The sequence below is a fragment of the Phacochoerus africanus genome, chromosome 9, assembly GCF_016906955.1.
Source record: "Phacochoerus africanus isolate WHEZ1 chromosome 9, ROS_Pafr_v1, whole genome shotgun sequence".
In the NCBI taxonomy this organism is placed as follows: Eukaryota; Metazoa; Chordata; class Mammalia; order Artiodactyla; family Suidae; genus Phacochoerus; species Phacochoerus africanus.
In genome coordinates this window covers 17,372,172-17,660,529 of record NC_062552.1, presented here as the reverse complement: position 1 = coordinate 17,660,529, position 288,358 = coordinate 17,372,172, and the positions used below count along the sequence as shown (strand labels likewise).

Sequence of the window (288,358 nt, the reverse complement as noted above, 5' to 3'; positions counted from 1 at the left end):
CCTGGTTTGATTTCAAATTTAGAAGCTGCTTCCTTTTCTCAGTTTGCATTTGGTCAGGTCAAGTGCAGGCTAGTTGGTCCCATGATTTCTTGAAAGCTGTTTCTCTGGTTTTCTTTAGTCATACATACAACTTTCTGCCTTTAGCTCTTACCAGTGTGGCACCTATTATAAATTCATAAATCTCAGTCCATCCTCATACTTCACTGAACATACACATCATCTAAGATGGGACTTGGAAATATTGAGGCCATCTCAGAGCAAACACATTTTCTGTCCAAATCACAAAATTCAGCTCATTAATAAAAATGCTTATGTGCTTTTATTGTAGGAGAGTCTTAAATGACACATGATTAAAATATTACAGAGTGTTTCCTTTGGTTTCTACTTTAAAAATTCATTGTTACAGGAGGTACATGGAAAGTCACCACACAATCCAGCTAAGAATTGAATGTGACGTATTTTTTGGAAAATGGGGACGAGGGTGAAGAGAAAAATCTAGATTATTCTTGATGCCGAATTAGATAAGTCTATCCCAAAGAGTGGGAGAATCAGACTAGAGCATAGCTTCTAAAATCTCCTGAACTCAGAAAAGTCATTGTACAAGGAATTTAGAGAGGAAGAAAGGAGTTTGCTTTCAGATATGCCTTTTTTCTTTCTTTCTTTCTTTTTTCCTTTTTAGGGCTGCACCTGCAGCATATGGAAGTTCCCGGGCTAGGGATCGAATCAGAGCTGCAGCTGAGACCTAAGCTACAGCCACAGCAACGCTGGATCAGAGCCATATCTGCTACCTACCCGCAGCATGCAGCAGTGCTGGATCCTTAATCCACTGAGCAAGGCCGGGGAACCCATATTTTCACAAACATTATGTTGGGTTTTTAACCTGTTAAGCCATAATGGGAACTCCCAGATACGCTAACTTTTAAGGGGCGTGGACAAACCCAGGTGGGACATTACAAAACTAGATAGGTATCTTGCAGATAGTTTGAAGTCAGAGTTAAAATTTGTATCTTTGCAAGTCATTACATTGAAAGTGATAGTCAAAACTGGAGAAATTAGGTGAGAGCTCTGTGATCAAATAGATATTAAACAGGAAAAAATGAGTCATAAAATCTGTGTTTGGAAGGAGAGGCAGGGTGGAATGAGGAAATAAACCTTTGAAAGAGGAAAAAACAGGAAAGGCCTGAGGGTTAGGTGAAGAACTAGGATGTTGTGTTTTTATAAAACCTAGGGAGTTCCTGTTGTGGCTCAATGGAAACAAACCTGACTAGTAAACATGAGGATGCGGGTTCAATACCTGGCCTCACCCAGTGGGGTAAGGATCTGGCATTGCCAGTGAGGTGTGGTGTAGGTCACAGATGGTGCTAGGGTCCCACATTTCTGTGGCTGTGGTGTAGGCCAGCAGCTAAAGCTCCAATTCAGCCCCTAACCTGGGAACTTCCATGTGCCGCAGGTGTGGCCTTGAAAAGCAAAAACAACAACAACAACAGCCCAAAACCTAGATGAAGAGATCTTAGACAAAAGGAGAGGTAATTATACTACTACAAGGAAGAAGAAAACAAAGGAGAGACTTTACAAAGGCCACTGGACTTGTCAGTTGGATTCTTGGTCACCAAGAAATATGCTTAGTTGGAGGGTGGAATTTACAAGTGATGCAACATGGAGAAAATGAAAGTTGCAGGTGTTCTAAACTCCCCGAAACATTTTATAATGGAAAGAAAGCAAAACAGTATAGACGGCAGCTACTGGGGGGTATCAATGTATCTCAAAACACAGGTTTCTAGAAGATGTTGGAGATGCTAGAAAAAATAAACATTTCTGGAATAATTTAGAATCAGAAGGAAGGTGACACAATTGAAAGAAGAAGCCAATTGGAATTTCCTGAAACAGAGAAACAACATTATGCCTTCTGTATCTGTAAAGGATGGTGGTCAGTACAGATACAGAGATCTTTAAGTGAGAAAGGAAGTATAGTATATATGGGACTTAAAATCACATTAAAGAAAGTTACATCTAAGTGTGTCTCTGTTTCCTTTTTCATAAGGGTTGCAAAGTTCTCTATTTGGTATTTTTTTGAGATAAATATTTAATTTAATTTAGTTTTTAAAAATTATAGTTGATGTACAATGTCTTGGCAATTTTTGCCGTGTATCAAATTGACACACATATATGCATTCCTTTTCTCATATTATCTTTCATTGTGTTCTATCCGAAGAGATTGTACAGTTACCTGTGCTATAGAGTAGGAACTCATTGCTTATCCATTCTAAATATAATAGTTTGTATCTGCTAATCTCAAACTTCCAGTCCATGCCACTACCGCCCGAGATAGATCTTTAAGTCCTTCTTCCATACCTTTCTATCTAACATGTATATTTATTGCTTATTTGAGTGGTTCTACATCTTCTTTTGGTCTCCCCACTTTAGCGATGCATAATATTAATATGCATAGATATACTTTTAATATGTAGTATTGTATATATCTTGTGTTTTCTGCTTCTGGTTCATAATTTTTCCCCTCATGGCTTTCAATTAAAAATAAACATCTCTGTTTAGCCCATGTATAAGGTAGATAAAACATAAAGTTATTTCAATAAGAAAGGATTTTAAATGTCAGTATCTTAATTTTTCCATTTTTTTAATTTAAAAAGTGACTAATGATTTAAAGCATTCATAATTTTTATATTTCTTAAAAGGATAATTCTAATTACTTAAAACACTGAAAATAACATAAAGATTGGACTTCAGATAAAGCACTCTCACTCTCTCTATATATATACACATAACATACATCAATTTTTTTATTGAGCTAGAGTTTATTTACAATGCTGTATTAGTTTCATGTACACAGCAAGGTCAGTTATGTATACACATAAAACTATTTTTTGAGATTATTTTCCTTTATCGGTTATTACAAAATATTGAATATACTATAAAATAAGCTCTGTTTTATTATAGTGAAGTGAGTTACAATTTAGTTAAATTTACATTGGATTCAAGGAAAAGTGCATGTGCCAATTATAAAGGGACCTGAGGCTGATTTGTGCACTGAGTACAGTTTGAAAATGGTAAAACCCTAAATACTTAGATTTTAAATTTTAGATGCATCATATTTATTTTCATGTATTAAAAAAATCTTAACGGTGGTCAAAACAGGAATCATATAACTGCAAGGTTGATTTGTAGGCTGTGGGCTATTGACATGATTCCAAACGTGTGAATAAAAGCTAAAAAAAAGCAGTAAGTTAATTATATAAACATTTATGAACAGATAAATGTTTGGAACTATGTAGAAAACATCTGTATTTAATTTTTATTTAAATATTTTATTCAAATATCAGGTTCCTGCAGCTTAATTTTTTGGGCTTCAAAAATAGTCATTTATCAAGTCCATTTCCCCTAGAAGCATCATACATCCCTAACTTTCCATTCCCAGGACCACCAGTCTAACACCAGGAACTGCAAAGGTATCCACACATATTATCTCCGGTCCTCACAGCCACCCTGCAGAGGAGGGTCTGTGAACTTTATTCTACCCATGAGGCAAATGAAGCTGAGAGAGCTATAAGTTATCAATGAAACTCCAAGTCAACATAAGTTTGTGTGATTCAAGCCAGTTTTACTAAGGCTATACTAAGCCACCTTTCTCCCACCATCTGGGGTATAAATCCTTATTTACCTGGAACTGGATTCATTCAACTGCTTTCTAAGTGGATCTCCCTGCTTCAGATCCCACCACTGATCAATCCACTCTCATACTTTTAATTCTTTAGTTACACCCCTTACAATAACTTTGAACTATCCCTCAGCTACAAGAAACAAGAGCCTCACAAGATAGTTTACTTTATTGAGTAAAGTAAGAATACAAAGATAAAGAAAACATTCCATTGTGAAATTTACAGCCTTAGAAACCCATTCATTGAAATGTGTGGAGACATTCTTCACGATTGATTATGTGGCCAATATTTGCAAACTTTCTATGTGCACTTTAAAAGGATTTGATACTCTTTAAGGGTGTTGTGATTATCACATATATATTGGGTCAAGCTTGTAAAGATCAAGCCTTCCAACTCTGTTGTCTCAATCTTTTATATCCTTATTCTATTTCACTTCTTGCCGAATTCTTGGTTCTGTTGCTTGCTATTATTTTTTAAATTATCTCTGTCCATTCTCATCTCATTCCAGAAGTAGATGTTAAAATGATGGGTTGAAGCCTCTGTGTTGCAAGGAGATTGTGAATATTTTAGGACCTGCTACTGAATCAGCTGTTGACCTTTTTTAATTCCTGGTCCTCTAGATCAGCTCTATTATCTAGAACCAAAGACACCAGTTTATTCCAGCCTTTTACATAAATTCAGGGTGGGGATAAGGTGCTCTTTGAGGGCCAAAGCCCCTGTTGGGTCCTGGCTTCCACCTGTGAGATCACCTGGGAAACCCTGAAGGCTCCGCATGGGCAGAACTTCCCAAGGCTACTGCCTGCTTCTGGATCTAGATTCCAAGAGACTCTTCTCTTCTCCTCCTCACTCTTGCATATTTCTACCTCACTTCTGGTCCATGGAGTAAGTATCATATCTTCTAAGCCTTGACTCCATTTCACTTTCTCCTTTCATATTTTATCTACCCTTGATACCAGTTTGGGGAAAAAGCTGGATGAAAATGCACATGATCTTGACCAAAAGTTGGAATACCACATTTATAATACTATTCTATTTCTGATAAGTATTAATCACAACATGTAAATGACCTGCATGAGGTTGTCAATACCTGGTAGGACCTCCTTTCTTATGGAACTGAAGAGGAAGCTGCATTCTTATGGAACGACAGAGAAACCCACCTATAAGCCCAGAGAACAGATGTGACTGGCAGAAATCCAGGCAGGTTTCCCCTGGACACCCCTGAAAGCCTCAGCTGGGCAGAGTTACACTGCAATTCATGTTTAAAGCAGCCACTCCCTTTCCCAGAGCAGAGTGAGGTAAGGACTGAGGCAGAGTCCCAGATAGCTCCCAGGACTCCACAAACCCTAAGGCTTCCTCCAGCTCCACGATTTTATGGGCCTGTCGTGAAGGAACAAAATCCAGGTGGTGAGCGTTGTGTTTCCATTCCTCATAGGACTCAATACGATAGGACAGGGAAAAGAATGTGCTCTTGAAGATGTTAAAACTGAAAATACTGTCAGAAATAAGAACAGTGTGTTAAGATCACAATCAACTTTATGAACACTAGAACTGCTGCCAGGGCAAGGAGAATGGGTCAAACTGTGTTCAAGCTGGTAAAAATGAACACATCGCATAAACAGACTGAGATATAGATGCTTTCCTTACAGATCTCATGTCTGCATTTCAATCCCACAAAGCCACAAGTTTCAAATTAACCTATGTTTTCCAAAGTGAAATGAAGGTCAGTAATCTTGGAAATGCTAAGATAGGTTTTCTCAAAGCATACCTTTAAGTTAATTACTAAAGGCAAGCACAATTTGGAAAAGAATTCTGTAATTAAAAAACACCTATATCCCTAGTAGTTGATGAACACAATGAGTAAAGTCTTAAGTAAGAATCTTAAAAGGTATTCGGTACAATTAACTTTTTAATGCAGATTGGAAAAAAAAAAGGTCTCATAAATGGGATTTTGGAAAGAAACAATAAGGGAAAATGTCTGTAAAGCAAAAAGCCAAAGGAAATAAAGTTGTAGTGAAAATTTTATGTGTGTATAACTTTCTCTTTTCTGGCATGATAAAAATACTGACGGGAAAATAGCTTCCCCAACCTTGATTTGTACATCTAGGAAAGAACCATATAGTTAGACCATCCTTATATTAAACTGGCCACAAAGCTTCCAAATTACTTTAAACACAATTTTCATTTCAATAGCATACACATTAATCTTAATAGATTTTAGCTAATTATGTATAGAGTACATGTACTAAATTTCCAACTTGATGTTCATGTTCGATATTCCATTTCTATTTTACTAAAAGAAGCCTCCAACTACCTTTTTCTCTGGAGAGAAATTTCATTTAATTAAAAAAAATACCAGTGATTGTCTGCTTCATAGCATCTTTTATATGAAGTTAGTTTTCCTGACCTGGGAGTCTCCTTCATTTCAATCTTTCAGTGAATTTTCTTTTCAGTTTTTAAAAATTTGGGGACATATGACTCAAGGCTTGACAGAGCCAGCCAACACAAAACCCTCTTTTGAAATGTGTATAGCATCATACGTGCATAGAATTCCTAATTTCAAATAAATGCCTAGCTCTATCCATCTTGACAAAATTGCTATTATTTATTTATTTATTGCCACGCTTGCGGCATCCAGAGGTTCCTAGGCCAGGGATTGAACCTGGGCCACAGCAATGACCTGAGCCACAGCAGTGACAATGTCAGATCCTTAGCCACTAGGCCATTAGGGAACTCCACCATTCATTTTTGATTAAGAGAGAATGAATGGTTTCTAGTAAATAAACCAAAACACCAAAATGTCTCACTGCCAGGCTTACCATTTTCTTCTTTTAGTATAATTTCCTCAAGCACTCTTTTTGCTTAATTCTATTTAGTTCTTCTATCTAGACAGAGGTCTTTAATTCTATGATAGGACTATAGGTTTCCCTAAACAGGACCTACAAGACTAAATATTTAGTGTTTCATGTCCACAAAATATTCAATCCACCATGATTATAAGTGAGTACTGGCTGGTGGGCAACTTTTTCATCTGCACCCCCACCTCTAAATGCAGAGGGATCAAGGATGATGGAGGAGCAGCCCAACACGAAACCTTCAGAAGCCTGGGCACCTCCAAGAGGATGATAACTGATGGCTCATTTCCAAAAGGGCATGAGGGAGGCAGAAGAACTGCCCCCAAAAGTATCCACATTCTAATCTCAGAAACCTGTGAGTATATTAGGTTACATGACAAAGATGAATTAAGGTTGTCCTGTAACAAAAGTTACTGATCAACTGACTTGAAACAGAGAAATTATGATGGATAAAGCAGGTGGACAAGTTCCTTAAATATGGACAACGCAGGCTGAACAGGAAAAGGGGCCTTAAGCCAAGGAAAGTGCTTTTTCCAACTTCTCTTTCTAGAAGCTGGAAAAAGCAAATAAAAGGATTATCCTTTAGATCCTCCAGAAAGGCCAGATGAAACCTTGATTTTAGCCATGACGACCCACCTCAGATTTCTGGGTGACAGAATTGTACAACAATCAATCTGCATTATCTAAGCCACTAAATGTGTAGTAACTGATACAGCAGCAATGAACAGGACATTTTTAATTAGGTCCACCTCCAAATGGAAATCTGCTGTTGCGTAAATGTTAAACATGTCTTAATAATGTTACTTGGAGGAATATGTCAACTCTAATTTTCATTGAAATGAATTTTAAAAGACTTTCAGAAAAATGTCTGTCAGGTAGAAGAACCAGAATACACCTTGGCTTAAAAGAAACCAGATGGCAAAAACAATATCTGACTCGTAATAGCTTCTCAACAAGTACATTTTGAATGAAAGAAGAACATGGACAGACATATTCCTGTTGGCTGCTTTAATTCAGTTTTCCTAGAGTATATTATAAAAATGTATGAACAGGTGCCATTTGCTCAACAACAGATATTTAGTGAGAAATATTTAGTGTCAGGCTTTGTTTTGGCGATGAAAACATTATGCTATATTTACAAATTAGGACATTTATGTGATTAGAATATTCTCTGGAAAGGAGGCCAAAATGGAGCCGGCCATTAAAGCGTAAGTAAATTACAAATACACATAGAGGAATGGGAGAGAGGTTGTGGCAGGAAAACACCTTAAGTGAGTCTCAAATTCGAGTATGTGTAGCACTTCTTCAGCGGGTGATAGGAGGAGGGGGAGCTCAGGAATAGTGGTCTCAAGTGAGATGTCATTTCAAAAAATAGGGCAATGAAAAGACTGTTCAGAGGGCAAGGGCAGTGAATAGTCACCACTTGTACTAAGTAGATATTCAATAAAAATAGATAAATCGTAATACACAAGAATGAGAAATGAAAAGTAGTTGTGAGACATTTTAGAAAAAGTCTTATATATAAAGTGGAGGTGCTAGGAATATCACACAGGTTAAAAGAGGATAGTAATGAAAGTTTTAAGTTAGAAAATTACATCACAAAGTCAGAGTTTTAGAAAGATCAACGTGGTCATCATGTGTAGACTTTGCAGGAAACTAGAGGAATGATGTACAGCTTCATTACTTTATGTCCACACTCTACTTTCTTTCTAAACCCAATATATAGAAAAGAAAGATGTTACAACAGACCAATCCAAAATGTGCCCCCTCCCACGGACTCCAATTCTACGTTAGCAGGGGCTCCAGATCTCTATTGGCTCCTGCCAAAATCTCACTCTTCCTCTCCAATGCCTACAATTTCACTATTACTTTCTTCCTTGAGACCATTAGGACTTTAATCCCTATTTATATCAGTGACACAAGAAGCCCAAGACTCCCAGGTCATGCCTTATTCTGTTACCTTCACTGCTATATGGCTGTTCACATACCTCTTTTGGCTGCATCTCCTTTTCCTTCCTGATTTTTTAAAGTCTTCCACTGAAACACGGGGCACTTCAGCAACATTCTCGATTATCTCAGCCACTTCTCTGAATGTCATATTCTTCCTCTACCCAAAAACTGATTTTCAAAACCAAGCACCACCTAACACATGGCCTTCTCTGGAGCACCCTCAAGAGGTGGTTATTTTTGCTATGATAGCTCTTATGTCACTGGGTCTGATGTCCCTTTCACTACATACAACCACCTGGATATCATTTCTCTTCCTTCCTAGAACCCCAGCTTTGAATCTGACAACATACATGCTTTTTGCAATCACAACACCTCTCCTCATTTCTTTTAAATATTTATTGTTGGTCAGATGCGATTCTCTACAAGCCTATTCTTGTCAACATTCTTGATGATTTCAATATCCATGTAGATGATCCTTCCTATTCCTTAGTCTCTTCCTTGACTTTGACTTCCCCCAAATCATGTCCTCCAGACTACATCAGCCACTCATTCTCATAATGAAAATCCTACGATTAAAAATTTATTTAAACTCAACAACCCAAAACCTTAATTTTATGAATTCTGCTTCTGACCACCATCTCACATCTTCTAATATCCCAATTCCAACAGTCTTTGATATCACCAAGACCTTCAATACATTCATCTCCCCAAAACTGCATCTTTCCCCATTTGTTATGTCTCCCATAGCTCAGCCCAGAAACACAAGACTCACCTTTGACTTTTCTTATATGTTTCCAAAGTGAAGGACATCAACCAGGAGACTGAAGAAGCCTTTTCTAGGCGGGAATGAAATGATTTTACAAAGCGGATAGTAGGAAGCAGTTCCCAGTTACCCCTTGAGGACTGAAGCAGCCAGGGGGCCTTATGTTGGTGATTCAGAGTTGAGTTTCTCTCTGGGAACTGCCTTCAGACAAACAACTGCTTCACCCAAGATTGCATAGCCCATGACCAATGGCCATTTGATGCTGGGTTCAAAGGCAAGGCCTCTTGCTGCAATTTGGGACAGCTCTAAAGGAAGGTCCCAGCTCCAGAGCTTCCTAAAGGATTAGCTGAAAGCTTATGACTATATCACAACTCAAGTCCTCTCTCTGCCCAATACACTTCCTTCATTCGCCAACAATTGGTATTTTTAAGAACACCCCCCCCCCCTGGAAACTTACTGCAGATCTTTTCTTTGTTTGCCAAGGAACTTGACCTAAGAGATGCAGTATGTGTATGTCAGGATGGATTTATATATATGGATTACACATACATGTATATTTATATACTCACACACATACATATATATACACACACACACGTAAAATTGTTCAAGACAAGTGCTGATAGGGATGCAGAGGTAAGTGATTTAATTTTTATGAAGTCACATTTGAGTAGTGGCAGTAACATTAGGATAAATTTCTTTTTATAAGATGATTTTTTATCAATTCATACTAACTACAGGAAAAAATAAAGAGTTTTAGAAATACCAAAGCTATCAATATTTCTAAGGCTTTTAACAATTTTACTCCTCAGGTATACTTCCAGAACTAACTTAAATACTAAACAGGGCTTCTACTTCATCTGAATGAGAAAAGATATGGACTTCTACTTCATCTGAAAAGAGCATTTTTCAACTGTCCAGGTCTTTTTCTCTTCAGATGAGTCATGTAAATTAAGTCCAAGAATATATCGACTGCCCCCAGTGTGAAATTTTTCATTCTTTGGACTTTTATTAAGGAATCTGTCAGAAAAATACTTTAAAAGAGCAAAACAATCTGTATCTAGGTTTTTAACACAAGGCCCAGAAATTTAATAAATGTATAAGAAAGGTATACAATTTGTCTCTAATACAAAGTCAATTTTATTTTCAACTTGGGGCTTTCTATCACTGGGTGCTCAGCTGGCTTTAGGATTCTCAACTTACTTCTTTTAAGGTTCTGTCCAATGCCTCAGCCTTTCTATCTGGTGCCAAGTATTCTCCAGTGAATTCTATTGACTTAGATTTAGTGCTTTCTTCAGGTAATTCGTGAGAAGTTCTTTGCTTCATACTCACAGTTGAAAGGATTTCAAAACAAGAGGTTTTATTCCTTCCTTTCTTCTTTCTTTTTATTAATGTAAATTCAACATCTCTTTCTAAATCTTAAATTTTGTGAAAACACTTATTTAGGCTAAAAGTAGTATTTAGCTGAAGAGCTAATGAGAACCATGTATTTGTCTTCTAACTCCGTCCTTGGGGGGGAAGAAGTAAGAGAGTGAGCTCCTCAGAAAATTAACAGAGTAAGTGAAAAGGCCCTTTTTCATCTGTTTTGCAGATTTTCTTCTTTGGTTTCAGAGTTGAAATCAAATCAGTAAAATGGGGACTCATTCAATCCATATTGCGATTTACCCAATCATCAGAGGATCACTGCCTAATCCATAACAAGATAAAAGGGAACTCCATGCCTTGTTACACAGACGGATCAAAATTTTTGTCCTTATCTGGCCTCTTAGAACAGAATGTTACACAAAAGTTCCATAGTTAGGGTTGCTTAGATTGAGTTGAAAGAGTTCTGTGATCAAAGAAAGTTAGGTCAAAATTTTACAAACAGGAAAATTCAGATTTCTGAATTCAGGGTAATTAGCCTAGAGTTTAGAAGGTGTAGTGATTAAAAAAAACCTCTTGACCAGAAAACCATAAATAAGGTGAATGTGGTAATTTTCCTGCTCAGAGAATTAAAATTTGGGATTCCTAAATGAATTGGCTAGACAAAACCCAAGTGAAGACTTACTCTTTTAATTATTCAAAGCCAGACAACCAAGCTATTTGCTGCCAAAAAGACAAAAGTCAAATATGCAGTGATGATGTGGGTTTAATTCTGCCTCTGATTCAGTGGTTCCATTTAGATCTAATCTTTGAGTTTAGTCTTCTACGTTGAAAGTATAAGTATTGAGTTTGCCAAAGCTATGTGTTCGTAATTTGGCGAGGGCATTTAGACGTTTAAAAATAAAAATGAATGGGAAGGAAATATCAAATGAGAAATTTGCGGTGATATAAAGTCAGGTTGCAGAGTTTCCTAAAAAATGCCAGGTAACTCATGCTGTCACATAAATTCCACATTAATTGTAAGCAAACATCATTTATGTAGCCATCTAATACCTCATTAATGCTACAGGGACTTCTCAGGGTGAGGAGGAAAACATGTCAGTGGTTTGGTAATAATTTTAACATGCAAAAAAAATGCCTTTATTATTATTTCAGCATAAACTATTTAAACAATTCATTTAAAGGAAATTTTTCATCATAAATTCAGTAATAATTTTTTCAATTGGGCACTGAGAATAATGTATCAATCAACAAAACATTTTGCTATTGCTAATCTCTGACAGAATGACATATTGGGCTGTATTTAAAACATAGCATACCATTTATAAAACAGGATTTATGTATAATTTGTTATGTTCTGACAAAACAAATGCCAGTAGAATACATAAGAAAATAATTCCTGCCATCCTTTGGTATCAGCTATCTCAAAGAAGAAAAAAAAAATTCATGTTGGCATGAATGCAGCCGTCTTACTGTAATTATGTCTTTCAAATGTCATTTAATTGGAGACGTGACCAACTGCCTTGACCTGTAATTTAGTTAAACTGCATTATCCTTGCCAAACCTGTTTTAAAATTCCTTCATTTTGCTAGTTTGGCTTATCTTTATTCTTTTTATACTGACTAAAAAGCTGTGTTGTATCATAACTGCATTTCAAAAAACCATGAAGTACTTAGGAACCAATAATGCCAACCCATCATTTGTGAGGTAGGGGCTCTAAGGGGGCAGTTGGATTTCTCATGGCAATATGGACAATCTAACAAGTGAAAAGAAGAAAAGATCTGGCAGGAAACGTGTCCTATAGCCTGAAATAGAGGGCTTTCTAAGTGTCTAAACCAAAACCCAAATACCCAGGTAAAAATCAGGAGTGATAGTCAAAACATTAACACAAAAAGCACAACAGATACAAACACCAACCAAGAAGAATGGACACCAGTTATAGCTGGAAGAGTGTCCCATGTGTCTCCTGATGGGCCAGGTCCCATCCTTCAGTTACTGGGAAAAACGCAGGTTTGGGAGTCTTGAGAGAGGGGCTGTGATGGCTGAGGGTGGTGAGGAAGACATGGGGGTGAGAGGAGGTCCTGGGTTGCTAGCGCTACCAACGACTGAGAAGCAGCTCACTATTTTAGCAAAGGTTACACCCACACTGCTTCATACTATTTGAATATCAACCATAACACAAATCCTGATTTCACTAAAAGACCAGGGTTTCCAGACCAGAAAATAGCAGATTCTAAGGACTTGGAATTATGACACACCTGCGGAGAGTGAGAGTAACATGTTAGTAAGAGGTTATCTATACACAGGATAGAAGGGCCTTGCCCCAGATTGAAATTTATTAGCACAGTTCCTGTCCCAGACCAAGTTCTCCAGGGCAGGTGGACCCCTAATAGAGAAGCCGGGAACATGGACTTAGGGAACAGTACGGGCTGCCAGATGGTTTGCATGGGGACACCCAAATTCCAGAAGGCAGAGCATGACCAATATGCAGTCCATTAGATAAGCGGTCTAGAATGGATTAAATGTGGCTTGTCCAAATGGTTCAAGAATCCAGGATAAGGGGGAGGCCTCAGATGTGGAGGTCAGTGTACCTAGCTATGAAAGACCGATGAAGGTAGGGGCTGAAATATGATGTGACCAATTGTCCTCAGCCCATCAAAGTTATCAGCAAACTTTGGTAAAAGCACCTATGTCTGCCTTATCCCAGGGGATTTCCAATATTCATTACACAACAGAAATTATCCAAAAGAATACATACAGTAGCATGTATACAACAGCATATACAAGAAAGGATTATTCTGAACCTGAAAGGAAACTGTTAAATAACTTCAACCTTTTGCATATTAAACACCTTGTAACTGTTAAATAATATATAATATACACGTAATATATATTTACTTCTAGATATCTAATAAAGAGATTACAAGTGTATGTGTCTGTATTTCTTAGAATGTTCATTTTTATCATACAGAAGTTCTAAACATGTAGTTGGTTGAGCTACATTAAGAAAATGCATTGATGATAACACACATGATGAAATATGCATATATTAGCAATATGGTGGTCCCTAATTGAGTAATTCCTAGGTTCCATGCCTTTGCATCCTACTGCCTATATACATTAAACATGGTAAAACTGTTGATATCACTAGCTCTGGAGATAATGTGTATAGTGTTGCATGTCATTCAACTGATAAACAATTGGCAGGTACCTTTTATAAGAGCAAGATGGATTCTTATATGGGATGTGTTGATTGCTTATGTCAGTCCCTTTGAAATTTAACAGCAGTTGTAATTAGAGCTGTAAATCTCCTCTAACTATAATTAGATTACTATTTATACCCATTGTCATTTTTTTTTAAACAGCCTGAGATGTTACTATGGAGTGAGAAATATGTGGGGGTTTTTCTGGGGGGGAGTAGATGGAAAGGGGTGGTGTCAGGTGGCCAGTATGGTTTCTTTAAAACAACCATCACTGTTAAGTATTATCTGTGTGCAGCTTTGTACGATTAAATACTGAGTACCAAGAAAAATATTTCAGAGAGATGGCTCCATGAATCTTTAGTCTCTGCAAAGGAAGTATTCCCAAAGACACAATTCTAGTCTCTTCATGGGTTTCCCTCAGATAGACCATATAATCAATAGTTATACCTATCTATATGCATGAGAACAGGATTAGGCTAGAGAATGTCTGTGTCATAGAAAACTGAGTTCTGTGTTTTACATCTCATTAAATCTAAATTCTCTCTGAAAGCACCCTATTGCTGACTTGGTAATTCAGTGAAACTAGAGAATAACTTAGCTCAATAGACAACTCATTTAGGATGCTATAATGTTGCTGAAGGCAGTGGATGACTTAACTTTTTACCCTTCTCTTCTCAACCTTCTTACAAGTGTTAAATAAAGCCAGATTTGTTTCACATTAAAGGATATTGTTATAACTAACCCTAGACTTTATAATAACCAGTGACAACATTCTGGTTCTGGGCAAGAAGTAAAATATGTGCAATCTGACACTTGGGATGTACTGGGTTCCCAACCCTCCCCTCCAAAAAGCTTTAAAGACCTGGAATACATTTTATCCTCTTAAATTAAACAAGATGATCAATAAACGTGGCCAACTAGAATCACGGGATGCCCAGATCATGATTTTCTCATTAAGTGTTGGAAAAGCAGAGGGATGAAGGCAATCAGAGAGTAATTTCATGAGCATGGAAAGAGATATTCCTTCTGGCACCTGACACTGCAGGACCTTAAATAAGATATTTTACTATGCTGACATTCTTTCCATTCATTTCCATTTCCCTATCTTGAAATAGAGAACATTTTACTAGATGATCTTTACAGCATATTCTTGCCCTAAATCCTGATGATTATCTCTAAAGCCTGACAACCCTTTTTCCAGATTTAATATATGGTACAAGTTTTTGAGGTATTTTAAGCAAAATAGCTGGCTGTAACAGGATTTCTCCACAGTTCAATTTGAGCGGTGGTTCCAAATACTGACATTAAAAAAAAGTAAACCGTAAAAGTACTAGAAGAAAACATGTATTATTTCTAAAAATACAATCTTGGAAAGGGGAAATCCTTGCTAAATATGGCATACAACTCAAAAGACATTTTAAAAAAGCTGCCAAATTTTATAATATAAAAAATCTGTATCCTAAGAGTGGAATGTGGATGTTCAGGCTTAGTGGTGGGTAGAGATGACACACATGGATTATTAAAGTGTTTGGATTTACCATACTTAAAATCTTAGAACCACTCATCAATACAGCCATTAGCTGTGAAATATGTTCAAGGCAACTAATTATTAATAAAAAAAGAACCAAATTTAGTGGATGATGTACATGTTTTAATACACATTACAGCAATGATAAGAGAATTTGAATATTTTTATCATCATTTACTTGCATTCATATATATATATATATATATATATATATATATATATATATATATAACCTTTTATCAATAAGAAAAATATGGGACAGTTTCAGCTAGGATATTGGGGATTTCACATCAGCAAGTGTTACCTAAGTAAATATTCAACTTGAGTATCATAATGGAAAAAAATAATAAGTTGAGTGCTGGGTTTCAATATATTATCCTATATGAATTTGTTTAACATGAGGGAGGTTTTATATCTAATAAAATTTGTTCAGACTCATTCTATGAGATGGATGCTTATCAGGTCTGCTTACTATGGGTTTATTTGGTATTCACTCGATTTAAAAGATATGCATACCATTAAATACATCATTTTGCATGTGGCGTATGTTTCTGGAAATGGTATAATTTAACTGACCTAGCTCTATGGGGTGTCATGATAGTATACTCCATAAAAGGAAGCATTTTTTTCCAGCCATAGATATCCCAGCTCTAGTTCGTATAATGCTAGGCAAAATATTCCAGGCTGCTGTGCTGCTGTGATAAAAAATAAAAAACCTTCTAATGTCAGCTAACTCCTATCAGTCTCATATTGCTTTTTCTTTTTTTTTTTTTTTGTCTTTTTAGGGCCACACCCACAGCATACAGAGGTTTCCAGGCTAGGGGTCCAATCTGAGCTGTAGCTGCTGGCCAATCCCAGAGCCACAGCAACAAGGGAGACTCGCCAGGTCTGCGACCTACACCACAGCTCACAGCAACACCAGATCCTTAACCCACTGAGCGAGGCCTGGATCAAACCCCTGTCCTTGTGAATACTAGTCAGGTTTGTTAACCACTGAGCCATGATGGGAGCTCCCTATATTGCTGTCTGATTGTTCCCTCTGCATAAAGGGGAATTTCTTGAAGGTAATTCAAGTTACTAAGAGACTTGCATATTGAAATGTTATAATGATAATTTCTTTGTTTTAGGTCCAGGACTATTACTTTTATCCAGTTAATGGATCAAAACTGCCAAGACACAAATCACTGGCAGAAGGAGAGGCCACAGCAGGATAAACAAAACTTATGCAAAATATACTAAGTTAAGAAAATCCTATAAAGTACTGATTGGCCGAGAATACACAAACAAAACTTAGGGATTTGGGGGGTGTCAGAAATAGCTATAATATAATAGATATGCATCTCTATATAAATATAGATATTTATACATGTACTTATGTGCTATATATAAAATTTATATTTTTACATATATCTATTCTTTTTAAGAAGCAAACACCATTTTAATGAATCCATCTTATGCATGAAAGTGTTAGATACAAGAACACCCAAAAGAACTCTATAACTGTAATGATAGGATTAATTGAATATGGGATTTTGGCATGAATTTTACGCAAATAATAAATAGTTAATTTAACGAAAAAATAATTAACAGAACTCCACAAATAATAAATAATAGGTAGATTCCTCTCTCAGTTTTAGGAAAATCCTTGCTAAAAAACTCAAATAGGATTATACATGTCTACCACTTTTTACATTACTGGTTTTCACGAAAATAATCTGAAGAGTCCAAGCAGAGAGTACAGGTAGGGGCACCACTTTTACCTAAGAAACTTTTTGACGGCAATCATATTTATTGAGAATACCTGGTACACATAATCACTACCTACGCTTTGATTGATATTTACACATGGGTATCTAATGGGCATCTGAATAGGCACATAGAAGCTCAGCAAAGCTAAAACAAATGACCCCTATGACAACACCTATTTCTCCCAGAATGTGACACCACCATATTCCAGGTTCCTAAAGACAAACAAGGAATTATCTCTGGTTTTATATTGTTTCTACACCATGTAATCTGACAGCAAATCCTATAGATTCTGTCTTCAAAATATAATATGCATATGTTAATTTTTTGTCTAATTGAGTTTCTAGCACCATAACCCAAATCACCATCATCACTTTCTCAACAACTCCAGGGGCCAAATAACCAGTCTTGCTTTTTCTGTCATTGCCTTTCTGTGATCCATTCTCCATAGAGCAGCCCAGAGATCTCTGAAGCATAAAAACTGAATTATGTCACTCCACCTGCCTAAAATCCACAAGGAATTTTCCATCACAGTTAACACCAAATCTAAACTCCTCTCACAAACCAAAGGGGATTACATGGACTGATTCCTGCCTATTTCCTTGATCTCACGGTAGATATTTCCTTTACACGTTCCCCTCACTCCTTCTGAGCAGCAACAGTAAACTCTGAGTGTTGTTATCACAAAAGTTTCAGCCCTTCAGAAAAGGCAAAATTCATCTGCCTATCTATAATTTTCCAAACCTCATAAAAATCTTAGAGGAGAAATTACCTGTGAACTAAACAGCTTCATAAATATCTTTTCTTTCCCTCTGAGTCAAGTACTTTAAAAGCACTTGTTTTTTCCATAGAGAATGCTCTTGGACAACATAATGGTTTATGTGTTCCTTGTGTTTTGGTCACTCTAAGGAGAGCAGTAATGTCTCTGTTGCCTTATCAAACTTTCTTTTAAAAATGTCTGTTTCTTATTCTGTATTTTTTTTTCCTTGTCTACTTAAAGATATAAGTAACAGATAACATTATACAAGTTTAAGATGTATGATGTGATGATTTGACATATGTATATATTGCAAAAAGAGGACCACATAAGATTAGTTAACACATCCATCATAAAGTTACCTTTTGTTTCTTGGTTTAGTGAGAACAATTCAGATCAACTCTCTTAGCAAATTTCAAGCACACAACACAGTATTATTCACTAGAGTCACCATACTAGACTATTTCTAAACATATTTGTTAAAAGTAGAGAAAATATGATTTCTAAATGTTCAAGCCTCACCATTATATTCTTTAATGACTGCCATTCAACACATCATGTTTTAGTCATTCTGTAGTAAGCTAATTGTTTTAACAAGACTAGAAAGTTCACTACTTAGGAGTTGATTTCTCTTATAATTCCAGTCTTAGGAAAGTTTGATACGAGAAAGCAGGTATTTTACTGCATCGAATCTACTACATTGTTTAGGTTTCCAAGTTTGGGGAAATTAAAAAAGCAAAAACTCAAGTGGTTTGACCAATGCATCTTCTTGGTTCTAAGGAGGAAAAAAAAAAAAAAACTTAAAAAAGAAATCCACATAGATTAGGAAGCTTGTTGGATACCCAAAAGCTCTTAGCAAACATTATTTTGATGAGTTAAGTGTAAATGAATCACAACACATGGACTAAATTCCCTTGAAAAAGCACATAAGTTGAAAATAGAAGGACATAGCTTTTGGGAAAATATATTATGGTTTCTACCATAACCCAAACATTTACATAATTTACATTTACATAATACCTTGAACCATTTCATAACCTGAAATTACATCTGAATCCATCCAATTCCATTAAGTTTTTTCCAATAAATAAATGCTTCAGAATCAATTAGAGTAGTTGAATACATAAAACCTCTCATTTTCTCATGAGAAGGAAATTTTCAGATTCTCTCTTTGCTATTTCTAGTACATAAACTACTGACATTTAAAATATATATACATATTATTGAGAATGCCTGTCCATTTATTCTAAAAAAAAAAAAGGTAATATATACACACATATGCAAGCACATACCAGAGACAGAGATCAGTCCTTAAGGAAATGGATAGACATTTAAAACATAGGACAGTGGAAAAAAATCACACAGAGAAAATACTAAGGGTTAATTTGACAAACTGCCAGATTGTCAGAATTTGGTTCATTTTGTTTGAATTTTAAAGAAGTATAAATGTTGACTGTGTATACCACACTTAGGAAAAATGTCTAGTGGGCTTAGATCATGAAATGCAGAAGATTGCCAGAAAGAATTAATTTGCCATAAATACATTTGCCATAGTTCTTTGGAAAACCAAAGTTACTTTTCCTTTCTCTCAGTGTTAATGCTTCCCAGGGTTCCAGAAGAAAGAGGTGCCTGGAGCTCCCCTCATTCTACTGAAATTCCTTGTGTGTTGACTTGGTGGGGTCTCACAACACTTGGAGGTTCCAGCTTCCTTTGGGACGACCTCAGAAAGGGAAGATCATCTCATCTGCTCCCATTCATTTAAACACTATGGATCAATTTTCAGGCAGTATTTGACTCCCCTTCCCCACCCCCCCAAAAAAAAACTGGTTTTGGCCATCTTTTGTGTTTTTTGCAAGAGATCTTGTACCTGGGAATATGGCAACCATCAAAGAGATAATCATTTTTGTAGGTCTATAGATCTCTCAACTTCCTGAAATTCCAGAAAGGCAGGAAGCCATTTTTTAATGTTTGTCTCATCACCCATTCTACTGTGCCCATGGTAGGAAAATAATATAAGGCAAATCAGCAAGCCATGATAAGATAATTAAATGGTGCTTTTTGTAGAGTTATATAGGTAAGAACACAGTTGCATCACTTTCTCTTCCCATGCTTCTTTCTTCCCTTCCTTTATTTCCCTGCCTTCCAAAATCAAAGGCAGAAATTGACCTTCATGTACTGTGCCATCCTATAAATCCCTAAACTTTAGAGACAAATCCGTTCATATATCCATGAGAGCTTAAGGCCTGGACTGCCATTCTAATTTTACTCTCATCTGTTAGGCAAGGAGTTTGAAATACCTCTTTTAATGAATTGCTTGTCTTATTCCACTGAGAACCTTGAAGTTAATCCTGCCTAAAGTGCTGTATAGCAGGGTTTTATTCAAGAGATCTATCCTTCAGATCATTCTTGCGACTTAGACGTTAGACTACAAACCAGAAGCAAGTCTAATTTCTATGGAAGAAAGTAGATTTAATTTCATAACAAAAACTTATTTTCCCAGCAATTCCTTTTTTTTTTTTTTTGCTATTTCTTTGGGCTGCTTCCATGGCATATGGAGGTTCCCAGGCTAGGGGTCCAATTGGAGCTGTAGCCACTGGCCTACACCAGAGCCACAGCAACATGAGATCCAAGCCGCGTCTACAACCTGCACCACAGCTCACGGCAACGCCAGATCGTTAACCCACCGAGCAAGGGCAGGGACCGAACCCGCAACCTCATGGTTCCTAGTCGGATTCGTGAACCACTGCACCACGACGGGAACTCCTTTTTTTTTCTTTTATTGCCTTTTAGGGCCACACCCATGGCATATGGAATTTCCAAGGCTAGGGTCGAATTGGAGCTGCAGCTGCTGGCCTACACCACACAGCAACTCGGGATCCAAGTTGTGTCTGTGAACTACACCACAGCTCATGGCAACACCGGTTTTCCAACCTGCTGAGCAAGGCCAGGGATCAAACCTTCATCCTCATGGATACTAGCTGGATTCCTTTCCACTGCACCACAATGGGAACTCCATTTCCCAGCAATTCGAATGCTGCTAAACTTCAAACCATAAGTAGAATGGTGTTTAAACTTTGTAAATCTGCTTCCATTAAAAAAAAAAAAAAAAAACTGAATTTGAGAAATTACAAAGTGTGGGGAGAAAAAGATCAACAATTTGTAAACCTAGGTTATATCCTTGCCAATTCCATGCTGAAAATTTAGCAATTGCCAATTGAAATTGATTCCATTGTATATAAACCAACACAGAGCTTCCACACGGAAATGTTTATAACTTGATGTGGACATATTTCTGTGTCTGCCTAACTTGGCCAGCACATACCCTGAACTTACTCCCCCAGCACATACACAGAGAGAATTAAAATAACAAACAATGGATACCAGCTTCCACATAGTTTTATTACAAGAGGCTATAAAGGTTAACCCTTAATTCTAACCAATCTTATTTCTCTAATTATAATAGCATGTTTTAGGTGGAAAATTAATTTGAAATGTCAATAGGTTAATTAGTTAATTAGAGAATTTTCCATGGGAAAACCTCAAGTAAAAGAAAAAGACAGATATTGGTTAAAATTGAAGAAATTATCATTTTCAGGCCTAAATTCTTATACATTTGTTGACATAAATAAAGTCTTTGTTTTTTCACTTGGTTCATGAACTATTAGAATTCAAACAAGTGCACCAAATAGTTACACCTATAGATATTAGTCAAAGCAAAATATAACATACAGAAATGTAAAGAATACTTCAAAGGAAAAAAATATTGAACTGGGATTAATGACCATAATGTTCCATTAGAGACAAATATAAGTAGCTCACCATTAAAGTGTATAAATTCCTCCTCTACCTGGTGCCTGAAAAATTTACACACATGCATATACACAGATATGGAACTACACATTAAAAATTAAAACTACACATCAGAAAGTTGGATATAATTCTCTGCAGATTTTTATGCCCAGGTCTACTTCCTGATTAAGTAAATTCTCAGAGTTGGGTACCTAGCTGCCCCACTTCATACAAACTACACTCCAAGACAAAAAGCCTCTTCCAGGGGTTTTCAATCTAGAATATAATCAGTCCTTCTGATTTCTCCTGGGATATACTAATTTAATCCAGGCATCTAAGATCTAAGCAAAGCCAGGTATAAGGCTTAGAAAGAAGGCAAATCTCTCCTGCAATACATATGCCTTGATTTTTCTAAATGTAACATATTTTTGTGATTATCTAAGGTAGCATATTTTTTTTTCCTTTAGCTATAGTGCGTATCTTCAACTATTTTGCAACTTCTTTCAGATATTTTAAGAAATGGACATTGAGATCTTTTTGTGTGTTAGTAAATTAAAAAATAAATCAGAAATTCTACTGTACAGTCGGGACCTATAATTGGAAATGTCACCATATGTTAGCATCCAAGCTACTTAAGAACCTATCAGTTTAGTTAAAATGTCAGTTGTGTATTGGCTATGAAGATGCCATGCAAAGAATCCCATCCACTTCTGTGTTTCCAATGTGCATGCACATGGGAGAAATAAAACTTTCCAACTAAATCCATTGTTCTTTGTTACCCAGTTATTCTGGCAGTGAAGAGCATAAAGGAACTTATCAAGTTACTTATATGTAACTCTTAAGCTCTGCTGAATCTAGATTCTTTTAATAACTCTCAAAATAATCCTGGAAAGGATTTCTGACATTAGATTTTAGTTTTTAAAAGATGGCCTCTAGAGGATGCTAAGATATGTTAAACCAGGTGGAATGCAGCAGAGTATTACATCAGAAAGGCCTTGGCATCAACTTAAAACCACTGGTTAGCTTTGAAGTACCAGTCATAGCTATTAGCTTAAAAAGCCCTCATCATTAAACTTCTTTATTCAAAATATCTGCTGGCCACAGAATATTAAAGTAGAGTAGTATTGGTTTTTTTCCATCCTGATGATGATTGATTCATCAGAGCCCTCCATTAAAATGCAGTTATTCAAACTATAAAACTTGGTAGCTATTCTAGAGTCAAACTCTTCTTTTATTCCTCAAGGGGAAAAATTAAAATTCTGCTAAAATTAGCGATAACCCAATAAAAATAGGTGATGGTACAGTTGTGTGTGATATGGAAACCATGAGAAAGTGTCTCTCATGATAAAAATCAGCTGAGAAAAAGAGGCACGGTGCTACTGCTACTGTTCATCATTTCTAAGAGCTCATGAAACTAAGAATGTTAAATGTATTATTAATAAATACGAAAGTTCCTCAAAAAACTAAAAATAAAACTACCATATGATCCAGCAATTCCACTCCTGGGCATCTATCAGGAGAAAACCATACTTCAAAAAGATACATGCACCCCAATGCTCATTACAGCACTATTTACAATAGCCAGGACATGGAAGCAACCTAAATGTCCCTCAAGAGAGGAATGAATAAAGAAGATGTGGTACATAGATACAATGGAATATTACTCAGCCACAAAAAGGAATGAAACAACGCCATTTGCAGCAACATGGATGGACCTAGAGACTATCATACTAAGTGAAGTTAGTCAGTGAAGGACAAACATCATATGATATCACTTATACGAGGAATCTAAAAAAAGAATACAAATGAACTTATCTACAGAACAGAAACAGATTCACAGCCTTTGAAAAACTTACTGTTACTAAGGGGACAGGCACGGGGAGGAGGGAGGGACTGGGCATTTGGGATAGGCATATGCACACTGAGGTCTATGGAATGAATGGCTAATGGGGATCTGCTGTATAATAGAGAACGCTACCCAGTGTTCTGTGATAATCTATGTGAGGAAAAAATCTGAAAGAGAATGGATGTGTGTACAAGTATCACTAATTCACTTTGTTGTACAGCAGAAATTATCACAACATGGTAAATCAACTCTATTTCAATACAACTTTAAAAATGAAAAAACTTGTAATAGACCATATGAATTGAATACTGTACACTATTATCTTAATTACTGTATTCAGGTAAATCCTAGTTAAGAAATGGTCTTTTCTTCTACTTATGTATGAAATATTTGTACATAATGCATAAATCTGTAGCATAACAATATATCAGACATTTATAACTCATAAGGCATATTTATATTAATGCCAACTGCAGATTTTCAATATATTTAATGAACAATATTTAATGGCAAGAAAATAAAAAGTGAGATAAGATGGTTCTTGTCCTTAAGGGCCTGGGGTGGTCTCCTAATGAACTACGAGATTCTGAGAGCCTTGGCTCTCTTACTTTGGCAAAGGCCAGTTAGATGCTGCATTGGAAAAAGCACAGATAAGAAGACTAGATTTGCCTCCACCCTGAAATACCCTGAATAAATATTTTGTGCTTTGCTGACAAAACAAGAGATAAATGCAAGTTGGTAGCCTAGGTTATATCTGTACCTGTTTAAAAAAACACATGCCTCAGAGGCACTGAAAAGGACTAAGTGACTTAATACTTGTCAAGCACTTAGGACAAAGCTTGGCTTGGTGGATAGTCAGATGTCAATAAATGTAAGCTGTTTTTATTCTAATTACAAGATAGCAACTACAAAATCATTTTAGCTAAAGCAATTGAGATTTACAACAAAGCCCAAAACAGCACCCTGGAACTAAGGACGTAGAAGAGATAGATGTCCATGAGTGTTTTTGAAACATTTTAATACATATCTCTCCCTCAGGAGCCTAACTTAATAAATAAGGGGACAACAGTCTGGCTATTAACTCTGTCAAAGTCTATCATGAGACATTACTTTCCTATCACACATGACAGTTCACCAGTGTATAAAGACTCTGGTCCCCAAAGGACAGCAGGCTGATAGTGTAGTGAAAAAAGAATGTACACCCCCTGACCTTCTGCTATAAAACAATTCATTGCAGGTCAGAGAAAGGGAACAGAATTTTCAGGGAGACTTTATAGAATGAACTTATCTCGAACCCATGGAAATTTCTGAATTTCGTCCGAAGAATCATAGCATAAGAGTACCACGTGAAGAATTTTCATTAATCATTCAGCCTGTATCCTCCTTTTAAAGCAGTTATTGGTATATTATTTATGACAACCAGCTGGCATCAAAAAATGCCCACCCCTGGAGCTGGTCAACCTTGATTTTTAAAAGCTAAAACCAAAATGCTACAGAGAAAGTCCCCAGAGCTCAATTCAGCAATGGAATTGCTTTGACTTAAGTCCAGAGATTGTGGCCAAAGCAAAAACAAAGTTATGTTAGCACTTTTTAAATAAGGGGTCTGTATTTGACTCTGGACCTAGGCCTTTACTCCTGAGATAGTTCCAAAAAAGCTTGCTTACCATTATTTTCAACCTAACAGATTACATTCTAAAACTCAAATTAAAGCACAAGTCAACTGTTCTAATCTTCCCCAGTAAGGAAATAAGAGAACAAGACTACATGATACAGTAGAAAAAAGGAAGAAAAGATAAAGTAATGAGTATCTTCTACATCTAGTAAATGCAGAAAACTTGACAGGCATAAGCAAATGTTTCTATAAAAATAATAATAAAATAAAGAAAATAATAAAACAATAAAATAAAAAATAAAAGCTGATAACAAGCAAAAAAATAAAAAGAAAAAAGAAATTCTCTAAAATAATTCCTTAGAGATAGATATCATAACCTTGTCTTAGAAATTAGGAAACAGGAGTTCCCGTCATGGCGCAGTGGTTAATGAATCCGACTAGGAACCATGAGGTTGCGGGTTCGGTCCCTGCCCTTGCTCAGTGGGTTAATGATCCGGCGTTGCCGTGGGCTGTGGTGTAGGTTGCAGACGTGGCTCGGATCCCGAGTTGCTGTGGCTCTGGCGTAGGCCGGTGGCTGCAGCTCCGATTCAACCCCTAGCCTGGGAACCTCCATATGCCTCGGGAGCGGCCCAAGAAATAGCAACAACAACAACAACAACAATAACAACAACAACAAAAGACAAAAAAAAAAGAAATTAGGAAACAGAGGCTCAAAGAGAATAAGTAACATGGATAATTTCACAGAGCCAGTTTGTAGCTTAAGTCCTGGGATGAGATTTAAAAAAAAGTGGAGCACTTACTCCTATTTTTTCTATCAGGCAGCTATATCTTTGGAAGGCAAACCATCCTTCTGGGGCTATTTCCTCACCTTTGGAAGGAGGAGATTTGGCAAAATAGACTCTAGGGTGGCCCCATGATCAAGATCTTGAGTGAGGCTCTGTCCTGGAGTGTGGCCAGGATCTGAGACTGAATTCTCACCAACAGAACAGAGCAAAAGAGGGACATGCTCACATTACATGGGGTAGTAACAGCCATCTTTGAGGAGGTTCTTCCTGATGGTTTTGAAGAAGCAAGCTGAAGTGTGAGCTAACATATGGAGAAGGCCATCCAGTGAGGAGCTTGGAGCAGCCTCTGGCCAACCACAAACAAAAGTGTGTTTGCCTTCAAAGTACCGAACACCGCCAACAACCATATGAGTTTGGATTTAGGTCCCTCCGCAGGGGTCTCCACGTGAGCATCTGGCCTTGGCTGACCCCTGGATTACAGCTATGAAGAGGACCCAGTCAAGCCATGCCCAGATGTCAGCCTGTGAAAATCCTAATTCAATTGACTTTAAAAATAAAGAAATGTATTATCTCCCCTAACAAAAATGTCCAGATATTGGGCCAATTTCAACTGGTTGATTCAGCAGTTCAACATCAAAGACTCTCTATCTGTCCTGACTTTCTATCCTCAGTTCAATTCCACCAGTGCTTACAAAACTGGCTACAGAAATTCCAGGCTTCACATCCAAACATAGGACTATCTGGAGGCAACAGATATGTCACCTCTTTCTTTTTTTTTCTTTCTTTTTTTAAGGGCAGCGCCCATAGCAAATGGAAGTTCCCAGGTTAGGGGTCAAATCAGAGTTGCAGCTGCTAGCCCACACCACAGCCACAGAAACATGGGATCCAAGCCATGTCTGCGACCTTACAACAGATCACAGCAACACCAGATCCCTGACCCACTGAGCGAGGCCAGGGATCTAACCCACATCCTCATGGCTACTAGTTGGGTTCATTAACCACTGAGCCACAATGGGGACTCCAGGGCCACCTTTGTCTTACATTCTTTTTAAGAGCAAACCTTTCCCCAGTCTACTCCCAGGAGAAACATCTCACAGCTTACTGATCAGAACTGGCCTTGAAACAGATTGTTGTCAAGGGAATTGAGCCAGGCAGTCATAATTTGTTTCTGCCAATCAGGATTGACCTATAGAGGTGGGAAGAAAGGACCACACTTCACTGAGCCATAGTGGGGAGGTATGGACAGTCTGGCATCACTGGATTTTGGCAGCCAGGAGAAAGAAATTAAAAAATGCCCAGAATTGCCAAAGCAATCCTGAGGAACAAAAACCAAGCAGGAGGCATAACTGTCCCAGACTTCAGGCAATATTACAAATCCACAGTAATCAAGACAGTGTGGTACAGGTACAAAAACAGATGTACGGACCAATGGAACAGAATAGAGAACCCAGAAATAAACCCAGACAACTATGGTCAACTAATCTTTGACAAAGGAGAAGTAGAACATTACCCTCACACCATGCACCAAAATAAACTCAAAATGACTTAAAGACTTAAATATAAGACAAGACGCCATCCAACTCCTAGAAGTGAACATAGGCAAAACATTCTCTGACATCAACCTTATGAATGTTTTCTCAGGTCAGTGTCCCAAAGCATCAGAAATAAAAGTAAAAATAAACAAATGGGACTTAAGCAAACTGACAAGCTTTGCACAGCAAAGGAAACCAAAAAGAAAACAAAAAGACAACTTAAAGAATGGGAGAAAATAGTTTCAAATGATGCAACTGACAAGGGCTTAATCTCTAAAATACACAAACAACTTATACAACTCAACAGCAAAAAAGCCAACAACCCAATGGAAAAATGGGCAAAAGACTTGAATAGATAGTTCTCCAAAGAAGATATACAGATGGCCAACAAGCACATGAAAAAATGCTCAACATCACTAATTATCTAAGAAATGCAAATCAAAACTACCATGAACTACCACCTCACACCAGTCAGAATGGCCATCATTAATAAGTCCACAAATAACAAATGCTGGAGGGGGAGTGGAGAAAAGGGAACCCTCCTTCACTGTTGGTGGGAATGTAAATTTGTACAACCGCTATGGAAAACAGTGTGGAGGTAACTTAGAAAACTATACATGGAACTACCATATGATCCAACAATCCCACTCTTGGGCATTTATCCAGACAAAACTTTCCTTGAAAAAGACACATGCACCCATATGTTCACTGCAGCACTATTCACCTTAGCCAAGACATGGAAACAACTTAAATGTCCATTGACAGATGACTGGATTAAGAAGATGTGGTATACATACACAATGGAATACTACTCAGTCATAAAAAAGAATAAAATAATACTATTTGTAGCAACACGTATGGAACTAGAGATTCTCATACTGAGTGAAGTAAGAAAGAGAAAGACAAATACTGTATGATATCACTTATATCTGGAATCTAATACATGGCACAAACGAACCTTTCCACAGAAAAGAAAATCACAGACTTGGAGAATAGACTTTTGGTTGCCAAAGGGGAGGGGAAGGGAATGGGATGGATTCGGAACGTGGGGTTAATAGATGTACACTATTGCCTTTAGAATGGATAGGCAATGAGATCCTGCTGTATAGCATTAGGAACTATGTCTAGTCACTTACGACGGAGCATGATAATTTGAGAAAAAAGACTGTATACTTGTATGTGTAACTGGGTCACTATGCTGTACAGTACAAAATTGACAGAACACTGTAAACCAGCTATAATGAAAAAAAAATTAAAATCAAGGAAAAAAAATTAAAAAATGATTTAGAGTAGACAACAGTGGGGTAAACTCCAATAACAAAAGTTCCTTTTGACTTTGATATTTCACCACCTCATGAATAATCCATATAGAAAACTGTTTTTCAGCTGATATTTTTCAGATACCTCTCTGGTAGGCATTACAGTCTACATTCAGTATACACAGGTAAATGAGACAAAAAGAATCCCCTCCCCTCCTTTTCTTCCAGAGTATACAATCTAGTGGGGAAGACATAAATAAACAGGCAATTTTAATGCCAAGAGGGTAAGCAGTGACTGCTAAGAGAGCACTCAGCTGTGGGAAGATTTCCTAATGGAAGTATAAGCACAAGTCTAGAGGCCTGATGGCTCTATGAGGCTGGGGAAAAGAGTGTGCTGCGTATGCTTATTTGTTTCATATATTCCAGAAAATGAGATGCAAACATGGGTTACCAAGAATGTTTACACATGACTGACACTCTGGAACTGCAATGTCCAATAAACAAGCCAATAGCATATGTGGTTATTTAAATTTAAGTATAAATTAACTAAATTTAAAAAGCAAAATTGCAAAACTTTTTGCAAAAGTGCAAAAATTCAGTTGCACCATCCATATTTCAAAGGCTCATTAGGCATAACATGGCTAGTGGCTACCGTACAGCAAAGCCCATACAGAACATTTCCATCCCTGCAGGAAGTTGCCTTGGACAGTTCTGCCCTAGACCTTTAAGAAAGCTCAAAAAAGCCTCAACAAAATTTGCATGCATCGTATCTCACACACACTCCTACTCTAGCATTTATAACACTGTGTACTAATTGCCAGTATTTTTCAGTCTCCCCCACAGAACTAACAGACCTAGTGATGGTTTCCATCATGGATGTGTGTCTTCCTTATAGTGGAGGCCTCTAGGCACTATCAAGACTGAAATGAATCCCCATGGGCACTTAGAGAACAAATGGGAAGGGGTGTCATGACAATGTGACAGAAATCCCAAGGAACAGTTGGGAAGAAACTGAGTTCTTTGGCAGATTTCTCTCACAGAGGCATTTCACAGATGAGTTATATGTAGGGGCCAGTTTGATGGTCAATAGCAGCTCCCCTCCAGCTGAGACCCTAGTTGGTGAAGAAAGGTCGTCTATTTGCTGCTCTGCTTATCCCTCCAGAACTCGGAAGGAAAGAAACCTAACTTACATATAACTTCGCAGTGTTGACCAATGACATGGGTGGGAAGAGGGGTGCATCAAGGGGAGGCAATTGTTGCTTCTTTTCTAAATTAGGCCATTGAAGTTAAGACAGAGAGTAAAAGGGAGACAAACCAGCTTGAAGGGTCACAGGGAACAAATTGTTTGGTTGCTTGGTAATATCTCCATTTACTTTCATTAAGGTTTTCTCTAAGATACTATGAGTTTGGTTGCTTCTTTAACACTTGGTAAATTTATGGAGATATTATCAAGTTCTCTCATCATCCCTTTTAGTTACCTGGAGCCAGTTCCGGTAGAATTAAGTCATTTCATAAATGTGTCTTCATAGTTCCTTAGCCCAAAAAAATGTTGCCTGTTCAAATGAAGATGCAAGCAAGGAGGATTAAAAAGTGACAAGACCTTTTGGTCAGAGAAGCTAGCATCCTAACAAGTCAAGCCAGATGACAAGGGCTAAGTGAAAATTATAAATATATATCCAGAAAATGGGCAAAGGGTAAGGAAGCAGTGCTGTGGAAGGTGCAATGTAGGATCCAGTGGATGAGGCTCAATGGAAGTTTCCAGCACATATGCATCTGCTAGGTTTCTGGAAGAGTCAGAGAAACAGAGAAAATATCCCAAAGAAGGAGAAAATAAATGAGTAAGCAGATCTCAGGCAGGGAGAAAAAAACAAAATGGGTCTGTTCTGCACCCTATCTGTCACAATCTGTGGAGTTTACATTACTAAGACATACCAAAACAAAAATAGAAATCGAAATAATAAATAATGGCAATAAAAAATGAAATGGAAGCCCTATTTATTTTTATTAATTTTATTTGACTTGTTGGTGATCAGAATTAAAACCAGGTGGAGAAAATAACCAATACGTTCTGGGTCATCTTGGCATATTTCACACTCAGTGGCTCATGCGGCCCATATAATCAGAAAAACAACTCCTGTGGCAGGACCCTGGAAAGGTGATTTGGAAGGTCATGAATTCCCTTGTTGGTAAAAAAAAAACGCTGCCCCAGGCAGCTTTACACCTCTCTTTGCATGTTCTCCTCTTTCAGTGAACTCAGCTAACCTTTGTCCTATCAGGGAATGTATATCTTTACTAGAACGATAAAAAGTTTAACAATAAATTGAAATAATAACACTGATAGTGGTGGAGGCTGCCAGGGCACATATTCAAAAACGACAATGCTCTCAAGCTAGGACAGCACAAGGGTGTGTTTGTCTTGGCTCCCGGTCCAGCTGCAGGCTGCCTGAGGTCGCCAACTACGTTTCTATCAACAGTAAGAAACTTATTATAACAAAACCCATGTTGAGCAGGAAGTGTGACCACAGTGAGGGACGCTGAGGAAAGACTGTATTTCCAATGCCTTCTGGAAATGTGTCCCAAGCCCTTCGGTGACAATAGGAAAATCCCACTCTATTCCTACACTCACCTCCATACCCCAGAGCAGGCAGAGAAGGGGCAGGCCTGCCTGTGGAAGCTTCTTCCTGTGGGTGCATTAGCATCCTCAATGCTCCTTCAGAGATGTGTGTCTTTTTACCATCTTCTTAGTTTTCTCATACTCTCTCTGATGTTTCAAGTTATTATTATTATTATTATTATTATTATTATTATTATTATTATTTTGCTTTTTCGGCCTACAACTGTGGCATATGCAAGTTCCCAGGCTAGGGATCAAATAGGATCTTTAACCCACAGAGCATGGCTTGGGATCAAACCCACATCCTCATGGACACTATGTTAGGTTCTTAATCCACTGAGCCACAATGGGAACGCCGGGTTTTAAGTTCTTTATTGCTGACATATGCTTCCACCTTTCAGTTCTTACAGTGGACAGGCCGGTGGATTTAGGCTAGAAGTGTGATGACACCCCTGTATAGCTTTTTTTGACTGTGCCCACAGCCTGCAGAAGTTCCTGGGCCAGGGATCAAACCCAAGTCACAGCAGTGACAATGAAAAATCCTTAAATGCTAGGCTGCCAGGGAACCTCCCCCCACATGTGAATCAATATACTGATAAAGCTAATACATAAATCAAGAGAAAGGAAGAAAGTTCTCCCTGAACCCTAACTACCATCCTTCTGCTTCAGAACATTCCCTGACATCAGAGCTTCCAGTTCTCTGCCCATCAGGAATGCATGACCCTCTAACATTCTACCTACTTCATAAGTCTTTTGAGGACTTATATCAGCATCATTTCAAGGGTTTTCCCTGTGTTCCCCATATTCATCCTTCAACAACCCAATATTGCTGGTTCTTTTCTTTCTTTTACTACTGTAGAAACTGAGGCTCACAGACTACATGATTTGCCAGAGTTAACTCAGCCAATATTTGGTAGAAGCAGGCTCTTAATTTTTGGATTATATGCTAGCAATGTAGACACTCGTGTTACAGAGCTCCTCGCTCCTTACTGTGCAGATGAATCACTGAAGGATCTTGTTAAAATGCAGACTCTGGCTCAGTGGGTCTGGAGTAGGGCCCAAGGAATGTTCATTAGTAGCATTCTCCCAGGTGGAACTTTGCATACCACATTTTGGATACCAAAGTTTTAAAGAAACTTTACAAATTAGGCTTATGACTAAGTAACCTGTGTGTGAGAAACACTCACTAATTATTTAGGAAACATGCGTCCAGGGATTTGGGTGAAGGGTCCACTCTCAGCTCCCTGGGAAATTTTGTTTCTCCCAGGCTCCTCACCCAGGGGACCACAGAGGGACTGTGCTGCTTTCTGGTCATCCTGATGTCAAAACTCAGTCCTAAGATAAGGACTGGGGCAGGGACCTAACAGAAGTAGTCTTCTGTCTTGTTTCTCCTATGTGAGTCCTATCGCCCAGAAAAGGATCCAAAAGAAAACTTATGAACCACTGAAATAATGTGGATTGCTATAATGTCAAGGGCAATAGACAGTCACCTGCAAGAAGAAACACAACCATTGGACTAGTTTGCTTGCAAAGAATAAACAGAACCCTAGCCACATGCACATCTCCAACACTAAAATGCAATAATTAAAAGCAAGAGTTCGTGGGTCAAACTCTGCTGGGTTGGATCTCTTGTTCACCATTAATTAACTGGTCAACTTTGAAGAAATTCACTTTGACTCTTCGGTTTCCTCATCTACAAATGGAGACAATAATGGTATTTGCCTCAGGAGGTGTCATTCGAGTCAATAAGGTGACATTTAAAGCATGTAAGATGTACCGCTAATACAATTTTAGCTTTTTCAACAGATGTCAAATGTGTCGAAGCATCAAATGTCCAAATTGGGGGGGGGGGGGGGAGACCTATTACACTTGCTTGATTTTATCTGGAAAATTTAACATATGCTATTTTTATCATTATGAGGTTTATTCACCTTGCGGTGAATTAATTCCTCACTTGGTCTAAGAACTTAAGAATTTGAATGACCGGGTCTTATGCAAGGAAGCTCTAACTTGATGCTGAATGCTGCTTTCACTATTTCTGAAAATACAGAGATTCACAATGGACTAGACTGTCTCCTATTTCCAGCAAGATGAAAACAAAACTTTTTTCATGTACAAACAAAACCAACTTCATAACTATAGTGAAAACCAACAGCATCGATCAGCCACCAAGACTATATGTACAAAACCTTTTCATAAAATCTTTTAGGTAGCATAAATGTTTTCTTATATGGCTACCTTTTCTTGTTTTCCCATCATGACCCAATCCTCTCTTTCCATATTTGGCATATAGCTAGATCCTTTTAAGGATAGTATAAAACCAGTTTCATGCATGTGGTAAGAGTAAATGTTTAGAACCAAGGAGAGCCTTGAAAATGTAAGCATTTACTTTTTTCAATGAAATCTAAAATACCAAGTAGATGTGAAAACATATCCATTTCCCCAATTATTTCTCCCCAAGGAAACACTAAGAAAAATGTACGTGGTTTCTACACAAAAATGTTTGCTACAAGGGAAATCTTTAAGCTCAAAAAACAAAAACCAGGCAAGACAAAAAGCAATGTATTGTCATGCTGTCCAACATTACTATGTGAGATTACTACAGTGATGAAAGATATTGTCACAACACGTGCAGCCAAGTAAGCTGAATTCAAGTATTGTTCGGAGTTTTCTATTCCTTCTTCCTACACACCATTTTGCCAGTTTTGAAGCCTTAAAGGACATACAAAACACAATTACCAAGGTTTATGACAAGGAATGAACCAAACCAACAGGTAGAGACCAATTTTAAAATGCCAACCAGTCTTCAAAGTCTTTGCCTAAAGCATTCCTTCTGCACACAAATCTTAGTTTACAACGAAAAACAAACTGCCATCTCTATGTTATAACTTCACTTGGAATTTTCTATCAGGCTTAATGTTGACATGGAAACTAATTATTGCAGGGAGTTGAAAGGTGTAACTCCTCCTTTCCACTGAAGTTCTTAAACAGGTGCCACAGATATGAGTTTTACTGAATTTACCTAGGGCCTGTCCTAGTTTATCCCAGACCTGAAGTGAATGTGGGACTAGTCTAGTGGGCACAAGTAGGAAGAAATGCTTTCACCATCTTCACTGGATCTATGGCTTTGCAGCCAAAGCAGCTGGCTAGCACAGGTCTGATGGCTTCAGGAGCAAGCATGGTACTTATAGAATGGATATTTGCAAGCTAACATGAAGTGCCAGGGCATTTTATTGCAATTAGATCAAAAAAGTTTGCTCACAACCAACATTTGTTTAATTTAAATGATTGCATCAGTTATTAAGGAGTTCTAATTTATACAAATTTAATATCTCAGAAAGTTTAGTTTTATATATTCTTTTTTTTTTTTAATCTTCTGGTTCTGAAAGCAAAGAGGAAACAGAACTAGAAAAGTCAGATGATTCCACTGGGGTAAAGCAAATACACTTTCTTGCTCTACACTCACTAGAGTGTCATGGGTTTTCAGTTTCAAGCTCAATTTAACTGAACATTTTGGGCTCTAAGTTTCATTTACTCAAGGCCAAACAAAACTTCCTCATGGCAAAAAAAAAAGAAAGAAAAAGAAAAGAAAAAAGAAAGAAATCATAAAAGGAAGAAAAATCTGAGGGAGGAAAGAATGTCTACACAAAGATTTCTGAACTGTAATGTCTCTAACAGAACAATATCTTCATGCAACATGTGAATATAAAACATATGTGATTAATTAGAATTGAAAATGGGTTTCTAAAGCTCTTTGGCCTAAAACTGTCCACTGAGCCTATAAAAGGGCCACTACTCTACATTAAAACTAACTCTTCTCCGATCTCATTTTTCTCTCATTCTTTTCATGTTACAAATCTATGAACATCTGCCAAAACAGTGCCAGTCTCAGCATTTATTAATCCTTAATACATTATCTGGGAGTGAGACCACTTACCAATTTGAATTCTCTCAAAATAAAAATGACCAAGTTGTCCCAAAGAAGAGGAAGGAATAGAATGAGAGGCTAATCTAGCCATCACAACTCACAAAGGCTTAGTTCAGGAGGTTAAAATCCAAACGCAGGTAACTGAAGGCATAGAATCAAACACAGCGAGCCCAGTTCTTCCCAACGTGTTGACACAAAGCTCCCATTGACTTACCTCAAGGGCTCTGAAGAGGGCCCAAGGTTTAATGCATACGTTGGTTGGTATGGTTGGTATGCATTAACTACCCTTTCCTAAGCACGCGGTCAAACACATTCAAGTGTTTGCGACATGGTCCTCTCTAGTTGTTGACCCGAATTTTAGGTTAACAAGGAGTCAAAATGAACAAGAGAACAAAGAGCAAACCTTAATTATTAAGTGGCTTTCCTTTTAATGGTAAGCAAAGCATCTTAAGATTCTGGTGAACAGCTTATATCTCTTCCAATGTCTCCTCTTCCTCACCCATGTTCCCCATCATCTATGTCCTCTGGCCTGTTCAACAAAAACTATGAGACAGCTGGGGAAGAAGCAAAGAATTCTGTTAAGTCCAAATGGTATGTGCCATGTGTCAGGATCAAAAGGCCTCAGAGCTTGGGCAACAGTCTGTATCTTGCCAGGGTTAATTGGCTAATAGGGACCCAATTGTTTCCAGCTATCAATGCACTACACAAAATGCACAATACTCCCTTCAGGTATTAGATGAAAACCCCATAGGAGTAAGATGTAATCTGGAAGCTTAAAATGAGTTTCGATAAAGAGGGAAACCAACTTCACTGTGAAGGACAAACAAACAAACAATCAAGCATGAATAAGAAAAAGACTGGATGGCAAGTCCATAAACATAATGAAATTGAGGGACGTCAAAGGGAGAAAGATAAAGATGGGTGTGAAAAAAACAGAAAAAAAGTGATGTTTTGAAGCTTAACGGAAATTTTAAAAGAAGATCCTGGTTTTTCAGAGGGCTTTTATTTATTAACGTTGTTATGTTTAGCTTTGGCAAAACATATGGAAAGGGTTTAACCACCATGCCTGCAACTCAAGATATGGTGTCTCAACCCTGTGAAATGCCAAGAGTACAAACAGTATAGATCTCTGCATTTTTTTTTTTATTTATGTTAACTGATTCCTCCTCATTCTCAACCTATTCAACAAAGACATAATCCTTTTCATTTTCTGCAGCTGAGCCCCTTGATGTGATCAGCTTTAAGTTTTCAGTAGAAAATATTCAGCAGAGTTTAAAGATTACAAGGTGATTATGCACACCGAGAAAAATAACTTACCAGGGGGAAGAGGCAACAATGATAAAAGTTTCACAATGACACACTTTCTGAGATTATCATCTATTGGAACTGCTATAAAAAGATTTTAAAGCGTCTCCAATCTCAAGGTTAAAAACAATATTGGCAACTAATCTGGAGACAGGAGATTTATTGCCTGGTTCTCTTGCAGAGAGGCTTCCAGACCACTTAAACTCCCTTTTTAGCTCATCTTGGAACATTCACAAACTCCTTTGGCTGCTACCAGAAGGATAATTTATAAGTCAGTGGTTCTCAAACTGTGGTCACAGGACCAAAGGCATTAGCCTCACCTGGGAACTTACAAATTTAGATTTTCACATCCATCCCTCCTCCCTCTGAATCAGAGACCTTGGAGTTGTCGCCCAGTTGTCTCTGTTTACCAAGCCTTCTAAGTGATTGTGATATACACTCAAGTTTGGGAACCATTGATTTCAACAGAGAATATGAAAACTTCACAGCCTAGGTAATAAGACCAAAGCAAAATGGAAACTAAAAGTATATGAATTAAGAAAAACAGAAAGAGAAAAATGAAAAAAAAAAAGAAGCTGTGAGAGAACAGAAAGAGATTTACATTTTACCAAAAAAAGAGAAAAGTATATCAAATGCCTTGTTTTCATTTCTATGACCTTGGTACCTTAGGTTATTTAGCCAGTTTTGAAGAAATAAGACTCATTTTTTCTTAGAGACCAAATAATACATTTTTTTTTCAGTTAACACAATCTGAATAACATTGATTTCAGATTGCAATGATCAGAGATGTTATTTTTAAATCAATTTCTGTGAATAAGAACTCTTCTGTCATTTGACTATATCTATGAACCAACTTGTTTAAAGTAATATCCATATTCTGTGTTCATAGAAAATATATATAAATATCAAGGAATTTTTAGTCTGGTAAGAATAGTCTGGAGAGAGCTGGGCTTCTCTACCACTACAGAGCTTTAAACTGTGTTAGAAAGCTTTTCTCCAGGCTTAGTATTTATTTACTTATGAAGAATATGCATAGTAAGAGCAGAGGTAGGTCACTCCGAATTTTACCTAAAAATCTAGCACTCCAAAGGTATCCTGTCATATATGATGCTACCAACAAGCCAACTAGGTTTCATTGTAAATAGTGGCAGTAACTATTTACTCACAGACCCAGAGTCCCCAGATAACCCAGTATGCCTCATCACCATTGGATTTAGTTCCTGATTCATGCACTGCCCAGCAATCTTCTCATTATTCATTCACTCAGCAGACTACTCAGAGAGCAGTTCTCTGCTTCATTCAATTAGTCCGGAATGTTAAGTATATACAGATATGGCAGCCAAGGCTCAAATGTGTCTAGTCTTGTGATAAAGCCCATGGTTCATACCACTGTCCATGTTCCTGCCTTCATTTCACTAGAGAGGAAATCATTTTGTGGGGCAGTTCTGATCCCTTCACTTTAGGGTATAGTCCGGCACAAATCTGAGAAGCTACATGGGCTGAAGCATAGAAAGATGGTAGCCAGATGGGCTTTAGGTTGGCTATCTTTACTTTTGAAAAGCCTTCTCTTATCCCATAAATCAGCATCGACGATATTTCTACATGGTCCCCTAGGGACCCTTCTGGACACTGTAATCTATTAGCCCAATTCACTAGCCAACCAACTAAACTCTAAGTTCTCTAGCACCAAGTTGTGTTTGTCATGTTGTAGTTATAAGTGGCCCTAATAGCAAGATCCTTCCTTACATAATTATTTAAGTGAATAGGTGGATAAAAATACAAACGCATAGTAAGCTGCACCGTGGATGAGAAAGCTTCTTTAACGTTAGGCTCACTGAGGCCACTGAACTTGATAGTAAATTTCCAAACTGTTTTCCTGAGTGGCTGTATCACTTGACATAATCATCAGCATTGTATGATATTTCCAGTTGCTCCACATCAACACCAGCATTTAGTATTTTCAGTCTATTTAAGGTTAGCCTTATTAATTTTAGTTCCAGAATATGTACAGAGACATTTCATTGTAGGTGTTTTGTTTTGTTTTGTCTGGCCACACCCACAGGATGGGGAAGTTCCTTGACCAAGGATCAAACCCTCACCACAGCACCATCCCAAGCCACTGCAGTGACTCATTGTAGTTTTGTGTTTCACTCTTAGCTAACAATGCTGAGCATCTTATGTTTACTGATCATCTTATGTTTACTGATCATTCATAAATCTTCATTTGGGGAATATTTATTTCTTTTGCTTGCTTTTTTCTAGTCAGTTGTTGGGCAGTCAGTTATTGAATTGTAAGGGTTCTTTACCTACTCTGGATTCACATCCTTTATCAGATAAATGCTTTGTAAATATTCCCTCCCATTCTGCATCTGGCCTTTTCATTGCCTTAATGTTTTTCTTTGGAAAGCAAAACTTCTTAATTTTATGTAGTTTAACATCATGTTTGCTTTTATGTGCATGCTCTCTGTGTGAGACCTAAGAAATCTTATCCAATCCAAGGTCACAAAGATTTCCTTCTAGAACTTTGATAGATATGGCCCCCTGCACATAAGTCTATGATTCTTTTCTGTGATCTAAGAAATCTTGTCTAACTCAAGGTCATAAATTTTCTCTGTTTCCTTTCTGTGGTTTGTAATTTGTGGACACATTTTTATGTCCATGATGCAAACTTAGTCAATTTTTGTGTATAGTGCGAGGTTCATTTCTCCCTTATGAATGATTCAGTTCCAGCACCATTTGATGAAAAGATTCTTCTTCTCTAGTCTATTTAATTACCTTGGCAATTGAACATGTATGTTTTGATCCATCTCTTGACTGTTTTATTCCATTAATTTATTTTTTTTATTTCTTTGCCACACTTGCAGCGTGCAGAAGTTCCGGGGCCAGGGCTCAAACCTGCACCCCAGCAGCAACCCAAGTCACAGCACTGACAATACCAGGTCCTTAACCCACTGAGCCACCAGGGGATTCCTATTCCATTAATTTGTATATCAGTGATTTATATATCAATCATTAACTGTCTTTATTTTGGTTAATCCATGTAAATTAATGGTAACGTGAGATCAATTGAGCTTAATTTATTAGTATTCCATGTTATCTCTTCTACTTGATTACTTTGCTTTAATATTTACAAAATACCTCAGTACCTTATTACAATCATTCTTAAACTGCTGAACTAGTAAAGACCTAAATACTACATTACTAACATACAGCTTAAGAACCTTATGACAAGATACTCTATTTCAGCTCACCATTCTTTAAGTTCTAGGTTCTATAATACATTGTTATCGCTTTCACTCCAGAAAATATTTTTAAAAGAAATTTACAAATTAGGAAAGTATATCTCATCCTTATTCACATATTTACCATTCCTGATTTTCTTCATTTATTTGTACAAATATGAATTTCTATTTAGTGTCATTACCTTTCACATAAAGAACTTCCTTCAGCATGTCTTATAATGTTTTAGGTCTGAAAAACTCATTACTAAAAGATATTTACACTGAGTATAGATGACTATTTTGACATTTTTAGTATTTTTTTTCAGCACCATCAAAACATCACTTCATTTTCTTTGGGTTTTCATAGTTTCTGATAGAAGTCTGAAGTAATTATTAACACATTTTTTTTCTTTTCTCTCATTAAATAATGTTACATTCCTGGCTGGCTTTAATATCTTATATTTCACTGATTTTCTGCCATTTTACTATGATATGCATTTGTCTGTGTCTTTTAAAATATTTACTCAGCTTTGGAGCTTTATTGTTTTCATCAAATTTGGAAAAAAATTACAATTTTTTCAAGTGTTGTTTAACTCCCCATTTTGGCCTCCAATTAAACATGTATTATACTACTGGATACTATTAGCCAACTGTTGTCACTGAGACTTTTTATTTATTTATTTATTTATTTATTTATTTATTTATTTATTTATTTTGTCTTTTTGCTATTTCTTGGGCCACTCCTGCAGCATGTGAAGATTCCAAGGCTAGGGGTCCAATCGGAGCTGTAGCCACTGGCCTACACCAGAGCCACAGCAACACGGGATCTGAGCCGTGTCTGCAACCTACACCACAGCTCACGGCAACGCCGGATCGTTAACCCACTGAGCAAGGGCAGGGACCGAACCCGCAACCTCATGGTTCCTACTCGGATTCGTTAACCACTGCGCCATGATGGGAACTCCTGAGACTTTAATTTTTAATTCATCATGCTTTCTTTTCCCATTGCCATGCCTTCAATTTCACTGGTATTTTTGTTCTCAATGTGGAATATGCTATAATTCCCATGTAGTGTATTTTTCATTTAAGATATTGTATTTTTTATCTTTACAAGTTACATTTGCATTGTTTTTCATATTCTCCATTTCTTTCTTCATCATGTTCATGGTTTCCTTACATCTTATATGTAAGAGTCATATTTTTTGTTAATTTCTTCAGTTTTATTATTTCTGAATCTGTTTATATTGACTTATTTATAAGTCAATGGTTATATGTTATGGTTTCTGTTTCTTCAAATTTCCAGTGATTTTTTAGAGGATGGGCATTTAGATTTTTCTGGTTTTGAGCAACTAATTTTTTGTATTTCTTTAAAGAGCACTTGGAACTTTCCTAGCCAGTAAGCAAGTTAACTGTGGGCTAGTTTGATCTATTTGTTATATGATGTTAAGCCCTTTTGGTATATGCCTGGAGTGGTTTTATTTTTGCTCTAATTTAGCCCCACTTCTAAGTTAAACCTTGTCTGGGATGGCTACTGAATACCCAAGGTCTCTCACTCTGGACTGAGTTAGAAGGAACAAAAAATATTCTTAGCCCTGTGCAATCTCTGGGAATGCTGTCTTAGAGCCCCAAGTAATAGTTTTTTTCTTGGAAGTTGTTCTTACCTGGCCTTGGGTAGTTTCACTCCATGCATTTGTAAACTATATTCAACAGGTCTCAAGGGGTCTTTTTCTTCACATTCTGGATCTCTTTCTATCTGCAGCTCCCTTCTCCCAATCCTCTGCCTCACTAATGCTAGACAATTTGACTTTCTAAAATCTAGCTTCTGTCTCCTCAACTATGCAAGACTGCTAGAATCTGTTTGGATTCCCCGCTCCTTGTACTGTGGTCTAGGAATTTTTTCCAGGAAAAAAGCACTCATTTATATTCAGAAATTTTATATATATATTGATATCTGCTGTCGAAGAGAATCTGTCTTTCTAATAACAATAAATAACATGCATAAAGTTCAGTGGTATCACAGATGGTTTTTGGGGGGCAGGGGTGTTACAGAGAGTGAGGGCATAGAATCCCTAAGAATTCTGCTATAACACTGGAAACTGTAGGTAATTTTCTTATTTGTGAATCTAGTTTAGCTTTCTGCTAAACTAGATTCAAAAATAAGCCTTACCTTGCTAGTGGATTAAGGAATAGACTGGATTAAGGAATGTAAATAAAATATTAATAAGGCACTTTTCCTGAAATGTCTACAGCACAGAGTATTAAAAGATCTGTCAAAAGTCACACAGCCAATATATCGCTGGTGTCAGGAACAATCCCAGCCATTCATTTTTAGCCAAGGGTCTAAAATATTTACTGGCTCTGATCCACAAGTGAAAAGCTTCTCAGAATGCATTATTTTTCTGGAAGCTTTCTTTTCCACTAAAAAAAAAAAACATTAGTTTTTTTCTATCTTCTTGATACCAATGATTCTGTGTCTGAAATTCAGCCTTCGGAATATGACACTTACACAGAATTTCAAATTACTAAAATACCCATTATTTTAATTGTTAAAGTTAAAAAAAAAAAAAAACATAGTATCCAAATCTTTTCAGGTCTCAAAAACCAATGAGAAAATGAAATGTTGACCTTGATATCTGGATTTCACAGGATTGCCTCTGAGACTTGCCTGGTACAGGATCTCAGGCCACCAGTGAGGTGTCTCCAAGTAATCTCAGAGTCTCTAGAGGCACATCACATGTGAGCAACAGAGTCAGGGCTGTCTCTGAGTATAAGACAGGAAGCAGACGCCACCCGGTTCTCCAGTTCCCCGATTTCCCCATCACTTGGAGTGGGAAAATAGCACGAACCTCTCTCCAGACTTCTTTCATGAGGACACACATACACTCCTCCTTACATATCAGCTCATGACAAAAGTCCTTTTGGTAGGGAGAGAGTTTTGCATTTACTTAAATTGGCCACTCCATCACAAATACTTGAAATCAATGGCTTCAAGCCTATCACTTTACCCTGTAGTATAATCCCATTAGTGTCAGAGTGTCACTATGGCACTGATTCTCAAATAGGAAAGCATATTTTTTGAAACCTAAGGCCCAATTCAAACCTCCTTCCCAGAGATTCTGATATACCATTTCATCTACCTCACTCTCCAATCCCACCATTGAGAACTGCTGCTCCTAACAAATGCCATGGCTAAGGACCAAACACAAAATTCTGTCTACTGCAGGGAAAAGTAACCCAAAGCTTCCACTCAGTCATTAGAACCCCACATATTCCTCTGTTATGTAGACTATAGCATATGAAATGATTCCAGGACAGTGTTGAATGGAAAAAGAATTATTTGATTGAAGCTTTGGTTTCAATGTCCAAATCAGGAACAAAACCAATGTTCTGAGACACAGAAGTCTTCTGGTTTCATGTGCCTCAAGCTTAAGAGGAAAACAGCCTTGGATTTAGAGCACAGCCCTTGCGTAGGATGACCGAGCAAAATCCCAGTGAGAGCCAGAATCCATCATAAATGAAAAGACTCGGGATTAGTAAAATGTCACTCCTACCTAGTCAGGTCTTAATGACTCTGGAGAGATTAGATTGACTTAATTTTAAAATAGTCAAATAATGAAATATTTGAAAATGAAGTAACAGAGTCTATGATTTATTAAATGATTAAGAAAAGTTTGTTTGAAAACACAATAACTTCCTTAGTGATGATTTACATAGAAATTTGATTACTCATAATTATTAGTAATTTTTAAAAATCAATAATACTTTGTAATCATTATGTTTTCCAAATATCCATCTGTGATTATGAATATGTTTAAATTTTTCATTGTGTTTGGATTTCATACATCACATATTTTTAAGCAGATTCAATCAATGTTTTTAAATGCTGATGCCTGTAATCAACTTAAAGACTTAGAACTGCACTTGATTATCCTTCAAAATTAAACCATACATTAATCTTTAATTTTCAAATCTGCAAATAAGTAGATACATTTTATGCATTATGAGCATTCTGTATTTAGTGGCAATAAATGTTCATGAAAAATATATTAATGTGTCCTTAAACAAATGCCCTTTCTATCCAAACCCGTTAAATATAATTTTACTGGAATTCCAAAAATAGATCAGATAATCTCTAGTGGCCCATTTTGACATTTGATTCTATCATTTATGTTATTTATGTGAAGAAGAGCATTCATAAGTGTGCTTCCATTCAGCAAACCAGAAATGGACAGGTTCCATGCGAACTTCATTACTGTAAAAGAGCAATGTTTCCATATGTTATACATAACAATCTTACCTTATTAAAAAAAAATAATGACAGAATTAGTCACCACTAATTAAGGAAAATATCTTCTCCTTGGCTTCAGGTCATTTAAAAAAAAAAAAAATCCCCCCTGTTTTAGTCCAATCCTAGTATTACTGAGTGTACCTCCCCAGTGCCCAAAGGCTGCTGCTCCAATCTAGACTTTATAGAAGAATGTGCAGCATGTCAAGTGATTCAGAGTGTAAACAGACTTAGGAAGAGCAAATACACAGAATCCAGAGGCAACACAATAGACTGACCTCCTCATCAACCTCTTGCCGCCCCTTCCCTTAACCATGTAAAGTCGAGGAATGTAAAAGCATCAGAAGAAATAATAAATGAAAACTGACCCTCCGTAATTGTGGTTTCTCAGCGCCGAATTGCCCTCCCATCCTCTCATATGCATCAAAGAGCAAAGGGTAAGGGAGAGAGGGTAGAGGAGAAGAAAGAAAGAAAAAGAGAGATTATTTACTGGCCGTTTGAGATCTGGTTACCAGCCTAAAAAACAAGAACAGATGTATCTGCATGATTATAAAATAAAATGCCTTTCAAATAACTTAATCTTTGGGAATATTATAGTATATACATTTGTTTTTAATTCCCCAGGGATAGACAACAGACTGTGGGATCTTTTGTTTACCCATGGGCATAAGGGCGGAAGACTCTTACATACATCTCCAAATGCATGCTAGTGAATAACATGTGTGGGAACCAAGAGGATTACAGTATTATCCTGCTATTGTTTTCTGCACTACATCCACTTCAATCTTCAGGAAAATGAAAACAGAAACGGGCCCAGGAGATTATAAACAGGCTGTTGCCATTGAAGTCGGCTATTCGAATGTCGATGCAGGCCAGGATGCAGGTTTGTTTCTTTAGGTTTTATCAAAAACCCTCTATGAATGTGAAAAGAATTAGTGGAGGTGAAATCACCCAAAAGGCAATTACTGTCTTCTCTCCCGGAGGAGTCAATTTCAGCCAAGCAGACATAAAAATATAAAGTTTCCATCATATAGCTGAAGAGTTCAAAGCCAAGGGGCAGAGTACACGGGCTTTGGAAATGTTTGTGGTTAGCAGTAGGTAATGAAGGATAGAAAGGCAGCATCCCAGACTAAATATGAGGTTTTTTGGGGGGAAAGGGAAGAACCGAGAGCACTGCTCCCCCACACTCTGCTCCCCCAGGATGAGTCCATGCTTCTTTTCCACTTGGCACAAAAGAACCTGGAGCTGTCCCAGCTGGATCATTCAAAGAGCCCTCAAAGTGTTGTGTCCACAGGGCCCACTTTTGCTCTGAACTCAATGACCCTGGGCCAGCTGTCAAAAGGCTGAGCCTCCTTGGGTAGCTTAGGGCCATCAGGGTCAGAAAGAAAAGAAAGCTGACTGGCTCAGAGGGCTACAATAACGTCAGGCAAGGTCGGCTCACTTTTTCCATTCTGAACCCAGGGCTGGCCTGTAATGGTGATCCGGTAATATTCATAACAGCAGGGACAACCAACACCTTTCAGGGAATGGTTTCAAAAGGCTTTCCAAGGAAAGGCCGATTAGTAATTCCCCAAATGACAGATAAGAAAACTCAAGCAGAAAGAGGGAACATGATTAGGCCCAGAGCACACATGTGAGCTGGGGCAGGGCTGAAAGAAAGGATGAAGGCCCACCTTCCCCGATCAAGTTCGGTCCTCTGGTGTTATCTGAATCCACTGGAGCCTGCTGTCCGCACAGACTGATTGCTCTGGCTCTAGGGAGATGCCCAGATGCGGCCAACTCTCTGCATTCGATGTATTGCTTCCAAGCCTTTCTATCCCATTAACTCACCTCCTGGTTTCAACAAGTATAGAGGCTGTCTTTACTGTTTCTCTTTGGTTTTTTGTTTGTTTGTTTTTAACATGCATTAGAAAACTGATGCACACACAGAATAGGAACTAAACTAAAATGCAAAGTTAGGAAAATGGACAGACATGCTTACCTCTCCCTACAACACAAGAGAAGGTGTTTTAACGTACCCACATACATACACTCATCCCAAAGGTACAGCCACTCATGTTCCCTTCAGTAATTCAAACAATAACTAAATCTCATTTGCTTGTGACTTACTATTTAATGTAGGATGAAGTTTTCAAACTTTTCTCTCAAGCTTGTCAAATAGTATGACTCTTCTCCCTTTTCAGTCTCTGTTTTTGTTTTTTTTTAATAGTTGATTTACAATGTTCTGTCAATTTCTGCTACACAGTAAAGTGACCCAGTTATACTATATATATGCACTCTTTTTCTCATATAATCTTACATCATGTTCCATTACAGGTGATTGTATATGGTTCCCTGTGCTATACAGCAGGACCTCATTGCTTATTCACTAGAAATGCAATTGTTTGTATTTACTAACCCTAAACTCCCAGTCCATCCCACTCCCTCCCCCTCCCCTTGGCAACATCAAGTCTGTTCTCCATGTCCATGAGTTTCTTTCTTTTCTGTAGATAGGTTCATTTCTACCATAATTTAGATTACAGATATAAGTGATATATGATATTTGTCTTTCTCTTTCTGACTTCATTTAGTATGAGAATCTCTACTACATCCATGTTGCAACAAATGGCTGAATGGTTGTTATTATGGCTGAATAATATTCCATTTAGGTTGTTTCCAAGCCTTCACTATTGTGAATAGCACTGCAATGAACATAGGAGTGTGTGTATATTTTTTAATGAAAATTATGTCTGGATATGCGCCCAGAAGTGGGATTGCTGGATCATATGGTAGGTTTATATCTAATTTTCTGGGATACCTCCATAATGTTTTCCATAGTGGTTGAACAAATTTATATTCTCACCAACAGTGTGGGAAGGTTCCCTTTTCTCCACATCCTCTCCAGCATTTGCTATTTGTAGACTTATGAATGACAGCCATTCCGACCAGTGTGAGGTGGTACCTCATCATAGCTTTGATTTGCATTTCTCTAATAATTAGTGGTGTTGAGCATTTTTTCATAGGCCTATTGGCCATCTGTATGTCTCCTTTGGAGAAGTATCTATTGAGGTCTTCTGCCCATTTCCCAATTGAGTTATTTGGTTTTTTTGCTGTTGAGTTGTATGAATTGTTTGTATATTTTGGAGATTAAACCCTTGTGGCATCATTTGCAACTATTTTCTCCCATTCTCTACATTGTCTCCCCGCCCCCACCATGGTTCCTTTGGTGTGCAAAATCTTGGAAGTTTGATTAAGTCCCATTGGTATATTTTTGTTTATATTTCTATTGCCTTGGTAGACTGACCTAAGAAAACATTTGTATGGTTGCTTGTCACTTTATACAGATACATGATACTATACATTGAAAACCCTAAGGACTCCACCCAAAAACTATTTGAACTGATCAATGAAATCAGAAAAGTGGCAGGATACAAGATTAACACTGAGAAATCAGTTATATTTCTATATACTAACAGTGAAATACTATAAAAGGAATTTTAAAAATACAACCTTTTAAGACTGCACCCAAAAGAATTTGATACCTAGGAATAAACCTGACCAAGGAGGTTTGTTCCTGAAAGACTTACATGTTGACAACTATAAAATATTAATCAAGGAAATTAATGAGGATTCAAAAAATAGAAAGATATTCCATGCTCCTGGTTTGGAATAGTTAGTATCATTAAAACGGCCATACTACTTGAAGCAATCTACAGATTTAAGGCCATTCTTATCAAATAATACATGATACTTTATACAGAACTAGAACAAGCAATCCAAAAATGCATATGGAGCCATAAAAAACCCAGAAGTGCCAAAGAAATCCTTAAGGGGGTAAAAAAAAAATAAAACAGGAGGCATAACTCTCTCAGACTTTAGACAATATTACAAAGCTACAGTAATCAAGACAGTGTGGTACTGGTATGAAAACAGACATGTAGACCAATGGAACAAAATAGAGAACCCAGAAATAAACCCCGTCACCTATGGTTAATTAATCTTTGACAAAGAAGGCAAGAATATAAAATAGGAAAACAACAGCCTCTTCAGTAAGTGGCTCTGGGAAAACTGGACAGCTGCATGTAAATCAATGAAACTAGAACACACCTTCACACCATGCACAAAAATAAACTCAAAATGGCTTAAAGACTGAAACATATGCCACTCTTTTTTATTTATTTTTTTCCCCTTACAGCTGCAGCATATGGAAGCTCCCAGACTAGGTGTCAAATTAGACCTGCAGCTGCAGGCCTACACCACAGCCACAGCAACAGCAGATTTGAGCCACACCTTTGACCTATGTCACAGGTTACAGCAACACTGGATCCTTAACTCACTTAGTGAGGCCAGGGATTGAACCTGCATCTTCACAGAGACTACACTGGGTCCTTAACCCACTGAGCCACTGTGGGAACTCCAGACTCTTTTTTTTTTTTTTGCCACACTCACAGAAAGTGGAAGTTCCTGGGCCAGGGATAGAACCTGAACCATAACCTGACCTGAGCTGCTGCAGTGACAATGCTGGATACTTAACCTGCTGCACCAAAAGAGAACTCCAAATCTTCACTCTTTATGACATATGTGACTTTGGCAAGGTTCTGAACTTCTCTACCCAGTTTCTTCATTTGTAAAGAGGGAACAAGAAGGGTCACCATCTTCCCAGGGCTCTTGAGAGGATAAACGAGCCCACACATGCTGAGAGCTTAGAACAGTGCCCAGTGCATAGTTAGCAACTGTATACATGTCTGTCCACCACAGAGCCTTCACTCTGTAGTGGAAAAGTAAATAAAGTTCTATGCAAGGGTTCCTGCCTGGGGAACACTACCAAGATGAATGAATGGAAGACCAAGTTTGTGTTTTGTATTGCTTTTGGCTGAAAGACAGTATATAGTGAAGAGAGTTAAGCAGAATAGTAGCTGCAGCAATCAAGGAAGACTTCTTGCAGGAAAGGAATGAGGTTTTCATCAAAAGAGGAAAAAAATGCTTCTTTTTTCATCTGTAGTCTCTCTAAGGTCACATACTCATTAGATTACTATTACTCTAAGCAAAGGCTTCATTCAGAAGTAATTATACCTGAATAACAACAGAAAAAAAAAACACAAGCAATTAAGAAATAATTCAAAGGTTGTCAACTGATGAAAAAATAGTTCCCAGATCTCAGGTAGCTCCTGGTATTCTAGGATAAGGATGGCAATGACTATTAAAGAAACAGAATCGCTGCTTTCTTATAACTGCACCTTAAAATAGCCCTGGCATTCTGCTTTATAAACCTAAGCCCTATTCAGCCAACTGAACCCTTATCTAAGATCTCCTTTTCATTCATCAAGGATGTTGCATTTTTACCCTACAGCCTTCCAAGCACTGGGTGCTGGAGTGCTTGGATTTGTCAAAAAATAAGACACATTCTTCGTCCCCAAAGTGTTTATAAACCAATTTGTTTTCATTAATATGTTAATTTCTCTAATCATCAAGTCATCAATTCTTATATAGTCACTTTTTAAAACTGTAAAATAAAAAAAGTGTGAAGAAAATTAATAAAACTATCATAAATCCATCCCATGGAGATAAGCACTCTGGATTACTTCTTTCAGGTATATTTCATATCACAAATAGATAAATTGCCCCTGCATATAATTATGACTATATCACATATGCAGTTTTAAAACTGGCCTTTTCCATCTACATCATAAAGAATTTTTTTCAAGTCATTAAAATTTTCTTTAAAGGTATCATTCTTAATGTACAGTATTCCAATATGTGGATAATCATGAAATAATCATTTCAATATTATGTCAAGATGAAAGTACATCTTTGACTAACACAAGACATTGTAAATAGCTGTACATCCACAGAGATGGTGTGCTGGATGAAAGGAATTAATCTGAAAAACTGGTTACTTTTATACAATCAGTTGCTATGACCTCCGTAGTATGAACTGTATTAGAATAAAGCATTCCTCAGAGAAGGTCAGGGCCTCTCTCATGCCCATGGCTTCTTTCTACCATACTCTCATTCTGCAACCTTTTCCCCCAAGACTGGGGAGCTTTACTGGCTAGGCAGTTTTCCCACTTTGTGAACTTTGGATAGAGAGAAGGCAAGATACACATGAGTAGCTAGGAAAAACAATCCAAATTACATCTAAAGTTCTCTTGGTAACCTCACAACTTCCTTTAACATAAACCAGTTAAAAATGTACATCACACTATGTGATCTTGTGCACAGCACCCTAATTTTTATAACTCAAGGCATTCCCATTTGTTTGCTTTTAGAGTCACTTCCTTTCAGAAACATGGAATTAAGTGGTTATCCAGAATCAGCTGTCAAACTTGGCATTGTAGTCACATTTCCATGCCTAAGAAGGCAGGCACATTTCTAAAGAGTAGGCATATGAAAAACTTTCTTTACAACTAATAAAACCAACATGAGTTTACATACAAGAAAACTTCAAACCAGCATAGTTTTGTGTACTTGTCATAATAAAGGGAATGGCCATGCTTTTTTCATATGGCATTTTCATTTTCAGACCATACTCACGTGGTTATCTGAATTTCTTCATAAAGAAAACACATTTTATTGGAACAAACTGTGTATTTACTATATTTATAGAAAAAAATGGAGTTTTCCCCCTAAACTTTCAGTGAATAACTACAGGGACACCACACTCCACAGAATATAAAGCCTCCTAAAAAGCCACTAGTAGCCAAATACCTACTTTATAGTTTTCTTATTAACTTTCACTGGAAAATCAAATATGGACCCTTGAAGGAAATTATGAAGAAATTATAAAGTTACAAACAAGAATTTCCTCCTAGTTCAGTTTTCTACAGCCACATTAATGCTGCACAGTATGCCACCCAAAACTCCAGTGGCATAAAACAACAAGCATGTTTTGCTCCTAAGTCTCCAGGTCATTGACTCTGGTGGGCTGGACTGGGCTTGGCCAGACAGTTCTGGCTCAGGTTCTCCCAGCTGTTGCCGATGAGGATGGCACCAGCCAGGACAAGTGGGATGATCTGGCTTCCCTCCACCTGCCTCACCTTCCAAGAGGCTAGCCTGGGCCTGTTCTCATGACAGTTGCAGAAGAGCAAAGGCAGGCAGAAATACACAAAGGCTTTTCCCAGCCTCTGCTGTGTGCTATCTTTGCTGACATCTCATTAGCCAAAGAAAGTTCCAAGTCCAGCTAAGATCCAAGGGATGGGGCAATAACTCCACCCCTACAGTAAGAAAGCCTGCAAAGCCATGTGACCAAAGGCATCACAACAGAGAAGAGTGAAGAACTGGAATCCTTGATACAACCAATAGACCACAACCTTATATCTTTAAAGGACAACAACTATAATAAGATAAACAAGATAAATCACGCTTTTCAAAGGCTACTGGGTTGAATACTCTAAAGTGCTAGAAAAAAGAAAAAGATGATTGTAAATGAATAGAACAAAACAGATGTTGAAAAATTGAGAGGCTTGTCTTCAAAATCTTTCTTCAATATCCTATGGCAGGATGGCATACTTCTTGATTTCTTATCCCATTTTTTCCTAATGGCTAATGGTAGAGGCTTATGTCTAGAAAAGTGGATAGAAATAAAGTAAGAAAGAAGACCAAAAGAAAGACAAAGATGAAACAAAATTTTTAGTAAATGAATATATTTTTAATTTAATGAATCCTCTGTAATTTAAGCTTAATTATAATCTTAAAACAGGCCATAGAGGTACATTTTATCCTTGGATAAAAAAACGAAAATTTTCTAAGGCCACTCAGTTGGATGGAATAGAAACTGAGCTTTAAATGTAGGACTAACTTGCAGGGGATGTCATATACGGCATGGTGACTATAGTTATCAATACTGTATTATATATTTGAAAGCCATGAAGAGAGTAGATCTTAAAAGTTCTCACAAGAAAAAGAAATTGTAACTATATGTAGTGATGGGTAGATAAACTTACTGTGGTGATCATTTTGCTATAATATTTTATATATACATCATTATGTTATACATATAAAACTAATACTTTATATGTCAATTGTGTCTAAATTTTAAAAAGAAAAAATGCACGACAAACACAGATGTTGCCTCCATGTTACCTCAGAAACAACTTCTGAAATTGAATAAATACTGTTCCTTATGCCTAAAATACTTTTCCCTCCCTCACCACCTATTTAACTCTTCCCTTCCTGGAATCTTTCCAATTCAAAATGCACTTATCTGGAGACACCATCTTGATCTTCTTGACCAGGTGGAACCCTTTGCATACACTTCTCTTTGAGCCACATACTTCTTCCAACAGTGAATGTGGCTTTATATCTGGTTATGAAATATTGGATTGCATCTCTCCCACTAGACTGTCAGATTCAGAGGGTGGGGGGAAGCAAATACTTTTTCTGATTTAGTTCGGTTCTCTCTTTGGACACAGCATAGTTGCTGCCATATGATGGCTCCAAATCTATAAACAATGAAGGAAGGAATAGTAAAAAATAATAAATGGGAGAGCACGTTTTAACGGAAAGATTCAATAGTCTTATAGATAATGGAGCACACACATGGCTGATGAATCCTAAAAAGTTCTTCACAGTGAAGTTTTAAGTAATACATTTCTAAATGAAGGCTATAAATCTAAAATACGTTTTAACACCCCTATGTTGGGTGTTCAGTACATGCATATTTCAGCACATAGAAACAACTGCATTTCATGTTTTTCTTAGTAAGAACCAAAGAAAGTTAATGTCAGAGACCTATCAAACAAATATAGGACAAGCTTATTTTTTTTCCAGCATTTTCAATATGAGAGGAAGATGAAAGGGAAGATGTATATTTCAGAAGTGATTCTGAGTCAGCTGACGCAAAACCAAAGGCTTTACTGAGATACTCTGCAAAATATTACCTGGAAACAATTTACAATTGTGTGCCTTGTCTTAGCCCTTACTTGATAGTGTTACAGTACATTTTGCAGAGGATAGGACTCATTGCCACCTTGCTGCAAACGAATATAATATTTTCTGGTTGCAAACCAAAAAGATAAAAGGACCTCTTTTGTCTTTCCTGAAAGAATGCACCTAAGATTGGAGTTTTCTGGAGATTCATATGAAACTGGAAAGTGCTTTGGGAAGGAAACTTTAGCATCTGCCTGTCATGGCTACACATGGAATGATGTGTGTCCTGTAGCATCAGAGCTCCAGATGAACACCTTATATACAGGGACCTGCACATCTCACACTCTGGCTACACTCGGCTCCATGAGCATTCACTTCCTTTAGAATTCTCAGAATATCAGAGTTTACGACACTAGATTAAATGCCTACGACTATGACACTAGATGAAATTCTGAAGATGATATATGTGAACAGGAAAGGAAAGGCATTTTTTCTGCTAGACTCAGAAATGCCATGATAAAACGTGAAGACCAGACTTCAAAAGTTCAGTCAACATAGAAACAAAAGTGGGTGATACATAAGGGTAGCAGTATTATTTACTTCAATTCATCTTGGCTGCAATATTGCTGCCCTAAATAACTAACTTTTGGAATCATTGTTTTTTCATTAGGATCAGTTCACATACGTCTATGTAAAGTTCAATAAGGAAAAAATATCACTGTAGAGCTTTTTTCTTTCATATGTACTTGGACTTATCCAATCAATGCGTAATTATGAAGAAGGCACAGTGTTTAATATCTAGTAAATACAGAAGTGATAATTCAACATGAGCTTAGAAAACAAGTGACAGAAAGAGAAAAAGGAAACAAAGAAGAGAGGGAAGGAGGAAACAAGGGAAAGAGGAAAGGTAGAAGGAGAGGGAGGGAAGAAGAGAAAAGGAAAGATGTGCACATATGAGGCTTGTGTATCTCCCACGATGAACACTGTTTTTCTCAGCAAAAAAAAAAAAAAAAAAAAAGTTTCATTGGTCTTCCTCTCTATTAGTAAACTCCACTGGAAGAGAGGCTTTTCCCAAAATCTCACATTTCACTTAAAATTTTGACAAAATACAATACTCGGATGAAACATTTCCTCTGCCCTCTCCTACCTTAATTCCTTCACTACTCTGAATCACACAGACTTGTGATAAGTCTTAAAGTTAGAAACTACCAATATTTTATTAGATGAAGAAACTGAGATTAAAGAAAGTACTCATGTAAATAAACAACTGCACAACAAAACAAACATGGTACAATAATGATACTATCATGGCACAAGAGAAGAACTAGAGAAGGGGGTGCAAACAGCTATGAATTCTTCACAGAAGAGATGATGCTCAGTCTAGGTCCTATAGAATCAGCAGAGCCTCACCAGAGTGATGGCAGAGGAGGAGCCAAGCCTTGGGGGTTGAGGGAATAAATGCAAAAGCCTAGGAACCTGAAACAGCAAGGTGTGCTCAGGGACCTATGATGGAGGCAGAGTTTGAATGCAGAAGAAAACAGAAGATTAGTTGGGTAAAAATACAAAGACCAAACCACAGAAGACCATAGATGGCATGCAAAGATGATACTTATTCTGTAGCCAGTAAATCTGAAACATAGACAAAGAGCTTGGATGGCATATAAAGATGATGATTCTGTAGCTAGTAAATCTGAAGCATGGAAGGAAAATAAAGACATTTTCATTAAAAATAAAAACTTAACTACCAACATTGTGAAAGACAGACTTGGTGAAGCCCCAGGGAGAAAGATCAGTGAGGAAATCCTTAAAATAGTCCGTAAGAGAGAGATGATGAATACCTGAAACAGGGCAGTAGTGCTGGGGTTGGAGAAGGGTTGACAGTTTGCAAGATGTTAAGTAAGGAGAACCTATAATATCCAGTAAGCAGACGGATATGAGAGATTAGGTATTGGCAGAAAGGGAGAAGTTTGTAATCATGTCCAGATTTTTGGTATATACATAATATAAGAGCCAGAGAAAATCTAGGGAGAAAAATAATAATTTTGGTTTTAAATGTGTTGGATTTTCCTGTGGGATATCCTGTTAGGAATTGATAGCAGGGAGCCAAAAAAAAGAAGAAGAAAAGGAGAGCTGAGAGCCAGAGAAAGAAGCCTGGGATGGAGATATTGATTCACAGTCATCAGCATCCAGGTAACACTGGATGCAGTGAGCAAAGAAAAGGTTGCCATGGGAGCATGGGGAATTGAAAAGAGAGAGTGGCTACATGTAAACCTGAGGAAATACCAACATCTAATGGGTACATAAAGAGGAAACTATAAAAGGGAAGAAGAGGGGAAACAGGTGAGAATTGTGTCAGAGAAGGCAGTACAAGAAAGATTTTTATGCATAAGGCAGTACTCACTAATGAAGCCAAAGAATTTAGAATTTTAGCTGTATGTAGTATAGACATTGTATGCTGTTTGAGTTATTATTTACAAACTTAATTCAGAGACTGCCTTAGAACCCACGTTTTGGCCATTATATTAGACATTCCCTCTTGATTAAATTGAATTAAACACTCCTAGAGCCAGGACAGTTTCTTAGTGATGCTTCTATACCTAGGAGCACTTGTCATAGAACGTAACACATAGAAAATGATCACAAAATGCTTGAATGTGAATATTGCCGGAGAATTAATAGAGTCTTAGGTTTTAGTGAACTTGCATCTTCACGCTGACAATGAATATGTTTTTTAACTATATAAGATCTTAATATGTAAATGACTCTGAGAGAGACAGAGAGAGAGGGGAGTTTCCAGGTTTGAAGGCCCTCAATCATTCATTCTGTGTGAATCACATGCTATCACATCCAGCAGGAAACAGTCCTTCTGACAGGTCTGGGCAAGTTGAATTTGCTTCGCTTCCTATGTTCCAAGAATTTGCTTCAGCTGATCTTTGTTTTTTCCATTTCAAGTCTACCTCCACCTTTTATCGGTTTTAGCTGCATTTCCAGCTTCCGATTTGGTACTTTGGCACCAAAGCTTGAGGACATTTATGCATTTTCATTCGCTCAAAATAATCTTAAAGAGGTAATTTCACTTACCATTTGTGTCATGTGAAAATAAGAAACCAATTAATTGCACTGGTCACCGATGAAATTAGGTAGAGATGAACCTCAGTGTCAACAGACGGGATCAAGAAGTTGTTTGCTCAAGTGCACATCCCTCAATGGGTGGCAGGTTAAGACTGATTGAACAGGTTACTGTCACAGAAAAGTTAAATGACAGAGCGGTCAGTTCTAGGCCTCTCCACTGCTCCAAAAAGAATTACAGAAACGAACGAGTTACAAACTGCACTATCTCCCTTCCCCCATTCTCAAGAAAACCTATCATATACAGAGTTTGGAAATACACCCTTGACTGTGGGCTCAACGGAGAGGAAGCATGCTAATGTGCTTATAAATTACATCACACTATAAAATGCCATTCCTGGCCGGCATGCCCAGCTCCACCATAATTCAAATGCAGCTCAGTCTAGAACAGGGGCATGTGCTAGGAGGGGACAGGCCCCAGGACCTAAAGCTACAGTGAGGGTGAGGCAAGCTAAAGGGACAGACAGAGAAGCAGACACTTCACTTCAGAGGGCCAGCAGGGGTAAGATCACCAACTCTAGCAACTTAGGCGAGTAGCTGATGGTAAGAGATCAGGGAAGTAAAGCGTTGTTTCCGGCAGGCATGGTCCTACTGCGACTGATGAGCATCCTAGTCAGAGTAAGATTTTGGTGCTCCTTGAAAGAAGTATCTCTAAGTCTTTATCAAATATCTATTTAGAGGGCTGGAAGCAACTACTGTTCTATTATAAAAAAGTTTCACCTTCAAAATAAAGACATCAATACACACCTAATATAAAATAATGTTTTATTAGGTATTGCCCTAGAACTACGATTTTGTGCAACAAATATTTGAAAGGTCCATCAATGACTTACATAATAGAGAAATCACTTATTCATGGCAAATCATCACAAGTCAAACATTGCTTGGTTTAAGAATTTCACTTTATTCTAGGTGCCAGTTAAGTCGCTGGCCTCAAAGCAGGCAGAATCACCATGTGCAACTCCTACTAGGGCAGTGAAAAATTATTTGACATAGGCAAGCCTAGACAGATCAAATTTTTCAAAGATTTTCAATAGAGGATATTCTAATCTCAATGATTATATAAAAGTCACAGGTGAAAATTTCAGCTTACTGGCATCACATTTCTAATGAATTCTCTGATGCTTAGCTCTGCTTGGAGATCACCGCCCCATCCAGAGGCCTGTCCAGCCTGTACTTCACTTCAACTCAGCCATCAAATGGGCAGTGACGGGAAATCAAGATGTCAGGGTAACAGGTCTCAGAAATCCCCATGAACAGCCATTGGTATTGAATAAAATTGTTACCAGATGTGATCAACAAACTCTAATTGACTCTCACCAATGAGTCACTCTCTTGAATAATCCTCTCTTCCTGAATCCTGGCAGAACCCATGCCTTCCTTCTAACCAACAGAATATGGCAAAAGTGACAGGATATCATTACCATGGTTACATTACATGATTATATGACTCTATATAATAGAGAACAGACTTGTGGTTGCCGGAGCAGGGGAGGGAGTGGGATGGACTGGGAGTTTGGTGTTAGTAGATGCAAACTATTACATTTAGGGTGGATGGGCAATGAGGTCCTACTGTATAGTGCAGGGAACTATTTCCAATCTCTTGGGATAGACTATGATGGAAGATGAGAAATTACTCTTAAATATATGTGTGTATATATGTGTGTGTGTGTGTGTGTGTGTGTGTCTGGATCACTATGCTGTACAACAGAAACTGGTACAACATTGTAAACCAACTATGCTTTAATAAAAAATAAAAATAAAATTAAGATTTTTTTTAAAAAGATTCTGTCTAAACTTACTGGATTTGAAGTCAGCTGTCAGGCTGAGAGAGGGCATACCAGGAGGGTCACACAGCAAAGAAGTGAAGATGATCTCTAAGAGCTTAGCTGCCACCAGCCAAGACAGCTAGTAAGAAACCCACAGTCTCAGCCCTCCAACAGCAGAGATGTATTCTGCCAAAACCTTGAGATCTTTCCCCAGCTGAGTCTCTGATGAGAACACAGGTCTGGCCAGTTCCTAGGTTGCAACCTGGTAAGACCTAGAAGCAGAGAGGTTGCACCTAGCGTTCTGACCTACTGAAAGCCTGAGATTTAAAAAAAAAAAAAGAAAAAATGGGTAATGTTTTAAGCTGGTAAATGTGCAGTAATTTACAGCATAGCGCACTAATGCACCAAGTAGCAAGGTTCAGCTACTTGTCAGCACTTCATTCATCAGAAGGAGCATAGAGCATTTCAGAGCCAGATTTAAGGTCTAGACAAAAGGAAATGAACAACTGGCACAATGCTGAAACACTAATTAAGGCAAAGGTGTGTGTTTGTAGGGTGTGTGTGTGTGTGTGTGTGTGTGTGTGCAGCATTTGTACCTGAGGAGTGAGGCATAGATCACATGATAAGACCTCAGTACAGGATGAGAACCTGCAAGCAACCAGTGTAGAAGTATTGGAGGTTGGTCATTCTGCAAATGGGGTGGCGACTTATGGGGCAATTACCACATCTATTCTGAGAATTAGGCAGGGTATTTCCATACTTTTTTTTTTTTTTTGAGGTAAAGCAAAGAGAATCTCCAGTTCCAAATAATTTTGAATTGTTGTGTACATTCCTGTTGTAAACTATTACTCTTGATATTCCTTAATTATAACAGCATGCAACAAAATAATCATTGGGTTAGGTAACTTAGTGGGACCTCTCATCAGCCATCAATGTGGGACCATTGAATAAAATTTGGGATTGGACCCACAAAGAATGAGAGAGAGCAAACCAAAACTTTTGACTATTTCACAAATTTAACAGTGGCTTTCTTTTCCCTAAAACAATCACAGCCTTTGGAATTAGAATGAGATTAAAACCCTAGCTCTTGTTTTTAGTAACTTTGTGATTTGGGAAAACCACCGAACTTCTCTAAGCATCAGTCTAATCTTTTGAAAAAATCAGGACAATAACAAATCCTCCTGATTGTCACAGGACCAAAGAGATGATGAAATGAGGAAATAAAATGACTAAAATGGCCTCCACCCTAGTATAAAGCATAAGCTGAAGTGTTACAAAAGTTCAAATAGCATAGAGATTTTCAAATATTGGAGTCAACCTATGTGCATTTGAATTTAGCTCAGTGGAGTATTATCTCTGTAACCTTTTGCTAGTTACTTAACCCTCTGAGTATCCATGTAGCCATCCAGAATGCATGAAAATACCAACTTCACTGCATTAGGGAGATATTAAATAAGACAATGCATGTAAAGTACTCTAATTTTTCCTTAAGATAGTATGTTGCTGCGTTGTCTGATTAAGATTGCTTGGCTTTAGAGCTAGCTAGCATTTGGGGTGATTCAGCTCCCCGTGTGCTCTTTCATCCTTATTTCTATTGCTCTGGATACTTACTTCTAATTATAACAATTAATGGTCTATCATATCATTATTTATACAGTTCTGTTATATAATTGTTTCCCTGGTATTTCCAGGGAAAGGCTCTTCAATAAGTATTTGTTGCATTCAATAGACCCCAGATTTGCAGACTGATGGAGAATTTGTGAAATGCAGACCACGAGCTTTCTCTCTGTGATGCTGCTTAGGCCTCAATAATATCCTCATGACCAAATGTGTGTGCAGATATGCTTTTCAGTGGATGAGATAATACCTTTTAGGCTAATAGAAGTGGTTGATTTACTGCAGAATGTTAGATTTGGTATCAGCCTAAATCATATCAGCACCAAATACAGTGGGCACCCCTGCACTCGGTAGGCACTAGGAATTATGCTCCAGGATTTCCCAAATCCATTTAAGTCCCTCTCTATGGCCGCATGCAAAGCACATTAGAAGGACAAGATATTTATACTCTAAGTTAAATGTCTATGCCATAAAAGTGATGTATGTAAGATCAATGTAACTGTACTCCACAGTATAGGATGGGAATGGAAAAGTCTTCATGGATGCAAATGTGCACTTAATAGGCCAAGATGGTTACCTCAGAAAAGGACACAAATTGCTTTGGAAGATTCTGCAAGACATGTGGAACACAAGCTGCTACTTGACCAGCTGGAGTCAGAGGTGAATTGCTAAAAGGTTATTTAAGTGATACTTTTTATCTCCTGGCCTTTGCTGAATAGTGTAACTAAAATGTCCCATGCTTATTGAGTTATCGCTTCACTTTAATGAGTCTACGTGGAAGAACATTCTACATTTTCTCTAGCAGAACTTTCTTGTATCTCATAATGATCCACACACAAGCATTATCAGGTAGATAGTTTTCCATGTGATATTGTTTTAGAGGTCTAGAAATGCCCAGTTACTAAGGCCCATTGCTCAGATTAATTGTGAACAATTTGGTCATCATTTACTACAGCTGAGGTACTATTATTCTACGCCCTTTTCAGACACCAGCTCATTTAATCTTTACACAATCATCCCATGGCGTAGCTATCATCATCATCATCTTCATAACTATCTTCATTTTAAAGTTAAGGAAATTGGGACACAGAGATACAAATAACTTGGCCAAGGTCACACAGCTAATTAGCAGCAAAGCCACTATAGAACCAAGGTATATGCCTCCAGAGTCATGTTTTTAACTATTAGGCTAAACTTTACCCATAATACAGACATATCACTGGACTGGGAGTTAGAGGAACTAATTTTGAACCTCAGTGGCATCACTAATTAGCTACCTGAAAAGCTATAACTTTACTTAAAGAATACAAATACCCATATCATCAGGTGGGAAAGATTCACAGATATATACAAAGGCTCCTGCCCTGGAGGCTCACTCATAACACATGGTCAAAGAATATTATTTATATCTAAATTTGAATCCTTCAGATTTTTCATTAGGACTCCTATTAACCTACAAATCAACTATTAGAATCTATAGTGCTTTTAGCAATAACCCATGAATGGCTAAATATAATTTTCTTTAACTGATTAACTCTTGCCAAAAACAAAGTATTGACAGGAACGCAGAACAAAGTCAAGCCTATTTGTATCCAGCGTCAACTTGCCATCATGGGACATGCTAAACAGGGCAGGCCCAGGCTGGTGACTATGGAGTTGTTTGGGCAGCCAGAGGTCACCATCAGCTAAAAGGTGTACGACAGAAGACAAGAGGTGCCAAAGAGAGAACATAGGGCCTGCACCCATTTCACCTGAGGCAGGAAGAGCTTCTTTAATGTCTGCAATGGATACCCTGGCCTGATGCCACAGTGGCGTTGGAAGTATTCAGCCAGTGTCATGCCCGCAGCATGATCACACCAAAGGATTTCTCTTATTTCCTTTTAAAAACATTAATGATGATGATGGACTTGAAATATTTGAGTACTTTTTCTGATTTTCTCTACTGGCATATGAAAGGAAACATCAGAGAGCAGACAGTCAAGAGTCAGTCCTGCCGTCTAAGCTCTGTGTGGGCTCAGGGTTCCGCCTGGCGAGAAAGTGCCTTATCATTCCTCCTGGCACTGAGCGTGGGCAAAGCACCATGATGGACAGAGAATCCCTCAGGACACTGAGCACAGCCTCCGCCCGCTGTCTTTCATGGGCAATATGTTAGGTATTTGCACACTGCAACAAACAGAGCAGTAATCAGGCACCTCAGGTCATGAACTCGTCCTGTGAGACTTTCTTGGAAAGCGAAAGACCTGAGCCTTCACACACGGAACCTCTTAGAGAGCTAGTATGTGTCTATCAGCATTGCATATCAGAAAAGCAAATGCTTTTTCAGACATTCCCTGGTTCTTTCCTCCAGAGCCAGACTGTGTCACCTGACCCCAAAACCTCACTACGAGGAAGGTTTGGAGAGTATTTAGCTTTTCTTACGACCATACGGGAAATAAGTTAGAGAGACAGAGTTGGAAAAGGACAGTACACAAGCTAACCCACACAGTCTGCAGAGGTAAGTATCATGACCATTCCCGTGACATAACTAAGGAAACCAGGGCTTGGACAGGAGGAGCAACTTGCATAAGACCTTGTAGATTTTAAGTGATGAGGCCAGGATTTGAACTGTAGAACCCTCTGTCCGAGATCAGTGTGCTTGGCACTAAACTCTGCAGTATTTCTAAAGAGCTTTTCCAGTCATTCTCTCCCAGAACACCTGTGAATTTCTCTGATGGCTCTAATCATCATTTACAATTATATATTTATTTTGGGTAATCATTTGTCTTATGTCTGCCTGCCTAATTGCATAGTAATCTCTGTAGGAGCGGAAACATCTTTGTTTGGTTTTGTGTACCTCTGCATATGTAGCCATATGCATGTTTTCTCACATATAGCCAGTCATAATACTAACTGAATGGATGAATAAGTTCAAGTAACATGCAATTTTATGCTAACCCTGTACTAATCAAGGGCTTGAGGAGTTCAGAGCTGAAGAGTATCAATGAACTGAACAGAGGGTAGGGAAGACTCTAAGACCATTGATAGGCTGGGCCTGAAAGGATGGATTTGTCTTTGAACAACTGGAAGGGAGATGAGGAAGTCCAAAGTAAGAAGAGACAAGTGTGCATGCAAAACAGAAAATTGACTAACTTTATGAAATTAGAGGATGCATATTGAGAAACAAGTACACATTAGAGTGTTAAACAATGTAGGGAAAGCCTTGAAAAGGGGCAGAGATTTCAATATCAATGTAGAAATAGAGATTTTTGTGAAGGTCAGCAAAGCCCCAACAGTGATTGCTCTGGTAGTTTTATATAGATTTGCTAGGGTCTTAAGAGCTGTTTTAGTAGCTAAAGCAACAGGGAACAAAGAGTGTGGAAGCCTGGACTGGACCACAGCATTGGGAACAGAGAGTGAAGATAGAAACTGATCATGTCAAGGCAACCACTAGCAGAACTTGAATCTATCAGGAAGGCCATAGAGAGATTTGCAGGGGAACAGGTGCTTGAGTTGGCTAACTGGGAGCATGGGGTAGGTTAGAAATTCAGGGAAGGAGCTCCTTGAGGAAGAACAATTACAATGCTAAGTTTGAAGTTTGAAGAAACTGAAAGATACCCAAGTGAAAATGGCCATCGGAAGCTTATTTATTTATTTATTTATTGGCTGGATCTATAGACTTGGAAATAAACAAATGGGACATGTTAAGAAAGAAACAGTCTCATAGTTCTGGGTCATAGGATTAATTCACCCTGAGGTGTTAAAAAGACGATGTGCTCCTCAGTTTCTGTCTTCCCCTGTCTCAGTGAACCAGCAGTGTCAACCCAGGTCTCAGAAGGACCATGAAACAGAATTTCCCCATCTCCCCAATCACTCACATAGGACAAGCGGTGTGAACAAAATTTAAACCTTTCTTGCATTAAGTGACTGAGGGTTCAGGTTTCATTTTTCACTGTAACTGTAACCAGCCTATCCTAACAAGCTGAAATCCATAGCCTGGACCACGGCAGTAGAGCTCAATAAAAGGTGAAATTCGAGGTTCAAAGAACAAAACGGAGTGAAGAGCAACGTGTAAATTTTGTGAATGGGGAGGCTGAAGTGAATGGGGAGGATGGGGTTGCGATCCTGGTAAAGTTAGACTACAGTCCTGTGAACCAGGAGCTCAAGGAACTGATTCACCTTCGGTACTTCCCATAAACATAGGTAAGGCATTTTTTGAGGGAAAAATCTGAAGGAAAAATTAATTACTGCTTACTCATGTTAAATGCTGTAAACAAAAGCGTGAAATACTCCACATACTGAATGTGGATGTAAATGTAAAATGCAAATATGCACAAATAATTTCCAATCTAATATTGATAAGTAAAATTCAGCTTCCTTTGGTAGCCAATACAATCCTCACGATTTTCCCCTGCAATTAGCCTTTCTCTGTTCTATTCTTAACATGTACCGTTAGCATCATGTATTATTAGTTATCCATAAAAATTTGCTCAATAAACGGATGAGTGAAATGTATATATAAAAGAATGAATGGCAGATGGAAATGACCGCAAAAGTGGTTTAAAAACCTATTCCAAAATGTATGTAGGTTATTTCATTTATCCAGGGAGCAAAGATATAGAATAAGCATTTTCTAATTTAAGCTTAACAAGGAAAGTATGTAAAGACAAAGAAAATAACTGAAGTTAAGATAATATTAAGGTTCTTAAGGTAATATTAAGGAAATTAACATAATTTTACAATGTATCCTAATCCTCTAATAACTTAAATAAGTTTTGACCCACCTAATTGTGAAAAGAAAAAATTCAATTTAACTTGACTTAATAATCCTACAGAGAAAAGGGTAAGTTAAGTGAAGGTTACTGAGTCTATAGATATTTATATTCTTATATTGAATGGTTTTTAATAATTTACGTATATATATTTCTAAGAGTAAAATAAAGGAAAAAATTTAAAGAATTATGACTATTGTCACAAAGGGTTGGAATAAAGTAGGAAGAGAGAAATCATTCATCTAAATATCAAGAAGAATTTGCTGATGGGGGGGGATGTCAGATTGAGAAAAGGCATGATCTGTAGAGTTGTAATATTAGACTGGATAAAGAATTAAAACATCCATCACTGAAAGTCATCCTTCACCTCCAGAGATGCAGACTAGCCAACATAATGAATAGTAGTGATATACACTACTTGGGTACCAGGTGAGACTCAATCAGGGCAAAGACAAACACTTCCAATTACATCACTCATGTGATACAAAGACCCAGGATAGACATAAATAACGAAATTATCATAAACCTAAAAGACAAAATACACATTCCTGGGTTTGTATCTACTCTTAGCTTCTACCCACATTTCTTACTGGTATCTGAAAATCTAATTTCCAACAAGGAAGCAAAATTTGAATATATCCATTTATTAGGACAGAGTGTGCTCTGTGAATTACAGAATATAAGGTGTGATGGGATCCTCTGGTAATGTTTGTGGAAGACAGATAAAATCAGCTCTCCATTATGATAAGCTGCCCCTCCTTTTACCTATTTCATTAATTCCACAAGTATTTACTAAGTGTTTACTATAATTTAGGCAATATGCTAGAACCTAGATGGTTTCTGCTCTCGTGGAGAATACAGTCTTGGAGTGGAAGGGGTAGGCATGAAATAATCTTTTGCTATATTACAATCTTCTATTCACTTGTCCATCATCCTCACTGAAGTGAGACTTTTTAGGTGAGAATGATGCCATATTTATTGTGACATCCCCAGAAGCTAGCAGAGTGCACGACACAGAGCAGAAACATGGACATGCAAAAACTATGGGATAACTAAGTGATTACAAAAAAGAATGAAGGAAAGTAGTTTGGTGAAAAGGGAAGACTATGGCTGATGAAGTTAAGTGATCGGGGTTAAAAAAAAAAAGCAGCCACTGTGGAGAACAGTATGGAGGTACCTTAGAAATCTGTACATGGAACTACCATATGATCCAGCAAGCTCACTCTTGGGCATATAGCCAGACAAAACTTTCCTTAAAAGAGACACATGCACCCACATATTCATTGCAGCTCCATTCACAATAGTCAAGACATGGAAACAACCCAAATGTCCATTAATAGATGACTGGATTAGAAAGATGTGGTATATATACACAATGGAATACTACTCAGCCATAAAAAAAGAAAGAAATAATGCCATTTGCAGCAACATGGATGGAACTAGAGACTCTCATACTGAGTGAAATAAGACAGAAAGAGAAAGACAAATACCATATGATATCACTCATATCTGGTATCTAACATACAGCACAAATGAACCTTTCCATAGAATAGAAAATCATGGACTTGAAGAATGGACTTGTAGTTGCCTGGGGGAGGGGGAGGGAGTGGATGGGATTGGGAGCTTGGGGTTAACGGATGTAAACTATTGCTCTTGGAATGGATTAACACTGAGATCCTGCTATGTAGCACTGAGAACTATGTCTATATACTTACAACATAGCACGACAATGGGAAAAAAAATTATATGTACATGTATGTGTAACTGGGTCCCCATGCTGACAGTGGGGGAAAAAAAAGTGTGTTGTGAGAAATAACAATAAAAAATTAAATTAAAAAAATCATGTTCTCACGTTAACAGAATGCCACCATTTCGTCAGTTAAAATTAGACCTTCCAAAATTAAAACTTCAGAAAAATGATCTGTTACCGTCAAAAGTTAACAAAATAGAGTTTTAAAAAAGACCTCTTTTCATCAAAGACTGAACATATACTTACTCACACTTTAAGCTTAGTTTCAGGAGACCAATATTTCATTCCTAGCTCCACTCTGAAATTCTCTCACATGGAGGAATCATGTGACATTTGTACACCTAGGTTTTTCCACTTATAAACAGTAATAATTCTTCCTAATCATGGGTATGCAAGATTAATTGAAACATGCAAAGTACTTAAAGGTGAAAAACTCTCATTTCTACATAAGCCCAACTCGTATATATTTGTTTTCTACTTAGGAACATGATGTAGATATTAATGTTGGGTAGACTGAGGAGAAGGAGTGACCCTTGTAAAGATACATAATCAAATAACTTATTTTCCAATGGCCTAGAAATAGTGGTCATGTATGACCCTGTGGCTCTAAGACCTAAGGAAGGTAGAGTGTCTTCAGTCATTTCCTGACTCAGTCTTCTAACTTGGAAAAAGTAGGACCTTGCCAAGTCACCCAAAGCAGCCACAAAGAGGTTGTTTGTTCCAAATTCACTGAATTACAATTATGAATTCAACCATGAAATCTCAACTTTGACCTAAACCATTGATTTAGTATTTCTAAAATTACTCTGTCATCTGTATTTATGACACTTCTAATGACATCTTCTTATGCATTGAATGTCCTATGCTAATTTGAGAATCACACACTCACCCAGAACAAGAATCCCGAAGCTATTGCTGCCCACAGAGGAATAAACAACCTTTAGGAAACCAACAGAAGAAGTTATAAAAGGTCCTTTGGTCTAGCCCACTGTACTTAGCAGGTAAGTAAGTAATCCATCTAAGACAAAAAGTTTTGGGGCAGAAGCTAATTGATACCAACTATGTTATTGACAAAAAATGATAACAGTCAACATTTACTGAGTGCTGACTCTGAACCAAGCCCAGGCGCTTTTCACATTATCTCATTTAATCCTCAAAACAAATCTTTTTTTCCTTTATCAGCCACACCCACAGTAAATGGACTTTCCAGGGCCAGGGATAGAATCTGAGCCTCATCTGTGACCTACGCCGCAGCTATGGCAACACTGGATCCTTAACCTGTTGTACCGGGCAGGGGCTAGAACCAGCAACGCCACAGAGACAAGCCAGATCATTAATCCGCTATGCCACAGTGAGAACTTCCAAAACAAATCTTGTAAGATAGGCATAATTCTTTTTTGGCTGTGGAAGTTCCCAGGCTCGGGATGGAACCCGAGCCACAGCAGTGACAACGCCAAATCCCTAGTCACTAGGCCTCCAGAGAACTTCAAAAGGTGCAATTTTTAATCTCCATTTTATTGTGAAGAAAATATAGTACAGATAAAAATCAGTGGAGGACTCCAGCTAATTTAATTGGAAATTGGAAAGTATTTGTGGTAAGGGCAAAGAAAAAAAATTAGGAGGAAGAACGGAGGAGGGCCAAACACAGCCCAGATGCTGCTTCAGAAAGGACGCTGACTCTGGCCTCTGATCTACCACTAGATTCCCGATTCCAAACAGTGTCAGGACAAAACCTCTACCTCACCCTGCACCTCGTGTCATTTCCTCAAGCTCCAGAGTCCTGGGGAAGAGTTGGGCTTAGATCAAGTGTCTCTACATTTCTTGGCAGGAGACAGGAAAAAGCTCTATTTATTCAACTCACTCACATGTACTTTTGGCTTCCTTAGTGGGAAATACGATCTTCTTTTTTGAAATAATCTTCAGATTTCCCCCCAAATGGGAAACCAGTTTAGACAGTGAAAATGTCACCTACATCACTCTCAATAGTTGATGGGTATGAATATTGTTGCACTGTGCTTTTTAGTCCTATTAACATAAACTTCTCACCTACTCATGATGCGATCCTTTTATTATACCGATTCTGATCCACAAAAGAAAATGTGACTTCCCTTAAAAAGGCTGTGGATAGCAAGAGAAATAAGGCTTCATATACTTGTTGGTAACCTACATCTTTCCTTCAAATGAAGAGTTGAGACTAATAACTTTTCTCTCCATCTCTCTGGGTCTTTTCTATGCCTCAGCCAAAAGGTAATTTCTCAGGAATAAGTTATAATGTTGTTTCTACCTGCCCATTTCCATATTGCTAAATTACTTCTAACTTTAATGAATGATTCTCCAGCAGATTAATTATTCACTTGAAAAATATTTGATGTTCCCCAACCTATAGATTTATTATTACCTTATAAATGTTAACAGCAGATGCTGCCACCATCCAGCTTTATCAATAATGGATTGGTTTATTTTTTCAATGATTTTTTTTATACTATTGATTGTAAATGGATTTGACCTGAAGGGCCTTAAGATTTTTCCATTAAAAATGAAAGCAAGCAAAGGCTCAATGTGGAATAACATTTTTAAAATATATTCATGATTGACTGTACCCTGATGACCTTAACAAATTGAGGGTGATGTTACCAGCTTCCTCTACAGTAGAAAATGGTCCAAAAGATGAATTTACAGAGTGTATGAAAAATTATTCTAAATTTAGTGTCAGCAATGAGGAACCATAATATAAAATGAAAAATACTAAGTCCTACCAGCATCTTCACCATGAACCCACTGTGTGACTCTATTAAAATGAATCCATGCTGCAAGTTAGGCCTAAAAAAGAAAAAAGTATCACATAGTAAGAAAAACTCAGAAAAGTGCATTGTAAGTCATTATGTGTTAGGTGTGTGAAATGAAAGAGCATCATAAAAGTAAAACATGTTGACCAAGGGAAAGAATAAAATGTTTGAGAGCTATGAATAGGAAAAAAAAAAAAATCGGCCTCTTTATGTTTAGATATTTCACAGTGACAAAAAGTGAACTTCCATCAGCCAGAAAAGCCAGTCATTCACCATGGAGTAGGTCTTTGCTTCATTTTGCTTTTATTACCATATATCTTTTTTTTTTTTTTTTAGCATGGGGAAAGCAAGTAGTAAGAATAAATTTAGTATGTAGATGTCCCTTTTATTTATTCATTAAGGCAAATATTATGTGAAAACACCGGAGTAACCTATGACAGAGTGCTTACAGTCTATCGGTAGAAATACAATATGTAAATAATAATATACTAATATTATATACAATATTAAAGATGCAGGTAAGCACTAGGGAAGTTCAGAAAATATTTTCATTCTGAACAGGGTTTTCATTTTAATTTTTAAATTAAAATCAAAATCTTTATTATTTTGAAATGGTATTTTGTTCTCCTATAGAAACAATTAGGATCTGGGTTATGCATTAACTTGCAACTGTAAAGTATCAGAAATGATCAATCTAGGGAGATGGAAAAATCACATAAATTCTAAAAGTCTTAAAAACAATTCTCAAAGGTAAAATCTTGTCCTACAATCCCTGTATTATGATTTCACACCACCACTTTATGGCATGTAAATCTTAGGAACTATAAGGGAAGGTTATAAATTGCTTGATCCCATAAGATATCCAGATGTCCTTGGGTAGACCTTTCTATGACTCAGTCTCTCAACTGTAACAAAAAGGAGTTAAATTCAAAATCTCTACGACCCTTTCAAGGTCTAATGTCCTGAGATTCAAAGACCTTTTACATAGGCCATTTTTCATACAACTAATTTTCATTCCATGAATAAATGTAGTTAGGTTGCCAGTTCCACATAAAGGGATCATATAGAAGTAATTGGATCCCCATGGAAAAGCAATGCCCTATGTGTGTCTCATGCCTCATAAATAGTATACTGTGAGCATGTGCGGATCCTATGCACAGTAATGAAAGACTTGAAACCTCCTTATTTATCCCCAAACTATTTTTTCTTATTAGAGATACACAGATTCTACTCATTTGCAGCCTGTTGACACAAAACAGAGAACCTAACCTTATAAACATGCCACGTCTTAGTGAAAATGGGACTTGTATGCAAGGACTGGGTGGGTACCCAGATAGCAGAATGGCCAAATAAATTTTAGTAAAAGGAATTCTAATATGAAATTCATGGTTCTATTTATTTACATGACATACTCCCGTCTCCATCTCCACTAAATCTTCAACATATCTGCCAACTCTGAGTAAGTATTTCTGTGCCTTTTGCTGTTGGTTGTGTATATATTGAAAAGGGCTAAACCTCATATTGAGATGATGATGTAGCAAAACACATCACATCAATATATGGAGCAGCCAGGTGTTTGCAAGAACTCTTTTAATAACACGCACTACTTTCTTCTTTGTACTTTATATTATGCAGGCTTTCTTCTCTTACACAGTTAAGTTAGTAGAAGGAGAAGGTCCATGCCTGATTTATTTTATATCTGTCACTGTGTTTCTAACATTGCTCTTCCTCAGAAAGTAGATGCCCAATAAATATTTCCTGCATGATGCATTAGACACAGATCTATCTAAGCACAGGGGAAGCAATGAATCTTGCTGGTGATGACCCCATCAAAATGCACAATTTTCATGAAGGGGACCCTTGAGTTCTTAATCCTTTTGGCTTTCTATGAGATATTTTGATGGCTTTGAAATTAACTGTCTGTTTATTTTAAGGTATGTTTATCAGACTTGCCTATCAGACACTGAAGATTTAATTTTTAGGGCATTTCTTCTCTTTAACTCAAAGTGAGATAGTGACACGGAACAGAAGGACTTTGGATGCTGGTGCAATACTGGTGATCCCTCCATTAATGATATCTCTTGTCTGAATAAGCATACACATAGTGGTACACTAATTGTACATCCCTCCCTGTTTCAATATATACTCCTTCTGATGACAGACAAGGCATTCCTTTCACTTGAAGGCAATGGGTATGAAAACAATTTCACCCTTAAGTTTTATAGGTAATGAATTTGAAATACACATATATAAAAATACAAGGCAAAGGCATCATCTATGATTTGTCATGTTGGCAGAGAAATTTTGACATTTTTCATGCTCAATGTTGATCATAATATGAGGGAGGACGAAGGGGGAACATAATAGCACACGTTCCACCAAATTGGGGTTAGAAAATAACTCAAAATCTCCATCATTTTTCAGTGGACAGAAAATAAGCATTATATCTTCACTCTATGATTCCCCTAGATCATGATAAAGCTACCCTTCTTCCCCTGAATTAGTCAGTTTACCTGCTATCCCCTGGGAACAACCAATAGCTTCATGGAGAAGAACTGCATTTTATTTCATAATTCTTAAGATGATGTAATCACTGGTCAAGAATATTTATAAGCAGTGAAGAAGAAATCAGGCTTCATAATGAATTAACAAATTGTACTTGTAATGAGAAAAGAGAAGAGAGAATAATACCCCTGGGATTTTTCATGAACATTAAGATCATAAACTTTTCTCTTTCTCCCAAGTATGGAACAACAGACTAATGTGAGTGATGGAGATCAGACTGAGAATTTAATTTGGGGAAGGTTAAGCAGATTCATGATGGTAAAACTCTTGACAATTTTGTTTTCGTTAAGGGTAGTGATCTAGATAGATGGCTCTTTTCTTTAGGAAAAAAAAAAGATGATGTTTCCATAAGACAGAAAAAAACGGGAGGCAAAATAACACGAGCATCTTCCAATTTTAAGATGGTGGTTTATTAACATCTCTCCTTATCTCCCATTTCTGATTAAGTTAATATTAAGATCTCGAAAGTTAATATATATGACAAGGAACTCTGAATGCAGTTAAGTTGGGCAGGGGTGAAAAGGACACAAAAAGAAGATGTCCAGAACTGTGATCCCTAAAAAAGGGGGGGGCCCACAGATTTCTCCAGTTAGATGAATGCTATCAAGGTCCAAAACAGAATTCTCTTAATCAGAACAAAAACTAAGGTAAAAGGGTTGGCTACAGAGGCACCTTAGAACCTCTTTGACCCCCTCAAAGTGGCAGGACTGTAAAGACAAACCATTATTACATATTTTAAAATGAGTAATAGGACATCCTGCATCCAGAGCAGCATGTTAAGAAGCTTGCAAATCATCACTCCATCCTAACAAGTGAAAACTGAAAAATTAATAACTCTTCCTAGATCTGTAAGAGAAGTGAGGTCACCGGACAAACCACTGTCCCCCAAATGCAGAATGAATTAAGAGAATCAGAGCACCGTCTTTGGGAACCAGTATGGGGTAGGAAACCTGAACTGTAGTTGGTGAGTTTCTGGAAGCCTAAAGTGAACAACTTTGAGAAATAAAACCTCCAGAGGTCTCTAGTCATTGAGGACCCCCACATTTCTGTGAGATTTTTACTTCCTATATCTCTACTAGGCTCTCACAATGAACAGTAGGAAAAAAACTCATGCTTCTAGTTGGGGAAAGGAAAAAGAAACCCTTTTGAAATATGCTGGAGCATTCTGTCACTTTTTTTGCCACATTTGTGGCATGTGGAAGTTCATAGGCCAGTGAGTGAACCCAAACCACAGCAATAACCTGAGCCACAGCAGTGACAAAACCAAGTCCTTAATCTGCTGAGCCAATAGGGAACTATTCTGTTCCTCTAACAAGGCACTCCCTCAGCAGAAACTATTTAACCAGAGCCTAACTGACCTGAGGGCAGGGAAATAATCCACCTCCAGCCTCTGCAGCCATCCTGTCCCACCTAAGGCAGTGAGCAGAGAGAGGAGGAGGGAGAAGCATGTGTGAAGTTCACAGTCCAGAGGTATAGGTTCCTGAAAAGACTATAACTTAATCATATAACTATAAAATGCTTTTCTTCACCATCCATTTTACCACCATCACATTACTAAAGGGTTATTTACAGTAGTTCCTTTTAGTCAGTATATTATACCTGGTTATCAAGAATAACTAAAAAAATACTAAATGGCAAAAACCACAGTTGGAAGAGACGGAGCAAGAAGCAGAACCACACTCAGATGGCAGATGTGTTAGAATGATCAAATTGAGAATTTAAAGCAACTATGATTAATATGGAAACATCTCTAAAAAGATAAAGTAGACAGCACACTAGACTAGATGGGCAATGTAAGCAGAGAGGAAATTCTAAGAAAGAATCAAAAAGAAATGCTAGAGATCAAAAAACACTGTAACAGAAATGAAGAATGCCTTAATGGGCTTTCTAGTAAATTGGACATGATTGACAAAAGAATCTTTGAGCTTAAAGATATCTTAATAGAAAGCTCTGAAACTGAAAAGCAAATAGACTTAAAAGAAAAAGGACAGAGTATCCAAGACTTATGGGACACATTAAAACGATGTAAAATATGTATTATGGGAATACCAGAAGGAGAATAAAGAGAGAAAGGAACAGAAGAAATATTTGAAACAATAATGACAGAGAATGTTCCAGAATTAATGTCAAACATCAAACTACACACCCACCATGAAGAAAAACTCAGCAAACACCATGTAGGATAAATGCAAAAACAAACAAACAAAAATATATCTAGGTGTATCATATTCAAACTACAGAAAATAAAGGATAAAGAAGAAATCCTAAAAGAAATCAGAGGAGAAAACCATCTTACCTATAGAAGAGCAAAGATAAGAATTATATCTGACTTCTTCTTAGAAGCTATGTAAACAAAAAGAAAATGAAACAAGAGAAATATTAAAGAATGACAGAAAAAAACCCACCAACCTAGAATTCTTTACCTTGTGAAGAAGTACTAAAAACTTTCTCAGACAAAAACTTAAAAAAAATGTGTTGCCAGTAGACCTGCCTTTTAAGAATGTTTAAAAGAAAGGTTCTTTAGAAAGAAGGAAAATGATATACATCAGAGACCTGGATCTACATAAAGAAAGAGTATCAGAGAAGAAATAAATAAACAGTAAACGATTGTTTCTATAGACAATAAGTGGGTAACAAAAACTTGCTATAAATTTAGACATATCATTACTAAATCAAAGGATAAAAATGAGGCCTTATGGTCATAACTGCTATTTAAGAGCATTACTATCTTTATTCTCTATAGGTGGATCAGTCAAACCTGGAAAACAATACCAGTATTTTTTTATGTGACCTTTGCTTTTTGCCATATAATTTAGGCTTATTTTGGCTATTAATTTTTTTATGTTGTATACTTTTAAAATGAGTAATAGTCAAAGTGAACAAGTACAGCATATTTTAACTCTCTTCAAAAATCAATAAAGGAATAAGGAAAACAAATGGCAAAGTACACCCTTGAAAACATGTTTCTACAGATTAAACTTCACGACCTATACCATTTCCAAGAACTCAAATGAAATTAAAAAAATACCAAGTCTATAAAATAAGAGATCACAAGTGAGATAGGGATTGAAGAAAGGCATGAGGAGGCCTCAGATGAGGAAATTAAAAAAAAAAAAAAGGATTTGGCAAAACTTAAGAGAGAAGATACAAATAATAAAACTGTCACAAAATAAAGTCTGCATGTGAAGCAACAACATGGAGAAGAGGGATGTCAAAGAAAAGATAAATAGAAGTGAAAAAAATGATCAAAGAATTTCTAAAGAAAATGACATGTACATTCTACAGATAAAGGTGATTCAACTTAGGCATAATTGGTGTCCCTAAAAGGTGAGAAAAATGAATAAAAGACATTTTATTGTTTTTAATTCAAAAAAACTTCAGAGGAGTTCCCATCGTGGCTCAGTGGTTAGTGAACCTGACTAGGAACCATGAGGTTGCAGGTTCAATACCTGGCCTCACTCAGTGGGTTAAGGATCCGGCATTGCTGTGAGCTGTGGCTGTGGCTGTGGCCGGCTATAGCTCTGATTAGACCCCTAGCCTAGGACCCTCCATATGCCACAGGAGTGGCCCTAGAAAAGACAAAAAGACAACAACAACAACAACACAAAAAACTTCAGAAATATAAAATGATTGAATCCATAATTTTAAGAAGCATTTGATATTTCAGGAAAAAAAGTTACCAAATAATTAACAATCAGACCCAATAATAAGAGTATTCAACTACTGGATTTCAAATATAAAGAAACAATCTTGTAAAACAGAGCAGGGGAACCAAGGCACTTTAATGGGGAAAATAATCAGACTGTTCTCAGAATGTCTTACAGCAGGTAAAGCTATATGCATGAGGCCAGAGGGAAAGAGAGTAGGGTCCTAAATTAATATACCCAGCCAACATATCAACAAGCCATGCAAGTATAAGATGGACATTTTCAGCATATACTAATGCAGTCATAGTTTTCATAAGCTTTTCTTAAAGAATCAACTAGATTTGTCTTCCTGATGAGCTAAAATATTTCCCATTTGGCCCTTTGCAGAACAGGTTTTATGTCTCCCCCAATTTAGATGGGGAGAGAGGAGGGAAGGTAGCACTTCCTAGAAAATTTTGTCTTATATCATTACATGAAAAAGTCTAAGACACTGTAATAACAAATAGAAAGAAAGAGGAGTTCCCATCATGGCTCAGCAGAAATGAATCTCACCAGCATCCATAAGGATGCAGGTTCGATCCCTGGCCTTGCTCAGTGGGTTAAGGATCCAGTGTTGCTGTGAGCTTGGTGTAGGTGGCTCAGATCCTGCATTGCTGTGGCTATGGTGTAGGCCAGCAGCTACAGCTCCTATTTGACCCCTAGCCTAGAACCTCCATATGCCCCGGGTGTGGTCCTAAAAAAGACAAACAAACAAACAAAAAACAGTAGAAAGAACAATGGCAGGAAATAGCAGTTGTATCTGCCTAGTAGTAATTCAGCTCTCTTGTTTTCCTATGTTTTAACTTGGGTGGAAATGTGGTTGCCATAAATTTATTTTACTTTTATTTTTATCTCATGGCATTAATTTTCTGCATTATTAGAATACAGTAACCACAAGATCATGGAAAGGTGATATGAAAACTAAGATAATATGAAATAAAATTCAATTTCAAGATATGGACAAATCTACCTAAAGCATGACAAGCTTGCCTGCATGAAACTGGTCATTTAAATTCCACAAAGGAAAAGAAAATTACATAATCTGTGAGAGACTGTTTATGATCACTAACCAACAAATAAAAATACTACCTTACACTCACATAAAATGTTCTAGTTTACAGACATTATCTCATTTAATTATACACTAAGAAGGTAAAATCTTATATCCTTTTCAAAATGGAGAAAGGAAGATGAGAGATTAAAGCACCAGGGTCAAAGAGATTTCAAGGGTATGAAATAGGAACAGAAAACAGAATTTTCATTAAGGTCATTATTGCATCCACTTCAGAAATATATAAAAGCTTTTTGGTTTCTCTTGAGGTAAGTAGAACTTTAAACACATGATATTTTTAAAATTACAAAATACTTTTTCTTACTGGTTTTTTGAAATGATGCCAAATAAAATGATTTACTGTTCACCTTTGTGTTATCACTCTCTTCAGTTAAGCTAAGTAATGACAAATTCAGTTTAACATGTGACATTTTTTTACTGATTTCCTTTGAAATAGTCATTTTAAGATAGAAAGTTGCACAACAAAGTGATTCAGTTATATATATATGCACATCCATTCTTTTTCAGATTATTTTCCCATATAGATTATTACAGAATATTGGGTAGAGATCTCTGTGCTATACATAAAGTCCCCATGGCCAGTCATTCCATGGTGTGCGTATGTCAGTCCCAAACTCCCAGTCCATCCCTCCCTGCTGCCTGTCCCCTTTGTTCTCTATTTCTCCCACAGAAATAGAGAACAGATTGGTGGTTGCCAAAGGGAGAGAAGTTGTGGCTGGGGATGTAATGGATGAAGGGGGCCAAAAAGTACAAACTTCAGCTATGAAATAAGTCATGGGGATATAAGGTACAGCATAGAGGATACAGTCAATAATATTATATTGCCAATAATATTGCATTAACTTTGTCCAGTGACAGATGATCTCTAGACTTGTCATGATGATCATTTTCCAAGGTATCCAAATGTCGTCACTATGTTATACACCTGAAACTCCTATAATACTGTATGTCAACCATGCCTCAATAAAATTTTAAATAAGAAATAAAAATATAAGATATATGGCTGCACATCCTCAAAGGCCAACATTATGATTGAGACTTGGCATCTGGCATCACTTGATCAGGCAGAATGCAAAAATCTTTTCTAGATTTTGTTTGCTTTGTCCACAGTCTTACTTAAGCAATCATTCATTTAAACTCATTATCATATCCTTCAAGTTACACCTTCCATTTCTATTACCAACTCAAGAGCTGTACAGAAAATGCATACAAATTAAAAGTTGCAAATCATTACATTTTAACTTCAAAGAATGTCAAACTTATACTGTGTACAAAAGAGATAACCAGCAAGAATTTACTGTAGAGCACAAGGAACTACATTCAATATCTTATAACTATAATGGAAAAAAATCTGAAAATACTCATGTGTATGTGTGTGTTATGGGACCAGTTTGCTGTACATCTGAAACTAACACAACATTGTAAATCACATCTATTCAATAAAAACTAGAAACGACAAACTTGGATATCAATAATATTTTAGGGATTTTTTTGCATATTTGCTCTTCTCTGAAACAAAAACTGACTTTCCTATCTGTAGGTAATAGCTATATGAAAAAGGAAATGCATCTAAAGAATTTCTGGCTATCGAGATATCTCATAACAGCAGTGCTGTGATTGTTCATTCATGTGCAAACCTTTTCACTGACCTATTTTTATGTGAAATGTGCTTAGAGCATAGAGTTTCTACAAATCCATTAGATTCCCTGCCTACACTGTGCCTTCCTCTTCCTTCAACTTATGCCTCCATTAGAAGAGAGAGAAAAGGTTCTTCATGCTTTAAAAATGTATATGCTTGTCACCTTTTAAAAAATACACTATTTTTCAAAGCAGTTTTAGGTTCCCAGCAAAATTGAGTGGAAGGTCTATTTCCCAGAGCTACATATACACAACCTCCCTCACCAACATTTTCTACTGGAAGAGTACATTTGTTATAATTGATAAACCTGCATCATTATCACCCCAAATCCATAGTTTACATTAGGGTTCCCTCTTCATGTTGTACATTCTGTGGGTTTTGACAAATGTACAGTGACACATAAACACCATTATAGTATCATACAGATTAGCGTCACTGCTCTCAAATCCTCTGTGCTTGTCACTTTTGATGCTGAATTTTGATTAAAACCTTATTAAGTAAAGATATTACAAGGTAATGATTTTTAGTAAGATATGTACTCCAATATAGGTTTAAGGATCCTTTTGAGTGGGATATTGTTATATTTATCAAATGTTATTACACATTGGCTAATAGACTCTTTTTGCAAATGGCCTTTCATTCAAATCATATATTGAGATAGAAAACCAATAGGGGTGTAATGTACTGATTGTGTGTATAATAGTTATTGTTAAGAAATATTTGACCATTTGGGGATGGCAGTGTCTCCTGAGAGAGCATTCTGGCTGCCAAAAATAAAGCCATTTTCATTATTTCCACTCTAGCAACACAGGTCCAGATGTCATAAACTCTCTCGGAGTGTTTCATAGGACGCAAGTCCCAAGGTAGGTTCCCTTTAAATAGGATTCTGTGGTCAAGTACATTTGAGAAATGGTGCATACTGGAGTTTTCTTTGGGTAATTTACAAAGTATACCAGCCATTTAAAAATTCTATGAAGTATCACACCAAATAAATTGTACGATTTCATTTAATCCAGCATTTTGCAAACTTATTTAATCATGCAAACTTATTTAAACACTTAGGGATTTTTAAAAAGCATCACATAGACTAGCTGCATCAAATTTCTCTGGGTAGTTTTTTTCAGAATGCAGGTTCTAATAGAACAAAATAGAACAAGATAAATCAAATCATGCCATTAAAAATTTTTTAAATGCACGTGTAATTTGTTTCCCCCTGTATTATATTTTAGTATTACATTTCATGTTTTAAAATAATGAATTTCAACCAACATGTTCAATGCTTAAATGGAGTTCTCCAGAAGTCTCACCAAATTTTTTATTAAGAGTTGCAATACATTTTAAAATTATGCACAAAAACTCAAAAGCAATAACCTCAAATTCTATTTACACTAGAATATTCTAATCTATATACAGAAAGTTTCTGAATCACGTAAAATGTATATTCTGCAAAAAAAAAAAAATCTTCTAAGCCAATAAGTGTATAAAACAATCAGAAGACTTAGAGGATTACAGATTCTAATTACATATTTTTAAAAATAAAGTGATGATAAAAGATAATTCATTTACAAGCAAACCACCTATTTTCATCATCACTGTTATGGGAATAATGCTACATACCTTGAATAGTTGATAAGAGAATTAAATTACATGATATGTAAGGCAGCTAGTCCCATACCCCACATTTAATAATATATCAAAAGTAATAAATTTTATTAAAATTTTCTGTCAAACATATCACTACAAAATTTGGTTTTATGTATACTGTTAACCACATGTATATAAATATTTTTAATAATATATAAGGAATAGGAAATGCTCACAGTGAAATAAAAATGATCAATATATTCTCAACATTTAAATTATTCCTTCTATTCCAAAATATAACTATTCTCATAAAGGCTTTGATTAACGCTTTTAACACACAAAAGAGATTTTCTGTGGGTTACAATAATTAGGTTTGGTATCTTAATTTTCTGATATGGCAGTAAAGCCTACTAATTCTAAGAAACAAGTTCAAATACAAATTTATAATTGTCTATAATATTTATAACCAAAGCAATTAGATATGCAAAGACTTTAAAAGAATATAAAAGTACACAACAGGTTTCTTCTCTGATGCACCCTCTCTTTCCCAATTCATGGATATATTTCAACTGCCAATAATAAATTGAGAGTCTGACCAAGATCATCCAGCCTCCATCCCAAGATGGTGGATGCCTCCACATAACCCAACTTCTTGAATTCCTGAGAGAAACAACTAATACAGCTATCAAAGACTATTGTGACCTCTTCAGAAGAGGATGAAATCAGGATAATGGCTTTTTACATATACTGGTTAACATTTTTAGATGTAATTTTATTGTTCTTTAATAGCAATTCATTAAAGAAACGTAGGACTTACAGAAAGGTCAATAAATATTATCAATAATGGTGGTACAGATCAATTTCCTAGGAAAATTGTCAATTGTGTATGTGTGCTTGCACACAGTGAAAAGTGTATCCTATGTGTTTGTTTTTAGTTCACATATAACATTTATAACATACATGATGTATAAGTACAATCATCCCTCGGTATCCACGCGTGACTGGTTCCAGGATCCCTGCAGATACCAACATCTGCCGATGCCCAAGTTTCTTATAAAAACTGCTGTTGGATTTGTAGATATAACCTATGCATATCTTCTGGTATATTTTAAATCATCTCTAGATAACTTATAATAGCCAATACAATATGTAAAAGCTATAATTACAATGTAAATGTATGTAAATAGTTGCCAGGGCATGCTCAAAGTCAAGTGTTGCCTCTTGGAACCTTCTGGATTTTTTTTTTTCCTGAATACATTCCATTCGTGGTTGGTTGAATATTTGTACAGGGAACCCATGGATAAGGAGGGCCAACTATACTAACTTTTAGAGTAGCAGAAGTGTATGAATACTTTCATCTATATTATCAATTTGTCCTCTAGAAGTACTGTTTCATTTCCTTTTATTGATCTTAACCAACAGTTCTGTTTATGCAAAATTCTTAACAACCCTGGATATTTTTTAAATCTTTGCCTATTTGAAAAACAAACACTTCATTCTTGTCTTAATTTGCTTGGACTACTAGTAATTTTGCTGAACATATTTTGATAGGATTGTTAACCTTTTTTCATTTTGTGAATTGTTATATCATGAGCTTTGCCCATTTTTACTGGAGTTTTGTCTTTTACCTTTTGATATTTTAATTTATGAGACTTTTGTATATTCAAAACATGTTCTGAAAATACTTCATGTTTTGCATGAAACATGTTCTGAAAATACTTCCTACTCTGCATTCTGATATTTTCCACAAGTTTGTTATCATAGCACTTATTTATCAGCATTTGAAAGTTCAAAGATATTTAATTTTTAAAAGCTATGTCATATGAGTATTAATAATGGCTTTCATCCTACTAATACTTTATTCTAGCATTTTTGTTCTTCTTAGTCTAGAACATATAAATTCAAAAGAAACTTTAAAATAACTTAATATGTGAGCCTCATGAAATAAAACAATGTGAATAAAAAGAAAAATGATAAAATTTGGAAAAGAATAGCAAAACAGAAAATTTTTTTTGTCTTTTTGTCTTTTTAGGGCCCCACCTGTGGCATATGGAGGTTCCCAGGCTAGGGGTCTAAGCAGAGCTGTAGCCACCGGCCTACACCACAGCCCCAGCAATGCCAGATCCGAGCCGCATCTGCAACCTACACCACAGCTCATGGATCCTTAACCCACTGAGCAAGAATGGAGATCGAACCCTCAATCTCACGGTTCCTAATTGGATTTATTTCCACTGCCCCACGATGGGAACTCCAGAAAAACAGAAATGTTTTAAACATAGGATAATATGCTTGCTAATTAAGCATAATTTTGGTTCTAAGTTTCTTGGCAATAGAGGCAAATTAAAGAAAATAGAGTGCTACAATTATTCTAATATTTTATTTTCAAATGAAAACCATATCTAGGATGACACTTTTTCCTAGAATTTAATTCTAAGTGATTATATGGATTTTGATGCATGGGATTATGGAATTCATTAATTCACTCATGCATTCAATTCATAATGCTTGAATGTTTAGTATGTGCAATGCTGAGGCTTTGTCCATAGTTAAAAGACCATTATTCTATGGGTCCTGAGTACAAGTCTTTCCTTGATTATTGAACCCTGCTTTGATCTATTTCTCTAACTGCTTTACCCAAAGTAGAAAACTTAGAACAACTGATGTGGTTTGTATAGTACTTGTGTTTATTCTATTTGTAAAAAATAGGAAACAATTTAAAGTAGATTTTTAAAAATTAATTTATTAGTAAGATATTGGAATATTTTATGTAATCCAAAAAACTGTTGAATAAGTAAGCTTCAGAAATAGCAGAAATCAAGGCAATTCCAGAAGCCTTAATACCAGAAATTTTGGGAGTTTCTGTATTTTTTTTTTAGAGCAATGGAATGGACTACCAGATAAGATTGCTTTAAAGTATCATACCCAGGTCATATCCCAAACCAATCAAATCCATTTCAGTGGCCAAGGCCTACTCAGCAGGATGTTTTAAGTGTCCCGAGTGATTTTAAAGTGCAATCAATGTGGAACTGCTCTACAGAGCTGCATTTAACGTAATGATGCTGCAAACCACTCCTAGCTTCTGGGTGTTTCTCTCAGTTCCACATTCAGAATCCAAAAGACAAAGAAGGCGATTGGTCCAATTTGACAAAAAAAAAAAAAAAAATGTAGACCATAAGCTGAGTCAGTTATGGCCATAGGGAAGGCTCATGAACCAGAGCAGGACTACAGAGTAGGGTGACCAGTTGTCCCAGTTACCTGGGACTGAGGAGTTTCCTGGGACTTGAGATTTTGAGCACTAAAACTAGGATGGTCCCAGGCAAACCAGAGCAGTTGGGCTCCTTTCCTTACTCTTGCAGGGCAAAGTAAGGAGGGGTTCTTGGGAGTGGAATGTGGCAGGTGAACGGCTCAATATGACAGTTTTATCACATTATATGATTTTCCCATTTACAGAACCCTTCCCACCTGAAGCACCTTGTCAAAGACTAGAATTTTCTAGGGGGAGGAGGGGATGGTAGTGGATGTGTGTGTTGTGATTTACCCGCAGTGCTACACAAAGTCAAAATTTTGTATAATCTCACCTTGTTATTATAGCATATTTCAAACAGCAGATAAAAGTGAGGAAAGTTTGGTGATTTAGACTACAGAAACTTTTATGAGTTTAGTACACCTAGCAGCAAAAATCTTAAATATATACAGTAAAGGAAATAACTTTCACTTTGATAAATCCTATATTAATGTTCTAAGATACTTTAAGTCAACATCATAACCAAAAACTTAAAATCTCAAATGTAGAAATGCAAGCGTGTCAGAAATGTTATCTCTGACAGCCAAATGTCATCCTTTGCCACATTTCAAAATGAAAACATTACAAAAAGTAGGAAGCTTTAACTTAAAAATGACATGCGATTTCCAGTGTCTCCACTCTCTGTTAGTCGGACTTGGCTGGATAACTCAATAGGCCAAGGGGCTGTCCAGTCCTAAGGTGATGGGAAGAGGAAAGGTACAAACACTCATATGGGAGATTTTTCTGACTGTAATAGCATACCTGGAAAAAGTAGATCACAGCAACCTCTTAAATTATAAACTCTGTGATGAACGTAAATCATCATTCACGGCACTGGACATCCTGGAAATCTACTACACAGCTTCTAGGAGAAGCAATAAAAGATCTAGAGGTCCCTGGGACCCCCAAACCAAAATAAACAATGCCAACAGTACAAGGCATTAGGGAACAAAAAAAAATGTAATTTGTTATATACAAGAATGCTGGGTAAGTTGGAAAAAATCCCTTCAGCCATACAAAGGAGAGGGCTACAATAGATTTAACGCTGAAAGTTTAACACCAACTTAAGATATATTCTGCGAAGGAAAACCAGTGTCCTTGGAGTATGGAAGGAAGAACTTATCAATATAATGCTGAACCAAACTAACAACAGATGCCATCCCACTGACAGGAACCACAGCTACAAAACTCCCAGCTGAAACAAGTACAAATTACTGCCAGTGATATACGTTTTGAGAAACGCATTCTAAGAAATAATCTTGCTGTGTGAGTCTAAAAATAAGACAGGCCTCATGATTTGAGTGTCCAAGAAGAGATTATAATCATGTGGACAATAAATGTTAAAATTTCAGACAAAAACGAACTATAAATCAAGAAACACAAAGAGGAAAGGGGCAATGTTCCTCCCAAGGAGACAAAGGAGCTTTTCTAAGCTAGAGTTTTCTGGTTTGACGACATTCTCAATCTTTGATTCTCTACTTAGGCAAGGGGGAAATGGCTTAGAGTCCTCAAAATATTCAAATGATCAAGTGACTACGGTAGGTCAAAAGACAAAGAGAAAAACCACGACAAAATGGATTATTTTCCAGACTAATGCAGTTAATACTGAAATGAGAAAATAAAATAGTTCAGAGTCAGTGCAAATTATAAGGGCCTAAAAATAACGTGTCTGGTTGGATTTTCCCTACTGCGGAACGTTTATGATCTCAGCATTCACACTAACGGTAAATCTCCCAAAACAGCACAAGCCCCTGTTAAAAAGCCTTCTCACAGAAAACCAGAGATCCACGTTGTTAAGGGAATTATGAGGCATTTTCCCACCTATTTCTTTCTCTCAATGATGTGCAGAAGATCCCTGAGTCCCTTCAACATATTGCTACTACTTCATTTCTCTGGAAATGAGCTTCTTGGTACAGTCATTTGAATTCTTACGTTGGGGAATTCCTCTCCTTTCTCCTCCGTTTCTCTCACACTTAACCATATACTAAACCTGGCTCCAAAGAAAGCTTGCTGCCCGAAATCCAGGTTGTACCACACCTAAAACCACCATAGCTGGGTGACGTTCAGATTGCCTCATCTCAAAAACATCTGTCCTCTCACTAGCACATGTCTGTCACCACCTGAGCCCCACGTCCAACGAAAGGAAGGACCCCCACCATCTTAAGAGAGGTTCTGCAGAAACCCTGTGGCTGAATGCAAGTTCAGTTTCCCTGATTCTTTTGTACCCAGACACACAATGCCGAGTGCTTGGCTCAAGCGATGGTTGTCAGGGTAACCGCTACCAAAAGCCCAATCCCTCCACTTCTCTGCCCCCGGGTTCCAGGAGCTCAGGCTCATCTCCTCCTTTGGTCCCAAGGCCGTCAACCTAGATGGACTCTGCACTCACACACCCATAGGTAAAATGTCTAGAATTGAGAAAACAAACAAAAGGCCTTTTTCTCTTTCACATTTATCATTAGGTCGAAAAGAAAGGAATTATTTGGAATCTTGGCATTCTTGCTCAGAAAAGCCACTTAGCTCACTTCCAAGGACAAACCTACAGGCCTAATGCTCGTGGCACTGAGGCGATCCTGCTGCAAACTCCAGGGGCTAAGATCTGAAAACTCCTAAAAAAGAGGACGACATAGTCATAGGAGCTCATTCTCCATTTCTTTCCAAACTTGGTTCATGTCTGCACTTTCCAGGTGGTCAGTGTTTCATGAATGAGTAACACAGTGTGGAATCTCAGAGTGCTTTTCTAACCCCGAAAAGTAAACTCTGGAGGTGTCGGACACCAAGCAGCCCCAAGGTGCCTCCCTCAGCATGCATATTTGTATAAGCTGTCTCAGTGGTCCTGCGTCAGTGGGGGAAGGGATGGGCCTGGCCTTGGCACTAAGTGATCCTGCTGACAGGGCAGTGCGGGAAGCAGGACTGCTGACTCCTAGGGGATCCTTGGCAGGAACTTAAATCAAAGACTCTAACCTAGGGATCTCAAGACAAAACACTTCAAGCTCTCAGGTGCATGCCCAAACAGAATCTGAAGACACATGGAAAGAAAAGTTAAGGCAGCTTTGAGACATGAAGAAAGTAAAGAGCTACCTGAATCTGTGAATTTGCTTTTACTCACCAGGAGCAAATTAAGCATTTGGCATAGGGTCTGGGGAAGGGAGGATGCAGTTTAATCACAGGCACTGTCTTCAGAGCACCAGAAATCAACCGAATTTTTTTTTTTTTTTTAAATCTACTCACATCCTAGAGAAGGAAACTGAAGCTGAATAATTGAATCTGCATTGTCATTAAGACACATCACACTGGGATTAACTGACTACATTTTCATGGTCTACCTAAATATTTAGAACTGTTATAAACTCATAGCCTTGAAACATGGTAGTACACCAGCATTTTCATAAGCTTGCACAAAATATACTCAGGGGTTGAAATCTTGCCGGCAAAATAATTAAACCACCCCAGAATACCTGAAAACATTATCAGAGAGTTCTGTGCAATACCAAAAACAGAAGAACATGGCTTGTAAAAGCTAATCTTATCCCAGTAAGGGGTTCCAGAAAGCAGCTGTTTTCAGAACAATGAAAGGAACTGGGCAAATTAGAAGAGAGGACAATATATACAAGGAAAAGATTAGAAGGGAAATAATCATTTTTAAAAAGTCCAACATCTGTATCTCAGAATCACAGGTCAGCGTGACCTGGAGTGTCTACTCTGCTGACCCTGTCCTTTTTCCTAATGCATAGAGAACAGACCTTTAGGTCAGGCAGGACCTGAGGAACTGGCCGCGACTGTGCCGCCAAGTGGTGACTCACTTTGTGAGTGTAGGAAGGGCTTAGTTGCCATGGCTCCCTGACCTAAGCAAGGCAACTCTGCAAAGAATTAGGCAGGAGGACCAGTCCCATCTGCCCTCACCTTACTCCATGGAAATGAGCTGCCCTTTGGGTGTAGAAGCAGGAAAACCTAAACCCCCAAACTGATGCAGTGACCTTCGCTTTTCATACATAATGTTGGATGAGGCCCACTAAATACTAACAGACTTCATAGCCTTCATGGTGAAATCCAAAACTACTAAAACAGGGTCATTTTTAATAAAGTGCTCCAATACAGATTCCCACTGGAGTACTAATGCACTACAATTCCACTTTTATTTATTAGTTATTTATTTATGTTTTGCAGAGGAGCAATGGCCTTTAGATACTAGTCTGCCATTCAACACCAATTGTCTAGTAAACATTTTTTTAAAAGAATCTGAAATTGTGAAGGAATGTAAATAGGAGTGAATTCACTCCAAACACTGTCTAGACTTTGTGTAGTAATAGGAGTTGTATAAGTGAGATCGAAAGTTCTTGTTTTCCAGTAAACTTGAAAAACACTACCACCTTCCTATTGCTCTCCTAGCTGTGTGTGTTTGTTTTATTGTTTTCAGAGACATTCTCACTTAATGCATTTAATTTTCAATGCCAGGGGATGCCAATGTCATCTGGGATAAAAGTCACTCTCAGGCTTTCAGAATCTGTTTGGAATGACAGATTCCACAAGCCTGTAACACCACTGGTATATAACTGATGAAAACTCACTAGTTTCAGCAGACCAAAGCTGTGACTTCCTATATAAAACATATTGAAACAGAGCCCCCTGTCATCACCTGCTATCGCTGGGACAGATTCTCATCCGGTGTACCTCCATGGGGATTCTCGTTGTGCTGAACTCTAACAGAAAATTCAAAAAATTCACCACCTCATTTCCAAGGTGTGACTATATCCTATCATTATCCATTAGTTATTGAGCACTAGCAGTGCATCCGGCACTATTACAACAGAGGGCATTTTCATAGCCATACTGTACATAAGTAGAGCACCACTGCCCCTCTACACACACACACACCAAGGGAAAGAAAAGACTACAGGTGTCAACATGTGTTGAAAAAGTTTTAGAATTTTGCCTTCAACCCATCACTTACCTACAGATAGGAAATGACCTCTCTAGTGCTTAACATGAGCTTTGTAAAAAAAGAAAAGAAAAGAAATTTTAACTCTCATACACCCAAAAGATCACGTTTAAGTATCTTCTTTGTCCAAATCTGTACCCCAGGAAGACTAACAGAACTAGATCTATTAGAAGGAAAGAAGCCAAATGTGAATGATATTACCCAATATAATGAAGGCACTTAATATGATATTATTTATCCTCTTTTTGAGATCATCCAACAAAATGATAAGTCATATTTAAGATTTAGGGAGGATTTACTGAGGAAAAATGACCATTCTGACACTAACATGCACTGAACACAACTCACTGCTATCTTATCTACCTCATTCTACCATATTTCCTGATCTCAACTGATGACTAGATGCTTAGGAGAATTTTACAAATCTGGAAGCATTCTTACCATTTGAAAAACGTTTAATCCAATGAAATGTATGGATAGATACAGGCATAGCTCATTGTATTGCACTTTGCAGATACTGCATGTTCTACAAATTAAAGGTTTGTGGCAGGCCTGTCTGAGCAAGAATATCAGCATCATTCTTCCAACAGCATTTGTTCACCTTGTCACATTTTGAAATTCTCACAATAATTCAGGTTTTTTTCGTTATTATATTTATGGTGATCTGTGATCAGTGATCTTTGATATTAGTATTATGATTCAGTGAAGGCTCAGATGATAGTTGGCATTTTTTAGCAATAAAATCTTTTTAAATTATGGCACATAATTGTTTTTATAGCTATAATGCTATTGCACACTTATCAGACTACAATATAGTGTAAATATAACTTCATATGCACTGGGAAACCAAAAATATGTGCGACTCACTTTATTCTGATATTCATCGGTCTAGAATAAAACCTGCAATATCGCAGAGGTATGCCTACATATAGATTGATAGATATTCAAAATGTAATCAATATTAACATATCAATGTCAAAAGTTAAAACAAAATAGTCTGTATTCAGCATATACTAGTAATAAAATAGAATTGCATTGCATTCTTTTATACTTCCATATAAGTATTGCATAAATGCATAATGCATTTATATAATACTTACATGGAAGTATAAATAAATCTTATTTGTCAAGGACACTATAAGATTAATAGAAATGAAAATGGCAGATTCATGTGTGTCTTTATATATACTTGTCCCATCTTTGAGGAAACTCACTTTAAATTATTTTTCTAATTTAAAAAATTATTCCATTTAGATTACTTGCTGCCATTTCCTCCATGGCTCACCTATAAGCTAACTGAAGGGAAAATAATGAGATATGAAAAAAATACACAAAATAAAAACAGAGCGGGAACTTCATAAATATGGATGAAATTCAAGGACGCATATGAAACTAGCTTACTGAAACCTGCATAAACAAAAAATTTGAAATCATGAATGAAATATATAATTTTCAAAAATGTAAAAATGTACTCTAAAAGTGATAAAATAACCAAACAGTTCAAATACAAATAAAAGAATAGAGGAACTGCCCAAAGACCAAGTCCTCCCTCCCCCCTTATCAAAAGCACCAGGTCCACATGGTTTCAGAGGGAAATTTTACAAATTTTTTAAAGAAGTTGATTCTAATGCAACTTAATCTGCTCTGTATCATAGAAAGGGAAGATACATACATACATACGTACGTACATATATATTTATTTATCACGCATGGTTATTAAAAACCAGTAAAGATTACACAAGAAAAGAATTTTTCAAATGTAAGTCTTGAACATAAGTCCTGAATGAGTGGTAGTTACTTCAAAGAGGCAAAGGGGATTTTAAGGGAATTTACTCTAGTTGGAAGGCAAGCCCCAAAAGAATGCCCAGAAACTACAACAAAAATATCCCCCCAAAATAACAATATCCCAGGCCCATTAATTACTCACAGATGGAATCTTCTGAGCTGAGACAAAGCAGCAACCACTCCAAAAACCATTTTTCAAGAGGTAGACTGCAGATGACCAGCACAGCAAACACCTGAAATGGAAGTTGCAAATGCAGATTTAGGAACCAGTTCCAGACTCGCTGAATGAGAATCCTGCAGTGTTGAGGCCCAGGAATCAGACTTTTAATAACTTTCTCAACTGATTCTTCTGACCACGAAAATTTAACCACTGTTGTGCTGAAATAGTGGCTCTACTCATGGTTCCTGCCATGTGGAATAACATTCCTTGTGATTATCAAGTGAGGCATTAGAATTACCAATTAGGCAAGAAACATTTTTTCCATTTGACCAAGATTTGTTGGTCTATTTATTTGACCAAGATTTGTTGGTCATTATGACTCTATCCTGGTTATTTGGCAATGATTATATTTTAATAAGATGTTTATAAGTAATAACCCAGATTACCATTTTAATATGCTTATTTCTCTTAGAAACTGCCTTTAGTAACCTTTTTTCCAACTGACAAGTATTCATTTTAATATAGTACAAACAGATCATTTGTTCACTCAATAACAAGTATTTATAAAATGCTTATTATCTAATTTACCATATAAGTGGTACATAAATAACACACTTTTTCTCTTCCATATTCTGGTTTTCTACTTTATATAATTATAAATTAAAATTATAAGAATTTTAAGAATAATCACACATTCTCAAATTTTGACAAAATAGTCCTTTACATTTAATATTTGTCTTAAATAAGTTGTAGCTAGATAAGCTAAAGATGCAGGCAAGAATCTCAAAGTTGTTTTGCTTACACAAAGATCTTCTGGATTTGCCATTGGGTAGATTGTACTCAATCAAGTTGTAAGAATATAAAAACAGCACTTTACCAGCCAGTTTTTATAGGCAAAACTTTGCACTTGATGTAACAGTAACCCTTTATCTTTTACTCACGCCATTTATTTCTCCTCCCATTTTTCATAAGGAAGGATATCCTTCTTAATGTAGAATCTTTCATTCATTTAATCAGGCATTCAACAATACAATATACTAGTAACTGTTGAGTAGTTAGGACAGAGAACAAAATAAAGTTCCTGCCCTCATGTAACTTATATTCCTTTTCATTATTTTTATTTTATTAATATATTAGTAATTTCAGTTACTGATACCATGAGAATATTAATAAATGCATTAGTATTGTTTTGAATATAATATTCACTGTCAAGGTGGTTGGTAATTACTATCTAATCTTCTTTATCACAATAACAGTAAATTGAAAACAGTAAGAGAAAGCTTTGTTTCTTTCCTCTCACTTTAGGAAAGAAACAGAAATTCCGCAGTTGATCTCACCATGAATAATGAATATTCTTTAGAGGGTGTCTTTTATTATTTCCTCATTCACCAACTTCTGAAATTCCCACCCTACCATTTCATGTAGGACCAATACATCACAGCTGTCACTGACTCCATCTGTTGGTTTATTTAGAACACTATGTGATTTTAATGACATCTTTAAGAGAGCATTTTAAAAACCAAAGCCTGCTCCCAATTTCCCCAAAGCTCTTGAATGCATTACCATTTTAAAATTCAGAACTCAGTAAAACCTAATAAGACATTATTGTAGTTACCAAAGTTAGGGGGAAAAAAATAACACAGATATAAACTAGACTGTCTTCTGATTATATTATGCTCATTCCTACCATGAAGTTTTTGATTAGGACCTTGTTAATCCTAACTCTACACAATCTTCAAGCTCCTAATGAAGCTTCAGTTTCCATATGAAATCTTTCCCACTTAACTCCAGCCAACACTCCCAAACACTATTTCACCCTTTGGTTCTGTTGAATGCATCATTTAAGTAATGTTTTGTATTTAACATAAACTCTAGTGTTTTTCACTGGTAAGAGTTATCAAAAGCATTATAGAAATGTATTATTTCTAATACTATGTCTCTATTATAGAAAGTACTATTTCTAATACTATGTCTCTATTATAAAGCATTATAAAGTACTATATAGTTTCTATTACACATGTATACACATACATAAAATCCTTCAATATAGAAATAGGCATTAATGATTGGAATGATAACCATCAAAGTGTCAGCAGTGGTACACCTGCATTGTGTGATCCAAGGGGAGTGTGTGTGTGTGTTGTTTGCAGTTTCTGCATTTTCTAAATGTCCTTTTTAAATTGATAGTGGCATGAAGTATTATATATTGAAGATTGAATAATATGCTATAACCTGTTTGAGGGCAAGGTGCATATTATATATCCCTATATCTCTTCAACTACTTGCATTTATAGAAACACAGAGAATCTAGGTACTCAGTAAGAACTTTGAATTGCATGGATTAGAACAGAACAGAAACTAGTCATTTTATTATTATCCATGTCAATGCAGCCCAAATAGTAACCTGATCATCACCTCACTAGGAAATCTACCATCTGTGGTTTTCATGTGGGAGGAGTGCTCCCTGCTCCACCATGGAGAGTTTTGAAGTATTTTAGGTTGTGCTTTTACTGTCCAGTGATAGGAGTAAGGTACAGCAGTAAGTGGGTGCTGGATACTAAATATGCTACAACATTTAGCACATACCCACACAAAGAACCATCTCACTCAAAAAGCCAGTGAAAGCCTCTTAAGAAAGTTGGTTGGATTAATTTTCCTCCTCCTATTGAGCACATGAAAAAAGTCAAGTCACTATGATTTCATATTAGACCACATGCCCCAAAGAGTGTGTGGCAGATTAAAGATGGACTAAAACTCCTGTGTTCCTTTGGACAGCTTTGGCCAGGGGAGGAAGATGGGAGTGAGGTTAAGTGAGTTCCTGAGCCTAACCTTTGAGAAAATGGTGCTTCTGTCCTACCTTCTTAGAATCCAACCACCATATAAAAAGTAAAACTACCTAAGACTACCTTGCCAAGAGGAGTTCAAACCACATGGGAAGACTTTGTTAAATGAGACACCATATGGAGAAAAATAAATCAAAGAACACAGAGATGCCAGATATGACACTTCATGAAGAAACATAGTGAAAGTAGATCCTCTAACCCCAGATGACCTCATGTGGAGAAAGATGACCTGCCCAGCTGAGTCCTTACATCCTTGGCCCACACATAGCTGTAAGCAAGCTGAAATGGTTGTTTTAAGCCATTAAATTACTTTCTTTTATCTTGAGTGCATCTCCTGGGCTTCCTGGAAGTTCAAAATGGAGGATGTGTTGGATATGTGTTTCTAGAGAACACATAAATTTTTTTTTTTTTGCAATAAACAAGTAGACCACAAATCTCTGAAGAGAATGCTGGAAACTATTTTGGGCATTGTTTCGACTCCTAAAAATGCTCTTATTTTTGAGGCAGTAAGCAGTTATAATTATCAACAAAACTCTAGCTAACTAAAATGGTCATGAACCAGTCACTGTGCTGATTGTGACTCCATTGTGACATTAGTTAATTTAATTTAGTTCTACAACATAAGTTAGTTGGATACATGTCTCCACTACTGAATTGAAAACTCCTTCAGGGCAGGAACTATGTCTGCTGCATTTTTTGTGTGTTCCACTCTAATGCACAATGCCATGCATATGGGATGTGTTCAAAAAACATGTATGGATGATTATGATAGAGTCTACTACTAGATTTTAATTATTTGGCTAAATTCAGCACCATCTCCTTCCCGTCTTCTATTTGAAAGCCCTAATGCTCTTGACATGATTTCTGGTTAGCCACAGAATCTTCACCCTTGAATGATCTTAGAATACATCATCTCATCAAATGCTATTATTTTATAGATGAGGAACTACACCAAGAGGTGAGTGACCTGCTCAAATTCACGCAGATGTTTAGTGCATAATAAAGTCATTACAAACTAAGAATGATTCTCTTAACAGATTGCTGGCAGGTAGACCAGGACAAGCCAGAGGGTATTGGAACTCCTGAGAAATAGAAGACTAAAGTGTAGGAAGCTGGCACAAAAGGTAGTTGTGGAGACTTAAAAGAATCCAGTTACGTCTTAATCCATCTGGAACACAAGCCATTGTAGGCCAATATCACTCACAAAATTTGAAGAAAAGACTCCTAAAAGACACAAATGTGAAGGAGCTAGATAGCTAGAAGTGGCAATAAAAATTTATTTTTTAAAAAATTAGTCCTATAGAGTAAATCATAAAACTAGTTATCTTTGCTTTAAGATTCCTCATTAACAGCTCTTTATTGTACTGTGAACTACTGCAAGACAATGTATGCAAGATGCTAGCTTGATATTTGCACTTCCACTTCTCAAATGAATCTGACTGTCAAAAACAGGGAACAAATCAAGAATGGAAAGGCTGGCAGCAGATTCAGGAGAACAAACGCTCTATCTTACATTTCTATTGTGTGTTTTCTAGTAAAAACAGATTAGGATGATTTGAAAAACTTACTAGTGAGGTGATAGAACATGATGGAGGATAATGTGAAAAAATAGAATATATATATATATGTATATCAGTGCATAACTGGATCAATTTGCTGTATAGCAGAAATTGACAGAACATTGTAAATCAACTACAACACAAAATTAAAAAAAAGAAAAGAAAAGAAAAACTAACTAGTTAAAGTACAAGAAGAGATGATGTCTAGGTTTTATCTTTATGACTTCATAATCTCAGGATGAGAATGTACTTAAAGTTTACTTCTCCCCATGCAGAATCCAAAATGGAATTGAAGAGCTGTCTATAAAAACATTAAAAGATACAGAGTAAACACAGCAAAGGATAATGTAATTTTATTAATCTTCATCGCCACACTAAAGAGCAAAAGGAAACCATTTGACTCTACATGGAGCCTTGGATAAGGGAAACTCCTCACATCCTTAATCAAGTTTTAAGACCCAGCCCTCATTTATGCCACCATGTAGAGTTAATCTCAATGAGTCTGCTCATCAAGTCATGGTAGAAATCATGATTTATTGAGCATTTAGCATATGCGGGTCAACACAAAATACATACATTCTCCTTAATCCTTACCACAAGCCCCCAGTAGGGGGAAGTGGGTATTGCTAATTAACTTATACACATTACTGTCTATAAAATAGATAACCAACCAGGACCTACTGTATAGCCCAGGGAACTAAGCTCAATATTTTGTAATAACTTATAAGGGAAATGAATCTGAAAAAAATAGATATGTATGTATGTATAACTAAATCACTGCTATATTCCTGAAACTAACACACATTGTAAATCAACTATACTTCAATTAAAAACAAATAAAAAAGATAACCAACAAGGACCTACTTCATAGCACAAGGAATTATACTCAATATTTTGCAATAAGCTATAAGGGAAAATAATCTAAAAAAGAAAGATACATATAACTCAATCATGGTGCTATACACCTGAAATTAACACAATATGGCAGATCAACTATATTTCAACTAAATAGATAAGTATATAGATAAATAAATCAAGGATGGACACAAAAGGAAGACATTTTCACACAAAAATTGTTGAAAAGAGATAGGGTGGTATAAGCACATTATTTATATTTATGTATGTAATGACCAAAAATAAATAAATAATTGAAAATATTTAATTCTGAGAAGTGAGTATGGGGATGAAAAAATGTGATACTGGACACAATTTACTTTAATCTCATGTCATTTTGTACTTTGATTTTTTTGGTACCAATTTCAAATATTAATTTTATATGATAGTCTTTATTAAAGTTGAAAAATGTATGTAAAACGCCTAGTCAAGACCTAGTATAGGTAATCATAAAATGGTGGTGAACCATTCTGTACCAATATTACTTTTACTAACCCTAGCTCCACTACCAATTTCCTGTGAGAACCTGATTTAATTAACTTTCCTCTGCCTCAGTTGTACCTTCTGTAAAGTTGGAAGAAAGTACTGATTGTTGTACTCACATGGGCTTAGAATGGACTCACCATTCAATAATATCAATAACTATGGAAAAAAAAAAAGAAAAACCCTCATGCTTATAAAAGTTAAGTGTCTCTCTCAAGGTCACATAGCTTGATAATGGTGAAAACAAAATCCAATGAGTTTTATTAAGAATGACACATATGAATATACAGATTCAATGCAATCCCTATGAAGTTACCCATGACATTTTTCACATAACTAGAACAAACAATCCAAAAATTTATATGGAACCACAAAAGAGCCAGAATTGCAAAAGCAATTCTGAGGAACAAAAACCAAGCAGGAGGCATAACTCCCCCAAACTTCAGGCAATATTACAAAGCCACAGTCATCAAGACAGTATGGTACTGGTACCAAAACAGACATAAAGACCAATGGAACAGAATAGAGAACCCACAAATAAACCCAGACACCTATGGTCAATTAATCTTTGACAAAGGAGGCCAGAACATAAAATGGGAAAAGACAATCTTTTTGGCAGGTATTACTGGGAAACCTGGACAGGTGCATGCAAATCAACAACACTAGAATACACCCTCACCCCAGGCACAAAAATAAACTCAAAATGGCTTAAAGACTTAAATATAAGACAAGACACCATCACACTCCTAGAAGAGAACATAGGCAAAACATTCTCTGACATCAGCCTTACAAATGTTTTCTCAGGTCAGTCTCTCAAAGCAACAGAAATAAAAGTAAAAATAAACCAATGGGACCTAATCAAACTGACAAGCTTTTGCACAGTAAGGGAAACCAAAAAGAAAAAAAAAAAAGACAACTTACAGAATGGGAGAAAATAGTTTCAAATGATACAACTGACAAGGGCTTAATCTCTAGAATATACAATTTATAAAACTCAACAGCAAAAAAGTAAACACCCAATGGAAAAAATGGGCAAAAGACCTAAACAGACATTTCTCCAAAGAAGATATTCAGATGGCCAACAAGCACATGAAAAAAATGTTTAACATAACTGATTATTAGAGAAATGCAAATCAAAACTACCACAAGATACCACCTCACAGCAGTCAGAAAGGTCACCATTAAGACGTCCACAAATAACACATGCTAGAGGGGGTGTGGAGAAAAGGGAACCCTCCTGCACTGTTGGTGGGAATGTAAACACTACAGAGAACACTATGGAGGTAACCTTAGAAAACTAAACATAGAACTACCATATGACCCAGCAATCCCACTCTTGAGCATATATCCGGACAAAGACACATACACCAGCATGCTCATTGCAGCCAAGACATGGAAACAACCCAAATGTCCATTGATAGATGATTGGATTAAGAAGATGTGGTATATATACACAATGGAATACTACTCAGCCTTAAAAAATAATAAAATAATATTATTTGTAGTAACATGGGTGGAACTAGAGACTCTCATACTGAATGAAGTAAGTCAGAAAGAAAAAGACAAACACCATGTGATATCACTTATATCTGGAATCTAATATACAGCACAAATGAACTTTTCCACAGAGAAGAAAATCATGGACTTGAAGAATAGACTTGTGGTTGCAAAGGGGGAGGGGGAGGGAGTGGGATGGACTGGGTGCTTGGGGTTAATAGATGCAGATTATTGTCTTTGGAATAGATAAGCAATGAGATCCTGCTGTGTTGCACTGGGAACTATGTCTAGTCACTTATGATGGAGCATGATAATGTGAGAAAAAAGAATGTGTACATGTATGTGTAACTGGGTCACCTTGCTGTACAGTAGAAAATTGACAGATCACTGTAAACCAGCTTTAATGAAAATAAAAATTATTATATATATAAAATAAATTTTTAAAAAATGATGCATATGGCAACATATCCTCTCTTCAATTCTATGAAGCAGATATTATCATCCTCATTTTAGCTATGAGGTAACTAAGACTCAGAAAGTAAATTACAGAGCAGAACTCAAATAAACAGAGGTAATAAGAGGCAGCCCAGGTCTTACCCAGGACTATCTTATGTAAACATACTTATTTCCCCCTCCCCCCTCTCAGCCCCTCTGTGGCACCTTGTCTTCCATATACATCTCATTCTCACTATTTGACCCTTTGATAGAATGAGACTAGCATACTAAGTTAGGAGTCTACTATCCAAAAAATCTAGGATCCTCAGCTCAAGACTGCTGTTGGTACAGTTACCAAATAAATGAGTCATGGGGATAAAAAGCACAGCGTGGAGAATATAGTCAATAACATTTTAATATATTTATATAGTGACAACTGATAACTAAAATTTACTTGTGTGGTGATTCTTTTGTAAAATATAGAAATACTGAATCACTATGGTGTGCAGCTGGAACTAATACGGTGCTGTAAGTTAATTATATTTCCAAAAAAAAGAGAAAAACTATTTTAAAAATGCTTGTTTCCTGTAAGATCTCATAATACAGCACTCTTGAAATGACCAAAAAAAAAAAAAAAGGCGAGAGAGAGAGAGAGAGAGAGAGAGAGAGAGAGAGAGAGAGAGGAGAGAGAGAGAGAGAGAGAGATGCATAACAGATTAGTGGTTACCAATGGCTAGAAAGAAGTAAGGGAGGGAGGAAGATGACTGTGGCTATGCAAGGGTGGTGAGAGGGATCCTTGGGATGGAAGCAATTCTGCATCTTGACTGGGGCTGTGGCCATGTAAATCTACAAATGTAGTAAGACTACATAGAACCAAACATATTCACACATGAATCAGTGTGGGACAAACTAGTCAAACCTGAATAAAGCTGATGATTGTTTTAAAAAATGTTTTAAAAAATATTCTTATGTCCAACCCATGTTATCACCAGTGATGAAACACACGTGTTCACAGGGAAGCAGATAAACACTCCTACTGCCTCCTTTCAGTATCAGCTAGAATAGGCTGGGTTTATGCTGTGTAAGGAACAACCCATTAATATTAGTTATTTAACAAAATAGAGGCAAAGTCTGGTACTGGGGCCAGGCCATTCTCCATGGCAGGTGCCCTCCACACAGCAACCAGGGATCCAGGTGGCTTTGATCTTGAGGCTGTTTCATCTCAACATGAGGTCTCCACATTAGCCATGGCAGGAATAAAACTGACCAAAAAATCCTCCATGAGCTTTTCGCAGCCTTAGTCCAGAATTGACACAGTTTGACTCCTTCCACATTTTATTAGCCAGAATCCATCCTCTCCCACCACATAACTCAGAGGGATTGAGAAAGTGTGATTTGCCAAGTACCCAAGGAAGGCGAAAATCAAATGAGATTTGGTGAACACATAGCATTATTTCTGCCATCTCATCCTTGAGAAGTAAACCCAGACTACACAGGAAAATGGCAAAAATTTAGGAACTAGCAACTGAGGCTGCAGATTTAGATTTGGAATGAATTTACTGGAGAAGAGACATAAAACCTCACTGTAAATTTATTAATTCAATAAAGGAAAAGACTTAGAGAAACTAGAGATGCCAGGGGAAAAAAAATAAACTTATTAAAAAAAATCCAGTAATTAAAGAAAGGAAAACTTACATATAAACATGCAAAGTGATCTTAACTACTTTACCTAAATGTCAGTGGTGAAAGAAACATCTAGGACTCTCTTGCCGCAGAGCAAGACTTTATGCATCATTTCAGTTACTCACTTTATGATCCAATTTCTCTAATTCCATTTAGTATCTCCTTTCTTCAGAGCCGTGAACAAAGTTCCACGGCAAGACTGAAGAAATTTAGAGATATTCCAGACCTTTAAAAGATGACACTCTAATAGATGAGAAAAATAGACATGGCTGAAATAAAAGGCCAAGGTCATGTATGATTCAATCTCAAAGTAAGCCATGAAAACACCAGGACTAGAAACAACGATGGGGGTCTCCCCCAAAGGCATGTACTATTTTTCCAGTGGTTTGTGTAGTGTCCAGCACATGATACATTTCTCCTGGCTGTTCCCTTTAATTTCTGCTTGGCAGTGTGGTCATTCAGTCTTTCATATTGTCTTGGAAGCCTGCATGAAATACTGCAGAGCAGAATAATCTAGAATAAAGAAAGTAGATAACACAGAAGCTTGTCAGCCCCATTCATCATGTATGTCAGCTATGGAAACAAACAAAACCTTTCAGATGAGCTGCTTTCAGCCTGCGTCAGCCCACCTTGTAAGTAAGTGGCACCTGCCAAGACCACCAGCACCCCGTGTCTGGCAAACAGTCTCTTCCTCACTTGGTACCGAGGAACATGCTTGCCTGTGAAACATAAAGACTGTATATGACAGAAATATTCTGATTAATTTCAATACGCCTTTCGGAAGTCACAGTCCATGCTGCGCGAAGTGATTTTCAGCTGACTTCATCTTATTAGGAAGACGCCGGGGAACTTTTGTGGGGTAAATCCTTTTCTGCTTTACCATGCAGAGGAAAGAGTTTCCATCTGCAAGCAACTACATTTTTTTTCACCCAAATCCTAAACCTGGCCTGGGAGAAAGTTCTACTTGGAAAGATCTCATTAATTCCTCAGGTCTGATTTGTCCACAGACAATTTTGTGGTTCATTTATTTCTGACAATTTCTTTCCTTACAGAAAAAGAAAAAATAGGAAAAAAAAAACCTTATATCCACCACTTCCCCCCACCCAAATCAACATTTTTCAGGGCAAAAATGAAATCTATTCTTTAGTAATTAATTACGGATCAAAGCATTATGTACTATTTTCTTTTCCAGAAAACAGGAAGATAGGAAAGCATAAGACGCTGTTGCTGAAACACGGTCTCTGTCCACCAGTGCCAAATACCAACACGGAGACAGAGTTCTGGGTGAAGGAGAAAAAGATGGCTTTCTTGCTTTGCCAGGCAAAGGGGGCCACAGCAGGCTAATGTCTTAAAGACTGTGCCCCCCATTGGGAAGAATTTCAGGGAGTTTTATAGTAAAAAGGAAAAAAAACGGGGTTTCAGATAGACATCAGGATTGGGGCAGACATGTATTCTTCTTTCTTTGGTGGACTCTTAGTCGTCAAAACTGGTATCAGGAGATCTTGGCACGATCACGATGGTGGCGTTCTGGGTTAGTGCCTAGAAGAACAGTACTTGCGAAAAGGGCATAATGATCAGAGGTTAGAACAAAGTAGGAAAGGCCCTGAAAAATATCCATGTGCTAATAGTCTTTGAGCCACAGGCAACTGTGCCTAATCTTTAGCTTACGGGTGATTGTGTTTAGGGTGAAATTACATCAGGGAGAAGGACAAGGGTGGACTCTAACCTGTTCTGTTTTAATGTATTCATTTCTAAAAGAAACATAAGGAATATAACTTTTCCCTTAGGTACATAAGATGCCTATATGATTACGTGTATCCCTTGAGAGGGAACCAGAATCCTGCCCCAAGACGGCACTATTGTTGCTTAACGGCTCCTCCCTTTTCTTTGCATCCCATTCCTTCCCTGACCAGCAACTGTCTGAACCTGCTCCTTGGAACTCAGGGAAATCTATGGTGGCTTAGGAAATCTTGTTCCTAAGAACAAGAAATGGGGGATGCTAAAGGCTTTTGTGCCCAGGAGCCCCACAGGGCCCTGTTGGGTTGCAAAACTTTCTTTTCAAAGATGTTAATGAGTCACAGGTTTTGGAGAATTAATTGCATTATTTGGGGGTTGGAAGGTGATTATTGCTTACTATCTCTACATCATTTGCAAGTGGGACTTTTGGAAAACTTCATCCTTTTTTACTAGGGTGAAAGGAAAGTAGAGGAGAAAGAAGTAAAATAGATAGATATTTTCCAAGCGCTCAATTTTGTAATTTTTCCTCCTTTATAGTAATAATTCAAATTCATCTAATTTCCAGGCCGTCATAGATGAAGAAAGAATATAACTGGAAAGTCTGAATACAGCATCCTCAGGTAACTTTTTCAATTCCTTATTAAATTCAAAGAAGCAACTTCCTCCAATAGTCTGTAATCTTCCCTCTACCATCTCTCTTGTCATTATATTGCAATCATCAATGTCTGCTGGAGAGATTCTAAACGACGTCTAATTATATGATGGATGCATTAAACAACATAATGCTTATATCCAAGCAATAACAGCCAATATATTCTCTCCTGATGTCACTGCCACCAGGGCCTTGCTGCAGATTTTCTAAATTAGTTCAGCGATATGACTCTTTATCCCGCATAGTTTTGCCTCTGTGTAATTCTTTACCTACCCAGACTTCAAAAAGGAGAGAAATAAAGTAGTAGACTGCTTGATTTTGTTGTCATTTGATTGTTTTATTTGACAGGCACATGGAAAGCATTGCAACCACTGATTACAAAGATCATTCTAGAGTTTTCTTAGCTTAGGCATTTGCACATTCTTGCATTGACTCTCAGAAGAAAAAATTTGTACCTCAGTGTCTCAGTGTTGTCCACAAATGGCTGGGCCTGGCTAGACTCAGCTTCTTTTTGTCCAGGTAACTGATAAGTGCAATTCTCCTTGCTTTGTATGCAAAGCAATTCCAGGGGACCGGGGGTGGGAGTGGGGTGGGGGGGGGTGTCCTACCCGGAAGAAGAACTGTCCTTCTCTTTCTCTCCTGCCAGCTTCTTACAGCACACAAAACAATCCCTGATACAGACTAACTGCAGTTCTCTCCTGTCACTGAACCAAACCTGTGTCTGCTCCCCTAACATGCAGCAAAGCCAATCTACCAACAGCAGGTTGTGGAAAAGTACAGCATTTCACAAGGCAGCCAATGTGCGGCCAGCAAGGAGGATGTGCAGTTCCTGCTCAAAAGACTCAAACTCCCTGACAGCTTTCAGGGGAGGGTTTTTTGTTTTGTTCTGTTTTTAAATTTTATTTACTTTTATCAAATGAAATATTCTTTGAATTCTGTAGTGCTATGCAATTTTCAAAAGTTTCACACACAATCTCATATCATCTTATAATAATCCCCTTGTATTCCTAACCCCAGCTTGCCCCTCCCTCCACCCTCACCCCACTGATAACCACTAGTTTGTTCTCTATATCTGTGGGCCTGCTTCTTTTTTTTTTTTTAATTTACTGGTGTATTTTTTAGATTCCATATATATGGGATATCATACAGTATTTGCCTTTCTTTGCCTAATTTATATCCCTTTAGTACAATGCCCCCCAAATCCATCCATGCTGCTGCAAATGGTAAAATTTCATTATTTTTTATGGCTGAGTAGTATTCCATTATATATGTCACTCTTTTTTTTTTTTATCCATTCATCTATTGATGGACACTTTAAACACAAGGTGAGGGCAGAGAGTCATGTGATGCATAATCAACTCATGGATGTCCTTCTGATCTTATTTTTTCTTTTTTTTAGGGCTGCACCCACAGCACATGGAGGTTCTCAGGCAAGGGATCGAAGCAGATCTGTAGCCACCAGCCTACACCACAGCCACAGCAACACCAGATCCAAGCCATATCTGCAATGTACACCACAGCTCAGAGCAATGCCGGATCCTTAACCCACTGATCAAGACCAGGATCAAACCTGGGTCCTCAAGGATGCCAGTCAGATTCGTTTCTGCTGAGCCACCACAGGAACTCCTAGATATGTATTTTTCATATAGTAGTGTTTATATGTTATTCCCACTCTTCTAATTTATCCCTCCCAACCATCATGTTTTCCCTTTGGTAACCATAAGTTTGATTTTAAAATCTGTGAGCCTTTTTCCATTTTAAAAATAACTTCAAAAAGGCCCCCTTAGGTCTGCATGAATGCAAAAAGTGTTCTGAGGCTTCTCAGTTACACTGAGGGGTCACGTTTAGTTCAGGTGGATGATCATTTCTTGTCTGCTATGGTCCAAGTGCCAAACTAAGATACCAGGAAATATAGATAAATATATTCTTCCCTCTGTGCTGTTTATAATCTGGAAAGGGCTAAGTGCACTTGGCAAACAAGCTTGGCATTGACAGAGTCTTGTGAAAGACAGGAAAACCTGGAGCATTGAGCACAAACTCCTAATGAACAGGCAGGTACCTGAGGAGCTTTCCTGCAGATTATAAGGGGGTCACATCCACAAAAATCATTGGAAAGGGTCCTTCAGGCAGAGGAAATGACCCTGCCTAGATAGGCATATTAAGTATGAGAGATGTTGGTACATTTTATGTAATATGGTCAGTCTTTAGGGTAGACAAAGTCACAGTTTTACATGACCTGCCAAATATTTTATATTTCCTATCCAATGGAAAACTATGGAAGAGTTTTTGACAGAGAAATGAAATAAGAGTCAACTGAGTTTGGAATTCCCATTGTGGCTCAGTAGTAACAAACCCAACTAGTATCCCTGAGGACATGGGTTCAATCCCTTGCCCCGCTCAGTGGGTTAAAGATCCAGTGTTGCCATGAGCTGCAGAGTAGGTCACACACTTGACTTGGATCCCACATTGCTGTGGCAGTGGTACAGGCCAGCAGCTGCAACTTCAGTTCAAATTCAGCCCCTCGCCTGGGAATTTCCATATGTCATGGGTGTGGCCCTACAAATAAAAAAAAAAAAAGAAGGAAAGAAAAAAAAATTGACTGAGTTTGGTGATTGAGAGGTTAATTCAACAACCAATTTTTAAAAACATACAGTGTGCCAGGCACTCTACAGAGAGTTTGAAATTTAAATATAAGCTAGGTCTGATCCTGACTTTGCCTTGCTTCCAGACCAGCTGCTATGTGGCACAAGGAATAGGAAGTTGAAGGAAAGGCGCTGAAAATGAACACATGGTGCCTGAGTTGGGCAACTGGTGAGTAGTGGCACTATTTACAGAAAGAGGGCACAGAGGGAAGAAGGTAATAATGCATTCAGTTTGGAATATCCTTTCTTTAAAGTGCCTGCCAAGTAGCTAAGAGGAAATGTATGACAGATAGCTGGAGCTCAGACCAGAGATGTGCAATTGAGAGTCATTAGTATCCGGGTATTTGCTTATAACCAAAAATTGGCAAACTACAGCCAGGAGACTGAATCCTGACCAAAGCTTATTTGTGTATGGCCCTGAGGCACTAGTTCTGTGTACTAACACTGTGAACCAGAGGCTAAGCTAGGGTTCTACCCCAGTTCCCCCTTCTGCTAGGAACGCTTGCCCTCTAGCTGGTGCCCATCCATACTGCTCCCTCCCCACTCCCTGAGCCTCACACACTCCTTCCAACCCATTAGGCTCCCCCCCCCCCCGACTGGAAAATGTCTTCAGCAAACAATAGCTGTGAGCAGTGTGCCCACCACCCAGGAGAACCCAAGGGCAGAAAACCAGGACTTGCAGTGGGGCAAGAGATTTTCTCTCTGGTCATATAATTACCTAAATAGTATCTTCATTTTTGCTCTTGGTCTACAAAGCCAAAATCATTTACTATTTGGCCCTTGGGGGTAAAAAAAAAAAATTGCCAAGCCCAGGTTTCAACTAAATTGTTAATGAAAAGAACTAGTCTTTTGTGTGTTATGCCACTGGAATTCAATTCAGATTAACAAACATATTTGCAACCTCTTAAGAGGTTTTAAGCTGGAAATAATGAAAACTGAATACATGCATTACACACCACAGAAGTGCTTTATTCCCCCTCCCTAACCTGGAGAAAAAAAAAAAGTTAATTAATCGGGACAACCAAATTCCACCTTGAAGATACTGTAAGATAATTTGTTCTGAGTATTTGGTACTTGGGGTTGTACTTTCAGAGATTCATCAGTGCACATGGTTTAGTGTATTCATTTTTATAAAAGAAAGAAATTGAAGCACCATGTCCATGATAACAAAACAACTTAAAAAGTTAAAAACCAACTGATTATCTCTGATGATTTGGTTTCTACAATTCCAGACACCCAGTGTAGCCAAGCTGGTCACCTGAAAAGACTGGTGGCTTTGGTCTGGGGGAGACATAGCCAATGGCAGTAATTTGACCAGCTCACACCCTTGATTAGGAAAAAATAAAAATTTTTTGGACATCATAAGAGCCAAATTGTGCAGACTAAGAAGTGGAAGAGTCTGAGAAGCGTGTGGGAGGTAATTAAGTGCTATTAGAAGCAAACGGAACCTAATTTGACCGAATAGCCAAGTGCAGTGTGGTCTTTTGAAAACAATTCCAAATACAGGAATCAAATTTGATCCTTTAAGTCCTCCTGCTCTTTAGGATGTATGTTTATTCAAAGAACAGATGGGGAGGAAAATCAGAAAAAGACTTTGGTCGACCCACATAAAACAGCATATTTGAGCGTGGGCTTCATGAAGGGAGAAGAGTTTTGGAAGGATTTTCATTTGTTTGATGTGTGGAGATAGACTTGGGAAGTGGGAAAGCAGTGACTTAATTTAATCTCTCCAAGGAAGGAGCTTCGAAGACAGAAAGAAAGAAAGAAAGAAAGAAAGAAAGAAAGAAAGAAAGAAAGAAAGAAAGAAAGAAAGAAAGAAAGAAAGAAAGAAGAAAAGAAAGAAAGAAAGAAAGAAAGAAAGAAGAAAAAAAAGAAAAGAAAGAAAAGAAAGAAAGAAAAGAAAGAGAAAGAAAGAGAGAGAGAGAGAAAGAAAGAGAAAGAAAGAGAAAGAAAGAAAATAAGTAAGCACTTCTGTACTCTTAGATCTTTGATATTTTCCAGTATAATAAAAGGAGGGATTTCTAGGACTAGAGTTATTGGGTACCGTGAATAGGAAGAAAATTTCAGAATGGATGTAAACCTCCATCCACAAACGGAGCTTTTTTAGGGTGTGAAAATGTTCAGTAAATTTTCTTTGGATGAAGTCATGCCTGCATGAGTATTATACATACTCCCACTTGGTAAAGACCAGAATGAGATCAGCAGAGAGCACCGCACTGACAATACTTGTGACCAACCTACCTAATCCCATAGGTCTCCTTGGTCTCGCAAGAAAACTCTGTTTCTCTTGAGGTGGCCTAGTTGTCATTGCCTATCCAGAAAACTTGAGCATAAACAGGTAAATCTAAGTATAAGCTTTGATGGTGACTTAAAGAAATTGAGCTTTGGAACCCGAGGAGGTTTTTACCTTTGAAATATTGGCATCACTCTGGAGCCCAACACAAATAAGAAGCAAAAGGGAGGGAAGACGCTGGATGAAGAATCAAATGGAATGGAATTGCCCGCTGGTTGGTAACATTTCCATAGGGATGCAAGCAAAACAACAAAAGATCAAAGAGCAACCCAAAGAAGAAGGGAGTGTTCAGTCTCATAATTGTGCATGTGTGTGAACACACAGCCTTCTGTAAGGATAATAGCAGAAACATGTTTTTGCAAGTGAGGTTCAATGTTCGCCAACTGATGGGGGTGCCTGGCTGAAACTCAATAAGCAAAAATCTACTCTTCATTGGTAAAGGATGCTACTGATTAATGGTATCTCAAATTTGTAATAACAGCTAACAGATGCACAAAGGGAGAATGTTCTCCAAGGAGAGACATTCTGTATGTTTCCAAACCTCAAACACACTGACTTTATTTGAGGACCAGCACTATCGACCCATTTTCAGCCAAAGTCCAAGGGAAAAAAAATTACCCGCCTTACACTGAGTCGGGCTGGGGTGAGTAGAGCTACTCATTTTCCCAAACTTCACGTGTCAGTGTCAAATAGGAAATATGGTGCGTTTTCTATTTTTCACAAGGAACAATTTCAATCTTTACAGCAAGAGAATAGCTTTCTCTAGGTATTGCTAATTCTTGAAATCACTCATGTTCCAGTTTAAAGAGATTAGTAAGCCTTTCAACTTCAGCCAGCTTTGGAGTTTCCTGGTGGTTCAGCAGGTTACAGATCTGGCATTGTCATTGCTGCAGCTCTGATAACAGCTACAGCGCAGGTTCGATCCCTACCCTGGGAACTTCCACATGCTGTGGGCATGGCCATAAAACAAACATACAAACAAGCAAACAAAACCCAGCCAGCCTCACTCTACATTAACCCCATACTGTCTCAATTGAAGAGTTTTAAACAAATTTAAGATTTGTTAGTAATGATGCATTGTTAAAAAAGGTATAATGAATAGAGGTAATGATAAGAGAAAATGCAGAAAAAGCATGGGACATCTCAAAATACATAATGGTTCAAAACAACATTAGTCCAAATCACCATTTTTTTTTTCAGGTTATTCAATGACTTCCTTGGTAAATAAAATGAGCTTTGAAGGAGTACTTTCCTGCATTCAAAAAACAAAATGACCAGGACACAACCTTCAACACCGAATTATGTTATTAGATTTAATTCTTGCAATTACCTGTGGTTTATAGTCTTAGTGTTTTGCAACATTTAATTAAGGCCAGCTCCATTTTTTGATGAAAACATAGAGCCATATAGGTTGTGATGTCCCCCCACCCCCATGGCCAAATAAGTCCAAAGTCTAGAAAAACCACATAAATCTCTTAAACAGAACCAATACATGGCACTGGACCCAGGCCTTGCCTCTCATTCTGCAGCTGAGCTCATTGGCTTGGATTTTTTTTTTTTCAGTGTGAGAGTACACACATTTCATCACCAGATGTAGAGTATTTTTGTTAATCAACTTTTCATTATATTTTCCCTTTTGCCATAACTGCCAGCCAAATATAAGTATAATAAAAATGTTTTTCCCCTTGTTCTGGTCCTTACCTACCAGTTCTCCTGCCCACTTGCTCTCGTTTGTGGACACAGTATTTTATAATAATATTTCCTTAGGGTTTGTAGAATTCATTTAATTAGGAGCATGTGTGAGTGTGTGTGAGTGTGTGTGTGTGTGTGTGTGTGTTAGGGCAAGGGTGATTAAGAACAGCATCAAATTCAAGAACTCCAGTTTAAGCAATTTTATAAACCCTAAAAATGTCATTTAAATCACCAATTTAATAGGAAGTTTTAAGAAAGAGAGTGGTGGAGCGAGATTGCGGGCTTTTCCATATGCCTTTTTTCTAGCTCCCTTTCCAGCTGCTGTGCAGGGGATCAAGGTGGGTGAGCAGCTTACCCCAAGCCCTAAGGCTCTGTATCCCAGCTGCCAATATCCTCATAGGGTCAGTGAGCAGGCATACAGCTCATTCCATTTGTAACCGTGAGAAATAGAGGCCCCCAGGGAAAATATGCACTCTCCATATGTTCAGCCCTGTGCAACGGTCTAGGTGAATCACAGTCGGGGAGAGACTGGGAAAGGGATGTGTCCTGACACTTTATTTCCTCAGAGATGTCTGAACGTCATTTCCAGGGCTAGTACAATGCCTTCAATGGACCACTAATCTGAGCCAGCCAGGGAGATGGGATGCTTTTAGGAGCTTTCCATTAAGTGCATCTGAATTCTATTGCTGAGGCTTCCACAAAACTATCAAAAAGAAATGCTTTGATGTGTAAACCCTCCAAGCAAGTGCTGTACACAATTCCAAAGCCCCCACTTCCCCACTCCCCCCAATCCCCCACCCCTACTCTTGCCCTCCCCCTCTCTGTCCCTTCTCTGTCCTACCCCTCCCACCTCTGTGCAGCCCGGCCATGCTGGATGCCTTCCTGCTCACATGAACCGCAGTTGCTGAAAAAGTGAAGCCAGAAGAGCGGGCCAATAAAAACAGAAACAGCTGTAACAATTCTGCACAGCATGGTCTTGATTTCCTTGAGTTTTGTATGTTTGCCTTTTTTTTTTTTCCTCTCCTCCCTCTCTCTCTCTCTTTTTCTTTCTCTCTCCAGCTCCCTTTTCCATGTACAAACACCTTCAGTGTTGGGACCTGAAATGGAGCAAGAAACACTTTCCCCTTCTGTACACCCTTGTCATTCAGAAATAAGGTTGGAGTTCATTTTGAATAACCAGCTCCAGAACAAGCAGAGCCAAGGGGAGGCTGAAACCAGGGGAATGAGAATCATGCCACCAAAGACAGGTGCAAGGATTTTTTCCAACAAAAATAACAGCCCCGGCTCTCAAATTTGCTCCTTCTCGGGCTGCTGTTGTCAGCGGGTGTGCCTGTTGTTGGAGGAGCCCACAGAAGCCATTCTCTGTGTCTCCAGCTCTGTGTGTTTGCACTGGCCTCTCCAAATGTACCCTGTCTTGGAGTCTTTACTGGACTGTTATTTATAATCGCCTCCAAACCCAGGCATGTTAAGGGAGCTTGTAAACACAAAAAGCTACCAGAGGAATGATCTGAGTGGTTTCAGAAAAGAAGAGAAAGAACCATTTGAAGCAATAAGCAAATATAGAAGGCGAGGCTAACAACTGATTGCCATCAGCGCCTTCTTTCCTGTCCCAGCAGGCTCAGGAACCTGGGAATGTTTACCTTCCAGGAGGCAAAAAGAATCAAAGATAACGCCTCCTTTAAGTCCTGTCTTAGGTGCTGTGTCTCAACCCACATTCTCGCTGAAATGCTTGCAGCAGGTGGCACTGATCTCTAATGGTTATAAAGGTTTTCTTTTTACTTGTATTTTTTTCAATGTATGGGGCGGTATGTGCTGTTCTTGTTTCCCTCCAGCTGCTTCCTTTCTTTCCCCACTTTCTGGGACCAGCCCCAGTCTGAGGCTGAGCTGGATCTGGACTAAACATAATGGAGAACTGGTGGAAATAAAAGTCCTTTCATGGGGACACAGCCCTGTTTTTCAGATGGTGTGAAGCAGATCTGTAGTTTATTATTAATAATAGCACATGCGTGACACCACATCTTCAAAGGCCTGCGTGAACATTAATTCTTTTGTGATGTGAAAAAAGCAGCGGCAGCGTCTTTTTAAAATGAATCTCCCGGTCTTCTGGAAAAGGGCAAAAAAAACACCCCTATAGTTCCAGCTAGAGATGAATGAATCCCACCCCGGCGGTCTGGGATCTGGGTCCAATAGAGGAGCATTTTGAATAAACTTGAGAGTTTTTATCTCAACTACAGCATGTTCCGAATTCTCCACTCTTTCAAACTCACATGGAAGTCTTTCGAAGAGAAGCTATGGTATCTTTGTTCCAGGCATAAAACCGAATAAAAGAGAGGAAAAGAGAGCAGAATAAATGTGTTTTTTCTACGTTGTTGAAATTTGATCTGAGGTCCCTAGGAAAGAGAGAGAATTATTCTCTTCAGCTTGGCAAAGCTTGCCCTTCAAGTTCTTTTAATAATTTTCTTTTTTTTTTTTTTTTGGTCAGAGTCACAATCTTCTATTAAAAAGTGATAATTAACATCCCATTTTGCAGAAACTCAAAAATAGAATCAGAGGTCCCATGTTCTCTTGGACTTTCTAAATTGGCCCTTCAGTTTTTCTTCTATTTAAAAGCTTTTTTCATCCACAATATTTGAAGGAAACATAGCATTTGGCACGTAAAATAGGAAGAAGGTAACATGTATGCAGGTTGTAAAGCGTACTATAAAATAAAAGCTAATAAAACCTACCTAAGAACTACAACATTACCAATAGCCTGGCAGCTGCCCCTGTACTTATTTATTTATTTATTGGTCTTTCTAGGGCCACACTGGTAGCATATGGAGCTTCCCAGGCTAGGGGTCAAATCAGAGCTGTAGCTGCCGGCCTATACCACAGCCACAGCAACACAGGATCCAAGCCGCATCTTCGACCTGCACCACAGCTCACAGCAATGCCAGATCCTTAACCTACTCAACAAGAGCAGGGATCCAACCCATGTCCTCATGGATGCTAGTCGGGTTTGTTACCACTGAGCCACGACGGGAGCTCCTAACCCAACAAATACCAAGGGCATTGTCTGAAGGATCATTCTGGCAAAACTTACATGATTCTCTTCCACTTTAATAACATCATAGAGGCATATGCTGCTGAAAAATATATTCTTCGTTCCTGCCTTTTTGCCTTTTCATTTTTTTAATTTTATCACATTTTATTATATCCTTTTCTTTGTGACTTTTTCACTTACCATTACGTCTCTTACTCTCATCTATGAAATATCCTGTAGATATTAGGGATTCATTTTCACTGTTATTTCATCTTTCTGTGAATAGAAATTGTTTTCTCCATTCTTCTGTGGATGGACATTTGGACTGTTTTCAGTTTGAAATTAGCATAAGCAATACACCCACTCATATATGTCTCCCAAAGCACATGTGCAAGTATCTCTAGAGTAAATACACTTAGGAGTACAATAGCAAGATTGTGGAGTATGAGAATGTTCAAATTCTGAAGCTACTGCCAAATTATCTTCCAACTTGGTAGTGACTGTGCATCAAGCCAGCAGAAACAGAAGGCACATAAAGGACCCTTGAGGGAGGTTCCAATGGCTGAGTCCTGGGAATGGTGCACTTCACCTCTGGTCATTGTCACTGGCTCAGACTAAGACACATGGCTGTGTCATTGCAAGGGCCATTGGGAAGTGTAGTTTAAGATGAGCAGGTCACTGAGTCAGTCTCTGACATAGCTTCTAAACCTTCTAATATTTAAATATTACCGTCTATGATGGAAGAACTGCAGAGTCTATAAGACACATTCATGCAAAATTTCTTCCTTCCCCAACACTCTAGAGAACTAAGATCAATTATCATTATCCTCATTTTAGATGTGAAGAAACTAGGGCTCAGAGTGGTTAGATAAAAGACTTGCCCAAGGTCACAAAGTTAGTAATTTACTAGAACCAGAGTATCATCTCAACTCTTTTTTCCCCCAAAGTCTTGTCCTATTTCTAGTATAATTAACCTTTCTTTTCCCAAATATTCATTCATTCAACAACTGAAATTAATTTCTGTATAACTACTACATGACTACTACACATTACAAGGATCCTGCCATTTGAATCCCACAATTTTGCAATCTCCTGGAATCTCGGTTTCCTCTCTTTTTAGTCAGAGCTTCAACTACTCATGCACCAGTAACTTCCAGTTCAATAAATGCAGTGGGTATAAATATGAAGTCCTCCTATCATTTGAATGCTGTTAAATTGTTCTGAATTGTGATCCCTCTCTCTTTGTAATACTGTCTTCCTTTTATCCCTATGGTCTCACATTCTCCTGACTTTCCTTGTGCCTCTGTTTAACAGTTTAAATGACTGCTCTCTCATCCTCCTCTGACCAATGTTTGTATATTGAAAACACCTTTGCTCCACCTGCCAAAACCTGATCTTTCTTTAGAGAGCAAGTGAAATGTCAGTTTCTTTTTGCTTTCTTGTGTGTGTGTCTGTGTGTCTGTGTGTGTGTGTGCGCGCGCGCGCGCACACACACACGCGCGCGCTTTTTTAGGGCTGCACATGCAACACATGGAAATTCCCAGGCTAGGGGTCAAATCAGAACTGCAGCTGCCAGCCACAGCCACAGCCACAGCCACAGCCACAGCCACAGCCACAGCCACAGCAATGCAGGATCCGAGCTGTGTCTGCAACCTACACCACAGCTCACAGCAATGCTGGATACTTAACCCACTGAGCAAGGCTGGGGATTGAACCCGCATCTTCATGTATACTAGTTAGGTTCACTACCTCTGAGCCACAAGGGAACTCTGAAATGTCATTTTCTTGATGAATCTCCACCAGGGAAATGGAAATATCTCCTATACTCTGCAAAAATTTATTCTTATCTTTTGCAGTGCTGAGCACATTGCACCTTCTGTTAGTTGTCTAGTTATCACAAGTCTTACCCACTAAAATAAATTCCTTTAAGGTTCAATTCTTGCAGGCCTTTTCTTCTCTATATTCTCGTTTTTTGCCAAAGGTCTTTACAAGTGCTGTTTCCTTTACCTGGAAGTCTCAGTCTGTCTACTTTACCTGATTATTTCCCAAACATCTTTCAGATGTCAGTAAAGATCAGTTCCTTGAAGAAGCCTTTCCTGACCTTGACACAGCTCAAGACTCCTTGTCACGTGCACATGTGGCCGTGTGCTTTTCCCTCTCAGCATCTGTCACAATTGTAGCACAACATTGAACTATGAAATTCATTTCTTTTCTGCTTTTCTATTAAAATTTCGGCCCTCGGATTACAGTGTCCACATATGTACTCTTCACTGCTGTCAGTTCTTCACATCCAAAAGGTCATTTTTTTGGCCGCAACTATGGCATGCAGAAGTTCCCAGCCAGGGCTGCTACAGTGACAGCAGGTCTGCATTACATGTCTTTTCAGTAAAATAATTTTATCCCTGCAGAGTAAAATCTCAATGAATTTTTAGATGCTACCTCTTACAACTTACAGTTGACTAAAATCAGTGGGGATTTTTTTACCCGAACTCTTATGCCTGATTATTTGCACATAATTGTAGAACTGTAAATGCATTTGCTTTTAATTATTAGATTGAAACCACTGGATTTGCAATCTTTTATTCAACATACACTAACACTCCCACTTTCATGATATATGATAATGTGATAAGTCATTGACCAAAAGGCTGGATGGGATAGAACAAGAGAGAGGGCTCTGAATCTGCCACTTGAGACTCCTCCTTACTGTAGGATTATGATACCTTATCAGAGAAGTTCAATTTCTGAGCCCTCTTATCTCGATTATGGCTGATCCTTTAAGGAGAGTCTACAAGACAAATATCCTTCCACTGCATGAACACCTAACCTCTCTTCTAAGGCCCAAGAAAAATGTCCCCTCCTGGACAAATTGTTAGCTAATTTTTCTAGATAAAATCACCTTCCTCCTTCTTGCTGCTTCCTAATTTTTTCCCACCATTTTTATCTCACTTATCACATTCTAGCAGATGTTATAGTCAGTTACTGGGACAACACCAATTCCCATTACTTAAATTCAGTTCCTTCAGGGTAACAAGAATTCTACCTGCTGCACTAACGTTACTGTTTTGCGGAATATCTCAACCATGCCAGAAAGTGGTATTTTACACACACTGTCTCATATTTCTCTTTGAGGTAAATACTGTAACTATAAACAATATTTTAGAGATGAAGAAACTAATCTCAGAGAAGTTGTTTTCCTTTATATTCCTTTGTACAGAGCACATACTAAATGAGCGATGGTCAAGTGGATATTAATGACAGTTTATATGGGGATCCCACACGCCTAGGGACTATAGTCCTCGGGTGATATTAATATCTTGGATTAGTTGACAACTGGACTGAATATGAACTGCTTTTCTAAATAAAAGTTCCCTAATGCATTGTTAATTTCCTCTTTCAAAGAGAGGATGCATTCTATTCAGCTTCAGGCAAAGAGAGACTGACAAATGCATTATTTGGAAAACCACGGTTGCAGGAAACAAAAGTATGTAAATTACGCCTCTTTGTATACCTCAAGAATCATTTTTAAAGCGGTAAAGCTCTTCAAGGTGACATACTGACATGTGGAAATAATTTCTCTTACTGGAGTGCATTGACTACAACTCAGGCTTTTCACTGGAAGACCAGAGGTAAGCTAGCATTCCATAACAGTAGAGTTATGATTTCCACCAAGGATTTTTTCCTCCAAAAGCTAAGCTAGGCAAATATACTGTGAGATAGAGCAGATAATGAGGAGTATAAAAGATTCAAACAGGGAAGAAGCACAACAAATCAGTAATTTTCTTTTTGAGAAAGCCACACACAAAATCTCGGTTTGGGATTATGTTTTATACAGAGATTTGCACAATCTTTGGAAATGTAAAGGATTTATAATTTAATTTCCTTTTATACTTGAGGAGACTTAGACCTAGAGAAGTGAAAATTAGTTTCCCCGAGTCAAAGGGCAGTTCCAATAGAACTCAGATGGCAGCCCAGCATTTGGCCTTAGAGTCCAGTTGCTCCCTCTCTGCTACCCCATCATGCTCTTGCAAACTGGTACCAAAATTCATGATTTTGCTTGTATGACTCCCTAGGTGCAGCTGTCCAGACTTCTTGATTCACCTCATGTCCCCATTCGCCTGTGCAATGTTTGTATCTTGTGTGGCAATTTTATTTCACTTGTCAAGAGAAAGATTCCTCAGTGCAGGGGGTACGCGTGCAACTCCCATAGGGTTGGGCCAGTAACTCTTCCATTCAGCAAGCCTTGCCTCAAAAGACTCCTTTAACACAAGATGCAGCATGACAAAGCAGGCAGGGCGTGATGTGGCCTTTGGAATCTGACATTGTGGAGGTCAATCCTGCTCTGTTCATACTATCTGCATAAGTGTCACACTTTCTTAAGTTTTTGAACCTTTCTTCATCTTTCAAATGGGAGAATTAATAGCTAGTGTTCATTGTTGTGCTGGGGACCAAATGAGATAATGCATGGATTGTGTTTATCACATGGAAGATGATGAGGAATGCTGTTATATCCTTTCCAGAACACTGGGAAACAATCTACTGAGGATATACTGGGAACCATCTATTTCTGAAAAATTATCCTCATACTAGCAGAATGACAGGAATAGACAAGGGATGTTGAGGAAAGCGGAAAAGCATGCTACACATTATTTCCACCAATACCTTCTTTTTTATTATTTCCTTATTTCAATGGTTCCAGGCTAGATCTAGTGCCCCAACACTCTAGAGAACTAAGATCAATTATCATTATCCTCATTTTAGATGTGAAGAAACTAGGGCTCAGAGTGGTTAGATAAAAGACTTGCCCAAGGTCACAAAGTTAGTAATTTACTAGAACCAGAGTATCATCTCAACTCTTTTTCCCCCAAAGTCTTGTCCTATTTCTAGTATAATTAACCTTTCTTTTCCAAATATTCATTCATTCAACAACTGAAATTAATTTCTGTAAACTACTACATGACTACACATTACAAGGATCCTGCCATTTGAACCACAATTTTGCAATCTCCTGGAATCTCGGTTTCCCTCTTTTTAGTCAGAGCTTCAACTACTCATGCACCAGTAACTTCCAGTTCAATAAATGCAGTGGGTAAATATGAAGTCCCTATCATTTGAATGCTGTTAAATGTTCTGAATTGTGATCCCTCTCTCTTTGTAATACTGTCTTCCTTTTATCCCTATGGTCTCACATTCTCCTGACTTTCCTTGTGCCTCTGTTAACAGTTTAAATGACTGCTCTCTCATCCTCCTCTGACCAATGTTTGTATATTGAAAACACCTTTGCTCCACCTGCCAAAACCTGATCTTTCTTTAGAGAGCAAGTGAAATGTCAGTTTCTTTTTGCTTTCTTGTGTGTGTGTCTGTGTGTCTGTGTGTGTGTGTGCGCGCGCGCGCGCACACACACACGCGCGCGCTTTTTTAGGGCTGCACATGCAACACATGGAAATTCCCAGGCTAGGGGTCAAATCAGAACTGCAGCTGCCAGCCACAGCCACAGCCACAGCCACAGCCACAGCCACAGCCACAGCCACAGCAATGCAGGATCCGAGCTGTGTCTGCAACCTACACACAGCTCACAGCAATGCTGGATACTTAACCCACTGAGCAAGGCTGGGGATTAACCCGCATCTTCATGTATACTAGTTAGGTTCACTACCTCTGAGCCACAAGGGAACTCTGAAATGTCATTTTCTTGATGAATCTCCACCAGGGAATGGAAATATCTCCTATACTCTGCAAAAATTTATTCTTATCTTTTGCAGTGCTGAGCACATTGCACCTTCTGTTAGTTGTCTAGTTATCACAAGTCTTACCCACTAAAATAAATTCCTTTAAGGTTCAATTCTTGCAGGCCTTTTCTTCTCTATATTCTCGTTTTTTGCCAAAGGTCTTTACAAGTGCTGTTTCCTTTACCTGGAAGTCTCAGTCTGTCTACTTTACCTGATTATTTCCCAAACATCTTTCAGATGTCAGTAAAGATCAGTTCCTTGAAGAAGCCTTTCCTGACCTTGACACAGCTCAAGACTCCTTGTCACGTGCACATGTGGCCGTGTGCTTTTCCCTCTCAGCATCTGTCACAATTGTAGCACAACATTGAACTATGAAATTCATTTCTTTTCTGCTTTTCTATTAAAATTTCGGCCCTCGGATTACAGTGTCCACATATGTACTCTTCACTGCTGTCAGTTCTTCACATCCAAAGGTCATTTTTTTTGGCCGCAACTATGGCATGCAGAAGTTCCCAGCCAGGGCTGCTACAGTGACAGCAGGTCTGCATTACATGTCTTTTCAGTAAAATAATTTTATCCCTGCAGAGTAAAATCTCAATGAATTTTTAGATGCTACCTCTTACAACTTACAGTTGACTAAAATCAGTGGGGATTTTTTTACCCGACTCTTATGCCTGATTATTTGCACATAATTGTAGAACTGTAAATGCATTTGCTTTTAATTATTAGATTGAAACCACTGGATTTGCAATCTTTTATTCAACATACACTAACACTCCCACTTTCATGATATATGATAATGTGATAAGTCATTGACCAAAAGGCTGGATGGGATAGAACAAGAGAGAGGGCTCTGAATCTGCCACTTGAGACTCCTCCTTACTGTAGGATTATGATACCTTATCAGAGAAGTTCAATTTCTGAGCCCTCTTATCTCGATTATGGCTGATCCTTTAAGGAGAGTCTACAAGACAAATATCCTTCCACTGCATGAACACCTAACCTCTCTTCTAAGGCCCAAGAAAAATGTCCCCTCCTGGACAAATTGTTAGCTAATTTTTCTAGATAAAATCACCTTCCTCCTTCTTGCTGCTTCCTAATTTTTTCCCACCATTTTTATCTCACTTATCACATTCTAGCAGATGTTATAGTCAGTTACTGGGACAACACCAATTCCCATTACTTAAATTCAGTTCCTTCAGGGTAACAAGAATTCTACCTGCTGCACTAACGTTACTGTTTGCGGAATATCTCAACCATGCCAGAAAGTGGTATTTTACACACACTGTCTCATATTTCTCTTTGAGGTAAATACTGTAACTATAAACAATATTTTAGAGATGAAGAAACTTAATCTCAGAGAAGTTGTTTTCCTTTATATTCCTTTGTACAGAGCACATACTAAATGAGCGATGGTCAAGTGGATATTAATGACAGTTTATATGGGGATCCCACACGCCTAGGGACTATAGTCCTCGGGTGATATTAATATCTTGGATTAGTTGACAACTGGACTGAATATGAACTGCTTTTCTAAATAAAAGTTCCCTAATGCATTGTTAATTTCCTCTTTCAAAGAGAGGATGCATTCTATTCAGCTTCAGGCAAAGAGAGACTGACAAATGCATTATTTGGAAAACCACGGTTGCAGGAAACAAAAGTATGTAAATTACGCCTCTTTTGTATACCTCAAGAATCATTTTTAAAGCGGTAAAGCTCTTCAAGGTGACATACTGACATGTGGAAATAATTTCTCTTACTGGAGTGCATTGACTACAACTCAGGCTTTTCACTGGAAGACCAGAGGTAAGCTAGCATTCCATAACAGTAGAGTTATGATTTCCACCAAGGATTTTTTCCTCCAAAAGCTAAGCTAGGCAAATATACTGTGAGATAGAGCAGATAATGAGGAGTATAAAAGATTCAAACAGGGAAGAAGCACAACAAATCAGTAATTTTCTTTTTGAGAAAGCCACACACAAAATCTCGGTTTGGGATTATGTTTTATACAGAGATTTGCACAATCTTTGGAAATGTAAAGGATTTATAATTTAATTTCCTTTTATACTTGAGGAGACTTAGACCTAGAGAAGTGAAAATTAGTTTCCCCGAGTCAAAGGGCAGTTCCAATAGAACTCAGATGGCAGCCCAGCATTTGGCCTTAGAGTCCAGTTGCTCCCTCTCTGCTACCCCATCATGCTCTTGCAAACTGGTACCAAAATTCATGATTTTGCTTGTATGACTCCCTAGGTGCAGCTGTCCAGACTTCTTGATTCACCTCATGTCCCCATTCGCCTGTGCAATGTTTGTATCTTGTGTGGCAATTTTATTTCACTTGTCAAGAGAAAGATTCCTCAGTGCAGGGGGTACGCGTGCAACTCCCATAGGGTTGGGCCAGTAACTCTTCCATTCAGCAAGCCTTGCCTCAAAAGACTCCTTTAACACAAGATGCAGCATGACAAAGCAGGCAGGGCGTGATGTGGCCTTTGGAATCTGACATTGTGGAGGTCAATCCTGCTCTGTTCATACTATCTGCATAAGTGTCACACTTTCTTAAGTTTTTGAACCTTTCTTCATCTTTCAAATGGGAGAATTAATAGCTAGTGTTCATTGTTGTGCTGGGGACCAAATGAGATAATGCATGGATTGTGTTTATCACATGGAAGATGATGAGGAATGCTGTTATATCCTTTCCAGAACACTGGGAAACAATCTACTGAGGATATACTGGGAACCATCTATTTCTGAAAAATTATCCTCATACTAGCAGAATGACAGGAATAGACAAGGGATGTTGAGGAAAGCGGAAAAGCATGCTACACATTATTTCCACCCAATACCTTCTTTTTTATTATTTCCTTTATTTCAATGGTTCCAGGCTAGATCTAGTGCACCATCAACAATAACCTTGAAATGATGTTCAGGGGACTCTACCCCTGTGTTCCCTAGGGTTCTTCAGAGAAACAGAATATATAGGAGATAAACATTTGCATTTCTAGAGATAGAAAGAGAAAGAGAGAGATGCATTTTAAAGAACTAATTCATGTTGTTGTGGGGGCTACCAGGTCCAAATTTGGGGGACTAGGCAAAAGGCTGGAGATTCAGGTAAAAGTTGCAATCCTGGAATTCCTGTGGTGGCTCAGCAGGTTAATCAGCCAACACAGTGTCTCTGAAGATTGTGGTCTAAGGATCCAGCTCAGTGGTTTAATGATCCAGCTTTGCTGGAAGCTGCAGTGTAGTTCACAGATGTAGCTCGGATCCCATGTTGCTGTGGCTCTGGGGCAGTCAGCAGCTGTCGCTCAGATTTGACAACTATCTTGAAAAATTTGCGGTTTTGAGGCTAAATTGTTTTTACTTTAGGAAACCTCAGTCTTTGTTTCTTCAAGCCCTCAACTGATTGGGCAAAGCCCAGCCACATTACAAAGGATAATCTGTTTTATTCAAAATATTTTGGTTTAAATATTACTTACATTTAAAAAAGTACATTCACAGAAGCATCTAGACTGGTGTTTGAGGAAGCCATGGTGACAAAAATTAACCATCTCCTCCCCATCTTAGAAAGTGAGTGCCTGGTAGGTGCAAGCAGATAGGACAGATACATGTTAGAGCATGCCCAAGAATTAGAAAAGGAAATTTACAGCTCTGTGGAATATATTCCCATCCATGTGCCACTTTATTTGGAAATATATTTCTAGGCTACCTGTATCACTGTCATGACTGTGGAACACAAAGAGAATTTAACAAACTTTTTTCCCAATTAATCATGCCTGGTGTCTTAGCCCATTCAGGCTGCTATAACAAAATTCCACAGGCTAGGTGGTTTGTGAACAAAATTTATTTCTCAAAGTTCCAGAGGCTGGAAGTCCAAGATCATGGTACCAGTATGGCTGGGTGAGAGCCTTCTTCCATGACATGGAGATCTCTTTTGTATCCTCACATAATGAAAGGGATGAGCTAGATCTTTCGGACCCCTTTCTAAAGAGCACTAATTGCATTCATGTGAGTTCTTCCCTCATGACCTTATTATTTCCCAAAGGTCCCATCTCCTAATACCATTGCTTTGGGCATTAGGTTTTCAATATATGAATTTTGGGGGGAACACAAACATTCAGAACATAGCACAGAGCGAGGACACTAATTTGCCTAAGATAATCCAATTCCTCATCCATCTTCAGTTCCCCATGGTTCTTAATGGAAGCCAAGGCCTAAGAATAGCTGCATAAAGACCAACAGCCACAGGTTCCAAGACTGCAAACTCCTTGACAGACTCTGCAATGATATACAAATATATCCAGGTTCTTTCTTGGTTATGGGTCATTAAGTAATTCTCCCCTATATATGTTCCTATTTAGAATATAAGAGTTAATTACTGAGTTCCTGGACAAAGTATCATAAAATTCTAGTTGACCAATGTGAAAACATGTAGTCTCACGGATACACAGAATAAGGCTTTTTGTAGGTGCAAAATTTGGAAAGAAAATTCCACAAGACTTTACCTACTTCAGACAGCAACCGCAAGGTCAGGGATCCCCAAGACCAATCTTGGGTTCAATAATCAGCTAGGAAGACTCCAAGAACTCATTGAAAGCTATTATGCTCATGGTTATGGTTTATTGCAGCTCTTTAAAAGATACAGATGAAAAGTGGCCAAGGGAAAAGGCACAGAGGGCAGAGTCAAAGAAAGAATGAAATATGGAACTTCTGGTTGTCCTCTTTCCAGGAAGTTACTGACAGCTTTACTCTTCTAGCACTAGTGTGTGACAAGATGCAAAGAGCATTTTCAAACAGGGAGCTCACTCAAGCCTCAGTGTCCAGAGATTTTACTGGGGCACCACTCTTCAAGCATGACTGACTGTCCACATGGCTGACGTCAGTCTCTAGCCCCTCCAGAGGTCCATTTGATAGTGCAGAACCCAAACCCCTCCTGGAATCACATTGTTGGTGTGACCCAACTTTTTGCTCTAAATTACACTGCTACTATTTGGCTGGCCCAAGGCTTCTACGTAAACAAAACACTTTTCTCAATGTCAATTTTGGACAACCTGTGTCAACTTTTCTCAGAGAAAACACTTTAAAGGCTTAGAGATTAGCTCCCAGGAGACCAGGGCAGAGGCCAGCTTTCTGGATGAGGCTGAGTTCTTTGCTACACAGCTGGAGAGCTGCTTTTGCCTGAGGATGTTCTTCTGTTGTAACTTTGCAATAAGGAAATCAGCAAGTGTGGTTATACATGAAATAGACATTTTTTGAGCATTTGTTTTGTTCTGGTCTTTCTCTGAAATATTTTCCCTGCGTTGTCTCCATTAATCCTTACTGCAGCCCCATGAGGTGGACACTATTTTTGGTGGCATTTTGGAGATGAGGAAACTGAGGCCTGCCTAAAGTTCAGAGGAGTGGAAAGGGAATGTAAACAAGGGCTACAGGAATTTAGAGCTCAGACTTATAATCACTATATTGCAAACATACCACCTTTCCCATTTGAAGTAGATGTTCCTAGGCAAATGCACAGCCAAAGAAGTAAGGTTACTGAATGAAAACTGTCCAGTCCTGCCATTCTGTTCCACTCTATATGTGAATTAAGAATGTTACAACATGAAACTCTTGCTATACATTTAACAGAAATAAATATTAGGCAGAAAGACATGAAGACTTACCATGAACTCATGGTGCCTTGATCAAAGAAGGCTTAGTCGACAAGATTATTTCAAATGGTCTTTTTGTCTGGCATCCCAGAGGTCTGTACACCCTGGGGCATCACACAATAGTTAGATTCCAGATGAGTGAAAGGCATGCCTTTCTTTATATAACAGGATGAGGGCAGTTCTTAAAAGGGAGGAAGGAAAGAAGACCTGTATTTGAGTCTTCAAATACAAAAGCTTTCTCAGAGAGAAAAACTGAGAAAAAAGAACATATGGATGTTGAGAGCCTGAAAAGTGTTTCCCTTACAAGTTTGCAAGCATACTCCATGGAGATCTTCATGTATCCCAGAGTATCTAGTTTGGTAATAACTCATCTGAACGATCCACTTTCTTAATGATTTGTTAAACTTTGGGTGACGCGTCCTTGTGTCAAATTGTGACAAGCTTGCCTTGTGACTAATGGTGTTGATAATTAATAAACTGGAATGGGACTCCTGAAAATGGAGTGAATGGATGAGGAATTAAATTTGAAGTCTAAGTCAAGGGAGTTTGATACAGAGAGAGAATGAAATTTTAATTTTTCTGAGGAATGGTGATTGCTGAGATATAGCCCTAAAGGCACTGTGAGAAACACCCCCCCCCCAAAAAAAAAAAAAACCACACACCCAGGACAGGGGAAACGATGTAGTCTAACCTCAGGTAGCAATGATAGAGGGGTGTTTCAGCCCACAGCCCTTTGTTAGTGACAGAGTGAGATCTCCACTGTAGCCAGTGGTATCCAAAATAAGCCAACAACAATAATACAAGTGACTCAGCTATAGAGGAGCAGTACAGACCAGTTCTAAGCAGCAAAAGGTGTTCTTAGTGGGAAAATATTTATGATACCTCCCTCCCAAGTTCTGTCTTTGTCTGAGAGAGAAATTCCTGGAAGATGGAGGATAGAGGTTGGAACTCTTTTCAGGAAGTCAACTGGTGAGCATATGCCATGGAATTACCATCTGGGTCTACAGTCACTTTTATGACTATATTGTGTCTCCCTACCCCTCAGGTGGGTGGCCTTGGAAACAGTTACAATTGAGATTTTAAAGAAATATTAAATACAGATGTTCTCCTATTTTATTGCCTTTAGATTTTATAAACAGGTAATTGTGAAATTTAATATATAAAACTGCCTTACTCAGAGGATTATTTCACAGTGATTAGAAAATAAATGATCCTTAAAGGAATCTGGCCAAAGCATTGTCGGTGATTCAATGTACCTACACTCTAAAAATACGGCACAAAGTTGTGTTTTTAATAAAAGAAAGGCACTAATTCACATCAATAAAATGAGTTGAAAAGTGAAAATTTCAGTCAATTCACCAGTTGTACCATTCTTACAGAAAAACCAAAAATATTCTGGACTTGGGTGGCACTTGCTTTGGTCTGGTGCTGGTTTATCCCACTGGGCTGGCAAAGCCCCTTGACAATTTGCTTGTTGTTGTCTATGCTACTTAATAGTCCTTCAAATTGGTGGATTTTGTGGTCCAGAAGAAGCACGTACATCCTCTCCTCGGACTGCTGTATGAGATAACTTTTCAAACTTTTAGTTTAGAGAAGTGGGCTCCCCATTTCCAGAATGAAAAGCCTCCATATCACAGGGACCACCAGGACCTGCAGATACAGCTCAGATAAAGTGGAAAATAAATCCAAATAAAAGGGGGGGGGAGGGCTCATAAAATTTTCCTCACAGGAAGGGGTGTATGTTCATTTTCCTATTTATCGGCACCTATAATTAATACTTGAGTAAAGCACATTTGTAGCATTATGTGGAGGGGTAAGGCAGGGCAAAGTGGGAAAATAGGTCTTGAGGTCAAGGATAAATGCTCTGGGGAAGGGAAAAAGGGAGGGGTCCAGCTTTAAAAGAATCTGCCTTTGTTTCCAATAACATGGCCTCCTTTAGCCATGACATAGCATAAACAGAAAATTGAACTTTAAAAAAAATTAATTAATTAAAGAAGGCAAGATAGTTTTGTTCCTGCAAATGCCCTGAACAAAGCATGTGTTTCTGTTTAATACTGGATAAGCTCCAATTGATGTCTAGATCCTTGTCAAAATGTTTACTTTTCTGTGGGATTTTTTCTCTCTCTCTTTTTTTTTTTTTTCCAGTGGGGCATTATGAAGCCATGGCTACAGCTCTGGACTTCAAAGTTGCTGCCAGCCTCCCTTGAAAAGCCACTGTTTTACATCCCCTCCCCCATTTCCATTCAAAGGAAATCTTTTTTTTTTTTTTGGCTGTGCCCACAGCATGAGGAAGTTTGGGGGCCAGGGAATGAGCCCACAGCACAGCAGTGACAATGCTGGATCTTTAACCCACTGAGGCACCAGGGAACTTAATTTTTAAAATAATCATTTTGGGCCTGAAAATGATTGATTTGGCACCAAAAAAAAAAAAGTAGAAATTTCATGAAGAATTGAAGGAAATTCACCAAAGCAACTACTAAGACAACACATACTAAAAAATGGATGTTGGTTTTCACTGGGATACTCTGCACTGCACAATAATTTGGATGTCAGATAAAACAACAACGGCAAAAATAACACTTTATTGTTAAGCAATTGTGAACTACTGATGTGAATGTGCAAAATCAGTTCAGAGGACGTTTTGAAAATAAGAAACACTATACTACCTTGATATTTTATTTAACTCCATAAGCCGGTATAAAGTAAAATACATATGCCATGAATTACAAATATGTCAAAACAATAAATGAGTAAACCTAAATGGTTTTATCTTACAATTTTACTGGAAAATTTAACCCATAATAAAAGGCACACACTATGATGCCAAAGACTGAAGAGCAACTATAAAACCAGAGGGAAAATATGCCTATAGAGAAGAGCTATTTAGTTCAAAAGATAAAAGAATTTTGTAAAAATAAACTAAAACTGTAAAAGGATGTGATTTCTCCCATTTCAATTTTTAAAATCCTTTAGACTGATTTTTTTTTTCAACATCGGAATACAATGCTCACTTTTTCCCAGAAATTTCCCAAGGAGTCCTGAAATTGAACTGCCAGATCTAGGTTTGGGCCCTGCCTTTACCACTTTCTGACTACAGGTTTGTCAGTTAGTGTTTGCTGTTTAACAAATCTCCCTAAAACCTTTGCGCTTTAAACCACAATCAATGATTGGTGTATCTGTGGGTGATCTGGTTGATTCTACCCCTCTGGCTGGCTCGCTGGGGCTGGCTGGTGCAGGGTGACCTCATCATATGCCTGAGGCCTCATCTAGGCCTCGAGGAGGCCAGCTCAGGCCTCCTCCCTTCCTAGCAGATGGATTCTGAGCAGGAAGGGCAGATGTGATGGACAAGCACTCATCAAGCCTCACCTGCAGCACATTTGCTGTTGTTCCGTTGGTGAAAAGAAATCCCACTGAGGAAGCTCAGTCCAAGCAGAAGGGGATGGCCTAGGGGGAAGCTTTGAAAAATGCAGAGAACTCTGTAACTGTAAAATGTTATATTGTGGAGATCCTGTTGCGGCTGCTTACAAACCCAACTAGTAACCTGAGGACGCAGGTTTGATCCCCAGCCCTGCTCAACAGGTTAAGGATCCGGCATTGCTGTGAGCTTCATGTAGTCACAGACCTGGCTTGGATCCAGCATTGCTGTGACCATGGTGTAGGCAGGCAGCTGCAGCTCTGATTCAACCACTAGCCTGGGAACTTCCATATGCCACAGGTGCCTCCCAGAAAAGAAAAAAAAAAAAAATGTTATCACATGGCTAGAGAAATCTGTGTTGTTCTGGTAGCTTTTTTTTTTTTTTCTCTAACCATGTTTTTTCAGGTTGTACATAATATCTCCCAACCAATTAACAGATTGACTGCAATTGAAAATAACTTAAGCTTTTTGTATATTTGAAAAGCAAATTCACTAATTTTATTTAACTGAAGTTTTAATGCTAAGCCAGTCATTTAGGTAGTATTCATCAATTTAGCAGAAAAATCTGATGTTCTCTAACTTAACTACGACAGAATAAAGACTTTTATATTACATAATGTCAAAATATCCAGCCAGCGTAACAAAGTTGGTTTTTATGTGGGGTCTGGATGTTACACATACATAGCACTAAAGATTTTGAATCTCTACTGACCAATTAAATTTTTTATTTTGTTTTGTTTTTTAGGATGGTACAACTACCTGTTTTTGTTTGTCTGTTTTTGTCTTTTCAGGGCCACACCCTTGGCATATGGAAGTTTCCAGGCAAGGGGCTGAATCACAGCTGTAGCTGCCAGCCTACACCATAGCCACAGCAACATGGTATCAGAGATGGGTGTGCTCACGGCAACGCCGCATCCTTAACCCACTGATCGAGGCCAGGGATTGAACCCACGTCCTCATGGATGCTAGTCAGGGTTATTACCGCTAAGTACAACAGAAACTCTGGTACAATTGTCTGCTTTTTTATTTTTTATTTTATTTTTTTTTTAGTCTTTTTGCCATTTCTTGGGCCGCTCCCACGGTATATGGATGTCTCCAGGCAAGGGGTCGAATCGGAGCTGTAGCTGCCGGCCTACACCAGAGCCATAGCAACGTGGGATCCGAGCCGCATCTGCGACCCACACCACAGCTCATGGCAACGCCGGATCCCCAACCCACTGAGCAAGGCCAGGGATCGAACCCGCAACCTCATGGTTCCTAGTCAGATTCGTTAACCACTGTGCCATGACAGGAACTCCTTGCCTGCTTTTTAATAGCCTTCACTATTCTAGAATATGCCCTGAGATTAAAAAGTTCTTGTCAGAGAAAAGTATGCTATACTCAGTATGTTTCTTCTGCATTATATTTCCTCTAGCAAAATAAATGAGTTCTAATTTTTTATTTCTTAATTACTACCCACAGGAAGCGGAAACTTCCTAGAAAAATTGGTGCCCTGTCTTTAATATTCTCCCCATCTATTAAAATGTACGAGAGGTATAAACACAGGATAAGTATTCATAACGAGGCAACTGAAAGTTATAACCTTATCACCCAATACTTTACCCAATGCATACAACCTTTTAATTGCTTTTAATTTTCTTCTTTTTTCCAGTTCTAGCTTTACTCATTTTTTTAATCCCCCTATTGTGTCATTAGCCACAGTATTAGTTAGCAAATATAGCAGATTCATGGTAAATTTTAGCCATGTTCTATGATAAAGAATACTTTGAGAAATAAATCAGAATGATTAAAAGAAACACTGTAATTGACAAAAAAATTAAAACTATTGAAATGTGGTTATCCTAAGGCTATATATCTATTTAACACAAGATTTACCTTGATGGAAAGTTTCAGTTAAGTATTTGGTAGGCCTCACTTGTGGATATGAAGTTTAATACTCAGGAAATGTAAGCACTCTTACCCATACAGACTAATGTTAGTATATATGTTATATATACATTAACAAAGGTTAATTCCAGAACAATTTAAGGGTCCACTATAATCACAATTATTTGACTTGTTGATATTACCAGTATCTAACAGGTTATGCTTATTTTTTTTAATCACTGCAAAATTAGAAGTGCTAGCAACAACCAAAATAGGAGAGAAATAACTTTTGGCTTAGGTATAGTTCTTGGCATTCTACTTCATTGAAAATGAGTTAATACTGCTAATCAAAATTCATTCACAACTATGTCATAAACTGAGGAATAACATTCTCCTAGTTTAACTTTTTGATCCCACATGATAAAATTAGATAAACTAATTATATACCCGGAGACAGTGGCCATTAACTTTCTAAAAAATCTAATCTCAGTTGCTTCTAATCCAATGTCCAATGTCATCTTCTATACCCAACCACTTCTAAGCAACCCATCAATAAGCCATGAGGAGCTGGAGCTCGATGCTCAGATCTGGCCCAGGGCCTCTGACATGGACACAGCTGTTCTGGCCTTCTTCCCCTGGACCAAGAGGATGCTCCTCCTTTGTGCCTTTGCCTTTATCTTTATAGATCTGAAACCCTGGCATCTCTGCATAAAAGGCCCTCATCGCTCATCCAAGGCTATGTAAGGTGGCTTATCTCTGAGACAGACGGGCCATAGACGTTTCATGCCTAGGCTCAGGTGTCCATGTGTCTGCCCAGAAGTCCACTCATAGCAGGGACTCAACTAGTTTTACTCACCTCTAGGTAGGAAGTGAAAACTGTGGGTCCTGCAGAGGTCTTTGGAGTTTAAATATTTTTCTTTGTATGTGCTCTTCTCCAACCTAGAGTTCCCTACCCTTCCTGGAGAGCTCCTCCAGACCCATGGCATCTCCTTTTTGAAAATTCTCATGACTTTTCCAGCCAAATTAGGTGTCCCCTCCTTTGGGTTACTATAGTAGGTTTCACTTACATTTACCATAGAAATCAATACAACCGACCAAAATTATTTATTCACATATTTATCTCCTTCTCATGAAAAACTTGAGACCAGCAAGACTTAAATTCAAATAGTGACACTTCATAAAAATTTAATAAATGTATGTTGAATTAAATTCACTAAATACATCATTTATTTATAAATTGGTTATCAAGCTCATTTCTTATGCTAAAATTCTTCAGGCTATATCTTAGGATAATATTAAATTTTTATTAATATAAAGGGATAGAATAGTAAACTCAAAGTCACTTCAAATACTTTCCAAATGTGAATAATTTCAAAAATTCCCTCAGTAAAGACAAATTCTTGACAGATCTTTGACAAAAAATTGACAGTTACATGTAGCATGGCTGTTATGTGGGGAGAGATAACAACCAAAAGCAGGACCAAGGAAATATGTCCTATCCACATATCACAAGCATTCATTACATCAGCCATTACTAAGTGCATTAGGATCAAGAGAGAAAGTCCCATCCTGGAGAAATTCAAATTGATACATATACTGTAGCTTGCTCCTCTGCAATGCAAAGAAATGGGAAATCTTCTGATCAAGATCATCCAAAGCAGTTTGTATACAGTTAAAGTATGTAGCATACAGTGTAAAAAAGGAAAAAGCCTCTCCTTTTTTCCCCTCAAAATTGCAGCAAATGCACAGTAGCTTATATTTTTTAACATGCTAACTTGGTGCTAGACACTCTTTCCAGCAGTTCACCAGGAGTAAACTGTCTCATCCCTATAACGTGAGGAGGTAGAAAATAAGAATCAGAATTGCTAAGAAACTTGCCCAAGGTCATTATGGGAGAGAAACAATGACAGTCTTGGAAGGAGAAAGACTGAAATTTCGGAGTCACTGAAATATTCATGGGAACTGGAGCCAAGGGGGAGATGATGAGCAGGGAGCAGCTGGTCAGTTAGAAGAAAGGAAAAAACGGATCCCAAGGGAGACCAACACTGAAGGGCTGGACAAATGGAGGAGCACATGCCGGAGACAGAGAAGGCAGCACCAGAAAAGCTGGAGATGAAATCAGAGAAGTGATGTTCTAGACGCCAAAGGAGGGGAGCCTTTCCTGAGAGTATCTCAGCATTACCAGACCTTATGCATACATCATACAGCGGACTACACACAGGTCCCTATTTGCTTGTGGAAAGTCTTTGTCATAGAGTTTAGATCCAGATTAAAGCCAGATTCGTTGAACTGGTGAATGAATGGAAGGTGATGATGGGAGAGTAAATAAAGATGATTCTAACAAAGGGTGCTAGAACGAAAGGCAAACATACCGCACGAGTTTGAGAGACAGGGAGAGTCCACCATTGTTTTTAACAGTACCTATTTCCCATGCTCATGGAATTGGAAAACAGACAAAGCAATTGTAAATAAGAGAAAGTTTCATTTGTTCAATCCATTAACTTTTAGCAGAATCTAGGCGGCTCTAGATACTTGATACTTAATTGTTGGTCAGCAACATTAGCATTTCTTGGAAGTTGGTTAAAAATACAAAATCTCGGATCCCACTTCACCAAAGAATCTGTTTTAATTAAAAAAAAAAAGTGGTTCAAAAGCATTTTGAAATTTGAAGAGCATGAATCTAGATTATACAATACAACTATATACTGTGTGTGTGTATCCCCTAGTTGTATAAAGGAAAATATTCTCCATTACAGGGTAGATTAAAATGTTTGTTTTGTATGCATACCGGTCACATCTTATTTGTTGGTAAATCAGCATTGCTCCTTCTAAAATCTAGTAATTAACTAGTTTCAAGTTATACTTTCTATATCAAATAATGAACATGTTACTCTAAAACGAGAATGCTATCACGTCAAAAGATTATACAGATTCACTTGGGTGTGGCTCTCCCTGCAACATGCAGTTTAGTTTATCCTCCTCTAACTCAATGCAACATCCAGCTTCCAAAGGTAAAGGTTTCATGGTTTAATCTCCATAATGATGACTATATTCTTCAAAATTTCCCCAGTTTATGTCATAGACACATTATAGGAGAGTCAATTAACGGTTCCCGGGGGGTCTATGTGGGATGCAGCAGTAGCAATGGCAGCAGAGAATGGGAAATGACCTGAGAACCACAGAGAAGATTCTATAAAAGTAAAATGCAGAAAGAAGCTATCCTTGTTTGTGTGATTCCAATATATACAAAGCACTGACTCGAGGCTTCTAACCATCTCAAAAAAGTTAAGACGCCACTGCAGCTTCTCCACCCTTTCCCCTTCCAGCAGCAGGAAGCAAGACTCCAAGGATTTGGAGCATGATAGAATCGCAAGACAGAAGGACCTGGACTGTCACCACATAGATAAAAGTCGGACAACCAGGAATATCCATATTAGAGGATAAATGAACAGGAAATACTCATCAGAACTGAAATGCTGGGGTCTGTTTGTTGCTCTCCCATAGTATTACGTAAAAACACTGTTTCCTACCTACCATAACCAAGCACTTTCTAATCCAGTGCTGTACAAAGAACTTTCTGTGATGATGGCAACGTGTTTGCACTGTCTAATGTGGCAGCCATAAGCCACACACATGTGGCTACTGAAAGGATGAAACATTTTATTAATTTAATTAATGTAAACTTAAAGTTAATAAAAACTTGTGGCTAGCGACTGCCCTAGTAGGAGGTTCACTTCTCACCTTTAGTAATGAGTCCAATTTTCAACAGGACACAAGATTATTTTCAGCATAACTTGTTACCTACTGGTAGCTTGTGGTCCTGAATCTCGAAAAGTCAGACAAAAGTAAGTGTGAATGTTGGATAATGGCATTTTTTTCTAAAAAAAAAAAGAGGATAGTTAACTGTCTCCATCTATTATCTCTAAAACAGTTTATTTTTCCTTCAGAAGCATATTTGAAGGTAACTTTTTTTTTTTTTTGTCTTTTTAGGGCCGCCCTGGAGGCATACGGAGGTTCCCAGGCTAGCAGTCTAATCAGAGCTGTAGCCGCCAGCCTACGCCACAGCCACAGCAATGAGGGATCCAAGCGGTGTCTTCAACCTACACCACAGCTCACAGCAACATCAGATCCTTAACCCACAGAGTGAGGCCAGGGATTGAAGCTGTAACCTCATGGTTACTAGTCAGGTTCGTTAACCACTGAGCCACGATGGGAACTCCTGAAGGTAATTTTTACTGTTGATCACAACAGGGCAAAGGACAAGGGTTTTCAGGAAAGTCTCAAGAATCTTATTTTCTGTTACCCAGGGCCAACCACCTATTGGATAAATATTACAACCTAGATTCTCTTCCTTTTCTTTCAACTTGTGAGAAAAACTTTCCAAGCTCTCAAATTATCTAGAACTACATGGGCAAAGATGCTTGGGTGAATTAGTAACAGTGAAATAAGAATATGAGGCACCATAGAAATGCATATGGCCAAAGGCGCCCACTATTTTTTAGGAGAGATCCACAAGCAATATCCTAGGAATACCTGCATAATCCTGAGACATACATTTGAGGTACCTCCACCCACTACAAAGCCTTCATAGTGAACACACTGTTGACAGTGGTATAATTCACAGAATTTATTCTTCACTGTTTGCTGGATCACCTCTCTGCCTTACCCCCAACTCATGCCGCAAGTTCCAGAGCAAGAGCAGGCACTGTTCATACCTGGCTTAAGACATAGGACATGAAAAGGGTGCCATCCTTCAGCAAAGACTATAAAGAGAAAACTGGGGCCAAGCAAATCAAATTTTCTCTTAATGATACAGTATGACATATCAGTGTTAAGTCAGAAGAGCAAGGCAATGCATAAATTTTGTGCATTTTAATACTTTACAATGGTTTACTATTTTTTCTTGGCAATTTCAATAGATATGAAAGGATTATTTTAAGAACCTGGTATTTATCACTGTTTATAAAAATACAGGACAAATGAATCTAGCCAAGATACTATCCAAAAAGCAAAAAAAAACCCAAAAAACAGATGAGACCCTTGTCAATTTTTAATTGGCAAAGCTAAGAACATCACAGTAATAAAACTTAATTAAATCATTAAATATTTAAAATAAATTTCTAACTCTAGCTTATTGAATGGTTCCCTTTTTATGTATTTGAAGCCCTATTTATGAAGTCTATACATAAAGAAATATCAAATATAAAAGCAAACAATTTAATGTATTCATCTCAATCAAAAATTCCATTTCATTTATCCTTCCGAAATTTAAATCACCTTAGAACACTACATCTCAATTGATATTTCCCTCACATCAGGAAACGCATAATAAAATACTGTTACAAATACATCGTCTGCAAAGTGGTTGTGCCTTATAAATATAATGCATTCATTTTACATGTTTTGTTTCATTCCATTTCAATAATAATGGATAATAATACTGTCCAATTTACAATGAATGTCGACTTTCTGGTAGATGATATAATGGATATTTACCAATTTCATTTTTTATAACATTCACAACCCACTGTATATGCATATTTGTCTTCAACATCCTTCAGACAAGCATTTCTTACAGTGAGGTATAGAATTTGCCTTTGTAAGAAGGCAGAATTGGGAGTTCCCACTGTGGCTCAGTAGTAATAACCACGAGGATGCAGGTTCGAACCCTGGCCTCATTCAGTGGGCTAAGGATTCAACATTGCTGTGAGTTGTGGTGTAGGTCACAGACGTGGCTCAGATCTTGCGTTGTGTGGCTGTGGCTAGTAGCTGCAGCTCAATTCAACCCCTAGCTTGGGAACTTCCATATGCTGCAGGTGTCACCCATTAAAAAAAAAAAAAAAAGAATTGGATACATAATTACTGTATTTGAGAAAAATGCAATATATCAGCATATTACTACACGGATCTGAATATACCTATAGGGTAGCAACATCTCTTATATAATACCATATTAAAACCTACCAAAACAATAAATAAACAAACACATTACAAAGAACACAAGTACACTCCTGGGTTGCTTTGCTCCAGCCAAATAATAGTAGAAAAGTGAACATCCACTCATTTTTTTTTTTTGGCATGTACTACACTGAAACTCTCACATGCAGCTTTAGCAGGAAGCAAGAATTATAAGCCTGGTTGGACTCGTATTCTTGATAAAGTATGGAGACCTTTTCTCCGTTTGAAACTTTCAAACTCCCTTTGAATGATAGAAATGCTTTAGACTCCTTAGTCTGGGAACAGAAACCCAAGCAGGCTACTTTCATGCCACTGACCCTACTTCTCTTTGATCTGACTAGTCTTCTCTCATCATCCAGCATGTTGCCCAAATCACAAACTGGAGTCAGTTTACAATCACCCGAATCTGCCAGTTAGACCCAGGCGTCTTCTGAACCTCTCCACATGGCCCCCTGCACACCAGCCTCGATGGCCCTCCATGCTTGCAAGCAGCCTCCAGAGCTCTCCCGGGTTTGCTTTCTCCAGATGGTATTATATTTTAAGCTCATGTAATAGCTTGTTTTAAACCTGCCTTCTTTCAAGCTCCTTTTGAGGCTCAGCAGGTTACGAATCCAACTGGTATCCATGAGGCTGCAGGTTCAATCTCTGGCCCTGCTCAATGTGTTAAGGATGTGGCGTTGCTATGACTGTGGTATAGGTGGGCAGGTGATCCCTAGCCTGGGAACTTACATGTGATGCAGATGAGGCTCTAAAAGCAAAAAAACAACTCAACAAATAAACCTGTCTTTTCTCAATCTTCTCAATACTCTCTTGGGTTCTCACGTAGAGAAAGCAATGAAAAACTTTGAGAGAAGAAATGTCTCAGAGCATAAAAATTGGCTTCAGTGAATTAACTCTACAAATGTACCACTGAAAGCAGCTAGCTGCTTTACTTTTAAAACAATTAAATATAAGAAAAGCTGCACAGTTTTCTTTTCTCCTTTCTTATCCTAGCAGGCTCACTAGTTACCCCTAAAACAATAATAGATGTCTGGTTTACAAAGGGAAAATTCATAGTCTGTAGATAATATGGTAGACTGTGCTTGCCTGGCAGATATAATAGAAAGAAAAAAAAAAAAACTTTTGCATTAACGCTCTTTCTAAAAATTTCTCTAACTTTACACCTCCTTCAAAGTTCACTGTTCTTTAAGGATACAGCCTAAATTTATCAACATGTCACACAAGTCCCTTGATAACCTGACCCTGAATTATTTTACACACCCCAACTACACACCTAGGGCTCCAGGCAAAATGGACTTTTAGGAACTTTCAACTGCTTTCTGAACAAACTCACTTACTCAAAGCCAAGCTTTTGACACGTCACTCCTGCTACTCTAAAACTGCCCAGTTATTCAGGCATTTCTCATGTTTCACTTCCAAGAAATAAGGAGATATGCTTTATGCTTAAGGTGCTGGGATTATAGTTTAAAACCAAACAGATCTGCACAATAAAGAAGCATTGTCAGATAAACAGAAAAAAAGGCCAAAAGGGAAAGTTGTGAAATACTGAAATATTCAAGTGTGTCATTTCACAACCTTAAAGGGACTCTGCATCTTCCAATTTCATAAAATGCAAACACTGATTTAAAATGCGCATTATTATCTGTTTGCCCTTTAAACATCTATATCGAGTTTTATAAAGAAATAATGACCTTATTATCTGTTGCAAGTAATGTTTTATCTGTTTTTATTTTTCTTCAACCATTCTTTTTCTGTCTCTTGTAAGGAAGCTTACCATAGTAAGGAAAAAGGAAAATCTGATATTGTGACAGTTTATTGTTCAAGGTTAACCATTTCAATAAATAACCATTACATTTATTACCTAAGAAAGCCATTTCAGTAAAGCACATTCTCTAAAAGTATTAGATAGGAGTTTCAAAAAACTATCTGTATTTTCATCTCTGGCCTTTTAATCTAATAAATTGGAAAAAACTATTAAAAAGTTTTCCAGAAAGGTTTCTTTTTTTTCAATAAAAACCCACTTATGCTATTCCTTGATATTATAACACAGGAGATGGGGCTTTAGCTGTCTTAGTCATATATGGCATTCTGTCTGCTTCAGACAAAAACTGGCCATCTCCCCTGGAGGAAAAAAATCCATCGCCATATAGAGGGCGAACAAGGGGTTGGCTTATTGAAGAATACTTCTAAAAAAATAAATAAATAAGTACTTAAAATGAAAGGGTACCCATCACTTCTTTTTTTTTTTTTTTTTAATTTTCCCACTGTACAGCAAGGGGGTCAGGTTATCCTTACATGCATACATTACAGTTACACCCATCACTTCTTATACAGTATCATTCCATACTCCAGAAAATGAAGTTGGGGATCCAAGTCAGTGATAAAATTATTTTTACTTTATTTCTACTAATTAATTTATTTTTGATTTTTAGGGCCATACCTGAAGCATATGGGGTCAAATCAGAGCTATAGCTGCTGGCCTATGCCACAGCAATGCAGGATTGGAGCTGTATCTGCAACCTACACCACAGCTTACTTCAATGGCATATCCTTAACCCACTGAGCAAGGCCAGGGATAGAAACTGCATCCTCATGGATATTAGTCGGATCCATTTCTGCTGTGCCACAATGGGAACTCCAAAATTATTATTAGTATTTTGTCTTTTTAGGGCTACAACTTGTGGCATATGGAGGTTCCAAAGCTAGGGATTGAATTGGAGCACAGCTGCAAGCCTATGCCACCAGCCACAGCAACACAAGATCCGAGCCATATCTGTGACCTACCCCACAGCTTACAGCAATGCCAGATCCTTAACCTACTGAGCAAGGGGAGGTATTGAATCCATGTCCTTATGGACACAGGTCGGGTTTGTTACCACTGAGCCATGATGGGAACTCCCAGAAGCTTACTTTCTATTTGTCAGACTTCAGAAGCATCTTTTATACTATGCTATTGAATGGGAAGACTATTAGATTTGGAGTCAGATGTATCGAGCTTCTAGTCCATGCCACACTGCCTAACTTTGGGCAAGGTATTTAAATCTCTCTGTACCCCAGCTTCCCTACATTTACAATTAATATCTATGTATCTTAATATAGTTGTATCAGCCTCAGCACATTATTACATTATTACATAATTAGGGGTGTGTGCTTTTTCCACATTAGATAGTAAACTCCTTGAGAGTTAAGGTTATGTCTGATTCATCTTTTTCTTCCCCACAGAGCCCAGCATAGTTTTTAACAGTTCTGATACTTCACCAGTAGTACATTCCAAAAGAGAATCAAAATTTTTACACTGCAATTATAATTCCTCAAAATATTAACCAGAAAAGAGCTGTGAATCCCAAAAAGTCTATGAAACACTGAGTCAAACAATTGAGAGGTTTTTTTTTCCTACAAAAGTTATCAGAGCCTCAACTATGCGCATGAACATTATAAGTATCCCAAAGGAAGCTAGAGTCAGTGGTAGAACCCACTTAAGAAAAGGATCAGCCCCAGGGGTTTGTTACCTGAAAAAGTTCTTCAAACACATTTATTTTCTCATGCTGCTCTTCCTATGTGGCCATGACCTCTATGGATGTGTCCCCTGAGTAGACTTTCTAACATTCCCCCCTCCTTTTTTTCTCCCCCATAATCAAACTCAGTACACATCACTTATAATTAGTAGATTCAGTTTCTTTAAAGTCAAATCATATAAGGACACTGGGAAAAACTCTGAGTGCAGACTCCTAGGCTTTATTATTATTATTATTATTATTATTATTATTATTATTATTGTCTTTTTAGGGCCACACCCATGGCATATAGAAGTTTTCAGACTAGGGGTCAAATATGCCAGAGCCACAGGAACACCGGATCCAAGCTGCATCCACAACCTATGACACAATTTGAGGCAACGCAGGATCCTTAATCCACTGAGTGAGGCCAGGGATTGAACTCTCATCCTCATGGATAGCAGTTGGGTTCTAAAACTGCTGAGCCACAACATGAACTCCTAGGCTTTAATTTTTTTTAACTGTTTACATTTGTTAGTTCATTCCTAGTTAAATAGTAATATTTTTTAGACTCAAGGGGCTTACCAAAGTATTCAGTCTTTGCTTGTATTGAAAGAGTTCTCTTACCACACTCACATGTCATTGATTTTATATAGTATTTCATTACCTTATATAAGTATAATAGCAAGCACCATGGGCATTAACCAGCGTGGAGACTAACAAGACTGTCCCTAGGTGAGCATGAACAGACGTGGAAGGACCTGAGATGGGTTAACAAAGGGGCCCTGCCCTGGGTGACTTCTGAGCCAGCAAGTGGCACTGAGACATGTGTTTTAGAGAAGAGGGGGCGTGGCTACAGGAGGAGAGTTTACTGAGTGGGGGTCACTTAGGGAAAGGTTCATGGGTGCAGCTGTTCCATGAGGGACATTTCAGAGGACCTCGATTTGACGGGTCATAAAGTCTCTTCCAAATCTAAAATCATCTGTGACCATTAGGAAAACTTCCTGTGAAGTTTCTGTCTCATCACATGGCCTGTTTTCTCAAGAAGACTACAGAGCCTGTTAGGGTAGAGAATAAGCTTTCTATTAATCTGTATCCCATGGAGCAGATACTGCAGTGTTATATCAGGAGAAGGTGTTTGCAGCATGTATTTCAACATAATAAATTAACTAACGCATGACAGCCTGAGTAATGCAGACAAAAATGTCTTAATATGACTTGATCCTGATAACAATACTTTCTCAGTGTCTGAGCCATCCACAGGCTATCCTCAGTTATCCCAAATTCATTTTGCTTTTTACCAATTAGGATGTAATAGAAGGGTATGGGAAAATTCAAGACACTGTCCCATTTATAACAAAACATAAGCTGACCATTAGGATCTGGTAAAAGTACGGCTTGTGATTTCATCTGAAGCACTAATTCATCATCCAAAAGCATTTAGGAAGACATGAATGATTTCTTGATAAGGCATCTGCCTGGGTTCAAAATAAATTTGCAGCCCAAGAGGCAATTACAAAGCTGTGGCAGAAAATATGCTACCCAATTAGACTCTAATAATCAGGAGTCTAGTGGTGACTAGACTTGCCATTCATAACCAAGAATGTTAGGTCTTCTGTTTTCTGAGTGGCGGTAGTAAGCAGTAAAGTGTTGCCCCAGAGGTAGTAGCATGCAAATCCCTCATTTCTAAATCCATGGGAGAGTATACTGAGAGAACCGGTCTAGAGCGGCTGTCATTTAAAAATGAGAAATGAATAATGTTATTGCTTCAATTATCCTTTTCCTAATCAACTCACACACCAACTTTGTTTTTCTGCCTCTTCACTGTCAGATCTCCACAAGGGATAGATGTGGTTCAATAACAAAAGTTGTCCTTTGCAGGTAGCACTCATCTGATTATTCTTAGGAGTAAAATCATTCTGTCCCCGGAACAAATTAAGGATGCTAAGAATCTCCATGGAGTAGAAACACAGTAGGAATTTATTCCAAGCAACTGGGATCCACAACTTAGAGCATTCACCTGGTTTTAAAAAATAAGAGTTTCGCTTTTTTGAGACCTGAATTGTGAAACACCATGAGTCTCTGTAAAAAGCATCTCAGGCAACATTTTTCTTTACTGGAAAACAAACTAGCGCTTGAATGCTTAGTGAGATTGAGTGTTCCAGTGTCTTTTTTCCCCCCGAAGAATATTCCTTTTAGTTCTAAAATTGCAAAAGACATAAATTAACGAAAGAAAAAAAAATCACATAATTCTGTCTTAGAGAATCTCACTGAGTACCTCAAAAGTTGAATACTCCATTGCTAGTACTCAAAACCAAGTTCATCTTTCAGGTGAACTATAACAGAAAATTTTCTTCTACATTCATGAGTCATTTGAACCACAGCTGTACTTCCCAAATGCCTGATTCTGCAGTCACTGCCTAAGAAATTCTTTCACAGGAGTTAGGGAGAGGCTGAAGGCAGCTCTAAGCTCACTGGAGTTTACAAACCAAATGTAACCATAACTGGGCACTTTGCTTTGCTTATAAGCAAACAAAAAGTGGTGACCTTGGGCTGAATATTCTTCACTTCCAAAGAACAAACAAACCAGCTTTCAAAGATTATCACTGTTACATCGACACAATGGACACAACAAATTGTGCATCACGGCTGCCTAAATTAACTTGGAAATCATAGAGTGTCCATGGAAAGTTACAAAATGGATGCAGGTAACAAGAAAAACAAATACATTCCACTAATATTCAAGCTGTGTTGGAAAGCAAAGGTCTCCACAGCTACTGTTTTTCAAACTTTCATCACTAAGAAACCTGGGTTCCTTCATTTCCAGAAAGCCACTCTGTCTCCAAACCTCCTGAGTAGAACTGGCACCAGTTAGAAGCAGGTAACCATTAGGCAGCACACACCAAATATCAATGACCCCTTAACATGTAAAACAAACTTAAATGCCTACTTTCCCACCACGAGCCAGGCACAGATACTTGTTTCTATGCCTTCAGTCATTGTCATCTCATTAGAGATGCTTGAAAAAATAACGTCTGGAAGGAGGGATAAAGGGATCCGGCTACAACCCTCATTCTGTTTGGTTTCAGGCAATCTGTAATCTTTGGAAATTGCTAACAACTAAAGAGGTATTTCTAAGTATCAGTAGAAATAAGCTAAACAAAACCAGAGCCAACGTTTGCACTCCTATTACTCACCGCTGTTTGGACTGGGAATTCATAAACTTCACAGATTAACTAACTACTGACAATCATAAACCAGACTCACCTTCCACAAGCCCAATGCTTGCCAACCAATGAATTTCTCTTCTTTACTGACATAAACAGACCCAGGTATACAGTGGCAACTTACCTCTTTCCTCTTGGTATTGCATATGCAAAAGTGAACACTCAAGTAATATTGTGAGTTATCAGCAATATTTCAGGGCAAACTTAAGAAAGATTAGGAGACAATAAAAAAAAATTACTTTAAATTTTAACATAAAATTCAAGGTGAAAATTAAAAGTGGTTTATGATAGCTTTCGCAGGAGGGTTAAAGATCACACAACTTTTTCAAAACATGCAGCTATATCACTAAGTAGTCATTTATAGTTTTCAAAATACTATTTTAAAGTGTATGTTCTATTCTCACAAAGAACTCAGAACCTTTCAGTATTTAAAAATGAGTCCAAAATACTGTCCCTCCAGAAGAAAACAGGAAACAGCATAAATGAACTGTTCCTGTCACATAGGCCCTTCCACTGGGTAGCAGTAAAGTGGAAGGAAAGCTGGGCTGTCTGGTTAAAACACACGTGGGTTTGAATCCACTTGCTGCCACATGTAGACCTTGTGTGACTCAAGGCAGGTGACCCCTCAGGTATTTGGTTTTCTGAAAAATTTTTATGCACTCAACAACTGTTTATTGAATGCTTATTTAGTGCCAGATTCTGCATGACAAGATGAAATGATCTTGAAAAACATGACAGGTGAGGTCACTGATTTCATTAAGACTATATCCTAGAGGAAAAGGCATGTCCCGGAACAAGTAATTGCAGTCGAGAAGAGCAGGTTGAAAGGGGAGGCTGGGCACTGTGGGAGCAGCTAACAAGGGAGCCCAGGCTAGAGGGTTAGGGGCCACTGTCCCAGGAATGGACAGAGAAGCTAAAAATCTAGGGGATAAGTGGGAGAAAGCTAAGGAAATTACAGGAAGAAGCATTCTAGGCAAAGGAAAACAAGAGAGGGCAAGATGGTGGAGGCTCATGGGTGTTCAAGGAACTGTTAGCTGGTGGCTGGCCTGGGAGGAGGAGAGAGAGGACAGGGCAAAAGTGGAGCTGAAGCCCAGGCAAGGGACAGATCTAGGAGAAACCCATGAAACAGGGTGACAGGAAAGCGGACAAGGGAAAGCCTGCCCAGGGTAGAGGGAGCAGAGATACAATTATATTTGGCTTTTTGAAGCAAGTCTAGCTGAAGAAAAGAGCCTGCATTAGAGGAGGCAAATGAGGATTCCAGGTATACTGGTTAGGGAGCTGTTGACCTTCCAGGAGAATGATGGATCCATTTGGGATACAAGGTCAGGAAAGAAGTGGACCAGTCTGTAAGAGATTTAGGAAAAAGAATGGTTAAAATTTACAACAAACTATATATAGGAGAGAAAAAGAAATTCTCTAGCCATAAAATAAGGATATTCATCCCTGCCATGTATGGTTGTGTGAATAAAAATGTAAATGTGACAACGTACATTATATTACATAGCTCTTACACTGCCTAGTGCATAGCAGAGACTAAAAAAAAAAAAAAAAAAGACTATTTTTAGAGTGAAGGGAAATTTCATGTTCTCACACGTGATGTGAGTTGATTTTTTTTTCCTGGGTCAAATCTCTTATCTTTGAATTCTTCCACTGTGTGCAAAGACTCAGCCCACCAAGTCACATGGTAACAGGTGTGGCAAGTGTTACGTGGCTCCATCACTACGTGGAAATAGCCTCCAGATTATAAACAGTCCACTTTTATAGGCTGGCAGACAAATAAAAAATATGTATTACGTGGGAATATATCTCAATCCGTTGGTGAGATTTCTAATTTAAATTTATGAGGGCAATCAAGGCCAGGAGTTTGCATTCTTTTCCAAGGAGCCTATTTGTATGGGTATGGGTTAAACCTTTACAATGAAACCCTTTGGGACTGAATAAAGGCTGGAGACACTGCACTGTTTGCACCCTACAGTGGCCAAGACAGAGTTCTTGGGGTGGGGGTAGGGAGCTATAGAACTGTGGTTGACCCTCGCACAAGGAACGAGCAGGTTGAATTGGTCACATACTGACGGCCCTGGAGGGTAGGACACAGGAGAACAATCCCAGGACAGAAGGTCTCCTATTTCTTTAACTGGAGACACAGACCATCGCCACCAACAAGGAGGAAGGTGATCTTTCTATATTACAGGTTAACGTACACACACTTATACGCCGCACTGAGAAGGATGCAGTTCTAATAAAAGAACAGGAATTGAACTGGCACTTTCTAAATCTGTAAGACTTGCATATCATTATGCAAAATTAGTATCTTCTCCCTGAGTATTCTATTGTGCCATTACAATGGAGTCACATCTTACTCAGCAGTTAAGTCAGTGGGGGGAAAAATGTGTAGAGAAAAAGTTGCTCTTGAACATTCTTTAAATCACCCACAAAGAATGGTATAAATGTTTTCTTACATACTTTATGGTCTTGCAATAAGCCTCACATGATCAGCTTTTCATCCAACACTGACACAGATTGCTGTTTCTTCAGTGGAAAAACCAGATGAAAACACCAGGCCTGTGTATGGTGTCTGTCTTGCAAAGATACATTTTTTTCGGTCTTCTGCTTTTTTTTAAATCTTATTTTTAAAGGTTGCCCCATAGGATATAAAGCACAACTACTAGGAGAAGTAAATTACAGGTATAGGTAAAACCAACAGATCCCTGGTGTACAGAAGCAAAAGAAAAATTAGTTACTCTGAACCCCATTCAATTTGTTTCTCTATGACACAAACATAAAAAAAAAAACATTGACTTAATCTGAATCTTATCTCATGGATGCTAAAGAAAATGATCAAACTATAAACACCAACGACAGACATCAGTCGGGTAATTACAGGTTCCAGAGAATTTTCACATATATTATCTCATTAATTCAGTTCTTCCAGATTCAGAATTCTACATTCCTTGCCTGTAGCACTGTTCAAGGTCAGACAAATGTCTGTGAACTTTGAGAATCCACAGATTAGTTCTAAATGCTTCCATTGTGTTCACATGTTGTTAAGAAACTACAGTGTAAACATTTGAGAAAAACTCACGGTTGTCAGTTTTATTGTGCTAAGAATTGCTGTGGAGATTCAGCCAGAGACCCAAAAGATATATTTCTGGGCCAAAGGCCAAAGTTCCTGGATTGGTCATGTCTCCTTTTCTGCAGTCTGCATTTTACCCAGGACCCAAGGGTCACTCTAATACTAAAAATACAGTTTCCCCACTCCCTTTGAAAACCACTGACCAAGGCTTTTATCATAATGTTGCAGAAAAGCATGGATGTGTGTGCTCACTTACCCAGAAACATGTGGTCAGTATAAAAATCTCAAACCAATGATCAAGAGGTCAAGGCTGGCAATCTCTTGTGTTGGTTTTGAGACAAACAGTGGGTTTGCTCTGGTGAAATCCAGAGGTCAGAAAACATATGAAGACCCCCATGATGAAGTATTTAATAAGGGAGGGAAAAGTAATAAACTTTGTGCTTCACTCAATTTAGAGTGAAGACTAGAACTTGATTCAGAAGGTTAAGAGACCAAATATACTAACATGAAAGACTGAACAGAATTTGTTTTGCCCTTTCTTGATAAAGAAAAAGTAACACACACACACATATTTATATATACATACACAGATAAAGGTTTATATAAATTATATGTATTTATATAAAACAGTGTATAAAACCATATACAGATTTTTTTAAATCTCTCAGGACAAGAAATGAATTCTGAGGGTTCATCAAGCTTTGCAACTGAGAGTCACTGTCATGTGATGTTTTCAAATGTGAGTTTCTAAAAAGTGATGGCAACAATTGATCAAACCCCATTGGCAGACTTAAGATCAGAAATCCCCAGGACAGAGTTTATTTGGTGCTGCTAGAGAGAAAAACTGAAGTTGATATAGCTGTCAAAACTCAAAAATATTTTCAGTGCACTTGACATGAGAGTCAGGTGGAAGTACCTGCTCTCCATACGAAACGTCTGAGAAAACTGGCAATGGATGAGATATGAGGATGATAGAGGAGTGAGAGGGGATTCTAAACTCTTGAGCCTCTACCTGTGTGTTCACTCAACAGTGCATGCAGAGTCCTTTTCTTCTCTCCCAACTGCAGAAGAGTAGGAAAGAAAGCAGTCCAAGCCCCCCTGCTTTTCTGCACCAACCAGTCACAGAGCAGCACAAGAAGGAGCCATGCTAGGGGATGCAATTTCATTCTGCAAAGAGTTGGGAGGCACCTCTCAGTCTGTGAATGGAATCTAAAGGGATTATCTAAAAGCAAATTCAAAAGGACCTCATCAAAATCTCTGAAGCTTATTTGGAGCTCAAGTTGAAATGAAATGCAGTTTGGGTAACCAAAATTCAGTCACAGATGAGTCAGGTCCAGAACCAATTTAGACCAGTGTATCATATCTGATAAGTCTGATAAATCTGGAGTCTCCCCATTTTCCAAACAAATGACTGTGTAGTATCATTTAAAACCCACGATTTATTTTCATCTCATTCTGTCATGTGAACTTTGACATGTTAACACTGTGTTGGAATAAGGATGCAAACAGTGGATTTATCAGAGGTTGAAAAGCAAAATAAGAGCTACTGTTATGGAAGGAAAAATATTGCCTTTCCTAATCTTTGACAGAGATCCAACAGATTAAGGCAAAGATAAGGAACAGATCTCAATATTCAATCCCTGGGTCTCTTGTTTTAAGCCTTACATCCTGAATAAGGACCTCCCCAATAATATAGTTCACCATCAACCTTTTAGGAAAGAACACAGGGGGGAAAAAAGTTGTCAAGTGAGTTGACTTTATACAATCCTTTCATCACAATATGGTTACTGTTTAGTTTCTAGAAAACAGATAATGTATGCATAATACACATGTCAAGTAAGTATTGACATAATACACTAAATTGTTTACATGCATAGATGTACACATAGATTACATGTTCTGTCACCATAAAGCATGTTCAATATACAGAAAAAAAAAAACTAGTCCTATCCCTAAAAAGTTGTTGTTTAGTTTATAGATATAGTTATACTGTACCTAGGAGAATGACAAACAGCCATACAATGTGTACTCAACAAATACTGTAACAAGAGAAAAAAAAAAAATCTGTCAATACAACCAGTTTTCTGGGAATAAAAGAGTCTAAAGTGGTAATTCAAATTATCTCTGTGTTTCTCAATTTATATTCTTCCCTAAAATGCTCTAACTCCAATAAAGTGTAAATAATTTGCATTCCAAAGGCATGGGGTGGAAGAAACTTCGTCACTCTTCTTGTAACCTAAGTGTGTAAGATTATCACAGGTGCAGGCAATTAATAAGCAGATTGCCCTACGCCCAGAGTCCTTGGGGACCTGTCAAATAGCAGTAAAGAGACATTTGAGATCTCAGCTCAGTTACAAATAGAATTAAGCAGAAAAAACTTATGCACCCTGTTCTCATTTTCTTTTGAAATTGAGAACACACATAGGAGTCGCTTTGAAGTTGGAGCTGCCTGAATATGATATTATTGATTTCCATAACATGTTTTTTGCTCTGCAATGCGGATGTGCATTTTTCAAACATATTAAGCAAGGCTTTGATCTGATTTGTTCCACCAGAACACTCTATAGAGGCTGAAAACCATTTCTATATAAGGGTTTGCTATGCTGAGGGGAGGATTGCTCTAGCTTGAAAGAGGTTGGAAATATCCCATCTGAAAGCTCTTTTCAGTCCTCCTCAGCCTAAACATTTTACTGAGAAGGGTCAAAGGTCACCAACTGTCAAAACAAAACCAAAAACTACACAGTGCTCCTGCAAGGAAGCTAAGCAGAGTGGAAACTCAGAGTTCACCAACTGCTCCTTAATACAGCATGTCACAAACAGTAAAAATACCCTTAAAAAGTAACCAGGATATTCAGCTAAATCCTACTGATTTTTCCAGTAACTTTAAAAGACCAGCCTCTTAGGTATTAATGTAGAGACTAAATTGAACTATTCAAGCAGGGAGAGTGGGGGGGCGGTGGGGGGTGAGTCCAAACTTTGAACTGTCGAAGCAACCAGCCTACAAACTCCAAAGCACCAGATGGTTTCATAAACCGGAAGGTTCATAAATCTTCCTTTAAAGTTTCCAATTTCAAAAAGAGGTTGCTTTCTTTGTGGGATTGAGGAGTGGGGAAATTTTTTGCCATTGGGCATCCAACCCACAAAACCCTAATAGCCTTTTAAGCTTTCTTGCTCTACACGCTAGAGACAACCAGGACAGAGGCAAAAACAGCAAAAGTTCAGAACACATCACCTGGCAGCTACTTCACTATGGAGAGAAGACCCAAGCTTTGCTTTCTCAACCCTGACCCTCTCATTGAGGTCATCACAGTTTAAGGGAATTGTGAGAGCATAAACATTCAGGGACCAAACTGATTGATCTGATCTTTCATTACAACACAAAGTCTCCAGCTTTTAAATCAAATTCAGCAGTGGCTAGGGGGGAAAAAAAAAAAAAGGGCAGCGATGGGGAGATGACTTCTCTGAGGTCAACCTGAAGGGAGGTAACTTTAACTTTTAATGGAACCAAATTTATCCCCAAGCTTTTAATACGCGGATGTGTTTGAGCTGCCCATTTTCCCACTACCTACACAGAGGGAGATGAATAAAGAAAATTGGAGGGAAACAGGGGAAGACCAAAGTGCAGCTGGTAGCCACAAAGTCAATAACTGGCTCATTTCATTCATGAAGGTCTGTGTGCACCTTGTATGTGGAGCCTTTACGGGCTAACTTGGTCAGGATGGGATTTCACCAGGCAAGAGTCTGCAAAAAATGAGGGGCTTTGCTTTTGCCCTGAAAATTAGTCAATCAGAAAATGGAAAAACTGTTCTAGGCAGATCTATCTGTCTTACTCAGCTTGGCCACTGAAATACATAAGCGACACCCCATGTGCTGTGCTCATCTGCATCTCCTGTTCTGTCTGACCCTTCATGACACAATAGTGTAACTTCCTCCACCCAGCATTCTCCCTCCCTCATCTAAGCTTATGAAAACCTCATCTCCTTTTCTCTTGCAATGTTCTCGGGAGGACCAAGGTAAAGGGCAGCATGGATATAAAAGTGCTTTGTAAACTCTGAAGCTTTGAAATCATTTCAATTACGATTATTAATTCATATACTGATATATACAAAGGATAAAGTGAAATGGAAAACATATGATGCTCAATGCTTAAGATGGCATATCTTTAAAAATTAGGTTAACGATCATTTAAACTCCGTGGAAAACAGGAAAAAAAAATATGGAGTGACTTCAATCTTCAAGGTATGTATAAGAAATTCCAATAGTCTGGGTTGTTGAGTCCTGGGATGGATGACTTATTAAAGGAGACTGTGGTTTGACTTCCCAGGAATTGTATAAGGAGCAGAATGGTTGCTGTCTGATGTGGTTTGTACTGTGTAACCAAGCAAAAGGAATGAAAGAGATTAGGTCACCCCAGTTGTGCTTTCCAGCTCCCAAATGGTCAAAGTATTAACTCTTTTAAAAATTCTTATGCGAAGTGTCCCTATAACTTTAACACGAACATACACATTTTAAAAAGTAAAACCTCCTGCGAACTGAAAAATCACTTTAAAATTCCCTCTATTATGCTAACCATAAAAATATATTTTTATATAAAGCCTGCACGACACCATAAATGGAAACTTTAATAACAGCCACCACTTCAGATGAGACTTCTGTTTAGAAGACACTCCAAGGGGTTCAAAATTGTATCACAGAGGTGGTAACAGCAGCACAAGAGCAAGTTTCTCTGTTTTTGTTTGTAGCCCCACAAAGCTTTTAAAATCTGAAGTGTCCAGGAAAAAAAAAAAAAAAAAACCACGCTTCAGCCACATTCAAAACTTTCATCCCTTTAGTGACTGGTCATCACGGACACGGTCACAGACCTTCTTCACAAAGAAGATGCTCAGAGCATATATGTCAGCAGCATCCTGGTTATGAAATTCCCCAGCTACACCTTCTGTATGTGTGTATGTATACACTGATCTCTATGTCTATTTCATTTATGTTTAAATATTTTTACATTTCTTTACTAAGAAAATGAAGAGAAGTTAACAATCTCTTCTGATGTCAAGGTTTTATGGTGTGGTATTTTCAGTTCTTTCATCCAGAGTTTACTCTGAAAAGAAGAGAGTTAGGGTAACAAGAAGTCTAAATGTTTGATCTTGGCTCACCGGAAGGTGGGATCCTAACTTCTGGTTGCATGCCAATAGCTTTATTATGTGGTGTGTGTGTGTGTGTGTGTGAGGGGCATATGCAACATGCACTAAGGCTTCCACGCTGCTCAAGCAGCCTGAAAAATTTCACACACCACCAATCTAGTCCTGACAGGAGGAGGCCAGCTTGGAAAACAAAACCCCTTCCCTTGGCATTACCTCAGCATTTCTGATCTCCTCAAACACACAAGCGATAGAGGGGGGAGGCTTTTATTCCACACAAGCTGTTTCAAATGATAAGGGACTTTAACACCTCTGGGGATCAAGCACCCAGTTACACCAAAGACCATTTTTATGGAGACTGGCCTGCTAATTGGTCCTGGAAGAGGTGGAACCTAAAAAGATACTAGAAAGACAAAAAACAGGAGTCTTATTAAAACTGAAGCAGGTGGCTGAGGGACTTTTCATCTGGGGATAGCTACTTAAATATTAACCCTTTTGCTTACATGGTATTTAAGCCATCAAAACCCCTCTCCATTCTGCCTCTCTCAGAAGATGCTGCAAAGGGCAAGCCTGTTTTTTGTTTTGTTTGTTTGCTTTATTCTTACATACACACCCGACACAAATATATCAAACGTCACAAACACAGACTAGTAGGAAGGGTAATAGTATTTTTGAGTTATAATTGATAAAATTGTAAGATATTTAAAGAGTACAACATGATAACTTGATATATGAACATATGGTGAAATAAAATGTATATATGGTAAAATAAAAGGCCCCTTTCTATGAACACATTCATCACCTCACATATTTACCTTTTATTTTTTGAAAAGAACATTAAGTTCCACTCTTTTAGATAATTTTAATTATATAACTTAATCTTAGTAGTTATAATCACTGTGTTTTACACTAGATCATGAGACCTCATGAATCTTATAAGTGAAAATGTATAACCCTTTACAAACCTTGCCCTTTTTCTCCCACCCTCCAGGCTACCACATATATGTATGTAGAAGACATCACATTTTAAAAAAATCTGTTCATCTGTTGATATTTAGGTTGTTGCCTAAATATCATGCCTTGGCCATTGTGAATAATGTTGCAATGAACATGGGAGTAGAGGTATCTCTTTGCAATAAATGATTTAATCTCGTTTGAATATATAACCAGAAGTTGGGATATAGCAGTGCTGTATTTATGTACTTATTAAAGAGGCACATAAAAAGCAAGGTAATTTCAGAGTTCCATTGTGGCTCAGTGGTAATGAATCTGACTAGTATCCATGAGGTTGCAGGTTCGATCCCAGGCCTCGCTTAGTGGGTTATGGATCCAGCATTGCCGTGAGCTGTGGTGTAGGTCCAGACGTAGCTCAGATCTGGTGTTGCTGTGGCTGCAGGGTATGCTGGCAGCTATAGCTCTGATTCAACCCCTAACCTGGGTACTCCCATATGCTGCAGGTGTAGCCCTAAAAAAAAACCTTTAAAAAAAAAAAAAGCAAGGTAATTTCTAGAGTTTTACAATCTATTGTTTTCTACATTCTATTCCAAAATTGGACCATGTAGTAAGGAAAAATGAGCTAGAGGACCTTAAAAATATATGGATAGAAAAATTATTTCTCTAAATGAAGCATTTATAGGTTATAATTTCTTGGATTTATTATTACTGTTGTAATCTTATTTAATTCTCTGGTACATCAGGATAATAATACACTATGAATATTAATACCAACATAGAGATGCATGGCATTGAAATTATAGAGGATACAGAAAGACAAAGTCAGAATAGGAAGTAGGAAGTGTAATTATGAAAAGTCAGCAATGGCATCAAAATGAGGGGCAGTACTGCCTAGAAAGAAAGAAAAGTCCTCAAAGTTGCTTGAGAAGCCAAGAGCAAGCAAGATGAGAGGAACCAGCTTAAGGTGTATACCAGAAACTGCACCAGGAGGAAAATTAAGTTCATAAAATTATGATGAAGCCCAAAGCCAAAATCTAGACAGGAAGAGAAGCTGAGTAGGGTATACAGAGACACTGAAATTCAGGAATAGAGGTACATCTGAGAGCAAATACACTAATAAGAATCAGGAAAACCAGAGCAAAAAAGAGTCTGAAAAGTCAATCATCAAGAGGCTTGGTAGTCTGATCAAAACAAACAAACAAACAAACAAACAAAAACAAGAGAATCAAATGGAAAACCAAAAAAAATACAAAGACCTGTACAAATGGCAGAACAGAAGATGCTCACGAGTGAAAGCCTGGGACTCACTGGGTAGCCCAGAGAATGGAAGACTCAGAACCAACGCAAAAACTCTGGGGCAGGGACATGTCTTTGCACTTCTGAGAACAGCCCCAATTTTAAAGCTTGGATGCTATAGCACCTAAAAGTGAAGGGATGCCGGGACTGCATCTTGTTATGACACTGAGTCAAAGACAACAGTGTTTATCTTTCTCATTAAACTATAAAGTTAATGCACAGTTATCCAGGAATAACTGAAGGCTTCAATTTGCAGTCTGGATGACTCATTTAGACCCTCTTTAGTAATATACTAGATATTTGGATACATCATATGATCATGAAATAATATTTTTTACAGGAGAAAAATCATACAGTCACTCATCTACCAATAAATGATTAACTGGGATTTAGAATATTCTGCTCTACTTATTGCCTCCTCTAAAATATAATTTGATAAGGCCCAGTCTTCAATGTAGGGATTAAATGTATATTCGTATTTATGAACAATACATGTATATATCCACAGAAATATATATATACACAAACATGTCTATTTTATACAAGCTATTATTCCCCTTTGCCTGTCACAATAAGCTTTTAATATATTGAGAGACAGAGTCCCATATTTCTCCAACTTTTTTCTTCATCTTGAGGGCCACTGCGGTTTTCATCACCTAATTATAAATAACCATTTTATTCTTAGATACCATACCTGTTTACAACTGACTAAAAACAAAGAAAACCTAGTAAATGCTGATATCTTACCCTTAATTAAATTGCCACTCTTCTAATAAATTGGGAGAATAATCATGTTGAGATCTCATTTGTGATGGTAAAATCTCTCTCATTCATCAGTCCTTGTCCAGGATGAACCTTGCTCACTTCAGTCGTGACTTCTGCTAACTTACAAAGGTCAGTAGCTACATTATTCTTCTACTCTAAAATCGAGTTTTATATTAAATATTTTTTTAGTTTTATGGGCAAAAATCACACCAAATCTTATTAAAATTTGATGGCAGCATGAAAGTCAGAGCAGACCTGATCATGGCAGATTCTGCAGACATAATTTTTTAAAAATTCCCTTCTCAGAAACATTTTTTATAATGAGCTATTTAAAATAAAATTATTGGAGACCCCATTGTGGTGCACTGGAAAGAATCTGACTAGCACCCATGAGGATGCACGTTGGATCCCTGGCCTCGCTAAATGGGCCAGGGATCTGGCATTGCTGTGCTGTGGTGTAGGCCTGCAACTATAGCTCCAATTCGATCCCTAGCCTGGGAACTTCCATATGCTGTGAGGATGGCCCTAAAAAGCAATAAATAAATAAAACAAAATAATAAAATAATTCAAAACAATAAGCATATTAAGATACTTTAGATAAAAAGGACAATTGCTTGTTCTGATATTCCCTTTATAAAAAAGAAAATGAGTAGATATTTTTTAAACCATATCTGTGAATTATTCTTTATCCAACTTTAATCAACACTTCTTAGCACTACTTTATATAAAATAGATTATGGTTCACTTTGTAACCATGGGGGTGTTTATATTTTTCAGTGTAGAATATCACATAATTCATGTCCTGTTGAATTTCAAAGAAGCATTTGTTATCATCCTCAGATTTACATGTACTGGAATCTTTTACTATATGTACCCTATCTTCCTGCTGTTAAAATGTATGAGCTCTGAGGGAAGAAGAAAGGAGAGAAAGATGAAGAGAGAGAGGGTGAGGGGGAGAAAGGAGAGAAGGAGGCAGGAAGGGAGAGAAGGAAGAGGGGAGGAAGAAAGAAAAGAAGGAGGGAAGAAAAGGAGGAAGCAGCAGAAAGGAAAGAAAAGAAAAACAAGCAAAGCCATACTTGAACATACTAAAGATTAACAACAAATGCATTAAATTTCTAGAAGATGGTTAATACCAAGAAGGAAATGACAGCATTTTTTTTTCTGTATCATACAGCTTTTAGCCTGAGAGAAGGGTGCAATAAAGTTCTGTTGGGTGGCTAAAACTCTGTTAGAAACCCCTCAGTTATCCTGGGCAATGATAGCTCCTTGAAAGTGAGAGAAGGCACTCAGAAAGGAAAGACTAGCAGAAGAGGGGTCCCAAGTTCTATGTATAAATTCTATGCAAATTTCTGGCTGACCTCTGTGTGTATGGTGAACTCCAAGCAGCACATCTAAGGACTAAAGAACTGATCAAAGGTTTGAATTGCCACCCAAGAAATGGGGTCTGAAGTCTGGGTCTTGTTACATTACTCACCAGCTAAAACGAACAAAAAAACAATTCTCTTCAAAGGATTATGATAAAATCTGAATACACTACGTCATTTATAATGATAAGAGTACAATACAAAATTACTTGACATAGGAGGAAACAGTAAAATGTCACTGATTATCTTTTCAAAAGACAACTAGCAGAGTTTAGTCTTGAAACGACTGAGGTATTTAAGTAAAGAATTTTAAAACAATTAAATTTATATCAATGATATAAAAATAAGCAAGTTCATAATAAATGAAAAGGTAGGGATCTCAGCAGAGAAAATGAAAGGAAAAAAAAAATTCCAGAAAAGTATAATATCTAATTTTTTTTGAAATCACAGAATGGAGATGACAAAGTAAAGTTCCAGTGAACTTGAAAGTAGAATAATATAAATGATCTATTCTGAAGAATCAAGAAAAATAGAAGAAAAATGAACAGTCTCACGTGTCTATTGGATAATTTTAAAAGGTCCAATTTACATTTAACTGGGGTCTCAGAAAAAGAGAATATGGGGCAAAAGTACTTAAATAAATGATAGCCAAAAAGTTTCCAAATTGGTGAAAATAGCAAATATACAGATATAAGAATCAGAATGACATCCAAGCAGTAAAAATTCAAAGAATATCATATCTAGGAACATTACACTCAAACCATTTTAAAGCAAAAATAGGAACATCCTTGAAAGCAACAAGAAGAAAAAGAACGCATTTAACACGGGGGGACAGTGATTAGTTCACAAATGACTTCCTATCTCAAATTACGGATGTCAGAGGACATCTAAGTAACAGATTAAAAGTGCTGAAAAGAAAAGGTGACCCAAGAACTTCATATTGATCAAAGCTTTTCCTTAAAAATAAAGGCAAAAAGGAGATATTTTATATTTTTTAAATGAGAGATTTCTGTCATGAGCAAACCTGTAATAGAAGAAATGTTAGTTTTTCAGTCTAATGGGAAATAATACCAGAGGTAAACCTGGATCTCTGGGAAGCAAGGGAGAACACCAGAAATGGTAAATTTCTAGATAAATATAAAAATATGGAGCTCCCGTCGTGGCGCAGTGGTTAACGAATCCGACTAGGAACCATGAGGTTGCGGGTTCGGTTCCTGCCCTTGCTCAGTGGGTTAACGATCCGGCGTTGCCGTGAGCTGTGGTGTAGGTTGCAGACGCGGCTCGGATCCCGCGTTGCTGTGGCTCTGGCGTAGGCCGGTGGTTACAGCTCGGATTCAACCCCTAGCCTGGGAACCTCCATATGCCGCGGGAGCGGCCCAAGGAAATAGCAAAAAGACAAAAAAATATATACATATATATTTTTTTTCTTTCTTTATTTCTATGTAATACATAAACCTGTTTAAAGCAAAATTTGTAACATAGTTTTGTAAGGTGTATACTGTACGTACATGTAACACATAGAACTATAGCGCAAAAGTTAAAGAGGGAAGAAATGGACCCAGAGGGTTATAAGGTTTCTAAATTTTACGTGGAATAAATTACTAATATACCTAGTTTGTAAAAATTACAGGTATGTACTGTAATCTCTAGAGCAACTATTAAAATGGTAAAAGAAATCAAATACCATAAAAACTCATTTTTAAGAAAGAGACTGTCACCTCAATCAAATCCAAGGAAGTGAATAAATTTAATTCCGATAGAATAATCACTGACTTGCACTTTATTTTTAATTGAAGTATAATTGATCTACAATTATAACTATATTACAATTATATTAATCTCAGGTGTGAAACAATGATTCATTATTTTTAGACACTGCAAAATGATCACCACAATAAGTCTAGTTACAACCTGTCATCACACACACCTGAGGTTGCTAGCTGTAAGGTACCTGCTAGTGAGTAGGTAAGCCCCTAGCACTAATAGGTTAAAGAGGATTCCAAAATATTACCTGCTAGCACCAGTGTCCTCATGGTGGTACAAGCCCCTCCAAGTGGCTGCTGCCAGCATCACTGGCAGGAGTATCAGTGACCTCCTGACTCTCCAAAAGACTTTCCAGGATCAGCAAGTGGGTGTGACCTGGCTCTGTGTGGCCTTTTAGGGTAGAGTCTCTGTTTATAGACTTCCAGCTCTCGTATGCAAGCCCTGTTGGCCTTTAAAGCCAGACCTTCTTGGGGTCTGTCTTCCTAGTGGAGGACCTATTAGCTGGGGAGCCCAATGTGGGGGCTCAGACTCCTCACTCCTTAGGGAGAACCTCTGCAATTATGCTTATCTTTCCATTTGTAGGAGTTCCCAGGGGTGTAAGTCTTGATTGTATCACATTCTGCCCCTCCTAACCCTCCTCCTTGTGGTTCCTTCTTTGCATCTTTAGCTGTAAAAAAGCCTTTTTTTTTTTTTCTGCTAGTCTTCATGTCCTTCTCACAGATGGATGCTCTATAAAGAATTGTAATTTTGGTGCCTCCCCCCGCCCCCCCGGGAGGAGGTGAGCTCAGGAATTTTCCACTCCACCATTTTGACCACCAAGAATTGGCATTATAATTCTTTTTTTTTTTTTTGTCTTTTTGCTATTTCTTGGGCCGCTCCCGCGGCATATGGAGGTTCCCAGGCTAGGGGTCGAATCGGAGCTGTAGCCACCGGCCTACGCCAGAGCCACAGCAACGCAGGATCCGAGCCGTGTCTGCAACCTACACCACAGCTCACGGCAACGCCCGCCGGATCGTTAACCCACTGAGCAAGGGCAGGAACCGAACCTGCAACCTCATGGTTCCTAGTCGGATTCGTTAACCACTGCGCCACGACGGGAACTCCGGCATTATAATTCTTAAAGAAACTTTTTTATGCATTGTTTCTTTTCAGTATATTCAGTATGTGTTATAACTGTGCTGAATGACAGAAATGACAATCGTTCAAAGGGATAGGTAAAGCCTTGATTCACTCATCAGAGTAATTACATTCCTAATTTCAAATCTATTGTGAAGAGAACTTCCTATCACTAGTTCACATAAAGACATGTGAAGGAAAATATTTATCACAGTATTTTTCATAGTGGGAGGGGGCACAGACGTAATCCAGAAGAATGGGTAAGTTAAACATGGAAGCATTCAATGTAATAGTATAAAAGAGTTAGCAACAACAGACTAGATGTACTCACAGCAATATGAATGCATCTTCTAAACATAAGTGAATAAAAACCAAGACAAAGATCAGATTGAAATCTCTAAGATCATAACTTAGATAAATTAAAAATGTATGCTTACTCACGACAATACACATCTTATAGAAAAACATACAAAGTAATGCATCTAAACATGTCAGAATGGTTGTATCTGGGGAAAGGAAAGGAGACTTCAGAAAAAGATTAAAAATAGATAAGACACATAATTAGATGGATAGATAGAAAAATGATAGGTGTAGCTCCTTTCAATGTATCATGAAAGGAACAGAATAAATAACTCCACCTTTCTACCTAAGGCCCATCCAACAAAGGAAAGAAAAGGAATTGAATTTTCTAAACATCATTTTTTTCTCTTTATTTTTCTACTTTGGATAGCTAGGATTCACTTCCACACCTGTTTTATAGCTTACAGTGATTGATAGGTTTTACGAAAGACCCATCAAACTGTTGCAATAATTTATAGCAATTAAAATTAAAAGCATAAGGCAGAATAATTGCAGTGACCAGTGTAGATGTAAAGCCAGATTTCCAAAATCTATACATTCCTAAAACCAAATGAAAAGTAATTCACAGGTTTTAAACATTTGATTTGTACCACTGTTTAATGATCTAGGCCAAAGTCTGACAAACTATAACTTGCACGCCAACTCTAGGAGAAAAAGCTGTTTTTGTACGGACCATGAGCTAAGAATATTATGTATATTTTAAAATGGTTTCTAAGTACTACATAACATCCTTGATTTTGCCTCTTGGCTAATAAAGCCCAAAATATTTACTCTGGGGCTCTTTAAGAGAATATTTGCCAACACCTGATCTAGAACAGAAAGACAAAAATACATATTTAAGTAGAGTTTTGTCTGGATATATGCCCAAGAGTGGGATTGTGGGGTCATATGGAAGTTCTATGTATAGATTTCTAAGGTATCTCCAAACTGTTCTCCATAGTGGCTGTACCAGTTTACATTCTCACCAACAGGGCAGGAGGGTTCTCTTTTCTCCACACCCCCTCCAGCACTTGTTATTTGTGGATTTATTAATGATGGCCATTCTGACTGGTGTGAGGTGATATCTCATGGTAGTTTTGATTTGCATTTCTCTTATAACCAGCGATGTTGAGCATTTTCTCATGTGTTTGCTGGCCATCTGTATATCTTCCTTGGAGAACAGTCTATTCAGGTCTTTTGCCCATTTTTCCATTGATTGATTGGCTTTTTTGCTGTTGGGTTGTATAAGTTCTTTATATATTCTAGAGATTAAGCCCTTGTCGGTTGTATCATTTGAAACTATTTTCACCCATTCTGAAAGTTGTCTTTTTGTTTTCTTTTGAGTTTCCTTTGCTGTGCAAAAGCTTTTCAGTTTGATGAGGTCCCATGAGTTTATTTTTGCTCTAATATTCTATTGCTTTGGGAGACGGACCTGAGAAAATATTCATGATATTGATGTCAGGGAGTGTTTTGCCTATGTTTTCTTCTAGGAGTTTGATGGTGTCCTGTCGTATATTTAAGTCTTTCAGCCATTTTGAGTTTATTTTTGTGCATGGTGTGAGGGTGTGTTCTACTTTCACTGCTTTGCATGCAGCTGTCCAGGTTTCCCAGCAATGCTTGCTGAATAGACTTTCTTTTTCCCATTTGATGTTCTTGCCTCCCTTGTCAAAGATTAATTGACGATAGGTGTCAGGGATTGCAGCACTATTCACAATAGCCAGGACATGGAAACAACTCAAATGTCCATCAACAGATGATTGGATTCAGAAGACGTGGTATATATACACAATGGAATACTACTCAGCCATAAAAAAGAATGACATCATGCCATTTGCAGCAACATGGATGGAACTAGAGAATCTCACACTGAGTGAAATGAGCCAGAAAGACAAAGACAAATACCATATGATATCACTTATATCTGGAATCTAATATCCAGCACAAATGAACATCTCCTCAAAAAAGAAAATCATGGACTTTGAAAACAGACTTGTGGCTGCCTGATGGGAGAGGGAGGGAGTGGGAGGGATCAGGAGCTTGGGATTATCAGACACAACTTAGAATAGATTTACAAGGAGATCCTGCTGAGTAGCATTGAGAACTTTTCCTAGATACTCATGTTGCAACAGAACAAAGGGTGGGGAAAAAATGTAAATGTAATGTATACATGTAAGGATAACTTGATCCCCTTGATGTACAGTGGGAAAATAAAATTTAAAAAAATACATATTTGATATATTTTTCTTTCCTTGACTTGTATCTCAGGTTACAAAAAAGTTTTAGAAACAGTTTTGGGGGCCAAAGGAGGATTCTGTCACTGTCTGGCAACCCCTGAAGTAGAATATGGGGAAATGTATTGCTTGTTCAATAAAACATTAATTAGACAGCAGATATCTAAGATCCTTTGTAGGAAAATTTAAGAAATAAACATAATATCAGCACTAATGTACAATGATCATTGACTGCAGATTATGTTTTCTAAGATGGACATGACAGAATTTTCCACCTCCCACACTTTTCTTACAATGAGATGTTGATACCCTCCCCTTCATAAATGCAGTCTATTCTTTCTCCTTGAATTTGAGTATGCTGGCGGCCTTGAAGGATTTGATGCTATGCAACTTCCACCACTTGGGATGGTTGCTCCTAGAACCTGGCCTCCATGCTGTAAGGAAGCCCAGACTACATGAAGAGGCTATGAGTAGGTATTTTGCTGGACAGCCCCAGTTGAAGCTGACAGCCAACATTAACTACCAGACGTCTGAGTGAGGAAGCTTTTGAGATGCCAGTAGCCCTAGCTACCACCTGCATGTAAACTGCATGAAAAACCCCAAGCAAGAACCATCAGAAATAATAAATTGACCATTATTGTTGAAAGCCACTAAATTGGGAGTAGGGGGTATTTTTTTTTTCATCAATGGATAATCAGAACAACTATTTATTCTATCTTTTATGAAAGAGCCAAAGAATATTCTTAACACTATTCAATATATCATGAAATCATTCTGCAGAGAGGTCACTGTTCTAGAGGAGTTATTTAACCTATCTTATTTCATGATACCTTGGCAGAACTAGACACAACTGGAAGTTGCTGGCTTACAGAGCTTCACGAGCAGAAGAGAACATGCAAGTAACTTTCATAAGCAATGCTTTCATAATCATATTCCTTAAATTTGGTAATAGTGATTTCATCAACAATTCTATAGGTACGACCTTGGTAAGCCAGAAATAGAGTCAAGAGTATAATTCAAAAAAAAAAAATGATTTACACATGTCTATATATTTTCTTAATAACCACATGCAATTTTTTCCAAAGAATAAGCATACTTTTTTCATACAAAATAGTGGAGTCTGTTCTGACATAACCCTTTATAAAAGATAAGTCTTAAGATATAAACTAATAATTTGAGGTTATAACGAAAATAAAAGTTTCAATGTTATTTTTCATTAACTGGGCTAAAAATGTGTTGGTCAAAGGGGAGAAAAAAAAATACACACACACACACACACACACACATATATATATAAAATAAAGTCTTCCAAAATGTTACAAAATTTTTTTAGTTTTCTGTTCAGGATGATAAAGTTTCCTATGCTTGGAATGACACTGCAGTAAACTACAAGAAAAGATCTTTGAGGTTTTTGTTTTGTTTCAATTTTTTTTTGGGGGGGGGTTATAACAAGGGCAAAGCCATGACATTTCCTAAAGCCTTTGGTCTTAACCTTGGAAATCTGGCTGCTTAGGATAAAGGCAGAGAAAATGAGCAGGAAAGCTCTAAAGGTGGGCTGCTATTATTAAATGCAAATATATTCATTAAGGAATTGGCCAAACAGGAAGGTATATTCCACTTTTAATGAAATTTTTAAACACACGAATATTCTGCAGGTGTGTGTTTATTATTTAATTAACACTGGAAGGAAGCAGTGGTTATCAATAGGAATGGGCCTGAGAGATAAGATGCTATCTAAACTTAAGTTTTCCCCTTTTATTTTATTACATGTTTTATAAAAATCCATCAAAAGCTGCCTTATTTCTACTTTTATACCCTTGACTTTTCTGCAGAGTCACCATAAGTGCCAAAGGCATTTTTATGGAATGTTTGAGTTGTATTGCTAGAAATACTTCATATAATGAAAATGCTACATATGACTTTTGAGAAATATGTTTTCTAAAAACTTTAAAACACTAATGAGAGGAGTTCCCACTGTGGCTCAGCAGTAACGAACCCGACTAGTATCCACAGGGACAGGCTCAATCCCTGGCCCCACTCAGTGGGTTAAAGATCTGGCATTGCTGTGGCTACAGTCCAGGCCAGCAGCTGCAGCTCCAATTCAAACCACAGCCTGGGAACTTTCATATGCCGCAGGTGCAGCCCTAAAATAAACCAAAAACAAAAAACACTGATGAGAAATTAAAATATATTTTGCATGTAATATATTCTTGGGGTATATACTGAGACTATGATAATTACCTGAGTGATTCAGAACAGACACACATACACGTGTATAGCCCGCCTCCCAAATACAGGGAGTAAAAGTGACTTAATGAATTTTTAAAGTTAAAATATTCAAATAACATTGATAAAAATCTATCCATGAGTTTGCATGTTACAGGATTCTGGCCAGAACACTAAAAAAAAAAAAAAAAATGGTTTCAGTCTTTTAATCATCTTTGTTTGGATCATCAATGTATTTGAAAATTAAAAATTATTAACAATTTCACTAACAGTTGCTCAGAGTCTACAAAGCCTACCAAACAGTTTGATTGGCTGTTTTTTACTATCTAATTTGCTCACGTGTAACAAAAATTGAAAAGGTTCTGCACGAAAAGAAGATACAGACCTAGAAAGCAAATGCAACAAATACAGTCAGCCCTCCTTATCTGAGAATGCACAATCTGCAGATTCGGGAGGCAAACTGTACCCCAAACACCACTTTACATAAGGGACTTTGTATCTGTCGGGGTCCTGGAATCAACACACCAGGACACCAAGGGACGAATGTATTTGTTAATGTTACTTAAAAAACAAATAGGAACAAACCTTCTGTCTTGATATTTGAGATTAAAGTTCTCTTTAGGTTGAATCCTATGTAAATGACTTCATTGTTTACACTTCATTTATGTAAACAAGAGTTTGGAAGATAAGAGTTACTTCACAGACTTATCTTCAAAAAATATTCTTAAATGGTCAAATACGAGTTTCTATGCACCTGATGTGATCTTAACGAGAAAGTTTTATATAGCCAAACTTGAAAATACTCTCATCATTTTATAGCTGGTTCCAATATCTGCATCCATGGCTTTCTATTTATCCAAATGGACATTACCCCTATTTTCAGTGTACCTGAAAGTCTAGCTCTTGTTCTGCAGTTATTAATAGAAACGTAAAGTGTATATTCATTTTCTTTCTTTCTCTATGAAATTCATGTCCCTTTCTGGAAGAAGCACCCTATCTCTCATTTATGAAGTTAATTTATAAGTTACGAGTACAAAATGGCCTGTAAAAGAGAGAACATTCAAATGCCACATCACCTATAACGGTAATGATAATATTGCTTCTCTCAAGTGGTCGACAGATAACCTTTTATTTTTTTTTTAATCTACAAGAATTCTTTGACTTTCATTCCACTAATGATGTAGAATTGACAAGTGAAAAAGTTAAATGAAGATTTTATGACATACGCAAGAGGCATATTAGTAAAGGAATTCTTAGAGACCAAAATGGCAGATAAACCAAAGACCAATTTGAAGAAGAAATAAAAGTAATAGCTTCTCATTCCTTATCCATATAACTCATTAAGAAATAGTAGAAGAAACGTATTGTTTCATAACATAATTTAAGAATCATAATCAAATTCTCTTTGGCAGTAGCGATGTTTCCTTTAAAGGTCTCCAAAGATTTTAAAACATTCTATTTCTCTCTCCTCTCTCTTTGGTTACCTTGGTATTTTTTTTTTTTATCTTTTTTTTTCGTCTTTTTGCTATTTCTTGGGCCGCTCCCGCAGCATATGGAGATTCCCAGGCTAGGGGTCGAATCGGAGCTGTAGCCCCCGGCCTACGCCAGAGCCATAGCAACACGGGGATCCGAGCCGAGTCTGCAACCTACACCACAGCTCACGGCAACGCTGGATCGTTAACCCACTGAGCAAGAGCAGGGACCGAACCCGCAACCTCATGGTTCCCAGTCGGATTCATTAACCACTGCGCCACGACAGAAACTCCGTTACCTTGGTATTTTTCCTTGAAGTAACATGTCTCTCAATGTGTCTTCAAGGTCACATCTGTATCTCCACATCACGACTCACCATCAGCTGCATACACAGCTCAGTAGGCACAAGTAGGAGTATAGACAGAAAGAAGAAATAGTGACAGTATGACAAGCAAAAGATCTGCAGTTCCGGTGCCTGTTCTGTCAATAATTAAATAGGTTCAACACATTTTCCTCACCTGTAAAATGAGCTTTTTGGCTAGATTTGTTCTGTCGTCCCTATGATCTCAAATACTATGATTTAGACAAATTAGAAATTGCTCAGAAGTTGCCCTTCAGGATGATTAGTCTTCCTGATGGATAAATGGATTGCAACTGAAATGGACATAATCAGGAGAAAATGGAAGAGAAACTTTTATAAATAACCAGGTCAAGATAACCTGGAGAGAGGAGACAAGAAAATTTTATGGATATTAAAGAGGCAGGATAATTGCAACATTCCAACTGCTTGAGTGTAAGTCAAGGGAGACAAGAGAAAAAAACATACACAACTCTGCAAGGTTAAGTATGGGTGAGTGAGAAGAGAGAGGTTTCAAGAGAAAAGCCGAATAGGTAAAGATTTTCTTTTAATAGCTCAGCCTATCTTGGTTGAAGACATACAGGTTGAAATGTCTACCAAGTAGATGGCAGCTCAAAAGAGAAGTCAGGGAAAGAAAAATAGTCTGAGTCGTCCTCATGGATGTGACAGGTCATGACACTGAATAAGACCATCAATGGGGAGAATGCAGGGTTGAATGCCAAAAAATAGCTGACACAGCAAAGGACTTAGGGAGTTATTTAAATTCAGCACTTAATCACTGGCGGCTCTTAAGGGAAAATGAAACAAACTGAACTACTTACATAGTCTTACTGCCCTGTGTTCTTTTAGAAAATGGTTACATTTTCATTATGGCCAACTCTAATGTCATGTATCAGAGATGTGTCATAGATGTTGAAAATACCCACATATTATCTCTCTACTCCAGTGCCTTGTTAATTTCTCCTCTCATTTTCTTAGTATATGCTGTTTTTTGTTTTTAGATCCTACTATTAAAGGTATAAAGACTGTTGATAGGCTTCTCTCCAACGCTGATTGTATATACAACATTGATTTGTATCACAAAGTATGGCCCTTTGCTTTAATACTTTTGGACTTAAACTCACCTATTTAAACTCACCAGCAATTTTAAATAATTTGCTTGATGTGTTTTTTCTGAACTTACACTTTAGCTTTTCTTAGCCACCTCATTTTTTTTTTTTCCCTGATATGGGTTATTTGTGTCTCCTCTCTCTTTTTTCCTTTTCCTTTATCTTGCTAGAGATTTGTCACTTTTTTTTTTTTTTTAATCTTTTGTCTTTTTAGGGCCGCACCCTTGGCATATGGAGGTTCCCAGGCTAAGGGTCTAATCAGAGCTGTTGCTGCTGGCCTACGCTAGAGCCACAGCAATGCGGGGATCTGAGCCGCATCTGCAATCTACTCTACAGCTCACAGCAACGCCGGATCCTCAACCCACTGAGCAAGGTCAGGGATCGAACCTGAAACCTCATGGTTTCTAGTCGGATTAGTTTCCGCTGCACCATGACAGGAACTCCAGCCACTTCACTTAACATCGGAGCTACTGACACGCTGGAGGATGTAACATTTTGTTTGGGGATTTGGGCTGTGTGTCGTAGGATATTTAGCAGCATCTCTGGCCTCTACCCAATAATTGCCAGGAGCACAGCCATCTTCAGTGATGACAATCAAAAATGTCTTAAGATCTTGGCAAATGTCCTCTGCAGGGTCAAAATCAACCCCTAACTCCTCCTCCTTTGAAAACAACTGTTTTAGATATATCATCTAATTGGGATGTGTCACTTTTAGAGAAACTGAGTTATATTTTTCTTTTAAAAGACTCTTTCTGAGTCTCCTTTTTTTCCATTTTTTTAATGAGTAAACATAGCCCATAATGTTTGATGTTTGATTCTTTTCTGACCTTTAATTGTAACGTTTTTGGCTGCATATGTTTCCTTTGTTTTCTATCCTTTGTTAAATAGAAAATACAAGACATTTTGTTCATTTGTGTGTGGTGTATGTGTGTATGCGTGATAATTTCTTTTTATCTGAGAAGCTAAAGTTTACAATCTGTTCTCCACTTTCCAGTGGTTGTGAGGATAACTTTGCACCATCTACTGACATTTTCCTTTTTTAAAAAAAATCAGCTTGATGGAGGACAGTATGAAAAAAAAATGTACACATATGTAGGAATGGATGACTTTGCTGTACAACAGAAATTGAAGAAACACTGTAAATCAACTATACCTTAATTTAAAAAAAATCAGCTTGACTATATCTATCGATTTCCAGCTCTGAACCATGGAAAAATTAACATGCTCATACTTCCTTCCAATTTTGACAGATGTATAGTTTTGCTAGTTTCTTTTTTAAGCTTATTTGGTTGCTTATTTCATTAGAATTATGGAGAGTCAAGATTCTATGGTGTCCTTATCTCAGAAATCCTCATCATGACCCTATACCTTTACTACACACACACACACACACACACACACACACACACACAGGTATATATCTACCTATCTATAATCTATCTATTTACATATATAGATAGGGGGAGCATATAAAGTATGTGTGTGTGTATACATATATATATTGTGTGTATATATATACACACATATATATAATACTTTATACATATATGTCCTTTTGTCAATTTGATCAAGGAATTAATTCTTGTATTTCAATTCCAAATGATAAAGAGCCTTGCAAACAACTGTCCCTTTAGTTAATCCCAGAATATTAAAGCATATATCACAGTAGCAAGACACACTGCATTTAGTGAAGAAATAAGAAGACAGATGGACATGTCAGAGCCAGGGTATTTTAGACAAATTTTAATAGAAAAATGCTTTGGAGGATGATGGGGGTATAGACTCGAACTAGAGGATATTACTTCCTGTGAAGAACCAATCCTATTTCTCAATCTGAATTTTTTCCAAATACTGAAAAAAAGGTGGACAGTGGACAAAGGCAGGGGAGGCAGAGCATCAACACCTGTATGGCTCTATGAGTTATTACTGTATCGAAACACTCTTCTGAGGCTGGCACGGTTTTGTTGCCCTGACTCCTCTTGAAGGTTTCAGTCCCTCCTCTGGGAACCCCCCCCCCCCCACTGTCTCACCATAAGGGAACAATTAAAGAATTGATGCCTATCAGTTCAGGGAGCTTCAAAGACCCTGGTTATTGCTACAGCTTTCTGTTCTGTTTGGTGGCACCCGTGCAACTGGGTCACTTTGTTGTACAGCAGAAATGGTCAAAACCTTGTAAATTAACTACAGTTCAATAGAAGTTTTTTTAAAAATCATCCCTGGAAGAAGACATGGCTCAGAGTCCATTTCCTCTTAGACAATCGCCCCACCCCTCACTGGAAGACCCACTTCCCTTTTGACAAGGAGTACACATACAGACAGCTACTAGAGAGAGGTATGAAGAACCTTTTACTAGGAAAGTTATTACTACCCCTCTACTCCATTTAGCACTAGCATACAATCAAATATTTGACACTTTTACTTGGGAAAAAAAAAAAAGGAATCTCAGAGAGAACCACAGAAGTATCTAGACACATCATCCTTGGATCCAGCATTGTCTTAAATCAGGCATTAAAACTTGCCCAAAGGTACAGATGGTTCAAAACAAACATGTGACAAGAAATTCATAGGGTAAGCTAACACAGAGAACTCATAGACTAGATCACAGGATATGAATAGACTACCAGTGGAAAAAAGATAAAGCAAAAAGGAATTAGAGGGGAAAGTTCCAACTGCTTCCATTACTTTCTTATTGAAGGAGCAAACGCCCTGAAGACACCGTTGACAGATTTAGAACTTGGGTTCTGGAGTTATGTAGGGAAGCTGATGATTTGCAAAGCCCTAGCAAGAGATAAGCACTGAACTCAGGGGGAAAAAAATGTATGTCTTAATCCAAGTGAAGTTAATGTAAATAGGAGGATGTAATCAAATCATTATTTTCATTTATCCTGAAAACAGTGCAATTCAGGAAAGCCCCATTGTGATTTTTTCTTTGACATCAAAAACAACACACATCCTGGAGTTCCCGTCATGGCGCAGTGGTTAACGAATCTGACTAGGAACCATGAGGTGGCAGGTTCAATCCCTGGCCTTGCTCAGTGGGCTAAGGATCTGGCATTGCCGTGAGCTCTGGTGTAGATTGCAGACGCGGCTTGGATCCCACGTTGCTTGTGGCTCTGGCGTGGGCTGGTGGCTACAGCTCCGATTAGACCCCTAGCCTGGGAACCTCCATATGCTGAGGCAGCAGCCCTAGAAAAGGCAAAAAAGACCAAAAACAAAAAAACCCAACACATATCCTATCTAATCTTTTAGTCTAATTTTGGAATTTTTAAACCCATAAACACTATGCTTTTAATCATTTGCAAATTTCACCGTATTAAAGACCATCGGTCCACATGTAAATGCAAACTATACAGAATAAATATAGCAAAACAGAAACAGACTCACAGATACAGAGAACACACTAGTGGTTGCCAGAGGGGAGAGAGTAGGGGGATGAGCAAAATAGGTGAAGGGGATTTGGAAGTACAAACTCTCACTTATAAAATAATTAAGTAAAAAGCATATAACACACCACACAGGGAATATAGCCAATACTATTACAGTAACTTTGTAGAGTGCATAATCTAAAAAAATTGAATTACTATGTTGCACTCCTGAAACTAATATTGTAAGTCAACTACACTTCAATCAAAAAATAATAAGGGCCTCCACTGTGGCACAGTGGATTAAGAATCCAACTGCAATGGCTCAGGTCACTGCAGAGGTGTGGCTTCAGTTCCCAGCTGAGTGCAGTCAGTTAAGGATCCAGAGTAGCCATAGCTGGGGCGTAGGTCACAACTGTGGCTTGGATTCAACCTCTGGCCCAGGAACTTCTATAAGCCATGGTGCAGCCATTAAAAAAATATAATAATAGTAATAAAAAGACAACTCAGTACTAATATAGATAAAAACAGCCTTGTGGTCCATTTATTCTGATGATTTTTTTTAAATCTCAATTTATTCTGCTCTCTAATATCCCCTACTACATCCTGCAGTAGACATTTTTCAAGTTATGCGAGGTATTTTAAATATTTTTGGCATCATTAAGGACAGAAGAAAATACATTATTATTCCAAACCTAAAACAGATAAAAGAAAATTTAAAGAACATACAAGCTCCATTCCTAGAGAGGAATGAACTCCAACCTGATGCTACTTACTTAGTGTTAAAAATTGGAGTCATTTAGAAAGGATGGCAAAATTGTTTATTAGTTTCGGATTCTAAAACTATCATGGCTGTTTAACATCACTTGAGCTCTTCATTTAGCTACTTGACAGAAATCAATCATCAGGTTTAGTCTTAAATCCTCAGGCCAAAAAATGGCAATACATGAATTTCTATAAGTAAAAACAGACAAGTACATTCTTGGTGAACTTCTTGATTGCTCTGATTTAAGGACAGGTTTTAACTAAGAAAAAGATCTGCAAAATGGCACATACAAAAATTAAGGTGGCATTCCCCAGTGGCTCAGCAGGTTAAGGATTAACAAGTGTCACTGCTGTGGTATAGGTTCGATTTCTGGCCCAGGAACTTCTGTATGTCGCAGGCACAGCCAAATGAATAAATAAATAAATAAGGTGGAAAGGGGGTGACATGGGAGAAAAAAATAAGACAACTATGACTTTTTTACACAAAATATGCCTTTTGTGTTATTTGGATATTGCAATATCCCTTTAACAGGAAACATGGGGCTGTGAAGCAACAAGGAAGCACATGAGAGAAATTTTACAGAGAAACACGTAGCTCTTCAGAGTCAAATGAATCAAGTGGCCGCCACTGAATAGACACAACTCAGATTTTCTTAGATTACTCTTTTCCTTTCTATCTACAAAAGTTGCGACATCTCTAAATTTTAAGATTAAGCTGTCATTTCCTGAGGTAGATTTTCCTACTCTTAAATTTCTAGGGGAGGAGAGAGAGGTAGGGCAGCGTTAATTTCTCTACCACATGGCAGTGCTCTCCTAATAATTCAGCTTTCACTGTCTGGGGGGAGAAAATGGATACTCAGGATGAGTGTACGAAGTGACCCAGCTTTAGGCTGATAGAGACTTGATTCAGATGATTCAAAATCTAGGATTGCTTAAAGCAATTAGGACGGCAGTTCTTAAGTGACGTGCGTCTTTGTTGAGATTTCTAAGTCCCCCAAAGAGCACTTAGTCAGATAATTGCAAAAGCACAAATGTGGCGGGAGCAACAATAGAAAAAGTAAATGCCATAGAAAGACATTATTTTTTTTAATTACCTCACCTGTCAATTTACTATGAGAGACATATGGTAAAACTGAAACTAAAGGTCACAGGCTGCTTTAGATGCATGGACTTGAAAATTAGAGGAAGTCGTCAACAACTTAGTTCATATTCATTATAATCATTGCATTAGGAAATCTCTCAAAGGCAAGTGGAACTTTTGAGCCCATGAAAGATGAATTTTTGTCATTCTGGCTCTTGAGTAGCTCAAGGTCAGAGAAATAAAGCAATCGTAAGTTAATAAAAGTTTGTCAGCTCCTATCCTTGAGGGAAGTGGAAATGATTGCCTAGGATTTTGTTTTCTTGAATTATACACCAGGATTACATGTGTGTGAGTGTATGTGTGTTTGCCCTTGAAAACCACTGTGTCACTTACCCAGAATAAACTCCCAATGGTCAGGGGTGACTTTTTTGCTCATCTTTGATGAGGGGGCAATGTTTGTTAAAGGATTCATTTTCTAGCCTCCTTCACATCCCTCCCAACTCCTTTTGAAACAATAATCCTTTCAGCAGCTAACTTGATTGATTACTTTTTCTACATCCTTGACATTTAACCTCTCCAACCCTCTGTTTTTCAATCTGTAAACTGGGGGTGAAAATATCATTTTACATACATGTTATAATCAAAAGAGATAAGCAAATGAAAATGTATGTCTTACCATATATATATGTGGCTCTTTTAGAGCCACACCCACAGCATATGTAAGTTCTCAGGCTAGGGGTCAAATCAGAGCTGTAGGCGCAGGCCTACACCACAACCACAGCAACACCAGATTCAAGCCTTGTCTGTGGCCTACAACTCAGCTCACAACAACCCTGGGTCCTTAACCCACTAAGCGAGGCCAGAGATCAAACCCATGTCCTCATGGATACTAGTTGGGTTCATTACCGCTGAGCCACAATGGGAACTCCCACGTTTTACAATACAGAGATACAATTTTTAAAAGGACAAAACAGAATGTGTAAAATGAAAAAAAAAAAAAGGAAATGTATTGAGAGTATAACAGGAACTGAAAATCTTACTTACTCATCCTTATTCTATATTTCTTGGTATTTAGTGTGTAAGTTTTGAAATCTTGACTTCACCCAGCAATTTTGAATAAAAAAAAGAATACTCTTTGATAATACATGAGACACCTAAGTGAAAGATAATGCTATATTCAAGAAACTGCAGAGAAATAAAGGCAAATTTTAAAGTAAATGACTTCTGTAATTTTACAGGTCCTCTAACCCAAACTAGTCTCCAGATCTCACTTTCATTATCTCTCTCATTTCCTTTTGGTCTAATTAATCAAAATCCTTCCTAGATGTTCATTTCTGGCCAGTATGTCTTCCTGAATATGAATAAGAAATAGAATACCATTTGATGTTTGAAATTATGGGGGTAATCTCAATGACGGAAATAGATGACTGGCAAAAGGGAAGGGAATGCCTGATTAAATATATTCATGAAGATGTCAAAGGCTTATAAAGCCAATATCTGGGGAAGAGAAAGCTTGTGGGACTACCAGATCACCCCTGGCGAAGTGTGTTTCTCGAAATCATCACCGCCATGGACAACAGAGGGTCGTCACAGAAAGGTATGTACAGCAGCTCATGGAGTTGTTGGCTTTCTCAACACTCCTGTGGGGGTATCCATTGGACATTTTAGCTAATGTTCTAGCCAGAGGTTTCAGGACTACAGAGTTTAGAAGAGGTATCTAATCACTGCTCAAGAAATCACTTGTATGAGGGCACAACAGAACAGTACACAGCTCTCAAATGGGGGAATACCTTCCAGAGACATTTGGCTAATGTCTAGAGATGTTTGGGGTTGTCTTCATTTGGGGGAGAGGCACTCCTGGTATCTCGTGAGTGGAGGTCAGAGATGCTGCTAAACATACCACAATGCACAGGACGGCCCCCAGGACAAGGAATTATCCAGCTCAAATTGCCAATAATGCCAAAGTGGAGACACCACAGACTGGAATAAGACCAAAAGTGTCTCTGAGTCCTATCTATTGCAACCACAGAAGGTAGAAACTGACATTGTCTAGTTCCCAGGCCTCTTCCGTAGTTTGGCCAAGATGAGTCAGCCTGATGAAACTTTTAACTCTGAAGCCACGATATAGACAATGATAGCAGAAATGTCTTCTGCAATACTTTGTCGATTGGATTTAAGCCAAATAACATTTTAAAAGGAAACACAGGCTAGTAATAACTAATTGCCTTTACTTTCTTGGTTGACATTTGCAAGAAAAAGAAATTAGTAACAACCATAAAATTTATTTTATGAAACAATAAAAACATTTATATATTTTATCTCATCTTAGACTGTGAAAAGCCTTCAGATGATAAAGATACAGATAAATGTAGTCAGGGTTAAAGAATATCTATCCAGTTATGACTTTCCTAGAACTAATATTCCAATTTCTCTATCTGCAAAGCACTTTTTATTTGTACTTGTAGATAAAACATCTATAAGCAGCTACATTATGTGACTATAATGTACTGAAAATACATTCTTTGGAAACATAATGTTTTTGAAAATTTAAAAGTATCTTACATAAATCATCTTATAACACCAGTATTTCTTATTTTGCAGCTAAAAGGTTGTTTGGTTACATACATTCTATACTAAACAGTCTTTTTAGATATTTTCAGGTATTTGCAGTTACGCATTTTTTCACCATAAATCCTTAGCACTTGCTTTGCTTTATCCTGGACACTTCCAATTACATTTATTGATGACTCCATTGGAAATTAGTTTTCTGATGAACACATTTTTACATTAAACATTCTTTTGGAGTAGTCTGAAGTTAAAAAGTGATTTTATGACATGGTTTCTTTTCTTTTGAAAGTGTAAATTATTGATATACAGTGGTTCACATCTGTCCATCTGCTGAGACAGTAAATGAGTGACTAAATAATCTCTGATGATTGTCAAAGACTGAAAAGTGTTTTATGTATAGAGAAGAACAAGTGGATAAAGTCAACTTTCTAGGCTCACTGTTATCACACAATCAAAGGCAAAGTATTTTTATTTGCCAGTAGTCAGTGATCTCTGCAAGCACTGTGTAATCCCAGCTCCTGGTGTGGTCCCTATTCCACATATGCAGACTGACAGCCCACACGCATGTGTGATGTGACATGGGAAAGTGAAAACAATGACAGTATTGGCATCCAGCCGCCTCCATCTGCTAAAAATGGGACTTGGGGAAAAGAAATCACTTACCTTCTCTAAGCCTTCTTGTTTCATTAACATAATTCAATGGTAATAATGAAGGTCAAGGCTATTTCACAGGGTTATTGTGAAACAGAAGCTTTAAAAAGAAATCTTAAAGCTTTTGGCTAAGTATCAAGGAAATGCATGGGGTTACTAAAGGTGAGTTAGCAGATCTAGGCAACAGTATCCTTTTTAACTTAGAATTCTCTCAGTACTCAATATTAATGATCAGTCAATCGTGTTTATTCTTAGCAGGCACAATGGGGTTAACCAGACAACCCCATCAGTGCTGCTGCTCTTGCCATTTCAGTGTCTAAAATGTAAGCATTAGTCAACACAGAGTTAAAAAATTACAGACTCCTAGAGAGCTTGGCTGCTGAGAATCTGCAGAAAGTCCTAAGACATTCAACTATCTTAAGAGAATGACCTAAACACTCTGGCTCAAAATTAATTTAAGCTCCAAATGTTCGCAAAGCATAGAAGCACTTCTGGGAGCGATACAAAAATGCAGGGAGTAACCTACTTTCCAAACTATATATCTGTGCAAATAGAATTACATATCTGAATTTGTACAGTGGAAGGTGTTGATCGGTCCCCACCCCAGCTATTACAGCACCGAATCACGCTGAAGGGCACTTGGCAGAGATAGGGCTTCTGTGGACAGGATGGCTTCTGATAACCTCAGTTGAATAGATCATCTCAGAGCGGCTCATGTTTGCATTTAAGCAGGGTCACTCCTGCTCCTACTGCTGCTGGTGTCAAATCTGTTCTTGTGCAAGAGCGTGGCCTCCCTGCCCATCTGCCCCAGCGGGGCTGTCAACTGCCAGGTGTCCCTTCGAGACCTGTTCGACCGTGCAGTCATCCTGTCCCACTACATCCATAACCTCTCCTCGGAAATGTTCAACGAATTTGTGAGTACCGTACTTCTTGCATCTTTCCAGGAAGAACCTTTGCCAAAGCCACTGGGCTCTACAACTCTTGAAACAAGAAAGGTGCATCAGCCAAACGTCAAATAATATACTTTCTAGGTTTAAAACAAACAAACAAAAAGAAATCAGCTCATAAGATGTAGAAGTGGAAGGGTCAGTTTCATGAAATGTTAAAGATTCTTGAAGAGCATAATCACTTTTTAAATTTCATTTAATTCTTTTTTTTTGGGGGGGGGGGTTAGGGCTACACCCGTGGCATGTGGAATTTTCCAGGCTAGGAGTCAAATCAGAGCTGCAGCTGCCGGCCTACGCCACAGCCACAAAAACATGGGATCCAAGCTGTGAATTAGAACTATACCGCAGCTCACAGCAATGCCACGTCCTTAACCCATCGAGCAAGGCCAGGTATCAAACCTGCATCCTCTACTAGTCAGGTTCATTACCCCAGAGCCAGAACGGGAACTCCTCATTTTATTTTTTAAGCCTCCAGAATAAATGTTAAGCACCTATCCTAGTCAGCTTGGGCTGCCATAATAGAAAGTCACAGACTGGGTGGATTAAATGCCAGAAGTTTACTTCCTCCGAGTTCTGGGGCTGGAAGTCCCTAATCAGGGTGCCAGCATCGTTAGGCTCTGGTGAGGGCTGTCTTCTTCCCAACTTGTGCTCTCCATGTGGCCTCCCATTTAGGGTGGGGGAGAGATAGACAGAGACACAGAGATAGAGAAAAAACTCTCGGAGTGTTTCTCCTTACAAAGACAGTAATCCTATTGGGTCAGGGCTCCACCCTACAAGCTCCTCTAACCTTAACTACCTTCATATAGGCCTTATCTCTAAACACAGTACATCGGGGACTGGGGCCTCAATATACGAATTGTGGGGAGACACAAACATTCAGTCCATAACGTAGTTTTAGGTGGGGCTGAGGAAAAGGAAGCATGTTGATTTTTTGTCCGTGTGTGCCTTCTTAGGCTTTGTTCACATAACACATGGTAGAATGCAGATAAGGCATTGCAGTGAACGGGTGGACTGACCACATTAACTGAAGTTGAATCCATGTCAGGAAAACAAACATAACAATAGCGGGGTTTTTTTATTATTATTTTTTTTATTTTTTGTCTTTTTAGGGCTGCACCTGCAGCCTATGGAGGTTCCCAAGCTAGGGATCCAACCAGAACTGTAGCTGCCAGCCTATGCCTAAGCAACAGCAACACGGGAGCCCAGCAGCATCTGCAACCTCCACCACAGCTCACAGCAACGCCAGATCCTTAACCCACTGAGTGAGGCCAGGGATCGAATTCACATCCTCATGGATGCTCAAATGCTCGTCGGTTCACTAACTGCTGAGCCATGATGGGAACTCCAACAATAGTATTTTAAATGCTGCAAATGATGATTCTAAGATTTGCAGTGGGTAGGTTTAGAACTACAATAGAAGAGCTAGTTTAGAATTAGAAACAAATATTTTCGTTCTAATGAAGGTACTTAGAAAGTTGTTTGTTAACTCTTTTAGATCAAGGACCAGACAGTGGATTTAAAAAAAATGCTGCTCAATGTTTGTATTAAATTCAAGTAGCTCTTTTTATGCACTAATTTTTCTTTTATCCTCCACTTCTGACTGACCATCTTTTTCCCAAATCTTCCAGTAATCTCCTTAAATTTCACATCTTTTGCTAAAGATTGGTTTTTTTCTCTATTAATGTGTTAGCTAGTTTTTTTTTTTTCTTCTTCTTCTTCTTCTTCTGAGTTCAGGGCTTAGAATTTCCCAGAATTTTATGCTGTTTTTCTGAGTTACCAGTTTTTCACAATCAACAAAACTGTATTCTGCATCTCTGATGAACATTAGGTGGGTGAATTCAGAGGTTACTCAAAAGAAAAGTTATAATTTTATAACTCCTATTGGTTCTGATCCACAGTAGACAAGAAATTAAGTGGTTAAATATAAGTATATATGCACCATATTTAGTTCAAATATTTTAAAGAGATACTTAAAACATCTAATATTTACTATTTGGGGTACTTTCAATGTTTGCTATCAAAATAATAACTTGTGGGAAGCGTGAAATTAAACAAGGGAAGAGACAAGAAGGAAAAAGGTTGAAATTTAGAAAAGTTCAGTGAAAAAAATTTTTTTTCTTTTTTCTTTTGGTCTTTTGTCTATTTAAGGCCACACCCATGGCATATGGAAGTTCCCAGGCTAGGAGTCTAATGGGGGCTACAGCTGTGGGCCTACTCCACAGCCACAGCACCGCAGGATCCAAGCCACATCTGTGACCTACACCACAGCCAGATCCTTAACCCACTGAGCAAGGCCAGAGATCAAACCCACAGCTTCATGGTTCCTAGTCAGATTCGTTTCCGCTGCACCATGACAGGAACTTCTGAAAAAACTGTTTATAGAGATAATAGAAAGAATAGATAATAAAAAGAATGACCTTCAATTTTTATGTGGCTCTCAGCTAAAAAAAAAAATGTATTAATATGTGTTAATATTCTAGTAACGGGTTCACTTATCCAATGACGAGACAACTCTAACTAACTGAATTTGCTTGATCACTTCCAGGATAAAAGGTATGCCCAGGGCAGAGGGTTCATTACCAAGGCCATCAACAGCTGCCACACCTCCTCCCTCTCTACGCCTGAAGACAAAGAGCAAGCCCAACAGATCCATGTGAGTCTTTTTTTCCCTCTGACTTCCCCCCCTACAAACAACTGAGAGGGCACACTGGTGTTACCAGGTTGAAGATTATTTGAGGTCACGGGAACAGTACACGCAAAGATAGGTGGAAGAGTACATGCAATCAAAGAGAAATTACATTACATAGTTGATGAACTATGAGTAAAATCAAGTGTTGACTAAAGATCTGTAGCAGCAAAATAAGTAACACATCTATAAACTGTCCATGCAGACATTTTAACCAATGCATTAGACCCAGGATTGCATATATGATACTGTATGAAGGCATGAACTGGGTTGGACGGCCATGTGTAAAATGTAGGATTTGCGAAATTCATGGATATGTCAGAAGGACCATTCCAGAGTTATTTATCCCATATTACTAGTGATTCCTATACAGATGCAGTTAACACAACATGCTGCGCCACCATTCGAACCCTCACTTCTGACTTTCAAGATGCTCCTTCATTCTATTTCTACCTCCCCGACACCTACTTCATTCTTCACGGACTCCTCTGTCACCTCTTATTCTTAATTACAAGTCTCTCGCCAAATGAGGTCTTATAAAATATTATGTTTTTTTTCCCCATGGCTGCAATTGTCGCCTCGGCTCTGTTGATAACAAAGTCTGTAAATCAAGCCCTGATCGTTTATCCCAGCTCCAATTTTTTATCATCATAATCTCTCCCTTCTGATTTTCTGCCCTAATTCCAGTCTTAACATGATTTAAAACAAATATTTTCGCATATACTCCCCCTTAAATACAATCTGTTCTTTCTCTACAACTTTGTTAATGCTACCAGCATTCTGTCTACTAAGCTTATTAACGATGATGATGATACAATAAAGAAAGGAGGAAGAGGGGTTTTAAAAAAGTAAATTTAAATGTAAATAAGTGTAAATTTTATTGAGAGCTACTATATTACCACACATTTTACAAACCACTTTAAGTGCATTACTATATTTAATCCTCACGAAAAAATCCTGCAGTACAGGCTCTGTTCTTATACTTACTGAGATAAGATACCAAGGCTCAGTCAAGCTATGGAATTTGCACCAGTATAACCAGTAGTGGCTTCAACCAATTCAGAACACTCACTCTTAATTGTTAAGCTACAATGTCCCCAGCCAACTGCACAGCCACCCACTACACAGTCTTCATTTTTTAAAATTATAGCTAATTTACAATGTTTCTTCAATTTCTGTTGTACAGCAAAGTGGCCCAAGCACACACAGTTTCCTGCGCTGTACAGGAGGGCCCCATTGCCCATCCATTTCAAATGTAACAGTTTGCATCCCCAAACCCCAAACCCCAAACTCCCCATCCATCCTACTCCCTCTCCCCTCACCCAGGCAACCACAAGTCTGTTCTCCTTGGCCATGATCTGTTTCTGTTTCATAGATAGGATCATCTGTGCCATATTTTAGATTCCACATATAATCATGGTATTTGTCTTTTTCTTTCTAGTTTACTTCACTTAGTATGAGAATGTCTAGTTCCATCCATGTTGCTACAAATGGCATTAGTTTGTCTTTTTTAGGGCTGGGTAGTATTCCATTGTGTGTACGTATGTGTGTATATATCTCACATCTCTGAATTCATTCATCTGTCAATGGACATTTAGATGTTTTCATGTCTTGGTTACTGTGAATAATGCCACTGTGAACATGTGGGTACATTTTTTTTTTTTTGGTCTTTTGTCCTTTTAGGGCTGCACTCACAGAATATGGAAGTTCCCAGGGTAGGGGTCAACAGTTAATCAGAGCTGTTGCTGCCGGCCTACACCAGAGCCACAGCAACGCCATATTTGAGCCACGTCTACAATGCTCACAGCAATGCCGGATCCTTAACCCACTGAGCAAGTCCAGGGATCAAACCTGAAACCTCATGATTCCTAGTCGGATTCACTTACTCTGCACCACAACAGGAACTCCCTTTTTAAAATTAATTAATTATTTATTTTTTGTTGTATTTTTTTAAGTTATAGTTTTGTCCAGATATATGCCCAGGAGTGGGATTGCTGGAACATATGGTAATTCTATATTTAGTTTTCTGAGGTAACTCCATACTGATTTTCATAGTGGTTGTACAACTTACATTCCCACCAACAGTGAGGGAGGGTACCCTTTGCTCCATACCCTCTCCAGCATTTGTTGTCAACTTGTTAATGACAGTCATTCTGACTGGTGTGAGGTGGTACCTCATTGTAGTTTGATTTGCATTTCTCTAATAATTAGTGATGTTGAGCATTTTTTTCATGCCCCTATTGGCCATCCTTATGTCTTCTTTGAAGACATGTCTATTTATATCTTCTGCCCATTTTTCAATGGGGTTGTTTTTTTGTTGTTCAGTTGTATGAGTTGTTTATATATTTTGGAGATTAGGCCCTTGTCTGGTGCATCAATAGCAAAGTTTTTCTCCCATTCTGTGGGTTGTCCTTTCATATATATATATATATATATATATATTTTTTTTTAGTTTCCTCTGCTATGCAAAAGGTTTTTTTCGTTTGGTTGGTTTTTTTGCTTGTTTGTTTGTTTGCTTTCTAGGGCCAAACCTGAGGCATATGGAAGTTCCCAGGTTAGGGGTCGAATCGGAGCTGCAGCTTCAGGGCCTATTCTACAGCCACACCAATGTGGAATCCGAGCCGCGTCTGCGACCTACACCACAGCTCGTGGTAACACCAGACCCTTAAACCACTGAGCAAGGCCAGGGATCAAACCCACGTCCTCATGGATACTAGTCAGGTCTGTAACCTGCTGGGCCACAATGGGAATTCCCTGTGCAAAAGCTTTTGAGGTGCTTTTCTTTTTTTGCCTTTTCTAGGGCCACTCCCACAGCACATGCAGGTTCCCAGGTTAGGGGTCGAATCGGAGCTGTAGCCTCCAGCCTACACCAGAGCCACAGCAACGCGGGATCCGAGCCGCGTCTGCGACCTACACCACAGCTCACGGCAACGCCAGATCCTTAACCCACTGAGCAAGGCCAGGGATCGAACTCTCAACCTCATGGTCCCTAGTGGGATTCGTTAACCACTGCGCCACGACAGGAACTCCTTGAGGTGCATTTCTTTACAGCTCCTTAATTTCACATCCTCGTCGTGTTTCCATAGCCATGTCTATTCTGTTCTTCCCTACTCTTCATTTCCTGTACCACTAGACTAGTTCACAGACACCAAGAAAACAAGAGTTTTAAATCAGAGATGCCTAACCCTTTAGCAGTCCATGCCCCATCCTGCTAGTAGTAAACCTCTGTTTACGCTTTGCCAGTGAGCAAAAGCCTCCATTGTGAATTCCATTGCTGATGTTACTAAAGCCAGCACTGGGCCATTTTCTTCTCCGATAAATGTCAACAGAATAGGTTGCTCGGACAGCATATGAGAGGCTGGTGTCTACACAGACTGAGGAAATCATGTCTACAAATGCCAAGTCTGCTTCACTATCTCTTTGTTCAAATACCATAAAACAAAATCACCAGTCAAAAAACAAATACCTTGATGAATGATCTAATTCATTAATACGAATAAGTCTATAGGTGAAAATGACGTGAGCCCTTTGTCCTCGACATTGGGTGGAATCTCTCCTTCCCGAGTCAGATACACCAGGCACATACCGAGTTCTACAAAATACTTATGTTTCTCTCCGTGGCCAAGCAAAGTGGTCAAATATAAAACAGGTCACTGAATGATAGGATAGTTGAACTTCAGAGAGAAAAAAAGAATTCTCTATGTTTATAAATTAGAAATTATGAGAAGAATTAGTTATTTAAATAAGTCAGTTTTTTTAAATGCTAGCAATGCATAAGCTCAGAGATGACATTTTATGCTTTTACAACTTTTACCATGTTTGAAAACTGCTGCATAGACACAGGGATAACAGAGGGATATTTTAGCTCAGCCTCTCTGAGCAAAATCCCATGTAACTAAACCCATATCACGATACTTATCTTAATGAGTTTGTTTCTCATGGTCGATTAGCATGAAGTCCTCCTGAACTTGATACTGAGAGTGCTGCGCTCCTGGAATGACCCGCTGTATCACCTGGTCACGGAAGTGAGGGGTATGCAGGAAGCCCCAGATGCTATCCTCTCAAGAGCCATAGAGATCGAGGAACAAAACAAACGGCTTCTAGAAGGCATGGAGAAGATAGTCGGCCAGGTAAGCAGCCTCCCGGGGCTTCCTTGCTTTTCTCACTAACGAAAGAGGTGACCTCTGTGATATGAAATGAGTTTTGAAGTATCTCTCTTTGTCAGAACAAGACCCAGGCATTCTATCTCCTACACTGCTACTAAATAAAGCAAGAGCCTAGACCATTCATAGTGATGGATTCTATCGTAAGTGAACTGTAGAATTCTACTGTGATTTTGGTCAGTCACAGATTTCCCTACACTCCACACACATCCAGCGAAAGCTTGCCTACTCCTGGGCACAGGTGGTTGAAATATTTTCCAGGGAAAGAGAATGAGAGAATAGAATCAGCACCATAAATGTCTTCCTCAAAGTATCCCAGGACATCTGCTACGGAAATTCTGCTTGTGTTCCTTCCCCGTCCTGCTCAAACCAAAGGATGAGAGTCGGAAGGGAGAAAAGAGAAAGTCAAAAGAAAGATTGGATGGTATTTCCCCTCAGTCTTCCCTGCTCCACTGGAGATACTTCTCAGGGAAGGAAGGAGAATGAAAAGATGAGGCAATAGCATAAATGCTGTCCCACAAGCCCTAGATTTCAGTGGGTCACAAAAGATGAGGATGCCTCTTTTCTGGAATGTTTTTTATTTTGCAGTTGACAGAAAGTTCTCCCATTCTACAGTTTGTTTGGTGGGGGGGGGGGAAGACTCCAAAATCAAAACTCACATCACTGCATTTACTCTCCCCAAATAATTTCTCATATTTAGATTGAGTTAATATTTGCAATGTAAATCTCCATTTACATGAGAGGATCTCAACATGAGTGAGGTAACATCTAAGCAGCTTCCTGAAGTTCTCAGAAACAAAGTATCATCTCAAGAAAAAATATGTGATTACAGGCACAATAACAGGTGTGATCTTCTCTTTCTCTTAATGTGTACAAGGTACATGGTATCCTGTACTACTTTTGTTATTTTCAGGGGAGGAGAATATATCTAACACAAATAAAGCACATTTTAACCCTGGGATATATGAAATAAACACCTAGATTGTCGAGTTATTTTCTTCATTCCTGTGGGCACCTATTTTCTGAGCTCACTTATTTGTCCCATTATACTTCATTTTGCACTCTTTTTTTTTAATACTGCTTACTTATTTATTCTTCTTCCTATCATTGCCCTTTGCACAGTAAATTTTGGCTTAAGGCTAATGAACCAAAAATTTAAAAATTATATATATAAAGCAAGGCAACACACACACACACACATACACACTCTTAAATTCCAATAAGGAATCTCAGGTTTAAAAAATATTTTTACACTGTGGAAGAAAGTTAGTTTGTCAGATCAGGGTCCACAGTTACCCCAGGTCTGTAGCTAGAAACTCTCCAAACCAGGGGACATCCCCTGCTGCTGCGCTCGTTACCTGGACTCTTGGTCTCTGGAGATTCCCAGCCCACGGAGGCTAACAAAGCATGAAGATGCATGGTGTTCCCCCTCATGCTGCTCAGGGTCCTCTTGTTCTCACAGCCATGCTCCCCACCCTACCACCTGTCCCTCACCACTGCCAGCACACCCCCCCCCCTTTTACAGGCACTTTCCACAGTACCTTCCACCCCAGAGACATCAAAAGAATGCATGTAGTCCTCAGAGGGGTTACCTGTGCTGGGTGGACTGTAAAAGTCCTCCTGAATTTCAGCAGATCTTCTTAGTCACAGTCATGACTAGATGAGCTTCCCCTTCAACCACTTAACACAAGCTCCATCTTTTTTTTGGGGGGGGGGCGCAACCCATGACATATGGAAGTTTTCAGGCTAGAGGTCAAATTGGAGCTGTAGCTGCTGGCCTATGCCACAGAGACAGCAACGCAGGATCTGAGCTGTGTCTGTGACCTCCACCACAGCTCACAGCAATGCCGGATCCTTAACCCACTGAGTGAGGCCAGGGATCGAACCTGCATCCTCATGGAATCTAGTTGGGTTCGTTCACCACTGAGCCACGAATGGAACTCCCCCTGTCATTTCTAAGCTCTTTAATACACATACTATATGGAGAAGAGAATGAGTTCTGAGTGGGAAAAAGATACATGTAGTGATGATGGCCTGTTGGAAGAAATGCAATAAAAAGTGCACATCAGAGACAAGACTGAGGAACTATTTCACTCAGTTCCTCAAGTGATGCAACTCTGTTCCTTAATCACATCCACATACATATTCAAACAGCAGCTTTCTCCTGCTCCATCTTTTTACTCCCATACAACCATACCTCATCTGTGATCACACGCATAACAAAGCGTTATACTTGAGTTCTGCTTCTAGCTTTTGGATTACTAATAGATTTCTGATACACACTGGCTCAAAAATCCATGTCTAGAGTTTTACATTAATGTGCCTTCCCCAAATCTCAGGTTGTCAATGAGAAGCAACAAAGAGAAGCAAATACTGTTAACACTACTAATCAGCCCTTCTCTCATGGGTGCTCAGGTCCATCCTGGAATCAAGGAGAATGAGGTCTACTCTGTGTGGTCCGGACTTCCCTCCCTGCAGATGGCTGATGAAGACACTCGCCTTTTTGCTTTTTATAACCTGCTCCACTGCCTACGCAGGGATTCACATAAGATTGACAATTATCTCAAGCTTCTCAAGTGCCGAATCATCTACGACAGCAACTGCTAAGCCCACGTCCATCCCGTCTGTTTCTTAACGCTCCATCCCATAGAAAGATTCTTTTAGTTTTATAGCTTTTTAATGCATGCTTGGGTGTAACGCATCTCCTCTTAAAAAAATAAAGACTCCGTAGAGATGTCAAAAATCTTAAAAAGCAAACTTGTCTAAGTTCCTTATCTTCATTTAATAGAAAATCAAAGGAAAATTCATCCCTACCATTGAGAAGTTCCTTTTAAAACTTGTCACAAACAGCAGACGCTAGCATTACAAAAAGGACCGTGAACAGCTGACTTTAGAGTCACAGCAAATTATGATGGGTCAAGTTATTAGAATCAAAGAGTGAGATAATTACTAATTACGCCGGCCATGCTACTAAGAAGACTGAATTCTCAGGATTCTTGACCAAAGCCAGCCACGTGTGTGCGCCAACTTTCACAGCCTTAGGACACACAGTATAAGTGCTATAAAACTGCGATGGACTCAAATAGCAACAGGTTTACTGAACTGTCTAAAAATTGTGAGAATGCTTCTTAGTCCTGGGCAGTTATAACAAAATACCAGACTTCTAAACAATAGATATTGATTTCCATGACATGGTCAGGCGAAGGAGGCCCTGTGCCAGTCAATGTACTGCTTGTTGTACCCTCGTGTGGCAGAAGTCTCTTTTACATAAGAGCACTAACCTCACTCAGGAGGCTCCACCCTTATAATGTGATCACCTCCCAAAGGCCCCACCTATGAATATTATCACCACCGAGGGGAGGTTAGGATTTCGACACGTGAAATTTCAGGTGGACACAAAGATTCAGCCCACGGCAGATACAAACACGAATTGGCTTCATCCTCTTCCAGGAGCTATCTTCAGCCAAGGATCCCATCTCCTCAGCAGTACCTCACACACATTCCTCGTCACTTTGGGGTTAACAAGCCCAGGCCAGCAAGTTGCAGCTCCATCTCAGGTTCAACCTATTCAATGTTTCGCTTCCTAGTTGAGGCCTCGGGAAAGCAGATATGTCCATTTCTGCAGGGCTTGTTCACTCCTCTGGCTATGCTGGAATAGGACAGAGGATGAGGAGGGATGGAAAGTTCTGACAGAGCTGACTTACGGGGTGCTATGGTTGCCTTCCCACGGCCAAGAGGGACTGATCTGAAACTCCCTCTTTGTGACAAGTGTCTCACTTATGGGGCCCCCTTGTGATTTTCCAGGACATTCCCAAGATGGGGACACCCCACTGCACTGTTCTTTTCTCACCAGGGGAAATGTTCTGGCACCCACGGCTCTGCCCCCCCCCCCCCCCGCCCCCCGGCAGTGTCCTCCACGGCTTCTGTTCCCGTGTCCCTCACCCTGCAAGCATCCTCCTAGAGAAAATGAACTGGCTTAAGCTCAGCTGTCTGCTAGCTGGCCCAGGGGAAAACTCATGCCTCATAACCACTCCAAACAACTGAATGGCAGTAATTACTGTGTGTGCTTCGGACCCCATCCTGGGGTCTCTGGACAATTCTCTGCCCGGTCACATAGACACAGAGTGGATTAGAAAGTTGGATTCGTAAAGAGGAGATGGCATTCTCTCCTTTTGGAACCATGAGTAATTATCTTTGTCAATAATTAGATAGTTGGCCTTACCAACATCCCCTGCTAGGTCACTGTATTATAAAACCTTCTGCATATATATAGTCTCTATGTATTGAGAACGCAAAGAGATAACTGGATTAGGGCAGCTCAGCTTGTTCAACTCCCTCTAAACAATCTGGGATGAGGGCCAGCCTCTTTGCCAGCTCTCTTGAGAAGGCAGTGGTATTGCCAGTCTGTCTCTGCAGCATCTTTAGGGCTTTAGCAGGAATTCCTTGACAAGAGACAAAGGGAAATATTCCATCCCACATCCTGACAGAGATGCAATAAAAGGGTAGAAGAGAAGGAGGATGAAGAGGAATAGAAGAGGAAGATAGAAGGAAGGAAAAATAAGAAGAGGGAAACATGAGTAAAAGCCTTGGGTTGTGAGGGATGCGATGCTCTTAGACGGCTGTTATTTGGTGAAGACCCAAAATATTATCTCATATTCCCCTTTTGCTTCCATTTCCTCTTCTCTACTCCTTTTCCAAAACTGTCCTTTGTATTAGGAGTTTTCTTTGCCGTTAATAATTGACTTGCCATAGTTCTGAATTTAAGCAAAATGTGGCTCCTCAAATCAGAAGGCGGCCCTTTTCTTCTGTCATGCACAGAAACCTTTCACACACGTACAGGAACACGTATGAGCAAAGCCAACCTCCTCCCCCATAGAAAGGGTTGTTTTTGTCTGAGTCCTGCTCTTGTCTCTAGCTGTGATGACACAAACCTTTCAGAACACAACAGAAGACCTGGCCCCAAACCAATGTATCAATCTCTCCCTTTTCCTCCGCATGCAAGATAAATGTCAGCTTTCTCATATTTCCACTTTCTTCTTTTAAAAGGCAGAAGACTATTGGGAAAAACCTGTATGTACTTTCCTTCTAAGTCACTTACTGCTGAAAACATCTAATTCTATTGTGCTACCCCCTTAGCTTGCTTTCCTTCAATGTCTAGCTATTTGCCACAGAGAGGATGGTATTTATCAGAGATGAAATTTGGCGATAAGGAGAACAATGCAATTGTGTGACACACGCATTTGCCCACACACACCTTCGTGCATTCTTCTCCTATAAAGTTTATTCCAAGCATAAATTTAAGACTTCAGGTAAACAACCCAGGTGGTGATAGTGAAAGGCCTCTCTGTGCTTGACCGTGACATATAAGCTGAATACTGTAGATTTCAGACAATACTGAGCAAAGCCACAAGTGTTCTGTAGAATCAGCAAGGGGTAGCTGAAAAGAGGATATTTGGAAAAAATAACAATAACTCCCCTGCCAACCAGAGTGAGTCTATTTTTTCCCCTCTCTTACAGATTTCCATGTAAGATTATGTTGAAAGAAATGGCCCTGCTATAGCAAGAACAGCAGCAGTGGTTACCAAACAGAAACGAACAAATGAAAATCCCTGGAAGTTCACACTGATCTCACAGATGAGTAAAGCACATGCCATGGACACAAGGACTTCGATTGAGGTTAAAAAATACATATATCTTCCAGAAGTTGGCTCTAAAGTTGCGGGAAAGAGAAGGTGACATAAATATGCAAATTACTACATTATACAGTAGAGAAAAGCCAGTATAAGAGGTGATGGCAAAGGAAGTGTCATGGTGAGTTCAAGCACGGCTAGGAGATGTGTGGATGTGAGGGCAAGACAGCTTTTGTGGAGTGACACACTTGTGATGACTTTATGACGGGGTTTCGAGAGGCTGAGAGGATACTGAGGTGCCTAAATAGGAAGACAATGTATCTGTCAATTCACTTAGAATCATTTTTCTGATATAAGGATTCTCCTGTATTGTGGGCAAAAGAGGTGGGATATTAGTACATAGAGCATTCTAAGGTCATAATAATCAAGTTTGAGCTAAACCCAAGCAATGTTTATTTTTTTAAAGACATGTAGTATCTCTCATTATTATGCTCCCACATTATGCCCTACACATGACTAAAGGGTAATAATGGGGGAGAATCTTGGAAGGATGGTTCGTGCATTGCGGAGGGTCCTTTATGCCAATCAGGAGAGTCTGTATTTATGTATTCTGTAAGGCAAAAGGCAACTAGGAAATTGTAGTCCTAGAGAGCAGTATGTCCAGAGTTGGACACGAGAAACATTAACCTGGCTTGAAGGGCTGGAAGTGTGGGACTGGCACAGAAAAAGAGTAGACCAGAAACAAGTTGGTAATAACCTTCCAACTTTGCGAAAAGAAGCAAAGGATGTGAGGGATACAGGAAAAGAAATAGGCCTGACTATACAGAGGGAATGAGGCAGACCCAGATAAGAGTCAAAAAAGCATCCAAGATCATGGCACTAGATGAGTGAATAAACGATGGAAAAGCCAGAGAGAAGACAGGAGATAAATTTAGGTTTTGTCCAAATGCATCTCTACCTTACTTTTCTGTATTTCATCGACTTTATATCAGGAATCATCAAAAATATTATGCTACTTTAGTGAATCACAGAAATAAATACATTCAAGATCCTCTGCTGAACTCTATCAAATACCAGAACCAAAGCATCACTAGGCAGTAAAAACAAATAGTAAGTCAGTACTCCGTTCAACACTTAAATAAGACATACACTGTAAAGCACTGCAGATGAATGGAAACAAAATGAAAACAACCCATTCCTTTACAGAGCTAGCCCGACACACAACCTAAACAAAACCCAGGTAATGTTCTCTTTCAACGTTTCTCCACTTTCTCCAAGAGTTTCTCATTCCTTTCGTCTGAATCTGCCCGTTAACCATCCCTTCGCTGTTTTACTCTCAGCAAATGGTAATCAAATAAATAATTAAAAAGCAGCCCCTCCTAAGCTAATATTCATAATGAGGGGCTCTTGAAATTGAAATGCTTTCTAGGCCCTTGGAAATAAAAATCTAATATTGGAACGACTCCACCCCAGTCGTTCTTTCCAAAATTCCCAATAGGCAGGCAGATGCAACCCTGCTAGAAATCTTCTGCAGGAATTACAACCTATTTGGATAGCGAAGGTAGGAGAGACAAATGAGGTAGCGCAAGACAATTAGAAAGAAATGCATGGACAAGCGGAAAAAATAACGTTTTACACAGATCCATGCTTGCACACCTTACCAGTGTCAAGGGAGCCAGGTGGGCCTAATCAGAGGTGGACTTTTCAAGAAAGCTCTCTATGCGTTGACACTGAGAAGTCTTACTCAACGCAAATGTTTAAACATGATTCTTTGATCCTAAGACTCAGAGCCACTTGTCCTACCTAATTGCACTAAGTCAAAAAAAAGGAATATACTTAAAGGCATATTTGAAAGTTGCTAAGAGATCTTAGAAATTTCTACAAGAAAAAAATGTAACTATATATAGTGTGGATATTAACTTGACTTATCGTGGTGATTATTTTGCAGTATATGCAAATATTAAATCATGGTGCTGTACACCTGAAACTAATATGTTATATATGTCAGTGTTACATATGTTATTATGTCATATATATGCCATATATATCAATGTTATATACATGTAATGATTATACAATCATTATGCTATATACTTGAAACTATTATACACACACACACACAAATATATATGTCAAGTTTTTTTAAGGAATAATACTTATGTTTTAGAAAAAAGAAAGCAAATCAACTAGCGTTGTTTGGTGTTTTTTCCAAAGGTACATTCCATATGGTGTCTAAAACCTTATCACCAATGTAGTTCACGTTTATGCTGATATAGAAAACAGAAAAGTGTCCTAATCTTGTAACCTTAACTGCAGAACAGTTACAACAGCTAATAAAAACGACTAATTCCTGACATCTGTAGGCAAGCCTAGTACTCTGATATTGGTCATTTAACAAATATTTGGTTAATTCCCTCCTGACTCAGGGACTATTGAAGATGCTTGGTTTACCTCAATAGACAAAGCAGGCAGACACTTGTCCTCATGGAATCTACATTCTAGTGGGTGGAGAGGATACAGACAACCCACCACAAACAAGAATACATTATTTAGTGTGTTAACAGGTGATCTGTGCTATGGAAAAATAAATAGCAAAGGGGTCACAGAGTGCAGCTGAAGAAAGGGAAGTGATTTTAAAAGGTAAGTTAAAACCCACTGAGAATATTGATTCTTCCAATTCAAGAACATGATATATCTTTACATCTCTTTATGTCATCTTCAATTTCTTTCATTAGCATCTTAGAGTTTTCAGTGTATGGGTCTTCTGCCTCCTTAAGCAAAAGGTAAGTTTATTCCCAGGTATTTTATTCTTTTTGATGTGATGGCTAAATGGAATTGTTTCCTCAATTTCTCTTTCTTTCACTGTTAATGTATACGAATGCAAGAGATTTCTAAGTATTAATTTTGTATCTTGCAACTTTACCAAATTCATTGATGAGCTCTGGTAGTTTTCTGGCAGCATCTTTAGGATTTTTCATGTATGGTATCATGTCATGTGCAAACTTGTATATGCAGGGAGGTGCTGTGTAGCACAGGGAAATCTACTCAATGTTATGTGATAATCTATATGTGAATGGATATGTGTATGTTTATAATTGAATCACTTTCCTTATTGCAGAAATTAACACATTATAAATCAGCTACACTTCAATACAATTTAAAAAAAAAAAGAACCCACTGAGAGCAACAGCCGATTTCCTGTTAAATCATGCAAATATGCACCAGATCCAAGTTCTGCCCTGTCCAGTCTTTTGCTTCCGCACAACTTCAAAAATGTTTCCATCTCTGATGCTCTATGAAAATTCATGCAAACAGGAATATTCTGCCTCTCTCCAGCTGAACTGAAAGATTTTATAAATGATTTTTGGGTAATCCCCCCCCCCAAGTAAGTAACTTTTTAAGCAACAAACGTTGGCAATTTTCTGTTTCCTGAAGACCTAATCTCCAAATTATTTTTATTTTACAGCACACTATCAGTGCCTAAAATTATATAATGTAAAAATATTATATATATACTGCTATTCCAACTTATTGTGACATTTTAAAAAATACAAAAAATATATAAATTAACTGATAGTGAGATTAAAAAATAACCAGAGATATGCTAATATTTTTTTCCCAAAGGGATGAGGACACTCACTTTTAAGATCACTGGACTAATGGATCCTGCATGCACACACATAATTATACCACTTTGTTTAACTACCATGAGATAATTTATTTTATATACAATTTGAATCAAAGCTCTCAGAATGCCACAAGGGGTTGGGAATAAAATTATATGTGAATATATCTCTCACATGCATATATAAAATTTTGTAAGCTCAATTAAGTAATCACCGTTAGTTCTCTCATTATTCCATCAAGTCATCTACTGCTAAATAATCCAAATTCTACAATAGATTTCTTTTCTTCAAGGATTTACATCTCAAGTCATACCAAAAGCCAAGAAATGACCTCTAAGAAAAAAACAAAATCTAGTGTGGGCATCACTATACATACCCATTTGGAAAGACAATTAATGAAGAAATAAAAAAGACAAAGCTGGATGAAACATAGAGTCTACTTAGAGCTGAATGGACATATTTTCTAGACTACTTTCTCAGCTTCCCATGACATCCAAAGCAAAAGGGCTCCATAACTTCCAACCCCTTCTGCCTATTGTGGAGTCTTTCTTGCTTTCCCCCATAAGCGCCTTCACTAAAGTGTTTTCTCTGGGTATAAAACTGACCTTGGGTTTCTGATCCAGACAAGATGATCTAGATCTGTTTGTACCCACTCCTCAGGCAGGATATAACAAAAGGCCACTAAAGGTAAACTTGGATAGTTGGCAAGAAGAAGGTGAGCTAGTTTGGGACCTCAAGACTGGAAGAGCAACACAGTAGCACCCAAGAGAAGAAAGTAACACAGGCCCAGCAACTCTCGACCTCCCATCTGGTAGCAACAGGCAGCCTAACCATTGCCATTCCTCCCCCCAGACTGAATCTGAATGAACACCAGGTGAGCTAGGCCAACTTGGGAAGGGAGATAGATGGGAAAAACATGCTTCTGGGGGAGACTCTAAAGCTGCTACATGGCACAGCAAGCAATACCACACAAGCAACCGGGTTTTGGAAGCATTTTTACCCCTACTGCCTGTGAATCCCTCCAGAAGGCACCTATAAGGTGATCTCACCACAACAAGCAGACCAGCCTGGGAAGTACTCTTGGTCCCCCACGAGGGGGAGGATCCTGGCAGAACAAGTACATGACCAGAGAAACCTCCACAAGCCTGAAATTCCCTGTTTCGCTGGAGACAAACAGGTGGATGGGCAGAATCAGCAGGAGGAACCTAGCTACCTAGGCAGCAGGGCCAATGAGGTCTCTTTGTCTCCAAGAGTCTAAAACTTCCTACTTCTGCATAGAAACACTGAGGTAGCTGGGAGGTACTAGTAGGGGATTATATAACAGCAAGTTCTGGCTCAGGGAGCCCATTTTTCCCTACAGGCTCTGGACTGCCTTCTCTTACCTACAGACACCCAGTGGCTCATCTGAGGAAACCCATTTTTCTTCCTCAGACAGCACCATCAAGGACCAGTGGGAAGCCAAGCAGCATTACATAAGTCAAACAGACTAAAATCATATGGCAAAGCCTTTAAAATTAAAAATTAAATTCTCAGTGGAACCACAGCCCAAAAAACTAAGCCAGGGACTCCATGATAAATCTAAACAGGACAACTTTATAGTAAAACAAGATTTAAATAGGATCTCAGAGTCTTCTAACATAAGACAGAATATCCAGGCAACAACTGAAAATGACTTGTCATAGCAAGAACCAAGAAAATGAAAATTGGACTGAGAAAAGACAACCAAGCAATTCTAATACTGAAATTAATCAGATAATTATATCTGATTAATATCTGATCCAAGTTTTAAAGTAGCCGTTATAAGAACACTTCATGATAAATTGTAAATTCTCTTGAAATAACTGAAAAAAATCTTCTTGAAGAAATAGAAGTAATAAAAAAGAACCAGGGAGTTCCCGTCGTGGCGCAGTGGTTAACGAATCCGACTAGGAACCATGAGGTTGCGGGTTCGGTCCCTGCCCTTGCTCAGTGGGTTAACGATCCGGCGTTGCCGTGAGCTGTGGTGTAGGTTGCAGACGCGGCTCGGATCCCGCGTTGCTGTGGCTCTGGCGTAGGCCGGTGGCTACAGCTCCGATTCGACCCCTAGCCTGGGAACCTCCATATGCTGTGGGAGCGGCCCAAGAAATAGCAACAACAACAACAACAACAGCAATAATAACAAAAAAAAAAAAAAAGAACCAAATGGAAGTTATACAAATAAAAGGTACAATAACAAAGAAAAAACTCACAGGTTGGAGATTACAGAGAATAAGAATCAGTGAACTTCAGGAGAGACCAATAGGATCCATATAATTTGAGCAATAGAGAGAATACAGACTGAAAAAAAAAATTAATAGAGCCCCAGTGACCTGTGAGATAACAATAAAAATTCAACATTCATCTCATCACATTTCCATAAAAAAAGGAGACAAAAATGGGGCTGAAAGGCTACCCAAAAAAGTAATAGCTGAAAACTCCCTAAATGTGGAAAAAGATACAAATGCACAGATTCAAAAAATTCAGCATCTCAAAACAGGATAAACCCAAAAGAACCCATATCAAGACACACTATAATTAAATTTCATAAATTCTGAAATGAAAAAGGAAAAAATCTTGAAAGCATCCAAGGAGAAATGATGCATTACCTGTAGGTAAGTATCAACTCATATGCCAGTGGATTTCTATTATGAAACTCTAGAGTCTATAAGAAGATCATAAGTCCTGAAAGAAAAGAACTATCTATCACAAATTCTTTATTTGACTAAGTTATCCTTTACGAATGAAGGGAAGTAAAATTATTATCACATGAATAAAAAAACTAAAATAATTTTTCGCTAGCAGATCAACTCTTAAAAAGTAGCTGTAATGAAAGTCATCAACCAGTAAGCAAATAATAGAAGAACGACTCATGGAACATCAGGAGGAAAGAAAGAACTGAGTATATACAATACTGAGTATATACAATCAAGCAGGACCTAAATGACACATATAGAACACTCAACCCAAGAATGAAAAGACATGTTAAAAATTATGAAAAAATCCCAACTGTCCAGAAACAAGATTAAGCTCAACACATTTGAAAGTATTTAAACTATACAGTGTGTTCTCAAAGTATAATGCAAAAAAAAATTGATAACAAAGACAATAAGAAAATCTCTAAACATGCATAAATTAAACAACACATTTCTAAATGATCCACAGGTCAAAAAGGAAATTTCAATGGTATTTTAAAAATACATAGAATTTAATGAAAATAAAATCACATTAGATCAAAATATGTGGGATGTAGCTAAGGCAGTGCTGAGAGGGAAATTTCTAGCACTAAATATTTACATCAGAAATAAGGAAAGGTCTGAAATGAGTAATAAAATTTCATATCTCAAGAAACTATAAAAACAAGAGTGAAATAAACCCAACATAAGCAGAAAGAAGGAAATAATAAAAAACAATACTAAAAATCAATGAAACTGAAAATAGTAAAGAATAGAAAAAAAAATCAGTAAAACAAAAAAGCTGATTCTTTGAAAAAGATCAATAAAATATATTAATTTCTAGCAATACTAACAAAATAAAGAAAGAAGACACAAACAACCAATATTTGAAATGAAATAGGGGATATCCAGTGTACATCTTACAGTTATTTAAAGAGTTAGCAGGAGAACACTACAAAAAAAAATTATATTCATGGAGTTGACTTAGAAGAAATGAACAGTTCCTCAAAATTCATAAATTATCTTGACTCAAACAAGAAGAATTAGAGCATCTGAACAGTCCTATAACCATTAATGACATTGAAACTGTAATATAGAACTTCTCAAAAGGAAATCTTCACTCCTAGATGGTTTTACTGGAGAATTCTAACAAACATTTAAAGAATAATTGAGAGCAATTTTACACAATCTCTTTAAGAAAAGCAGAAAACCCTTCCAAACTAATTTGATGAGGCCAGTACTGCCTTGTTTCAGAAACAAAGGCAGTGCAGGGAAAAAAAACCAAAAACAAAAAACTATAGACCAGTATCTCTCATAAGCTTATATTTAGAAGTCCTCACTCTCACACATTCAAAGGAGAAAACCGAATCCAACAGTGTATAAAAACAGACCTTGAATAGTTTCTGATCCCCTCCGCTACCAACCTCTTCAAAGGGTTGAGATCAAGTCAGTCTGGGTCAAATAAGAAATTGACGTTTTCCATTAGAGTTAATCATGACAAGAGTTACTCTAAATGTTTATCAAAAACAACTACAACCACATTTATGGGATAAAGAAAACATTTCTAAAACCAAAAAAATAATGATGTACTTGATCTTCTTTATTGGCCCTTCTAGAAGTACTTTTGATTCTTTTTCTTCTTTTTTTTTTTTTTTTGTCTTTTTAGGGCTGCACCCACAGCATATGGAAGGTCCCAGTGTAGGGGGTCGAAACCACAGCCACAGCAACGCAGGATTCAAGCCACGATGGATATCTACACCACAGCTCACAGCAACACTGGATCCTTAGCCCACTGAGCAAGGCCAGGGATCAAACCTGAGTCTTCATGGATACTAGCCAGGTTTAGCTACGCTTGAGCCACAACAGAACTCCCTCTTGATCTTTTTTCTATCATGTTAGGAACCTTTGGAGGCTGACCTGACCAGACTTCACCCCTCTGTCTCACTTGGCCTCTGACTTCTACTTGAGTTTGGCCAGTGGGGTAAAATAATGAGACTGGAGGGTCCTTGGAGGAAGAGATTAGTGGAACTGATTCTTTTCTCTGACACCCTTCCTTGTGGGTTCTCTACTGAAGCCAGGGCACTGGTCAGAGGCCCTCACCTACAGCATAGCTACATCAAAGTCTTTCCAGAGAGTGTCTACTCTCTTCTTTGTCCTCTAGGCCTAAATGTATTAGTATCTCTCTGCTCTTGCCTGTCCCAAACATTTTTGCTATTCCTTTTTAGTTACTTTTAACTCTGACTCCAACTTCCAATTAGCCCCTTAAGCTCATTAAGCTCTCTTTATTTTCCTTATGTGCCTATACTATCTTGCTTTTCTTTTTTTTTTTTTTGTCTTTTGTTGTTGTTGTTGTTGTTGCCATTTCTTGGGCCGCTCCCGTGGCATATGGAGGTTCCCAGGCTAGGGGTCCAATCGGAGCTGTAGCCGCCAGCCTACGCCAGAGCCACAGCAACTCGGGATCCGAGCAGTGTCTGCAACCTACACCACAGCTCACGGCAACGCCGGATCCTTAACCCACTGAGCAAGGGCAGGGACCGAACCCTCAACCTCATGGTTCCTAGTCGGATTCGTTAACCACTGCGCCACGACGGGAACTCCATTATCTTGTTTTCTGACAATGATGTAAATGGCTACAGTGCTGCTAGATGAAGACGGCCCTTCCAGATCCATCATTAATGTGCTTAAAATAGGAGGGGGACATCTTTTTTCTCCCTGTCTCCAAAATTACTAATACAAAAGCATCCTAAAGATCAGGTAAAATCAATAATTTAGGTACTTTTTCCTTACTTTTTAAAAAATAGTTTTGTAGATATTTCAGTCAATACTCTTGGCATATAAAAGAGTTGGTTTTTGTTATTGTTTTTTAATCCAGATAATTACTCAGTGGGATTCACTGGATATTTAGAAAAGGAGGAAATCTTGGAAATCAACTAGACAACCCTCCCATTTAGAGATATATAAAAATAATACAAGAACAATTAAGTCACTTATCTAAACTCATAAAACTAGACGGCAAAAGCAAACACAGAAATGAGGAGTTCCTGCTATGGTGCAGTGGGGTAATGATCTAGCTTGTCTCCGTGGAGGTGCTGGTTAGATCCCTGGCCCAGCACAGTGGGTTAACAATCCAGCTTTGGTGCAGCTGTGGCATAGGTCGCAGCTCCAGCCCAAATCCAATCCCTGGTCTGGGAACTTCCATGTGCTGCAGGTATGGCTGAAAAAGAAAAAAAAAAAAGAGAAACAAATAGAAATGAAATTTCCTAAGTTTAACCACATGTGCATTCCAGTAAACTCTACTATCCCTTTGAAACTTTACTTTTCAAGTAATACAATTTTGACCACGTACTGCTGCAAATCTTATTCTTTCATAAATCTATTTGCCTTATAACTGTAAATATGCTATAAGCTTATGTGACTTAAGCTTGAGAGGTAAAACTGACAATGGGCAAATACCTGCCACACCCTAAGCAGCCTGGAAACCAGAATTCAACAGCAGATTTTGACAAAGATCAGATTTTTGCCATGGCTACCCAGGGCCCAGCAAATAGCATCTTTTGGAAATTGCAAAAGGAAAGACTGACTAGTTCAGCTATTTCCAAAAAGTTTCATTGACTTTATACATATTTTGTGTAAGTTAAATTCCTTTCATCACCAGATAAATCCTGCTACATGACCATTAAGTTTCCACAGATCCCTAAATGTCTTGTATTTCTGACTATCAGTCTCTTCCTAGGCTATACAATTACCAGCAAAGCTCCTTCAGTCAAGCTCATACATCATCTACAAACTCAGGCAAATATCACATACCATATGTCAATATTTCTGCTTTTATGTCCTAAATGTATTTTCAAACAATTTTTATTTGGAAGCTAAAGTGACTTATCAGACAACATTTTGAAAATATCTCCTTTCCTCTGGGCTCTATGCCTGTGTTTATAGATGTCCCTCCATAATTGAACATAGAGGGGAAAATGTACTTTTTATGGGAGTAATTTTTTTCTCCCCCCCCTTTCTTCATCTGGAAACAGGAAATGAAAAAATATGAGCCATGGAGTTGAACATACTATAAACTACATCTATTTTTGGCAGGCAGACCTATGTACTATCTGCAGAGTGGTGAGGGACAAACTGGGCTTCCGCTAGCTTTTTGCTTAGGCTAGGATTCCATGTAGTATATTTCTCTAACACGACAGCAAAGTGCACAAAGACAATATAGAGAATAAAGCAGATGCCGACAGCAGGGTGAACCCAAACTTACTCGATAATATTGCTATAATTTTTCAGCCTTTCTTTACAGGACTAAGCTTGCCTTGAGTGAAACCTCGTAGATTTTCAAATCCCATATATCACTTCAAAGTGAGAAACAAGGACATCCAATGAATATTTGTAGACCAGTCAGCCATGACCCTGACTGAAGAGGGGCTACTGTTGGGAAGTAAAGGGAGATGACTCTTGAGAAAATCAGTGCTTGCTCCCTAAAAACAAGTTACCTGAACAAATGTTAAAAAAAAAAAAAATCACTTCAACAGGGTGAAATATCTTTTTGATATCCTGAAAAATCAAATATTCATTTTGCGTGCCCAGTGATCGACTTTGGTATTATGCTAGTAAAATGGAAAATGGAGAATAAGGGACACACAGTTTTTACTGGGAAAAACCCTTAAAACTTTATAAGGGCCTAAAGATAAGGGTGCCATGGGGAGGCAAGGGTGCAGAAAGGAAGTGAGGAAGGTGCAAAGGGGAGATGTCATGAGCTTCAAAGGATGGACTGGATCGGGTTCTGAGCTCAGAAATGGAGAAAAGTGCACATGCTGTGGACTCCTTCCAAACCAAATTGGGACAGAACTCAAGGAAGCATCATAACTATAACCATTCAGCTTCAAGAAAGGAGAAATAAACTTCTGTGAACTGGCATTGGAAATTAACCATTATGTTAAGCTTGCTTCTATAGCAAATGAGTTCACAATGACTCAAAAAAAGAATTTTTGGAACAAAACCTTTCCTAGGTAAGGGATTTCCTATAAAGAGGCAAACAAAGGAAATAAATTATACCAGGAACCAATTTTCCTATACCTAGGGAACCTTCTAGAGTTGTAGAAAGGGACACGTTAAAATTTAAAATTATTCCAAGCCACTAGATCATACATTTTGGGTAAAATAAATGTAGTCCTATATATTGATTCTTTTATCTTTTTTTTTTTTTGCCTTTTCTAGGACCGCTCCCACGGCATATGGAGGTTCCCAGGCTAGGGGTCAAATCAGAGCTGTAGCTGTTGACCTACACCACAGCCACAGCAACACCAGATCTGAGCCGCATTTGTGACCTACACCACAGCTCACAGCAACGCCAGATCCTTAACCCACTGAGCAAGGCCAGGGATCGAACCTGCAACCTCATGGTTCCTAGTCAGATTCGTTAACCACTGTGCCACAATGGGAACTCCCTATATATTGATTCTTTAACAAAGACTATGCTATATATTAATTTAAACCCCACTGTTCAGTAATACCATGTACATAACTGCATTTGAATTTATATAAACCATTACTCTGTTTATTGGTAGGTTGTGAGGCTAGAGAACTGAAGCTTGTTCGTGATAACATTCCTATTATAACAACAAATCACTGATTGCTTGATTTCCCCATTTTAATATATTTTGGGGACTGTTCTGCAATTACCTTTTAAGTCATTTGTTAGTTTATTCATGTGCTCATTATCTGCTTCTCTCAAGTGGTATAAATTCCATGAGGGCAGGTTTTCATATTGGGTATGGGGAAGAGAAAGACTGTGAGGTAATAAATGAATAAATGAATGAATGGTATAATAAAATAATTTTGCTAGATCTATCTAGCAAAATTATAAATGCTAAATCTACACATGGGATATTTGAATCTGTGGTTAATCAGGGAATTAAAACAGAATAATGTGAAATTTAAATTACTTTCAAATATATTTTAATTATCAGTAAATCATTGGCTTATAAATTCACTACCAACATGGTAACTATCTCAGTCTCTACAAAAAAAAAAAAAAAAAATCAGGTTCAATAATACCTTTCCAAATAAAATCCCATAAGGCAAATACTAAGGAAGCTAATTCTAAGCCATTAGGTTTATACATATAGGCCAACACCACCTAATGGAGAAAGCTCTTGCTTGAGAGTCAAGAGGCTGAGTTTCTAGTCTAAACATTTACTGACTGGTGGGAACTTGCGTAGCCACTGGACCTCTCTGAATGAAAACCTCATCTGTAAAATGTCCAGATTGGATATGACTACTCAAGTCTCTTATAGCTTTAAAAGTCTATTAGGGCAATAAACTGTTAGCTAGAGGAAAATCATACCATTCTTATGTACATAATAATAAAAGATAACACAAATAATTCTAAGTGCCAGGCATTCTACCAAGCACTTGCCATTGATTAACATGCAAAATCTCTTCAATTAAGCCTAGGAAGTAGATTTTCTCCTCCCCATTTGCTTCTGGAAACTGAGCCCAAGATAATGTTAGGTGACTTTCTCAAGGTCCCCACAGATAAGACTTGTGTGGCTCAAGACCCCAAGTGGCCTACCCTCTGTCTGCCCCTCATCCTCCTGGCCTATTTCGCTTCTGACATCGCTGTCCTCAAACCATACTGAATTCCCTGGACCCCGATCATGCAAACCTGTTCCCCTCTCAGATCCTTTGAACAGGTTGTTCTCTTTGCTCAAAAGATTCTTACCCCAGATCTTTGTGTGCCTGGCTCCCTCTCATAGTTTGGGTCTCATACCAAAGGTCACTGGCCTGTCCTCATTCCCCTAACCAAAGCCATCACTACACTTAGCCACCTCTTTTTCTTCAGAGCTTAGGCTTACAACCATCTGCTAAATTATCTCACTTGGTTGTTTATGAATCCACTGCTATGTTTAATTATCTTCTCCCTGACTAGAATATAATTTCCAGGACGGCAAGGATTTTTGAATTTCATCACTGAATCTTCAATACCTCGAATGGCATAGGGTACAGAGAAGTTACTGACCGTAGGAAGAAATGGACCAGTGAATGAATGATAACCTAATCAAGATGATTTTCCCACATTCATCTTAGTTATTCAAAAAGTAGGAATGCTAAAGCGACTCAGGATATACTGAATCTCCACTATGCCATTTAAGTAAGAAGCATTTTCAGACAAAGGAGAAATGAGTTTACTGACAATATTTAGTACTAGCGTTTCTCAGAATTTCTGCTTTGCTGTCAACTCTTATCAAGATAATTATGTAAACATTCCATTTTTTAAATTAAATGAGTGTGTTCATTTCAGAGAAGAGTTCAGATCTTTCACTAAATCACGCAAGAAACTGAGTGACAATATGAGTCATCAAAAACATAAGCTCACAGAATCTAACACTTCCAAGAAGACTTAACTTTCATATTAAAATTTATATGCTTAGGCGTTCCCATCATGGCATAGTGGAAATGAGTTCGACTGGGAATCATCAGGTTGCCAGTTCGATTCCTGGCTCACTCAGTGGGTTAAGGTTCCAGCGTTGCTGTGAGCTGTGGTGTAGGTCACAGATGTGGCCGGGATCCCACGTGGCTGTGGCTGTGGCATAGGCTGGCAGCTGAAGCTCTGATTGGGCCACCTGGGAACCTCCATATGCTGCAAGTGCAGCCCTAAAAAGAAAATAAATAAATAAATCCAAATGAAAATTTATATGCTTAAAAAGCAGAGCACAAGTCATCTGCAACAGCAACCATGTTTCATGTCCTCCCTGGGGAAGGTGGTAAAATATTTTATCAGGACAGAAAAGGCCTGTAGAGGGAAGAGTAGCAAATCTTGAGTGCCATCTGACTGCATATGGGGACAACTTAAAGAACACAGGGTTCCCTGGACTCAGAGGACATGGAACAATGAAAGGTCAAGGCCTTCACTGTTCTCAAAACTCTCACACTCGCTTCCATAAATTATTTAAGGGAGCTTTCAAAATCCATACACTATACTAAGAAAAGATAAAAACTAAGAGGATAAAAAATGGAATCAAGGGGAAAATGACAACAGAAGAAATTAGGTGAAGCCAGGACTGAAGTGAGAACACAAGCTGCCTATGGATCTGGACCTTTGCTAGAAGGTCATATATTGACCCTATCTTTTCTGGCGTCTGGTGCAAAGGAGGTCTCAGACGACAGAGCCAGGATGCCCAGGCTTCAGATGTCATCCATTCGGGTACCTTACTCACGGGAAAATGTGGCCCAGGACAGGCTTTATTATTTTTGAAATCCTACAGACACTTCTCCCACTAGTGCTCATGAAGATGGCACTAGCTGATGAAACAAACCCAACAGCAGCATGTTTCGTAAGACTGTTTTCTTACAAAATGACTCACTGTACGCTGGGGCATTGCCCTAAAGAGGCAATTCAATAAAAACAATTATATGAGGGGCCAACAGCAACAAGCAGTCAATTAATGCAGTTCTCAGCTGGACCACATATCCTTTTAGTGATATGAGTGTACTGTGTTTATAAAGACACTTTTGTTCAAGTGAGCGTCACATAAAATTGGAACAGCAAGGACCTTAAGGTATATCCTTTAATAGTTACTTTTAGTACAGCTATCTCTGCATTAGCTTGGGACCATATGTCTAAATTGGGATGAACTAACATCCTCTCAGGAAAGTCGATGTGTTTGCCCAACAGGATGGAGGGTGACTAGAAAGCCTCTCACTCCCTACAGGAAGATTCAAGAAGTAGTTCCTCAGGATGTAATTTTGTATATACAGAGGAAAGAACCAATAACTCCCCAAAATTCTCCAGCAGAGGGTAGATGGCAAAAAAAAAAAAAAAAAAAAAAAAAGCCTAAAAATTATATACACAAGCAAACTAATCTTGCATGGCCTTTGGCTTTTTTTTTTTTTTTTTTTAAAGAATCAGGAAAAAACCCTTTGAGTAGTTAATCTTGAATAGCATGCCATTCTCTGTACAGTTGAGAAACGATTGCAAAATATATACTTAGAGAACTAAATGAGCTAACTTACTGCATAAGATCATAAATTATAAGGCAACTGTATGGATAGTTTGCCAAGTGATGACTTTTGATTTGGAGTGTGCACCTGAACCCCTCCCCCTCTGCTTGGCAACAAACAGAATGACCAGGTGTCTGTTAAAGCCACTGCTGGTTCCTGGTATTTATGCTATGCACTTCCATAGAAAATAAGATTACCTCTCTATCCTCTGCTTTGTTGTAGTACTCTAAGAAAATATAGCATACACTTAAGAATTCATATATTTGTATGGTTAATTATCACATTTATACATTAATTTACATACATTAATACAAAGCTCATAATAATTATTAAATAATTAGTACGTAATTTTTTAAAGTGGACCTTCTGAACTCTCCTGTAGGAATCTCACAGAGGATGTTGTTTACATTATTCTCTTAATGAGAAATCTTGCAAGAAATTTCTTTCCGGGATTAGTATACAAAATAATTGTACCTCTTAAACAATTGGTCTATTTTTAAACACCAATTCTGTGAACTATGGAATTGTTCAGGTTACAATTTCTCAGTTAACTGTTACAAAGCTTAGTACTGATTTCTGGTCTACTTGTGGCAGGGCAGAGGTTTATATACCATGCATTTTAATATTCTTATTACACTTTATCTTTTTAAGTTTAAATTATTTTTAATAGTCTCTGAGTAATGGTATAATTTCTTGCTGTGTTTCAAGTCGCCTTTAAATCTCCAATAGGAGACTAGACTTGCCAACAGCCTGTTTTTTCTTCAGGAACAGTATGGGACTGCTTGATTAAAAAAAGAAAACAAAGCTGGTGTACATTTTTAATCAGATGACTAACAATAGAATCACGCAGAGATTTGGAGGAGGAAAAAATAAACACATTGTGGATTTACGTTTTTATTACTTTGGAACAGAATTGAAGATGAGAGTAAACATTCTTAAAAGTTTTAAAATAAAATTAAATTGAGCACCCTTAAGGGGTTAGGGGGTTTTGGTGGAAAGAAGGGTTATTGTTATTTTATCTAAGACTATTTATGAAAAGTCTAATTATTCAATGAATGTAAATTCAAAATTTTTCTACATATACAAATTAAATTAGCATATTATGGGACCTCTTAAATAATTTGCTATAGAATTAGAATCTTTTGGAGAGTATTTAGCTTTTAATATCTCAACTTTTTTTGCCCTATGTCATATAAAAATCATTTTCTTCAACTATACTATCTACATTCCCAAATTCCCCTCAGTAGATTTATCATAATATCGCTGTATGCTTTGGCAGTCACTAGACCTTAGTAGGATGAATTTAACGAGGATGTGAATATGCTGATATTTTTGTAAGTCTTGCAGTATTTGGGAACTCAAGTACTACAATTTATTCATGGTTTGAATAGAAATTTTGTAAAGAGCTTAATAGGAATCATTTGAATAAAAATAGTCAAATAAATCCCTTAGATTTCCATCTCCAGATTTCCAATGTAGCCATATTTTAAGTGTTTATGGTACATTTGATTTTCTATTTTAGCATGTTTTATAACAAATATTTGATAATGTAATGGTTTTGTCTAGTTACATGTGCTCTTATCATTTTAAGATTTTATTTCTTACTTCAAACTAATACTTGGTATGACATTTTCTTTACCATCAAAGACAGTTTGCACATACGCTGAATGCTGTGGGTGTGGCCCTAAAAAGGCAAATAAAAAATCTACACTCGGACCTATTTATCTAGACCCAGAGCAACATTCCAAATGAGTGGGCTACTCTTCTAAAAACAGTACTCAAGCACTTGAGCTACTTTCATTTAAAGGCAACTCAACAACTCTACCATGTAATAAATACCTAGCACAGCTACATGCTACATAAATATTCTTCACAATTAATTATATGATGCCTTATAAAATATTGTGCCTTTGCATTCTATTTTTAATATTCAACTCGAGTTACATGCACTGCTTTTGAATTACCACAAATTCAAATGGAATTGAAAAGAGGACATCATAAATAAAACCTAAAGAATCTTAAAATTCACTTAAAGGCAACTGTGCATAACAGTAACTTACTTCCCTTTACACGCAGAAATAAGATTAATAAGAAAGAGTCCTAGCCTATCTCTGAGCATCTCTCCTGCTCGCCTATTGTGTAACCCTGTGGTTTCTAATTTCTCCCTGTAGAAACTTTAATCTTAAGAGAGCCCAAAATTAGGGTGAGTGGTCATTTAATGACTTTAAAAAACTAATAGCCACATGATTGCTGTCAGTATACACTGGGATACAACACCATCTGACAAATCTATTCTACTTCGTATCTGATTGTTACCAAAGGTGGGGAGAATGACATGATGGGTAGGTAGAAGGCACTGAAAAAGGTAAACTATCAGTTGTTACACGGAAAGGTAAATTATAGTTGCCCATGACATTTGCTGCTAATTATAACAATCATCTTCCCAGACCACAGGAGGATAATGATACTCAATCAAGAGCGAGTACTCACAATTTCCTCCCCAGGCTCCACAGTCCCGTATGATTCAGCTTGTGTCCTTTTCCAAGTGGGAATTGGATTGTTCTTTCTCGAATTAGTTCTAAACCATTCTTTAACCCTTTTTTCTAGCCCATTATCAAAGAGCCCTTTGTCTTGGAATTGAGCAACCTGATTGTGAGAAAAAAAAAAAAAAAGACAAATGAAGAGAGTAAAAGAAGGAAAGAAACTGATTTGAACTAGGAAGATACACCTGAAGAATAAAAGTAATTAGAGACATCTAAAAACAGTATGCTTGCCATATAAATAGATAAAATATGATACAAGCATAGTAATGATTTGCTTTCTGCTCTGTTGAATAATTCTTAAGGTATATTACACAAGTGCGTTTCCAATCTTTATCTTGAACATGAAATACGTCTGGAGCCATCAATTTCAAAGCTAACTTTTAAATGAAAAAACACACCAGCAAACATAATTACTAAAGACTAGACAAGTAATATTCTACATAGCACCATCCTTAATTTTCCAGTACAATTTTCCTGTACTTTTATATATACACAACATATTTCCTCAAAATATATACTCAATTTTCATGTACGTTCTATACCACAGGCGATTAAGAATACAAATAAATCCAAATTAGCAGGATACTTGTATCATGCTTTAAAGAACATATTATATAATACCATAAATATATAAACTAGAAAAAACTGCATGCTCTGATTTTTGGTTGATAAAATAGAGTCATCCCAGACACTGACCACATGAAGAAATGTAGGATAAATGCTGACCAGAGGGTCTCATTGTGCAGTGAGGTTAGATCGAGATGAAATCTAAATTGTAGTCGGTGCAATTTTGAGAACAGATAAAGAAGAAATCTTTGATATGTCAGAAAAATATACCAAGGTAGTTAATGGATTTAGTTTGGTCTACAGGAATAAAAGAAACAGCCATTAATCATCCCCCCCCCCCCCGCCCCTGTCACCATCCATCGCTGTCATCATGGTCATCATCAACATTATAGGCAGTATTTTCAAAATCCCTACATAGTTTCTGTTACCATAAAAAGTTCCATACGCTGGCCAATTTATTGCCTCTCAGCTCCACTCTTCTTTACCTGCTCTGTGACAATGGAGCTTTAAAATATTTCTCAAGGGCAGCCAGCAGATAATAAGTTTTGCCAACAGTAGGCACTGAGGACATTCTAGAGGAGGGACCTGTCTTCCTCCTTCGTTCTCAGAGTCGATCCTCTATGGATATTTTCTCATTTTAAATAAAATGATGATTGGAGTTCCCCTTCATGGCTCAGCGGAAGCAAATCTAACATGCAACCATGAGGACACAGGTTCAATCCCTGGCCTCGCTCAGCGAGGTAAGGATCTGGCATTGTCTTGAGCTGTGGTGTGGGCTGCAAATGCAGCTTGGGTCTGGCGTTGCTGTGGCTGTGGTGTAGGCCAGCAGCTACAGCTCTAATTTGACCCCTAGCCTGGGAACCTCCATATGCCGTGGATATGGCCCTAAAAAGACAAAAATAAAATAAAATAAAATAAAATAAAATAAAATAAAATAAAATAAAATAAAATAAAATAAAATAAAATAAAATAAAATGATTATTGGAGATGGGGCAGATCCAGGCTGTGGGACTCCAAGCATTTTGGGGCTCACACTATAAGAAAAAAATATAAAATTACAGATAAAAATTAAGTATAAAAGTAAATATTTGGAGTGAAAAAATAAATTGCCACAGATTTCAACATGTAAAAGTAGACATGTTGAATACCACAAACATTATAAATACCACAAACATTATAAAACAAAGGAAAATAAACACATCTATCAATATCCTTACAGACCCATCTCTACAAGTTGTGCCTACATGTTTAGCTTCAACTTCTTTGACTGCCTCTTTTGCAAAGACGCTAGACAGCTTAATTCATTCTCTCGTGGAGTATGATTAATAAACCTTTATCTTCTCGGAGTTCCCTGGTAGCTCAGAAGTTTAAGGATCCAGCATTGTCACTGACATGGCACAGGTTTGATTCCTGACCTGGATCCCTGTGTGTGATGTAGCCATGGCCAAAACCATTTTATTTTCCTTCTGTTACTGATAGCTTAAAAATGATTTTTTTAGCTTCTCAATGCATTATTAGTAATTTAATTAAAATGAACTTGTTGATAACTTGGGAAAATCTCTATCAAGCCTTTGTTCATGTGAAAGTAGAAAAATTTTTCCAGAGCCAAGGTCCTGGATCTAAATATGTATATATTGTAAACCTTATTTTTCTTCCATCAGCCTCATGGGTCCATGCTCAGCACTAGAGGACAAGTTCAGGTGACTCTGATCCTTTTTACCCAGATGAGGAGTAGTCAGAAGAAGTAATTCCAGAAGGCATTCCTAGACCAGGATGACCAGCAGGGACTTAACTCTACATGAAAGTGAAGTTCACCAACTGATCTCAATAAACCCCAAATACCATATCACATAAAGAAACCTTTGGAGGTAATGAATACACTAAATATCTTGATTGTACATTATGAGTGTATACATATGTCAAACATTAAATCGCACATTTTAAATATGTGCAGTTTATTGTATATTGAGTACAAATTTGTTCTCATAAGTAATCAGTCGGAATCTCATCGGGGACAGAAAACACATAGTAATTTGAATTGAGAATGTTTGATATAAAGTGTAATTAACTATTGAGTTTGTGAGCTCTTCTCCCTGTAGCCCGGAAAGGTCACTGTATTCTGTATGAATGCATAGCATGATACAACTAATTTAAGCCATTGATAAATAAAGTTTGCATTAACTATTAAAAAGAATAATGAACTATAATGAAGGGTAATGATAAAGATATACAGAAAATTCTTAAGAACAACATAAGCTTGAGGGAGAGTACTCAAGGAGGAATGAACTTGGAAGGGGGAGCCCTCCTCAAGGCTGAAGACCTTATTAGAAAAGTTGGTCTTGCATCCCACCACACGGCAGAGAAGTTTGCTAGACTTTCTAAGCCTGAGCTGGTCCATGGGTGTTGGGGAAGCAGGAAAAAAATAAATACTTAAAAACCTCTCCAGGTTGCAGGTGAAACAATGCTGAAGAATGAGAGCACAGACAGAGTCAAGGTGTCTGGAGCACACTCGGGGGTAGGGTGGTGTGCAGTGTCGGTGTCAGGAGGATTGCCAGATACAAGCCTACGGGCTACAGATGAGTCAAGACTGGTGGGATGTTGTGCAGCGGACATTGGAGTGTTGGGAGCCTACTGACCGAAAGGGCAGACCAACCCTTGTAGTATATGGTGTCCAAGTCCACAAGGACACACTGAGTGCAGTGGCCAGGGCTGTGAGCTCACTGAGGGATAGAGTGCTCTGGATGTGCTGCTGGGGCACGGCACTGCTGACAACCACGTGGCATCGGCAAAGAAGTGGCCAAAACGTCAGCAAACTGGGACTGTTAAGTCTGAAACTGTGAAAGATCTGAAATATTATGAAATCTATAAATTGACAGGTAAGCCTGCCGCATGTATAGATTTACATGTGTGCACGTGTACATAAATATGTGGTGTGTGTGTGTGTTTAAAACCTCTTGTTCAGGGAGCAGTACTTTAATATACAGGACAGTTTGTGTCCATCCCTCATGACTCAGTTCTCCCACAGGGTGATGCGGTGGAACATGAGATGCTCCATTTCCACACGTGGAAATTGTTCCAAATGCCAATGGTATCAGTGGTGTGTGATGTACTCTATGCATAAACCTGAGTTTTGTACCACAGGACAAGAACGCCAAAATCATGAAACTCAAAGCTGATACAGTGCTGCTGGTACACCTGCCACCCTCCTTAGAAGAGGCCTTTGCTCCAGGTTATGACAAATCCTCTCTGAGGATTCCCTCCTCGCCCCTCTATATCACCACCCTGGAATGTAAACAAATGTAAACAAACGAATCTAGGGAGATAAACCTGTGGATCTCTCCAGATGCCTCTATCTTTATAGTTCTATTCAATCATTCTTCAGCCCAGATGCCAATGATCTTTGCTTAACAGACCTGACTGCAAAAACCTGAAAATATACATAGAACACTGACTCCCAACAGAAAGAAAGAAGATAACTGTCTCCTCTATAATATCCTCAGTGTCTTCTATTAATGAAGCTTACTATCTGCTGGCTGCAAATAAGAAATATTTATAAAGCTCCATTGTCACAGAGCAGGTAATGAAGAGTGGATTTGGAGCTGAGAGGCAATAACTTGATAACTAAAATAGCCAATAAAAGAATAGTCTAGACTTTATGCCTATAAATGATGAGAACTAGATGAAAATGACAAATTCCTTACAAGACACAAACTACTAAAGCCCACTCAAGAGGAAATAGACAATCTGTATAGTACCATATCTATTATAACTTAAAATCTTCCCACAAAGAAAACTCCATGTCTAGATGGCTTTATTGGTCAGCCCTTTCCTTACTGAATATAAATGACACACACTATTATATTAATTTTTCGTGTACAGCATAGTATTTTTGACATTTGACATTTTTATATGTCATGGAGTGATCATAAGTCACTTTATTGGTCAAGTCTATCAAGCACTGAAGGAAGAAATAAAACAAATTCTACACAAATTCTTCCAGAAATCTGAAGAGAAGGTAGTACTTCCCAACTCCTAAGATAAAAGCATTACTCTAACTGTAAAATTATACAAACACATTATAAGATATGATAACTACAGACTAGTATCTGTCAGGGTTACAGATGCAAATGATTCTTAACTTTTTAGAAAATCAAATCTAACAATATATAACTTTTGGAAGATAATACATTACAGCTAACTGGGATTTATCCCAGGAATATCAGTGTGGTTTAACATTAAAAATTGATCAATGTCATTCACCATATTAACACACAGACAATCTCCATAGATGCGAAAAAATTTTGGCAAAATCCAAATACATTCCTGATTTAAAAAACAAACAAACAAAAAAAAAAAAACCTCTAGCAAAGTAGCACTAGAAGGAAACTTTTTCAACATGATAATGAACAGCTAAAATAAATGCCCAGCTAACACTGGCAGAATAATAAGTATTTTTCCCCTAAAATCTGGAAGAAGGAAATGATGTCTTCTTTTACCACATCTACTCATTATTTTACTAGAGTGTTAAGCTAGTGTAATAAGACAAGAAAAAAATAAATAAAAATCATCCAGATTAGGAAAAAAAAGTTAAACTATTACTATTCACAAATTACAGAATAATCCATGTAGAAAATCCTATGAAATCTACCCAAAAAATCAACTAGGACTCAAAATTGAGTTTAACAAGGGCAGGAGATCCAAGATCAATACTAAAAAAAAAGTGGTATTTTTATAGCCTAGTAAAGATTTTGAAATTGAAATTGAAAGAAGCAATATCATTTACTTAAGCATCAAAAATATGAAATATTTAAGTATAAATACGATAAAAGATATACAACAGAACTTTACAGGAAAAAAAATGAAGAAAACCTAAAAAAATGAAGAGAGGAACTGTGATCATGGATCAGAAAATTTACTATCATTAAGATATCAATTCTCTCCAAAATGATTTAGAGAGTCAGTATAGTTCCAATAAAACTATCAGCAGGCTTTCTCAGAGAAACTGACGAGCATATTCCAAAATTCATATAAAAATTTAAAAGACCTAAAAAATCCAAAAATATTTTTGAAAAAGTGAGAAAAAAGAATGCATACATGTATGTGTAACTGGGTCACCATGCTGTACAGCAGAAAAAACATTTTATTGGGGAAATAACAAAAAAAAAAAAAGTAAATGGGAGTTCCCGTCGTGGCTCAGTGGTTAACGAACCCGACTAGGAACCATGAGGTTGCGGGTTCGATCCCTGCCCTTGCTCAGTGGGTTAAGGACCCGGCGTTGCCATGAGCTGTGGTGTAGGTTCCAGACACTGCTCGGATCCCGCGTTGCTGTGGCTCTGGCGTAGGCCGGTGGCTACGGCTCCAATTAGACCCCTAGCCTGGGAACCTCCATATGCCGCAGGAGTGGCCCTAGAAAAGGCAAAAAGACAAAAAAAAAGTAATCGAACAAATTTGGAGGATTGATATTATCTAAATCCAAGATTTATTATAAAACTATAGCAGTCAAGACAATGTGGTATTGGCAGAGAACTATATCAATCAAACAGAATATTTATTTCAAAAATAAACCCACATACAAAAAAATAAAATAAAAAATAAACCCACACGTATGTGGGCAACTGATTGTTAACAAAGTTGCAAGGGGGATATAGGGTAGTTCTTCCACAAATGATGCTGGAGTAACTGGATATACACAATGCAGGAAACTCATAGAGCATATATATGAAACTCATAGCATATGTGAGTTTGCAGAGGAATTACAAAAGGAAACAAGGAAACTTTTGGGGGTGATGTTATGGTTTTTTGGGGAAGGCTTACATGTATACACATATATACACGTATACTTAAAATATGTGCAGTTTGTTGCATATCAGTTATACCTCAATAAAGCTCTTTTAAAAATATATTTATTGATTATTATCAGTTACTTAGGTGTCTTTTTAATATTCACATTCATCTATATAAGGGCATATTTGATATATTTAACAGACACTTATATTCATAAAACAGAAGAGCTATTTATCACCACTTGCTATTTCTCATCACAAATTTACACTAAGCACTTTATGAAAGATAAAACACTTCCACATGAGGAAAGAGTGTTTCAAGTGAAAAAGCACTGTGTGGTGGAAACCAAGAAGAGACTCTGGTTACGTGGGCCTACTTTCCATGTTGCTTGGCTTCACTTGGTTGGAGAGAATAACAAAGCTGACTGTCCACCAAAGAATTCCTATCATCATCAGAGATGCCCACACAGTTGTTCTTGCTGGGGCTCAGCCAGGACCTTGACCCAAGTTTCAGAACTGTGAACTCCCATAATTTGATCTCTGCTACAAGGACATGTAAAACTGCAGAATAAATCAGACTCTCAATGCTAAGGGATTTTAGAGAGCTTCTAATCAAACCCTTTAAAAGTGAAGAAATCGGGACGAAGAGAGATTAGTTACCCAAGTTGTGGTAATGGTACTCAAATCTAGAATCCCCAGTTAGCTGGGACCAAATCCTATGCCTTTTTCGTGGTATCCCAGCACCATCCTCCGAGTATTTAGCCCCCAAAATACTCATTAATTATATCCTTTTATAAAAGCATCTTCTTACATTTTGCTTAAACACGTTTTTGTTTAACTATAATGAAAAATATCCTGGCAATCTTTTCTTTTGTCAAGCCCACCTGCAGACTCCAGATTTGACCTTTTGGAAAATTAGCTATTTAATTTATACACACTGGGGACAATCTCCCCTGATTTTGTTCCTATCTCCTTGTAACTCATTTTTCATTATCTATGGTGAAGACAATAGTCCCTGTCCTTCATTTGGAATAACTGTTTTGAAACCCTCTTTTTAAAACAAAAGTACCAGGTTAAGAGTAGTTTCTGTAACAATAGACTCTTTAAATACAAGAAAAATATGCAACATCTTAGGGACCTCTTAATCATATTACTAGATAGAATTCATTCTCCTAGGTAGGATTAAATTAGTTTTATATTATATTTAAATATTCCTTTCCTTTCTGATTTTAAAAACATTTTGTGTTCACTAAAAAATCTATAGGAAACAGAGAAAAGCTTTAAAACAGATAAAAATCATCCATAAACTCATCAACCAGGTAGAGCCATTATTTGGCATTTTTTCAAACTTATAGATAGATCAGCATGTAACTGAAGATATTTAATTATCTCTTTATAAAGTTAGAAGTCATATCATACATAAGTTTAACATTTATAAAATTAGAAGTCATATATATAAATTTAACATTTTGAAAATATTATAATCCTTTTTCCATCACTAATATTTACAATATCATTTGCAAGAAATGTGTATTATTCAATCACTACTACAGTTGAGCAATTTATAGTATAGCAATTATATGGTACTATATACCATATCACACTAAACACTATATAGTATATATTACACTACAGCAATAGTATAAATTGCTACACTATTATTTCTTCCCCCATTACTGGACATATGTGTAGTTTTTAAGCTGTTTATTATAAACATTGTGAACCCAATTACATGCCTGTCAATCTTCATAGCATTTCTGATTTTTTCATAGGACATATTCCTGGAAAGTCTACATTAAGTTTAAAAGTTAAAAATTTACCAGTAAGAGATGATCATGTAAGCTAGTTCAAGCTTACATAAAGTTCTTCTTTAAAAAGACTGTGTGCCAAGTGCACTTGGAAAGTAAGAACAGAATGCATATAAAATGTCTTTTTCCATGCATAAGCCACTAGCAGGAAGAACAGCTATCTAATTTTAAATATTTTGCTTTATTTCCCTTTATAGTAATAGCAGAATAATATTTGCACACAAATTCCCAGTATCTGGACATTATGGTGGATTTGAAACTAAAAAACTGTCATTGCCTAAAAGACTAGTTCCTAGAAGATCTATTTAAGATAAATTTTTAATAAAGGCATAAGCACATGGTGTCACCATGGTGATAAAAGGAAGCTGGGAATACCAGCGATAGAGTAGAGGTTGAATTAAAAAATAGGTTGGTGAAAGGATCAGATGCAAAAACAGAGGGCTTCTCTAATAAAGGAAAAATTAAGACTTAATAGAGGTATGAGTTTCTGATTAAATCATGTAAATGCCACCCTTCGTTTTCTTTCTGTTTGTGTCTACTCATCAAGCCCTTGGGCTAGATAATCAGTCCATAATACATGGTCCTGGCAATCAGTGGCCAAATCTCAAAAATGAGGGACAAAATCATCCTTCCCAAGAATGCTTCATACAATGGACTGTGAGGCTTTGTTGCTGCTGAAGTCTCATTCCGAGGGGATGGGAGCGTCTGATTCTTCACCTCAAGCTGTTGGCAACAATCAGACATTCTCAAGGTATAATGAGACCACCGCATAAGAAGATAGAACAAAAGAAGGCTTTAAAGGAAAATAATGATTCTTCCCCCGCTCATTCCTGGAGCTGAGAATCTGCATGGACCGTTGTTTAGGGATAATTAGCTAAGAAAAAAATGTTCATTATTATGTTTTCTCTTTTTCTCTCCTTTAAAGGAAAAGTAGAATAATAGGATGGAAAGAACATGGGCCTGAGTGTCAGGTCTCTCAGTCTGTAGAAATGTGTGATCCGGATAAAGGGACTTAATTTCTCTGAGTCTTAGTTTCTTCATTTGTCAAATGAAGGTCATACCTCACAGAGTTGTTGTAAGGATTAAAGTACTCAATAGAGCTCTTAGTACATAAATAAACACCAGAGGAATGTTAGTATTTTTTACTGTTTGGTGTTATTTATGGAGCAGCTTGGGAGAGACAAGAATATCTCCTAAGTATCATTAATCCACAGTCATATGGTACAAAGCGGACCCCCATTAAAAACAGGAATAATCACTGGGAGGAAAAAGATTTTTAGGTCAGTCAATGCCCTTTTATTTTTCTTAAACATTCCAATTAACCTTGTTCTAAATACATCTGCCAGTATATATGTCGTCAACTTGCAGATTGAGCATTCCACTATAACTTCAAACCTTGGAATTGTGCTGTTTTAGCCTACGAAATAAATAAGGCCAGAATTCTGTCTAAGATGATGGACTAAACCAACACTTCTCACATATTAATGTTCATATGAGTCACCTAGGGATCTTGTTAAAACACAGATTTCTATTCAGTGGGTCTGGGGTGGGTCTTGAGTTTCTGTATCTCTAACAAGCTTACAGGTGATGCTGATACACCAGCCAATACTACACACTGAGGCAAGGGAATAAATCAGAAGTTCTCAATGGGGGTGATTTTGTGCCCTCAGGGGACATTGGGCAATGCCTAGGGATATTTTTTGGTTATCCCAACGGAGGAGAGGTATCTAGGAGGTAAAAGACAAAAATGCTACTAACATTCTACATGTACTGCCTAGGTCCCCACTGGCCAGTTACTCTATATACCACAGTGTGCATATGCCAATCCCAAACCCCCAGTCCATCCCTGCCTGGTACAACAAACTTGGTAACCATAAGTTTGTTTTCAAAGACTGTGAGTCTATTTCTGTTTTGCAAATAAGTTCATTTGCATCTTTTTTTTTTAAAGTTTCCAGATATAAGTGCTATCATATGATGTTTGTCTTTCACTGTCTCACTTTACTTAGTATGATCTCTAGTTGATGGATGGGATGGAATCTATCAACATTCTTATGGACAGACTTTTTTTTAAATTTTCTGCTAGATTCATAAAACAGTTTATTCTTGTATGTTGCCTTGAAGATTTCACCAATATATTGTCATTAGCAAAAGTGCAATCAACACCAGTCGTACTCGGAATTTAATTGACCCACTTAGACAATCATCATGTAACAAAATAATTCATCTTAGAGCAAGCGAAAGATAAAAAGATAGAGGTTGGAGTTTAAAGAGAAGACAAATCAAAATTATAGAGAAGGTTTATCATTTCTAAACGCTATGGTCAAGGTTTCTTAGAAAGAGAATAAGCTAATCTTCCAGATGCAAATCTAATGTCAGTGGATGCCTACGTGCCACCTTACCTTTGAGGTCCTATATCTGATATCACGGGATTTTCAGATCATTCAAACATGACATTCTGAAAACTGGATAACAAGTTCCCCGTCCCAGTCTCTCCTCTGGGAAGAGAAGGTACTTTGCCTGCATCTGGATGTTTGGGGGAATCAAAGGAATAAGAAGGAACTGGTCCACAAATATTCTAGTAGATAGTGGACACCATCAACTGTCTACTGCACCATATACCTAGTACCTATCATTATTGTTTGTTCTTACATTGAGCTCTATTGATATATGGCATATACAAATAAAATATTAATTTAAAGAAGAACAATATTTATATATACTGAAAGGCCAGGAAATAATGCAGTGTGCGGCTTAAAACAATGGTTTCCAAGCTCTATTATTGATAAGAATCATCTGGGATGATTAAAAAAATTCAGCAGATTCTTGCCCACTTTACTCTCCTCCCTAATCCTCTATATTTATAACAACTATGTCAAAGGATAATGTTTGCATAGTCATGTTAGGAAAGCAATGAAATGAAATTACTTTCAATAATGCATGTTCAATCACCCCATTATTTGATTAGATGAGATGTTTTGGAGTACAGGGATATTTCCACTGTTGGAGGAAGCTATGCTTTTTTTTTTTAACTTAAGATCCTTTTTTTTTTTTGTCTTTTTGTCTTTTAGGGCCATACCTACAGCATATGGAGGTTCCCAGGCTAGGGGCTGAATTGGAGCTTTAGTCGCCAATCTACGCCACAGTCACAGCAGCTCAGGATCTGACCCTTGTCTGTGGCCCACGCCACAGCTCACAGCAACGCTGGATCCTTAACCCACTGAGCGAGGTCAGGGATCCAACCTGCAACCTCACGGTTCCCAGTTGGATTCATTTCCACTGCGCCACAATGGGAACTCCCAAAACATTTTTTAAATAGCCTCAAACCAAAGGAGAATATCAATGAATTTCAGATATTAGGAGACTAACAGTTGCACAGATTGTATTGATATAGATTAACTTCAATAAGGTCTGAAAAATATGAAAATGTTATCTCCAACATTTGCTCTGACTTTTCTCCAATTTCCAAGTCAGTTAACCAGTATTATTAAGCACATATTATGTTGCATAATAGGACCAGGTCTATAATCAAATTTCATGTTGGGAAAAGGCCTGAATTCCTTTTAAATGACACCGACTGAGGACCTAGGGGGAGGGGGGTAATCATTTATGATGATTTTTTTTTTTTTTTAATCTACTGGGAGGGAGGGGAAAGACCTCAGAGAAACTGTGTCTTCTACACTTTGCCTTCTGTTGTGTAACAGGAATGCAGAAAGAGCCTTATTTTAACATGTTTTGTGAGCTTACTCCTATTGGCTAGTACAGTTGTTGGTGGGCTCTGAAATGTATCCAAACCTCACAACAGAGGAAATGAGAAGACATCTCCACACCTTTAAAAGCAAATGTGCCTCTCTTGTCACATAACACTGATGTATCCTTGAAGAATTGGTCATGTGCAAGCCCAACCACAGACTATCCTGGAATTGCCTAGACCTCTCCCTGCAAGGGAGGCAGAGATGCCTCTTTCTAGAGGGGGCCTCTCTCCACCCTTTATTAAGTCTGTCTCTACATCAACCCCTCCCTGCCAGGCTCTTCTATAATTAAATCAGGAGACTCAGGGTTCTGTCTCAGGCTACCTACAAATTGCAAATGAATTCCTTAAGTGGTCTTTGTGGGAGAATGTGGGCCTTTTAAAAAGAACAATTACAGTGAGGTGGGGCCTCACCTTATTTACTAGCTGGGGGGAAAGCAGGTTTAGGGCTGTGTGTCAACACCAACCATTGTTCCTATTAGGGTACGATTTTCGTGATATTTTTTTGAGAACCTAAAATAAGGTTAGCTGGAACATGCAATTCTAATCTCTTTCAGTGCTTATCACTCTTCAAACATTCAACAGCCACCCTTAATACCATTACCTCGGGGACAACATTTGAGGAGGCCTCTGCAATCTAACAACAAGGGACCGGAGAGAAAGACTGTGGTTTAAAAGCCTGGTTAAAGATTAACACAAACAGTAATAAGAAGGTTCTTAGGAAAGAATCAGGACAGCTGCAGCTGAATCCCAGCTACCTGCTGAGGGTTGCTAAGCAACTGGGGCCTACCACTGCCCCAAGGGTGTTTTACTTTACAATTAGGATTTTTGAAGGGGAAGAGGGGGAAGAGGGGGGGTGATTCCTAGTGAAACTGATGTAGAGCCCATATATATAGATACGTGGTGTTGTGTTTTTTCTTTTTTTTTATAGGGAAATTGTGTCAGTCCTTTCAAAGGTAGAACACTCACTACAAAAGCAGATTTTTTTCTTTTTTTTTTTTTGTATGTAACTGACAAAAATCCAGCAATAACATGGAGTTTTAAAAGTGACATTTTGACTCTAAGGGAGGAATTATTTGCAATTTGTTTTGAACAGAAGCTTAGTTCATGTCAGATGTGAACCTCCAGACAATCATTAGTTTAAACTGCCTGCTATGTGTTTAAAAATTTCAGTCAATTTAGAGCTGATCTGAATTGCAAATGTGATGGTAATAAGCCATTAGGGAACTGCATATCTTTTTTTTTTTTTTTTTTTGCACTTACAACCCTCTGCTTTAAGGAGCTCCAACTACACTGAAATATGAAAATATCATTTTAATCATGTGCATTGTCCAAAAACATAGAAATGCCAGAGACTGAGAAGTGGGAAAGTGGCATTCGGAGGCTGAAAAAACAAGATGCTGCAACAAGAATGAAGCAACACATATAACCTTTACTTTAAATCATATACGGTAGTAAGATTTTCCAAAAACAAATATTCAGTTTTGTTTGTAATGTAACACGAATCTCCAAGCCCAACATCTGGATAAAATTTATTTTCTTTGGATTTTGGAATTAGAGAAAGTTAGCCCAAACCCTTTATGAGGTCACTTGGGAAATCAAGAGAAGGGCTTCTATGGTCAGATTTCAACTCACAGTACAAATAATGAGGTTTTAAAGGTGCTTATCGATTAAAAAAAAAAAAAAGAAAAGAAACCCTTCTTTAAACAGCCTATTTTGGTTTTCTAAAATAGTATGTGTTTCGGTAGTCTCGAAATCACCAATGTCAAGAAAGATTTTATTCTCTCAGAGGCATTTCAGTAAAGAAGTTTGACATGAGCACAAAATTGGTGATGGAAAATGTCTATCTTTAGATTTACCCATTGGCAGCTACATGTACATTTAATTGAACAGGAGAAGGGAATTGGAAAAAAAAAATGGTGAGCTCCCCACATTTTCAATAAGTAAGATACATTTTCTTAATTCTTAGATGCTTTTTTCTAAAGCCAGGTGTTTTCTGAGCTAAGGTGACCACTGCATAGGAAGGGCCCACTGATCAACTGGCCATATCAAATCATTTAGCATAATCTCTCTCAGCCTCTCTGTGACACCCATCTCTTCCCCTTTGGATTCACTCAAGTTGGGTGCTTGGCTTTGTTTCTGCTGTTTCAACAGGACCCCACAAGTTCCATCTCTGCCACTTGCCAGATCTTTGGGAAATACAGAAACTTATGAGTAATGCATTCATGACATGTTTTCTCTCGACAAATTAAATATTTGCTAAGATAAAGTGTAACATCATTGGTAAATATAGCACAAAATGAGAGGATCGGAGTCCCAGCAGGGAACATCTTAGTTAGATTTGAACTCCAGGGGGCCTTAGTCACCCACAAGGTCAGCGCTCTGGCCAATCTCAATGTTTGTTTATATCCTTGAGAACGAAAGATAAGGGCATGAACTCTGTGAGGTCATTTATATTGGGGAAAGGGGACCCTCCCAAGTGTCAGCTCTCCAGCCATGTCTGGATCCGGAAAAATAAATAAATAAATACAATAGTTTTTAAAAAGAAAAAAAAAATCTCAAAAATGACAGCCCTTGCTTTTCACACTGCCTCACTTCACGTGATTTTAAATGATGCCTTTCCAAACCCTCATTTTAATGGGGAGAGGCTCCAGTGCTGTCTAAGGTAGGAATGTGAAGTAGAAATGAAGTCGCTCACGCACATGAATGTGGAAGATGGACCTGGGTATGAGAAAGGGACTTTTCATCTGCCTTATGCATCTTTTCCTTTTTTACTCATCCACGCACCACTCACCAGATCTTTACTGAGCCTTCATTTCATTCACAGAGTTGTGCTGGGCACTGCAGGGATACGGGGATGAATGAGAGGATGGATCCCACACACCTAGAATGTACCAAGCGAAACAGCCTTTCCACGAATAAATATGATTAAAAATTGGAGGCGAGGAGTTCCCGTCGTGGCGCAGTGGTTAACGAATCCGACTAGGAACCATGAGGTTGAGGGTTCGGTCCCTGCCCTTGCTCAGTGGGTTAACGATCCGGCGTTGCCGTGAGCTGTGGTGTAGGTTGCAGATGCGGCTCGGATCCCGCGTTGCTGTGGCTCTGGCGTAGACTGGTGGCTACGGCTCCGATTCGACCCCTAGCCTGGGAATCTCCATATGCCGAGGAAGCGGACCAAGAAATAGCAAAAAATTTAAAAAATTAAAAAAAAAAAAAATTGGAGGTGAAAAGTGTCCAAAGAGACTCAGATATGATGCTAGGAGGCTGGCTTAGGCAAGTTAACTTATTGGCAGTGGAAAGAACTGTGGCTGTGGAATCAAAAAGACCCAAGGCTCCCTTGTTCTCTGGACTTGAGAGATACTGAGCAACGTATATGACCTCTCTGTGTCTCAGTTTCCCCACCAGAAAAAGAATTGCTCAACAAATGGCATGTCTCCCGCCTCAGCTTTCCATCTTCTCCACAAAGCTGTTTTAAGTATTCTCCACTCTTGAAAGCTCCAGCTCACTACTCTTCCCTCCCTCGAGGTGGATGACCTCAATTCCCATCCCTCAGAGAAAACAGAATCCGTCAGCTGGAAAACCCACTCCACTTCCTGCCACCAGCCTACACACCTAACAGTCTCCAAGCTCATCACACGCCCTCTGTCCTCACACAGAAGCATGGTCTCATGTATTGAGAAAAGCCAAAGCATCGCTCTCTGCACTAGATCTCATCAACCTCACTTCTCTCCCAGAGACTTTATTATTCCCTTGCTGCTCTCCTTCAACTTCAAAAGCTCCTCCTTGCTGCCTAAGGCTCATCACTTCTAAAACCATATAGGTCTCGATTATCTCAAAAACAACAGAAACGAAAACCTCCCTCAATACCCCTGAGAGGTTCCCAGGAGGATGGAGACAGAGCCCCACCCCCCGAATGTGACCTTGGAGATCTGCTGGGGACACGGGTACAGCCCAGCTCGAGATCTGCACCCTTTCCCACAATGTGGAGCATCGATGAACCACGACAAGGATGCACTGCCCTCTGTCACGGGACTCCACCCCCTACCCCTCCCTTGACCTTCCCCTCCTCCTCCTTCTTCGTCATTCCTGCCACACGTTGCCGTTGCCGCCAAGAACTCCAGCCACAGATCCTCTACAAGCTTAGCACCTCCTCACAGTTGGGGCTGGCGCCATCCTGAGCTCGGCCCGTGCCCCTCTGATGCCTTAACAAATCTCTCCTGCTTTACCCACCAGGCCTTGTGTGTTCCTCCCTTGGCAAACCTAACAACGCCCTGAGCACTCTCTTTCTACAAATCTGGGTTCTCTGCTGTGTTGCCTCTAACTACGGGTAGTTACATAAAGTTAATTAGAACTAAATAAAATTTTTAAACTCAGTTGTTCCGTGGCACGAGCCGTATCTTAGATGGCAAAAGACAAGAGGACAGGGCAGATTTAGATCTTTGCCACCCACTGGTAAACTCCATTGCTAGATTTTTGTATTCTTTCCACTCCTCCGCCTTCTGGAAACTTTCCCCGTGTTATCTGACATCTCCTTCTTCCTCCTCTTTATGCCTCAACTCACAGCTGTCTGACTTGTCCCCACTCCCGTACAGGGTGGTCAACCCCCTTCCCCAACAATGCAAACCCACACACGTGTCTCAGACCTTCATCTTTCTGACCACTCAGGAGTTTAAGATCAATGACAGCTACTTAAAATATTCTTGGAGTTCCCATTGTGGCTCAGGGGCTTATGAATTTGACTAGCATCCGTGAGATGTAGGTTCAATCCCTGGCCTCGCTCAGTGGGTTGGGGATCTGGCATTGCCACAGCTGTGGTGTGGATCACAGACACAGCTCAGATCAGAGCAGAGGCCAGCACCTGCAGCTCCAATTCAACCCCTAGCCTGAGAACTTCCATGTGCTGCAGGTGCAGCCCAAAAAAGCCAGAAAAAAACCCTAAAATGTATCCATTTGTTATTGGACTCCACACTCACTGGCTTTCCTCCCACTTTTTTTTTTCTTTTTTTTTTGGCCACACCCTCAGCATGTGGAAGTTCTCAGGCCGGGGATCAAACCCATGCCACAACAGTGACCCAAGCCACTTCAGTGACAATGCCAGATCCTTAACCTGCTTGGCCACCAGGGATCTCCTTCTCCCACTTTATAAAATGTCAAAAAACAACAGCCCTTCTTTTTTCACACTGCAGTGGCCTTTGTGGACTTCCGTCTCTGCCCTACACAGAAATGCACATGTCCCTCTCTGCTGTCTGTGCAGGTATGGAGAGCAGTCACAGCTCACAGTGACCTGAAGGAAAGGCTGATCTCCCACATGTCGTACGGCAGCCCTCCTAAGACTTCAGGTTGAATCTACACACGTGGAACACGCTGACAGGTAAGACTATCCCTCACACGTTCCTGAGCTTTATGATCTACCATGAGGTCACATTTTTATATGTTCAGTCTGTGAAGTCCCCAAGCCCATTCTTGCCCCTGGTAGCAGGAGGCAGGTCCTCCTTTGTCCAGCGGTTCCTCCCTACCACGTGAGAAATCCCACCACTGCTAACACCTGTCTTTGTTGCTTGTTGCCCTCAGCCAGAGGTGTCTCCAAGTCCAATCTCAAGAAACTGTGGGCTGCGGAGAGCAGGCTTGTCTCCCGCCAAGTTGCACTGCAACCTACAGAGTGACCTCTTTGTCATCACCACCATGTCAACTCCTGGCAGTGGGCCACTCAGATGCTCATCTGAAACTGAGAGCTCCATGGCCGAAAACAACCCCAGAGTTTTTAAAAATAAATTAAGATGTGGAGTTATGTCTAACTTGGTTAGTGTGGCCAGGAGAAGTTGATTTATCTCCTGCAATCACAGTTCATTTTTCCCACACGTTGGACTCTTTTAGCCACCCCCACTCCACAGATACACACCTATTGTCAAAGAAGCCCCTCTCCCCAGTTCCAATTCCTAACTCACTTCCTATTCCAGGATTCGTCACTGCCCAGGTCCGTGGGCAATGGAAATCAAGCCGCAGTCCAGACAATCACACACAAAATAATACGAAGTTGGCAATTCAGAAATATATTTAGCCACCTCACTCCCATTAGAATGGCTATTTTCTTAAATTTTTAAATTAAAGTATAGTTGATTTACAATGGTGTGTCAATTTCTCCTGTACAGCAAAGTGACTCAGTCATATATATATATATATATATATATATATATATATATACACACACACACACACATTCTTTTTCTCATATTATCTTCTATCATGTACTATCATAAGAGAATGGGTATCTTTCCTTGTGCTGTACAGTAAGACATCTTATTTATCCATTCTAAATGTAAGAGTTTGCATCTACTAACCCCAAACTCCCAGTCCATCCCAATTCCTCCCCCTCAGCAACCACAGATCTGTTCCTCATGTCTGTGGGTATGTTTCTCTTCTGTAGATAAGTTCATTTATGTTGAACTTATTATTTAATTCTATTAGATTTCAGATGTAAGTTATATGGTATATGTCTTTCTCTTTCTGACTTACTTCACTTAGTATGAGAGTCTCTATGTTGCTCAAATGGGCATTATTTTGTTCCTCTTATGGCTGAATAGTGTATATGTACCACATCTTAATCCATTCATCTGTCGATGGACATTCAGGTTGTTTCCATGTCTTGGCTATTGTGAATAGTGCTGCAATGAACATAGAGGTATATGGATCTTTTTCAGTGAAATTTTTGTCCAGATATATGCCCAGGAATGGGACTGCTAGATCATATGGTAGTTCTATATTTAGTTTTCTGAGGTACCTCCATACTGTTTTCCATAGTGGTTGTATCAATTTACACAACCACCAAAAGCATAGGAGGCCTCCTTTTTAAGAATGGCTGCTATTTTACACACACACACACATACACACACACGCACACACACAAAGTGTGGGGAAATGTCGTGAAAATGGAAATACTAATAGCAGCATTATTCACAACAGCCAAAAGTCAAAAGCAATCCAAGTGTCTGTCAACAGATGGATGGATACACTAAAAGTGGAATATACATACAATGGAATATTATTCAACCTGAAAGTGAAGGAAATCCTGACACATGCTACAATATAGATGGACCTTGAGGACATTATGCTAAGTGAATCAAGGCAATCTCCAAAGGACAAATACTGTATAATCCACTTACATGAGCTAGTTAAAAAAGATAATTCAAATTCACTGAGAGAGATGGTATAATGATGATTTCAGGGTCTGGAGGATAGGGGGAAATGAAGAGTTACTGTTAATGGGTACAGAGTTTCAGTTTTGCAAGATGAAAAAAGTTCTGGAGATAAATGGTACTGTTGGTTGCACAACACTGTCAATGTATTTAATACCACTGAACTGTGGGCTTAAAAATACTTCAAATGGTAAATTTTATGTTTTGTTTACTTTGCCACAATGTATATATCGAGAGACAGAGAGTTCTTAGTGGGTGTCTGGCATTGGATTAAGCGTTTTGCATGAATTGTTTCACATAATCTTCACAAAGATCCCAAGAGATGCCACTATCATCGCCACTGTACGGATATGGAGACTGAAGCTCTGAGTGCTTAAGTGATTTGTTCAAGATCACATGAACAGAAAGTGGAAGCTCCCAGAGGTCTTGCACTAAGGCTCACAATACTCTTATTTTCTACCACTTCACAACCCGAGCTGTTTGGTGTTATGTAATGTCATCTTATTACACTGAGCAAACCAAGACTCTTAAGTCAAATTTGCTCCGGTTGGTCTGTAACTCTGGACTAGCAGTAGGGCTTTTAGAGTTCTCTCTCTTTTTCATTCTCTCCAAGAGTGTAGTTTATGTGGCTTATGGTGATTCAGAGTCACAATGTGTTTTTGGTTGTAATGAGAATTCATGATTACCATATACCAAGACTATACGATATTTAGGTTTGTCGTAGGTACTTTGTGTATTTACTTGCACCCTCTCCATAGGATAACATTCTTATTTTCATTTCTAAAATAAAGGTGCTGAGGCTTTGTGAAGCTAAGTAACTGGTAACAAAACTACAGCAAGTGTGAGGTGAATCTCCATTTGCTGATATCCAAAATGTTTTCCACTGAGATGTCCTTTATTGCTCAACCGTAATGGGTGCATAAGCAACACAGTTTCCTATTCTTCAACTTGGCTTTGGCCTCAAGTATCCTTTCATACATCAACACACTCTTCTTATCTTTCATGCAATATGCATGTTTTGAAAACAAAAACATTAAAGAAAACATTTTCGTCAGTTATCTTACTAGTAAAAATAGGAAGTTGGACTAATGAAGTCTCATTTCTGACCTCTTACAGGTCTCCAATTCTATTACACAACCACATTAAGAAGCCTCATTAGAAAGACTGAGGCAGAGATCCAGCATAATTCAGAGCATAACTCAGAGAGGCAGTAAGTTTCCTTGTAACTTCAATGTCTTACTATAGCCTAATAGGTCTTGCCTTGGGAGTTCAGCCTCTTAAATATTGCTTCTCACATAACATGCCCATGACAGTATTTATTATTAATGAGCATCTATGAGTTATGAAGGATAAAGTCATGTGAATGGAATCCAAAAGTCAAACAACAGACTCTCAGAGGCAACTGAACCTCATCCAACTGTAGCATAACTTTGGGAAAGAGCTAAAGAGTAATGCTGGGGAAAATGCTTTAGTTGAGCTAGTGATTTAATCTCTAAGAAGAGGCACCAGAAATGTAAATGGAGGAAAGAAAAAAAAATGGTCACAGTATTAAGAAGTCTCCATGGTAAATCTCAGAGTAGGTCAGCTGTATGTATAACCCTGAATTTTAAACCAGATGGATTCTGAAGGTTTGGAAGCAGATAAATTTCTTCATCTAACATTTCCTGGCTCCTCGGTCTTGGCAAATTTACTCAGGTTTGTGAGAGGTCAAATGTGTTGAACTCCTGTCAAACTTTCCAGGGTAGGTCAAGGTCAATAATTTTAATCTTAATCCTGAGGTCACAGTGTCTTCGAGTTGGAAATCTATTCCATATGTTCATGATATTATTTTACACAAGTTCTTCAAAGATTTCTTCATGAGAACTCTTGTGAGGTTTCCAAATTTCCCTGGCCTCTTAGGATTGGTTGGTTTTAACCATTAAAATTACAAATAAGAATGTCATTAGTAAAAAGCAGTGACTCTCACCAAGAGTTTGGTAGATGCCAGGTGCTCCTACATGCATCATCTCATTTAGCATCTCACAACCAGCCATGAGACTGGACGGCACTGTCCCCATTTTCCAGATGGTGGAGGTACAGATGGATAAATGACTTCCTCATGTGTGTCCAGCTGTCATATGACCTCAGCTGAGTGTATCTGACTCCAAACCTCATATCCTTTCACTACATCACACTGCTTCTAAAGCCAGTTTCTTTTTACATCTGTGAAACGCTAGGTATTCTGTTCAAAATATGGAATATGCCCTTGTGTAGAAGGAAATGAAGCCAAGCAACATGTTTTCTGCTACCTAGCCAACGGCCCAGCCGACTCTGCCAGCCGCAGTGATATCATTATGTTATTTTCCTCTATAAAAAGGGCTCTTTATGTGGGTCCTTTAAAACTGTAAACTAGTCATTCTGAAAAAGTCAAGCAGCTTGAATCCATATGCCTGTAAGTTTTTTTTTTCTCTTTAACGCCCATTACTTATGTCCCCTTCTCTTTAAACTGAACTTGTCAAGCTGTTTTTCCAAGTATTCAGAATACTGCCACCGATTTCCTCCTTTCTAGAATGTAAAAATTGAACTGTTTTCTATGGAACTAGAAAGTGCTCGCTCAGATAACATTTGGAAATTTTAAAAGCAAAATGGGAAAAAAAAAATGATGCCAAATGATCAAAAAGTCAAGAGAAAATCACTAGATCTAAGATGACTTACTCTGACCTATTGGTTGTGTTCTCATGGAAGTTTCTCTCTTATCTGTAATCTTAAAATGTAAATTTGCCTCACTCTTGGAAGAAACCAACAAAGTCAGCTTTAAATGTCTATATAATAAAATTGACATTGAATGAATTCTCAGGTAAAAGAATTAAAAACATGAAAGTGAAAATGCTAAAAGAAGCAAGCAATTATGTTTATGTTTCTGCTCTGTGCCAAATATTTTGTCAGAGGTGTTCCCATATAGCATCTCTTTCTCAATATAACTTAATGAAATGCATGTTATTTTCATTTTACAGATGAAGCCTTGGAGGCCTTAACAAGGTCCTACGTCTTGCTCAAGGTCACACAAAAAGTAAATGGAAAACCTAAAATCAGAAATAAGCTCTAGCCCCCAAATTCATTCCTTTTTCATTTTATTACTGCCACCTTTAATTTTAAAATAAGTGTGGAAATATTATCTTAAGTATACTTCTATCTCCTAGTAACTATTGTGGGGAATTCTTACAGAGTAATTCATACAGCAGGAGAACTTGCCAAGTAAATACATTTTTAATGACAATGACCAAAGCATACTTGTGCAGTCATTTTAAACAGGTGAGGTGATCATTATATTTCTCCCCTGTTTAAACAAGACTTCCATTCATTTAAGAAATACAACATGGCAGGATGCATGTTAGGAAGAGATAAGACATGCCTCTGAGCCAACATCCGATGGGGTAAAGGCAGAGACCCATGATAGGAGGGAAAAGGCAGGGATGTAAAATGTATTTTATCTCAAAGAAGCATATGCCTTGAGGTCCTTTCATTGAAAGCATTAAAGTTCAAGAAAAAAACTACAGAGTCTTTCCCTTATTTTCCTCATCAAATTTAAATTACTTACCTTACTAGCTTCATGCCATAAATAGAAAATGTTACTAAAATAACTGCACAAATAACTTTTCCAAGTAAGTCAGTAAAATATTACTTAATCACCATGATGCCATTAATAATGAAATGAATAACATTACACAGATCATTTGAATCAGTTACCATTTGAGTAAAATACACAGACATACTTCATGATTTTGCATTTTTCCTTTTTAAAAAAGGAGCATCTGTTGAAAAAGGAGAAGGACATAGATAAAAACTGACCAACTAAGAAACCAGGCATCCCAGAGTCTTTGTAAAGAAACTGTTCAGGCTCATAACCCTGGGGCTGTTCCCTCTTCTGCCCACTTGGAAGCTCCAGGTTCACTGTCCATCGGCTGTTCTTTTCCCCAAAGATGCCACTAGTCTGGCTTGATGTGAAAACCCATCCCAAAAGCATTATCACAGGGAATGAGGGAAAGGTCCTATGCCTCCTACTTCTTGACTTCCTCATTCTCTTGGAATGTGCTACTTCCAGGAAGCATGCCAGTCCTCTATGTAAAAAAAAATTCTATCCTCAACTCCCATCGCTACCCCACTTGGGTTTGCCACACCTCTCTGAGAGGAGATTAGCCCAAGCTAGTCTCTCCCCAGCATGAAGAATCAAACCAAAGGCTCTTTCCCAGTAAGTCCGTACTCTCCTTCTCATCCATGCCACACCAAGAAAGACTTGTTTATTCCCCTTACTCATCAATCTTCTACCACCTGGCTGCTCAGACTACCTCTAACATAGTTCTTCTGTTCAACTGGATTTTGGTCCTTCCACTCATCGTGATGAACAGCAAATGGCTTGAGTTGTCCCAGATCCTCCCAGCAGTTATGTTACAAAAAGCCTTGCTTTTAACATCTCCCTGTGAGCAATACTCCAGACTATCACAGGGAAACTCCTATCACTTTGTTTAATGAGGATGTTTTTTTTCTAAATGGCACTGCTGCAACTACCTGGAAAAGTCTGGACTGATGTCTCTGATAGGTGACAGCCTGGGACGGTTACACTACCATCTTTTCCTTGGCTTGACCTTGGTCTGAGATTTGAGTTTTACGCTCTCTCCACTGATATTCCATAGAACATGCTAAATTCCTTTATGTGGATTCAATTTGAAACAACGCCTTCATATGAATTTAGATTGAAACAATGCCAGATCATACTTATTATTCCAAATATGCTTTTAGTGTCATGTGTCAACTTTAAGCTTGAAAATCTACCGCACAGCCAAGATGATTATTGGGAAAAAAATGTTGAAAGACACAGTATCGTTCTCCCAGTCTACACTAGTATTTCTTAGCATTAAATGTGTATCAGACACATCTATGGGGCTTTAAAAATTGTAACTGCCTTGGCCCCAGGTTTCCTGTGTCCCCTCCCAATAGATCTGTCTCTTCCAGATTCTTCCATGGTTTTGCAGTAATATTATAAGATTAACTCTGAGGCTCTTATAGGAATGTGGATAATCTAAAAATAACCTTGATCATCTCCACTGCTTGAGTAATTGAAAAGGAAAAAAATCTTAAATGTCACAGTAGCTGTGAAATAGTTCCATGTTCCCATCAGAGTATGCCTTGCCTGCTGGGATCCACTCTCAGAATTCCAGCTGCTAAACAGGTAAATGGGATAAACATCCATGTAATAGAAGATGGCTATTAGGATCTACCCTTATCCTAAGCCTTTCTGTGACCATTTGAGTAACAATTTGCCTTTTGGATAAGAGTGCTAATCCCCTATAGGCCATTGCCTGTGTTATGCTGGACTCATTTGGGTCACAAGAATCAGAAATATGCTCAATCTATTTCAAATGATGGATATAAGGCCCTATGGGAGAGGAAAGAAACTCCAAAAATTATCAGTGCAATGCACACCAAATATTGGAAACAGAATACTGTTCATAATTTGTTAGGGTAAAATGGATGGTCCCTTGACAGAAATTCTAGAATTCATCTCCTTAAAAAAGGATGGAATTGTGGTCCAGTCAGGAAAAGAGAAATTGCTCTAGGACTTTCAAGTCGAAGGAATTCAATACAAAAGTTGGTTTCACAAATGGCGAAAGATATGATATGAGAGCCCAACAAGGGATGGTGGAGCTCATTAAAAACAGCAATAATCTGCTATCATCTTGGGGGGGCTGGAGAAACAAAAGGAGGAGATGCTTACAGGGATCCTCAAAGAATGGCCTCCTGGGGGGCAATGGAACCATGGTGGGCCTGGAATGGGAGCTGGGACTACTGAAGGAGATGCTTTCAGGCAGAAGCAGAATTATGAAGGTAATACAGCCTCTGCCTAAGACAAGAAGAGTGGGGAAAATACCCTAGTTTTTCCCTTCCTGCTGCAGTTACATCTCTTACCAGTCCCCTTCCACTGGCTTAACATAACAGATCAATGCATGGGAAGCTTAGGCGGTGAATCTGAGGGCAAAGAGGCACATTTCAGCAGAAAAGGTATCTGTGGTTCCCAGCTCCAGCACTCCACCATTCCTATGATTCAGCATCTGTCTCTGCTTTACCTTCTAACTTCTGTCATTTTGTATGCTATGAATTCAAACATACCAAAAGAAAGGGTATGGTTGGAGTTCCTGTTGTGGTGCAGTGGTTAACGAATCCGACTAGGAACCATGAGGTTGTGGGTTCAATCCCTGGCCCCGCTCAGTGGGTTAGGATCCAGCATTGCCGTGAGCTGTGGTGTAGGTTGCAGACGTGGCTTGAATCCCGCATTGCTGTGGCTCTGGCGTGGGCCTGTGACTACAGCTTTGATTCGACCCCTAGCCTGGGAACCTCCATATGCCGCGGGAAGCAACCCTAGAAAAGGCAAAAAGACCAAAAAAAAGAGAAAGGGTATGGTTGGGTTGATTTTCTCTGCTCAACTGAAATCTGTGCTATTCAAGAGAGTTCCCACAGCAGGCCAGCCTTCTTCATGACTCTCTCTGACTCAGCCGCTGATCCACTCAGATGTAGATTTCTTGGCAAAGACACTTGGTAGAAAGTAAGACACTTACTAAAAAAGGAAACATCTGCAGCTAATTGTCTCAGGAAGGAGACATACTACATCCAGAAAGTACTTTGAGTTTTTTCCGAAACGATCAACGTTACGGGTTAAATTGTCTCCTCTGCCCCCAAATTCATATGTTGAAGTCCTCACACCCATTACCTCAGACTGTGACTGTATTTAGAGACAGGGTCTTGAGAGAGGTGATTAAGTTAAAGTGAAGTCACTGAGGGTGGGCCCTAATCCAAGATGACTGGCGCCCTTATAAGAAGAGATGAGGACACACAGAGGAAGGACCATGCGAAGACACAGGGAGAAGACAGCCATCTACAAACCAAGGAGAGAGGCCTTGGGAGGAAACACCTTGATCTTGAACTTATAGCCTCTGCAATTGTGAGAAAGTTACTTTCTGTAATTAAAGCCACCCAATCTGTGGTACATTCCTATGGTAGCCTCAGCAAACTAATACGGTCAGTAGCTTTGACTGAGCCACATGTATGGATCATCTATATTCCAAAGTTCAGTGGTGTGTTCAGAGTACTCAGTGGTCATGGTTTCAGTCACTAGTGCTCTTTAACGGGGGTCTCTGCTTTGGTTAGATCGTGGCTGCCATAACAAAATATACAGACGAGGCAGTTTAATAGAAATTGATTTCTCACAGTTGTGGCAACTAGAAGTTCTAGATCGAGGGGTTAGCAGAATTGGTTTCTGCTGAGGCCTCTCTCTTTGGCTTGCATACACTGGACTTCTTGCTTGGTCTTCATGTGGCATTTCCTCTATGTACATCCCTGATGTCTCTCCCTTCTTTTATAAGGAGACCAGTCATAATGTATTAGGGCCTGCCCTGACGACTTCATTTAATCTTAATTACCTCTTTAAAGGTGCCCTCTCTAAATACAGTCACTGTAACTCAGGGCTGCAGCACCTGAATTTTGCAGAGACACAATTCATTCTATAACATGCTGCAGATGTATTTTTTTTCTACTTAACAACTGTAACAACTAAAAACACTCCCATATGGACATTAAAGGTCTGGTCTGGAGACCTACCTAGAACACCTCTCCTAAGTGGGACTAAGTTGACCATAAACAGAAATTATTAGTCTTTACTTCTCTAAGATTCAAACCCTACCTCACTAGGTAATAGGGAAAATTTAGATTGTTAGCAAGTGTATTTTTATGAATGGTGGGCTGTTATTATCAATATCCTCATTATTATCAGTGCACCTCCCAATTCCTGCCTGTGTCAGAACCACATCTATCTCTGGATCATCATCTTTTGGAGAAACATCAGGTCTAGCATATTCTTTCCCCATAGACACACTGCCTGGATTACATTTTCCACTGTGCCTGGGTATTGTTTGCCCTTGCTGCCTATCTTATTTCCAAGAGCACAACCACGCATAGTTTCCTCATCTGTAAAATGAGGAAAATAATATTATCTACCTAACAAGGGTGTTGTGAGGATTAATTAGCTGTGAAATAATCGAAACGGTGTCTGATATGTATTAAGCGCTATATGATTATTCACTATTAGGAACAACATTATCACTGTTATTAGATTTCCAGGCAATCATTTTTATGCATCAGGTGCTATGGCTGCTCTGATTCCCCTTTACCAGAGTCATGCACTCACTGCCCAGCCACCACGGGTGTTGGCTGCTAAAAGTCCATACCTACAAACTTCTCCAGAAGACCGTCTGTGGCTGATGGGAATTGGCTCCATAAAAGATGTCTGGGGTGCTCTGCCCCTCTTCCGGGAGTCAACCCACAGCCAATGACTGACCGGTGCAAACGGTAAGACAGCATGGCCTCGCCTCTCTGTACAGGATGGCTCTGTTGTATGGTTCACTCCGCAGGGTCGTAGATGTGGCTGGATGTTTTCTGAAACCTCACTTCTACGTAGCATCTTGCCAGGTCCTATCTTGTTTCTCTCACTTCCTTGCAGGGTTCTCTTTAGAGCATCACCTCAATTACTCACTTGCACAAGACTTCCCACATCAGACTCAGAAACTACAGAGAACAACCCAAGGGACTCACCTAACCAGGTAGTGGTTTTCAGACCTCGATTATTTCTTACACATAATTTTTTCTGTGTCATAATATCTAATAATACCTGTCTTACATTGGGTGTTCAAACAAATGTTTTCTGGTTGATTGGTTTAAAATATCTACAATCAAAATATCTAAAGGATAAAGACTACTAATTTCAGTGTTAAAGACTGAGAGACCAAGAACGTAGATGCACAATATATGAACCGTGCAATGGAAAAACCTGTTCGTCTGTCTTAACAACTAATGGAAATCAGAGTTAGTTGAGAGCAGTGACTGGGATTGAATATAAGCACTGCCAAATGATAGGATCAAGTGTGTCTTCTGGAAAGTGCATATACACCCAGAGAGAAGGCAAGGAGTATTGTCAGTGAGCACTGCCATATGCTTTGTGGAGGGACTGTGTCATCCTAGTGACAGCACATTGTACAAAAAAGGCCTCTGAGGAAGTCAGAGGACAGGTCTTTATCTCTCTGGTCCTCCCAAGATTACAGGAGCAAGTTTCAATTAAAGGCAATGAAAGAATGAGAGCATCCTGCAGTACAGTGAAACAACCGCAAGTTGCTATTTTATTACACATTATGTTTTATATTATGCAAGGAAAACTAAGTATGATCCAAAGGTAGAGAGAGCCCTAAGCATCTTTAAGAGAATCAGCTTGACCCTTTATTCTCACAGCTTTTTTGTTATGGCCACATGAAGCAACATACGAAACACTTTGAAAGTAGCAAGATACTACATGATTATGTAATACTAAATTATTATTATTATTAATGCCAATAAAATTCACTCCTCAGAGGTATTCCTAGGTTTTTCAGGTATATTATGATTCATTCAGTGAAAAGTGATAGAATCCTAAATTAAACATGCCTTAGCAAAAAAAAAAAAAAAAAGACTCAGTCACTGGGTAGGTAGAGCCCAGACAGCTCCTGGCTCAAGGTTCAATATTAAAACGCACAGTTGTGTTGAATAGGGGTGGCCTACCAGGAGCGCTAGTTGGTAGGATGTATCAGGTATTTGAGAGGTGTTAGGACTTTGTATCCAAGAAGACAATGTTATCCAATGGCTATTGTTAAGTGAGACTGACATTCTAAAATCTTGATTCTCCAACCACCAGGAAGCAAAAGGACTTGTTTGGTAAAACACAGATGTCTGAGTTCCAATCCAATTTTTCTGATTAAGAAGGTCTTATATGGGTCTAAAAAAAAATTGTATTTTTAAAAGTTACACAGTGATACTGCTGGTCCTGGAATCTCCCCTGAAAAGTATTATTCTAGAAGAAATTAATGAAAAGGGCAGGTGATTAACAAAAAATGAAAACCAAGTGTGAAACCTAGATGGCTTCTGTGGTCCCTCACTAAGAGTCTATTTCCTACAACAGGAAGAAAACAAAACTGGACTAGATTCTGGCCTAGTAGTCAGGACAACCAAACTCCCAACAAGGAAAATACTCAGCCAATGCAGGCTGTTAGATAAAGAGCATGACCTGGTTGGGACAATGGGATCTTTTCACTTGGGACAGAGGTCATCTGGGAAAAGGACCCTCAAAATTTTGAACCTCAAAGGGCTCTGCAACTTTAGAGCCTAGAAAAGTGGCCCACACATTATTATTAAGAGCTGGCAACCTTACCTTGATTGAAAACAATGCAGAGATCATTCATCTGCAAGATAACATGTGACCCCCACAACACACAATTCACGGACAGTGATCCCTAAAAAACAGCCAGCATGGCAAACACTATCTCAGCATCTGCTTCTAAAGAACCCGACTGTGACAGTGGGCCTCTAGCTGGCGATAGCTGGAGCCAGAAATTCCACAGTATTAAGAATCTTCTTTTCCAACATTTCTGCCTTTTTCTGCCTATCAGCTTAGTTCTCTCCCACTGAAGATATTTTTCAATCCTGTGTGTGGACAACACAGCCATGGACCTATCAGACTCACAGGATAGCAATTTTGGGGCCTAAGAGTCTAAGGTCCAAATTGAAAAAAAATCCAGGGGAAGAACCTCGTTGATCTGGCTTTGGTTATGTGCTCACACCTTGGACTAATCACTCATCAGTGTGCCCAGAGGCATTAAAAACAAACAAACAAACAAACAAAAACCCATAACCATGGCATCCTAAGTCCCCATTCCGGGGGCCAGAGAGCCAAGGACTATTACCAGAAGAAGAAATAGAAGGCACAGAATGAACAAGAACAATAGTAAGCCACTTTAAAATGTGATTGATACAAATTAATACCAGAATCCTCCCATATGTCCTCAATTATTTTGATAGTTTAAAAAGGTATGTGGGAAGATGAAGAAAAAAGTGACTACTTCTTGAACTACAAATTTTCCTATCTGATTGGGTATGAAATTAAAAGTCAGTAATGAGTCCTGGTTGCAACACAGAAACCTAACCTCTAACTTAAGCAAAAGCTGGAATGTATTGGAAGTCTCATGTAACTGCAGGAAGCAGTGATTCAGCTGGCCACAGACTCAAACACCACCAAGGCCATCTCTTTCATCTCTTGCCTTGGCTTCTCAGTGTGTCACATCACACTCTCAGACCAACTTTCTCCACGTAGCAGGAAACAAGAGAGTGTGAAGCCACCTGCTTCCTATTTCCCTTCATCACAAATGAGGAAATACCTTCCCCCCTCCCCATGTTTAGTTTGAACAATCATAGGAAAAATCTTGATGGCCTGGTTGTTCACATGCCTGTCTCTGAGAACAACCATGAATAATCAGGAGGAAAGTCTCTTAGGGTTGGAGCAGCTTGATTTCATAATCATTGTGGGGGAAAAAAAAAAAAAAAAGGAGATGAATTATTTAAGAACATGGAAGAACCAGGAGAACTACTCGGCTGGGGAGGGAGATGAAGCATATATCAAAAGAGGGAATGCATACCCTAATAAAATCATAAGGGTACTAGACAGAGAAAAAAACGGACTCCACCTCAGAGAACCAAAGAGCAGGGTTTGCTTTCTACCAGAAGTAGGGGAAGTCACATGCACCAGCCTGCAAAGTTTATAACATAACACACACAAAAAAGAAGGCACCAGTTCCCATTCAACCTCAGCCACCTTTGAAAAGATAGAGGGGGAAAAAGATAGGCTGTAGGATATAAGAATCTAAAAGGACCCTTACAAACCACTAAATTCAACCTCATTATTTTTTGGATGAGGCAGCCAAAGCCCACAGAGAAGTGGGCTCTTTCAAAACCACTGTTTGGGAGTTCTCACTATGGCTCAGTGGATTAAGAACCCAACTAATACCCAGGACGATGTGGGTTCAATCCCTGATCTCACTCCAGCGGGTTGGGGACCCAGTATTGCTGCAAGCTGGGGTGTAGGTCGTAGATACCGCTTGGATCCTGCATTGTAAGGCTGTGGTGTAGGCCAGCAGCTGGAGCTCTGATTCAACCCCAACCCTGGAAACGTTCATATGACACAGGTACAGCCCTAAAAAGAAAAAAAAAAAGAAAAGAAAAAAAAGAATTTAAATAAATTAAAAACCAAAACAAAACCACTGTTTGGTGGAAGGTACCATGATTTCTAGTCCATGGCTCATCCTACTATGTCGCAAGAGCCTATCCTGGTTAGTACTAATACCTCCAAGATTCTAGACATCATTAACCACATTTCTTGATTTTCAGGACTTAGGATTTTCAATGATTTTCTCTGCTCACACAAGTTTTTCAATGGAAAGACAATAAATAAAAATTTAAATATTACTGGGGAGTAGCAGCCAAATAAATTTTTCAAAATTTACACTGAACTTAGCCTAAGTTTTAAGACTAATATACTGTACCCAGCCTTAATCATTTAAAAACTAATTTAATTACTTAAATTGTAATCTGTCTCAAAACTACTGACTCATGTATTTTACATTCTTTGTCTGCATTCCCCTAGAGCTGTGGGGAAATTTTGGCCAAAAAGAAGGGAAAAAATGAGAACCATATCAATGTTCAGCCAGAGAAATAAAAAGGCACTCAGCATATAACTTAGAAAAAGTTAACTTGATCTTAGTCGCTGACAGAAGAAATAAAAGGAGTTCACCTAAGTTCAATCTTAATGCTTTTGGAATTAATTATGAGTATAATTGGTCTCTCCCCATCTCTCAGAGTATTCAAATGCTTTAAAAACTCAAATTACCGAAATATTTTAGGGACTCACTTTATAGCTTGTATTGCAAAAGCTGTCTTCCTGCACTTCAATTTATAGAGTGAAAAGCAAAATAAGGTCCAGTAGTACTTTGTGTTCTTTATGTTGAGTTTTTTCCATAATTGTGTGTCTATTCTGGAGTTTGAATATCAGGTCCGGGACAAAGACCTATCTGAGACTAGTCCATGTATAAATATGATTTAAATCCATGGACTCAAAAGAGACAGGCTAGGGAGTCAGAGTAGATAAAAGATAAAGGGCATGAAAATCGAGCCCCATGACATGTCAACATGACACAAGGTCTAAAAAATTAGAAACAAGGGAAACTGAGAAGGAAATGACAGTGAGGTAGGAAAAAACCAAGAAAATGATGTCTGTGATTGGAAGTGAAAGAGTATTTCAGTGGGAAAGAAGGGATCGACTGTGTTAAATAATCAAGTAAGACTCAAGTGGAAACGTGGTTTTGGGACTTGGTAACATGGAGGCTGGAGTAGATCTTGCAAGAAATAAATCATTGGAATAATATGTACAAAACTTTCACTGGAGGGAGTTCAAGAGGAACTGGGGGAAGAGGATGTGTAGACTGCCCGTTACATAAATTGAATTGTAAAGGGGAGCAGAGAAATGGTGAGACAGCTACAGCAATGTACATTTATGTGAAGTTCTTCTCTCTAAGATGAGAGATATCAGGGCACATTTTTATGCTGATAATTTAGCTAAAAAGAGGAAATTTATAATGTAGGGAAAAAAAGAGAGACAATTGCAGGATGAATAACCTTGAGCTGGCATAGAGAACGGGATCCAGTCCACTAATAATGGGATTGTTCTTAAGAGCAAGGATGCTTCATCTGAAGTAGCAGGTGGGATACTAGAACAGATGGACAAAGATGAAAATAGAATGGTAGGTTTGGTAGTGAAAGTGCGTGGAAGTGTTTGTCAGATTGCTCATATTTTCTCAATAAAATAAGAAGCAAAGCCATCAGCTGAGAATGTTAAAAGGGAGAAAATGATGGGAAATTAAGGAGAGAGATGAAATGTTCTTTCAAGATAGTGTGGGTGTAAAAGGATTTGGAAAATAAAATAGGAATAATTAATAATTAGAATCCAGCCAGAAGTATTTCATATTTTTCTCTAAGTGTACCCACTTGCCTGTTCACACAAATATAGGCATGTTCCAAGAAAGTCGCATTTAACCTAGCATGTTGTCTGCCAAGAAGGAAGAAAGGTCAAAGCAGTGGAGGGTATGTACATAAGAATTATTACAGTGGTGGACTATGGACTATAGGCTAAGTAAGGAAATGAGGGTATAAGTAGGTTGAGGAATTTCTAAAAACCAGGATTTTGAAGAGTTACTGGAGTCAGAATAGTAGCAGACAAAGTTGGAAACAGTGGATAATGTTTGGAGAGTAGATTTAGTTTATGCAAAGGGTGTAGTTATTGGCAACAACGACCATACAAGCAAGGGAATGGATGGCTGAGGTAAGATGAAAGTCAAGATCACTGAGGAAAAGAGGTCAAGGAATTGAGAGTTCAGTGTATTGAAAATATCAACCACATGTATAGGTAATGCTACAGTGCAGTAACAAGCAATCTCCATGTTTCAGCGGTCACAAACAAATGGACACATTTCTAACACATGTAAAGTTGTATCTCAGGGACTCTCCAAGGCTGCTCTCCCCACTGAATGACTTAGAGAGTCAGATGGTTTTCCAGTTTTGGCTCTGCATCTCAACATGTGACATCTGCAATCAATAAAAGGACTTTTTCCTTTCCTGCCAAAAGAGAAAAGGGAGATGGCACACTGGTTCATAAATGCTTCAGCTCAGAAATGATACTTGTATTTCCACTCACCACTTCATCAGCCAAAACCAATCATACAGCCCCACTATGTGTACCAAGAGTAAGGTAATACATGGAATATTTAGTGAGCACTTCTGGTTTTCACAATATAATATTTTATTATTAAAATTATCACGGACGCAACATTTGAGAGCGAGATGGAAATTAACACAAGACTGTAAATCAACTATACTTCAGTAAAACTAAAAAGGGGGAGATAGAGAAGGTGTGGGGGGAGAGAGAGAGTGGGAGAGGGAGTGGGAGAGGTAGAGGGAGGGAGGAAGAGAGCAAGCGAGTGAATAAACCAGGTGCTTTATTCTTCAAAGAATTAAAGCAATTGATGCAGAAGGCTATAAGAGGTCAACAACTGAAACCAAAGAATGACCAGGTAGTAGAGACTGTTGACCTGAGTGGCCAAGAAGCTGAGGGCTCAACTACTAGGAATTTCCCTCCTGCTATACTAAACTTTGTCTGAAATCTGTCAAATATCTGGGTATGGAATGAAATACTCAATCACCTAGATCTTTCCTAAGGTTGTAAATTTCAAGCTATTCAGGAAGGGACTGTTGATGAATCTGATTAATACAGAGCTAACCATATTTCCTATGTGGATTACCAGGTTTGAAAGACAGAAAATGTGGGAACAATAAAATTTTACTGAACGTAATTTATTCTTTCCTTGATGATTTAGAAGGCACCTTTAGCTCCTGTAGTGACTTAGGGACATGCCTATGGACATCAATTATAATTGAACTGCGGATATGTGAGGCTATAACTCACATGGGCTCTCTGCATGCTGGGAGCACAAGCAGGGAAGCTGGAAGACTAATGACAGGGAATGGAAGGGTCTAGAGCTGGAAAAACTAACCAGGTGGCATGACTCGCCCCCAAGGGGAAAACCCACAGTTGAAATAATAAAGTTCAAGGAGATGAGGGGCTTTGGATTTCAATCAAGGCTGATACATCCAGGAGGTACTGCCCAGGTGCTGGGAACCTAAGCCCACGAATCTCTGTACTAGCGAAACAGGCAGATCGTATGTCTCCAATCTAGTAAGTTAAGTGGTTAGAAGCAGATGTGGAGTCTCCAACCATTGGGATTTCTAAGACATGGTCCATCAACCTGGGGCTGAGGCTTTCAAAGATAAGCCACTAATCATTGTAAGGTCCAGGACAGGGCTCTGGTTCCAGCAGGAAATTGAAAGGCAAAGCAGGAAACTAGAAAGTTTGGTGCAGCCTGGAGAGGTGGGGAGAAGGGCTTCTACTTAATGAGCATCTCAAATAGGAGGCTTAAGTGAGCCTGCTGATTTCAGGACATGGTTACCGGGGGACAAGAAGGGGATCCTATTACACTATATAAAAAAGCCACACTAAGACATGGAGGAAACTTAAATGCATTGCTAAGTGAAAGAAGCCAATCTTATAAGGCTAAATACTATATGATTCCAACTCAATGACATTGGAAAAGGCAGAACTACAGAGACAGTACCAAGATACATGGTTGCTTGGGCTTGGGAAGGTAGAAAGGGGTGAATAGGCAGAGCAGAGGGGATTTATATAGCAGTGAAAATACCCTGTATGATACCAAAATAATGGACAATTATCACACCTTCGTCTAAACCCATATAATTCACAACACCAAGGGTGAACTGTAATGTAACGTATAGCCTTTGGGTGTTAATGACGTGTCCGTGTAGGTTCACCAATTGTAACTAATGTCCCACTCAGGTGGGGGATGTAAGTAATGGAGGAACCCATGCATGTGTGGGGGCAAGGGGTGTATGGAGAATCTCTTTACCTTTCTCTCCAATTTCCTGTAAATCTTAAATTGCACTTAAAATTGTTTTTTGAAAAGGCTTTGTCAAGAAATCTTCTTGAGAGGCAGGGACAGTTTGGAGAACACAGGAACTGACATGTAGAAATAAAAGGTAAAGGAGAATTATGATTTACTCTATTAGCATGCCAGGAAAGAGTGTTCTCCCTAGATGCTGCAGGATGGCACCCCCCCACCCCATCTACTTCCCAAGGTCTGTACTCATGCTCCCTGATTTGAAAGTTCGGTCAATATCAAGCATGAAAGGGGATTATTTTTGTAATGCAACTCAATTCACAGAAAAGAGCCTAAACATATTTTAACTGAATCAAGGATTTGCTTAAACGTGTATTATCTTGTAGATATCTTGCCTTCTTTAATCTCATTCTCTCCTTTCATGGATATAAATCCCTTCCTCTCTCCACAATGAAAAAACAAGATGAGACTGAACCTGGACCAAAGGACTGAGGACACAAGGAAGGAGGTCTCTGCCGTGTGGGATGTGGTGGGAGGAAGGAGGAAGAGTAAAGAGTTTAAAGGACAGAGGAATCTTAGCAGAAAGTGTCTGGGGGATGGGGGGTAGGGGAGGGAGGGAAAGAGAAAGATCACAGGGGAGAGGCTGCCAGTCAGAGGAGTAGAGGGCCACTGTGTAGAAAGCCCCAGGAATCAATTTCAACGCCCCACCTACTCAGGAGTGTGCTGAGTGCCCTGAGTAATGCAGAAAGTGCTCACATATCTACCTAAGCTGGAGAAGTGATCAAAAGAGAGGCCCTGGCAATGCAGAGGAAATTATCACCCTCAAGGACAAGTGCTAGATTTGGACAAACTGTCCGTAGTGTCAAGGTAGGTTTTATCCAAGGGCCCCTCTTTTCATAAAAGAGCTAGAGTTATGTGTGCTTTAGTTTTGTTTTTGTTTACTAAAGTAAAAATAAAACCTGGAACATAATTTGCTTTAAATTCAACCTGCAAATCTTCTCATCCATTTACAAATCTAGCAAATGTTACACGAAACAGGACAACTTGCAAAACCTTTGATTAGTTCGATAAACCCAAGTTATATAAACTAAATTCCCCTTAAAACAACCAGTCTCATTTAAAAACTTAGTCAATTAAATCCCCTTAAAATTTTAAAGCTCCACTTGCAATTAAAAGGCCCTACCTCATATGACTGATTGGGTAAATTTATGACCTTAACAAGCAAAATCTTTTTGCATTCTGAACAGATCGTTAAAGTTTAAATAAATTCAACTTAACAAATATAGCAAATTTCAAATTGTCCTAAGTATTCCAATACTGATGGCAAATTTTACTGCTATGACATTTCAAGAACAAAAATATTACAAAAATCAATTACATATCCGAAATAGGAAATCAAACCCCAAATTACTCAGATTCCTTGCTGATTCCCCACCCCCCTTTAAAACCTTCTTATTGTCAATGTAGTCAGAGGACCAGCATCATGGGTGTCACCCAGAGATCATTAGCAATGCAGAATCTCTGACCCCCTCCTAGAACTACTGAGTCTAAGGGAGGGCAGTAGACATTTCCATCCATCTGTGCATTGGCTTAGGTTGCAGGGTCATGTCATCCATCCATCCTTTTGTCCCTTCCTTTCTTTCTAGTTTCACACAGCAACCCAGAGAGCAAATTATATCATCAATCTCCTACTGAAGTTTTGTAGCTCAATGGAGCAGAAATATTATAGTTTTGAAAAACCAAGAGGTGCTGGCAAAAGGTGGGAATCAATTCTAAGACCGAACACAAAAGGAAGAGAATAAGAAAATGGAGCCTTCACTGGATGAAAGTTACTGCCTGAATCAGCTATACAGAGTACAAACTTTTGGTAGGTATTTCACTACGAGCTAAATACCAAAGTCTTCTAGAAAGTGGGAAAGAAAAGTGTTGCAAGTGTGCATAGCAGCCACACTTCTTGAGCTAGAAATGAAGAATGATGAGGATAAAAAGCACATATCAATATTAGGTAAAGACCTGAGCAAAGTGAGCAAGGGCTGTCTTAACACTAAAAGCCTAGCTGAGTCAGGGTGTCGTGGTCACCTGGAAAGGGGAACACAATCCGGTGGGTGAAAAACATTCACAAAAGTGACTTCACCTTGTAGGGGTCAGGACCTGTCTGCTGACACAACAGTGCCTTTGGACGGTAAAGCCCTGTCACTAGTCCCCCATCAATAATGGGAACATGGAAGCAAGGTCCTCCAAATTCAGGGTACAGTGGAGAGGTGAGGTTTCTGTCTGCTGTGGTTTGAGAAGGAAAAGGAAGGTAACATGACAAACACAGACCATCTTGGACACTTCCCAATATCTGAGGGAAGTAAAGAATTTGCCGGATAAGGTCTGAAGAGACAGAGCAATATTCCCTAGGGCCAGGCTAGGCTGTATCCACAGAAGCACCCTTGTTCTCAAAATGGTTTTAAAGGGGAGAGCCACTCTACAGCAAAGGAAGCTGCTGCGGGGCAGCAGGGGTGCCCTTTCTGGGCACTAACAGTCAGAGGGGACTATGTTCTTCTACGGACATTGATGGGGCACGTCACGTGCCTAGAACTAGTAGGTGCCAGGCTACTTTTTGCAACTGTTGGTGCAGTTAAGAACAAGAGGTAAGTGCAAAAAGCACAATTCATGTTTCACTATATTAATACTAACATACCAAACCAGAGCAAACCAAAATTCAGTTCGTTTTCTGTTCTGTTCAAATTGTGCTGCTGATACGCATGCCACACCCAGCTGCTGAAACTGCGGGACCAAAGAGTATTCCTTACAAATAAAAACCCATATTTCCCTGGCACCTCTTCAACTCCTGGAGGCAGAATGTCCCATTCATCTTAGCATCATTTAAGTGCCTCTGTTTTTGTAGCAGACTACAACTCCCAGAAGCCTAGCGGCTCAAAGTTCCCCAGAAGATTTTAGTTATTTGCTAGATGAAAAGAAGTTTGTGCAGGTATTAAACCAAAAGGAACATCTCATTCAAAGTCCAGAGTGAACTTATAGAGTAAATGTCCCTTCAATGTCCACTACCCAAACTATATTCTTCCTAATGTGTTTTACCCTTTGTGCTGGACTGGATAGATTTAGCAGACTCTGATTCTGTTTGAAACCAAAGTTATGTCTATAATAGACAAACTTGGGAGGTTTGAGTGTTCTTTTTAACATGTTACGGATTTATTTGGTCACCCCCGGGCATACAGAAGTTCCTGAGGCAGGGACTGAACCTGTGCCACAGCAGTGACAATGTGAGATCTTTTTCTTTTTTTGCCTTTTCTAGGGCCGCTCCCACGGCATATGGAGGTTCCCAGGCTAGGAGTCCAATTGGAGCTGTAGCCGCCGGCCTACGCCACAGCCACAACAATGTGGGATCCAAGCCGTGTCTGTGACCTGCACCACAGCTCACGGCAACGCGGGATCCTTAACCCCCTGAGCAAGGCCAGGGATCGAACCTGCAGCCTCATGGTTCCTAGTCAGATTCGTTAACCACTGCGCCATGACGGGAACTCCGACAATGTGAGATCTTTAAGTGCTAACCCAACAGGGAACTTGTAGACAAATTTGTTTTAACAATTGATATTCTTTTGAAAATCACAGCAAGAACAAACATAATTTTGAGGACTTAGAAGTGAATTGTTTTTAGTGTGACAAAAATATCTGGAGTAACGATGAACATTTTAGGCAATTGTTTTTGTACATAATGCTATATGAGAATAGTTTAAAGCAAACATATGAGTTTACTTAAATTTCATATATCACTGTTCCTGAATGCAAAATAGTTTTAAGGTGCACAAAGGAGGAGACCACTGGCTGAAAAGGGGTCATTTCTAACAATTTGTACCAAATGAATTATTTCACAGATCGGCCCAACAAAGAGGGTCATTATATTTTCTTGGGAGTGTTCATTAGAGGTAAAAACCAGAGATTAAGGTTGGGGGAAGGGAAGAGGAAGGTGCAAGAGTGAGAATTAAGTCAGATCTTTCTTGAGCTTAGTACTGCATGAACATGTTTCCTCTATGTATTTTCAGGCTATGAATTTTAAAAACAATTAATTTATTATTAGGCTTGCACTACAGCAGGCTATGACACAGATAAAATCTTTTTCTTTGACTTAAGTTTTCAACTAACAAATACTGTTTTCTTCTAAGGCCATTTGCTTGCTGCACCCATGGTCCTCTAATTTAACCAGTTGTACTACTCAGAAGAATTTTTGCTTCCTTTTGGTTTATGGTTTAGAGGATGTTGTGGAGATCAAGCTGAAAAATTAATTTCAGATTGGTCCCAGAGGGTTTGCTTTAAATGGTTCTGTTAATTCACTTTGAGAGAAACCCTATTAAAGTTGATAAAAATGGCAAAGACCCATGAGCCCATTTCTATTCTAGATTTTGTTTGAAACAGGCCTCATCCTTCTAATTAGTTGTTAGAACCCACTTTAATTTTATTAATAATAATTAACATTTACGGTACTTCAGTTTACAAAGCACTTTCTCATTATCAATTAGGTTTTTAAATCATTGTCACAATCTAATGAAGTAGGGTATTAGTTTCCTACTCCTGCTGTAACAAATTAAACCCATTTAATGACTTCAAAGCACATGAATTTATTATATTACAGTTAGTCCAAAACAGGTCTCACTGGGTTAAGATCAAGGTGTTGGCAAGGTTTTATTTTTCCTTGAGGCTCTAAAGAAGAATCATTATTTCCTCACCTTTTCTACCTTCTGGAAGTGGCCTGTGCTCCTTGGCTCATGGCCCCTTTCATCTTCAAAGTCAAAAAGCAGCACACAGTCAAAAACCTTTCTTCTACTGCATCATTCTGATTCTCTGTCATCATCTCACCTGCCTACCTCCTTACACTAAGGATCCTGGTAATCACATTTCCCACCTCTACCCCCCAGCTAATGCAGGATAATCTTCCTCATCTCCAGGTTCTTAATTTAGTCCACCTGCAAAGGCTCCACTGCCATGTGAGTTAGCACATTCACAGTTTCTGGGGACATCTTTGGGGGACCATAATTCTGCCTAGCACAAGTAGCAATATTTTCAATGTTTTTATCATTAGTGCTAGTGAGAATAAAAGTAGAATTATTTTAAGATGAGGAAAGCAAGACCAAAGGAGGCCTAGTTATTAATCATAATCCATCTATTAATGTGAGGCAAAACTGTAATGGAAAATTGATATTCATAGGTTAATCTACTTGTTCAACTCCATCATGACACATTAGTTCAAAACAAAAGTTCCCATAATGCATTTTTATTAAACTTGGTATGATATGTTCAGCAATATTTTTAGACCATATTCCAAAACTTGATTTTGGGTCTCACTGTTAATAATATCTATCAAGCTTTTGAGCTAACAATTATTTAACAGTAAGGAGGTGAGGATAAAATCTAATGATGACCACTTTGATCAAGTACCTATCCACAGATCCCCTTAAAGAATGAAAATATATTTTCAAGTTCCTATAGCATGATAGAAATTTAGCATTTTCTCATTATCTGATCGAATCACATAGATCATTAAGGAAAGCAAATCTAATCATCCATAGTCCACCTAAAACAGAAAAAGGAATCCAAGAATCTTCTCGGTGGAACTTGGAGGACAGAGGGAATCATCATAAAGATGGGGAAACATTACAGCTCCTATAGCTACTGCCTTGAACAACAAGTCCTGTGTCTCTGACCCAAGAGATTCATGTCTTCTGTCAACATCCACAAAACCAGCAGACTATTTTGTTATCTTCCAAGGATTAAAACCTTGGACATTTTGCTATATCTGGCAGTTTTAAAGAACAAGATAGAATTATAATTTGGGAGTAAATCTAAATAAGCATTAATTACAAATAATAATAACACTCATAATAAGAACTATCTTATAAAAAGTATTTAAAAACAAGGGAGGGTGTTCCCTTTGTGGCGCAGCAGTTAAGGAACCCAACTAGGATCCATGAGGATGTGGGTGTGATCCCTGGCTTCCCTCAGTGGGTTAAGGATCCAGTATTGCCATGAGCTGTGGTGTAGCTTGCAGACATGGTTCGGATCCCGAGTTGCTGTGTCTGTGGTGTAGGCTGGTGGCTATAGCTCCAATTCGACTGCTAGCCTGGAAACTTCCATATGCCGCAGGCAAAATAAATAAATAAATGAATAAAAATAAGGGAGAGTAGATAATACTTGTAATTACCCAAAACAGATGGAGGTAGTTTGGAGGTGAAGTGTCCTAAGATCATTGCATAGATCAAAATTTGAATTAACTTAATACTTTGTTAGGCATGTATATTAAAGACTTAAGAAATCCACTACAAGAAATTAAATAGAATATCATCTAGGTCTACAAGGAAAAACATAAAACTTTTCCCACAGCAAGCAGAAATTAATATAAAAAAAGAAGCCACGAAAATGGTAAATAGAAAACACAAAATAAAATTGCAGAAGAAAGATCAGATGTAGCAGTAATCACAATAAATATAAAGGATAAAACCTGCTTGTTCAAAGACAGGGATTTTCACACTAGATTTTTTAAAATCCAGTCTACTGTTTCAAGAACTATAATGACACATACACCAAAAAAATGGAAATAAGAAGGTGGAAAAAGATTAATAGGAAGTTCTTAACCAATAAAGCTTGCATGGTAATTTCATATCAGACATTAAAAATTTAATAAATATACCTATAAATATCCAGCATTCAAATATACTCCCTGAATTAAGGTTCCACGTTTCTATGCACTGTTTTAAGACTGTTAATCACAAATACAGATGTCAAATTGTTAATGCAGCTAATGAGGTATTAACCTAACCCAGGTCCTTGAATGGAACAATATGTTATTAACAAGTGTTTCCTAGTTATTAGAAAATGCCCCAAAATGACTTTTCTATTCAGAAAATTAATCACTATGACCATTTTCAAGATCTGAGTCTTTATTCTGGGAAGATTCTGAGTAATGCTTTGATCAAGTGGTACTCCCTTACATTTCTTGTAAAAGATAAAAGATCGATAGGTAGATAGATAGATAAATGAAATTTGTAAATACATCCTTAATAGGCTAAACAATGACTCCATTCACCCAAATAGTCCCTTGTTCTACTTTATTCTACATAGGCCTTCTTGAATAATCTCCAACTCTAGTACTGCCCTCACAGCACTGAATTAACTAGGATTTATTCCATTGCTTTTAGAGTGAATCACTGTTCTAGCTCAGAGGGAGAACTCCTGAAGCACATCAATCAGCAGGATGTAAGTCACACTGTCAAATACCTGGGGGAGGCCTCGACTCCCCAGCTGGACAGATTCATTTCAAAGGTTGTGTGTGAGGAGTCCCCTGACAAGCAGCAGCAGCTTCACCTGGGACACCGTCAGAAATGCAAATTCCTGGGCCTTGTCCCACATCTTCTGAAGCAGCAAGTGTGGGAGTGGGACCCAGCAGGCAGAGTTTTAAAGTGCCTTAAGGTCAGTTTCATTACTTACAGATTCTTTGATTCTCCGAACAAGTTTAAGATTGGCTCCCCAAATCCAGTGACAAAATATCCAAGTAAAAGAGATCACATGGCAGAAAGCAATCCTGGATTTTCTGGGCTTTATTTCCTTTATTCGAATGCCTGTGAGACTAAGACTGATATTGCACCAGAACCTTTATAAGTCCTAGGAAATGCTGAAGATAATTTCCATTTTCCTAACGTGATTAGCCCATTTACAACATGTTATTCTCAACCAGTGTAGTCACGTTAGAATGTTTCCACCCTGACTCACTTGTAACACAGAACAAGAAAAATAAATAGGCTTTTGAAATGGCAAATTCCCTATTTTATATGAGCAGTATGATGAGACCTACCAAATGGGAAGAAAATAACTTAATATTCATTTATTCATTTCCAAGTCCAGGATTTTAAAAAAAAAAAAAAAAAGGTTTTCTGTAGCTCCATGGGTGAAAAAGAATGGCTGAGCTGACATTTTAAAGTACAAATGAAGTTCATATATTTGTTGTATATGGCATTTGGAAGCAATGCCAAGAAGTTGGTTTGGGATTCACGTCACTTTGAGATTTGACAAATACAAGTGTCAAACATAAACACGCAAGCATTAATTGTTTAAACCTAAACAATTAATGTTCTAAATGAGGACATAAATTTACCAAAGCAACCCAGAGAAACCCATTACTCACCTTCTTAATCTTTAAGATGATAGAAGAGACTTCAGGCAAGGATTCAAAAAAAACTTTTAGCGATGGTCATTGATTCCTTGGTAAAGATGGCAAAATCGGTATTTTGGTTGAATGTAGCCATTCATTAATACATCAATTCAGGCCAGAGAAAGAAATAGGAGCCAGATTTTTTGAAACATCAAGTACTCTTTCATGTTCTGAGATATTTCAGCTGAATAGAAACCGCTAATACTTGCAAATTTAGCATAACCTTTCATCTATGTTATATTATCTCTAGTTCTTGTTGAAAGGGTTTGATAGTCCAAAAGAAAGTTAGCTGAGATGGCGAAAATCTGTAAGGAATTACTGAAGAAATGACTTTTTTTTAGAATGGAAAAGATAAAGGTTAGAAGATGTTTCTACTTCTATAGAACATAGATTTTTGTTCTATATGTTTAGCTCAATGAGATGAAATTAAAAAAATACTAGCGGAAACTGATTAAAGACACGTTAATTGTTTTCTAGTCATCTGAGGTATCCTAATTTATAGTAAACTACTTCATGAAGTGGTAATTTGGTAAATAACTGCTTCCTGCTTCATGAAGTCCAAACAGAGGATGGGTGATGGTGTTCACAGAATTTCTGTGTTACATGAAAACGAAAAATGGAAGACTATATTACAATGCATAACAGCAGGGATCTCTGACCTTGGATAAACTGCCTACCTAGTCTGTCCTTTAACATTCTTATCTATAAATTGGAAGAGAAATAGCTACATCTCAGGGTTCTTCTTAGGTTTAAATAAAGTCAGGAAAAGGCTTATTACTGGGCCTAACACACAGTAAGTGCTTAATATAAAGTGTACATAAAACTAACACTATGGTAGTAACAAATCTAATAATGAACATCATAACAACCTGAATCACTCCCCAATAAAAAAAATCTTTTTGATATACCTCTTCTTACTGTAAGTAGGATTCTAGTTTTCCTACATAGTCTATTTGGCAGTAAATATTGGCATTTGGGTACCTCAGTGCATTCGTAAGTCATTCCACCAAATTGATCAAGCTTCTAAGACACCATCGGCCTTGTGTCTCTGGTATATTACTGTCCTCTATTACTTGCTCCCCTCTTCATTCTAAAAGTATAATACATCCCCATCTGTTGCCATGGGATTGCTGGGCCATGAAAACTTCTGCATTCTCTTAGAAGGCGTGGCCATGTGACTTGCTTTGGCCAAAGGCATAGGAGATGACAGAGCCACATGCAAGCAGAGGTTTGAAGACACATGGGTTGTTTCCAGAACCCCTATTGTTCTTTGCCTTTATCATAATAAATGTAGAAAGAACACATATTATGGAGCTGAAGTGTAGACAGAAAACATAAAAGGGTGTCCCTTTTACGTGCATCTCAGAATGTTAGGGCGTGTGAGGCAGAGTTGTAGCTACTGATTCACTAGCTGCCAAAACCTAATGAGAGCGAGAGCGAGAAATAAATGTTTGTTATTGTAAATTAATGGGATTTCATGGTTGTTACTCCTGAAGCAAATCTTAACAACACAGAAATCTGAACCAGAATAAAAAAATTGGTACCAGAAGTAGAGTGGTGACTCAACAATACATAAAAGATGAGACACTGGCCTTAGAACCAGGTGGTTCTAAGCCGGTAAGGAAAGTATTATTTGAGGATGAGAAAAGTGAGCAATATTGATTTAAAATGTCTTCTGTGACAGCATAAAAGTCAGCTAATGTACCTACTGAACTTGCAGCTTTAGGCAAAGAGACTGCAAGGCAAAGATTTTGCTAGGGTGCCTGGGCTCTTATTACCAGGTATTACAAGAGAAAAAGCATCTCAATAGACTTGGTGGTATGAAACTAGATAGAAAGAATCCAGAAACTTCAGTTGAGGCAGAGTTGAAAGATGTGGTTATTCTTTTTTTTTCATCTACAACCAATGAAAGAAAATACTGGGAAATGCTTGAGCAACAAAACTGAGACCAGCTATCAAGGCAACAAGACAAAGTGAAGAGCAAATCTTGAGTATGATCATCACCCCCTTAGCTAAACACTATAAATGGTTTAAGACTGTTCACAGAAAACGTTTTAGTTAGGAAAAAACCTACTCAAAACACAGAGAACGTGTGTGTCGTTCTCCCAGGGAGCCAGTAAACTCAAAATAAACCTGCAGAGAGGTGCATCTTGAAATGAATTATGGGTATAGCTACTAACAAATGGAGCTGTTTAGAAGGCAATTCAAGTTTGACAGGTTGTATTGCAAAGGCGGCACCAAGAACGATTAAGAAAGACTACAACAACTCAAAACTTAAAACAAGTTTGGGGGCCCCAAATTTCTCCCATGCATGAGATATTAGGCTGATAAATCTACTCAGTACCCAAGGAGGAAATTCTCCAATGCTCCCTTCAGGTGTTACCAAAGAAGGTGGGGGGACAAAGAAGTACAGCCTGGAAGATGAAGCCAAGAACTACACAGAACCATGAACTGAGAGCACTTGGACAGAAGAACTGGGGGTCCATCAAGGAATCTTTTGCTACGGCACCAAAGCTAATAATTGAATCTACTTATTGGAAAATCAGAACACAGCTATAAAAGGAAATAACTGTATGTATTTAATAATTATCTTTAACAAATATCCAAAAAAGCACTGATTTAGGAGTTTCCTTTGTGACTCAGTGAGTTAAGAACCCAACATAGTATTCATGAGGATTACAGGTCTGATCTATTTAACATTATAAGAGATTTAAGTATACTGAAAGAGTGATTTCTTTTCAGAAAATAAAGCACAAGATTTGATATAGCCTCAAAACCTTAAAAATTAAAATCAGCTAAAGTTTGCCATTGTCCTTGATTTACAGATATTAAAAATTTCAGGTGTAAACAGTATATAATCAAGTTTTATTTTTTTATCCTAGTCTGACACTGTCTTATCATTGGAGAATTTAATCCTTTTCCTTTAATTACTAGTATGTTGGTTTAAATCCACCATTCTGTCATTTGTTTATATTTGTCTATTATTTGTTCCATTATTTAACCTTCTTGCCTTCTTTTGGATTAATCAAGGATTTTTATTTTTTAATATTATTTTAGTATTCCCTTTTTTGTGATTTATTTTTCTATATCTCTGTTTCCTCCTAGGATCATCATCCTACTTTATAAGGAATTCGGAATTCTTGTGGTTCATTTGTGATGGTGAAAATTTCCAACTTTTCATAAGTGTAGAAGTATTTTCACTTTCCTCTCACATATGAAGAGTATTTTCACTGAGTACTGAATTCCAGTTTGGCAGATAATCTATTTCTCTGGTGTGCCTGGTTATTTTTTATTTTATGTCAGGCATTGTATTCAAAAAGTCAGAGGCATAATTTCAGGCTCTAGATGATATTTTCCTGGGTTTGAATTTAATTTTTCTTCTGGCTATCAGTAAAGTTAGAAGCAGATTACTTTTCACTTGACTTGGTATTTTGCTGATATGAATCTGAGTTTAAGTGGATATATGTTCTGAGTTAAGACTGATTATCTATTTTCTTTTCACTTCTTTTCCCAGAATGCAACTTTTTTTAGGTCCCAACCAAAAACCTGCATTCTCTCTTAGGGCCCTGAACTTCCATTTTAGTCTCCTCAGCCTTGTAAGTCTACTAGTTCTGCACAACTTGTCAAATCTCAGCTGCTACTTAAAAATTAACATGATCTTTTTATAGGAAAAGCAGCGCCAGATATGGGACTTACCCCTGTATGTCTCTCTCATCAGTAGTATCTTGGGCTACGTTCTGGTTCTGAAAAAATGAAAAAAATCCAATTTCTTCTTTCTCTCCACTTTTAAATCAGGTTGAGGGGCTGGAATGTAGAAAGTTTGTTATACTAAAGATGTGAAATGCATCATGTGGAAATGAAAGGGGATTTATGGCAAGTTATTGATGAATTCCTTAAAAAGGCAAGAGTATAAAGTTTTACCTAGAAATAAAATAAATATTTGCTCTATTTACCTAAGGTAATAATTTCAGTTTATGCCTGTGGTTCTGCAATAATAAGTACCTACTTTTACTCTAAAAAAAAAAAAAAAAAAGTCCTAGTTTAAGATCTATTTCTGAAGATCACCCTGGCCATACTACTATTTAAGCTACATAGAAAAATGGATGCGAGCATGTAGGAGTAAATGCACTTTGGGGGAACAAAAAAGGCCTGTTAAAGACATAGAGAAATGAAACACCATACTGTGTTCAGATACAGCAACTTGAACAGCAATACTGGAGATTAACATAAGCACCATGAGTAGAAATGGGTCTGACGACATAGCAGGAGGTGAAGCCTGAGAGACACTGCAAGTAGGTTTCATATTTTTTATAGGCAACTACAACTACTTACAGGCAAAGATATGGCCAAAGTAGATTTTGGAGAAAATTATAATAATCTACAGGAGAGAGAGTCTTGACATGAATAAAGGCACAGGGAATAAGGAAAGAGAAAGAGCCAGATTCAAGAAACATGCAGGAAGTAAAATCAAATCACATTTAGGGACTGAGTGTGTGCAGTGACAAGGACAAAAATAAATCCACACACTCAGTCTGGCCAGGGAGACTGTGTGAACAAATGTTTCTAAGAAATTCTACTTAAAATTATATTAAATGCATGTTTTCTGCTGTGAGCATTCCATCCTACTATTATATGGATAGGAGAAGCCCAAGGGAAGTTGGGGGGGGGGGTCACAAAAGAAAAACGATCATGTCCCTATTTCGGTGACAACTGTAAAATGGATTGAATATTTCAGAACATCTATTGCTATGGGGAAATTACATGTAGACTCAACATGTGGACATAGCAATTTTTTTTTTTTTGCAAAGATACTATATTATCCAGCTCATGCAACTATAACAAAATACCACAGACTGAGTAACTAAAAAATAAAATGTATTTCTCTTAGTTCTGGAGGCTGGGAAGTCTAAGATCAAGGTGCTGACTGGTCTGGTTCCTGAGAGCTCCTACACTGGCCCCTCTGTGAAGGAGACAGTGTTGAGAGAGCAGATCTTCTCTCTTCCCTTGTTATAAGGCCAGAGTCCTATCAGATTAGGGTCCTACTTTAGGAACGCAACCATAACTGCCTCCTACAGCCCCCATCTCAAGGTATAGTCACATTGCGGGCCTCAGGCTTCAACATATGAATTTGGGGGAGACATAATTCAGTCCATAGTAGACACATTTTACAATTCTTTCATAATCTTTTCAGTGATATTTCGGGGTTGTGTTTGGTGAAGCCAGTGAGGGGTGTTGAAAATGTAAGGGACCCAGAAAAGACAGATCAACTGAAATTCTTTATTGCCTTCTGAAAGATGTTTATGCTTTAGCAGTTAAGAAGGTGGAAAAAAACAAAAATAAGCAAGAAAGACAATTAAAAACTTAAGTCAACATAGTCATACTAACAGCATCATCTTCTGACACGTGCTATGACTGGATGCAGACTTGGCTGTCAGGTGCCAACTGAGCAGTCATCATGGGCATCACCCTACAAATGTGAGCATCATCACTGGCTTTGGCCAGGCACGTACCTACCTAACCACAGAATCATCATGCAGAAAGGCTTCCAGATGCCATGCTCTTCCTGTCATTCATATCTGTTTTAGGAGATACTCTTAAGATATAGTTTAAATATGATAAAAATCATCCATTTTAAGGATGAAAACTTAAATGGCACAGAAGAAACCTTATGCCATTTTCGGTCACCCCCCATTCCTACCCCATCCCCCAGTTAACCTTATCTACTTTGTCTCTATAGTACATTTAGAAATTCCAAGGAATACTGAAGGATGAGATTTGTATATTTATCAGACATACACAAATTTAAAAATTGATCATGTGAGTACCAGACATCACAAAATTCATGTCTTTTTTTTTTTGGCTTTTTAGGGCCACATGTGCACCAGATAGAAGTTTCCAGGCTAGAGGTCAAATTGGAACTGCAGCTGCCGGCCTATACCATAGGCACAGCGATGCAGGATCCTAGCCACATCTGCAACCTATACCACGCCTCACAGCAATACTGGATCCTTAACCCAATGAGCAAGGCCAAAGACTGAACCCGCATCTTCATGGATACTAGTCGGGTTTGTTACCACTGAGCCACAACGGAAACTCTAAAATTCAGCTTTAAGAGAGTGAGTAGCAGTGATACTATGAAAGCTCAGGGAGATTACTTCCAGGTAGCTCAGGAGGGCTTCACGGAAGAGGTGGTATCTGAGATGGGCAAGTGAAACTTGTGTCACGTTGGATAAACAGGCACAGAGCACAGAATCGGAAACCCAGGGTCTGTTTGGGAGCTGACAGCATACAGAGCAGTTGGCTCAAATCAGCTCGTTAATATAGACAATGCTGCTGAAACTGAATGGCAGAGCAACACAATTGAGGACCTGGGCAGAACTCATAGCAACTCTAAGATACAGTGCCAAGAATAAACAGTTGAGGCTTGGTGATTTTGCAGATAGGAAATGGAATGTGGAAGAGCAAAGGGGAACGAAGAGAGGCTTGAGAATGACCCCCAGGATTCCAGACTCCACAAACAAGAGAAGGATTGGCATTGTGAAGAAGGAGTACATAGGCTGAAGAGTTGCTTTGAAGATAATGTGACAAGATGCCCAAAGATGCACACTGCAGAGCTCCGAGTCAGCACACAAGGTGGCCTGACTGCCAACCACAGGCTCACAGGTGAATCACATTCCCCCCATGCATTAGGGTGGCCAGGCTGACATCCTGCTTTCATTCCCCTCTGCCAGAATAGGTGCTGCTGATGTGAAAACTGGTTGAAACTATTTCACATTCACTGCTCACAAAGGCCTCTCTAAATGGTCTTCTCCAGGACTCTTCTGCTGTCTATATTCCTGAATGAGACATACATCCTTGCCACAAAATTAAAGACAAAAATCAACTCTCTAATGGAAAGAACAGACTATTTGGTTTTAGGCACAACAGGGTTGGAATACCAGATCTATTGGTGACGAGCCTTCACCTCTTTGACCTGGAAAGAAGAAACTAAGAATAACTACAATATTATTGTGACAACTACACTTTTAAAAGTATATTAAAATAGCTGGCTTAGTTCCTAGAGCATAATATTTATTTCCCTCTCTTCAGCTGGGCATGAAATGAATGAAGCATGATGCTGAAAGATGAAACAATAAGTTTCGTATTGGGTGAAAAAACAAAATTTGGCAAAAGGCTCTACAAGATGGAAAGTGGAAGCTCAGGATAGAAGTTTACTAAATTTTATGGGCACTAACTCTAAATATGACTAATTTGAGTACTTAGTTGTATGCTATAACTAAGGTATAGGGTGGATATTTCATCATACCCTATAGGATAAGGAACTCTTCAAGGGCAGATACAACAAATCATTTGGGTTCCTTGGCTCTCAAAGATGTGTGTGTGTGTGTGTGTGTGAGGCTATATACATATATACATACATACATATACACATATATGACTATATATCACTTTGCTATATACCAGAAATTAACACATTATAAATCAACTATACTTCAATAAGAGGAAAAAAAAATTCTCATCCCCCCTCCTAAAATTTTTTTAACTATGTGTGATGATGGATGTTAACTAGACTTACGGTGGTGATAACTTAAGAATATACACAATTATTGAACCATTATGTTGCACACCTAAAACTAACATGTGATATGTCAATTATAGCTCAATTTCTAAAGAAACACCAAAACAGTCACATTCTAAAATAATATCGGGATTAAGACTTTACCATGAATTTCAGGAGACACATTGAAGCAAAGACAATTCTTAGCACAGAAGAGCTTTTTGTGGTTTGCAAGAAACTAGTATATAAACCATCACATTTGCCACCGCAAACACCCAGAAAGAGAGGTTGCATAGTCATTCTATTTAACAGGTTCATTGAAGAGTCAGTCAAGCCAGGACTTCTGAGTGTAAATATAGTAGCCACACCACTAATCTGCAATGATCTGCAAATTACAAGAAGGCACTAGCGAACTTTTACCTATGTGTTGGGCAGGAAAGCAATTGATTTTTTGTTTTGTTTTGTTTTCTTCATCTCTAAGCTTTAACGGTTCATTTCGTCTTTATATCACTGGCACACAGTGCAGTACCAGACACACAGTAGCTATTCAGTATGTTTTGGATTTAATTGAAGCTCTGACTATACCTAAGTACCCCTTAAAATATCCTCAAAACTACCTGTCTCCAACCTCTTAACTCTAGAGATCTCACCACACTTTGCTTGCAAATCCTTAAAACAGGAATGTGAAGTAGGAAGATGAAATATAATACGCTGTCCTCATAATAGGTATCATTACCAAATAAGGATATTCTCTCTCTCTGTCAAAACTTTAAACATAAAGAGCAATTCAGTTTTATGGAGGGAGGTCAAGTGTTCTCATTCTTCCCACCCCTACATTTTAAGGCCATCATTTAAAATGTTTAAGCAATTGCTATTAAAGCAACCTATGAAAATAAAAACTGCCATAAAATACAAACACAAATCCTCGGGACAAGATATATTTGTATGGATTTTCTATAATCTATGTGGGCATCTGGTAATACATATCTAAAACAGAAAAAAACACAGACTTTACTGCACAGAGTTTTATAACGAAATATAAATTTAATCTAACAGTTCAGCCTGGTGGAGTTAAAAATGTGGGCATGTTACAGCTTCAAGAAAAATGCTCAATAAGGAATGTTTATTTGCCAAACGTTATTCTATTTAACCTCCTAACTCTTCTCTTGCACTGAGGTTCTAAGAACCCCCAAATATCCTCCAGCAACTAAATTCCTTAGATATTCATGGTCCAGATGCTCCCTTCATCTTTTCCTATACCCCGAACTCACCCAAGGTGGCATATGCTTGAATCGAAGTAAAACTGGAATGTAAGTCTTGAAAACCAACCCGATTCTTTATTACCTATTTCCAAATGAGACTTAAAGAAGGTGATTACTAAATACAGAATTTCAGAATTAGTGACAGAGTCCGAACTTAAACATAAGACTTCTTCTTGCTAGTTAATACCCATAATTCTGCCATTCTGCTGGGGCCCAGCAAACACTTAGTAATAAACCAATACAATGAATTCCACTTACTTACAACTGAACCAGGATTTTAAAAAGGAATTGGTACTTTCAAAGAATTGAGTATAATGTCAGATAGGTATTGCAATAGCCCAGGAAGACTCCTCTTCTGCTATTTGGAAAGCCAAGTGTGTTGAAGTAATGGATGAGTGGCGTTTCAATCACCTATCGCTCCACCATTGTAATATAAACCATAGTTTTATTTACGGCAGGATAGTACTTGGAAATATTAGCTTGTATTCCTTGTTCTTTGCCCCATTTACTCAGTTAAAGCTTTTCTTAATTTGTTGTTTTAGATAAAATAAAACCCAGAAGACTAAAAGCACAAGTGAGTCAACTTTTGTTCTAAGAGCCTCGTCCTCAGGAATAAATGGAAAAATTTCAAATCATAGGCAATAGCCTTGAGACTACACTCAAAAGGAAAAGATGGGCCATTTACTTCCAAACCAGATAATGTTCCCCCACAGACAAAGAGGGGAGATTGGAGAAGACACAAAGGTGTTTAAACTCTGTGCACTTCCAAGAAATTGCTGGTTAGATTTGGGTATTTGGAAGATCCATGAGGAAAGAGTACTTCTATTCATTAGCCCTAAAAGGAAGCAAGACCCAAGAAAGAAATATCTGGAGTGTGGTTATTAAAATTAACTCTTGAGGAGCCCCCCCACCTATGGGTCAGCAGAGTGAAGAAGAAAGAGAAGATTCTCCATGGAATCCAAAGAGGCTTGAAAATACTTGAGAATGAGTTCGAACTGAAGATGTCCTACTGTAGAATCAAATGTATAAGACGATGCCTCAGTCAAGGCCAACGGGGACAACTGCCTGCATAGAAAGGGACCCACACTGCTGTGTGGTGTCAGGAAAGAGCAATGCCTCTCCCTCCCTTCATGCTTTGTCTCTATGGCATCCCTTGAACTTAGGTGCAACCAAGAGGAAAAGGGAAGCATCCCTGAATTGAATGAAGTTAAGGTCCAGAACTCAGAGGCTCAAAAGTGAATATGTTTAAACGGAGAAATATGTTACATTTCTTGCACATCTGAGTTGGTGTTCTAAGATTTATAACCGTTAGACATTCATCGCTATTTTGTTTTCATTTACTTATGGTTTTCACATTTGCCTTATTTAAAACTGTTCTAGCCATCCTACAGTACTTGAAATTAAAACCCTGAAGCAATATAGTTATAAAAATAAATAAAGATTAAATGAAAACAAGTAAAACAAATGATTTCTACTCTTTTTAAAATAAGAAGCATTGGTCTTTCAATAACATAAGTTTAGTTTTTTGGGTTTTTGTTTTTGTTCTGACAAGTTCCTTTTTACATTTGTAACATTCCTTTAGAAGAAATATATCTGAAGCCCCATTTTTCTCTTGGTCTAAGGAGACCATTCCTTGTCTTTCTCTATTAGGCCACGGCTTGTCATGGTATACTTTTTTCCTTTCTAAAATATTTATTTTTGTTTTCAGGTTGTTGAAGACAGTTGAATATGTATGCCTTCAAATACTAGGGTATACTTAGAATGACAAAAAATGCCTAGAGTTGAGCTCCAATTTTCGCTAAGTAATTTTGTCAGTATCACACAAAAATGAGCAACTTGGTGTCCATCTTTGATCAACTCTACATTAAAATGAAAATGCTGCCATTTTAATATATATATATTATATCCTATATATGTGTGTGTATATATATATATATATATTATACACACACATATCCCCAAAATGCTGGTGATTAGGGTGGTGTGCTAAATACATTAATTCCCCAGCCTCGGCACATACCCTAAAGGTACAGAATGTGGATCACGATCCCCTGTCAAGGTGCTGAAAGGCTACTCAATTAGAAGAGAATACCACTGTCCTTTCTCCAGTGACATAATTAGACACTGGACAGGTCATAAACATAGAGATAATCTCATTACAAGTGCTGCAAATGGCAAACACCATCAGTAAGCAAGTAATAAAAAGTAAAACACTGCCAAGTGCTTTGAGAAATTAGGAGCAGCAACAGCTATGAAAGAATAGAGGAGGAAGAGGCTAACTCCAGAATTTTTGGTCTATTTGTTTTAACTTTATACTTTTATTACTTGTTACTTTTAAAATCAATAGCTGAGATCTTTAAACCTAAATATATAAGCACTGCCAAAACAGTGGTTTAAGGAGTGAAAGCTGACCAGGAGTCATATTTCTCATTTTTAAAACTGAGAGTGACTGAAGCACAAAGGTCTTTTCTAACATTCAGATACTATGAGTCTTTTATGTTTTGTTAAGTGTTGAGATGGCTATTTTATTAATTTTGCTTCTATTTATTGTCACATTCACATATTTTATGTATTAGTCACTAATATCTTGTCATATTTATTAGAAATATTTTCCCAGGAGTTCCCATGATGGCACAGTGGAAACGAATCCAACTAGGAACCATAAGGTTGCAGGTTCGATCCCTGGCCTCACTCAGTGGGTTAAGAATCCGGTGATGCCGCAAGCTGTGGTGTAGTAGGTCGCAGATGCAGCTCAGATCTGGCATTGCTGTGGCTCTGGCTTAGGCTGGCAGCAACAGCTTCGATTAGACCCCCAGCCTGGAAACCTCCATATGCTGCAGGTGCAACACTAAAAAGAAAAAAGACAAAATATATATATATATGTATTTTCCAAATTTGTCATCTGTCTTTTAGGATTTTTTTCTGTATGCGAGTTTTTTTTAATTTATTATAGTTGATTTATAATGTTCTGTTAATTTCTGCTATACAGAAAAATGACCCAATACACACACACACACCTCTATATATGTATATACATATCTATATACACACACACACATGCATACATTCTTTTTCTCATAACATCTTCCATCATGTTCCATCACAAGTGATTGGCTATAGTTCCCTGTGCTATACAGGAGGACTATTATATTCCTTCATACCACTTCACTTCATACCTCATAATATGATCATCACCCTCATGGTAAAGAGCTTCTGGCCCCTACATAGATAATATATGCTTACTACCTGGGAAGCGGAGTAGGTGTTCAAGTTCAGATAGTGCATAAAAGAGGTGCTTTTTTCCAACCATAGTGTGTATGGCATAACGGGCAATTTTGAATCCAGTTTTTCTTAATGGAAGAAAGTGACTTTAAAGACGTCTAAGTTTGGCCAGGGTTTTAACTCTGTGAAGAGGCATGAGGGAATGAAGAGAGAAGAGAATTCCCGGGCACTAAATTGTGCATTCAGTAGCATTAGGAACAGAGCCAAAGAGTCTTCAGAGAATAAACAGCGGCTTTCAGAAAGGAGTCTTAAGGATCATCCAGTCTGCAGCCATCATTGTAAAGATGAGAAAACAAAAATCCAAGATGTTTATTGCTGAGACTAGAAACACATTCCTTCAGAGCAGGGTTTAGCAAAATATTTTTGTGTGTGTGAAGGACCGGACAATAAATCTCTCTCACAATTATTCAATTTGGCTGTTATAGCCTGAAAGCAACCACAGACAATATGTAAATGAATGGCTGTGGCTGTATTCCTATAAAACTTGCAAAAGACAGGTTGCAGACCAGATTCAGCCCACTGGCCACACTTTACCAATCCCTGCACTACAGAACATTATTCTGCAACTCAGCTCAATGTTCCACTCACCATGAACTAGGGAGAGCAAAAATAATTCTGTCCACCCAATGTAGCTCTTAATGCTTCTCCAGAATGGCTTAAAATGACCCTTCAAATGGAGACACTTATCAGCAGATAGTCCTCTTTTCTGCCATGTGCAAAAAGATAACCTGGGAATAAAAAAGACCACAGGTGATATAGGAGCCAGCCCCAGTATTTTCCCATTTCTGAATCCTGAATTATACCGTGGACATCTCAGGTATGTGCTTCACCTACCTGAGGTTTCTGCCACGTGCAACCAAAGATCCTAAACCACTGCCAAAGTGAATGTTTTTCACTCATCTGGGATTTACCATATAGAGCCCCCAAACTGGTTTTCATTTCACTATCTTTAATGCAAATGCTGCGTACATGTGTTATACAGTTCTCTGAGCTTAAGTAGTGATGAAACATTTAAATATGTTAAATAACAATCAGCATTATAAACATGTAAGAGAATGATACCTTATATTTGGGTAGAACTTTTGAGGGTATAATAATTTTATTATATGATTGTTCTTCATTACAATTGTGTAAGGTAGCCAGGGAAGTTATTATTGTTGCCATCTTATAGATGTAAAGAGAGAAAATGCAAATGCGTAGCTCCCTTGAGGTGTCCCTGAGCTAAAAGTAAGACTAGAATTCAAGTCTTAAGAATGTCTACAGATACCATATGATATCAGTTATATGTGGAATCTAAAATATGGCAAAAAAATGACCCTCTCTACACAACAGAAACAGATCATGCACAGGGAGAGCAGACTGGTAGCCAGGAGTGGCAGGGGAGGAAGTGGGATGGACAAGGAATTTAGGGTTGGCAGGTGTAAACTATTACATTTGGAATGGATAAGCAATGGGGTCCTACTGTATAGCACAGGGAACTATGTCCAATCTCATGGGGTAGAACATGATAGAAGATGGTACGAGAAAAAGAATGGATATATATGTATGGCTGGGATGGTGAGAACTTTCACCATTGGTTTCTCCTTCACCTCCTAACTTTCTCACCATCAAGGTTTTACCAATAATTTATTATTTCTCATATCCAGGGCTCTAGAAAATCAGATAATCAAGCATGTTGAGAATTTCATATTAAAAGAGTCAATGTCACACTTAATGAGAACTTGAGAAAATAAGGGATAGTTTTAGGACAATGACTTTGTGGCAATTATGGAAATGCTTTCTTCACATACTTGGTGGTTGAGGCTGTGCTGCATTAGGTTGGTGTTGCTGAAACAATGGCCTATGGATCTTCAGAAGCCACAGAAATTCCATTCCAACATGAGTAAGTGAGGATACTCATATGACTTCCCTGAATATAAATAATACACTCAACTCTGCACTTTGGAAAACACGGAGCCAAGTCCTACAGAGAAGTACTAATACTACACTGGGATTTATATTTCTCTTGAAAAATGCAGTAAGGCATCAGTTCTTCCAATCTGGCTTTCTAAGAGGATCTTGGCATGTTTTCCATTATCTCTTCCAACTCTACAGTTCCATGAATTGCTCCCAATATTCCAATGCTGGGACATTTCAAGCTCCCTTTCTCATAGTCATTTTTCTTTGGATACTTGGAAGGAAACTGAATCTTGTGCTCCCATAAAAACAATTTAATTTTACAATTCCTTGGTCCCAAGTATTGAATTACCTGGTCAAATGCTTTTTATTTCTCTGTGGGCTAAAACAATATAATGTACGTTTACATCTCAATTTAACTTGATTAGGCCTGAGGGAAATGGTTTTCGCCATATGAAACCAGAACACTCATCTTCCAAATTCCAGGATATTAGAGTAGATAGCTGCCAGGTTTATTTTTCATGTGGTCCCTCAGTCACTGTTTTCCTCCTCCTCCACTTCCACCTTTCTTTTCTTCATCATCTTAATCTGAGCTAAAATTAATGAGTGCTTACTCTGCTCCAGGAATTTCCCAAGGGATTCAAATGTTGAAGTGTTATTATCAATCTCATATTCAGACCCCACTGAAGTTTCACCAATTGTTAAAACAATGGATCCATTTCAGAATCAACACATTACAATGAGTTATCATGGCTTTCTACGTGCCTTCAGATATTGGAATGGTTCTTTGGTCTTTCCTTGACTTTCTTTGAAAATTATACTCCAATTATTTTGTAGACTATGCCTCCATTTGGACTTATGACGCATCTTCATGATTAGATTCCATTTCTGCATCTATAGCAAGAATATCACAGCTGTTTCTCATTGTATTCTATCAGGTAACAATTATAATTTTTTAAAACATTTATTATTTATTTTTAGTCTTTTTGCCATTTCTTGGGCCGCTCCCGCAGCATATGGAGGTTCCCAGGCTAGGGGTCTAATTGGAGCTGTAGCTGCCAGCCTACGCCAGAGCCACAGCAGCTCAGGATCCGAGCCGTATCTGCAACCCACACCACAGTTCATGGCAACGCCAGATCGTTATCCCACTGAGCAAGGGCAGGGATAGAACCTGCAACCTGATGGTTCCTAGTCGGATTCGTTAACCACTGCACCACGACGGGAACTCCTCAATCATAATTTTGATTTATGCCACCACTGATGAGCTAAGTGTGCTCAATGCTACTGCAGTGTCTTGTTCCCAAGCCCCTTCAGGGGATACAACCAGGAAATATACACATAAAACAAACCGATACACATATACATTTCCATGTATTACTATATCACTATTGAATTTTAAAAATTTGAGTTCACATCAATATTTTCAGTTCCAATGCACATTTTTAACTTCTCTGACCATGAGAAACTTGACTTTATTACCCTCGATACATCTGCCGATCTGATCTGTCCATCATATATAACCACAGGAAAGCCTAACCCTCCACAGGAAAGCCTAACCCTAACCCTAACCCCTCCATGCAGCTGCCCCTCCACAGGAAAGCCCTTCTCACTCCCCGAGATCTCTGACTCCACAAGATGAGCTGTGCTGTACCAGGCTGGAAAGAGTGGGCCTCCACAAAAAATAAAAAAATAAAAAATACAATCAGCCAAAATCTTAGGGTGTCCCAGTATTTGGAATAATGATCTTTACAAATATAACTAAGGTAAAGGTCTCAAGATGAGATCAACATGGATTAGGAAAGGTCTTCAATCCAATAAGGAGGTCTGTAGGAGATGACACAGAGAAGCCTAGGAAAGGGGGCCATGTGAGGACAGATACAGAGGTTGCAGTGTGTATGTATGAGCCAAGGAACATCAAGGGAATGCTGGCAGCCGTCAGAGGCTGGGGGAGATGGCTGCAGAAGGAAACACCTTGATACCTTGATTTTGACCTTCTATCCTCCAGAGCTGTAGAATAATACATTTCTGTTATCTTCAGCCAAGTGTGTGGCAATCTGTCACAGAAGCCCTGGTAAACTAATTCACAGCTTGATACCAGGAGTTAGGACTTAAATATCCATTTGGAGTCTACATTTCAACCCATCACACATGTGGATACCTTCTTCACTCTGCTTAAGCTCTAAAACTCCAGACCATCCAAGCTGTCCCCAAACATGAACACCCTCCTGTGTCCCTGGCCAGGAGCCAACACCCCTTGCCAGGCTGCCCTCTTATCTCTGCTTACTCATCCTTCTGAATCGGACACCCTGCTCTAGGCCAGCATGGCGCCCTTTCCCTCGGCTGCAGATGCCTACCTAACTCTGTCCCACATGGTAGCCTTAGGAATGAATTTCAGAGGTAGCAAGAGGAAGAGAGAAGAATTCCACTAACATCTTACCTCAAAGTAAATTAACTTTGGTGACAAACGGTTAGTATTTCTTACCTTTTTGCCTTTGTTTGTAATACAAAAACACATGTAATTTCTAAAATACAGCGAAAGGCATCAAAATTAAGCCCGTTTCCTGATGTGAGGAAAATATACATAATGTTCTTGGCAGGGACAGATACAAATTCTTTTTTTTAAAAAAAAGTTATTATTTTCAACACAATCACTCTTTGTTTGACCTAATATGACATTTTAAAACAATAAATGTACCCATAAGTTGCACATACTGAATTGAGTACAGTTTTCAGAGACAAATTACTACATCACAAAAAAAGAGAGACAAAGCGGGTAAAGATGTTTTCTCTCCTCCTTTAAGCTTCGGGATTTGAGGGAGACTTCAAAAGAAACTCCAAGATACAACGGTGATATACCAACAGGATAAAACACAAGTTTCTCTGTAAATCCATAAAGAAATCATGGCCATCACAGGGAAACTTAGGGTTATGTTATTACACTGTACTCTAACAATCAAGTCCTTAATTAAAATAACTCTACAAGTTTATCAGAAGGACCTTCTGAAAGCCCAGAAATGGGGAAGAAAATGGAAAAGAGACTTGTTCCATTCTCATTGTTCCAAACAGAACAATTCAGAAAAATTTTGAGCTTTAGCCGAAACAGAAGGGGGGCGGGGGGGGGAGGGACTTTAAAACTATATCCTGAAACTTATTTTTATTTATTTATTTATTTTTTTGTCTTTTTGCCATTGAAACTTATTTTTAAAAAGTTATGTTTTTCTTTACATCTGGTGTGATTGGCGTTCCTGCAGATAAGGCAGCATCCAATGCAAGAAGAGACCAAGGTTTATTGGTCCCTCTTGTTATGTAACACTGAACTACATAGGAAATTTTATTGCACATTTGCTGCCTTCAATTTCCCCAGATTGTTTAACAATTCTGTGCTTCTGTGACATAAAAGACAGGCCAGAAACCCAAGGCTGCATTTTTCAGCTCCAGATCGAACATGACATTACACACTGACAGCGTCTGACAATGTGGCTTGTTCTTTGAAAGCTATCAGACTGCACAATGACCAGGATGCAGGGGGGAAAAAAAAGTCTTTGTGAGGCCACATTTGTAAAAATGTAATTCCCATTATTCACTGGCAAGTTGTAATTACAATTAATAATGATTAATATTAATGAAAACAGTTTGTAAGGGTGCAAGAGGGACTTAATTCGTTGGGGAATAACTCAATACTGTACACTCTGTTCCATTATGTTGCAGAGAAAAGATCTGTTATGTGAAATCACACCTCAACCAGCCTATTTGGACTTACCAGCTTGCCACGTCTTGCCAGTTTTGTAGTGCTAAAGAAAATTTTAAACGACAATAGTCAATATAATCATTTCTCAAGTGGATCTATTCAACTCTCATCCCAAAGAAAAGACAAAATGAGAAAATAACATTTTTCGGCATCTGAATTGCATTTAATACCTTGGGAGATATAATGATTCTGAAGCCTTAAAGTCCATAATGTTGCCTGCAGTGTCTGACATACTAACTTCAGCCTACAGAATAGAGTAGAATAAAAGCTGGCATATTTGGTAATCCTTCAACCAGAAGCTCCTCTTTTCCAGCAATTCCAATATGGTGAAAATTGATGACTATGCCTGGCTGCAGGATCTTACCACATTCTCCAACAAAGATTACATTTTGTCAGGCAATTTTATTGTGTATTTCTTACACTTTAAAACTGGTATTATTATAAAATATAACTATTATAAACATAATGCATCATACTATGTGTATATATTAAGTTTTATTTAACATTGCATAATATACATGAGAGTTGAAAATGCTTATGTTTTATACCTATTTTTACAATACAACATATATGGACTACTGAATCATACAATTCAGTTTATGCACTTAATATTTTACTCTTCGTTCTTTCCACATTGCTTCTTTCTTTGTTTTTGATGATGAATAAACCTCTAATCCTAGGCCTCTCAGGTTTAGTCTCACATTTTGAACAAGCTGACGAGCACCTCCTTTTAGATGTCCCAATATTTCTTCAGGTGAAGTTGTAGTATTATTTTGCATGCATCACACACACACACATACACACCATACTACACAAATCTATCACCTGGTATTCAGAGAACAGCAAATTAGATCCTAGATGGAACTGTATCCTATAAGTGCCATGTATGTGTACACTGCCTCATTTAATTGTAACAATTAACACACCCTTCAAATGCCATTATTTTAAAGATGAAGCATCGGGCTTTGTGACTTGCCGCAAGTCACATCATATGGCTGAGAAAGTCACAGAGCCAACACGCAAACTGGATCCCAGCAACATCTCAAGTGCTTTTCCTTCCACTGTATCATAGATCCTATCATACTCACCACATTTAATTTCTAGATCAGAAGCCTTCAGGGTAATATTTGACTTTTTTGCCTTTTGACTTTCATTTTTCCTTCCAGGTTTTAGCACTACTTTGGGCTTCCTATCCTTTCTAACTTTCTTTTTGTCTTTCAGGGAGCTTTATCCCCTGCTACACAGTTAGAAATATCAGAAGAATGAAATCACTTATAACTAAGTCAGAGAGAAGATTCAAAATAGTAGTTTGTCTGTGGCTTAAGAGATAATGAATGATCATTGAGATTTAATGTGAAATATTCTTTTCGGAACCATTTATATTAGCTGTTCGATTAAAATTATTTTTAAAATATCTTACCCCAATGCTATTTTAATACCAAATGTATTCAAAATGAATTTGCCTAGTACCACCTGAGTCATGAGAATAGCTAGGTAATAGAGGATTATGGATAAACCATTTACTCACATGAAATTTAGCATGCTATTTATTAACAAATTTTAATGACAATATTTATATGCTCTCTAGCTACTGAAAATCATGGAATCATTCCCTTGGGTGCTTCACGTTTACATATTTTGGAGCTATTCTAACGTGGTAACTAGTAGCCATGCATGTCTATTTAAATTTAAGTTATGTTAAATAAAAACTTAATTCCTTAGACCCACTAGCCGCATTTAAGTGCTCAAAGCCCCATGGGGATGGTAACTATTGTATAGGACACTGAGGAGGTATTATTATTACTGTAGAAAACTGTATTGGACAGTAACATTCTAGCAAATACTTAACTTTTAGACCTCCTGAACAAAATCATCTCTATTTTACTGTTTCAGGCTGAGACTCTATCTTTGCTGCAAGAAAAAATTACCCTATCTATTTTCTAAAAGATTTTGTGTAGAACTAGCAGTATTTATTCCTTACATATTAAATAGAATTTAGTAGGAAAGACTCTAATGTGCTCTGTTGGGAAATTTTAATTTACAACTTGAATTTCTAGTCTATACTTTCCTATTTCCTCTTTGGTCAATTCTGATAAATTTTGTTTTTCAATGAATTTGCCCGTTTCACTCTGGTTGTCAAATCAATTGACCTTTTATGCCTATAGGATCTGTAATGATGTGCTTCTTTCATTTCCAATATTGGCAATTTGCTTCTTTTTTCCTATTTTGCTGATTAATCCGGGTATAGGTTAAGCAATTTCATTTTTCTACACAAAGACCCAACTTTTGGTTTAATTAATTTTCTCTACTATTTTTTCCACTTTATATTTCATTGATTTCATATTTTCTTTATAATTTCCTTTTTTTCTGCTTACTAGAGGTTTAAATTGTTCTCTATTGTCTAACCTTATTTACAATGGGAATATAAATCACTGATTTTTAGAACTTCTTTCCCAACTAATTAAAAAAACTATTTTTTTTCTTTACTCACGCACATTTGATAGCAAATGTGTGAGTTTTCCACTCACATTCAGCAATTCAGCAACTCTCCAGAGTGTTCAACAGGGTGTCCAAAAAATTCACTTATGGAACTATCCACGTGGAGTTAGAACAGAACCCCCAGGTTAAGGACTCACTTCAGACACAGTTGAAAGTCCCAGGTTATGATCTGTACTTACTTCTGCTCAACTAAAAACTGTGCATTCCTACAACCTCCTCCTCAGGTTCAGCAATTTTCTAGACTGGCTCAGAGAACTTAGGAAAGCACTTAATTGACTGTTAGTTTATTATAGAGGCTACAACTCAAGAACAGCCAAATGGAAAAGAACCAAAGGCTGAGGTATGGGGATGGGGTTGGAATACATAGTTTCCATGCTCTCCAGGTGTGCCACCCTCTTAGAACCTTAAGGTGTTCACCAACCTGGATAATGTACAAACCCGTCATTAGAGTTTTTATGAAGACTTCATCATGCGGCAAGATTGATGAAACCACTGGCTGTTGGTGACAAAGTTAATCTCTAGTCCCTGGACTCTCTCTGGAGATCAGTGAGTGTGGCTGGAAGCTCCAAAGATCTAGTCACATGGTTGGTTCCTCTGGCAGCGAGCCACATCCTGAACCTATCTATCTAGGGACTTTAGCAGTCATCTCATTAGCATACAAAGAAACACCTTCATCGCTCTAGAGATTCCAAAGGGCTTAGAAGCTTTTATGTCGGGAACTGGGGAGTAACACCAAGTATTATAACAAAAAAGGCTTCTATCACTCTATTATTCAAGAAATACAAGGGTTTTAAGAACTCTGTGTCAGGAACTGGGGGTAAAGACCAAATTTATATTCTGTAGATATATACCAAAATATAAACATACACACACACACCCCACTGATCCTTGAACAACATGGGTTTGAAATGCAAGGGTCCACTTACACATTTTTTTTAATATAACGATTTTTTTTTCCATACAGCTGGTTTACAGTGTTCTGTCAACTTTCTACTGTACAGTACTTACACATTTTTTTTCAATAAATATGTACTACAATATTACACAATGCCCAGCTGGTTGCGTTTAAGGATACAGAATTGTAGATACAGAGGGCTGACTGTAAAGTTATACTCAGATTTTCCACTATGAGGAGGAGTGGTACTCCAATCCTCGAGGTGTCCAAGAGTCGACTGTGTATAAATATAATCAAGATTTATGGCCCAACATGTTATCCATTTCGGAGAACACATCATGCGTATTTGAATGAAATATGTAACCTGTAGTCGTTGGGTAGAGTGCTCTATAAGTATCATCTATGTTAAAGTTGTCAATATGAGGATCAGCTCTTCTATCTATTTTGATGTTATGCTGTACCCTGCAATATTGGTTGCTAGAAGAATGGTTTAAAATTTCTAACTTGGTGGAACTACGTATTTTTTCCCTTTCACACAAATAAATTGCATTATCAGAGGTAAAAGAAGAAATGCGTTTTGAAGCTCTGTTAATAGATGTGTATGTGTTTATTATTGTTATGTATTCTTGAAGAATTGACCTATGTCATTAGGAAATGCTTCTATCGCAGGCAACACTTTGTTCTTGAAATTTATGTCTTGAGCCTTTTTCTCTTTCCTGTTTGTAGATACATTTTGAATCTATCTACTTTACGTCCTCTTATTTGAAATAAGAGCATCTTTTATAGATATTTGCGGTATTTGAAGTACGTGACTGTCTAGACAGCATATATTACATCTGACTTCTCTTTCAAACTATTTTGATAATTTCCTCATTTAATTAGAATATTTATCCCAATATTTAATTTGTATATGATTAGGTCTATGTTTTTCTCAATCCTATTTATAAAATGTCTTACCTTTCTTGTCTTTTTTTGGATTATGTGAATTTTTTTAGAATTCTATTTTTTATACACACGAACTTGAAGCATCAAGAAAACTTAGTATGTTTGCATATATTTTATATACATGTATATCAATGATTTTTCAACCACAAGTGACTTTGGTATCCAGCGAACATTTAATAACCTGTGCATTTTTGGCTATCACAAATAGGGCAGAGGGGTTGCTACTGGACCATAGAGGCCAAGGATGCTAAATATTCTACAACACTTGGGATAGCTTCCCACAATGAAGACTTATCCCCAAATGTCAATAGTACTGAAGTTGAGAAATCGTGCTTTAGGGATTATAACATAAATTCTTACATTTCCACAGTCACCCTATAGTTAGTATTGGACCATTTTACAAATTAGAAACCTTAAAACTATACAGAAACATTTCATCACTGCTCATTTTCCTTTACTCTAAGGCTGTTATGTGTATTACATCTATATAGGTTATAAACATAAATGCAATGTTTTAATTTTCCTTTAAATAACCACCTACATTATAAAGAATTTTTTAAAAATAAAGCAATCTTTTTTTTATTTACCCATATATTTATCGTTTCTGATATATCACTTCTGGTGCCCTCTGGTATTAATTCTGTTTAGCCTGAAAAAATTCTTTAAAAAAAAATTTTTTTTTTTCATTGTAAGTCTGCTAATAAGGAATACTGGTAGCTTTCTTTTTTTCTAAATAATGTTTTTATTTTGCCTTAATTCTTTTTTCATTTTAGGGCATCACCTGCAGCATATGGAAGTTCCCAAGCTAGGGCTCAAATCAGAGCTGCAGTTGCTAGGCCTATGCCACACCCACAGCAATATGGGATCAGAGCTTCATCTGCAACCAATGCTGCAACTTGCAGCTACACCAGATCCTTAACCCACTGAGCACAAAGCCAGGGATCGAATCTGCATCCTCATGGATACGTCTGGTTCTTAGCCCATTGAGATACAATGGGAACTCCCTATTTTGCCCTAATTCTTAAAGGATATGGATGCTGGATATAGAATACTAAGTTGACAGGTTTTTCTTTTTTCCTTCACCATTTTAGAAATGCTGTTCTGTGCTCTTCTGGCTCTAACATCTCCGAAAAAAAGTCAGCTTCTTCATCAAATTTAGGAAAATACTGGCTATTATTTCTTCAAATATTTTTTCTGCTCCATTATTTTTCCCCTCTATTTCTGGAACTCCAAGTACACATAAGGTAAACCACTCAATATTATCTAGCAGATCTCTGAAGTTCTATTCATTTTTATTTCAGTCTGTACTTTATATTAAATAATTCTTACTAATGCACCTTCAAATTCCCTCAGTTTTTCCTTTGTCAGCTCTATTTGGCTATTAGTCCATTAAGGGTATCTTTTTTTCATGTATTGCACTTTTCAGTTCTGGAATTTCCATTAGTTCTTTATCCTCTTTATTTTTCTGTGCAGACTTTATCTCTTCACTCACTTGGAATATATTGTATTTACTTCATATCAGGTGGTCATGGTAGCTGTTTTAAGTACTGTCTGTTACCTCCAACATCTGCGCCATCTTGATCTTTATTTCAGTTAATGGTCTCTTCTCATGAGACTACACTTCATTGTCCTTATTATTTGTATGTCATGTAATTTTGGATTGTATTCTTGACATTATAAATACTAAGACAGAGACTCCAATGAGTGTTGTTCCTTTTACTTTAGCATACAAACATGTTGCCTCAATGCAGAACTGCAAACGTTCATTTCTGGATGATAGCTATGGTCCTGATCCAGTCGAAATGCTTTGAATCAGTTCTAAGTATATGTGAATCAGGTATGAAGAGACAGAATGCAGGAATCTGGCTTTAGCCCTTTGCCTTCAAGGATTTCACCTTATTTCTGCTGGCTGTGCTTTACCCCAGATTTGCTTTTCTGGCTCTCTGTTTAGGAGGACTATAGATTTCTTCACCAGCACCCTGTAACCCTGCATGCTATGTCCAAAGATTAAAAATCATGAAAACAGACAACAGTTCTAATTCCCCTTCTTCAAGATGATTCCTTTGTTAGATTCTAACTACTTGTGTTCAGTGCTTTCAAATGCTGCTTTTTGTGTTATATCCAGACTTATAATTTTTTCTAGTAGCATTGTTGGTCAGTAGGATCATACTTGGTCATTACATAAAGCAAAAGTCTCCTTTCATTTTCCTTTAATGCTTGTTTTCAGTTTCAGGAGGCCTTAACCTTGAGAGTTCCTATTAGTTTGTCAAAGTATTTCTTTCATTCAGCAAACAAGATGGTCCTTCACTATTTTCAAAGAGTATTTGGTTCTTTTCAGTTATTTCCACATTTGTTTATGAACAAATAACTTTTCTACAGCACTGAGGGTTCTGGATAGTTCTTGCTGCATTTTATTCACTAAGAAACAATTGTCAAGAGGATTTAGGAAACTAAAAGAGGTTGTGCTTTAGTGATATAATTTAAAAAATAACAGTAGCTTCAAGAAAGTATATTTCTGTGGTAACCTGCAAACAGTACTTGACTGAAAAATCAATAGATTTGGGTCCCAGGTCTAGCACCCCCAACTTGCTTACTATGTTGGTATTGCTGTTTCCTCATCATTAGAAACGTCCATCTCAACTCAACAGACAGCAGTGAGCTTTCAACCATGTAGGAAAAGTCTCTAAGATATGATGGATCTGCTGAAAAGTCATTCTTTCCAAGTCTTAAACAATATTGAAATCTACTGAACGTTAACATAATCAGTGTTCTGTTCTTCCCCCAAACTTAAATGCAACACTATATTCAAAGAGCTTGTTTATAATAATGGTGCTTATCTCACAAGTTTACAATGGTTATTGCTCAAATGTTGTTATTATTGGCAAACTTGTAAAAACCGTTTTTATGATCCTTTAGGGTATCTACTCCATCTATTATATTCTAACTTTTATAGTTTCTCTATTATCCTGGGTCCTATGGGTAATTATGCCTTTTTGGCACTGTAAGAACTTTAGACTAAATCTACTTGAAGCCAACAAGCTGCACTAGAAAAGAAACACCATTTAGAAGTCAAGACGTCTGGCACTGTGGAGATTAGAAGTGTTTGGAAAATTGATTTCAATCAGTTCATTGTGAATTGGTAGCTGATCACACTCATTTTTAGATCGCTGAAGAGCATTCTAAGTGAGCTCATTGGCATTAAAATATGAATGTGGGATCGCAGCTAGCAAATTTGAGAAGGAAGCCACCACCCCAACTGTGGGAAGCCCGTTCCTCTCAATGATTTCATAGTCATCTGTCCTTCCCAAGCTCACCAGTACACACTCAGTATCTCCCTTACATTCTGGTAATCACCAGACTTCTGAAACCAAAAGAGTTACTCGCTACATAAGAAGCAGGCAAGCCATAGTACAGACCATTGCTGTCCTACAGAAACAGAATGTGAGCCACACATATAATTTAAATGTTCTAGAAGCTACATTTTAAAAAGCAAAATAAAAGGTAATTTCAAGAACACATTTAATCCAATATATTTAAAATATTACCATTTTACAAAATCTATATTGAAATTAATGAAATATATATTTTGTATTTCTCTTATCATGCCAAGTCTTCAAAATCTAGTTTATTTTATCCTTACTATTCATTCTAGCCACATTCCAATTACTCTACAGACACATAGGGCTGGGGCTACTGTATTAGATAGCACAGAGCCTAATACTTTTTTGGGGGGGGGGCACATATTCATTTTTTTGTTTTCGTCTAATGTTGCCCAATTATAAACACAAGGAAACCATTATCTACCATATTGTTCCAGAGGTTAAAAATGAGTACAAACCTGGCAGAATTTCAGACCCAATACTCCTCTTTTTTTTTTCCTGAGTAGAAGGGACACCACCAGGGCAACAGTTCTTTAGGATACAACTTTTAATTGTGTCGTGTCTTTACTTGGAAACAGAGCTCCTTAAATTCAGGAGTCCATATACCATGATTGACAAAAAACAGACTTACGTCACAGCTTCAAAAACACAGCATCACTTTTTCTTGGGTACCAAATATTGTTTAGAGGAAGAGCACAGAGAAAACCTTGAGCAATTATCAAAGTGCTATCTTCTCACTACATAGAATGGGCCCCCAGAGATAGAAAATTCACCCAAATTCATACAGCGAGTTGACAGCAGATCCGGGCTGGTAATCTACATTGGCAGTTTTGTACCTTGTGTTCAGTAAGTTGAATGTCACACAGTCAAGCCTATTACTATTGCACAAAGTCACTCGGCTATTTCCACACATTATTCCTATGTGAGCTCTTAGCAATACCTATCTTTGGGATGAGCAAGCACAAATGACTTCCAAAATGCAAGATCTGCAGACTAGTTCTGAAGTAGAGGAATGAGCCCTAAGGTATAGCAGTCTTGCAGATCATATACAACTTGGGAATCAGGGGGTAAATATGAGTTTGGGTTCTAGCTCCAGTAAAAACCAGTAGTGTGACCTTGAACAAATCTCTTAACCACTCCATGACCCAATCTCCTTAACTGCAAAATGACTAGCAGTGGGAGGATTAGATTATTTCTAAGGTCTTTTCCAGTTCTAAGATACTTATTTTAATTCCTGCTAGACAAGTGATCACATAACAATAACCTTTCTAAGTTCGTCTTCTGCTTTGAAAAAAAGAATGTTACCACCTGTTCTCTTTGTGGATACGTCTAAGCGTTGGTCAAATACTACTAAATATAAAGAAAAAAAATGAAACCTCAAGCCACTACTACCATAACAACACTTTTTCTCAATGAGTAAGTCTCCTATAGCATTAAGCATTATACAAAGCAAAAATATAGTTAAAATTACACTTTCCTTCAGAAACTTTCATTTTACTTAAATAAAAGTGGTAAATGGATGACTCGCAACAATGTTGCATGGACAGAATTTTTTTTTTTTTTTACATTTGGAACTGAAAGGTAATTGATTATAGTGGAAATTTTGGTATAAGACATCTCAATACTGCTCCCACTGCTTTAAACTCATGAAACACATACATATATAGCACCTTCTCTAAGCCAGGCAACAGTAAGCTAAATTGATATAATACTTATTCCCATGAATTTTATCATTTTATAGTTCTAAAAAATTAATGCTCCTTTAAGAACAGAGTATATAATATAGCCACATCAACCTTCCAATATTAAACAATGTATCTTTAAAAAAATCAGCTCGTGAGTTCTCTAGTGGCTCGGTGGGTTAAGAACCCAGTGTTGTCACTGCTGTGGTGCAGGTTAGATCCCTGGCCTGGGAATTTCTGCAGGCACAACCAAAAAAAAAAGGTCAGCTCTATAAAAATATATAGACTTTAATCCATTTACCTTCCTACCTGTAATGGTGATAAGAACACAAAAGTGAGTACACTGGTTCTAAAAAACATCCTGGAACAAGCTTCTGGAACTATAGTAGGATCCTGTATGCTAATGTGTTTCCTCAAAACTCCAAAGGCTGCTGAGACAAAGACTATAAGGACTATTTTTTGCACAGTGTCACATCAGTATTTCCTCTCAAGGATGTCATAGTTATAGCTTGCCTTTCTGTGATGATCCCACCAAAGAAAGCTAAACCCCCTATTCCTGATTCCCAACAATTAGCAACAGTGAGAACTGGCAGAAAGCAAGATATGATTGTTTATTCACCATTTAATGGTCCTCACCTGAATTGGCTTGAAGTGATTAATATTTTGCTATAGGAGTCTTTCTTTTCATGTGTATGTTTTGCCTAAAGAAAGCCTTGAGGCTTCCTTCATTCTTTAATTCAGAGTCTGCAGATTCTAGTAAAGATTAATGGTTGCCAAACATCAGTCCTGCTACTGCTGTGTTTCTATTGAAACAGATGCAAAATTCCATAGGACATTTTTCTAATAAGGCAATGTAGAGATCCCTTAATAAAATTATAAACATTACAAATTATGTCATGCCTTGCATTCTCAAAATTCAGTAAGTTAAATATGCCAGTGGTCATTCTTGGAAAATACTATTGGCCTTCCTCAATCTTACAACTAAAAACCTAAACCAAAGAGCCTTTGTGGTATGAAATTTACTGTGGTCCTGGATGAAAAAAAAAAAAGATGAAGTAAAGGCATCTCTGCAACAGAACATGGAAAAGCATTTAAACCCCCAGCAGCTACAGAGAGGAAAAAAATAAAACAGTGAAACCAACATCACCCATCCCGTATCTACAGCCCGTCTTTTGTTAAGACTGATGTCTGCCTCTAATGAGAGAGGTAGACAGAGTCTAGTGTCAGGCTATCCAACACGTTTGAAAGGAAAACAAAAGAAGAAAAGATCACTTCTATAAGGTACCAGCCAAATGCCAATTTTTGTGTACAGGCTTCTTTCAAAATATCCCATCACACCTAATAACTGGCAGGAGGCATAAAAAGGCTCTCACTCTCATGTTGTTGCCTGCACTCCCCTAGGGTCCATGGCCATTTGCGGCCACAAGCAGCAGCAAGGGAAAAGCCCCAGGGAGATCAGATAGGTTCCATTCACCCACATCTTTCCTGCGTCTACACCCTCTGCTATTAGAATACTTCGGTCCTGGGGGTTAGGAAGGGGTCCTTAAATGCATCAAAGTAACATTTTTCTGGGTAGCTAGAGAGCTAAAGGATTTTTTGGTTATTTCAAAAAACACAAAGACAAGCCAAAATATCAAATTCGACTGCTGTTTCCTGAATGCTTTTCATTTAATAAGCTCCTCAATGGCTGGTGAGAACTAAGAACACGCCTCACTCCTGGAAGGAGGTATGTTTTATAAAAAATCACCACTAAAGAAGAAGGACCATTCTTTTGTATTAAAATGCCTGCTTTATCATAATTCCAACTTGGCTACTTTATTTCCCCACTGTACAGCAAGGGGACCAAGTTATCCTTACATGTATATGGCTACTTTAAAAACAGGTGATTTCTCATCTTCAATACATCAAAATAAAAAATATAAATTTATAAATATATTCTCACCTCAGAGGTTACAGTAATACATGCATTTTTTTGTTTGCAAATGTCATAACTATATGGATAGGATCCTTCATTTTTAGGTGATGTTCACGGCCGCTGAGATAGATTAACTTGTGAACTTTACCATTAGTGTGTACTGACCATCCCGATTGCAGCACAATTCCAAGTGACTTATTTAAAGTGCATTATTACAATATACAGAATGGACAAGCCTCCAACAGCTATTTGTTTCCCAAATATTTACTGAGCACGTAGCACACACAGTTACTTACTGGAAACATCATACTAAAGACAGACACAGCTCTCCTGCCTTGTGGTCCTTTACAGCCTACCAAGGGTGATGGTCAGAGTGCTAAAAGTGAGAGTTGCAGTTTCCTAAGTGTTTTGCTTGCAGAATTACAGGGTGCTCCCACAAGAGGATAACCATGGCCACATTGAGGGGCCAGAAACTTCTCAAGAGGAACATAAGTACTGAAGAGAGGCCTGGAAGGGGCAGACAAGTTAGCCAGGCAGTGATGAACAACAAGTGCTCTTAAAAAAAAAAAAAAAATCATTTGACACAAAATCAGCTTAAGACTAATGGACATTTGTGGACATGTGTTGCTCCTAAGCCATTTAATCAGGATAAATTTTCCGTAGGAGATAAGCCTTGAGCATAATTTTCAGAAAAGCAAATTGTAGCTTTAAGGTAGAATACCAGTCTCTTGTGTTCCATCAGTCTTTGGTCTTACTCTAAATAGACAAACACAGTGCGCCTCTAAGACATTCCCAGAATATGCTAAAACACTCTCAGACAATAATTTTTTTTTTTTTTTTTAAGTTAGAGACACAACAGTAAGCAAAGAATTCCTTGAAATATTTTGGGTGCCTCTAAGCTTCTGTGTCTTCTTTGCTTTTGACCTCAGGTCCTCTGAAACCCGATTCCCCAAAATAAACACATAGAAGACGCCTCACATTGAGTTACCCATAATGGTGCCACCAAGATCTCAAAGCCTAATGCCAAGATCACACACTTCTTTCTGTCTGCGGAAAAACTCTCAATCATGAAAACAAGAGCAGCAACAGAAGCCAAAGTACCAGCAGCCAAACTCTACCAAATACAAAGTGTTAGAAGGGTTGTATGTTCATCGATCTCATTTGCCCTCAGAAAACTTCTATGGGGTAGGTACTACTGTTACCTTACTTTGATGAAAATTTAAGCTGAGGGAAGTTAATGAAGGTGTCTTGGGTCACAGAGCTGGTAGGTGCTGAAGCGAGATTTAAACGCAAGCAGGCCCAAGCTTTTAGACTGTGTGTATTTGCTTACTGACTCCAAAAGCATCAACCAAGGCCAACAGACACTGCTGCGTAACAGAGGAGAAAGAAAGCAGCCTCCAGTGGAATAAGAAGAGAGATGAAAAGGCATAGCATAGGTTTCTAACACTGCAGGTTAATTTCTTTTTTTTTTTTTTTTGTCTTTTTGCTATTTCTTGGGCCGCTCCCACGGCATATGGAGGTTCCCAGGCTAGGGGTCGAATCGGAGCTGGAGCCACCAGCCTACGCCAGACCCACAGCAACGAGGGATCCGAGCCGCGTCTGCAACCTACACTGCAGCTCACGGCAACGCCGGACCCTTAACCCACTGAGCAAGGGCAGGGACCGAACCCGCAACCTCATGGTTCCTAGTCAGATTTGTTAACCACTGCGCCACGACAGGAACTCCTGCAGGTTAATTTCTATCAGTACAGAAGGGACAGGGGAGATTGGGAAAAAGGCAGATCTGACTTAGGTTGTTGCAATGACACACTATTTAAAGTGACTAAGAGAATCTGCAGAGTGTCAATGCTTCCACATTTACCACTGGACATATTCTGAAAGCTGAGCCAGCTCTTTGAACAAATTGAGGTTGGGCTTCCTCCTTGTCCCCTAGGTAACCAGCATGAGAAGGATAATTTTGAAAAGTAAAAATGTTCATTCTTATGTGCTGAACAATACAATAGCATTATGTTTTAAGAAAGAGCAACCACCCTTGCTTTCATCTTTCATCTTCACAGACCGTTTCATCTGTGTCATCACCAAGGCAATGAAATTTATTAGGCAAGCAGTGAAGTCTCATCTCAAATAAATAACATTAGCCTCTTTGTCTTAATTTTTATTGAATTGTTTGAAATTCTTTCTTTTTTAACACACTTATCTTCCTCAGTACATATATCCTGTGTAATCACATCCTCACACTATCACAGATAAATGATTATTCCAGGTATTCCAAGAGTCAGAAAACTAAAGCCCACCTGCCAAATCAGGCCCACTGCCTGTCTTTTGTAAATAAAGTTTTACAGAAACACGTTCCATGCTCATTTGCTTACATAGCATCTGTGGCTGCTTTCTCACTACACCAACTGAGTTCAATAGTTGCAACCTTATGGCCCATTAAAAGCTAGAGTTTTTCCTGTCTGGTTTGCTGCTCCATACCACCAGTAAAGTCCCCAAACAGAAGACTTCATTATTCCCTAGAATTTGTCCTCTGGATTCTCATTAATTCACTCATTTATTCATTCATTAGTCAATTAACATTTGTGAAGCAACTACTATATACCTAGCACGTAGCTGAAGAATAAGCTAGAGGCTCCTGGAGAAACAAACAAAAAACCAAGTAATGACTGCTCTAATGAAGGAGAAGCAGGAGAAAAGGAAGCCTGGACGGTATCATCTTGAGGGAGTTAAGTCTAAATCCAGCTCGTTACAGAGGTGATCAGAGGGCGGAAAGCAAGAATGTTGTATGTTCAGTCCTCTGCTTAGCCAACTGAGGGGTGCCCACACAAGAGGGTAACCTAGACACTTAAACGAGTGGAAGCAGATTAAAGGAAAAGAAGAGAAACCAAACCAAGACAACTTAGTGTGACTCATGCAATTCCAGGTAATATACAGCTTGCACACTGACAGGTTTTTGAGATACTATTAACTGTTTACATAATGATGTTTAAAGTTTCTGGCTTGCAATATGCTTTCATGACTTCACAAAAGACCTATATTAGCTTACTGTTATATCTTCAATATTATAAAAATGTTCAGATGATTCAGAAGAGACAGAGCCTATTTGTGAGGTCAGGGGAGCTGATCATCTCTAAGCATCTAATGTGCTTATCACCAGCTCTGCCCCCAAGTTAGAAAGATTACATAACATTAGGTGTTGTCAGAACACGGTAAGGGAAATGATTTCATTCAAGATCTAACGATGTTGGTGCTCCATACCAACCAACTGCTATTTTCCCCTTTTTGTTTACCCAACAATATCCCCCAAGCTCGCTGATCCATGTTGAGCCATATAATTTGAGAAGCCAGCCTCACATGTGAGCAGAAAGTAAATACTTACCTAATGACTAAGAGATTGATGCAATGATTGAGTGCGATTGTTCCTGCGGCTTTTTGATCAATGCCACCGGATGAAATGAATACTATGGACATCTACTGTCAAAGCATATGTTAGCTTAACTTTAACAAGGCAGCATAAATGACACTCAGTCTTGTTTTAGTTTTTCAGCCACACCCATGGCACATGGAAGTTCCCAAGACACCGACTGAATCTGAGCCACAGCTACAACCTACACCACAGCTGCAGCAACACTGGATCCTTGAATCCATTGCACCACAGCAGGAACTCCTTGTTTTTGCTTTTGATCCATTTATTAGTTTATCTAATAATGGGTTGAAAGCCACAACAATGAAAAATTCTTAACAATCTAAGAACTAAATAAGACTTAAACTGAACAATTTCAGTGTGATTAATTTATTATGAAGCAAAAAAAATTTCAATATTCAATTTGACTAGGGACCCAGACAGAGGATGCACTAATATAAAAATTAAGCATCTGTCCTTTAACAAGTTAATAAACTGACGCTAACATCTTCCCTTCTGTAATTTAAAGTGACATTTAATTTTGAATTTAAATATTTAAACGGTTATCCACTGACCCAAACAAAGTACTATGAAGAAGAGTAAAAATGTTCACTTATTAAAGCCATAAATGAAATTGCTTCATTTTGGAAGGAACAGCACACCAAGGTAATCTTTTATTCAATAAACATAAATGAGCATTTTAATCAGTTAAGAAAGACTGTTAGTATGGTCGGAAACCTTTACAAAAAAAAAAATGTTATTTGGGGGATTCTCAAAGCTAGTAAGGGTGTGTAGTTACCACATCAGAAAAATACACTCTCTTTTAGCTTGATCAACTATATTTTTATGCCAAAACATAAACACTGCTGGTTTAAAAAAGAGAAGAAGAAGATGGATGGGTTTCTTTTTTTGTTTTGACTGTGGTCTCTGGTAAAAGTGGAAACCACTGTTTGAAAACATTTATAGCTAAATAGTCCTAAATACTTTTAAAATCCTAAAGGAAAAGAAAAATCCACATCTACAGTTACTTATCTTCCATGGGGCCAAGGAATCCAATGTTACAAGTTCACAAGAATCCACATTATTCTCCTCCCTAATGCAGCCAAGCCTGTGAGTACTTGTGACATCACAGCATGTTCTCACAAAAATTAATTTCCAATCAAAAAGGCAGGACAATGCTTCCTTTCAGCAGAGGGACAGATAAGGTAACAGAGGGACACTGTGGTTTAAGCACAGATAGTCTACTATGAGGAACAAGAAGAATCTAAGTGTTCTTGACTCTATTCCTTTATGTTTCTCCTGGTGGACTCTGAGTTTACTTTAAAAGAGCTATTAAGAATCTGCCTCTGGAAAAGATCTTTTAAAAATCACAAACACAGAACCACTTGGAAAGGACAGGAGGAGAAAACAACACGGGTCATCTTATAAAACTGATTATGTGAAGTCTCTCCACACAGTACATATGTCAGCGTTGAGGAAAAATAATATCCAGATAAATTCAGCAGATATTCTTTCTTCTGGAGAAAAACCTATGTCTTTCTGTACATTGTGAAGCAAAGAGGGTAGGGTAGGAGCAGTTAAGTTTTATCCATGAGTATAAACAACAGGCTGGCTTTTGAAAAATAAGCCAAACCCAAAATAGCCCAGGAACAAAATATTTTGTAATAAAAAAGGGCTATATATAAGTGCATACGTACATATATACATATATATATATATATATATATATATATATTTTTTTTTTCCCCCTGTCCAAATCTGGAATCCTTACTATCTTATTTTAAACAAACCAGAGATTGCAAGCTTCAATCTGTTTGGATAGAAAAGAATTTATATAAATGTTTTGTTCCAGCCCAAAAGGGAAAGAGAGTTTAAATACACAGTGCATGAAAGATGCATGCCCAACTTCAAAACAGCTTAGTGCAGAGGAGAGGAAAAATAACCTAACCTTCTGTTAGTCCTTAGCAGCAGTCTTTAAACTGAAATATCTTGTGATTTGCAACATCGTTTCCATGACCCCAACCCTAAGCTATTAACCAAAATTTCATAACTGCCCTGCTCTGGTGCCTCTTCGGGTGGGGAGAACAGGAGGGTCAACGAAAAAAATGGAAGCAAAAATCTGTATTTTGCACCCTTCCTCTGCACTTGAGAAAGAAAAAACCAGGGCAGATAAATCTGTATAATACTAAACCAAATCTCCTTAATTCCAGTCAGCTTTTATCATTCAGTCACTGAGTCTGTGTGTGGAAAAATTCATGCTAATTCCCCCTAGCAACAGCCTCAGCCTATCAGGAAGACTTTATGTACCATGCAGCTGCCAGCCAGAGAGAATAACTCTAAGTAGGTCAGGCCTGTATTTCTAAAAATGCTACGGTCTAGTAACCCCACTGTCCCGTCTGTCTGCCCTGCCCCATAATAACCTCAATTGCTTGGTGACACAATGACATACTACCCTGTTAGAGAGCAATCACATCATGCTACATTATTCTGCTTCGGGCATGACTGCTGGGTGAAGGACCCACGGAGGGGCAGCATTAATCAGGCAGCCATTCACGTCCACCAGCACTTCAGTCCCGAAATGGGGACTGCATTAATGACCAGCTGTTTGAACGAACACAAACAAAATAATGTCTTCCACCCTGTTGGGTGCACAGAATGAGCTATTCTGATCTGGCAGGTTCCGCTCCTTGACTAAATCGAAGATGTAAATTAAACGGGCTCCGACAATGTCAGCTTTGGCAACCTCAGAGTAAGTATATTTAAATTATATTACGTGGGATTCAAAAAGCTATTGATTTAATATACAGGGCTTTCCCCTGCCTGCGCGTCTCCCTAATCCACATTAAAAAGGGAAATGCATACACGGGTAACGTGATACATATGCGCGTATTACCCAGGAAGCCGAGAGAGCGGGGCTGAACTGAAATTGACTTCTCTTCGGGCAGAGAAACAAAGCGGGTGTGCAGTAATTGTGCAGTGTGAACACAAATACAAATAGGCAATGAATGCCGTGGAGGAGCGCTGAAAACAAATAAGAGTAAACATCCTAAGCCTACCAACCAATCAGCTCCTCCCACCGTGTCTCTGTGGGGGCTGTGGGCGCACCGCAATCACTAAGAACCAGAGACAAGGGAGGGAAGTGAAAACGTGGCCTTAGAATCTCAACCACGGTGGTGCCCCAACTTGGCCTGGGGTTATTCAGGCACTGCTGTTTGGCTTCAGGACAACCAAGGCTCCTTCAAGGTTTATACCAGGGCTAGCAACAAAAAGCAGAACCCCACAGGAGTTTTCAAATTCTAAAATGGGCATTTTCAAATTCAATTGACCCAATTTATCTGAATATAGCTTTTAACTCCTCTCCATGTTAATGCACAAAAACACGCAAACAAACATTTCCTGAGGATGCAGAGATAAGGGAGACGAGCAGTGCTGTTTTGGGCTATTTGGGGGAATATCTTGCACTGATGGGGCAAAGTGCTAATATTTTCTTACACAATTAATCTGCGTTTTTAAGGGTCCACAGTTTCATTTAATGAATACACAGTATCCCCACCTCCCCAATGAATAAATAATTCAGCCTTCAATTATGCAGAATTCAGCAAATCTCAAATGTGTAATCCATCAGTATTTGATTTACAAACATAGAAGATTCCCTAATTCATTTGCCCTTGTTTGAACCGGGTTTGATAACTCGGTTATGACTGTCTTCTGCACTTTGTGGCACACATCACATAGTTATTCTTGGAGAGATACAGTTACTGACGCAACCATGAACCACTAATTACAAGCTGCTGACATTCTGCTTGTCTCTGCAGCTTTGAAGTTCTGAGTCTGTTTTTCTCACTTATGTGCTTGCTCAGTTTCACTCTCTTTCCCTCACTGCTCCCCTCCCCCCATCGTCCTCTCCTCTCCTTCTTCCCACTTTGAGCCTTTCTGGATTGGCTCTAGTACTATCTGGAGGGAGCGCTAAGAGGGATCAGCAGCTCCAACCTGCTTTCTTTCCATTCCCTCCCTGCTCCCCGTGCGTGCACACAGATCTACAGTTTGGACAGTACAGTAATAAGATCCCCACCCAACCCCACCCGCAGGAATGCGTCAACAGCTGGCCAAACATAATCCAACACACAGAGCTGCCTTTGTAGAAATAGTAACAAACAGTGGAAGGGCCAGACAGGCATCCCAGACAAGCTCCCCATGACAACTGGGAAAGCTCCTCTACCCCAGACTGGAGCTGACTCCTTTACCAAGCTGGGCTTGGGGTGCCACGGCTCATGCATCTAAAGCCCAAACAAGCGCCTCCCCAAGCTCTCCAGAGGCTGTCCCAGGGCACGTGCATCTCCCCACAGCAAGGGAGATCCCGCGCTTCCTCTATACTGAGTGTGACTCTTTTTTTGCCGCATGGCATGCGCCCTCCAAACGCAACACCGCAATCCCAAATTTCATCAACGGTATCCGCACCTCTATCTAGCCATCTACCTGCGAGCTCGTAAGGACCATCTCTTCCTGAGCAAAGGACTGCTTTTCTTAATTTAGAGGCTGAGCCGGGAATTCTAAAACATGTAAATATAAGACTGCATTCGTCTCCATTGAACATTTAGCATCTGAAGCCTGTGGTAGCCAGCTGGTCTCAAAGTCATCTGGGATACATTTATTTTGATTAAATTGATCAGATTTCTATTTACAGGACAGAATTTTTCACCATACTGAATACAGCTGTGTTTACAGGGATCTGTAGAAGAAGAAAACAAAACCCTACAATCAGTCCTAGAGAAGCACAGAGCACTCAGAACTTCAAGGAGTTAAAGCTGAGGAGGGTTGCTTGCACATTAACAAGAAAATTCTGCATGCAGCTGCTTTGGCCATTCTCTCTGGCTAGTCAGGAAATGGGTGTTGAGCTGAAGCTGAAAATACAAGCTGCAATCAAGCCCAATCCAGCCAAGTGACAGACTTCCTGTGTAAAATGGTCAGAAATCTCCTTTTTCATGTCTCTACATGCATGCACATGCATTTAAATCCATGCTGCAAGGCTGCTCTTTCCTCTGGGGACACTGGTACAGTCACCTAGCCCATCAGTTTCTTCCTTGACAGCACCGGGGACATCCAGACTACAATTTACAGTTCCTCCATCCATGTACTGGGTTGTAAATTATGCCATCCTCCTAGAATGAGAATGCAGGGCGAGCGGCAGATGATCAAACGGCGTTCTGCATCTCCTCTTTCTTCTCAGGCGCTCCCTCGCTCTGCCTTTCTCCAACTCTGCCTCTTCCTCAGGCAGGCAGACACGTCAGATACCTGGTTTATCCATCGTCAGCTCCACTCCCAGGTAAAATGCCACCACATCTCACCAAGACTGATCCCTGGGAGCAGCCCCAGCTGGGGGCGCAAGGAAGGGGCTGTGGCCTGCCCTTGCCCTTCAGAGGACCAGTGGGCACTGGATGGAAAGTATTCCTAACTTCCCCTGCCCCGGTCCTTGGCGTTCTTCCCATGCGTCCCACCCCGGGTCTTCTGCAGCATCACCCTGTCTTCCAAGTCCCCTTGTCCGGCTGTGAGGGGGCCCCGGCCACAGCTCCAGCAGCAGGTCCTTCTTCTGCACTGCGTAGACCAGCAATGCCGGGTTCGGGTGACCGTGGCGAAGCTGGGGCTGGGAGGCAGCAGGAACAGCTCAGGTAACCAGGGGAAGCTTGGCGCGCCCACAGCGATGCAGCCCTGGAGCTGTGAGGAAAGACGGTCTGCTTCGGTATTTAAAAAAAAAAAAAAAAAAAAAAAAAAAAGGAAAGAAAGAAAGAAACACAAAAACAGCGCAGCTCGGCGCCTGCGGGGGTGGAAAAAAACAGACACAAACCATAAAAAAAAAAAAAAAAAAGCAAGAGTTAAAATCAAATTTCAAAAAAAAAAAAAATACATAGATCAGAGTACTTCATGCGACTTTTATTTTTGACGTTTCTCGGGTTATTGGCCTCCCCACCCCCTCCAAAATCGCCTCTGTCCCTGAACGCTACTGTCCATGAGTGCCGAGCCACAAAGGCTTTTGCTCCAAAGTGCTGCAGACCCAGCATCACATGAGAAGCCACATGACAACTGGAGTCGGCTGCTGATGTGGTCAACTATGTTGCCGAGGCAAGGGGGAGTAGGAGGGAGACAAATCTTAAGTGAGACATGCCCCTCTCCTGCTGCCAGGAAGAAATTTCCTTAAAAGAACAATGAGTAAAAGGCATCTCTGAAGAAATGCATCCAGACTTTCATATATGCACACGCACATAGACTAAAGAGATCATGGGTGCTTGGAGACATTTTGAGGATGCTGTACCACAGACACTAGCTGGATGGCAGCAATATTATTTCTAGTTTGTATTAGTCAAAGCTGATTCCACTTAAGCGGATTCCTGAAAAGCACACACCATGTCTTCATAGCATGATCAGGCTTGGAAAACCAATTCTATTATCTTGCCCTGCAATCTGTATCTGAACCTGCATTCTGAATAATTTATTTTTAGACTAATAAGATGCTTGCCAAGACCGCTCCCTTTCTTCGGCGAGTGGCGCAGGCAATATTCACCCAAGTGGGAAGAGCTTGCCCCTTTGTAGGGAGAAGAGACGAGACGGTTTTCATGATTTTCAAAATACGCAATTTCTTATTTAAAGGCACACAAACACAATAAAGTTCTTCCACAAGTAAGCATTAAAACCAAGCAAAATGTTTCTGCTTCATTGAATTAACATGCCTCTTATTTGCAGTTTGGCATCTCACGCTGGCAAATGGTAGTGCTATTTTTCTAGCGCTATTCACGGCTGCAGCTAGAGCCCTTAAGCCACACGGATAGTGCTGCTTCTCAGCAGGGCAAGAACAAACAACTGCTTTCTGGAGCACCTCTCTGCAGAGGTGCTGCACTGCCAGGTATGTTCTGCTAGTTACATTAAGGCACTTAAGAGAGACATGGCCTTCAGGCCTTGTAGATACCATCACTCATCTGGGAATTAAATGAGTTGCCTATTTGGAATACCCTGTCCAGGATGTGAGAGGTATGCTTCTTTAGAAAATGTGATCATGCCAGCTAACCAGAACCTGAGAATCAGTAAATAAGGGGGGAGAATTGTCTCCAACTTGCCTTACTCAACCCTAGATATCAAGGTTAAGTAACCATCCATTCATTCAAGACACACGTATCAGTCTCCGGTTGCAAGCATGTGTCAGGGACTGTCCTAGACATTGGGGATCCAGGAGCAAACATGGGCAAGGTCTCTGCCATCATGGAGCCCATTATCTAGTATTACATCTATATTTTTTCCGGTCGAAGCCAACCTTCTCCCAATTTGGATATTCGAAAGATATCTAAGGAAGAAACCCAGCAGTCACTTCTGCACTCTCTCCTGGCCACCATCCTCTATGAACTCCCAAGTTTTATGGCTTCTTTCCTTATAAACAACTCTTGAATTTCAGATTTCCTCTCCATTCCTCTGGAGTCCATGCTCCTGCATTCACACACTCATACTCAACCATCTTCTCTCTGGTTTCCCTCTTTTTATTCCAGTCCATTGGGCAAACTGCCAGGAGACGAATCCTACCAAACCACCATGTTCTTGATGTCAGACAGGGGACAGGAACCCCTGTCCCTGTGATCTGGACAATCCTCTGTCCAAGACGGAGGACGCCTCCTTATCTCTTCACATGCATCTGCTACCAGTAAAGACACCCTACCCTCTGATTATACATTATCTATTTAAGTAGACTGGTCTATTCCCAATCCTCTGAACACATCATCCATTGAATCAGGAGAAAAAATAACAACTTTGGCTTACTTCTGTTAATAACTAACATAGAATGCTGTAAGGAAAACAAAGACACACGAGGCACAGTCCCTGCCCTCAGAGAGTGTATAATCTAGGGAACCTGGGCTACATATCCCATCCAGCACTAACCAGGTAAGACTCTGAACTGCTATCTCCCCAAGCTGTATTTCCTATAACAGTAACAAATAGGTCTAAATCTGTCTACTAAATAAGGGTTGGATAAACAGTACCATAAAAGGGTTGAGAAGGGAAGGATTACTTCTACCTAAACATAAGGAAACGTCCCCAAAGGAACCCTAAGATGTGCAGGGTTTGTTTGAGCTATGAAATGAACAGGGTAGGGGGTGGGGTTTGGGTCATCATAATAATAGCAACAGCAATAGCCTAACACTCAATACGTGCCAGGGTCTTGTCTAAGCATTTCACACACGTGAATGGACTTAAATCTTAGCAATCCCATGAGGGATTTATCGCTTTCATAAGCTCTTTTCAACAATACTGAACAGAAGCACAAAAGAGAGGTTAAATAAGCTGCCCAAGACTGCACAGCAAGTAAGTGCTAAAGCACGTCCGGCCCCTAAGCATGTCTTTTTAACCACCATGCTGTCCTCTGTTGAAACTGGAAAATCAGTGGGAGGGAAGGTAGAAAGGTGAGAACACACAGCTATGCCCAAAGATGCGTGAGGGGATCTGTTTGGTTCAAGGAGTGTATGTTTTGTAGAAGTGAGACTGGATGGAGGAGAGCCATAGTGTAAGGCTAAGGCACCCTTCATCATGAGCCATGGGGACAACCAAATTGTAGGAAGGCATGGCTCAAGTTACTAGAAAGAGGAGGAAGACCAGGTATATGAGGGTAATAAAGGGGCTCCTGCAATCGCTTCAGGGATGGTGCCTGAAATCTGGTAGAGGAGAAGAAAAATTAAGACAGAATCTAGAGGCTTTACAAAGAATGGAAATTATTGAGGTTTTCAGGGGAAACAGGGAGAATGGGGATGATGACAGCAAGTTGACCGCACACTTTTTAAACCTGGATGAAGAAAGAAGGCGTTTCCTTGAGCTTAGGAGTTGGGTCATTCATCTTTGTCTCCCCAGTAGCAAGCACAGCACTTGGTCCTTTTTTTTTCCAATGGAGAATGAGTAAAGAGGTCAATGGAGATAGAAAACGGGAAAATTAAAAGTAACATTACATAGAAGGAAAAGCTCTACAGAGAATTTAGTATTTCTTAGGACACTCCAGGGGAAAGGTCCATCATGCAATGAAATACAGAGAAAAAGAGTTCATTTTCCATTTTTTCTGTGGCCCAGATTTTCAGTGATACCTGTTTTCCTCCTACCACACACCTCATATGTTCCTCTTC

The 288,358-nt window shown here is 38.3% G+C and overlaps 1 protein-coding gene across 2 annotated transcripts; it reads left to right on the top strand.

Moving 5' to 3' along the window:
* Positions 1-170,058: 170,058 nt before the first annotated feature.
* On the top strand, positions 170,059-182,305 carry PRL (prolactin). 2 transcript variants are annotated; one of them, XM_047797847.1, is made up of 5 exons: positions 170,059-170,135; positions 172,490-172,671; positions 175,250-175,357; positions 179,341-179,520; positions 181,969-182,305. In XM_047797847.1, exons 1-5 carry the CDS (start codon positions 170,108-170,110, stop codon positions 182,158-182,160), a joined length of 690 nt encoding a protein of 229 aa, XP_047653803.1. In that variant the 5' UTR covers positions 170,059-170,107; the 3' UTR covers positions 182,161-182,305. The 2 variants fall into 2 exon arrangements, with proteins under 2 accessions (XP_047653803.1, XP_047653802.1); XM_047797846.1 differs by having other exon boundaries at positions 170,108-170,135; positions 172,487-172,671; positions 181,969-182,160.
* The last annotated feature ends 106,053 nt before the right edge of the window (positions 182,306-288,358 follow it).

What these genes read in the sequence shown, in the direction of transcription:
- PRL (XM_047797846.1), top strand. Translation starts at nt 170,108, where the DNA reads ATGGACAACAGAGGGTCGTCACAGAAAG. An exon ending in CAGAGGGTCGTCACAGAAAG is followed by an intron (nt 170,136 to 172,486) that starts GTATGTACAGCA and finishes TTTGCATTTAAG; the next exon opens with CAGGGTCACTCCTGCTCCTA. An exon ending in CGGAAATGTTCAACGAATTT is followed by an intron (nt 172,672 to 175,249) that starts GTGAGTACCGTA and finishes GATCACTTCCAG; the next exon opens with GATAAAAGGTATGCCCAGGG.